This window comes from Parambassis ranga, chromosome 1 (assembly GCF_900634625.1).
Source record: "Parambassis ranga chromosome 1, fParRan2.1, whole genome shotgun sequence".
NCBI classification, from domain to species: Eukaryota; Metazoa; Chordata; class Actinopteri; family Ambassidae; genus Parambassis; species Parambassis ranga.
Genome location: NC_041022.1, coordinates 11,892,760 through 12,173,368, shown reverse-complemented (window position 1 = coordinate 12,173,368; position 280,609 = coordinate 11,892,760). Strand labels below are relative to the sequence as shown.

The following is a 280,609-nucleotide window of genomic DNA, read 5'->3' as shown; positions in this document are numbered from 1 at the left end:
ACCCTAAATGTTTTAAGGGATTGGTGTGCAAGTGTCTCTGTAAATGTCTGCATAAATAATCTATATTGTGTGTGTGTGTGATGAGAGGGGGACACAGAGACCACAGAGAGAGTGCTTATTGGCTGACAGAGCTGCTCTCACCTAGTTTGAAATGAGTCACAGTTCGCAGAGCTGTTAATTACGCCGACGGCTGAATCAAAACTCAGAGAAGGAGAGCAGCTGTCTGCGCATTTACATATCACACAGCCTACATGGAGAGGAAGGGAGGGAGGCATGAAAGACGGAGAGCAGAGAAAGGTAGAGAGAGAGAGAGAAACATAGGAAGATAGAAGGGGGAATTGATTCGGTGAAGGAAAAAAGAAAAGGCACTGAAAGCGATTCAAAGAGGAAATGAAAGGTAAAGAATGAGGGCAGGGGAAAGGTAGCTAGAGGGAGTGTTAGGTGTAAAGAAAGACTGACAGAACTGAAATGATTAGAGAAAAATGTAGTGACAATCACTTCATCTGCAGTACCAGTGGTGGGATTTTGTGTTTATTTTTGTGTCTGAGTGTTACCCTAAATCTCTTGTTTTTGCCTGATGAAGTCAGTAGAACCTTCTTTGTCCCTGCTCTTGTTAAAAACCCAAACATTTTGACAGTTAAAAAAAGTTTCTGCTTCACTAGCTGGCCCATAACATAGTTTGGAGTCTGGAACAAATATCTCATTGACGACATTTCATTTTTTTCTGCCACATTCCTAAAAGTGACAGCCTTAAGGCCAGCACTGACCAGGATAAGACTGGCTTTGATTTCAAAGTCACAAACAAGGCAAGCTATTAGCATACAGCTGCCAACAGGCTAGCCTGCAGCTGCACTTAAAGCCTTTAGTTCCCATCCAAAAATAAAGCAACACAAAACAAAGTGGCTGCTTCGCATTGGTTATAATACCAATACATTATTAGAAGTAGCTGGTTGTGATTTGAATGACCACCACTGATTTCTTTTTTTTTATTGTCAAAGTTATCAGATTGTTGTTTTATCATTACTAAGCATGGCCACATTTATACTGAAACCAGCTCATTTATTTTTTTTGTGTGGTTTCTGATACAGACAAGAATGTTGACGCATGATGTTACATAGATATTATTTGTGCAGCTGCCATTGTTTGTCCTTAAAATGGCTGCTATTTATAAAAGCCCACTTAGAGCTTTAAAGGAAATATGCCAGAAAAGTAAAAAAAAAAACAACAAGACAGAATGATGAAGAAGGCAAAGGACAAGTAAATCACACAGTGGTATTTAACTTGTTTTGAAGGAGAGCTGTGAGTCAGTGATGGCGGTTGTAATTTGCCACTGGGAACAAATTTAATTGAGGTGATTTCCAAACTCAAAATTAAAATGCTATCTCTGGGAACACTTTACAATCAAGTTTATCATCTGCTTTCACATAACAGGCTGGGTCACCGCTTTTTGGCCACGGTGTTCAGTGGGACGTGAGGGGAAGGCAGATGAGATTGTTGTGTCAATCACAAAGGCTTCGTTCATGACAAGCAGGTGGCTGTGGTGGAGGTGGTGGTGACGGAGGGGTGTGAGTAGGGTCTCAAGCGAACAGTCTCTCTCAGTCTTAGTCATCAGAAACAGCACTCAGCTGAGTTAGACAGAAAGAATAAGACTCCATGTCCAACAGACACAGATGGAATCATGTCAGACCCATGTCCACACATATAATCAGTATTTACACAGTATAATGTGTCATTGTACCACCATAGCATCAACTGTCACGTGACTTGTATATGTAGCCAGGTCAAAGAACAAGCTCTTTTAAAACAAAGCAGCTACTAATTTCTACAGTCTGGTGCTATTGCACCGGGTGTCGACTAGGTGTAGCTGTGTTTGTGTTATTATTACGCTTACCTGCGCCGATTGAGTCGCATGTGTGACGTCAGAAAAGCACGACGAAGAGGGATGTGTGTGTGTGGAGAGGCAGCTAGGCAATTGGTGGTTATCAGCCACGCTTGGGCTGTATGACTGATTTTAGTTTTAAGTGACTGACTGCGTTTGGTTTGTGCAGAGGGGAGACTGCTGTGCGGCGTGCCTTGGAGTTTGTTAGCTTCGGTCTGGATAAGGTTGTCCGTCTGTAAAGTGAGTTTAAGTTGATGGAAATATGTGTGACAAAATTGTACTGTATGCTTGGAATTGTCTTGAAATGTGTTACACTGTGGTGCACAGGTGTGTTGTTTTGGTTCAGTAGTGTTTATTTTATTGTATAGAGCTAGCCACTATTGTTTTTTATTTGTCATTGTCATTTATTTATATTATAAATAAAAGGCAACTTCAGCCAAATTACTGATGTGCTCTAGTTGAGGGGATTTGTCGGGAAATAGAACTCACATTAAGGGAACTGTCTGGGCTTTGTGTGTTTCAGTAGTTTTCACCTGGCCACATATATGTATTATGTATTATATATATATATATATATATTTCAGACTTTCTGGGTCTCTCTTCCCTGTTTTCTTAGATGTTTATTAGTGACTTCCCCCTTGCCCCTCTAACTACACTTTTTGGCGTTAGTATGTCAGGTAGAGTGCAGGATATGAGGTGCATGTTATTTTTTCACCTCCAGTTCGGAAATGTAATGTATTTTTAGAGAAAATAGGACACTGTCAAATCAAGAGGCTCTTTCAGGTTTGCTGGGTAATTTAGATTATAAGTCAGGTCAGCTGTTAGTGTTACTGTCAAGCTTATAAATTTTGTGATATTTTTTTGTATATTTGCACATATGTATTGAACTGAAAGCACCTGCATTATGTGACTCACAGCTACACACACACAGAGCAGGTCAGGCCACAGTCGACAAAAACTGCATTATGTATAAACAGAAGGAAAAAAAAGAAATTCCTTCTGAAATTTCTATGTTTTCTCAGTATGTTAAATGTTTTTTGAATTTTTCATTCTATCCATTGAGGTTTCTGTGCCAGAACCAGGCTGTATGTTGCTAAAATGCAACCTGCTGCTTTGCTATACAGATGGCAACTGTGCAGATGGCCTGCACGAAAGACGAAAGATTTCTGCATGTTTACCTCTACTTTCTGCCAAAATCACATGACACAGGTGTCGGAAAAAAGTATATTGATTATGGGTAGACCCAGATCATCTGCACCTAAACACGGTCAGTCAATTAGAATGGTGGAGGAAAAACGGTGCTGCTAAATAGGGCTGTCATAATTGTAAATATTGCAGCCACAGGAATGTAATGTAATTATTGCTGCCAACAAACAGGTTCAATGACAGGTCAGCAAACTAACTGCAAGTGATGGGGAACAGGTAGAGACTAATAGAATTCAAGAGGTGCAGGATTATTTACACATTAATAATATTATCTCTGTATTATTAACACTGTTGTCAATACCACCATTATGCACGCTTTCCTATCTGACTGTCACTGGTTGGATACAAACAGCATGCTATATTTGCAAATGTGTGCGTCAGCTTAACTAAACAATCCCTCATGGTGTTTGGCAGAAAGACATTATGGCTAGTCTCCAGTGTAAACTTATATTTCTTACTTTCTACACTCCATCTACTCTAATGTACTCATGGAGTTATGCTGTGGATGGCAAATGATATGCAAACAAAAGTAAATTTATACATCGATGAAGCAGAATTTTGTGTAAATGTTATTCAGTTCTTTTTGACATACAGGGTTCTAGGTGAAATTAAGCAGTAATGTGATAGTAAACTGACAACAAATTTTATATATGAACACTTAGATGTTATTATGAGTTACCACAAGGCAGCTTCCCACACCTTTGGAGAAAGGGTACCTTGAAAATGAACTGCCAGCATACATCGAGGCAGGACAATTAAAAACGTTTTTATTCTGACAAGTAACAATTTGAAAAAATGACAATGATCAAGAGGACATATATGAAGCTAACTGATAGAGTGATGATCATTGTGATTCTAAAAGCTCTCCATTTGGCATCGCACATCCCCTCCTTCTGTTTGAATCTTTCTCCTGGACCAGGCTGTTTTAGAACCTGAAGATAGCAATACAGCAGTAAAGCTTTAGCACACACCAGACAATCATCTGAAGTATTAAGGCATCATGAAGCCCTGAAGTCAGGAAGACATAGGCCAAACGGGAAAACAGTGTTACTAGCTAAATCATGCCTTAGATGATTATCTGGAATCTAAGTGACTTTGTTGTCAGGTAAGTCACAGGTTTACTGCTAGATATCGCTTTAAGCAAATTACAGTCAACAGACACGGTGAGAACAAATCCCAAGACAAAACTTATGGTCAATAACACGACTTATGTGACCACTCCTAAAACGTCCTAGAAGGATGTGATAATTTAAAAAATGGCCTCTTTGAAAGTGTAGAACTCTGATTTGATCCAGCGTGTTGATATTATCAGCTGCAGGATGAAGGCGTTGATAGGGAGTCAGACAATTGGGCTGATAATGTTGGGTATCAACAAGTAATCCTCAGCATGCACAGGCAGCGACAAAGTGTTTTCAGGTAATACCTGGCTGCTGTATCCTACTCTGGGACAAGCAAGTGCAGGATACACTCTGGGCTAGTCACCAGTCTATCACAGGGCCATGTGCATTACCCTGTTGGGGTACAGCCTGTTAGATGTTATTCCTATGTTATTTCAACTATAGATTTTCTATGCAGTTTAACGCTGGTAGAATTTACATTTCAATGAACAAACACGTCTGTTTATAAATTACATCTCCATGAAAATAGAAATGTATAATTGCATAAACAATGAGTTGAAAACTGGTGCAATGGGCCTCAAGGAGAGAGCCAAAGACATTTTGCACACATACACAGCTGTAAGAAATGCTTGGGAATCAAAACTTTAGACGAGCAGTGCAGCATTCACCAGTGTTTACCACACATTCATTTGGTTTAATGGATGAACAAAACCTTTGGGACTTTGAATAAGACAGCTTTCTCTTTTTCTGCCTCACTGGCCACAGCAGTAGAGGGTGGTTTTTCCCAAGCACTTTGAGGCAGAGGAGAAAACACATGATATAACAAATGTTGGGGGGGCTAAGTCCCTTGAGATTAATGCCCCCATAAGCACGAGAATGAGTGATCACAGTTTAAGCAATGCAATTAATCAGTGTAACAAGGGTTAGCCTACTGAAATAATGGAACTGATGAAACTATTGTTAATCATTCCCCTATCCTCACTGCCAGTGCAGAAATGTCTCAGAGCTCTTAGAATAACAAGCCACGAGGAAAATTATGCAACAGATTTCTAAGAAAATTAAACATGAACACAAACAGCGTTGTTACAAACACATTATTTAAAAGCAGCTCTGAAAAATGTGTGCACGTTTCCGTATTATAATTCCACATAGAAGTCATGTTGAACATGACCAATTTAAATCCCAGCATATTCCTTTTGCTTGATTAAAAGAAGTTCAGTTTCTGTCAGCGGAGAACGGCAACAAGCTGCTCCGCATTGGCTGCCTGCCATGCAAAAGTTAAATTAATAATCTGGATCAAGCATCTATGTTATTGCCCCCACACAGTCGCACAATGCCTTGATGAGTATGTTGTTGCTTTTCTACATCTTTTAGTGTCTAAAGAATAAACATACTGATACTGATATTTCTAAGGGATGTTCTCATCATGGGTCTGAAAAGCAGCCTCAAATCTGCTGGTTAGGTCATCATGCTAAGGTCTATAAAGCATTTGTCCTTCACCATCATCTTCACCAAGGTTTCAATTGGCTCTTGTTTACTAGTGGCTAAATTTAGAAATATGCTAAACTCAGTATGTAAGGCATCGCACTCCATGTTCTTTATCACATAGAAAATATATTGCATATAGTTATGCAACAATTTCATAACAAATAAAAAATGCTTGCTCATGAAAGCCTACCAAGGCTGGGTCCTGTGTGGTGGAGAAGGGCATTGGAGTACTACACAGAATTGAGCCACCATCTGTCCTGGTTTGAAGCATGTTGCATTACAAGTCAACCAGTGTATACAAGTGTGTAGTGCTTTCATGCATTAGATGATCAGTTCACCTGAAAACATAATGGAAATGATCTGGTGGATGCATATATCTGTGGATGCTACTCCTTCAGTCATTGGACCATAACCATAACACTCTCCTGTTGGTAGGTCAGCAGTAGTGGCTAGACACTGCTCATTCCCTCCTGGCTGCCACCTTAACTCCTCCCTCCTGTTCCCTATCCAGCAGGATCTCTCTTTGCTAGCTTTATTTTCACACTGACTTGTTCCCAGTTCTATGGTTGTCAGCAGCCTGCAGACTGCACTCTCACAAAGCCTCTGCATCTGGGATTCAGACGCCTTCTCCCGAGGTCAGCCCCTAGCTCCCATGCTTGGCTGACTGCAGGAGACATGCCCTAATTTTGTTGGATACTTAATCAAATCTTAATGCAGGTGGCAGCTTGATCTGGAATTGGTGCTTCCTGGCCTTCAACTACTATGTTTCTACCCTGAGTCAGGGTGGTATTGGAGCCTAACAGGACATGCACAGGACAGGCTCTAGCCTCAAGGTCAGCCCATGTTAGTTTTATCCCACCTTATCCATGTTTCCCAGGCTCCACAGCTCTTGCTCTCTTCTGCTTTTGCTCTAGGTTTGTATTTCTGCCTGGACCTTGGGTCTGAGCTGGCCTCTCCATTGGGTTGAGCGTTTCAATAATGCCCTTGAGTCTGGGAAACTAGCCATACCTTAACTGCATGGCGTAGTCTCTAGTCTTAAAATGGAGTTTGATTCCTCCCAGGTAATTGCTGATCATTCCCTTGATTTTGTCTGGAGTGTGGTAGGGGTTCAGAGCTGGAAAGGCATTTTCCAGGTCCAACTGTCAAGTTGCCTTTCTTTGACCTAGCTCAATCATCCTGCTTAGTACTCCTGTGTGTTCCAGGCATTTGCTGGAGCCTAGGATCCCTTCCTTTTATATATTGGTGTTCACATAATGATTTTCATTCATGCAGGTGCTCATCCTATTTGCTAGCACTGAGAGGAACATTTTATGTTAACCATTGAATGGGCAGATGGGTCTAAAATCTTCTGCTCATTGAGCATCCTTCAGCCTCCTGCAAGCCTGATGGTGTAGTGCCTTACACCCAGGTCATTATGTGTCTCCTGCAGGAATGGCTCCACCTCCTCTTTTGGGCTTCTCAGACTGCTAGATTTTGTTCTTGTCTTTCAGTAAAGACCTGGTGAAGTTGTATGCCATCCTTAATGACCTGTGCCAAGAGCGACTAAAGATGAATTTTTTCAAAGTGAGTATTCATTTTTGTCATTTCATTTGCTTAATGAAAACAAATCCACCATTTAAAGAGTTAATTATTTGTTTACAACTTTAGAAGTGTCTTTATAATGTAGCCTGATTAGGGACATATAGGTGCAGTTACTTCTGCAAAATGGCAGAATTTATTGCTGAATGTCACCCAGAATGGCTTTTTTAATAGTGCTACTGTACAGCTGCCATTAAATCCTTGACTAGTTAAATAGTGTCACATTGCCAACAGCAAAGTAGCTCCAGAAATTATAATTCCATTGCAGTTTCATAGAACAAAGGCAAAAAGCCCAGCAGTATAGTTCATAGTATTGCCCTTGCTCTATTCATAAATGTATGATAACACCACAAAACTTCATGTTTTTATTATTAATAATCTGTTGTGTGAACTTTATGAATCACTAAGGGGTTTAATGCTGTTTTTTTCTGTGGAAAGGTCAAAGGGTGAAAGAGGATTTGAGTCATCAGTGATCATGTGTAACTAGTAGAATTAAGGAAGAAGAAAAGTTTGTTATATGCAAGGTTTGTGTGGCTATGGTCACAAACCTTTCTGCAAATTCTAATGGATACAGTACATTTAATGGTAGGTTTCAGAGGTTTTGTGTAACTGCCAAGATGAAGAAACACACTCTTGAGTGGGAAGAATGAGAAAGCTTTTCTCTTGAGGACACCAAGTTTGACTATGTTCATGATTATTATTATCTTGTCATGATTATTTACACCTACATCATTCTTTTCTTCTGATCGCGCCCATGAATTGTGGCTATGGTGAGTTAAAGAACCCACCACTGAAGTCCTGTTTCATATTTAATCATGTTTTTTTTGTTACTTTAGCTTCTAGCTACTAGCTGCATTTTTGTGTTGTGTTTTGTGTTGTGAAGGACCTACCATTCTCCTTCCTGCTCTCCTTAATGCATCATGAGATAAAAGGCTATTATTCGGATGTATGATGCAGATGGAAAATGGCACTAACTAACGCCATTTTACAGTATTTTCTGTAGCTAGTTAGCTTTAGATGTTCCACATGATGTAAGTGTGTGCATGTTTAAAGCCTGGGTGCAACATAAAAAAACATAAAAACTTTGAAGGGTGTAGATGGTCAATGAAGTGGCTTAAATGAAAAGAACTCTCATCTCTGCTCCGCTTTTACTACCATCCACAGGATGTAGGCACTAGTGGGAGGAACCCCGCATGAAACAAGAGTAGGCGACGGTGAAGGAGTGCTTGGTGGAACGCATGTAATGCTTCAGGAAAGTTTCTGAGTGGGAGAAAGTTGAGCTGTTGCCTGGAGAAATGCTCATTTAAGCAGCCATTAAAATGTTCCCCAGGTCCTGTGATCTTTAAGTTTACAGAGCTCCTCCAGGCGAGATGGAGCGAAAGAACTCAACAGCCAGGCGCCCCAGAGGCAAGGCAACAATCAGAAAACAGTGTAATTAAATGATCCCATTAGATGAGGATGTGTAGTGCTCAGTGGCCGGATAATCTGTTTTAGTCATTATTAGCATATTGGGAAGATTACCTTTGCTAATTGAATTGCATTTATTTAGAGGATGTCCAGCTGAAATTTGCACAACCATTAAAAGTCTCAAGGTCCATACTGACCATGTGTTAACAAAGGCTTCATCATATGTTATAGGCCATGTGTAAGTATGAGCTTTATCATGGTAAAATATTATCATTCCACATGAATGGGCTCGATTTATGTATTTTACAGAAAATCTGCAATATTAAGTTTTTTTATGAGACAGTAAAATAGCAAAATTTGACATCAATTATGTTGTAATTTAAAAACACAGTACATGTTACACACACACAATTACACAATGATGTGCCAACCAGAGGTGCTGAAATATAACACTGTGATATGATCTATTTAAAATATATATTTATTTCCAAATTTAAAAGTACACTTGTGTGTTTATTGATAACAGTTTATATACAGTAGATATCTAAAATATATAAGGGTTTATGGCACCTCAACACTATTAATTTTGTCATTATAAACATTCAGTATAAACTAAAAATTCTAATATTAAGGTAAATATTGGAGTATATGTGGATGGAAGATGTAAAACATTTCAAAATAAAACACTCATTTCAGTTCTCTTGAAATAGGTGGACAAATGGACACTGATCCCATCCATTATAGCATTTTTAAATGTATATGCACACACACACACACACACACTTGCCAGCAGTAAAGGTTGTCCACTGCTCGAGGCCCCACATCAATCCGGGGCCCCCGAGGGCAGCAGTTACACTGAACAAAGTCTGACAGTCAGAGGCCTCCTTTTATTTTCAAACATTTTTTAAAGTTCAGATCAAAATAATAATAGAAATGTTTTTTTTTCAAATTTCTGTTGGGGTCCGATTATTTATACATACTGGTAATACTGATGATCTGTGGCTGGAGGGACCCCATGTGAATATTTACATAGGGACACTGGGAGGGAAAATAGGACATCTTGCACCTGCACCACTTTGTATTTGGTTGAAAATGACTTTATCATCGTGCTACTTGTACTCATAATATTTTCCTGACCCTGTTGTAAAACACACTGACGAATTTAACACACTGTTAGACTAAAAGTGAATTTAATATATGGAATGTATAGAGTTATCTTAACTTGCATTGTTTACTCAGCTTCTAAAAGCTGTAGTGTTACTGTGTCAAACAGCATTTCTTCTATAGCCAATTACAACGCTGAAAACACTGATCAGTACAGACAATAGGTGGTTTGCACCATGTAGAACGGTTTGCTCCGTTCTAACATCGTTTGCAAGGTGTCTTATTATTGGTTTCAGGGAGGAACACTGCAGAGAAATGTGCCACCTGTCAGAAGGTTTGCTCCTCTCTCACGTTCCTGTGCCCCCCCCCCCCCCCCCCCCCCCAGAGCAGAACTATCACTTTCATCCTCACACCCAGCATCAGCAAGATATTATTATAAATGTTGCTTTCTTTTAAACTCAATGTCAAACATTATGTATTTCACAAAGTTATGTGTGATATCCCTTTGATTTTGTGATGCTGTCAAGCAAAAAAAAAAAAAACACACACTCAGAGCGATTACACACGTAAATGCACAGCATGATAATATATGCTGTAGGGAGGTGAGAAAGTGACTGATTGCTTAATTAATTAATTTTTTTACCGGTGAAAATTTAGAGGAAAAGAAAGCCGAAGAAGGCAGACCTGTCATCTTTCCTCTTCTGGTGACAGGTTATAAATAGCAAGTAGGTTCTCTTAAAAGTCGAGATGAAAACATTTGCTTTGTTTCCAGTGCGTAGCTGTAGCGCAGCTTTGAAACCTGAAGCAGGGAGAAGATGCTCCTTCACGTCTCCTTCAGTGAGCTGGAGAATAACAAATGACAAGAAGTCTCCTCTGAAACGTCTGACCTAATATTTGACAGGAGATGTGTATCCAGGGACCAGAAACACATTTACAGGAATGATGAGCTCATATTGTATTTTATCAGGTTGCTGTATCTGAACCATCAGTCCAAAAGGGAAAATACTTCCTGTCTTCTTTGTCTTCTTCTAAAGGAAGAATTTCCCATACATGATATCTTATTGTGATAGGTGTGTGATTGTAATTGTGTGAAAACCTTTTTGAAGACCATCTCTCCCTGCTGCTGACTGTAATCCCCTTGAGGCAAATTTATCATTTGTGATAAATAAAACATGACTTGACGCTTACAGTGCACAATTTATGGTGTATATGATCTATACAAAATTACGGTGGGCCCATCTGAAAAGGGGGAACTGGTGGAGGCCATAATGAGGAATTATATTCATGAGATCCACCAGAGTTTTCTTATCATACTCCCTGTTGTGTAATTGACTAATCAACATCGCCCAAAGTACACAGTCTTTGTTCTCTGACTAATGCATTCTGATAGGTTCAAAGGCATGGAAAACAGAGAATGAGTGAGTAAGAGACCAGGCATGTGTGTGAGTGTATCAGGAGACCAATTACATCTCCAAGTTGTATTTCCAATGAGGCACAGCGACTCACTACACTTCCCTGATTTGGCTCTTGCGGAAATTTAAGCAAACCTTGGCTTTAAGGTGGATACACAAACACACACATGCACAGAAAATATGTTTTTTGTGTCATGTGTTCACTCCATATCAGTTACATAAGGTCCCTGTGATGGCAGTCTCTTTGCTTTCCAGGTGAGGATGTTAGAAAAATATTGATTCTGGACAAACAAATCGCTACCGACTCACTGACTGGGCAGAACTTGCAAGTAAACAGAATAAAAAATAGCAATATTGATTCTTACAAACAAATAGCCCCGAACTGACTGACATGGACACATCTTGTAAGTAAACAAAATAGCGAGATTCAAATTTGGAACAGGGGAGCGAAACCACAACAGTTTGTCATGTGCCGATTTAGATTTGCTGACTAATCCTCCTGACAGCCACCCCCCTTACTCCACCACAAACACCACCATCAGTTTCCATGTTTAAAAGTACCCCACCTCTCTAAAGAAGTAATACCGCAAATAATCTTCAAGATGCATGAACATGGGGAGAGAAAGCTCTGGCTTCAAATGCAACACAAAACACCAAACTTCCAAATACATGCATCCATTAATCCCTGGTTGGGAGTAATCCCAGGGTGTTTATGTTCTGGGCTAATCTTCCCTCTCTCTTCTGCTAAGGGACTGAGGAGTACGCTCCCATTTGCAGGTAAGCCTCATTTTCCCATACCTCAGCCATAATCCTAACTCCAGATACGGAGGAGAGTATCCGAAGAAACAGGGAGTTGGGGTTGGGGGTTGGGTTGGTTTGTGTGTTTGTGGCAGGTTTGATGGTGCAAGCATGTGAAAAACTGAGCATTCAAGGTTTTTGACAGCTTTCACTGACTTCTTATAGCAGGCAGACATGTGGCAGTTATATTGAAGAAATGAATGATGGGTCACTTTCTTTAATAAATGATTACCAATACACAATGATTGAAAGCATTTATTGTTTTTCTAAAATTCTTTTTCAGAACTATCCATCACGAAAAGAAATATTTTAGTGGAAATATGTCATTTTGTTGGACAGTGTGTTCTGATGTTTGATGCTGAATACCTTATGAATAACAAGATTTTTTTGGATTTCTTACCTTATGCAAAGACCAGCTTGCTGTTGTTTTGTTGTTGTTTGTTTGTTTGTTTTGGGTGATGATCATATGTTGACTGGATTATTTGCAGATATTCAGTCCTCTTAATTGACCTCTTTATTTTGAGGTTTTGCTACACCAAAGGTTGTTTGGAAAACAAAAAAAAAGAACTTTAATGGAAAAAGCAGTAACAGACACACTAAAGGTAGAAACAGATATCCATAAAGGCAAATCTTTGAAGAAATGTCACATTAGAAAACTATTTGTTAAAATACAAATAAGCTAAAAAAAATATGAAGTACATGACTAAACTGGACTAAAAGAGGGACGATCCAACAGGCAGGTAAATAACAAAAATACAAAATGGTCTGTCCATGCATTTACAAGTAAGATTTCAACCTGTGGGGAAACTTGTTTTCCCCCTTTGAGCCAATGAGGAACAGTTACAAATCTAACATCAGCACAGCTTCACATGTATCTGGTTCAAGATTGTAGAATTTCATTGTGATTCTGATACAGATCTGAATGTTTGTACTTGATTACCTGGCCGATGTTACATCCAAGATAATTAATTCAATTAATCTGGAGGTCTGTCATTATTCCTGGGTTACCCCTGGATAATATTTGTATTTATTCTATTCATTCACACCAGGCAGCCATGCTGTAAGTTTTCAGCCATAAACTGTGAAGTAGTCTGATGATTCTTGTTTGTCCCACTTTCAGTTCACATGTAAATGACCTGGTTTTCATGTCCAGTCACATATTTTTCCATTTAAAAAAAATAGTTTACTTACTGGTGGCAGTGATTTGTATAACCATGTGCTTTAATATGAATATTTATTATGAAGTAAAATCCATATTGCACACAAACATGCATCTGTGTCTGTGTGCAAAACAACTCCCTCTCCATCTGGGATGTTAATTAGGAATCATAATATGCCTGAGTTAGGTTAATGACAGACCGGCCCATACATGCAGTATATCCTTATGACTAAAGTGTTTGTGTGTGTGTGTGTAAATATGAAGGTGTGTGTGACATAGACAGAGAGGCCAACCTCACCGACTCCAGAGGCCCTGAGGCTCTCTGACCTATTTCTGCCTGGGAGTAGCTGCTTCATCACAAGCAGACACCAGCCACTGCACCTGGACTGGGACTGTGTGTGCGTGTTTGTGTGTGTGTGTACATGTGCTTGTGAAATGATGCACTATGTCTAACTCTAGTACAGCTCTGTTTTGGTGCTCACAGATGTGAATGCACACACCTTCCCTCCTCCTGTTATCTCTCCTCCTTTTAATAAAGAAGCACACACACACACACACACACACACTCTCTCTCTCTCTCTCTCTCTCTCTCTCCCTCTCTGTCAGTTCTCAGTCTCTCTCAGGTGTTGCCTGCTGTGAGGTCCAGTGCTGAGTGTTGCTGTATCTGCGTTCACGGCAGGACATCCACGCACGCACACACTCGCACAACCTTGCCCTCCCCCCGCATACACGCACCCACACAGATCCTGTTACACTAAATGTGTTCACAGCAGGGTAAACCTGATTCAAACAGCTAGCGGAAAGTCTAATGATTGATGATAAGACCAGAATATCCGCAGCCACAGCAAAAATCACACAAACAGGTTATGTGGGACCTCCAGGCACTGAGCTGCTCTCACATAGTAGAGGAGGACTGCTTGGGATCATTAGCCCTCATGCACACAACGCTGTAACATCCCTCCCAAACCACGTTCACATGTAGGAGCGGACCTGGGCATGGAATAAGCACAGACATACCACCACACACTCCCCCCTACCCCTGTGCACACGTACTGACTCGCACTTTTGCACTCTGCTGCCTCTTTTTCTCTTCCCTTTCTGCCTGCTACTTTGAGACAACTTTCTGCTGAACTGCTGAGGAGGCAGGCAGGTAAGCAGGCACATCAGCAGCGGGGCAGAGGTGCTGTTAGTCTGATGAGCAGTAAAGCTGTCAACACCAGAATAGCTATGAGGAGCTGCATTTGCTCTCATGTTTACCAAGCTAAAATCCATTCTGCCTGTTGTAATTCTTCCGGCTGCAGTGTCTGTGTGGATTTCAAAGCATGAAACACAAAGCAAGTGATGTCCAAATTTCACAAGTGCCATACATTTTCTAAGTGTTAGGACCGTCCAGGACTGCATTTGCTGTTGTGATATAGCATAATGAAGGTGTTGCTCTTGTACCCAAAGTGTGATTGGAGTCTTTCCCACTGACGTAAGCTCGAGAGGAGTATTCTCATAGACAACGGTGATGTAATGGACTACGAAGGCACTAGTCAGTCTCCTTTTTTTGCTTCCTCCTCCTCTCTATTTCACTGTTTCTCCCTCCTTCCTCGCTCTCTGTTCCATCTCAGTTTTTTCTCTCTCTCTCTCTCTCTCTCCTTTTTGTCTTGGCAGGCTACTCCTTCTACTCCTCTGGGATCACTGAAATCAAACCCAACAGCTCCCTCGCTTGGCCTCAAAGGGGAACTACATCTACAGGCGTCAGCTTCTGCTTGTTGTCTACTTTATTATTATACTGCACATTCCTCCTCATCGCCTCAGCGATATTCCATTCAGTCGTCACTCAGTGATACCCATGTCGGCCCTTGAATAGTTTGTCAGATACTTTCTAGACACAGACGGTTCTTTTGTCACATTAACTGTCAGAAGCGTGAAACATTTATTACCCTCAAGTTCCCTCTAAGGAGTCCCATACTAGTGCTTCTCCTCCTCCTCTTTTTCTTCTGTCCTTGTTCGGTGTCTTCATCAAAGAAGAAACACCAGCCTCCCCCCTCCTCCACCCCCCAACCCCCCGGAGCACCATGATGAGACACACAAACCTTCCAGCTCTCTCCTCTACTTGACCATCTCGATGTGAGGAGAAGAAAAAAAAAATACACATATGAATTCAGTGTTAGCAGCAGTGTTTCATAGTGTGCACACACACACGCACACACACACTAACAGTCTCAGCTTCCTCCAGCAGGGTGGCTTTGACTTTCTATCTATTACAAAGACGCACACAAATAGGCACACACACACACAAAAACAGAAATTCACACACACGCATAGAATGTACAGTGCATCTACACATATAGCTTTAACCATACACACACACAAATACAAGAGTGCAACGGGGGTTTTGAGAGAGGAAGCCCACAACATAAATATCCAATTACCAAACACATCAAACGCACAGAGGATGAAATATTGATAACTTTGAGATATTTATGTAATCCACAATGGTGCCTTATATAAGTGTTCCATTTACAAGGAAATGCAGAAATGTGCAAGGAGGTATTGTTTCTTTTTTTTTTTACGGCACAGAAAAAGAAAAAAAAGAAACTCTGCTGTATGTTGGCAGACAACAGTATTGGTTGAAAGCAGTTAGACAAATGTGCTCCAGCTCTCCCTCTCCCTCTCTCTCGCCAATATAAAGTGCTCACACAGGAAACAACGCAAACACACCTATAACCTATACAGCCAGCCTCGGTTAGAGATCATCCCCAGAGCACGTCGTTAATAACACCACTGAAGCGTCACAACAGATGAAAATGAATACAAAATGAGGGATGACTTAACCACTAGTGGAGCGCTATTCTGGGGTTGGACGTACATTTATGAGGGGGAGTGACTGGGATGTTTTATTTGGCAGTTCATCCACGGCTGTCAATCGTTCCGGGATAAAGCCTGTTCCAAGCATATGGAGCTGATGGGGGAGGTTTTGGACTTCTGTCTTCACTGGGGTGCTTTTGAGCTGCAGATCATAGAGCCTTTGCAAAGGCATAAACAAGCACGGAAATATGGATTCTCTCTAATTAATTGTAAATTGTCACTGCTTGAATTGGGGCTGCTGAGTGATGTGTGCATGTAGAGTATGTGTTTGTGTTTTTTCATGTGTGAGAGGAAAAACAGAGGGAAGCCTGAATAATCTGACTTAACTTTCGTGCCTTATCAACAAGCCACTCTTCGTGGTTTTTCCTTTGAAACTGCTGTTCCCCCACTAAGGCCGAATAAATTAGAACTCCAAATAGGAATAGTAATGAGAGCATATATTATTTCTGTTGTTGGTACTGGTTGATGTTGTTGTTGTTTGTGTCGACAGGAAGGCTCAGATCTCCATATATGCAAAAAAAAGGTAACTTCTCTGCATGTTTTATAAGTTTGCAAGATCATTTTAATGGTGACCCAAAAAGATGTCCTAGATATTTGGGGAACATCCTTTTGAAAAATTCCTGAAACTCAGACAGTGAGACAGAGGAAAAGGAAGAGAAGGAGAGAGAGAATGTGAGAGGAGAAGAAGAAGCAGAGACAGAAACTACACTTGAATTGTGAATGACATACATTTAAACTGTGCTATCTGTCAAAACAGTTCTTTTTTTCATTTCAGAACGCTCAAGGACTCAATATGTTTGATACACTCTATAGTAAATCACACAGTATTACAGCCATGCCATCATTATTAATGCCCACTTATAGATGCTTCAATGACTTCAACCTCAAGAGTCTCAGTGGGTTCCACGGCTGGTTTAACAACTCCTTGTTGACTTCCCGTTGGCGCTCCCTCTCAGGGAATCCCCTGATGCCATTTTATATACTGCTCCATTACTATGAAAACTCAAGTGGTCTTCTGTGCAGCTGAGCCTTCAAAGTTTAATGTACACTCAAGAGGCAGACCTTACTGTTAGGCACAGGCACTCAGACCTCAGGAACTTTCAGTAGTTTCGATAACTTTTGGAGGCTTTTGATGGTTTTTAGAGTCTCATACTTATGTGTATATTGATCGGGTGAACAAGCACCGACAACTTCCACTTTAAAAAAAAAAGGGTGAGTATTCAATTTTTCTTTTTCTTCTTTCAAACAACCAGAAAAGCAACAAAGACATGTGGCAACCACACATACACTATATACACCAGGTAAGGGTGATGAGACACAAGAAGGAGGAAACAATGGCGGCAGGACAAGTGATCACAATGAGAGAAAATGACCATGAGGTAAAAGAGACACACAAAGAAACATGATGACCACAATAAAACATGACATGCACAGTATTGTCAAAAAGACATCAATGTTTAAGATGATTTATTGGCTTACCAGAAAGTCTATGTCTGCATGTCCTCTTTTTGTTTTGACTATATATTTGTAGAACATATATATGTCATCTAATTTATTATATAAAGATGCTGGTTGAAAGTAAGTTTTTTTGTTCAAATCACCAGTGAAGTGTCACCTCTAACTAGACAGTGTGTGATTTACAATACTATACAGTCTTTCTGCTTCAGATGCTGTAAGTAACCAGTGGGCGTGAGTGCAGCCACTGGGCCAGAGTAGAGGTTAATGTTGGTTACTCACCTCCACCACCCTCTTTTCACGGAGAGCACATCTGAAATTCCAACATTGACATGTGAAATACAGACAGAAACTCCTATGGCCTCACAGCACTGCACAATGTGCTGCTCCGCCCAGCCCTAAACATAGACCAGCTCCAGAAAGCCCCCACTCTAAGATCATGTTGGTCAGATTTAACAATTTACAGGTGTAATTTAAGCCTATTTGGAAAAAGAAATTATTACTTAGCATTGTGTTTATGGATCGTCAGATGATTTTTTTTTTATTGGTCAGGCTTCATGAGAATTTAATGACACATTTAATGTGTATGTAGATATTTACCCTTTACAGTTTATGTGTTTAGGATAATACACATGCAAGAAAATATACACTATGTATCTTTGTAATAATCCCTCTCTCCAGCCCAGTCACAAGCCAAGTATGAAGTGCTACTGCCTGGTAGCACAAAGCACAATGTGAAGCTCATGTGACTGTATTAACATTTCAGACCTAATCCCCTGCAGTCACGAATGAGAGGTAAAAGAGAGAGAGAGAGATCAGAAATTTAAAGTTAGAGAGAATTTAAAAGTATGCAACAAAGCAGGGAAGAAAACAATTCAGATATGTTTTGTTGCTCCTCTGAAGCTCCCGAGTCTCATCGTTCCTATCTATGGTTTGTTTTGACAGAGAACAGAGTCTCTTGATGTGAAGAAGTGCAGATTTGGCACTGGATTGTCAAGTAAATCGAAGTGAAACAGAGATCACTGTGCAGCACCCCATGTGGCTTCAAAAGTAACACACAAACCGCAGAGAATAACAGCGACATGTTCTTATAACAACACTGACAGCAAAAAAAAAAAAGTCTTTAGTGTTTTCTGTATTTAGTTTCATGGCTCGGAGCAGGCTCTCAGCACTCCTTCCAGAGCAACGAAATAAGCTGGTGGGTCAAGAAGACTCACTAGTTCCATGAGAGTGGTTTACAGTTTTGTCACGCTGGTCTTTTGGCCTGAGAATCAATGGGGCCTTTGGTCAGAATCAGCTGATTTCATTGACAGACAGTGAAGCTTCCCAGAAGGGCTACTATTATTGTGCAGATCACAGGGCAAGCAGGGGATGATCTGTCAGGTGGGGGATCCATCCAGAGCAGACAAATATCAGACAGAACTGAGTCCTCACTTGAAGGATTTTTGTTTTATTTCAAAATGGCAGCATTTGACTCTTTAAGCTTATTTTGAGCTCAGACACTTTCAAACTCCTGCTGACTGATGCTTTATATGTGGGACAAAAGGCTCTATTCATGTTTCCACAGTTGATAGTGGAGAGAAAATTGTTGATGTTTTATGATTGTTTTATGATGTTTCAGTTAACAAGTTAAAGCTTGTGAAGGTAAAAAGATCATGACAGAAGTAAAAATGGATCATACATTTATGTAGAATAGTTTAATAGTCCGGATAAGTGAACAGTGCAATACTGATTTCACAAATCCACCAAAACTGTCTACACCCTGCATCATCCCCGTCCTACTATCTTACAACAAAATAAGTATCAGTTCTCCACAGAGAAAATCCACACACTTCACCCTAAGTGGTTGTTTTGCTCTCTTTGGATGTCTCCATGATGCTAACCTGGATACGAAAATAAATAAACTGCAGCGCAAAAATTCACCTGGGGATTTTTTTTAATGCCTCTAGTCATACACTACATCTGACACTGAGCATTTACAGAAAGATCCCAATTAATGTAAGACCTGCTTCCTAATTACCCGTACTCTGTCTTTGCCCATGCCATCATGAGACAGGAAAGTAACACACCAGACATCCACATAACACAAGTGTTCTTTGTATTACATAACATTGAAGATGTGGATATCATTGTTAGATAACAGCAGGGAACCATGAAGCTGTTATCAGTATACCCACAAGACCAGTGACATAAAAGTGGGTGTATGGGTATAAACAAAGGCCTTTTATAGTTAATAAAAAAGACCTGTGGCACACACATAAGGGAACCAGCAGCTTTATTTTCTGTCCAAAGAATAGCTCCTTCTGTTGGATGCATTATATTGCTGTTAAGAACTGTTAGTAGTAGGTTTTCTGTGCTACACTCTGATCTATTTTCTCTAGCTCTACGTCAAGCTCTAATGGCAGCATCACTCACTCCCCAAACTCACAGCCCACCTATAATTGCTCCTCCAGAGTTCACTGTGTGTGTGACATGCCGGCCGTGCTTCACCACAGCTCTTGTAAGAGTCTCAGAAGCATTTAACGTTGAAGTGCGACTTTATGTAGAGACACCTGGTGGTACAGAAAAAGCCTGAGGTGGCAATATTTAACACGGCGATGTTCGTTTTTTCACCCTCCCTCGTTTCTTCGTCACCTGCTAACATCACCCTCCCTTGGACAGGCCCAATTTACTGTCCAACTGTCCAGAGTCTACACACACTCAGTGTATGTCCTGTGGTGGCGTACACACCTGAGATTTGAAGGAGATTTTTAAGGAACTGGGTGTTTTTCTGTGGGAGTGTTTTGGAGTAAATCATTTTTTCATGTTTATTCTGAAAACATGGAATACTGCACTTTAAAAGGATTCCTTGTGATTTGGCTTATAAAGCACTGCACATCTGAAGGTAAGGTGCTATTATACAAGTGCCAGTTTTAACTTGTGCTTTCACCTAAGTGTAATATTTGAAGTGTTATGTTGTCTTGTGTATTTTTGATTTGGATAACTTGCGATTCTGTAGTTAAATCCTCCGTAAAGTTACTGCAGAGCAGCTAAAGCATTTGCTACTTTCTCTTTAGACCTCTCTACCTCCATTCAATCCTCCACTACAGTCGCCCACCAAGATGGCCAGACTTTACCACAGGAACCAGGGCTTCCCCCTGCAGATGTGGTGCCAATAGTGTCCCCTCCAAGTCTGCAAGAAGTAGAGCAGGCTGTGCAGGAAGCCTCAGAGCAAGCGGAGGGTCGTGGAGCAGAGAAAGTCATGAAGGAGCTGCTGGAGAGGGTTGTGGAGGCCGCTCTGGGGCAAGCAGAAGGCGGGAATGAAGCAAAAGTGGAAGCGGTTGAAGAAGAAGATGATGATACTCTGGGGGTGGAAATTAAAGAAAGTGAAGCTGACGCAGAGGCAGAAGTGATGAAGGCAGTGGGGGGTGAGACTGTAGGCATCAAAGAAGGAAATCCTGGTGTTGGGGAGAATCAGGAGGCAGAAGAGGTGGATGCATTGGAAGATATAACTGAGAAGGGGGAAGGAATTGTTGAGGGAGAGCGTGAAGCAGCAGCTGGGTTAGTGGAGAAATCCACAGCAGGTGTGGAAATCAAAAAAGCAGAGGGCATGGAGGTTATCGATGAGTCTTTAGGAGCCGAAATTAGCCAGGAGGTTGTAGAGGGAGCTGCAGCTGATTCAGAAGAGACAGGTGGAGATTCAGCAGTAGAGGAGGCTGGGGAGGAGGACAGCAAGGAAGAAGAAGCAGCAGAAAATAAGGAAACAGAGATAAAGGAGGTAGAGGAAGGAATTGTGGAGGTGGCGGTGGGTGGAGAGGCAAAGCAAGAGACGGGGCCTGTTCTGGCTGATGTGGAGCAGACAGGACATGCTTTGGGAACAGAAGACGCTCCAGTAGAAGAGAGTCCAGTTGAAGGAATGGAAGGGGGTCCAGTAGTGCTGCCTGACATAGTAACCACACAGACTGTAGAACCAGTAGACGTAGAGGAAAAGGAGGAGGAGGTCAACATAGTGGAGCATACAGCAGGAACAGAAGTAGAAGCTGAACAAGGACATTTAGTGGACAAAGCAGAAGAGATAGAAGAAGAAGGTGCTGATATGGGAACAGCAGGTGCAGAGAGGGATGGAGGAGGTGTGAACAAGGAGGAATCAGTGGTAAATGAAGGGGGTGATCAAAAAGCAGGAGCAGAGGAGCAGATTGCTTTGGGAACTAAAGAAGTACATCAAGGTGAGATACATGAAGATTCAGAAAGTGGAGTTGCTACACATCTAAAACTTCCCAGCAAATTCAAATTCTAAAACTGCAGTGGAACTGCGGTTGCATTTGACTCAGCAGCTTTGCTTAAGCATTGCATTGTTTGTAACTTAACCTACTTTGGGTCTTAAATAAAGATTATAATACAATAAACCTGATAAATCACACAACCAAACATACACATGGAACCCTGACTGATCCTGCTGTGGATTTATTAGTCTGACCTTCTATTATGTTTCCATAACAAATGTCCATACAAAGACTGCACTGGAAACTGTAGCACACATACAAATCATAACCCAGGTCTTGCAGCACGTCTATGCATTACTCCACATTCCACATGACAAACCCCAAACCGTGGCCTCTTGGCTTCATTTTCACATGTGTGTCACATACCAAACCTCTCTTCTAGAAGAACCGGTGATCCCTGGCCCAGAGCCTGAAGATGGTGAAGTCTCTATAGAGCAGAGCCTTGAGAACCAGGCTCCAACCCCAAACTCATCCCTCACCGAGGCAGAGACCGGAGCATATAGCCCTGATGGTGGTGAGACATCTGACCATGGCAACGAAATCATCACCCCAACTGATGACCTTTTGGCACACGGCCCTGCTGTGGTCCAACCTACGCAGAATAATTTTGTGAAAGATACTCCACCTGAACATCCTCAGGCAGAAGGAGAGGAACCAGGGGAGGTCAATGAGCTGGTGGAAGATACAGCTGGAACTGCAGGTAGGTATTAGAGGCTCCGTGTAGAAAATGTGTGCAGAATGAAACTTCTTCTCCTCCAAATACAGATAAAATTGATTCCAGAAGTTTTAGAAACCCATTTTAATGGCAGATTTTTTGCAGCTTAAAACTTGGAAAAAGAACTAAAGAATAAGAAAGCAGATCATCATTACAACTGTGCCAACCATATATGCAGATGGCCAAGTTGATTGTGTTCCATTTGACTAAGCATGGAGCAGGCTAACTGGTGAGGGAAGCCCAGAAACTTGGTGTCACTACAAAACATGTTATTTTCTGCCTCACGACAATGGAAGACATGTATTTGCTCCACTGTCTCCCCCCCATGCATCACACACATACCCATTGAGACCATAATCTTAAACTATAGGTAGAAAGCAGAAAATATTGGACTTGAGACATTTCAGAGTTTCAGGTTAGCGCCAGGAAATGTTAGTGGCTCTGTTGTCCTGGTGATGAGTACCTTTATATATCTAATATCTTTCTCCTTCTCTGCCCTCCCATTTGTACTCTCTTTCTCTGCCTTATTGTGCCTGTTTAGAGACAAACGAGCTAGGCCTGGAGGCATGGAAGATTGGCGCTATTTCTGCTGCAGTCTTCCTGGTATTGGAGACTGTTGTCATCATTATCTATATCCTCAAATGTCGCAACAAAAACAGGTAAGTGGCACCATTTTCTGTGCACTGAATCTCCTGGAACACTCATACCAAATGCTCTGAATGACTAAAAGCACAGCCCAAATTACATTTTTACATTTCAGCCAATATTATTTCTGTACAGTAGCATGGCTTTCATTGGAATTTTGAGAAAACTAGTTCTTTTACAAACCTAATTTTTCTGTATTGGTGAATAACTTTGTGTTGTTTTACGTCAGTCCATGTAAAGCAGACTCTATACTTTATATGAACAAGAGTCTGCCTAATACTTCTGAATTCAGCAACAACCTCTTCCCAGTGCTTCCTCCTCTAATATCTGAAATGAGCCATCTGATTGCTAGCTGTAGCACCAACAGTGCTACAATCACAGATGGGACTCACAGCAGTGCTGGTACATGATTGCTTCTGATGTTGCCCAAGCTGCAGCTAACATTTCAACACTGATAGATGGTGAAATTAGGAGAGAGTGCTCAGCATTGTGTCAGTACATTCACAAAAAAAGAGAGAGGTCCTTCCTCAGTCATTTGCTGTGCTACATTTTTTTTATTATCTCCCCATGTGGATCACTGCAACACGTAGTTAATTTGTAGAAGGGCAAAGGTAAGCAACAACAACAATAACAGTGATAAAGGGATTTTGTTCATGTGTTTGTGTGTATGCAGTACCCCAGCCCTACAGCGGGCATGTGAGGAAGGCTGTGTTGAACCAGAAGCAGCTACAGGAGGCGACTGCAGCGATGACACACTGCCTGTAGGCAATGGAGACACCCAACAGTACGTTAACGTTGAAAATGTCTCTGTTGGCGGCATACATACATAGAGTGCATACAATAAGATTAAGATTAGGATTAAGAGACTTCATGGTTGTTGTGCAAATACACCAACATTTAGTTGCACTTCCAGGTTCTGGCCTTGGGATAGGGTAATAAAGAACATAAGTAGAACACTAATGTCCAGTTCCACACACACACACACACACACACACACACACACACACTAAGCCAAAATGTACATATCAATATAAATAGTAATAAGTCCCACTTTGCTCTGCCATGTGTGACTGGTGCCATTCCAGTCACCATATACCCCATGGTGCATTTCAAAAATATCCCAGTAACAGCTCTCTGTGTTGCTCTGCACCAAATCTATTTTGGTGTTCAGCCACAGCTCCACCAAGCACATTGAGCTTTAGACACAAAAAAAATGGCAAAGATCTTCATCTGGCTGATTTTCTAAATAAAATACCAAGTATGGACAGCTTAAAAAAAACTCAAAACATGCAAATTACTTCACAGTCTTATTGTTCTCACGTGATCTTGAAACTTTCTCATGAGTCCAACTAAACAAGTAGTGCTTAGAAGTGCACAGAAGCACTCCACTTCTGAAATGCACTAGTGGGACTTTAGGCCACGGTAAGGGCAACACAGAACTGTAATGAAGCTTGACAAATGCCTAAAATAAAATCTGCCTAAAATGCAATAATTTACACCCCCAACCACCAACAAAAGATAGTCAGCGAGGTTTCTTTCTTCATAATGCGCTGTACTGTATATTTATGTAAACTGTAAAACATTGTACGAGTTGAGTAAGGTGCAATTATGTGAGTCTTAACACAGCACCCTCCATAACTCTTTCTTGTGGTTCCTGTTAAAGCACAAAGATGCAGCGGCCTCTAAAATCCTTCTGTGCAGGCTGTCTGAGTGTAGCATCCTATCTATTTCATGGCAAAAACATGCATGAAGGTCTGACCAAACTGAGCATATAGCCACCCCGTTTTCACACAGCTGCAGATTTAACTGTGCGAGAGCGATGATGGGATTAGCAGCACAGAGAAAATGATCTGAACAGTGTCTGAAATTTAAAGCTGCAGGGCATAAAGTGAGAACTATAAAGTTATGAATGAATACGATCACATTTTTAAAGACAAGAACAGCAGAGGGTTCACCTTTAAAGCTTTCAATTAAGTTTGAAAGGTTGGAGGTAAAAATCAGACACAACAGCTGCACATCACACTTACGAGTCAAACATAAAGGTCTGACTTTCACACCGAACATCATCACATATAAACATTCTTAGTTTACATGATCTTGCTGTGCTCAGAGTGATTTTCTTTCCTCTCTCCTACATTCCTTACTAGAGTGTGGATTTCACAGTGCTGTCGTATGAGTGTCTTTGTCACTACCAGCAGCAAGATATTAGACATTTCTATTGTCAGCTGACTAAATATCGTGCACTGACCTGGCAGATTTGTGGTTCATAGGAACCACCAGTTGTGTGCTTCTCAGCTGATTTCCTCCTGGCTGTTTTGTAGTCTACGTGCCGAGGATTCTGCTCACTGCATCACATGAGAGCGTGGGTCCCGTGAACCCAGAGCATTACTGAGTAATACTGTTATTTCTCCTAATCAGACTAGCAGGCATGGATCAATAATAAGCCAAAGTGTGTGTGTAAGAGTGAACATGTGAAGGTATTGGGTGACAATCTGAGTAAAAATTTTGAGAAAAGGGGAGTCATGCTGAGATTAAGAGAGTCTAGAGAGTATAAAAACAAAACCGAAGCACGCCGAAGCTGAACATGTCTGTTGCTTGTGCAAAAAGTCGTGTGCAAGACAGAAAGAGAACTGCGAGGCGTGCGAGGCACAGGCGATAAAAGAGCAACACTGAATTATTCAACAGTCGACAGTCATCTTGAAACGTGTCCTTGTTAAGAGACTTTACAACAGCCATGACAATCCCGTTGTTATTTGGAAACGGGATCACTAAAATCACTGTCAACAGACAACAAGAAAAAGTCACTTTTAACATCTACAAGTCACATCTTTAACAGATGCGTCCTCTCAGAAATACAAGTGTGGCTTTTCAAAAGCAAAGAAGTTAAAGCTTTATTAAAGCTTTAAGGTTAATACTAGTCAATGAAGATATCTGCCCTTACACACTCGTTATCTTTGACATGGCCTTTATCTCACTGACTGTGGTATTTGCAATTGGGATCAACTGACTTTGACTGATGCACAATCCTGAGGCAGGTCAGCTAATCTCACAGCAGCAGGACAGGCCTTACTTTATTCCACCTTGGGACATGTTAAGAAGTAGCATCATACATCATGCATGTGGCCATCTGCACAACAGGAAGCAGGTTTTTCTTAGGGTCAGTTAAGAATTAAAAGGGGAAGGTACAGTCACCAAGAGTCAATAATTAAAAATGTATAAACTTGCTAAAATGGTTTAATATGAAAACAAAAACAGAGTGGACCTGGACTTGTTAGAGTTCCGGTTGCCTTGAAACACTTTTCACTCCTTAAGGAAGGGTTCATCGTTTGGCTGCAATATGCAAACTATCCACCAGGTGGCATTAAAATTTACACACTGGTCCTTTAAGTGGCTCTACAATGGTTAATATGGGACTAAAACTGTCCTTGTCAGTCTGTCAGTCAGTTCTCATGTTTGAATGTGGGCAACCTCAAGAATTATATTCCTTGGAAGAGCCAACATTAAACCAAGATGCAGAGCTTTAGCTAACTTGCTGCATGTTAAGATGCCCTTGATGAGTAGTCACCCAGTTCACGTCAAAAATTCACACTGCGCTTCTCCACAGTTCTTTCAGCCAACCTGCAAATAGTCAATAATGTAAAGCGATCTATTTATATATTTATATCTAGACGTGTCATTCTCTCCTAGTGTTTGTCATTCCAACACAGTTTGTAAGCTTCTCCATCTGGTGCAAAAGTCATTAAATAAACAGACCTTCCAGTGAGAATATTAGCATCCACTCATAGCAGAATATTCAACAGCAGTTTGACAGACATTATGAACATTTTAAACTGTGTTTAAATTTTACCTTCAATTATCCCATTAAAAGGTGCATGTCTCTCTTCTCCCCTAAGGAAAAACAGATTTTATTCCCATTTGTATCACAGGGCTCCTATTGTACCGCTAATGGTTCTATTGTGTTAACAATCAGTTGTGTCTGCGGTCAGAGTGCCTCTTCCCTTTATTTCCTCATTACTGTATAATCTCTGCCAACCATCCCGCTGTCCTCTCTATCAGGAAAGTCGTGCTTGACCCATCTGATGTGGCTTCAACCCTGGCCAATACAAAAGAGCAGCAAGAGGACGAGCATGTGATAGCCATGTCAGACCTCCCACCCGGCTCCACGGAGGAGTCAGCCAATACTGGACCAGAACCAGACTCCACACAAGACCTCAGGACTTCCTCCATGCTCTAAGAGGTCCCAACTGTTCCCACTGTGTCTAATCAAAACCCCCTAAAAAGCCACTTTCCAGCCCTGCGTCCAAATCGCCAAATTACCCAGACAGCCAGTGAGTTAGGATAAATTCTAACCGAACACAGACTGCCTTGGATACCGACAAAGTGTGTATGTGACACATTTATATCGAACGCGACTGTGAGTCTGTCTTTTGTGCGAGTGTGTGTAAAGGAAGAGATACTGTAACACATTTAGCATGTATGAGTGTGTGAATGAGTGAACAAGAAAGACATGTTTTAAAACCCTCTGTGTATATGTGTGTGTGTGTGTAAATGTGATAAAACTGTCATGTATGTAGTTAAATGTTTTTCTTTTTTCATATTGACCACATCAGTCATGCTTGTACAAAGCTTCTAGAAAACAAGATGAAAGGGGGGCGGCAGGCGCAAATGATTATTCTGTTTCTACAGCAGTTCAGTGCAGTTTATTCAGGCAGTGCTTTATCTATCTCATTAAACTGTACAACACAAGAACAAATGATTTTCCATTAGTTTTAAACTTGATTCGATTTGCATTCTACATTACTCTTGACCTTTGTATCATCATTTGTGATGTGAGAAATACCAAATTAAAACAGTGATGTTGAATTGTCTCTCAGCATGGGTTATTCTGTAGTTCCTTTGACCTTGTGTGGTTTTACTAGTTTGCATGTACATGCTATAAGGAGTGTTTTCCTTGTTTCACCTGTCAGCCTCTAAAGAAAATAAACACTTGGCTGACATTAAAAATGCGTGTGAATGCTAACTCACAGTTGAGTCTGTTCTTGTGTGAAAGACCACGCATGCAGGCGTCGTTTGGGCTATGATCATGAGGGATATGTATTTGAGAAATGATTGTGTTCACGTGTGTGTGTGTGTGTGTGTGTGCTTACACAAGGTCTGGTCATGTGCTTGATAGCTATTTAAGACAGAGGAGGGAAATGGGCCGACTCTTGGGGGGCTAAAGTTCTGCAATCAGAGGAGAAGCATGCACAGTCAGAGGTAGGAAAAAATACATTATCATAATTATTTTCCTCACAACGAAATGTGGAATTGAAAAAACAATTTTATTATGACTGCTTCAACACCTTTAAGAGTGTACAAGTTCAGATTTTCACAGTCAGGCCCACGCTTCATTGACTCCTATTCATAATAATGCAATATGTCTGCACCAAATATTAATATATATATATATATATATTCTAACTTTTCATGGATGGTTGTTATCTGTTGTGTTCTTAGTAAAATAATTGCTCCTGCCAAAGTATCAGTCCTTCCTTATTCCAGGCGAATCAAACTGCAGAAAAGGTCGAAGCAAATCGTCTCTTGCCGTCTATTGTTGAAAGCACTTGTGAACTTGTAACTCTAATGGCTTAGTGAATTATGGATAATGGCTGGTTCTGCCTGCAGGGCTGTGTAAGAAGTGAAGTTTTGGAATAATGTTGAGACAATTGGCGTTAACAGGAGAACACAAAGTTGTACCTCAGCTTAATTGAAGTGTATGTCTGCGGCGTGTTTTTTTTTGTATTTTTTTGTCTCCGTCTCTCCAAATGCTTTCTGGGAGATTTCAGCCCTTCAGAGCCCTGTACATGATAAGTGGTTTAAGAAAAGAATAGAAAAGAACATGTCTAAAATATCTAACCTACTTTATTCTCACTTTATTCTCCCTCATGTCTCTAAAATACTCTTGTCTGGATCTTGTTAGCATGTGGAGAGCAGGTCTGCTGGTGGTGACCTTGTATGCCACCCTAACAGTGGCCCAGTTTCCCCGGGAATGCATCAACCCCGAGGGGCTGAGGAGCGGCCAGTGCTGCCCGTCCCTTTCAGGGGCAGCAGGGGATGAGTGTGGCTTCAGCACAGGAAGAGGGCAGTGCATGTCTATTGCGGCTGATAATCGCCGCCATGGACCACAGTACCCTTATGCTGGGCGCGATGACAGGGAAAGGTGGCCACTGCGATTTTTCAACCGCACCTGCCAGTGTAATGGGAATTTCAGCGGTTACAACTGTGGGCGATGCAGACACGGGCTGAGTGGACCCAACTGTGATCAGAGGGTCTCTGTGGGTAAGAAAACAGACAGCAACTTGCAATGTCCACTTTCTACTGTACAGGGCAGCACTTATGACGTGGGTGTTAATTTTCAATAACATTCCTTTATCCTCTTCTTTTCCTTTATTCCTCCCACCCCTCGACCCCCCCCCCCCCCCCCATTCTCTCTCTGTCTTTCTTCCTTCACCCCATTAACCTTACTCCAGTAAGGAGGAATATAATGCAGATGAGTGCAGCTGAGAAACAGGCATTTGTGAACGCATTGGACCAAGCTAAGAGGACTGTGCACCCTGACCTAGTCATCTGCACAAGACGGTAGTATAATAACCCAATGCTATGAATACTTCAAAAGAGGATTGATTTTAAAATAGCCAGTCTTTGGTCTGGTATCAGCCAGGATTTACCTCAGAATCTGTGGATCAGTCTAGCTGCAGTATCTCAGCAAAATATCTATGAACGCTGTTTCTTTTTGTGTGTTTTTTAAAAGTAAAATCATAACGTCTTGTGCCTGCTTGTAAGTGCATAGTGGAGTAAAATGATCTATAATCTTCCAACTAACAGTACATAGTTGTTAACAACCTACTGCCAAGTCAGCTGAAGATTGTAATAGATTAACTTCTCAGCTGCAGGTAGAAGAAGACTTTAAAACTGTTATTTGATCAATTCTGCACAGGTTCTTATAGCTACAGCTACCAAATTCCCTTTGGCAGCTACATACAATATCTTTGCGATTCGGCTGGAAGCAAACATCCTCTCACTTCAAATCAATCAGGATGAGTGTGAAGTATAAACAGGCTGGAGTGCAGTGTGGAGGAAAAAATACAAAGTGACATTCACCCTTTATCTGTAGGTACCAGGAGGTGTTCGGGCCTGATGGCAACACCCCACAGTTTGAGAACATCACCATTTACAACTACTTTGTTTGGAGCCACTACTACTCTGTCAGCAAGACGTACTTGGGACCAGGCCAGACCAGCTTTGGTGGTATAGACTTCTCCCACGAGGGCCCAGGCTTTGTCACCTGGCACCGTTTTCATCTTCTACAACTGGAGAGAGACATGCAGGTGAGGAAGGGAGGAAGTAGGATGGAAGGCTGAAGAAGTGGTGAGAGGCAGGAAGCGAGGGGAGGATGAGGGGAACAGGGGGGGAGGTACAAGGGAGAAATAATGAGCGGAAAAACAGAAGTGGGTCAGAAACTGAGGGATTTACAGGGCCATGTTGCTGTAGTGTTTAAACTGCATAATTATAAGGAAATGCTTCTTTTTTTTACACACACACATCAACGACTGCCTTCGTATTGTGTTCCATCTGTTCAGGACATGCTGGGCGACCCCACCTTTGCCCTGCCCTACTGGAACTTTGCCATCGGAGGCAGCGAGTGTGACATCTGTACCGATGACCTGCTGGGCGCCAGGAGCGCATTCGATTTGAACTCCATCAGCTCCAACTCTGTGTTCTCTCAGTGGAGGGTCATCTGCGAGAGCGTGGACGACTACGACACTTTGGGCACCGTCTGCAACAGTAAAGAAAACACACACATTACACACTCACTGTGCGGCGGAGAGGTTTTTGATATACAGCATCTTCTCAGCTGCATCAGAAAAAGAGGGCAAAGAGCTCATAAAGAGAGCATGTAGAACATAAGCTGCTATAAATAATACCTCACAGCTGTTGTGCTGAATTTCATATTGCTCGCTATTACTACAGTTTCTTTGAAACTAGTCTGGTTGTTGCACGTTGCCTTCTGAGTTGCATCTTGAAAGACTGGTTTTTGAAACCAGTTTTTTTGATTCAGTGAGCTTACAGAAGTTCTTATTTCGGGGGTCATGGGATTTAGCCTAGAATAAGGGAACTCTGTTCTGCTGTAATAACATAACACTGCATAAGCTAGACTTTAGGTGATCAGATTTGCAAGGATTGGATCTGGTTCCACACTGGCACCTAAAACCTACACTTTATTGTTCAAAGACACCTGATTCATATTTTCTTTACATGTGGAATATTTAAGAACGTCAGTCATCGAAGCTTTACCACCACAACACAAATAAAAGTAGGTCCTTTTGAACTGTGTGTGAATAAGAAAAAAAAGTGTTAGGTAACAGGTAGAACATGTGAGCGCCTGACGCGTGAGTGATCTGTCTTTGGTTATTCCCCTTAGAGAGTCATGACAAGCCTGGTATTTCCTGCATCAACAAGCAACGGCTTCTTAAATGGGTTATGGTGGTGGTGGTGGGGGGGTTGTCTCATTTGTGCATGTTGAAGACAGGAATCTAGCAGTCTACTGGTTCCTTTGATCTAAGAGAATAATCTTCAAACAGACAGACAACTCAGTTATGTAGCCCTGTGTTTATGTGCTTGTGTGTAGGAGACAAAGTACAAAAAAAAGAAAAGAAAAAAAGAACGAGATCATGCATGCAGGAGGGTGGAAAAAAAAAAAGAAAACTTCTGTTCAGTCACAAAGCTCCCACTCAGTACTGTTGACTTTTGTTGAATAATTAAAAAAAAACTGCCATCCTGTCATGTTTAAGACGGATCAAACTAGTCAAGTCTCCCACACAGAATTAGAAAGTGGTTAAATAATACAACATTCCTAATCATGTTCCTTTCCCTTTCTGAGGGGACCACTGGCCCTAGGCTAAACTACAATCTGAGTGTCCTCACTAAACAAAAACTGCCACGGTTTAAGTTATATTTATCGTCTTATTGCAGCAATAATTATGTTCCACTTCTGACCTTGGGGTCCATCTTTCTCACAAAGGCACAGAGAGCAGTCCCATTAGGAGGAATCCAGCAGGCAACGTGGCGCGGCCCATGGTGCAGAGGCTGCCGCAGCCCCAGGATGTATTGGATTGTCTGGAGCTTAACGCCTTTGACACTCCTCCTTACTACTCTACCTCCTCCGAGAGCTTCAGGAACACCATTGAAGGTATGTGCATTTATGAGTCTTAAGGTCAGAAACCGGAACCTCTCCCTCCCCCATACACCGAAGAGGATATTCAGGTTCAGAAAGGACTTGGATCAGAAAATAAAGCTGCTGAAGAAGTGCTGCGTGACTGTATGGATGCAAACACAAAGCCAGAAAACACACACTCACTCAGTACTTCCACCCACATGCACATATGGTTCGCTCCAACACAGCATTTGCTGTTCCTAAATTTGGTAAGTGAGAGCTTTCATTAAAATTCTTTATTTAATCTAGGCTACAGTGCCCCCCAGGGGATGTATGACCCTGTGGTCCGCAGCCTCCACAACCTGGCCCACCTCTTCCTCAATGGGACGGGAGGACAGACTCACCTGTCTCCCAATGACCCCATCTTTGTCCTGCTGCACACTTTCACCGACGCAATCTTCGATGAGTGGCTCCGCAGGCACCGCCCAGGTAGATTCATGGCAACATTACTCACTTTAAAGAATGAACAGATACATAAGGATGCTTTATGCTGTCTGTAGGTGAGGTTGTTTACCCTGAGGAGAATGCTCCTATTGGACACAACCGCAGGTTCAACATGGTTCCTTTCTGGCCTCCTGTCACCAACGCTGAGATGTTTGTTGCTGCCCCAGACAACCTGGGTTACTCATATGAGGTCCAGTGGCCAGGTGAGTACACACACACACACATATACAGAAAAAATCACTGATCCTTCTCACCTTTCTCTCCTCCTCTCTCCCCCCTCTTTATAGCTCGTGCCTTCACCCTGTCTGAGATCATCACTATAGCTGTAGTTGGGGCAGTGCTGGTCATGGCAGTGGTAGGTGGCGTCATCGCCTGTGCTGTGCGAGCTCGTTCCTACCGCTCTGCTGAGGCCCTCGAGCCACTGTTGGGAGAGACCTTCCGACGCTACTCAGAGGATGACCGAAGGCTGGACAAATCACAGTCTGTTGTCTAAATCCACGCCTTTCTAAAGGGGCCTTAACATTTTCGTGCATTTGTTCTGCGTTTTTTTTTACCCAATTTCCTCTAATAAAGAACTGAACTGGTTTTAGTCCCAGAGCCCGCTGTATGTGTGTTTGTACTTGGTAAAATTTGAATCTGGTTAAGCAGACAAGTATCAGACAGTAGCCATGGGGTCAATAGACAAACAGCTTCACTGAAAGAATATGAATACCATCTACTCTGTTCCACCACTGGATGTCAACACTAAAACAATAAAAAAAATGTTCCCTCAGTGGTGTCTCTTCTCCAGCTCTACCCTGCTTTAATATATTCCTGCAGGTCTGTAAGATAATGGTTGATGTCACACAGTCAGGTTTGACGTGTGTCTTAATCAGTGTCAGGTTGTAGGTTATTGTATGAGCAGACAGGTCCTGTTACTGCAGGCCTTTAGCTGCAGGCGCTGATTTGCTTGTCTGAAGCCCAGAGGCCAACTAGCAAATCACAGTGCTTAATAGTACTTCTAAGCAATGAGTCAGATCAAGTCAATGCAAAGCTCCCTGTATCCCTAACAGCACACACACATGCACACACACACACCACACCGCCCTCATGTGGATAGATGGCAGTACTGCAAAAGTAAAAATTGTTTCAGTTCAGTTAGTTACAAGCCTGCTTCACATTTTGAACTCATGCTGGAATTTTATTTCTGAGGAATTTGCTTCAACTCTCAGTGAGAACTGTTCTGGAAGATATGGTGGAATTCACTCAAATCAAAATACACAATTACTAACAGCTAAATTTTAAAGTTGCTAGCATTAACAAGCACTTATCACAGCAGCAGACCTGAAGAAAAAGAGCAAAGTGTTGGTGATGAAGTGTTATCTTTATAATTAGGTACTCTGGGTTTTTTAATTACATAATAAGCTTTCAAGATTCAAGGTCCCTGATTTTATTCAAGCAAAATCAAGAAGAATGTGAATAAAGGGTTTTTATTCCAATCGAAAAGCAATAATAATTCTTTCTTTGATATCAAGAAAAAAAATCTTAAGTAAAATAAAAAATTTTGTCGGGTTGGTTTTCCCCTTTGTATTTCCAGTTATATTTATATTTTCCTGGGTTTTGGTAATGGCTTGTCTTTTATTTTGAAAGGCCGGTTACTTTGTGTGTCTGTCTGTTTTGCTTCCTTTTGTGTTCCCTTCAGTTTTGATTGTCTGCCCCGCCCTGATTGTGTTCACCTGTGTCTTGTGCTCCCCCTTTGTCTGTGTCAGTTCTGTGTTGGTCCTGTTTTGCTACCTGCAGTGTTGTCACCTTGTGTCACTGCTCTTTGTTTTGTGGTTGGTTTTCAGTTGTTTCTTCGGCTCTTTTGTTTTTTACTTCATGCCGCTTAGTTCTGCAGTTTTGTTTTGTGGTTTCTGGACTTTTTAGAGCTTTAAAAAGTTTTTGGCCTTGAGTTTTTGTCTGAGTTTGGGTTGACCTGAACTCTACTCCTAACAGAATCACCAGCTGATACCACAGCACTATGTGACTGTGACACCACTTTATATGACATGTCTGCTTTTTTGTGCCAAGTCAGTCTTGCTCATTTGTGTCATTGTTTCGCGACAACCTTATCTCATTGTTTGGAAATGACATAGTGGCACCTAAATTGGTGGCTGTAGGCCTGAAGTAACAATTTATCCTTCTGTTGGCATATTTTTAACTTGCTTTAAGAAATATTCAATAGTCAGCACTGGACAGGAATACAGTAGTGAAGATTGGCATTTTTGCAGTGCATGCTGATATCTTAAAAAGGACCTCATAGGAATGGATGGGTGGAGAAGAACGAGAGAGGAGTTTTTGGCTTCATCATCAGTTGGCTGTTCTTTCCATAACACCAGGTTACTCTGACAGCAACAAAAAAAGTAAAACTCAATCCTGTGGATGTATGAATATGGATGTAGATGTGACAGACACACAGAACAATCATTTGGCCAATGCTACCCTCCTGAGAGGGAGGATCATTAGCGCCTTTCAAGTGTACTTACATGAAAGTCAACTTATGTTCAGCGGCAGAAAAACACACTCGGGTTTGTGTAGCCACAGAAGACACTGTAATGCCCAGTATAGGTTTTATGCATGGTGTGAAAAAAGGGGGCTTGAAGGTCCCATTGCCTGTGGCCAGCTGGCATATTCCTCATAAATATTTGAGGGAAAGGGAATTTAAGCCTAAAAACCAGTAAGTAGAAAGACGTAAATGCATCTCCCACAAGAGGTGTATGGAAATCCACTGAAGTTAATGCAGTGAGTGTTTTGGATGCTGTTAAACACATATAATAAAACTGTTATTCACAAAGAAGAGCTGTTATATTGTAGGAGACAAGCACGTTAAAAGCACAAGAAAAGCACTTTGCCATCTCTCCATCTTAAAACCGTCCTCATGCCAGCAGGCAAGCGATTGTTCATCTGGAGAAGGATAAAGCAGACTGTGATGGCTGGGTTTCAATAAAGCTTGCAATGTGAACAGATGGCTTTGATTAATACGGAGGCTCCAGACAGGATCTCCCTAGATGCCTCCTATTTTCTAAATGAGACATTTGTGTGCAAATGTATTGTTTATCAAGTTGTCACCAGTAACTTCAGTAATGAAAGTGAAAGTTCAGTGCATTTACAAAAAAAAAACAAAAAAAACAATGGCACAGGTTTTACTGTGTGTGTGTCCCTTTGACTTGACTCTCCTCTCTGTGATTTACTGCACAGCTACCTGTCATTCCATGCCTGACGCTCACTTCATTCTTTCACCTTGACTAAGCCTGGGCGATTGTGAATATATACTCATGTTTGACAAAGAGTTAAGAGACAAAGAGCATAACCACTGCAATAAAACATCTCCAAGGCAAAGTGCAGTTCACTGGATTGGAAATAGATGCAAAATTATGCAAAAACTGCAAAAGAATTCTAGTATCTATCCTTAAAAAATGTGACTTCAGGCACAGGCTTACTTGTTTAACAGTTTGAGATTTTCTTCACTACGTCTCTCTAGTGTGCATCTGTCGACTTTGTCAGTAAAAAAAAAAGAAGTGATATCCACTGGCTTATCTGACTATCCCCAAATGAAGGCACGCAGGAGAAGATAACATGACACCATCCTTGGTTGTTGTCATCCATCATTAAAATAAGACTACATTAAACATATTTGTTTCTTTATGACATAATACACAAAGGAAGCGAGTCGACAGAGCAACAAACCCTGATCTATAAAAAAGTTTGAAACCCAAAATTCTAGCAAACAAACAATTTATTGAGCTCACTGTTACAGTTACACAATGCCATACTTAGGTTGGGTGTGAGTGTGTGGGTGTGACTTTAAGGACTACTGACATTAATAATAAAACAAATAACAGTGAAGAAAACAGTGTAAATAAATTCATATAAAACAGGTATGAGAGGCTTTCTAAATAAATCCTAAAAAAAACAAGCTTAAGACTATGAAAGAAATAATAAACGATTAATAATAGCTGATATTCAGCTGCAGCTGCTTTCAACAGATGTAACAAAATGCGTTTTGTCTGCTCTATACTGCTTAACATAAGGTGGTTATCGTTGTTATTATCAACACATCATGTAAGACATTTATTATTTAAGAAGTCATGACACATTCCTTTATTATTATTATATCAGAACGAGATGAAAAAGTAGATGTCCTGAAACCTTATCTGCCATATAAAATATTGGCAAGAAGCACTTGGCATGTTTCAGGTCTTAGACATGAATCACAGTCTTGACTAACAGAAGAGATGCTAATTAATGGACAGTAATTTGCTCATACGTGTGTTTAAGTAGACAATCAATGCACAGCTAAATTATAAAATATAGGACAACATATCATTTTGGACACTATTGGCTTATTGATTGAAACATTGATTTCTGTGGCCATCTCTTCTTTAATGTTTAAGATAGGTGTATTGATAGCTTACACTGTAAATACTGTGTGCATGTTAACACAGCCTGTGCTGCTGTGTTTGCAGTTAAGAGGTAGCTTCCCCCAGTCTGAAAAACCATTATAAATCCTGCCAATGATTTGCAGTGTTTGCCTACGTAGGTCTGTGTGAAGCAGTTCTACAGGAAATAGCTACACCCCCCTCAGGGGTAGACTGTGTCCTCAGGAGAGCACAGTGAGGACTACAGTTCCTTTGGTCTTTTTTAGGATGTCCACTGCTTCAGCGTGAGTCACACCTTCCAGGCAGTGTCCATTAACAGCAATGATCTGGTCTCCACGTTTCAGCCTGCCGTCCTCTATGGCTGCCCCCTGCAGTGCAAAGACATGATCTCATACAGACCACTACACCAGTATAACAACAAGCTATAACTGTGCAAGTAAATGGGCGCTATCACTGTGCATTGGAGGGCTGTTTAAATGGCTAACACTGAAGTTCTCAAGGCCTGGCTGCAGTTTTCTCACCTTGTTGAAGACAGTTTTGATGTAGATCGGCAGGTCTCCGTGCGGGCTGCCGAACCCTCCGACAATACTGAAGCCCAGGCCCGAGGAACCTCTCTCCAGAGAGATGGTTTTATACATGCGAGTACTGTGGGGAATAGAAAATATCACAGAAAACAGTGGGTGCTGTCTGTCTGTGTCTTTTATGACTAATTGGAGATGATCAGAGATCCCACAGTCTGCCAGAGGCTGACTCTTACCAGAGGTTGTTGTGAAAGCAGGCTGCATTTCTTGGTTGCACATCGCAGTGCTCCTGTGAGCTGAATCCTTCAGAAGGTGCTGCCACCTAGACACACACACACACACACACACACAAACACCATGTCATAATATAACATACTGCATTTTAGGCATGTTTTTGTAATGGTTCGTGCTCTCAGGTTGATTCCTTTGTTTTTCGGTTGTGTGAATTTATGTTTCAATTACATTCTGGTTCCTGTCTTATTTGGAAAGTCTGTTTTTTGTGTGTATTCACTTGATTACCTGCCCCGCCCTGATTGTTCACCTGTGTCTTGTTTCCTCTTGTGTATTTGAGTCTTGTCATCACTTTTGTCCTTGTCCTGCGTTCATTCCAGTGTCTTTCCAGTGTTTGCAGTGTTGTTTGGTTGCTTCATGTGTTCACCTTTCTTTTGGCACTTTGTATTTGACTTGTGGTTTTTGGTTTGTTTCACCTTTTGGAGTTTTTGGCATTTTGGGTTTTGGATTTTCTGGCTTTTTGTTAATAAATCTCACTCTTAGTTTGAACTTCACTTGATTTGGTTTGTCTGCATTGAGGTCCTCCTTCCTCTTAACACAACACTTCAGTTACTAATGTTCAGTTGACTTTAGTTTCCATGAAGTTATCTCACATAAAATATTCACGGCTCATTTTAGTATCTAAAACCGCACCGTACTGCATATTTATAGTGCAGTCACAAATTCCTTGGATATTCTCTCACTGAGTTGGCAAAGTGTTTTTCCAACTTCAGTGTGTTTTGGGGCTTTTTGGAAGCTGATAAGGAGAAGCATGACGTACTGGATGATTCATTTTACCCGCATCATCATAAAAACACCAGCATTTCCTCAACTGTGTGTGAGGCAGAGACGAGCAGCTTGTAAATGACAAACCTTAAACAAGGTTGAAATACTTACACTCAGATTGTTTCAGTACATGATGTACAAGTTAAGTAACATTCTGGTTAAATGTCCAAGTTGTTTAAAGCTGTCAATACAATGGAAATATAAAATAATAACATTCTAATATAATATTTCAAACAGATCATGAACCAAGTCTGAACTCATAGTATGGCATACTGTCCAGTATGACAAAACATTCATAACAAAGGATATGTTGAAGACATTTGTTTTGTATTAAATAAAGTCTGAAGACAGACAGCAGACTAAGAGGCATTAAATTCTTTTCCTGACAACACAGAGCAGAAACTTGCTGACGTTATCACACCTAAGCTTCCTGCCTCTCAGGCTTCAAATATACTACTGTGTGTATCACTGTGACACTACCTGCAGACTGATGGTTCCGGTGGCGTTCTTCAGCAGGGCTCCAGCATGGACATGAGTCATTCCCTCAGTGGACACGTCATTGATACTGAGGATCCTGTCTCCCTTCTGGATGACACACATAGGCACACACACAGACACACATGAAGTGCTTGTGAGGAAACTCACACGAGTTATATGTAATTCCTTGAGACACATTGCCTACAATTACTATAAAAAACACAAATCCCAAAATTAACCTCCACCTCAGTTTTCCTGTGTTTAGTCTGTGGTTCTCCTCCTCTAATGTTCTTATAAATATCTTTATAATAATGTATATATGCTGTATGTGTGTAGCACTTCACTGCCTACTCAAAGGTACTCAAAACTACTTGACATTCCTTGCTCATACAAGCACGCACACTTTCTGCTGTCTTGCCCAAGGATACAGTAGCATGCAGCCAGGGGATTAGGATTGAATCACCGATGTTATGGTTAGCAGTCATATATTTGTCTAGATTGTATGTTCTCAGACCTGAAACAAGTCACTTACATTGAACATTGAACCTTTAAGGTTTAAGTATAAGGTGAGTTGTCATAATGTAGTTACAAATACCCACTGTAACACACACACATGCACACAGTATGTACATGGGCGCTCCCCACCTGTAATTTCTGTGTTTTGGCAGCGAGTCCATTGGTATCCATGGTAGCAATAAAAAGAGGTACGTTGCCATGGGGACTGCCCACTCCTCCAGCTACACTGATGCCCAGGGAGTCACATGGACCCTGTAGTGATACAATACACATAATATAGACAATACCATTAAATGAGAGGTCTGATTCTACACATCACCTAATGTTGTATAAACCTGAGGTTTGCTCAAAACCAGAAACTTAAAAATGGTCACAGCTAAATGTAAACTCCTGGACAATATTTATCAAATTAAATATAATTTAATTTAATTATATTTCAAGGCACTACCTTTTGTATTATGACTTTTCTGATGTCAGAAAGGTCTTGAACTCCTGCAAGAAAGACACAGGTCAGAGAAAACTGTTGAACCTAAATCTAAAAATCAGTCCTGTTAAGAGACGGCACTGAAAATAACTCACCGTGGCTCCCTGTTTTATTATCTGTCTCCCTCTGGTGGCTGAAGGCAGCATCACATACACTTGAGGGTGTCAGAGTGGAACAGTCGGAGTCTTCGCTCTGGATAAAACACAACTTAAAGTACTCCTAGGTTCACAAAGTAGTGTTGTTAAAATAGAGCACAGATGTAAAAGTTGAAGTATAGTCTACTTTAAAAATGACTGAGCTACAAAAGTCTGGACTCTTGTTAATCTGCACATCATACACGTTTATATATTTCCATTCCTGTCATTCATTTAAATGTGTTATCCGTTTACCTGACTCCGCTGTGAGTACTGCACCCCAGCTTTAAAACGAGCCACCTCCAGGTGGACAGCTCCACTGCAACTCTAGGAGCAGAGTGACACATCTCATATAATGACATACAAACATACACACTGTACACACACTACTTGTTAGGTTCATAGACTTTGTTTGTGTGGGTGTAAATGTGTCAGACCTGTAGAAGCTCCTGTGCATACTCCTGTGTTGCAGCACGGACATCCTCCCCATTGATTGACAGAATCTGGTCACCTAGCAACAACCTGCCATCTGAATCTGCTACGCCTCCTCTGATAATATCCGACACAAAGATGCCCGTGTCATTACTGTTGAAGAGAAAACAGAGGTCAACAGAGGTGTCTGTTCCACGCTTATGGAAAAAAAATATGCGACCTGTTTTGCATAACGTCACACTCGATTGTACGAATATATGTAGCAGCATGAAAATTTGTAGTTAAACCCGTGTCTTCTCTTGCAGTGTGACTGTGAGGCCTGGCTCTCTTACCTACTAAGGTATTTACTGAAGGCTGGGAGGGTGTGTAATTTCTTTTTGTGCCTTTCACTTCCTTTTTGCAATAATGACATCTGCTGCTATGACCTCTAACTGAGCAGAGGCCTAACATTCAAGTGTAGTCAAGTGAAGAGACAGTTTACCTTTAGGGTACCATCATTACCAAAGACTGTTTTATAGCCATGCACTATGGCCAGCTTACAAATAAATAGTGAATGATTCAATTTAAAGTAAAAATAAACTTCTCCCTTACTGAATCATGCTTTTTTGTTGGTAGTTGATCAAGTTAATGTATAATCTGGATTGTTGCTGTGGATCAAAATATAATTTGTTCCCAGACCTGCACAGCTTGTTATCACTCAAGCAGGACAGATATCAGAAGACTTCCACCTATGCTATGTGGCCATATATGGCCACTACACAGAGTAAGACCTAAACTACAGACATGCCCTCCTGCTGCAAACATCTCAACCAGAATGTTTCTAATTGTTAACAAGCATCCTGTTTGTACCTCTTCCCCACAGTGCTGAACCCCAGTCCCTCTCCGGGGCAAGGCCTGAGCTCCAGGCTGAAGACATCCCACAGGTCCTCCTCCCTGTATCCCTCTTGGTGTCTGAATACGCACAGCCGGACACGCTGGGTGGTGAGTCGCAGCATGGCTATAGCTTCGTCATGAGTGGCCTGTCGCAAGTCTATGCCATTTACCTAGAAGACAGTAAAAGTTGTGTGAATGGGGAATTGAAAAGTAAACACATAGGAATGTCATTGCACTGGGATGCAAATTAATTGTATGTGTGTATGTACGGTACTATACCTCTAATATCTGGTCTCCTGCCTGCATTCTCCCATCTCTCTGTGCTGCTCCTCCATCATTCACTTCATGGATTATTACTGCCCCCTGGTGTAAAAATCAGGAATAACTCAATAACTTTATTGCATACAAAATATAGACAATTATATGTCCTCATTTAAGAATTTAGGATTATTAGGGATGCAAAAAACTATATCATATTTCAGGGGGCCAACTGTGCAATTAAAAAATAACATATAACAAGCACTGTCTCATCTTACCAGCAGAGTGTCACATCCTCCCACAATGCTGAGGCCCAGACCTAAGTTTCCTTTAATAATCTCTATGGTTGTTTCCATTCCAGGAGAGACTGGGCAGCTCAGAGGGTTAGACGTGGGAGCAGATACTAGCCAATCAGACAGAACCATTGAAGAGGTCTGATTGGTACTGAGAGACGAAGAAGAGGAGGAGGAAGAGGGGGTTACAGGAGAGATTAGGGAAGAGGCAGGAGAGAGAGAACCAGGAAAGGAAAGTGATGCAGGAAGAGGCAGACAGGAAGAAGAAGAGGAGGAGGAAGGGAGATTTCTGGAAGAGCTGATGGAGAGTTTGACAGTGAGCCGATGTTTGAGAATCAAACTGGACACCTGAATACAAAGAAGACAGGTGAGTCATAAATAATTAAATTAACATGACCTTGAGGAGGACACTGTGCAGAGTGTGTGTGTGTTTGTGTGTTTGAACCTTATCCACTGGCAGTCCAGCTACAGGGTCATCACCCACTGCTATGATTCTGTCTCCAGCCTTTATCCTGCCATCCTGAACAGTGAAGCATGAATAAAAAAGTAAGAAAAGCATGAAGAAGAAAGACTGAACGGGAACAAAATGAAAACTCAAATGCACCCTCTGGACAAGTATCTGAATAACTGTTGCTTGGGGGTGTACATGAGAGCTCACTGCGCATGATGACATCAGTATAAAGCACTGAAAGTTAATCTGGTTTAAATATTTCCTGAAATAGAAATTCCATCACACTGGTGCTAATTAACACCTCTTTATTTTGACATTGAAGCTTGTGGTAATAATGTCACACCTTACTGGCAGTGCCATGCTGGTTCAAGGACTTCACCAGTACTCCCTTCTTGGAATCGTCCTCTGCCAGACAAAGACCAAGACCGACATGATCCTAGAGGGACATGCAGGCAACCATTAGGTCGACTCTCGCTGAGAAGCAGTGATATCAGCAGATTCATACACGCAAGCAGTTTTTAGTGATGTTCAAGGTTCATTATGTTTGCTTGAATATCAGGACTGTTTCTGAAATGGTTGATGTCTGCTACAGCTTGTCATTGCTGGAACAGCCACAAAAAAAGTCAGTTTTTGCAAACTGGAAAACAGATTTTGCAGGATTAGAACTAGATTTTGAAGCTCCATTTTTTGATATATTGAAAATATTTTTTTTCAGTATTATTTTGTGTTCCCATCTTCACACTCTTACATGTTATACTTTTCTTTTGCACTGTGAAAACACTAGTCAAATATGCCTACAAAATAATGAGTTCTTAAAAGTTTGGACTTGAGTTTGAATAGGAAACAGTTTTTTTGTGGATGTGTATTGATCCATTTTTTTCAGAGTCCACTTTTTAGATACTTCAACACATTTTTAAGCTTGTGAATACATAATTTTGGCAATTGCAGCTCTGGTCGAAAACTCTGAATAAAATGCAGTGTGGTCTGTGTTCAGCAACCCCAGTGAAAACTAGAGGACATGAACACTGTAAGCAGGATTTGAACAGGGAAAGTCCAGCACCTTAACCACAGCCTTATGTGCCACCCAACTAAAACACTATGGGAGGCTTCATCCTACCACCTCTTCCATCATTTAGATGACATTTGAACACATTGCCTTGACTGAGTGAGCAACCTGGTCAGCTTTGACTAAATCTTGGTCCCAAGCCTGCAAACTCCCTTTCATTTGACTTCTTTAAAACACCGAGTTTCAACCTTAAAGCTTTTCTTCAAGTTTCAGTGTAGTGTTCCGTGAGCTGTTACACTAAATGTACAGCAACTGTAAATACAGGACAGTGATTAAAGCCAAAAGCTTCTGGATGTATTGTACCTGAGGTAGGATAACATGCTCCACATCTTTGGATGATTCTCCACACTCTGCTGTGTCGACTCTGTCCTCACCCCCAGCTTTGACTTTTTGGACCATTTGACCTGCTTTATTTCTGGTAAAACAACCAAACAGGGTCTTCACCACTTTTGCTCTGTTCCTAAAAGACTCATACTGAGTACATGCCATGAGACTAATATGTTACCTGATGAGGATGATCTTGACTTTAGCGGGAGCGTTATTGATGATGGTGGAGGCATTTTGGTGACTCCGACCGTACAAGATCTGGCCGTTAATCTAGAAGAAAACATAACGTCATGCTCCTCCTCCTCAGCAATCCTCTCCTTTGTCTCATCCATCTTCACATTAATCTTCCTTTCTGTCATCTTTTTCTACTCCCCCCCACCTCCTTGTCTCAGCCAGCAGGTACCTCTCCCACGATTTTCCTCCTCATTTCTATTACACAGTTGCTCATTGCAAAAATTCTGCCCAGTACCAACCATCCTTCAAATGGTAATTTGTATGATAAATCTACTGTGGAGGTACTCAGTGCTCTCTGCCTCCAACCTACAACCCACTGTTCTTCTGTTCCTGCTTTTATGTTTAATATTTTGTCTTTTTTTTCCTGCAACCCTTCCTGAATCTTTAAACCCCACTCTTTTAAGTCTGCTAATCTACATCCTAGTAATCTCATTGTCCAATATTATTCCCTTTCACTTTTTATTCTTACCTCCAGAAGCTCATCCCCAACCTGTATCCTCCCATCTAAACCAGCAGGGCCTTGTGGGTCTATATCTGCCACATAGATGCTCATGCGGGCCCTGGAGCCATCATTGTTGCCTGTGAGGCTGATTCCTAGGCCGTGTGCTGCAGGGTCCTTCTCCAGCTCAATCATGTGGAGCTTTCCGGAAAGGCTGCCATAGCGCTGAAGCATCTTTTCTATGTGAGACAGAGTTAGCAAACAGCAGGTTGTTAGGAGGAGAATATAATGGGTAAGCTAAAAAAAGTGGTGGTATTGTACCTCTAATGAGTGACACATGGAGACATGTGGAGAAGCAATAGTGGAGAATGTGTGTGTGTCTGTGTGTGTCTGGTGCTTCACTGTATATAGTAGGAATATCAGTCATGTCTAGGGAAAAGAGAATGATGTCTGTGTTACTGTATATACTATACAGTATAGAGTGTGTAGGGCTTGGACAGTGCTACAAGATTTATGTGCGTGTATCATACACTGTAAGAGATACATAGAATGCAGTATAAAATTCACTACTGTGTGTATGCCAATACACGTTCACTCACATTCCCTTACATTTATATGTATTAGGACTGCTCAGCCTTCCTGAAACGTAACCAGTGGAACTTTTAGACCACTGATGGCGCACATATATACAATGACATGCATGTGAGGACATTACACTATTTCATTGATCACTGATGTTTTATACATAGCAGTACAAAACCTTAACAATAGATAGCTAGAAACTCTGGTTGTTTACAGAGGAACGCCATACAGTACAAGTATACTAAGCAAATCATTACATTATTTTGTAAAAAATAAAAGAAAAATGTATCTGATTTATTTAAAGGTGCATTTTAGGGTCTAGTATTTTGTCATTCAATGTGTTTTACATGTAAATAGCATGAAAACTGTGTCTGGAATGTACTAATATGAACGCAGCTAGATCAACAAAAAGACAGAACAAGATGTTTTTAATAGAAAATCGATCGCAGCAGCAGCTGATTAAAAAACCTGGCGCACACTAACTGAAGAAAAAACTGCTTTGATTTGCCAGGTCGGACCAAAAAATGTTACACAGGTAAGCTCTCAGTGAATAGTCTGACACAGTTTGAGGGGGGGGGGGGTCCAGTTACTTCCTGATTTAGAGGCTAAAATAAAATTTAAAATGAGTGCAAGTTAGGACATATTTGTCAGTGTTTCTCTTGTACTGGACATGTGTGACACAAATCTCTTGTTCTTCTGGACTTTGGAGGGTCCTGCCAGTATGTCAGTGTGACATCTGTATGAGTCAGACTTACTCCTGCCAGCATCGCCTCCATCTTCTCCTGCCGCTGCTGTGATTGGTGTTGTAACATTAAATGGGCTCCTCCGATCCCTTCTATCGGTTGTTGGTGAAGGTACCTTGGGAGAAGTTTTGCATTATTGAACAGGCAGAGTTTGCAATGCCTCAGGGGTCCTTCAGGCATGAGTTGGACTACCCCTGAGGCCCGTTCCGCGTGCTTGATGAAGCAGTGGGAAAAACTGACGAACAGGATGAATTAATGAACACAGTTTTAATGTCAGCTAAAAATAACATGAAAGATGACCAGAATCATGCATTATAAGTGCATGGAAAAATAACTTCAAAAGAATGCACTGTCTATTTAGAGTTATGCATCTCCATCAAAGGGGGGGAAAACAAAGGGGTTTAAACAAACAAGGTAGCTGCAAGGGACTTTGAACTACAAGGGTTCTATCTACAAATATGCACGTTAATTAAGTTTTTGGAAGTTATCTTGATGCAAATGCAAGGCCTCTTTTAAGATGCAGCATACCGATGGTAACACACACCAACACACACACATACAATGTACCAACCTTAAAGGGGGTGGGAGTGAAGGGGTTTGCAGGGGAGAGACTAAGGAACAGACCACTGAGAGTCTCTGCTTCCTGGGATCATGTGGGGAAACACACATATAGTTCTACCGAAACACAAATCTACCTCAGAAAAAAACAACCCTCAAAGCTTCTTCATTTTTTTGGATTATCATGTAGGTGTCAATGACTCATCACCCTATATATATATATAATGCAGTATGTACGTAACATTCTCTATACACTACAGCAGCCAAACATCAGTAACTGTGTGGGAACAGCCTGTCATCTGTTACAATCAGGCCCTTTAAAAACACAAAAAGCAGTTTCTGCACTTTAACTCTGCACAGCAGTATTAATGCAAACGTATCATTATCTCAAAGCTGAAGTCAATTCTCCACTGCAGTTATCTCTTTAAATGTAGTATTAATAAGAAGAGTGTTACCTTGCTGCTGTGAGAGTTGGGCAGTGGTGATGGAGTTAGTCTTTCGTGGTTGATGGGAGATGGAGACTGTGGGCGAAACACAAGAAGCAGAGTAGGCAGATGAATATCTATATGATTGTGAAACAGAGGTATAATGTTCATACAATATATTATATTACATTAGCAGTCAGAGATACTTTTATTAAATATCCTGTCCTGTACAGAGGACACTATGGAGTGATGCTAAAAATGCCCATGCACTACTCGGCTAAACCTCCAAAAGAGGCTTTCCAAAAGAATATACTGCACCATCTGTCTGCATGTGCTGCACATTTAGAATTATTGGGAAAGAATGTGGAGCTGCAGATTTTAATGTATGCATACATTGCAGAATCCCAATAGAGGGAAAAAGTTATCTATGTGTATGAGTGGTTGTTATAAGTGGCATATGTAGCTTCAGTGTGAGTAGGCCACATGATCACGTGAATAAAAAGGTCTCTGGGCCTGATAAATAAACACAGGAGTTCCAAAATGTCCTGGACTCTCAAGGCTAGCTCTGGCATTACATACAATGTGTAAACTTAAATTAAATTAAAGCTTAAGCATGATTAAGGGCATGGTATGTGGTGTGAGCTGTCAGGGACAGGTGGCTGCTATCTTAGCCAGAATAATAAGAATTGTAGTCTCACACATTAAGCTTAAAAACATCTCTTCAAAATGATGCCACAAGGCATTGTCCATCTATGTGTCCATCTTAATTTAATCTTTCTCCTGGGAGATTGGACTTGGACCATCTGCTTATCATTCACTGTCTCCTAACATCCAGAGTAATGGAAAGCTTCATGTCTGTACCTGAAATCTTTGTTGTCCGGACTGGACCAGCAACGTGACAGTGTCTCCAGCTCTGCGTATAGCCTCCACTGCCTGCTCATGGCTGGCGTCTCGTAGGTCCACACCACACACCTTGGCCAAGATAACAGATATTAAAACATGTTGATTAACCAGCATCTCTGCAGGCAATGAATCTAATTCAACGTGACAGCTGCTAAGAAATGAACTGACAAAGTGCCTGTCAGTTGACAATTTTCCTTTGTCTTGCCACATTGTACACACAAGACAAATACAACAGAATGACATGTTTTTTCCAGTCCTCAGCTGGCCAGTTCTGGTGAGTGTGTGCCTTAGGTTTCTGTTCTTGGCTGACAGAAGTGGAACCTGACATGGTCTTCTGCTGTTGCAGCCCTTTCGCCTCAAGGCCTGACATGTTGTGCATTTTGATTCTGCCATTCTGTGTACTGCAGTTGTACAGAATGGAGTTACCATAGTTTTCTGTTAACTTGAAGCAGTCTGGTCATTCTCCTCTGACTCCTCTCTCATCCTCTCTGACCTGTCTGCAGAACTGCTGCCCACTGCTTGTTTGTTTTTCACAAACTATAGATAGTCTCTTGCAGCCTGTCTGGCGCTATCAATCCCCCCCCCCCCCAAAAGCTTCATAAGTGTATGCATTGCAACTCCTACATACAAGTGGCTGATTGAATGAACTGCATGGATAACACAGTAAGCGGGTATTGTGTGAGACCGATGGGGCTATAAATGCATTTTACTGTGCAGTCCTGTACAGTGAAGCATCAACCATTGACCTATGACAGATAATGGGCCACAACAACTGCTACAAAACACATACACATGTATGTATACATGCTCATGCAGCACCTCTTTTACTTTTGTGCCACTTACAGAATCTAGTTTGTACATTACACCCACACAAGATGTGCACACATCTGTTTCCTGCTATTTATAATAAGTCTGTCTATGACTGATTATAAGTATGTCTCATTTTCTATCTCACAAACACACCTCTAGCATCCTGTCTCCAACCCGGAGGGTACCATTATGTGCAGCCGGGCTGTCTGGGCTGATGTGCTTGATGAAGACTCCCCTCATCATCTCTCCGCTGCTCAGTCTTCGGCCCATGCCTCTGCCTCCCATTATGCTTATTCCCAGGGACTGGCCCGGTGCACGAGTCAACCGCACACTAAAACACAAAGCAGGAGACCTGAACATACTCAAAAAATGTTGTTCGGCTACAGAGGGTGAACACAGTGGTGAATGTATGTCCGTACAACCCCATAAGGATCGTGAAGGAGGATTCATTTCTTTTTCTTTCAGTCTCTCACAATTTGAGGCTAAGGATAGTGTTAAAGAGATTAGGACAAAACAATAGGACATTATACCTACCACCAGCGAGACACACAAAAGCTGCTTTTTTATAATTTATCTAAGTGAGATATAGTCATTAATGCGGTAAATACATGCCTGAAGACTAGTCACTCTCTCCGAAGCTAAGAAATATGAGGGTGATGAGTCTTCTGTGCTGCTCAACCCCTGCTGAGAACATGTTATGAGAACACTGTAGGATTTTACTAAGCCTGTTCTGGTAAAGGATAAAGGACATTTTGAAAAACTGCAGAAAATGGAAAATCTGAATAAAATCTGACATCAATGATTCACTAACCTTTTAGGTTGATCCCAAGACACCGTGGTATGAGAATGAAGCTCTTCATCTCCCTCTTCTTTACCATCCACTTTTATCTTAACTTCTGGCTTCAGTACTTTCCCATTTCCATTAATCTTGTCCCTTTTCTCCTCCACAGTGTCATCATCTTTTCCTTCTCCCTTACTCTTGTGAGGCAGAGATTTTGGTGTCTGCCATCTGATGGTGAAAAAACATAATGAATGAAATTAAGGATTTAATGTGTCTATTGATGAAATATATTCATTCAGATACATCTGAAGAAGTTGAACCAGTTTATTGATCTAGTCAGAGATATGTAATGATCTAGTCAGAGACAGAACTATGTAATTAATCAGCAAGCATACTAAACATGTTGTGTTGTGTGACTTTTTTAGTTTTGTGGTTTTGTATCATGTAAATCTATATTTTTGGGAAACATTTTAAGATTGTGATCTTGCAAAATTATGACACACAATATCAGACAAATGTATACATGGCTACTCTATGCCTCCACCAACCCATTCAAGCTGTAATTAAATCCATACCTGTTCACACTCACATAAGTGCATTTGTAATAAAATTGTTGTTGCAGTCTCCATATCATGACATAACAAATAATTGCAATGATCTCTACACAAGGCCAAACTCCCACAGTGGGTTTAAGAATACATGCCAGAGGTGTTTTTTTTTACATCAACATATTTGTAGTTATAATAAAAATATTTCTTTACAAATTTGATTTTTTTGTTTGTTTAAAGGTAGCCTCTCTGTTCCTTGTTAAAATGTGACATTTTTCATAAAAGGTTTTTTGCGACAATTAAACATCCTAAAAACAAGAACCATCTGAGACATTTTGGATTTGTGAGAGTATTTTAGCAGTATTTTGTAGCAAAGTTTCACATGTTTAACTGTGAGAAGGTCATAAGGAAGTTCTATGTCACAATGAGAGCATTACCGATCTTTGATTGGTTGAGGTATTTGTGAGAAACGTAACAACGCAGGTTACGCAGACGCGCGTGCTGAACGTAAGCTACCTGTTAGCTTGAAATTACGCTAGCTAACTTAGTTTACGATGTAGAGTTGACTTCGTCCTTTTTCAGTGCGGATATTTGTCACACAGAATTCATTTAGATGACAAACACTGCCTGCTGTCGTCTGTTTGACGGGACACGGAGGAAACTAAGGTAACACACTTACCTTTTAGAAGTTATTTAAGTCAGAAAGCGGATAGTTTTGCTTCTCTGCTTGCAAATATTGTTGTCTACATTATATTTGACGGTCGTGACAGATATTGTGTCACAACACAGTTGTCTGCTGGTGTAGAAAACCTTGTTTAAATGGAAAACAGCTTTTTCTTTTTTTGTTTTTTTTTTATAGACTCTACATTTTAATCAGGTTGCATCCTTGCATAAAACATTCACTTTGCCTAACCACAGTTTCAATCACATTTTTTAGACTTGTCCCACATTTTGCCAAATGTCTGATAAACCTACTCCTCTGCACCGGTCACTGCACCAGGGAATTGATGAAGGTTGTTTTTACAGAAATGAGTATTTACATGTCTTTTAGATTGCTGTTTTTAGATTCTTATTTTTTTTGGAAGATTTTGATTTTTTTGTGGATAATGTTGGTCTGATTAAAGGGATCAAGGACGTTACAGACGTATTGATTGTGTTTTTAAGAACAGGGCTGATGTGGAACCAGGGATGACCAATTTCTAATTGTTTGAGCCTTGAGTCCATGTGAATGAATGTTTGTGAGGACAGATGGATGGACAAGACGAAAACATATTCTAACCATGGCTGTTGCTGATGTGATTATTCACTGCATTCGGAGTAGTATTTAACAATGCCACACAAGTAGAACTGCTGTGGATAACAAGGTGCTGGTGCACTTTGTTATTTTTTCTATGACCTGACACATGGCCAGTAGTGACTTACACTGGTGGGCCTTGAGATGATACACTGATTTAGGTGCAAATTGCCCTGAAAATACACATTTTCTGCAAGCGAGGTCACTGCAAAGTAGTGTCTGTGTGTGTATTTGTGTGTGTTAACACGAATACTATACTGTATCTTTGTGTATACTATGTGTGAGTGTGGAAGAAAGAGAGAATTTTTCATGAATATGTTTAACGGTGGAGGGCTGTAATAAGCTCATGGATGTGAGTGATAGTGGTGCTGTCTGCACAGCAGGAGCCTATAGCCTGTTAAGTTACAGAAGAGGGCAGAACAAATGCTTCCACCAGGGCTGAAGGAGAGTGGCCACGAGAGGGGGGGGTAGGACCCGGGCAATGAGGTGAAGAGAAAAAGACCAGAGCAAGATGACTGAGGGTGAGAGGGAGATGAAAGACAGATGTAGGCACACACAGAGAGGAAGAGAGACAAAGACAATGCATTGAAAGATAAGGGTGAAGAAAAGGCTGCAGAGAGAAATGGGAGGGAGGGAGGGAGGGAGGGAGGAGAAAGGCAGAGGCTGGGAGATGGAGTGAAAGCAGGGACAGACAGAAGCGAAACAATTCATTTTCGCTGACAGTCAGCACTGAGATCCATAAGCGAACAGCTAAATATAACTCAGAGATTCAACATTCAGAGAGGCTTTTGCCTTTACCACAGAGAAGAATGGAGAAGAGAAAATACGGACTGGAAGAGAATCTCGCCGAGCTGGTTGCATGCTAAAACTCATTGTTTCCTCATGGATACGGTTAATTAAAGTGTCAGATAATAACTGATCATTAGTATCACTTAAACAGCTGGGAAGCAGTGATGTGTTATAGTAATAAAACCACAGCTATTATAAAAATCAAAAAGCCTGAGGTTAACATATTAAAAACAGAGAATGTATAGCAATTTCATTTTCTGTATTCTCCATGGAAAGAACTTGTTATAAAACTGGAGGCTTGAAGTCTAATAAACCCTTGGACAGGTTTATCTTGTGCTCTGGGGCCTGAGTAGGGATTGGGTGACCATAAATAATAAGCTGCAGACCTCTGGATCTTATATTACCTTGTGTCTGAGGCGATCGTTGGGGCTATGGCTGGGCCTTTGAACGGAGCTTTGAAGGAAGCTGGAGCTCTGATGGTGGCTGAGTCTTGAGTTGCAGCTTTAGATTTGACTGAGGCAGATGGTTTGAGTGAGGCCATAGCTGAAGGACTTGAGGATCTGTCCGGGACTGATGCAGGCTCTGGCGAAAGAGCTGGTAGTGTAGGCGAGGAAGAGGCGCTGTCTGCTGCGATTGATGCCAGAGTAGGCAAGCATAGATGAGCACGGTGTTGATCCACCTGATGAGCTGGGACATAGGTTACACTGGGGTGGGGGAGAAAAAGTGTCAGGATCAAGTGAAAACATCTGAAATGTTAAAACACTTAATTTGTTCTATCACTTTGGACTCTGGTCACTGTAGCACATTTAACACTTTCACCACCAAAACAATGAATAATACAACAGGAAAATAACCTGACATGACAGTATTACTGCATGATTTTAAATGAAATCTGAAGTAAATGGATTAATAATAATGGCATCCTATGTTAGGGAGTGGTATCAGTCACACTAACTTGTGGCATAAAGCTTATATGTTTATACATTTCTGGATCCTGCACATGTTGTACAGATTTGCGCTATACAAATACAATGTGTAAAGTTCATATTGTTACTCCATGCTATAATTTCTTTCAGTTTTTCACATCTCATTTGTAATTTGTAAGTTGCATTGTAATGTCCTCTGGCAAAAGATTTTCCAACGGGATTATCTTAAATATTTATTAGAGCAAAAATTTGCATGATTATTGTAAGGTGAATTAGCAGCTACAAATTTAACTTTCTTCCCTCTTGAACAACATTATAAATCCCTAATGTTTACAAAGGCTGCTATCCAGCATGTTTATTACAAGTGTTCTAAAAGCATGTTTCATACCCCATCTAGAAACTTTGGGGACACAGTTTGCATTTTTGATACACTGATAAGTATTTTTCATACACATATCTGCTGTGGCAAAAAAAATGCCAATGGTATCATTAAAGCCCACTCTCTCCCTCCTCCATTTCTCTTTTTGTGCAAACTGTAGTGTGATGCTATAAGCAGACATGCTGTTTGGATCTGTGAACAAGCCAATTTCCCTGTTTCAATCAGAGTGGTAGACTGAATATGGAGGTCTTCTACACTAAGCTGTGGTGACTGAGCCATGTGGACAGCCTGTCTTGTTTCGAAAGAGGCAGTTTGATAGTGACAAGCCCTCACCAATCTATGTGTCTTATTCTGCAGCTGCCAAAGCAACTCATCTGCCTCCACTCGCTCTTAGTTTGTCTGAAGTGCTGTCAGGAGGAGGCAGTTGGAGCATGTGTGTGTGTTTGTGTGCATGTGTGTTCATCTGTGTGTGTATTGTGTGCACATCTGTGAGAGGCTCTTTAAAATGCTCCTTTATTCAGAAGCACACTGTTCAAGGTGAGATGAATTATTCAGAGATATTTCCCATAGCAGGAAAAAGGTGTTTTTGGAGGTTAGACCATTGAAAGGCTGTACGTGTGTGTGTGATAATGTGTGTATGTGTATGCCTGTAAAAGCAAGACAGAGAGGAAAAGACATTGAGGTGGAGAGAAAGTGAGTGGGTGTTTTGCAGGGCAGCTGGGTGGTGAAGGTGGAGCACATCTCCAATCAGCCAAATGAGCACTGTCAATGTGGAGCCATAACTGCGGATGTTAGAACAAGTAATAATTTACCCAATTTCCCTTGGGGCAATCTTTAAAATTTCATCATGTAATCTGATTTAACATGACTGAAGCACTTTAGTCAGCTGACTGCAGCGTCAAAAACAAGATGGCAATGGAGAACCAAGGTGAGACAATAATATTTATGGGTAATGAGTGCAGCAAAAGTCATGCTTGTGACTATGGAGAGCACACATTCATATTTATGACGTGCTTATACTCACTTTTCCAAGTCACACAGGCTGTCAAGCTCTGCATGAGAAGATCTAAAAAAATGTGAGCAACAATTACATTTTCAAGCAGATGATTGTTCTCTGTATTCCCGAAAGACTCTTCCACATTCCCTTTAAACTAATAACTCTGGCTTTCTTTTTTTCCTCCCAAGATGTAAATACTGTGATTGATAGGGATCTACAATTGATCAAATCAAAAATAGCCCCACAATTTAAATCACCTGTTTGATCCTTAAAAGGCCAAATGAAACATGCTTTAAAGTGCTAGTTTATCACCATAGACCCCCATGTTAAAATGCCTAATTTTACAACAGAGCAATGAATATTCATAACCTTTGTATAAGTATTGACAGAATTTAAATGGCTCTTTTCAGTGCCTGTGGGGGACACTGACTTTAGCAATGTTGGCACAGTCCACCTAAACTCCCAGTATGTGAAAATAGGTTTAGCGCGGGTGGAGCTAGGGTGGGTAAGCAGCTGCAGAAAAAGGAAGCTCACATTGTGAGTCAGCATCTGCCTGACACTCAAAGCAGCCACGCCAATCATTCTGCAAAAGTATTAATATAGTTAGTTATATAGTATAATTATCAGGAAAAACAAAATCATTTTGCAATATGCTGTAAGCATCTTCACTTTTGCTCTAAAGTTGCTAATTTTAACAATGAAAGCAATGGGGATCGACATGTTTTTTTTGTGTTTTGTGGCCAGCCCCTAGAGGCCACGGGTAAACTGCAGGTTTTACCAATTCTGCATGGACTTCATTTCCTAGCCCTAGAGGTCTCTGCTTGGAAAAGACTTATGACTAGGTGATGATTTTTACATAAAATAACCCATTTAAATTACACTAAGGCCTAAAGATGTGCATAATTAAGACCATGAGTGCTCCAGGAGTTGGGGTGAGATATATGCTGTTGCTGGGAATGTGTTTTGGCACACAATATTAGCTATATATCCTATACAACTGCTGCATGTAAGCTTGTAACAGCTATAAAATAGCTGCATGCATTTGATGCCTAAAAAACTATACTACAAGGCAATAGGTACATAAGTTTTGGTTGAGTTAGAACCTTTGTAATATCTGTTTTATACAGTGGCTACACATGCAGATGCATTCAATATTATTTAAATTGAAATAAATCAGGGGGCTTAAGTCTGTGCTTTGATTGGGACAATCAAAGAGAGTTGGTGACTTGCTCTAAAGCCAATCCAGCATTGTCATGGCTGTATGATTTTTGTATGTTTTTGTCATGCTGAAAGATGAGCTGTTGCTCCAGTGTCACATGGCTCGGACTGTGTCTGCATTCATCTTTTCATCAGTTCCAAGGAGCCTCCACGGAGATAAGCACTTACAGTGTAAATTTGATGCAACCATAAATGTAGCATGGTCATGTTGTGAACAGTCACAAGCAGTGACTTATGTGTAGTAGATACCATTCTGAAAGCTGTGTGTAAATCAGACCTCAGAATTGTTATTATATATGTACTTTAAATGCTGCTTGGAAAACCCCCAGTTGGCTGTCATGCTTCTTACTCAAGTGGTGTCTGTCAGGTCACACTGTCATAAAAGTGTAATCTCTGCCAGCGACATCTGAATGTCTCTTTGTGTGACAGTTCTTGGCATTTCTCTGACGCATCTCAATGACAATCATAACAAAAAGCACCTGACCTTTAATGTGTACCAGGGAAAGCTGTGTAAATGTATGTGTAAAACTTCTGGTAGAGAGTTTTAATAGCATATAGAGTGTGCTAGAGTAATTTTGAATTTAAACATATGACTGTGACTGTAATAAGAAACAAATTAAGTGAAAAGATTTAGCACTTAAAGAGGTTTTTAATTTTATAGTAGCTGTCACATTAGTTTCTTTTACAAATTACAAAGATAGTGATGTTTATTCTGTTTTACAGTTTGCTAGCTGTCCTAAACATTTATTTATTTATTTATTTTTTCTCACAGGAACTACTTATTTAGTTAAGTCCGTTTGCTTTCCTTATGGTGGTATTGCCCACTTTGGCCTCTGGACTGCATGGGCACCCTGTTCTTGACCGACATATCTGTGGTCTGATGTCTTTGCTGCATGAAGTTTGAATAGTGATACCTTTATCATGTTTGCGCCTCATTTTAATAATTGCACTGCTCAACTTCAATCTGAGCAAAGGCCTAATTAGCTAGAATAAGTAAGAAAATCTGTGTGCAGGTTGTGCAGGTTGTATCACAGGCTGAAATTAAGCAGATAGTTTGGCTTGTCATAGTATGAGACGTTCATTGGCACTATTGACATTCACCACAGCTCAGTTCTATCAAAGTGTCACAGTAAGCAATTTCGCTGCAACATTATCCAGTTACAATGAAGAAACTGGCCTCCTAGGTTTCCTGCAGATCATTTATTATTGTGGCTCTGCCTGGCATAATTTTTTGCAGTGCCTGACTATAAATGTAACTCAAAAATGCACTAAGAGGTGGAGCCTGAGCTGAACTGAGGTGATGTCGAAGGTAGACAGGCAGATTGTTCTTTACAACAACTAACAATCTGAAGTTTCAGGCACCACTTGACCCCCTCTTATTTTTGCACAGTGCACCACATGCACCATCCAAGGCTTTTCAATGGGAACATGAATTTATGAGAGCCTTTAAATGCCTTCAAGAGCTCTAGTTGAGTTGTGTTAGCGAAACCATGATGTAACAGTTTTTTTATCAGCCTGGAGCACATATTGTAATGTTGTGGGTCAGTGACTGTCTTCTCACCTCATCTCTGGCCCTATGACAGAGTGCCTGCGGAGCATGGCCCTGGCCTTGGCGTTGGACAGGTTGGAGGTTGGTTCTCCGTTGATGGCCAAGATGGCGTCCCCCACCCCTAGCCTGCCATCCTGGCTAACAGAGCCCCCCTGGACCACACTGCGTACCAGCATGCCTGAGCCATCTTTGATAGCACTCACCGACATCCCTGCCAACATGCACACAGACACACAGACGCACACACAAGCAAAGGTGAGCAGAGGGTTGGCTAAGGCTGTTTTGAATGTATGCCAAACAGACAGACAGTCGCCTAAACAAACACCTGACGGTGGCATAATCAGCATAATCAAGACAGACACTAGGAAGATTAGCACACAAACATGGCTACACATGCTTGACATTTACACTGTATCATCTGTCACACACAGTCACACACTCACACCCACAGAGAGCAAAGGGCACAGGTGACTAGAGGGATAACACCTGACTTTGGCATTATCAATTTGGACACTAGGTAGATTACACAAATGCTTCATTAATGCAAACAGGCAGAAGCAGGTAAAACAGGCATCACACACACGCACACCTCATGCCCGTACATACACACTATACAGAGAGGGATGGCTGCAATAAATTAGGTAGTCTGGTCTATGGCACTGCCGTTCTACGTTGCTAATGACATCCACAACACTATGGTCGTACATAATTTGAAGTTGATCAAAGAAATGACTATTTTTGAATATATAAATAGTTTATTGTTTTTGTTACATTCAAATTACAATACAATCATAGTGCCTGGAATACAGTCAACTGGAGACACAGCTACCAACACCGTCAAGACAAACAATAGACAAACAATAGACAAACATTTCAAAGACATTATAGAAATTTCAAAGAAATTATACTAAATGTCCAAAAGTCCAAAGGTGCTGAAGTACTGTCACACAGCAACAAAACACATTTACTATTACAAAATTTGCTGCAGGGTTTTTAAGGAATAACTTATACAAATTCCCCAATTTTCTATCTGAAAATCTGTTTCTGTTTTACATCAACAAAACATCTTTAGAGTACCAAATACTTAAGTGCAGCAGGTTGACTCCATTCAATAAGCAAAGACCACTGCTTATAGTCATGCTTCAATTGAACAAGGCAAAAAAGAAAGCCCTCATTTTAGTCCATCAAACATTGTTCTTTAAACACCTGTCCTCAAAGCCATCCAGACTCTATAGTACAAACCAGCCATACACTGTACATCCATCTCCAGAAAGTGGGTGTAAAGTCATAGAAATGAATAATATTGTACATGGCACCTAATCTTTAGAAGAACGTGTAGTAGTATAAACATTACTATTGCTCAGAGAAATTCTCCAATATTCCAGCCTTTATGGATGTCTCTGCCTATGTTGAAGCTTTAGCTTAAATTAAAATTTACAACATGAAAAAAAAAAACAAATATAATCTGTAAACACTCATTTTTAAGTTTCCGGAAGACTGTGCTTCATTAAACTAAAGCTGTCAACAACAGGACCGACAATATTTTAAACGGATCAAAACCACAAGAGTGCAGTGATACACAGACAGTAGCCTATGACCTTGATTTTCTCTACCTATCAATATTTACATAATTTTAAACTTTTACACACACACAAACACACACATACACACACACAGAGTGAGAGTAGTGTGGTGCCTTATTAGAGCATGATTCTAGAATACAAATGAGTTGGTTTCCTTATGCTTTGCATAGTCCTCTTAGACAAAAGTGCAGGATCGCCTTGCACCCTGTTGTTTCTCTGTCATGTTTGAATACCCAAACAGTAGACCTGCTCTTGGAGCAATATAAGAAATTATACTCTCACTGTTCAATATAAAAATATATAGGCTTAGTTCTACATTCAAATGACTATTTTTAAATGTGTCATTATTTTCACTGTCACTCCTTGATATTTCACATTATTTTAACTAATTCAATCAACCTCTTAATGGCTTCTCACAAAAACACACACAGAGACACACACACACACAGACAGATCTTATCTCCTATCTTAGATATGCGGAGCATGTCACTTTCACTTCACCACTCCTCTTCAGGGCAGTCGTCATCACCATCGCCTATTAGTGTCATTATTGCCATGCCTGCGACGTACACACACCAAGACACCATCACCATGAGAAATACGGAGAACATACCAAGGCTACGGTTGCCCCGGACAACAGTGATTGTCCTCTCAAAGCTGGTGCGGGGGGGCAGAGGTGGCGCTTGCTGCCTGTTGTCATCTTCCATCATGCCAAAGCGATGACGTAGCTGGTTTTCCTTGGAAAGAGATGACAGGGGAATGAATAAGGGCATGAAGATGTGGTGACAAATGCATATAAGCAAGAGCAAAAGTTTCTGAGGGGAAAAAGACGTGAAACACACCGTCATTCTTAGTCTGCAATCAAGCAAGCCAATATCTTAAAAGTTATTTTAATACGTTTTAAACAAAATGTAAATTTTCATCGACCCTGCCTCTGCCCCATGCACACATCTTTGGGAGGTGAAAGAGACCACCACCCAAATTTTAATCTTGTTTATAAAATTACACCCAAGGAAGGTGAATGCTGCATTATTGCTAATATTATCCTATAAACAGATGTAGATACTAAGTGTTTATTTACCACTACATTGTAGAGACTTAAGTCCTTTAAAATTCAGATGTAGCTGATGTGCTGTGCTTTAATTGAAGCACCAACCCGATGCGACTCTTGCAGAGAAGTCACTGTACAGTACATGTAAGTGTACTAATGGTAACAGGTATTCAAACATGTTGCACAAAACGGCAATAGTTTTGCACTTATTTGGTCACAAACCAAACTATTGGACATGTGTTAAGTTCGTTATGACTATGCTAAATAATGCTACATGAAATAATAGAGGATCAATGTTACTGTATTACAAATCACCTTCTTAGGAACACAAATGTCTGTTCCAAATTTTGTAGCAATCCATCAAGTGGCAAGTGAAAACTGAACTGCTGGCAGCAGGAGGCCATCAAAATCAATAGGATTAATCATTAGAAGACTATGAATGTTTCTTGAAAAATCCTATGGAATTACTAATATAGTAAGATCTAAGCACAATGGTGATCTGCCCTACAAAGATTTACAAAGATAACCAAAGTCCTAGACTGACATTACTGCAGATTTCATGCGTGATATAAAATAATTTCAGACAGCTGTTGGCTCTCTATGATGAAGGATTTTGTAGCAAATCTGAAATTGTAAAACATGCAGGTAGTGTTTTTTACACCCCAGGGGCATTTTTACAAAGAAAAAAAGGGCAGGAGGAGATCTTTGAGTCCTCACAGAAAGTACAAGGTGCACTGAAGTTCTAAAAACTCTGCAAGCTTTTTTCTTTGATGGTAACACCCTGGCACTTGCTCCGAGTCACTGTATGTATGTATGTATGTATGTATGCATAAAAGACTCTGAGACAGAACTGGATGTCTCAGTGTGTGCTTTACCATGTGGCATTGTTGTGCATGTTGCAAGCACTCTTCACTTGGAGGCAAATGTTGGTAATTGAGCTGAAGCAAACACAAAAGGCTGAGTTCAGGCCACAATGCAAGAACAAGTCTTTGACACTGAGCACTTTCTCTATACCTGACCCAGTGATACTGATACAGCTGGTGCTAAGCTCCCCACTATAGAACGTGAACGAAAGAACACACACTGACATGATAATCTCCTTTAGAGCTGCTAAAATGGCTACCTGCAGAATCTCAGGTTTGCATGGTGTGTAGTATTACTGTGACTGTCACTGCAAAGATATGTCCCTAAATTACACAATTGCACATATTCTTAATACATAACTGTGCCTAATTTTACAATTGCAAAACAAAGAAGGATTTTGACAATAATATCTTTTGTACACAGTATAAACTTAACTATAACTATACTGCTGTAAAATAAACTAGTGCAACAGTGCAAAGTGTCAGTTCAAATATAACAAATAGAAGCTGCTTTTCTCTCTGTCAGCACCAAACTTTAGTTTTAGTTCTACCCACAAAAGCTTCAAGAACCAACTACTCCTTGACAACTGAAGTAGTTATATTTGCTGGTGTTAATTTTGTGCTGTCTGACATACCATGTAACACGGCTGGTTGTTGCTGTTGTCCTCAGAGTTGTAAGTGTTGGTGTTAGCCTCAGCCGCCTCAGCTAGCAGGCTGACCTGAGTGTGGCTGTCGGTGTCATCGCAGGAAGCTCGAGTGCTTCTCTCTGAGATGGGTGTCAAGCCGCCACACAGTTCCAGCTGAGGATGAAATATTCCAAAGTTGAAATTTAGAATGTTGAGGAAAAAATGGTCAAAAAAAGATCTGTGTTTAAATTCACATATAAGCAAACAGGCTAAAGAAGGTGACTGTAAATTAGACACCCTGCACTCTTCTCCCCTTCTCTCTCCATCTGTACTGTGGTCGAGCATTGTGTTCATCCCTCAGCTGCATTAAAAATTCAGAAGGCCTGTAACTGGATTCTCTGTTCCTTGTTACTAAGCCACAGTCCACAACAAGAAGCAGAAGAAATGCTGTACTTTTAAAGAGAAAAAACACACCATTAAGTAATTATCTGTGCTAAGGTCTAAAAAATGTATTTTAATGTTTTATTATGTAGTATGTTGAGGTCAGTCAAATTCACAGTTCTACAAAGGGTTGCTGACAATGATTGTTTGGCTGATATGATAACAATGATAATGATATGATAATATATTATACTATATACTGCAGAGGGTTTTGATTAAAACACTACACGGGCTAAAAATAAGAAAGTTGTGGTGTTTTCAGGTAATGTAATGTCAATGTAGTCTATGTTAAATTAATTATTTTAGAATAATTATTTATAATAATCATATAGTTCTCATATAGTTACAGCTGTGGATGTATACAGTAAATTGATATACCAATAATAAATTGCATATACTGATAATCTTTTTTTTTTTGTCTTGAATGTATTCATGGTATGCAGAGTTTTAAGGTGCTGTATATGAGATGTAATGTTGAGACTCTTGTGGGTGCAATTTCTAAAATAAACATTTGCCTTCACTTACCGGCAGGGGTTTGGCAACACCAATGCGAACAGGGCCATAGCCAGTGGATTTGAGGACATGCACAGCATAATCCAGGCTGGAGCCTTCCAGGTCAGTTTCATTAACAAACATGAGCCGGTCACCTGGTAGAAGGCGACCATCTCGATCTGCTACGCCTCCAGGCACCAAGGATCGGATTACAAGAACTGTTTTAGTGGCATCTTCTGGATCCTGGAGTAAAATATAATAATGTTCAAAATGTTACTGGAAAAAAAGTTGTATATCCATAAGACACATGCTTAAGTAAAATACAGTGAAACAACAGGTTAAGCGACTGTTAAATAAATGAAAAGCAGATGGATTGGTTTGTTTCACAGAGAGGCAACCAGCTAGCGTTATTGTTTCTGCATGGCTTGAAAGCTTTGACATTGATTTTGTTTTAGAACTGGAGGAAAATGTGTTTTTATCTGAAATTTCCAGGCTTAGCAGTTTAGCCCACAAATAACACAATACAATAACTCTCCCTATAGAATACAGAGTTCTGCTTCTCCATTTTCTTATTGTTCACACAGTCAACCTGGCACTGATATTCTTAGACTGCAGCCTATTCCAGTCTGTTCTATTTGTAGAAAGGCTCAGGGGCATGTCTCTGACCTGGTAGTCCAGAATACTGAAGCCCAGTCCTGACTCGCCTTTCTCCAGCTCAACCACCTGAGCCTCTCTCTCCCACATGGCCAGAGGAGGTGACATGGGGGGCACGCCACGCTTGGTGATGTCCTCAGCTGTAGGACAGGGAATGACACAGCCCTGGTCCAACTGGGACACACAGTGAGGAGACGAGAGAGGACACAGAATGTCAGTGGCATTTTTGAGTGTCGTCTGAAATGCATGTGTAAAAAAACCAAAAGAAAAACCTCAAGTGCGTTATGTTGTTTTAAAAAAGAAAGAATTTTCACACTGATGCTGAATCTCCCCTTCTCCCCCTCTCCAGATTTTTACCTTGTCATTGAATTCAGCCAGCAGCTCTTTCAGGGTGAGGCCAACATCATCCTCTTCTTCTTCATCACTGTCTGGCATTGACGGGGGAACAATGCGAGAACATACAAGGTAGACACGCACTGGCAGCTCCTTCAAAATATTGACCACCTCTTTATGTGTCTCTCCAATGAGAGGGATCCCATTCACCTGCCAGGGAGATACATAATATATAGTGTAATATATTTTCCTATGGTCAGTTGTTGGCTGAGTTTTTGCAAAAGATACAATATGTAAATTTTTTTGTACATTTACTTAACATATATATGAGAGCTTATTTAAGTGTAATCTACTAGACAGCTGTTAAATTTGATATTTTTACTGATATTTTTACTGATATGTCCTTGTGTTTTGAGGAAGCAATTAGTGGCTATAGCACATCAAGTCACAGTAGGAATGATTAAAGCTGAAAGCAGTAACTATGGCAGAGAGGCTAATTTAAAAACAAAGATGAACAATAGCTTCGCCACGCAGATGTCATTTGAAGGAGATCAAAGTGTTGAGCTGCGACACAGATGCTGGCTTGCCTCCTCACACATACAAAGGACACAAGCCAGTTTTGCAGTGTGTTCTATTTGGCAAGATAAGCTACTGTAATTTGTCCGAGAGTTCATCAGACTGCTCATCATGATGAGTGATGCATGTGGGTGCGTGAACTCGCCCACTGGAGGAGGCGGAGGAGGGCAAGCTCTTCCCCACAGCACAGGCGGTCGTACACAGATGCACACGTACTCACGCCCACCTTCTTATGACTTATATACTATAGATGAGCAGAAATGCTGAGCTGTTGCTATTCTGGGATTTGAGTATAGTGTTGTAAGCTGGTGTTCTAGATCTAGACCTTCTGATTAGTCATCTAAACAGAGGTAGAAAAATCTGTCTCGCAGTTTGCATCTAAATCCATTTACATGGTCTGATGGCTTTATCATGTAACACTTATTGTGAGATAAGTAAAGATGTGACCAGTTAGAGTGACAGGTGAGTGCTTTCCCATATCAGGAGCAGGCTGCATACACAACTGCATGCATACCTCATTTTCACTCACGCTCCATTGCTTTGCTCATATTTCAGTTAATCGAGTTAGGCATACACTGTCAAGAAGGTCATGGCTGAAGCTTTCCACTGCAAACTTCAATTCCACTCTTTATTTACAGGTTATGGCCAAAGACCTTCAATCTTTTGACCTTCGGTTAGCAAACTCTATGCCCCTCCAAGGTAGACGCTAAATATGAAGAAATTCCTTCTAGATGGCCGTCGCATACCATGTACAGAAATTATTTTACAATGTTGTTTTGACTTTTTAATTTAATCCAACATTTGCACAAACTGAATAAATTCCAGGTTCTTGGTATTTCATATCGACAAGAATAGGCTGGCCTGAAAACACGATGCCTGAAGCCACATGGCTGTCATTGGCATAGAAGCATTTATAATAATAATAACAATTGTCTGAAATAGTCAGCCACTTACCTCTAAAATTTGGTCTCCAGTAAAGATTTTGCCACTTTGGCCAACGGGACCCTCAGGTAAGATGGAGCACAGGTAGTGATGTCCTGCCCGGGCCTCCAGACTAATTCCCAGACCACTTGTCTCACTGAAACGCTCCAGCTGACACACCTAGAAGAGCAAAAGTATTTATTTATGTACGACAAGTTTTTACATGTTATTCTGTGTTTCGTGTTCAATACAGAGAGACTTACAATGACTTCATATCGGGGTCCGACTGCACGCTGCCATCTCTTCCTCAGGTCTTCCTCTTCAGCTGGACTCAGTTTCACACCTGTAAAAGGTAAACAGAAAATTACCGTCATATCACACACACACACACACACAGACAAACGCCCGCACGCATGAATTGTTTTAAACCCCCATATGATCCAATCAATAAAGCATGGGCTCCGATATGAAAGCATCACCTTGGCTGTATTGCAGAGAGAAGACAACATAATTCTCCTTGTGGAAAAGCATGGTGTCAATACACACACACACACGCACACACAAGCACACACACATGCACACACACATGCACACACACGCACACACGCACGCACACACACACACACACACACACACACCACAGACACATGGGCATGCATATTCACATCCACCATCTTGTGATATCTTGGCAAACCAATGTTTTCTCATTCATCTATTAAAGCCACACAGCAATCAGGGCTTATTTGACTGTGCTCTCTAATCAAGTCCAAAAATTCTTGTCTAAATAAAGCCATATATTCAAGCGGGGTGAGAGACAAATCATCTGAAATGAGCTGAATGAGTTGGATAAACACATGATTGCACAACGCTATAAATAGACTCCCATCAAAGAGCATGCTTCACTGCTGTTCCCTGAGTCCAATCAGCATATCAGACTAAGTCCCATGATCCACTTCCAGACTGCAGTGCAGGGAAGGATGCAATCTTACCGTTTCTGGAATCATGTCGGGGTCGCCTGTTTGCATATGCTGCTCGCCGGGAGATTTCACGCAGAGAACAGATTCCTGGGAGATGGAGGGAGACATTTGTTTAGATCCACATATGTGACATGTACATGAACACTAACAATTATTTTTTTCGAAAATACAACATGCATAAGATACTAACATTTATTATATGCAAAAAGAAGTTGTTACACTTAAACTTATGTTGGTAACAATTTTACTCGGTATTGACGGCACCCCTAGGGAATTACTAGCAATTATGTGCCTCATGATACAATTGCACCAGTATGTTTTCTTTTCTTAACATAAAGCACCTGTTTCTTGAATCTTGTTAAGGCCCACTTTATATGGATTGCCTTCATGGAAGCTGTGTGAATGTCGAAGGGGCTGCAGAGGAGGAACTGGGGGCAGGATGTGACTCAGACGGACAGCCTTTCTTAGCAACTTCAGCCTGACCAGGGGCCCTGTCCTCCTCAGCACTTCCATGGCACGCTGTTCACTGCAGCCCTGCAGGCTCACCCCATCTACCTGAGAGAGAGAGAAGGCATGTAAGAACAGTGAGCCAGAATAAAAGTACTGAAGCAAGTCATAAATCTGAATTGTAGCTGCACAGAAACAGTAATCAATAGTAAAAAAACATACATAGGGATGTATCAAATTTTTAAAACTTAAAGCTTAATTGCCACCAATTTCTTCAAAGAGCTCAATAAAACAGCCATCTGTAGTGTTTTAGCTGTACTCACAGACAGGATGATGTCTCCAATGTGTATGCGTCCGTCTTGATCGACAGTGCTGCCTTTCACAATGCTCTTCACAATCACACCAGCACTGTAGACTAAAGGGCAGTATATTGAACGAAAGCACATTTTTTTGTACATTTTCATTCTAAAATTGTAATTTTAAGCTTCATACCTGAGTTCAGGTCACCTATGTAACTGGAGATGGTGAATCCCAGACCCCGGCTGTTTTTAGTGAACTGCACACTGAACTCATGATCATCATTCTGGCCATTGGGCTGAAAAAAGCAAAGAGAGAGAACATTTTTTAAGTTTAGAGAAATTTTACATTTAATGTCTATGAAGAACCAATTATTTATTGGTTCATATTCTTCTCATATAAACTGTGCATGCACCACGCACCTTGTTGTCCAAGCTGTCCTGGTTGAGGACAGGAGAGGAAAGGTGGTTGTCCTTGGTGGTATCCCTGGCGATAAGCAGTTTCACCTTGCTACCAGCATTTCGCAGCACCTGAGCCAGGTGGTCATTTGTGAATAGTGGGAAAGCGTGTGACCATAAATAAATAACATAAAATGAAAAATCTGTTGAAAGCCACCTTTCCTGGAGAGACCCTTTATCATACAGTATATACACAGTGACAGGGTGAAAGGGTGAAGGCGGATTAAGCTTTTATTTAAACACCAATTTCATACGCATCAGAAAGGCAGAAAAACACTTAAACGGCTTAAAAGCATCTGGTTTCATTTATCCATTGTACATTTTATAAATAATAGCTCACCTGTGCAACCTGCTCGCTGTTCAAGCCTGCTAGATCTGTGTCTCCAATGCGCAGGATTTGATCTCCGCTCCGCAGGCGTTTATCCTGAAGAGCCCCATTACCAACAAAAATATTTCCTTTATTAATGAAATAATTTGCTTCACATGTAAGCCTCCATGTTGAGAGTTAGATGAGAGGAAGGATCTGTAAAATGTGTTTGGCCAAGAACTATCTCCTAACCCCTCACACGTGACATAAATGAGATTTCGATGCTAATTAAACTGCTTTGTGGTAAATGTGTGCAGAGCATACACAATCAGCCTTCATACTTGAGTGCCGGCATGCCTGCCTCATGATGTAGGTACAATGCCAAAATATTTAAGCAGCAGTGAGCTTTCTATATCACTGTGTTGGGTATTTCGGTTTGCCTTAACAATGGCATCTGAAGTGGATCAGGTTAGATTAGACCCTATTTTAACTGAAATTTTCATTTTGCATGTGGTGCCAGGAAAAAATTCCTCAGAAATGGAGTTCTTTTGTATCATTCTTATCCAACTCTTGGTCAGAATGTGAAAAGGATGTATACAGAAAGTGTTTCTTTTTATGGGTTTACTTGTGTGCTTGGTTTACTGTTAGACCTACCCTTCCAGCAGCTCCTCCAGGGAGGATGGTCTTGACCATGACTCCTGTGCTCCGTCCTCCTATGATGCCAAAACCAAGTCCCTTCCCGTCATTGGTCAGCTCAATCATCTCCACATGACGCCGCTTACATGGCAGAAGTTAGAATAAAAGGGAGGGATACAGAAATGAAGAGTGGGGGGAAAAAATCAATTCTAATTAATCTGGTAAAAAAAGAAAGAAAGAAAGCAGTATGAAGTGTTTGAAGTGAGTTCAATTCCCTCGTCCTTCTACAACCACAGACACACATTTATTAGCTTTACAGTGCCGCCTACCATGCAAGCTTACTGTACCTCATGTGCAATAGCGGAAAGGTTTCTCCCCATCGACATGGTGCGGGAGATTCGAGGGGGAGTGCAGTACTAAAAAAATACAGTAAATGTCATGTGTAAAACAAAAGCAAAGCTGAAATGAGAGCGAGTGAACTGAACAGCTTCTTATGATGCAACTGAAATGCTCATTTGATGATAGCCAGCTGGGCTTGCCTTTATACAATGCTGAAAGGTATTCTTTGTAAAATGTGACATTTCAAATGGTAATGTGCTCCATTAAAAAAAATTACTTGGTCAGTTTATGAACTGAGGGTGTTAAAATAAATGATCGCTCTCTCATTATGGGGATTTTTACGTACCTGAGACTCAGTGTGAATGCAGTTGTCTTGGTAGATGTCTGAGAAGGACAACTCCTGTGAGCCTAGAGAGGAGATGCTGCCATCTCTGTGGAAGGATCTGGCAGTACTCGGCCTTCGGTTCTCCATGGCCCATGTGTATGAGTCACTGTGGCTCAGCGTCTTCAGGCCAAGCGATACACCCTGGCATGGGCCACAGTTCATGGACACAGACTTGGAAATGCCCTTTCCCTGGTTAGATTTAGAAATCCAGTGTGAGGGAGGGACAAATTGGATGTGCAGAAAGAGAGATGGAGAGGATGCAGGTGGAAGAGATGGATTGAGTGGAGAGAGGGCCGAGATACATGAGAGGAGGATTAAAGGATGCATGGGAGCGAGATTGAAGAGGAAATGGGTGAGGTAGATAAAAGAGATGGGAAAGAGGATTGATGGAGAAGTAACGACATTAATTGAAGAATAGAGATAGGGAGACAGAGAGGAATGGGATGAGGGTGGGAGAGTGATGGAGGAGAATGGAGAGGATAAAGAGAACGAGAAAGGAGGGCAATGTGAAACAATGAAGAAAGATGTGGGAGAGAGAACAGGGATAATATCTGTTAGCCGAAAGAAATACAAAACTGGTGCAAAAAGGGAAACGATGGGAAATGTGGCAACGCAGGGATCTGAATCTCCTTTTATATACCACTTATTCCCTGTTATGGTTGGAGTTTGTATCTGAAAGTTTAAGTGGGAGTTTCTATAGATGCATATAGCTTTGACATAGCCCTGTGCCATGTTTCCTGGAATGCAAAGCTGCTAAATGTTTACAGGCTCATTCACATTGCTAATGTAATAATGCTTGTGTGTGAAGATTGTGGGGTTAGCCTATTAGAGTTCACCACAACAGGCAGTTACCAAGTCATTAAGCTTAACACTAACAAGTTAGCTATAGATGCCCTGACGGTGTGGTGGAACAACAAACAGAATGCACACATTCGCTGTACATGGTTGATGCATTTGCAGATGGTGCAGTCATACCACACACACATATAAAGCTCAAAACTGTGACAATGTGGATGACTTCTGCAAAGTCTCCAACAAGATATAATAGCCACTTCCTCCTCCCCCTCTTTCTCTCTGTCTCTCTCACTAGACTTCTCTCTCTTTCTCTGGGCTTTAGTGGTAAGCTTAGGTAAGCTGATTACTCATCTGGTTTGGTCCCTGCATTCAGTATTTTGGGAGCGATTCCGGCTCCTTCTGCACCATTCAATATATACCAAACACCCACGCACTCACGCTTGTGCTGTACCTTTGCCGGGGGCTTCCGCTGAGCTTGCTGTAAGCTGAGTATATGAAGAAAAAGGGGGCTCTGCAGGACAGTCTTTAGCAGGGATAGTTTCTCCTGAGTGGGGGCCTCCCCTCTCTCCTTCAATTTGGCTTGCAATCTCTCCACAGCCTCCAAGGCACACTGAGTATCTGCAGAGAAATTGTATATAGCATCTGTGTCTTTAACAAACTTTGCATTAGCTTTCTCATGCTGCGGCAGCTGCTGCTGGGTGACCCTGGCAGAAAGCTAGACCTCTGATATTAAGCTATGAAATGTCAACACTTACCAGTGGGAAAGTAAAGAAGTAAATATAAAGAACAACCGTCCTTTAGAGGTTTGAGTGGAGAACATTTGTTCTTGCCTGGAAAAAAATATCCAAGGTTGCTACAATGTGAGGCGATTTCAGATTTTTTAAACCTCGTTTCCTTAAAATCTCCAAATTAGAGTTAATTGGAGCCAGAAACTAAGCAGATGATTGAAATAAAATAGGCCTGTTATCCATTTTCCAGAACCAAAAGAGCAGAGTAGCTAAACTGCATTGGGTCATTTTGCCCTTGTTTATTCAACAGAACCACGGCTGATGAGTACAAGCCACAATTGCTGTAATTGCATGTGGCAGAAGGTTAAATCCCTGTAAACTCTTCACCACAAAGTTTTGACTACCGACCAGACTGTGAGTCCTGCGCCACCTGCACATGTAACTATTCCCTGCTGTCTGGCTGAAGCGGGATGCCCGACACCTTAATTGTAAGCTTGCTAGTAACATGCTGGGTCTTAAACTGTGCCCTACATCTGCAGCGAAGAACTTACCCATGATTTCCATGGTTGCCTGATAGAATGTGGTGAAATATTTTGTTGAGACTTTGTGTCTCACTTAAATATCAGTTTCATCTGTTTGGCACCTGTAACAGAAGGAACAACAACAGACATGATATTATATAGGGTCTTTTTACATCTTTGTGTGCGAGGCATTTGTAAAAGACATAGTATCAGGATGAGGTTAATGCATGAAGTTTCATTTTATTAGGCCTATAAATATGCCAAAAACTTTGATTAGCCTTGTGCACAGAGGAGTAATTAGTGTACCAATAATTATTTTACATCTGTTCAGCAGCATGTTTAATTTTTTTTTACCCCCACATCCTCTTCTCCAGGGCCTGCGCCATGCTTGTTTGCAAGTGCCTTGCTTGTCACCTAATGCTCTTTAGCGGGATTTAAGTCTTCTCCAAAAGGCTTTATCAGCCAGTGACGGTAATCAACAGCGACACACGGCCTCCCGACCATTCTGACTGTAGGCAAAGCCTGTATAGCTTCAAAGCATGATACCAGTGACATGATTTGATTTGCAAAACGACAGGCTGCAAATGACAACGTCTCATCTGAAATCTAATTAGGATCCACTGACGGGCAGGAGGGATAACCTATACACATTAGTACTTATGCCCTTCACGGAGGTGTAATGAAATCCTATAAGCGACGCTGCATTCATCACATATTAATAGTTTACATTAATTACGCAGCTTCATCAATTTAATATCTCACATGCAAAACAATCTATTCACTTTTTTGTTTACAAATATGACCCGTTTCTGTGTCAGACTGTTCACGTTCGTGCAGAAAGCTTTCATCTCACCTCCATTGCTGCGCCGGTGGACGATCAACAGGTCCCCACTGAAGCCCCACGCGTGAAGTCTGCCACCTTCTCCAGTCCTTGGGCTTGATTTACCTTTAACGAAGAACAAGAATTCCCCGATGGGACAAGTCATAACAGTTTATGGATATACGGTAAAAATATCAAGAGGCAAGCTGAGCGCTTTATATTCCAGCATTATGTCCGCGGCTTGTGAGCGCTGCGTGCAGTGCGCATGTCACCCTCTGATCTTCAGGCACAAAGGGCTCATCCCTAATGAAAAAGAACTAATCCTGTAACACACATCAGTGGGGTGCTCTGTGAATAATGCTGCAGAGACAAGTCTGTGTCCACAATGTGAAAGTATGATAAGATTTGTTTTTTATGTAAAAATTATTTATTGAAGAAAAAAGCACATCTATTAGACATAATGTGTGCATTTTTAATTTACGCTTAGGCTGCGGCCTATTGGCTGATAAAAATGGCAGCGCAATTACCGTATATGCTGTTCATACTGTTCATAAGTTTCATTTTTCCATAGTTTGGCGACCTAAACACTGCCAGGCAGGCAGCTTTAGACGTTTTCCTGTTCGTGTTTAATTTCTGACTTGCGGATGACAATAACAGGTCATTTTAATGGCTACAGCTAAATAAAGATTTGCTGATAATGTGACATTTTAAGTAGATAGGCCTATGTTTAGATTTTGTCATTTAGGCCTCATTATCCTGTCCGTAATAATACAACTACACATCAGTTGCGGTTACTTGAGTTATAATCATGTCAAGTGAAGTTTTCCTTTGTGGTTGCCCTGATTTTACGTCTCTGCCCTGAAAAGTTTGGCAACCCCTGTGTGTATTCACACGGCAGGTGGAGCCCTAGGTCCAGAGATTTTTTGGAGCCAGAATCCAGTTCCGTATTTTCCACCAGACACCCCCACTTCATCTCTCCCTGCATCCCTCAGGCAGGAATCATCGCCCTCTCCACAGCCCTCCACCCACCCTCTGCTCCCCGCCCGCCTGCAACGCAGCGCTCCTCTCGCCGGGCTGCGCTCTGATCAACCGAGCATTCACCGCGCCTCCAAATTGGTTTGTCATTTCTGACCCCTCTCTCTCTCACTGCGTGTGTTGACCACGGTCCTCTGCTCCGCTGCGCGCTCTGCGCCTGTGGACTTCAGCAGAAGTCAGTAAGAACATAAAGGCAATCAAAAGAGAGAGGGAGAGAGAGAGAGAGAGAGAGAGAGAGGGATATAGACAGACGGATAGAGGGAGAGAAAGATACGCCTCTGTCCTCTTCCAGCACTCCACTGGACTTAGTGCATTGGGACGGACGCGGTACCTCCTCCGTTGTGAGCGCTGATCGGGATACTAAGCACGCAGCTATTGGTTTATTACACCCCCAGCTTCATTCCCATCCCCTCGTTGGTGAAGGTTTGCCTGCGTCGCTTTGCAGCAGCAACAACCAACTACAGAGCCGGAGCGGAGGCACCAGGCGGCTTGAGAATTTTATCGACTGGGAAGCCTATTTCTATTGAAGATTTGGTGACTGTATAAAAGAGCGCAGGGAAGGTTATTCCTGACTCCTCTCTGCGCTGGATGAGTATTTGTGCGCTCATACCGTTGCGCCTGGTGACACGGTAAGAATCCGTTCCCTTATTCCTTCGTAAACGGTGTAGAATTTTACAGACACCACTGGCGAACGTCGTTAACCCTCTTGTCTGTGTGTCAACCTGTGTCTGTCACCGAGATGCTCTGGAAGCTTTGTGGCATCGCTGACTTTGGTTCTCACGGACAGCCCATGGGAATGTGGCCTGCAATTATTGTACTTAAGGGGCTCAAAAACTGGCCTTAATGGAGGAACGGGGTAAAATGTAATGTAGTTGCCGTGTTTGCAGATGACTGTCCAGCGGCGTGTGGCTGCATTGGGCGTCGCTCGGATGCGAGATGTTGCTGAGGCGAAGTAATAAGCAATGATATCTCCGGGAAAATAATCAATGCAATCACATTATCCCATGACTGCCTCTCTGCCCAGGTGTACACATAATTATTATTCTGTAGCCGCATGTGTCTACTTCACTGCAGGGCCCAATGACAAATCACATACCTTGGCATGATGGATGACAGATAGACTAAGTGTTCACCCCCCTCAGAGCTTTTCCTCTTATTCTATGTGGTTGTCATTTGAGTATATTGGAATGCAGTCAGCTTGTTTGTATACACTGCGGTCTAAAAATCCCGAGTAAATCCAGCGGCTGTGTAAAGAGACGGAGTATCCAGCAGGCCATGTACACCCCGGGATATGTCAATCATGCGGATTCATGAGTGAAAGCCGTGGCTCTTATTTACAGAGAGGCATCCTGGGTTGCAGATGACCTTGGTGTGAAACTGAAAACTACTGAAGGTGGCACAACCCCCTTCCATGTTGGCATGATCTGAAACTAGTGGCTTGCTTCAGATTTGTTTGACCACATTTGCACAGTCCCACTCTTTGTACTAGGCTGAGAAAACACAACATAATCCCCACTGATAATATGATAAATCATAAGTGGTTTCACAAGTAATTGCAGGTCTGGCTACAGTACAGTCATTGGCTGTCTGTGTCTGCCTGGGTGGCTGTGGGCTGGCCCCCTTTTGAATCACTACACTCTCAACATCCAAATGGCTATCAGCAAAGGCATTCTGTGCAAACTCTTTGTGTAGATGTCAGTTTTCACTGTGATGTAAAGGGTGGATGTAGGTTGGAGTGGCTGACAATGTGTGTTGACTCAGTGCCGCAGCTATAAGGAAGGTGTCTCCAAGGAATCCACTGAGCAGGTGGGGATCGGTCAGTGTAGGCTGTTATCTGTATGTCTTTACTGGATTTTTTTTTTATCATAGATTTGCTTGGCTGCCATTTTGGCAGCATCTGTTAAAAGGCAGATCTATCTCCGAAGAGATTATTATCTTTGTGAATGAGCTGAATATTGTTAAATCATTTGCCATCAGTGCATCTGTCTAAGTGATCCGGGAGCTCCTTTCTATTTATTTATTTATTCATGTGACATTGTTTTAAATGTTTAAATAATGCAGTCTTAATAATCATGTGTGATTTTTAGTTTCAAACTTTTTTCCAATGGGCTCAGATTGCCTCTCCGGCAAGGAGCTAACAAGATGTTTGTCAGACATCATGCTGTGAATGCAACGTGTGTCAAAGAGCATCTTGGGTCACGCTTGGTAATGACACTACCACAACACTGATGCTGCTGTGAAGCACCTGAAGCTATATAATGTGCAACAGCAGCAATCAAGCATTCTGCTGACTGTAGGTCTATCTGTTCTCCTTTAATTAGGTCACTGAATTCTTACTGTTATGATGCACAAGACAGAGAAAGCTACATGCTGGGGGAAAAAAAAAACACAGCAGCAATGAATTAGGATGGGTGTTCTAATTTGGATTGTTCTGCTTGATTGACCAAGGCCTGACTTTTCTTTGTTTAGAGCTGTTAAAGCAGCAGAGTGTTATTTGGTTTAGATTTTTAAGGCTCCAACAACAATGTCAAACCCTATGCAATGAAATCTAGGCTGTAATTAAAATAAGAGATCATATGTTAAACGTCTTGTTCTCACATTGAAACCTCGAGATAATGAAAATAAACTTTGGCAGACAATGTGATCCTCTGCAGGAGATATGTGCACATGTGAATATTAAGACAAACAGGCATATAATCAGTTTGGTAACAAGTGTAACCGTGCTTGTTCCTGAAGTCTCTATTTACATCGTCAAGGGTTATTAGAGAGTCTAACTTCAGACCTTGTGCAATTAATTCTGTTTAGTGGGCACACAGAACCCAAGGGCTGGTTTCCCTGGAACCATTTTTTAACAAGCATTTCCTGCAGAATTTGCAGCTCCTTCCACTTCTCTGTTTAGTTAATTTATGCATAGAGAGGTAAAGGTTTGTGTCAGAGAGCCTTGTAGATAAACAGAAGGTGGTGTTTATTATGCTCGCTAAGACAACCAGCCTTTCTGCATAAATAAACTGTCGCTCTTGTGGTTTAAGCTCTACAAGAAAAAACAACAAATCTTAACGCTGCAATAATGTTATTGCGTCTCAATAAAAACAGAGCTGTTGAATTTCCCTGCACTGTTTCATAATTCGATGATGATTCACATTCCCAGTCTCAACCCCACTTTGTCTACCGAGTTTAACCTAATTCAAAAGCCCCTTTCCTGCTCTAGACGACATCTCTCTCCCATATTGAAATAATGAGCCCAGATTCTTGCCCGTCTTCCACCTAAAGCACTCGGTCATGTGTTAACACATCCTTCCTCCTACCCTTTTCCTTCCCTCAAAGAAATATCCCAGACTGCTTGCATTTTCTTCGTTGACTGCAGCTATCAGCTCAGTGCTCGCTCTTTTAATGTGTGAAACTTGCCTCAGATATCATTCAATCCTATTATAGGTTCACCACGCAAGAGGAATCCTGATGCTACCTGATTAGATATATGGAATAGGGAAAAGCAGTAGTAGTAGTAGAAGACGACTGGCTGTCAGATGTCAGGTCATTCACTGACTCATTGCTCCAATAGCCTTGACTAGAATAGCCCTCCAGAGACAGATGTCTTACTCTGCCTAAATATGGAACTTTTGGAAGGCTTTCTGCTTCAACCACCACAGCCTATTATCTGTCTGTATTTTGGGGCCGACTAAAGGAAGCGTACACTGTTGGTCTGTGCTTGCTTCAGCTTAATGAATGGGCTAATTTTGTAGTGTTGGAAGCGACACATTTTGTAATTCTGCTAAGTGGTTATGGCTTTGTTAGTATATTATGAGCATACCATTTAATAATCTCTAGGCTTAAGAAACAAATTAGTAACTAAGAGATTGACAGAAATACAATCAGTGTGGATGTTTGGTGACTGTTCTCCACTATTTAGTTTGGAAGAACATTGTGAAGGAGAGTGAGTGCAACCCCACCCTGACAACACACTTTTTTTTTCTGGAGCTTAGCATAACACAAAGACTCAGGGTGTCAGCTCAACAAAACTATGGTATTGAAGAATTCCTGAGAGCACAGCTGCGAGTATCAGCAGCCGAGTCGTGAAAATTCCTCAAACATATCATTGCATTTAGTTTTTAATCAAAGTTTTTTTAAACGGACAAATTAAACAAGCCTAAGGACTTTGGTTAGTGAAATGTCTCACACGGGATAAAAATGATTGAGAAATCAATCAGTGTAAAATTTACACTGTAATCAATTCTGAAAATGATTACCCCTCAGCCATTTATGATGATATTAAAATTGTGTGGTGGGATGATGTCTTCTCACTCTTCCCTTAGATTGTATTTTTTTTACCCTTTATACTTTTAAAAAGTGCTAAAGAGAATGATTATTGAATATTACTAAAGAGACTAGATTGTCCATATAACCTAAACACTCTGATAGTTCTGCTTCAACATCTTGTTGCCTTTCCTTTTAAGTGATCAATTCGAGGGTCTTAAGTGGGTAAAATCAATGGCAGATCTCGTTTTTATGGCAGACTTTTGTTCGTTTTTTTCTATGACCTGTTGCCTAGCCTGTATTTTATCTGTTTCTTTGATGTACGTATTTGATGTCTAACATGTTGTTAGAATTAGATCTTACACCACCACTGCATGGTGTTGTATTGAAGCATAAAATGAGGAGTTATTGTGCCTTTCTAAAGCGAAGAAGTGAGGCGGCAGCAAAAAGATGCTTTTATGTCATTTTTATACAGTTATTCTTGGCACCAATTTGAGAACAAACTGTTCATCTTAACCTGTCTGCATCATTTTGAAGCCCTCCTGTGCACAACAATAACTGATTGCAATTCAGATTCCAAGCTGTAAAACTGAATAAAGCATGTCTGGTCTTTTTCTGCTTTATTCTACAAATGGATAGAAAATGTTTGTTTTCTGCATATAAGAATCTATCATACGTCATTTTTTAAATTTTGCATAAATGAAGGAACAGAAGTGAGATCAAAAAAAGGAAAGTTCACCCCCTTTGCAGCAAATATATAACAATAGATTGTGCCAATGATTTGAACATCCCTCAGTAGTGACAGGTGGAAGCTGTCTTACTGAAACCTGATGTGTGTTGTGTAATCATGCCAACATCTTAAGAGCTCTCAAAAAGGAAAATTAGGCTGAGGTTGGCAAGGAGTCCGGAAAGGCATTTAAAACAATCTCTAAATTAAGACACAAATAATTTAATTGTAGGGAAAGTCGTCAACTGGTGTACTGTGGATTTCTAACAGCTGCCAGTTTGTTCAGGACTGGTTGCAAACCATGTTCAATCACAGGATGCAAAAGGAAATCCCCAAGAATGACTAGAATAAGAATTTTATGCAACTGCTGCCACCAATGTCAAAAAGCAGTGTCTACAATTTGACAGAGACTGGACAAACAGGACTTCTTCCTGTCCCATAATATTATTAAAGTTCAGCTGTGGTTTGCCAGTGAACACATAGGCTGGGCCTGTTGGAATAATGCACAGATGAGCCATTTGTCACAGTAACAGTAGATATGTTTGGTGCAGGCCAAACCCAAGTCCAATAACCGGGACGCTGGTTATTCCTAGGCTCCTCCCTAGTCGTTGTCGTGTGTCCTTGTGCAAGGCACTTTACCCACATTGCCTCCAGTGCACTCATTGGTGTATAAATGTGTATGAATGAATTGGCGGTGGTTGGTCATGCTGTAGGTGCATGTTGGTAGGTAAGTAGGTGTAGTTGTGTAGTTTAGCCTAGCAAAAAATAGCTATTTAAGACTAATGCATTATTATTATTGTTATTATTGTTATTATTGTTATTGTTATTATTATTATTATTATTATTATTATTATTATTATTGTGAAGCATAGCATTGGTGAAAATGTTTGACGTTTCTTTATTTTCAGGGCCTGCTTACAGTTATTTCTTTTATAGTGATTTCTGCATTCAGTTAAAGAACACTTGATTTGATTTAATTTATTTCGAGCCAGTAAATAATACATAATGTATAATATATAAAAAAGAAACAAAAACACAGAGAGAAAAACAGGGCAAAACAAAATAAATAATATATGTATACACACACACATACATGTGTGATCTACACAATATTCATGTAAACACAGATACCCCACAACATAGATGTGTCCAACTGGACACCATCATTACGCACACAATCACAATTCTAATCCCATACATTCACATACATACAGTACATACTTGTACATAAAGTCAACACTATATGCTTGAAAGGGAGAGGAAGGAAGTCGAACTTATTTAATTGATTCCACACCCGTCTCCATCACTCATATGACATAACCAGTATAGCTGCTTCCTGCCATACTGTAAGCACTTGCATAGCAACACCACAGTATGAATCTATCCATAGAAACAAAGAATTACACAATATACAATAATCATGTAATATATTATTTACTATAGAATTAATTTAATTGATATATGTTGTCAATGTAATCAATTTAACCAGTAATGACCTACAGTGTAGTCTCCCTTTATTGTGACCAAACCCTGTGTTTGTAGAGTGACATAAATCAGTGACTGAAAGAGGCCATCAGTTCAAAAGTTGAACCACAAAAAGACAGAAAATTGTGGAACGGCCTAACCAAGTTATTACACGACTAAAATACTAGTTTCTCAGTAGTGTAGTCAGAACTTTTCCTATTGATAATTTTGTTAAATTATTAAAATTTTCCTAGTGTTGTTGATCGCCTTTTATTTGTATCAGAAAAATCAATGATTTGCTGTGAGCTGTGTTAATTTTTCACATTATTGTATATGATTAAACAGCTGCTTTATAGGGGATGTCTGCTCTGCCCATTGTTCTTGTAAAACATCACACTTAAAGGTTGTTATCGCTTTCATAAAGAGAGAAAAAAACGTGTCCTTTTAGTGTACACATCTTCTGTCCACACTTCTCCTCTCTGCCCTTCACCTCCCTACGCCCCATTCAGAGCTGTCACCACTCAGTAGAAACACACACACACATGCATTTCTTTCAACAGATCCTCTAAACACACATTAATGCAGTATGCATCAAGTAGCACTGCTTCCTCACACACTTGCACTTGTATGCTAACGCGCATGCATAAGCTCACATGCTCACACAGAGGCATACATAGACTTTGCCTGCAGCTGTATATTTTGTGACACACACACAGTGCCATTAGGGAGCTGAATGGAGAATCAGTGTACAAGGCCAGAGTGATTGTAAGAAGCTCACTCAAAGGTCTGCCGATTATTTTGGTCTCTGCAGGAAATCATTTACAATAGCACACCCCCCCCCCCCATCCCTCCTCTTCCCAGTTCAGTCCATTTAAACAGTGTGTTGCTATGCGTGTGTGTGTGTGTGTGCACGCTGTAAACTCAGTCACCACAGTATTGATGGGAAATTCTTTGCTGTGTTGTTTGTGCGGTTGACTCCAGTGTGCTTCGGAGGCCTCGCTTGTTTAGAGAATGGGGTGCATGGAAATGAGTCATACACAATGTGATGCAACACAGCGGATCAGATTTAAATTATGGGGCAATGAACAATGAGGTCATCACAGGGCTGGGGGCATAAATCTCCTCAGTGCTGTGTTATAACATAGCATTTCTTATCAATGGAGGAAACTACAGCAGGCATTGCGGGATTGTTTAGAGACTGATTCAGTGTTGTAAGTAAAAAAGGCGACTTCAATAACCGAGTGATGAACACACAATAGACGGGGAATTCTGGGTTGATTGTTTTTGGAGGGCTGTTGACTTCCGCCAGCAGTTACATTTGTTACACGTTGTAGATTGTGTTTGAATATTGTTGAACAACTGCAGACCATACATCGTTTTCCTGCCTCTTATATACTGCATCCAGTGATATTTTCCATATCTTTTCCTTCTTCAGCAGATTGTCCACAATCAGCGTCTGCTGCTGTAATACCATCATCCCCAGGCCCCTCTTAAATTTCCTGCTTACTGGGCTCTTACTTTAACTGCATTACATACATCTTCCACTCCCTGTTCATCTGGTTCCTTTCAGCATAAACCAGGCTGAAAGATATGACTCGGAGCACTTTGATAGGACAGGTCATTAGATGGTAAATTAAAGAAATAATAATAATAATATTGTCATTTATTGTGCCTGTCCTTTGGCACAACTGTGATCTTGATTGATATCGAATGACGTTTTCATTCCAAGTCTTTGGGATTGAGAATATGTGCCAGGCAGTATTGATCCGGAGCTTAGCTGTTGGTGTAGTGTAATAGGCTAAAGAAAGGTGAGGTTGAATAGATGGTCATGCTTGATGGAACAAAGATATAAGCAAATATGGAGTAATCAGTGGCTTTTTAGTGTATGTTTACATCATTTTCCCTGCTTTTTCGTTCATGTGATTGAGCTGACTATTTGTGACTGGAGTGGTCTGTACACATAGCACCTCACTCTGCTTAGGTGGTGAATAATGCTGTTTGAGAACTGCTCAAATTCTACTTTTACCATAGTCATAGTGTGAATGAAGTGTCATTCTGTTTACGCTAAAAACAACTAAGATCAGTGTTGGGAGGGTTTATATTACTTGTCACCCTGTAAAAATGTAAATAGCAACTTATTATTTTTATTTTATTTTCTCAGCACTTAATTCAACTAGTTATGTAACATATTTTATTTTTTGAGTACACTTATAAATATAATATGTTAGAAAATAAAGACCACAATTTAAACCAGGCAATACAAAATGCAGTGACAGTCCTCATGTTTTAATCTAATTGATATAAATGATTACCAGTTTTTTTCTTAATCTTGATAAAAAGTGTGTTTTACTTCAATTATTCCTAAATAGCCTTCAATTATTTATAATCATGTCTGCATTTCCTTTTTTTCTGTATGTTAAGCTACTGTGTATTATTTCTTTAAAATTAGCAGGTTGCTGCAGCCTTTTATTGGGGTGTATTGATCTGATTGGCAGACTGATTGACAGTGTAAATACAAGCGAGAAAAAACTATTCCAAAACGTGTTCCAATGTGTGCACACGATAAATGAATGGAGGCTGTCTAGACGTAGTGTCAGCTCTTAGTAAGCCCTCCTACCCATCATGGTGTTGCTGTCAAATTTATCTCAACAGCTTTGCTGACCTGCATGTGCCAAGACAATGCTATGACAAAATATACACAGCAACTTGTATTCTTTAGATCAGCTTTACACTGAAGACAATATCCTGTCCTTTGTAATCAGTCTAATTTTTTCAGTAACATGAGGAGATTCTCATATCGTGCCATTGCATTTAACTAGGTCCTCCCCTAGAGTGTCTGAGATAAAAACACCATGCCTCCGTGACCTGTGTCTTCCCCTGCCAATTTCTCCCTGACAATATCTTCCATTGTTTGTAATGCAATAATATTACCACATCTGTATTTTGCAAGGGATCCCGATAGTGTCACACAAAGACAGATGAGTACCACTGTGGCCGTGTGCCTGCAGCAATAACTTACATGGACCACATGCCTGTTTTCTAACCATGTGAAACAATTTATGCTTTTTCTGTTTATTAGAATTTATGTTCTCCTTCAGTGTGCTTACATACATTTTGAACCCTGTGATTGGCTGATGCTCAGCTGGCTTATGTGTGATGGATGAGATGGTGTTCATCATGTTTATATAAAGATGAGAGAAAGACGCTGGTTGGTCCATGGTCTTTATTGTATAGTAAGGTATTTCTTTGATTAATGGTATTTAGTAATTTAAAACCAGTCTTTGTGTAAAAAACACATGTCTGGCAATTCCTGTAAGCTGTTTTTATGGTTAGAATGATATGTGTATTTTTTTGTGTGTCAGCCTGTGTATTGAATTATCTCATTGTACAGGGTTGAATCCAGTTTGGTTTACAATAACTGGACAAATCAACTTGATTTTTTTTGTTTTATATAAACCTCCCCTCTTCATACTCTCTCTCTCTCTCTCTCTCTCTCTCTCTCTCAATGATTTATGTGGGGCATATAGACAATAGTCTTTAATTTTATGCCTGGGTAGAGCATATACACTTTTAATCCAGTGTGTTGCAGAATGTGTTGAAGCCGATGGGGGAGAACTGTGGTTTTTCAAATTGAACATATAGGGAGCTCCACCCTGTAAAAGAAGGCCTTGGCCAGTTTAAAATTTGCCATAAATCTCCACTAACATCAACACAATTTCTGGTGTGTGTTACTGTATGACGCAATCTGTTGTCTGAGACATAATTATAAAGGGTGATACATGAAAAACCATCATGAAAGCATACTGTAGAGTCACCCTAATTACATGCAGCGGGCTGATGAATAATGGGGATGACATGGGACATCAATACGAGCACTGCCTCTCATAATAGAAAACACCATTGTTTTAGTGTGGGAAAATGGGCAGCATCTATCATGTGAAATCTACACTGTTTTTTTCCAGGAAGACACTGAGCCCAGAGACTTAAAAAATAAACTCATCCATCCATTGTTCAGTCAGGCTAAAGCCCCCACTGCCGAAAACCCTCATGGCCAGTCAGTGCCCCTCCTTAGGTTGTAGTCGTTGCACTCACTATTCGCTGCTGCTCACCCTCTTGTCTTCATTTTACAAAAATCTTCCTTCTCTCAGGCAGAGGTGACCGAAAATAATTGGCATTAGCTCTATTGAAACCCGTGCAGGTATTTTTTTTATAAGCTGATTTGCATTTAGAGGCATTTGTGCTACTAGTTTAACACAATGGTGTTACTGATCTCTGCACACACATTGCCTATCCATTGTATTAACACACACCTGAATGCTTCGGACCAGCAAACTGTCACAAGTTCTGCTTCTATAGAGGTTCATACATTTGATGATCAGTCAATCAAAGACATTTGATTTGCTTCTGCCCGCTACTTACCTTCTTAATTCCTATGCAAACAGGTTTGTGCTTCATTTTTGTTAAATAAATTATGACATGGTGTAATATTTCATGTGTTGTTAATATGTGTTGCTAATGTGGAATCCCTTATCTTAATACCTGCTAAGGACAGATTGTTTTCATTATGTCTCAAAAGTGTCTTTTTTGTGTGGTGCCCTGTTCTGTATAACAAAGGAGGGGATGCTGATGTCCTGCAGAACCTGCTGTGGATAGAGTAAGGAGTCTATTGGCTGTACAGTATGCATTTAAATGAATGATACATGATAATAGGGGATGCACTGATGACATTTAAACCTGTGCAGAATAACAGGTTAAGTACAGGCTCCCACAAGTGCGATGTGCCGCATACTCCTCAAGCGCCTAGTCTTTCAAATTCCAACTTTCTAGTATGAAAAAAAATGGAAAGTTGAAGTCCAGTGTTAGCACTAGATTGTGAAGACTAGGCTGATGTTGGCGAAATCCAACAAAAGATTCATACAGCTTTTCCAGAATGTTCCCTGGAAAGTTGTTGATCTGTGCCCTCTGACAGCTAAAAAGAGAACAAAATTAGGGTTTAATGAAGAATTCCTTTTCGGGGGTAGAACAAAGCAGCGGTACACTGCTGATGTATGCATGGACTTTTTGCAATGGCTGCATCTTTAATCTTTTCTTTCCGCTTTCCCACTTGTTCACATAAATGAGTCCTAATGAAAAATCTCATTCCATGCCGAGTTCTGCTACTTATGCAAACCTGCTCCTTCACTAGTTCTTGTCTACATCCAAACCTGTTTCTTTTCCACCTCTCTGCCTCCATCACTTATTCACTGATTCTGCCATTGTTGAGCAGCTCTGTGTGAATAATGTATACCATGTTCTGAGAGAAACAAGTGAGACACAAATGAAGGAGCTGTATACAGCAGTTGGGAGGGGGGCTCATCACCTAACTTATTTTTCATCAGGTCTGTGTTGCCTCTGGCACATTTCCTGCATTGTAGTCTATACAGACATAATATTGTGAATATGCAGCTATTTACTTGCATATATATTAATACATACACAACACACACACGTTTGCAAGCACAGTAGAGTGAATCAATCTTTTGTTGTAGTCTCTGCCCACCCAGCCACAGAGATGTTGTTGCTATTGGCCTCCTGTACTGGCTAATGGACCCAATTACTGCACAGCCTTAGCCTGAGAGCTGCAAAGAGGTCCAGGCTCTGACACTCTGTATGGATGTGTGTGTGTGTGTATTATATTTATTTTTGTGCCTGTGAAAATCTTGCACAGATAAAACCTCTCCAACAGATATTCCAAGGCCAAGCTGTTATGTGCCATTTCCTTAGCTTCATCTGCCCTCTCAGAAAACAGCAACACACATCCACAAAGGTGCAGTTTGCATGCCAAAAGGTGCATGCACAAACCCATGTGCAATGTCAACAATAACACACACAAACACACATATTGAGGTTGACCCTGGTGATGTGAATTCTGAGTTTATCCTGGGGGGGGGGGGGGGCAGGGGAACAGAGATGGTCTTTGAGAAAAATAGAAATAAAAGCTGTGAGATGCAAAGAGAGAGAAATATTGTGAATAAAAGTACACACCGAAGAAGATGCAGGGGGAGATAGGGACACAAATAGAGAACGATATTATAGATATTCCAACCTGTGAATAACTGCACTCTGCATTCTAGAAACAGAGCTAACAATTTCCCTTTCTGCAAAGTGTCTCTGGCATTTGGCAGTGAAATGCCACCCATATAAACCAGTTATCATGGCGTGAGAGAGCTTTTTAGCTGTAAACTGCCAGCGAGCTCAGACCATTATAGACTTTGATACCCTGACACTTAAGAGGTCATTATAAGGCAGAGCACACACATACACACTCATGTGCACGCACAGATGCTCGAACACTAAACAAGCAATCACTAGTAAGAGCGGCTTGTGAACTGTCTGCTTCTTGTGTTTGAGTGGGTTATGGCTATTCACACAATCTGGAGGGGGCCATTATTCACATTGCACCCCACGTTCACTACATATTATAGCTATCTGTCTCCATTGTGAAAAATGACAGGGACTTCAGTTCACTGAGCTCGAATAACCCCCCACCCTTCCTCTCTCTTCTCTCCCTCTCTCTCTCTCTTTCCTCTCCAGGACTAGGACCTCCAGCTGCCACTGAGATGTGATTCTTTGCCGTTTCATTTCACTTTGACAAAGCAGTGTACACGTAACAGGTAAGAATATGTGTGCCTGTATTAGTGCAGGCAGGCCTGAATGCACACTAACTTACTGTATAATCATTTTAAACATATTTAACTAGGGGTGTTGACTCTGAATGCACTGTTATTTACAGCAGGCCAGGCTTATTTAGGCCTACGGGAATAGTCACGCAAATATGTACACACACCTGGTGTGTCGTTTTTGCAAACTCTACAGTATGCGTTATGCTTTTTTAGAACCCAAATATAACCCAGTGTTCTCCCTGGAGATCTCGGGGTTCCATCTGTGCCAGGGAGTACTTTAATTGGCCCGACAAATGTGTCCTATGAAAATCATATCCTATCAGATATAACCAAGCTTCAAAAAGAATACAGAACAACATGCAATATGCAGTTAATAATGTAAAAAAAGGACAGATTTGGCTGTGCACTGTTGGCACCTTTTGGGAATAAAACAGAGTTTGAATTAATTGTGATCAGCCTGCTCTTTACTGAAAGCATTATCGGGAGTTTAAACACAGACCCTCATCTGCCCATGAAGCCCATTCAACACAACTTATTTACAGTGTGTTTACAAGCTGAGCAGGACCTGTAAAATGTCGAATTTACGAGCTTCCTTTTAATTAGAAATACTGTCTCCTAGAGTTAGACTGATGAATTGCACATTCAGTTTATTGGCAATAGAGGAGGCAGTTCTTGGATATTGACAGCTTGTCATGGTTGACATCAGTTTTTCACTAAGAGGAGAAATATATTGCGTCTTTGCTGTATAAAAACCCTGAGGTCATGTTTTCATGTGGGATCCTGGTCTTTATTGATTGAAATGGCTGAGAGTAATATGAATGAGGGCGCCCTTTCCCTTTCTTTCATTCTGTATGGTTTGTCAGTTTGCTAGGTTTTCCTCCACTCAGGTGAAAAAAAAAATGTCATCAATGGGACTTTATAATGTCAATTCTGTCATAGTTATTTTCTAGGCTTAGTGCAGTGGTGTTATTGAGCTTGACACACACACGCATGTGTGTGTGTCAATACATTTCCTGTCAAGTGTGTCTCACCCTGTGTGCTTTTCCATTCTTGACTCTCATATGACTCTGAATGCTTGCTTTGAAATCTAATTCTGTGATATCAAGGCCGCATTTTGTCTTTATTTCACTGAAACAATGACCTGAAAGAAAGAACAACAGGAAATGGGATATATCATTCGTCATATACGGGGATGTGTGTGTGTGTTTTTTTTCCCCCCGCTGGCTGAAACAGGTGTTTCCCCCTCCACAAACACACAGCCTTCATTTTTACCCCACAGCTAATGAGAGTGCAGATTGAAATGCAATCTGTATAGTTTTCATCAGTTAAACAATAATCACATGTAAAGTGAGTCACATCGCAGTGCACCGTATGCATGGATAGATAAGCAGATGGACACTCACGTGGATGGAGTGCATTCATACAAACAATGTTCATACTTTTATCAAAATAACATGCAAGGCCTTAAAAAGCTTAAGTAGTTTTTCAAAGGAAAAACGTCATTGCACTAATAAAACATAAAAACAAAATGCAGTTTTGCAACTTGCTTCACACACAAACACACACATACATCACCTGTTGTTGCCCCCCCCCCTGAATACAGGCTTATTGTCTGCCTTAATGTGACCGATGTCATGAGTTGAGAGGCCTTTGTCCCAAAACAATAGAGGCCATATTGTAAACAATACCAGTCAATGCCGTCCACACAGCTGCCACAGAATGGGTCCAGATTGTTCAGGGTCCAAGTGGAGGGCTTTGAGGCAGGCACTTGTAGCATGTGTGTCTTTTTGTGACTGCATGCGTATTCTTGTCTGTAGTGTTTGTGTCTGGAAGATGGAAGCCTGTTTTCCAGAATCAGCAGATGGACCGGTGCAATTAGTCTCAGTGTTCTTCTTCTGTGTACAAATGTACACATACACACAAAGAGACTGAAACCCACACACTCACAAAAACACAACACAACCCAGGGCTGGGCACGAAGCAGATGTAGCTGAAACGACTAGACAAGACAGATACTGTAATCGACGAGAAAACTGAGGAATGAGAAATGAGCTCTCAAATTGACGAATCAGTACAATAATTATTGAATTTTGCCATAAAAAGAGGCGATGTTTGAGTGATTGATCAACAAAATGAATATATGTATAATTGTGTGTGTATATATATTTATATATATACACACAAATATGTATACCTATACAACTCTAAATGAGACTTTAAACAATTAGCATTTTTGTATATATATTTTTGTTATTGATATTTAAGCAATAATTACAAATTAAGACTAAGATTCCAAATTATTTTATTAATTCCAGTGGGGGGGGGGGGGGGGGGAGTTGTAGTAGCAGCATATCAAAGAACAATAAATACAATTTACACATATACATATAAATGTATTCAAATATCAGAATTTGCAGATCTATTGATTATAATTATTTCATGCAAAGATTTCAGTCATATCCATTTATGAATAGAAATAATAGGAAAAATGTCTGTCACACATCTCAGTACACCATCTCTACATTTAGCCTCACCAGTCATGTATTGACCCGCAGTAACAGATAGGCTCAGAGGAAATGAGTGTGTGACTGAAAGGTCATGGTTTAAAAACTTGAGTAGTACAGTAGATGTGAAAGTCCTGGCAGTTTAAGTCCCTCAACAACTACCATCAGGGCTGTGACCTCTGGGCACTTAACCTTTAACTGTTCCAGTGGAGCAGCTCTGCGTCCAATAGTGCGAGGCTGTGTAGCAGTGCCGTACAGCTCCCAGGTGTGACTGCGTTAATGTGTGAACGTGGCTCAGCCTTTCCAACCTCTCACAGACTCCCCGTCAGCCATTCATGCTTACATGAATGTGTTCTTTCTTAGTCAGTGAGCCAGGCCAAATGAAGCTCATCACTTTATAGCTTACGAATGTGTGGTGTTTTCAGCTATTGTTCTGGGTTTTGAGTGTTAATGATTTCATTGATAATTTGGTGACAGTCTGGATACATGCTGTTGTTATGTCTGGGTTAGGGGTCTTGGTCTGCTGGTGACTGTGTATCCTGTTGACTGCTAAAGATACTATTTCTTTCCTTATGCCTTCGCTCTTCTCTCCTAACAGTGAGACACGGCATCGGGGGAGCACACACACACACACACACACACACACACTCACACACACACACACACTCATACACACTCACACACTTCATCAAACACACATGCAGTGTAATATAAATGCACACAAACGCACGCGGACAACACGTACAAGCACAAAACCATTGCCACCTGAGTGCAGTGCCACAACCCCCAACACACCCTGTGCAAAACATACGCACGCACACACACGTGACGACAGGGAATAGCCTACAGAGACGCTCTTTGTCAACAACTTGGAAAAAGCAGCTATTTAGGGCCACTGTATTCCTAGAAGGATAAGCAATCTTATTTGTGTGAAGAGTCTGTGTGAAACAAAACAAGTTATGGCAGTTACTATCACTTTTTCCTCCCTGCTGTGTCTTCTCCTATTTTGTGGTGTTCTGCTTATGAACCGGTGCTAATTGTGTAAAGCAGAGTATATTGTGAATGTTGATTTCCAATGGGCTTGGTTGTGTGATGATGAGCAGATGCACTCACAGATGTTTTCCCTCCATGTGTCTGTTTACTATTTCAATTATCCCTATCGCATACTGTAGAGATTTGTTGTTCTGTTTGGGCGCTCCGGCATGGATTCCAACGAAAACACTAGTTACTGAAGTATTACAAGCCTGTGTTAACGCCAGCCTCGCTCACATTTGTTTGATACATTTGGGAGCATAAAAACATTAATAAACATGCGTACATCAACATTATCTAATACACTGTATTTACTGCAAAGTTGATGACATTTTTGATGTTCTAGGCAGCTTAGTCTGGCTGTTTCAATGTTTATGGAGGTCTTAGAATCTACTGAGTCTCTTCTGTCCATCATCATAAAGGATTAAATGTTGTAAATGTTTCAGTTATTGTAATAAAAGACACAGGCCGCACGGTCAGATGTATGTGCACTCACTTCATGGTTTAGGAATTGTAATCCATCCTGAATTACTTTAGTTCTGAAAGGAAATCAATGATTAAGACCTCAAGCTACAACCTGAATATGAGATCTGAGCAGCACAAGAGGATTTTTTGATCAAATATTTCTCACTGGCACAATTGATGAAACAAAGAGTGAACATAGTTTTGCACACCCTGGATACATTTTATTTGCACCTTTTATAAGACAGCTGTATAAAATTGTTCTTTCACATTTTCTCTACTAAGGTATAAAAACATGGATTAGGATACACTGTTTGAGCCCAGCTAGTGTAGCATTGGCTATAGCCAGCTGGTTAGCATGCTAACGTCAGTAGTATATTTGCAATTTAGTGACGAGGCCTTTCACATTCACAGACTAGCAATCTTACAAACTGCTCTTTAAAGCTACAGGATTGTGCTATAGCATTGCAAATGAATAATGCAGACAGTATTTATATTGCAATAAGCCCGAGGCTACTATATATAATTGTCACATGTATCTTAACATCACCTAAAGAAACACTAAGCATTTATTATTCCTCACATTGTAGTGCTTCTCCATTCCATTACTGTATTTTCAATGCATCTGCCTGCTCTGGTTTTGTTGATTGGGAAACATTAGCATGCCAGGGATATGAAACTGCAATAGGAGCCAGACCTCTACCCTGCGTGATTTGAATATGAAATGATTGGAGCATTGATTTTGGTTGTTTAGGTCTCCCGCCTGAGGTGAAGTGGCAACGCAAGCTGACATTTGGCACCGTGTTTACCTTTGCTGTCTCCATTGATTGCTTCAAAATCAGCAGCCAAATATTCTGCTGGAGCTTATTGTAACACCGGTTTTGCATTATCAAAAGTGGTGGATATAGCTTATCAAAAATGCAACAGTTTTGGTCCACGCTGATGCAGAAAATAACCACAGCCCTGCAATCATAGAACAGTTGTTTTCACAGGCTTGCATTTTAAATACTATTGAAGCTCATTATAAAGATGGCAGATGGAATTCATAAGGGTGTTGACTTGCACCAAAATAGGCCTTTAACATATGTTTGATAACATAGTATCGATGTTTATTGCTTTGAGGGTTAGAACTCAGATCCAGTGAAATGGCAAACCATTTTTTCCCCTGCAAGCTCAAAACCAAAGCTCAGCTTCAGCCAAGCAGGGAACTGTAATAAGTCTTGATTTTAATGTATTAATGTTCCAGGTACATGTCTGGTGAATAACCACAGCTGTGCCTCCTCAGTCCCAGTAAACTTTGAAGAAAATCTCTTCTTCAGTTTATATTTTGGATTTGGTTTCCACAGAGAAGTGAAAATGTAATATCTAACAAAAGTGTTTGCTGACAAATACTCCCATATCACTGTGGACATCTGTCATGAGGCATTTTACACACATCGCGGCGCTGAGCAGCACTGCCGTCAAAGTGACTCAAAAAGGCTGTAATGTTTAATGCGTTCTATGATATGTGAAGGGAGGAATTTCTTTTTGTGTCCACCAGCGCGTTTCCATACACACATAAGTCAAGGCGACACATTTTGCAAATGAATGTACTTTTTTCCATTTAGGTAGATTCCTCTGTATTTTCAATGCCGTTTTCTCAGCAGTTAGACAATCCAGCATAAAGTGCCTCCTTTTATATTTATATACCAGTGTTGGTGCTTATGCATTATTAAATTATGAACAGCCCAGTAAGCACCCCCAGAAAGGCTTTTTTGAATAAATATTTCAAGACTCTGATATCCACAGTTCATATTTGCTCTGTAATGCAGGAGCAAAGGTTTGGTCCTAATGTCTTATGCAGAAATCACTTTTTTTTTCTCCCCTAACTAAATCTGAAGTTTTATAAGCTTGCTGTTTCTAAGCAAATCTTTGAAAGTTTGCATGTGTCAATTTTGAGAGAATTTGGATCACACATTAAAGGAGCAGGAGTCTCATTATGGATGTCCTAAGAAAAAATGCAAGTCTTATATGTGTGGTTAGACTAAAATGCAAGAGAGAACAGCACCCGAATATCGTAAACAATATTAATATGGCAGATTATAGTGAGGACATGGAAGCAGCATGAGACTAAGTGGTAAAAGCAAGAAAGTGCACAAGACTGGATGGAGCATAAATGGATGGAGAGAGCACACCCGAAAAACCAAATTGATAAATGGACAATAATGAATAAAAACAAGCACATATAAAGATTTGAGTGGATCCTTCTGTTAAACAAGCCAGTTGCTTTCATGAGGGTTTTAATCTAGGTCACGAGTGTCGTATCCTGCCTGTTTGTCTGCCTCCTCTTTAATGCAGCGTCATTCACTGCTGAGGTGGCTGTTCTCTGTACTGTACAGGACAACTTTCTCCCTTCCTCTCTTCTCTCTCTCTCTCACACACACACACACACCGCTTCTCTCTGCCTCTGGCTTTAAGGCATGGCTTTGACAGATCCATTGTGACAGTACTGGGTTTAGAGCACAGTGACAGAGAGGAAGAGAGGGAGATGGTGATGGGGAAGAGAAAAGGTGGTATGAAGGAGAAGACAGATGAATCAAAGGGATGAAAAAAACAACAGCAGTGGCAGGGAAATCAGCATCACTGCACTTTTAGTTGACATAATTGATTGTATCAGTGGCAAGTTTGTAAACCATTAACTCCCCCGTTGTGGGTTATTCAGTGGCACTGCCATGCAGAATTGTAAGACTATGTGTGCATATGTACGACGTATGTGTAAATGTGCTTGTATGTTTAATACAAGTAAGTTAATATGTTTGTTTTGCACATGCATTTATTTTATTTTCATAAATAAATTAACCTATGCCAGTCTTAGAAGTTGCATTTTTTATTGTTATTTTAGTAAATATTATCAAGTTTCTTTATTTGATTAAACCCCTTTGTTGTCTTGTGAATAAGTCCAGAAATTTTTGTTGTAGTTGGAAGTTTTCCATAACATTTTTGATGTTGATGATATGATGAGAAATATACTTCAATATCCATCTAAATTGTTAAGGATCAGGTGTATGAGGCTGTTATGAAATTACATGGTGTGTTTCCAGTCTAGAAATTGCACTACTACAAAATAGACAGCATCAGATATCACAGTAACGACATGGGAGTAACACATTATGTTAAAATGGTGTGCTGTGCATAGTTCCATGATAATATGTAGATAATACAGAAACAGTGAAATAAAAAATGACTGCAGGCCATCAGACAAGCATAAAGCAATGATTTAGTAGTTCAATATATTTATGTGATGAGCATACAATAGACACAATTCCTAAAACAAAGTCTCTTTTTTTCCTAATGCAGTAGTATATCTTTTAAAAAATTATAGAATTTATAGCATGGCGTCATAACGATTTCCATTTTGGTAACATTTGCAGTGTGTTAGCATCTTTATTTGACATTTTTGTGTCACTGTCTGAAGGCTTATTTTATGGAACTCTGTCCAAATGTTTGAGGCCACAGATTGACAGGGAGAAGAAAAGGTGAATGCCTGAGGTTATTAACGTGCTGTAAGATCCCTTTGATACATCCTGAACACTTTTGGCACTCCCTGCCTTTCACTGCCCCCCACCATTCTCTCTGCCTCCATCCTCGTGTCACTCCTGTGTTATCCTATTTTTCCACCTTTATTTTTTTGAGCCTTTTCTTCTCCGACCTCAGCCATGTATCTCCGTCTTCATCTCCTTCCCACCTCTCTTTTCCTTCTTCTCCTCTCTCCTCCACCCTTTCCCCTCTACTCTGCTTCTGCTCTTCCTCCTCCTCCTCCTCCTCCTCCTCCTTCTCTCTCAATTCTTCCAACATCTCCACCTTAGCCTGTCTTGTCTCATGAGGCAGAGAGGGCGCATAGAGTTGATTAGACTGGAGCATTAGAAAGTTCAGAGCAGAGCAGAACAGAGTGTGGTGTCTAGCCGCCAGGCAGAGAGGAATCAAAACGGCTGTGCCTTACAGACGAGGTCATTGGCGCTGGATTTTCAGGGTGGTTTTCGGTGCATCGGATTTCTGTGAGCATCCTCAGAGCAGCCAGAGGCAGCCATGCGGAAACTGCAGTGGTCCGGTCAAAGCCGGAGCCTCCCCAGACACTGTTTTCTGACGGGCATTGCATGTCTAACATTGAGAAAGAGGATGAGGTGCTCAGCCCAGGGCTTTGAACTGTTTTGAGTGGAAATTATTTTAAAGGGATATGTCTTTTTTTTAATATACAAATGCAAATTTGGTAAATGATCTTCACAGTCAAACAGAGAGAAGTGCAATGATGGCAGTCCATCCTTTGCATTTTTGTTTCATGCAAAATGCTTGATTCAGCTCTTCAGTCCCATGCCTTTATTCCTGATCAAAAATGCTTTTGATTAATGAAAATCAATTAAGAAGTAAATTACAAACAACAGACTTTATGCTTAATATGACAAGACAAGACTAGACTGAAGCCATTTATTCTTCACTGATGGCTTTACACTGAACCCACAATGACCAAAACATGTCACACTGATATAGGGGTGACCTATACCTTTAAGGCTGCACTACAGCTCTCTGTAGTTCTCTGCCTCTCAGCCACACAAAGAATTTATAACCAGCACTGTATGAAATAAATTGCCAGCCAGACCACTTGTCTTCAGGGCACTGATGACAATTGTGCACATTCCTACACTACTGTAAACCAGCCCCTCACCCACCTACTCACATACACCGACTGTACATCTTGAAAAATAGCCAATGGGGCCCACCATACTGCATCTGGCTATCCCGGCCAAAATGTATAGATTCAAAATGAAAGACACAAGCTGACATGACTGTTTGTCTCATTGAGTTAAGGGTTGTCCTTTGCAAACATGTGACATTGACTCATTATTATTTTTGATTTTAATGTGGGCTGAGGGGGCTTGTATGTGAGCTCCCCCCTTCGCCAAAAAAACCAGACACATGCAACAGTACAAAAACATGTTGGTGGTGGTAGTGGTGGTGGTGGTTGGGATGTCTGGGTATTTATATTGTTGGGAGATGACAGTATGTTTACTCTGTGCCCCCTGGTCACACTGAGGGGACTCTCGCTGCTATAATCAGTATCTTAGACTCCATCAGCACAGGGCAATTAAGAGGGTGGGCCCTCTATTCAAAAGCATTCATGCCTGTTGTATGTGTATATATCTATATTTGCATTACTTGATACAAGTGTGTACATGTGTGTACTTGTTTTGCTCATGCGTGTGTGTCTTGTGTCTCTCATTATAGGCCACAGTCCAGACTCCCACCAGGTTCTCTCCTGATTAGTCATCTTTTCAGCTCCACACTGCCAAATTAGCTACCTGAATTTGTGTGTTTGTGTGTGTGTGCCTGTGTGTGGTCATTCTAATCAAAATTCTCCCAGCCTGTCTACCTGCACTGATGATAATTTGCCTCACTACCTATACCCACTCACACAGTTTCACCCACACAACCTTGTTCCAACCCTCTCAATCACACACACACACACACACACACACTAGAAATGGTCCATAGTGGTTAAACCTACCCTAGCAAGCCAACTGGAGGTAATTTACCGTAGCTTGGCGGACACATGCCATTTTACTGAACATGGTGCATAGCCCCCTGAGCTTTGTTCCGCTCAGACTTCTCTCCAGCAGAGCAAAGAATGAACAACTGAAGAGACTAAAGAGAGGGAAGAAAAGAACAGGTGAAGAAAAACTAAGTGAAGAAAATGGCAAGGGGGGGGCATGCATAAGCTGCCGAGCTGAGCTTTTCTCTGTGCAATTATACAACAGAGGGCAAAACAGGCTGCTATGACTAAGTATAACAGGACATTTGAAGAAGAATGCACCCATGCTTTATTATGATATTATAATTTTTTTGGACATGCACATCAATTGTGTCTTCTCACTGTACTTTGTCAACAAATAATGTCTTCAAATTTAAGGGTTTAACTAATAATGAGCATGTTTGTCTTTCCAAACTCTCACTCTTATTTTATTCAACTCTAATTAGGAAGAACATGGACACAGTTTACAAATGAATACAAAAATTTCACATCTACATCTTCAGTCATCTTCAATCCACTCTGTTGACTGTTTTCTTAATGTGACACACACACATGTCCACATGGTACTCTTCTAGGTGAAGGGATAGACTACAAATGCAGCCTGGACACATTTGAGACTCTCTGCCTAGAGGCTGAGGGAGCACGGCATCTGGTCTCCTAGTGATAAGCATGTGTGTGTGGAAAAAGTGTGTGTGTGTGTGTCTGCGTTTGACTGTTTGTGTGTGTATGTGTGTGTGGCGTGTGCATGTGACGCGTGTTGACAAGGTAGCCCAGTCCGGTCAGCACTCATTAGCGAAAGAGAGAATCCCCGAATGAGGAGTGCTGTGACAGGCAGGCCTCTCGTTAGGGGACTCTATAAACACACACACACACACACGCGTACACACATAAGGTCAGGCCACCTCGGTGCACAAAATCAGCCCTACATCAATTAGTTCATGGATGCATGCAATATAGTCTGGGTGTAGCAGCCTCCTCAACAGCTCTGTTAATGCCGACCCTGTAGGAAATAAAGATTCAGGGCAGAAAAATATAGGACATAGAGACCATAGAGACCACTTACTCATGCAAGACTACTAGGGAGCATATTGTCAGCATGGTATACTAAATAATAGTGTTGCTGAGACGGTGAGTCTAGTGTTGCGTTAACTGCATTGAGTGTACTAATAAAGCATGACTCATATTTTTATGATGTGCATTTTATAAACTAAATGGATCAAGCAGAAGTGTTATGTGAGTATATTTTGTGGAAGACAGATGTCTGCTAAGTAGATGAATGAAAGATTGGATGAAGACAGTAGTTAAAGCCAAAGATCCAGGGATGTATATTTGTTATGGTCTGATCCTGCTTATTAGCTCATGAGTTCTATGCAGATGCAGACGCTGCTTATCTGCTAGGCAGTGTCTCTAGTGACACATAACTAGCACCAGACAGGAAATATTAATTTAGTTTAAAAAAAGTGACTAGATTATTTCATAATTTTTTACAGTGAATGGTTTCAGATGGGGCACATGATGTTTGGCAAACCTCATGTGCGCGATCAAGCAAAGTAAACACTTTGCATATGTTCTGATAATTACCACCATTACCGCCTGTTTATTCATAATATATTAACCAATCAGCACATTAAGATAATGAAAGGGAACAGGTTAGATACACGGGGCAGTGCTCTGGGCCATCACTATTGTCTATGCATTATGGAGCATATTTTTATGTTATTATCGGAACATATGGTAATCTGCAGCCCTGCTGAATTATGAACATAACTTGAGTGATTTGAGTTTGGATTTGTCCTGAGCTGCTCCAGGCCATCGTGCAACTATTGTCTATGAAGGCACCTCTACGAGCATGGTGGAAATAAGAGGGTTAATTAGCTGATGGGTGAGATGGTGGCTGAGCATACGGGGTGATGGAATAGCTTTTGAATTATGAAACAGTGGAATGCTGTGGCTGGTGGCGTCCGGCCATATGTCAGTGTGCGCCTCCTCTGTCGAGCCGGGGACAGCTGGTCAGATTGCTCATGTTCAACTGAGTTAGGGACCAATCAATCAAAATGGGGCACAGTTGTTTAAGTGCAGGGAAGAATAATACACAGGAGTCTGTTGTGAGTCTATCACTTTAGTGTCATTAGAGATTTGTCAGGAATAGTTAGCAGATATGAAATCACCCTACAATGAAATAAGCTGCAACACCTGATATTTAGAAAGCAAGTATGCACAGCACTGAAGATGAGTTTAAAGAGAAACTGAGTGATCCAAAGCAATTATGAGAGTAAAAATTTAGTCATCCCTGTGTTTGCTCACCTTTTTAGCATACCTGTAGGTAAATGTTATGATTTTTTTTTAACTTGAGCACTTGATATATTAAAAGGAAATGTAAGATGTGATAACAAACACGTAAAATACTGCAATAATACTGTTATTTTAAGCTGTATTGCAAATTATGTTTTTGTAGTTCTTAATAAGAGAAGTGCACACAAGATAAAAAAAATAATTGTCTTTGGAGTTTTACATTTATTAAACCAAGTAGTTAAGCCTTTATCATTAACGGAATGGACAAAATACTCAATTCTAGAAGAGATTGTTTTCAAACTGTTAAGACCTAATTATAACTATGTTTATCTGCCAGTTTTGCTGTGAAAAAAATTCTAAATTTCAAGGATTTATTTTGACATCCATAAAAGATAAAAAAAAAATCCCAGTGGACTACACAGCTCTTGTCATGTCTCTGGTCTCTTCCCAGATATTCAGATTCTACTGTGCACATGTCCTCCGGGTGTATCTGTCTGTCCTGTCTGCAGTGAGAGGCTTTTTTGTCATTGTACATGTTCAAAAGATGCATTATGCATATGCAGTATGAGTCTCCTATATATATATATATATATATATATATATATATATATATATATATATATATATATATATATATATATATAAAGTTCTGTGTCCTTTTTCTATAAAGAAAACAAAAAATGTTTTCTGATACCAGCAGTTGTAGATATCATAAATATCTAGGAGAGAGCAGCTAGTCGCCTTCACAGCATGGCGTGACTTAGATGGCTGGCTATTGTCTTAGTCTCTGCTGGGCCAGAATGATATGGTCACACTGATCAATAGTCTCTGTTACACATGATGTATCTCCCATGGCTCTGGCTGTCTGCTTTGCTCCATCTGTCCACGGCTGTTGCGAATTTCTGCCGGCTTTCTCTCTTTCTGATACACACACTCACAGACACAGACGCACATACACAAACTTGACTCGCCTGTTGGCGCTGGGCATGGCTTCCCTTGAGAACAAGTGAGAACATTTAGGCACAATATAGGGCTTCTGTTACCTTTAAACTACTCCCATGAAAAAGTATGTTTTTTTGGACGTCAACTAGGGGGAATTGCATAATGACTGCAAACGAACAAAACAAACAAAAAAAGAGACAAACTTAAAAAAAGAGAAAATGTAAAAATATTTTTAATTAAAAAGTAAAAATGCAGGAAGAAAAATAATTGAGTAAATTGTTACTTGAGCGAGTGGGCGAATGAGCAAGTGATAGAACAATGCTGTCTGCTTAATCGGTTCAGGAAAGAAAGAAGGAGAAACGATGCTTACCAGTGTGTCACTGCTATAACTTATCTCCTCTTATTAATTGTTTATCGCTGATGAACCATGAAATGAACAATTAGATGGGGACATCAATACATTTCACACTTTGATGCTGATGTGGAATATCAAGCAAAGTGAATCCTAATACAGATACAAGCATCATTATGCCAAGATTACAAACCGTTTTATTGTTGTGGATTCCTACTTTTTTTTCTACTGCTTTTTCTTTCTTACATTTCTGATAAATGTTTGAAGTGACTTGTGGAGTCTTGTTGTCCTAATTTAGTTACAAAAACAATCATTATCATTTTAGCTGTTCTTAAAATTTCAGTTAGAAACTGTTATGTGAGATACTGGATGGCTTTACAGAGACATTAAATCAGAATCAGAATCAGAATTACTTTATTTATCCCCAAGGGGAAATTCTTTAGAAAAAAAGAAAGAAAACTTTAGACTTAAGAACAATGTTGTTGTTGGTGGTTACACAAACACATGGATTTCAGTTAGAATGCTATACACAATACACAATTTACAATTTGTCATGTCTTACATCATTCATTTGAGATCCATAGTTTGGTAGATATCAAGAGATGCCACAATAGCCAGAATTCGGGTTAAGTCAAGCGTGTTGTGCCTAGGGCTGCAACGACTAGTCGACTAATAGTAGCAGAATGATTGGTGCTTTGGGTGCAAGAGGTCCCGGGTTCGAAACCCGGATGAGCCGTGTGTTAGGTCGGTGTGGTGGAAAGGATTCGTTGGTAATGCGGGCGCACACACACAATGTGCAAGGAGTCAAATAATTGGGTCCCCCCCAATTTTCACGCATATTTATTGGGTCACTTTCCAAAATGCAGTATATACATTAATCTCTGTATAAAAACTACCATCCTCACATTTTGCATAACAGGTTCTTTTCTCTAACTTGATTTTCCACTTACTCTGAAGTTATCACTCAGCACTTCAGTATAAGATAATTATTGATTACTGTCTAGACGACTGTGACTTTCTTTTCTTGAGGAAGCTCCACTGCTAGAGTAAAGTGCTGTCAACCCACCATAAATAAAGAGAGTATCAGGGTATCAGGGATTTCTTCTTCTTAGCTCCAGACAGAAAGTGTGAGAACAGTTTGCCTTTAAGAAGCTAGTTAGTATTAATCAGAAAGCACATCTGTTGTTAAACAATTTAGGATTTTTTTTTATTAATGTGCTTTGTAAACTGTTAACAAATATGTGGTTGTGATTGTGATAAAATTCTCACACAAGAAACACTCAGAAGACATCTGAAGGACAGTATAGTAGGCTATGCAAGGTGTATTGTTCCAAATGCTTTTCACAGCCCAACAAGGCATCTTCATGTGTTTAGAAATGACAGTCAAGTGATCATATCCTCTCTGTGTGTCATTTCGCAGGCCTGTATGGTGTCGGAAACACTGAGCTGTGAGAGAAACAGCTCACCACAAGACCGTCTGGGCTCAGCAGGAAGTACCTCCATATCTACTTCCAGGTCATCCTCAGACGTCATGTGGACCAGATGTCTGCTCTTCATCTCAACCTTGTTTGCACCCCTTGCCATTGGTAAGAGATATACACACACATTAACATATTACATTATTACACTTTATTACTTATTAACAATGACAGCAATTTCAAATATTTGAATTTAACTTAACTTAACTTGTACTAACTGTACAACATAGTCATATTCTGTCTGAGAATCTACACATGTTTTTAGTCTGCTTGATGTAGCAACAGAAAAATGAGAAACAGTGGTTTATCATGCAAACAGCTTGTGGTATTCAGTGTCAAACGCTGGCATTGTGCTTGCCCTCATGACCACACAGTGAAACCACAATGGAGAGGCAGTGGAAAAAAACACAGGTGTAAATAAGAAAATGAAGGATGGCTGGTTTTTAGTTAACAACTGCTTTTTTCTTTCATACATTTTTAGGCATGTGTACACATACAAACACATTTTTACCTGCAGTTGTTTACTATAAATGTTGGTCCCACCTGTTTACTAAGAAGAAAAACTAATATGCCCAAACAACAGACCGAAGCATGGTATTATTGTACAGCTTCGACTTTTTGATCCTCCCACACACACTGCAGCTGCAAAACCAAGGAAACACGCCCTCACGTATTTATTTACAATCTCATTTTATGTCTGCACACACTTTCACACTACACACACATGCATAGTGCACATGCAGCCTCAGCAGGCCATCTGTATGTTTCCCCTCTCTCCCCTGTGACGGTGGGTTTTGAAGACTCCAAGTGGGAGCTCTGGCCCACTTGGACTTAATCCTATTAATGGTTGCTGTCAATCACACTATGAAGCTGTGTAACACACAGGCATGCTTTTACACACACACACACTCAATCAATCTTCAATGTACTTCTTCACAGGGCCACTACCATGCATGCACACTGATGATATACAGTGAAATACTGTAGACCCACATGGGCACAGATCCTCCTATAAAAAAAAAAAAAAAAAAAAATACATGCATGAACACACTCAAGACACTAACAGGAACTGCACACAGGCGGGCACTCAGACACACACACAGCAATGGCTTTGCTTTAACACCAGGAGATGAGTTTCAGTCAAAGGTATTTGCATCAATGTCTAAAGAATAAGTCGACATATGCAAATCAAGCTGTTTATACTTAGCAAGGATTAGTTGAAACAAAGACAGTTTAGCTTGAGGACACACAGCAGCAAGCACTCCATCTTCTCCACCTAGCCATGTCTTGTCACTTTTTCTGAGTTAGAAAAAAAAGAAAGTAAAACGGGAAAGCAGGAGTATAAAAAAAAGAAAAAGTCACATCCGGTATGAACGGAGCCCACTGGTTAATGATATTGGTGCAGGTTACCACATGTATACATGATGACAAATAATATTGATCTTGATGCAGCTAGCGTTTGTAGGTAGCTAGAGACCTTCTGGAAAAGGTCAATGTGGTAATATTTGTGCATCTCTGAAAATCAGACGATATACATACATGTTTTAACGTGTTCTTCTTTTGATGAGAAATAGCTTTTATTTTGGGCATGCATTGATGAATCAACAATGGCCAGTCGATGGAAAAAATGACTAAAGATCTGTGACATCACCCACAGGTTTTCTAAAGAAGTCATTTTAAGCTACTATCTCCATAATGGCTAAGAGCCTAAACCTGAATCTCCCACCACTCACTCGAAACTGTCATACCTTTAATAATAGATCATTGTAAGCCCTAGCATGAAAAATACTCATGTAATATTAAAAATATAATGACATATAATGTATGATCAATACATACAAAATCAGAATCAGAATTGTGTTTATTGCCATGTAAGTGAAGGGGGTTCACATTACTAGGAATTTGCCTTAGTGATTGGTGCATACAAGGAACATATAATAATAATTAACATGAAATAAGATAAAACTAAAGTAAGGCTAAATTAACATGACATAACAGACATACAATGAACAGAACACAAAATGAATGGCGGATGAAATGGTAAACATAGACCCTTAAATGAACAAATGGAACAGTGTAATAATGTAGTAATGTAACAGGTACCACATGGGTTGGTGAGGTGGTACTAGTGTGCAAGTAAAAAAAAAGGTCTGCGCATCTTTGAGCGTCCCTGGGTGAATCAAAAGATCTGTCCCAATGTTGGTTATTAAGATTAATTGATTTTAAGTCATTTCTTGAACTTCTTTTTAGTAGATGTTACTAAAGGAATGATTAATTGGGCCTTTTTCAGCCAATGGTCATCCTAGCAACCATTTGCACATTCATTTATTTATTTTTTTTAACACTTATTTTTATTTGTTTTATTTCTATGCAGGGGCCTTCTACATGCTTCCATTGTTATGATTTGCACAGACCAGTTGTACAGATAGGTTTCCAAAGAACCAGCTCCAGCACCTCCAACAAGCATTTATTTAGTGTGCAGTGATCTATATTTGACTTAGACTGAGGATACAGGATAAGAAAGCACCCACTGTAACCAAGGATCAATTCATGATTTTGTTTTTCTTCTTGTGTAAAATTTATTGACAGACAAAAAAAATGCCTCAAAGCCTTACTCTTTAAATATCTTCTGCACTTTAAATATGATGTTTTTCAATTCAGAAGACAGCAGTACCGGCTGAATGCTTTGGCAGTTCAAGTGAGAGATCACCTTTTAAATCTCTCTCTCCTATTCCCTTTTACCCTCTCCTTCTCCTTTCTTTCCATCTATCCACCTCTTTCGCCACTCTCTTGTTCTTGGCCCAAATGTAAAAATCGATATCCTTTTGTTTCAGCCCCCCCCCAAGGCAATGAGAGTGTCTGAATAAGACCGTCTGTACTGTCGGTGGTTGCCAAGTTTCTGTCACCACTTACACAACTAATGACAGACACATTAACATGCACTTGCCAGCTTACACTGATTACGTGTCTCTGGAGATGGACGGGTAAATATCGGCACGTACAGAAGCGTATGTGTGCACTTGTCATGTTTGCATGAAGAGGTGGAGAATCTGTGATTGCACATACTTGTTCCGAAAAAAACAGAAACGTGTGTTTAGTGAGACCTTTAGAGGCAGGTTCAACACTTCAGGTTAACAGGTGTGGCAAATGATACAAAACGATAAATAAAGGTGACACATGAGACAGGATGGTGTCTGTCAGTCGGAGTATTCACTGCCGCTTATGAAGGCAAAGTGGTTTTTAATTGGAATACAAATAGACCCCTGATTTGAAACGTAAGACGGAGTATGTATTTGTGTCATAATGCTTGCTTTATGCCCAGTGGGGACCCTGTAAGGCAACATTGTAAGACATCTGATCCAAAGCAAGTCTAGACAGCTGCCTTACAATACCATGTATTGATTGTGCATGCCTCACTTAACCCTCTCTATATCATTTATATTCATGCTCACAAAGGCGGTCATAATGCGTCCATGAGGAACTAATAAAGTAAAACTTATATTAACACAATAATGACCCAGTGCCCTAAGCGCCTCCTATCTCTCTCTCACACACACAAAGGCGTGATGTCGCTATATCATCAGCTTCTAGAGACCCATATCCAGGCCGAATGTGTGCTTAAGGTCTAATCATAGCCCGAGGTAGGATGTGTGTGCGTGTGTGTCTGTTCATTAGAGAGAGGACATCTTCAGTAAATGTCACTTGTATATCAGTCTTAACTCTAAGCTAGAGCCTGCCATTATCAATGCTGTGCCCTCAGGTTCCAGCACCACACAAATACACAGGCTCTGAATTTCTACCTCTGCATTCCATCACTCTGAGCATTTGTATGCATGTCTAGTGTGTCTGTGTGTGTGTGTGATGTGGTGAAGGGCAGTATTAAGTTGAGCCTGGGCAGAGTGTCATTGAGCTCATTCAGATTCTTTGCTGCATTTGTGTAACCATGACGCTCCTCTAACCAATGAGTGAGCTGAGGGAGGGAGGACAAGGTTGCTATGGTTACCGTGACAAGGGAGAGCGAGGAAGGTGGTGCCGTGTGTTTCGTTTTTCAGTGATGTTTTATAGGGCTTTACATTTGGATTGTTGGTATATTCGTTGTGTGTGCATGAGCATATACACTTGTTGTTTTAAGAATGATTTGAAAGGTCTTGACATAATCTTTAATAAAAAGGAGATTGAAATAGACCCGCAAGTAATCCGAATCACTCGGATTTAATATGCAGTATTTCATTTGTTTATTCATCAGGGAAAATACAGCACCTGCATGTATATTGTGTCAGATATAGCACAAATTCTCAGATGAGATCGACAGGTAGAAGAATCCGCTAACACACAATATAATGTAACAATCTACATTGATATTATAGAGGGAGAGGTGAAAACCAAACAACACCTCCTCTGATAAACCTATCTATCAAGGGATAATCACTGATGCTCCTAGGGAACCTCAGAAGACAGAATAACAACATCTAAGCTACACCACAACAACCGAAATCCCTGGGAACATCTACCCCTACACCATCAATATCACAGCTCACACTCCCTCAACTCTGATCAAATGAAAATATGGAAGAGGGGTAATAATGCACAGTATGATTAAATAATTGGAAAAGATGAAATGCTCTGGTTGTATTTTATTTTAGTTTTCAGATGATTATACTGTTGTATGGAACAAAAAGCATGACTTTATAAAGCGTAAAGAAACTAGCTCCAGTCTCATTTAGATGGCATGTCCTCCATTTCATTACAGTAAAAGTGAATGTATACATCAGATTTGCATCCTCTGAGTATAATTAGGCGATGCCATCTTTAGATGATCTCTGCAGCTCTAAATATCTGTTGAATTTGCCAGCCAATTACTCTCTATCTAGTCTGAAACTGCTAACAGTAACAGAGCAGTAATTACCAAGTTGGTTCACTTGCGACACTGGACAAGCCCTTGTGTGATGCTATTGTTTTCATATAGTTTGGATAATTAAGTTTATATGACAAGGGTACAAATACAAATTTAGTTGAACACAATTTGTTCTTGTACAATTTAGGGCTCTAGTGCACATAAATTAAAGTCAGCTTCACACAGACATCTGGTATTCCAGTTTTTCAGTAGGTAGTATCGTCAGTACACCAAATAATTTACGATTGTGTGTGTTTGTCTGTCCAGTCTATGGCCGTGCCCCGATCCCCATGGCAGTAGTCCGCAGGGAGCTCTCCTGCGAGTCCTACCCCATCGAACTGCGATGCCCAGGCACAGATGTCATCATGATTGAGAGTGCCAACTATGGTCGAACTGACGACAAGATCTGCGACTCCGACCCCGCCCAGATGGAGAACACGCGGTGCTACCTGCCCGATGCGTACAAGATCATGTCCCTCAGGTTGGTGTACAGTATGTGTTTGAGTGAGTGAGAAATGAGGAAAAGTACTACTGCAAGCGAGAGAGGGGAACTCAGTGTCTGGACTGTACAAAATTGGACAACCACAGTGAAAATAATTAATTCTGTGTATTGTGTTAATTACTTTTGTCCCATGGCATGCTTGGTGCAAGATGTACGGCTGACTCATGGCACAAAGACGGAGCCAGGACATAATAGAATTCAAAATTGCTTTGTTTCTCCCAGTCCCAGACATCTTAGCTACAGTAGGTATGCGGCGTCAACTGTTCCAAGTATCTGTGTCAGCTACCTACGTGTTAACCCACAAAAACAGCAAACAGCAGGATAAAATGACAAACCTCCTTTCAATCTTAAAAACAAAAGGACAAAGGTAAGAGAAAATCCATTGAAACCTGCGTGACCCATCAGCCCCACCCCATGCTGCTCTGATTCTTACTGTTCTTGTACCGGCAGTACAATGCCATGAGGGTGCAGAACCTTATCAGACAATGATAAGGTTCAGGTAACACTTCCTACACACCTCTCCAGTGTGACCGCCTCCTTTGCTGTCAGTGCTGCTTGAGGCATAGAAACTTAAGCGCTTCAGGGAATGTTATCCTTTTTAACACATTTGATTTTGTTCAACAATATCCCTGTAGAACCCTGTAATGTTCTGTTTATGGCTGAGATATTCCATGCTTTTAACACATGGATCTCACCATTAAAGTTGTGACAGATACAGGTGTTATTAATCAGCTATGGAAGGACCATATTTTCAGCGAATCACTGCATTAAAGAGGCAATGAAGTATTTGATGATGTGCTGATTTTTTGGGGTTGATTTTGTGGCCCTTTGTGTTACCTTTTATGATTTAAAAGTCTTCACAGTCTCATGTCTGTGTTATGTGCCTATGCTTGATAAGCAATCTGTCTTTTACTTACATTTCCTGACCTTATCCTTGGGTTTTTTGTTGCTACGGTACATGACTTAACGCAAGGTTTCACGCATATCATCCATTTATGCCTCAGATTTTGCTCCTCTGCAGATTGAACCTTTTTCTAATAAGGTCTTGTGCAGTGTGGTGACATAAGACTCCTGAACTTATCTGAAATGTTATCTTGAACAGCAAAAAGAGAATAATAAGCAGACGAGACAGGGAGAGAGAGAGTTGCAGAAATAAACTATCAAAGCAAAACATAATAGATAACTCGAGACAGAATTTCAACAATTTCAACAGAAAAGACACATTCACAGGATTGAGATAACAGGTGACCTCTGAATTTACTTACCTAATCAAACCACCTTTTACATGTAGAAACCTTATGTACTGAATTAATCTTTTGACTGGATTGTATTGCAGATAGTGTATAGTAGCTGTCACTAGCCGCTCAATAGCATTTTATATGTTCTGCTAGGCTGGAGTTTTTTAACAGGAGGGAATTCAATCATTTTAATCTTTGAAAAACAAGATTTAGTGACATCAAGTGAGGTTGAATACATCCAACTGAGTACATCCCCTGTACATAAACTTATAGAAGAACCTACAGTACCAACACATTAAAGGTCATCTCTGCAGCCAGTGTTGGGGTTGTCTGCTCTGTGGTTATACAGAAACATGCCGTTACAACATAGCAGGCTCCAGGGCAAAAGACTCGGGGCAAAGTCTATGTTTTTCTGTTTCTACTAACAGATCGCCATAAACCTCACATACTGTGTTATTATGGAAAAGGGACCTTGTGGTTCTTGGTAAGCAGTATAGAAAATATTCTTTTATACTAGTGGGATCTGTCTACAGTACATTTTATACTAGGCAGGTATGATGGGGAGAGCTGACTGGAAAATAATAGCATGACAAAAATAGCAATGAGGGGAAAGCAATGCCTTCTGTAATGAGAATGTCTGGATATAAATAATTCATTAATGTCACCATTAGTATCTCAGTTCTTCTGATCACGTGCTAATCTGACAATGAGTGCTCTTTCCTGCTGTCCCATTATTTTCTCTCTCATCTGTTTTCTGTCTCAATATTGCTGTCATCTTTCTCTCTCCCGCTCCCTCCTCTGTTTCTCTATCTAACCACCTGTCTGTGTCATGTGGCAGTGCTCTGGTTACGATTGCTTTGGCCTGGCTCTGTTTCTCTGTTCGCTCTGGCAGCTGCAGCTTGTGTGGCCCTTTCTGCAGCCCTTTCCATCCATAATTTATACACAGGCCTACACACACACGCACAGTGTGTACCACACACACAGCATACACTGCCCAGGGGCTACACCAGACTTTAAGCTCCAATTAGCAGAGCCAGAGGCCAAACTTAATCTTGAGGGATCCTCTGTGGAGGTGACTCAGACCGGAAACAAATGTTTATCACTTATATTTTCAGCGTGTGTGTGTGTGTATTGTGAGAGGCCGTGAGTGAGCCTTTGTGTGTACACACACAATACTATACAGATACAAATGCTCAAGCATGCAGAGAGTGTGTTATTAAAGCACCAGTGTTACACATAAATACACAGTGGATCTTTGTGCTCATGCACATGTCCATTTTACGTGTTTGTGCACTTGTTAATGCGCACTAAAGACTTCATTCACAGTGGGTGTGCATGCATGTGCGTTCAGCACTCACACGTCCTTCTTCTTAAGTCCGTTTCAGCTTGTCTGCTTTCTACTCTCTGGCTTTCAAGCTCAGCTCAACCGGCTGATAAAATCAGAGCATGTTCCGCCTGCCCACTGTTTCCTCAGTATCACATTCTCTCTTTGTTTTCCTCTGTACCACTCTCCTAGGCCAAGAAGTGTGTGTGTGTGTAGGTGTAGGTGTGTATGCATGCATGTGTGTGTATGTATGCGAATACCATGCATGTGTGTGTATGCGTATGTTTGTGTGTGTGCCCATACCACATAATTGGTCTTGATATCAAAGCCTCACATCTCCAGAGGGTCTCACAAGGCTTCTCAGGCAACCTAGAAAGGACCTGATACCGCTGCATTTCCCAGATTATCTCCCCATTGGGATACGCTGGGTTGAAGGGGAAACGAAGCCGTGGCCATGAAAGTTACGCTTAATCTGTTTTAGTGATATACTGGCCTCAGTTCAGTGACTCACTGTGTTTAATCAGGTATTGAAGTGCTTCCCTTCCAAAATGGCTACTGAGGATTCTTTGTTTTAGGGTAGTTCCAAAAAAAATCTAATTTATCATATATCTTATGTATATAGATATGTATATATCTTATATATCTTTTGACTAAGTGGCTGATCAGCGGTTTGTGATTAGACCATTGGCGCTGACTAGTCTGAGCAGTCTGGGCCTGTCTAGTAGGGTCAGAAATAATTGGTCTAGGGTTGCTATTTCATTAGAGGTTTTTAGGTTTTATTTTTAAAAATAATATGTATAACTGCAATGCATAATACGTATACTTCTATTAATTAGACTAGACTATGTATTCTGTCAGTTTCTTTGTACATGAAAGGGTACCCAGGGGTAGTCATTCATTTCTGTACGGATATAGTTTGCGGCCAAAATGGTGAAATGCCTGCAGTTGTCGAGTGATTTATACACATAAAATGATTTGACTTTATTTACAAAGATGCTTCACAATGCACTCCTTGGCCCTGACTGCTACTTGAGTGCTTCATAGACCAAGTACCTCCCAGCCCTCTCTCTCTCTCTGGCTCTCTCTTTCCCCCCCCTCTTCTTCCTCTTAATCTCACAAACATGTATTCGGGCACTCGAGGCCACAAGTGTGGACAAGAATGTGTAGACAGTGCACACAGACACACAAACTCTGTTTTTGCTACCTCTGCTACAGCTATAGTGTTAGAAAATTACTTGTGGACTTGAAACAGACTTTCTCCTGACACCTCAATACCATCTCTCCCACCTTGTTTGCCCTTCTCCTTTCCTTATTTTCTTTCTCTTTCCATCCTTTTTAAGAAATCCCTTAACACAATCCGAATCCATTTTGACAAGAAGGACTTGTGGAAAGATCTCTACTCTTCTGTGCTTCTTCCCTTCCTTGCTTTTGGAAATGTTAAATATAAACATGCTTCATTAATTATTCTTCTATCTGTCACACTCTCGATATTTCAATTTTATCATCTCTAGGTTTTATTCTAGCCTCTCCTCAAAATGCTTCTCACCCCCCTTCTCACCCTTACTGTCACTTTTACTTTCTCCCTCACCATCTGTTTTAGCTTTCACCACTTTTCCTGTTTTTCTTTTTTCTTTCTCCGACTCTGGAGAAAGGTGGGGTTAAGGCCAAAAGTGCAGGGGCTTATAGGATGTGATATGTTTATGGTATGTTACATTATATTCTATATTTTAGTGTTATTTCTGCCAAATGCCATAAGATTGACAGGCAGAAAGACATCTCATGTCTCTTGGTTAAATTTTAAAGGGGATATAGGTGCCGGGTTTATACACTAGCCCTGTGAATGAACACACATACGTGGTCATGTATGTTCCCATATTCTTTTGTGCTCGGAAAAAAAAATTGGGAAAGTTTCTCATCAGTTGCTATGCTCAGACAACTTCTTCTGGCAGCCTGCCTTTTAGAACCGAGTCTCAGTCTTCAAAGCACTTGGGAAGTCTGCTAGTGTGAGTGCATTCATGTATGTATATATGCACGTGTGTGCACGGGTATGTGCTCATCTATAAGATGCAAGTGCATGTGAGTGTGAATTTGTTGCACCAGCAACGATTGAACCGTTCACGGTGGAGACTGTAAAGAAAACCTCTGAAGTTCTTTCCCTGCGGCTCCCTGAATTATAGAAAACTGCCAGAATCGTAGACTGCAATCTAGTGTTAGCCGCGTGCTGCAGTCCTAGACTCTGTAACCAGTGAACTATGCCATGCAGTCTGGCACAAATTTTTTTTCCCAGGCATACCTGCTCTTCATCTGTCTTCTCTGTTTGAGTCTAATCCATCTGTGTAAAGACAGCAGGAGAAGGAGAGAGACGCGGAACGGATAATGACAGAGACACAGATAAATAAATGCTCTAAACCTTAGATAAATCTTACACTTTTGATGATTATTCCAGCCCAGTGACTCTAAGTATAAAAACAATATTATCTGCAAAATGGAAGTTTTGCACATACACAACTGAGGCTGTGACTGTGTGTATTTTTTTTCGCGTCTCTGTGTGATGTCTTGCAGAGGAGGACTCACCAGGATATTAACAATTATATCATGTTATTATATCTATCGCTGACTTTCTCTGTCTCGATCTGCTCACTCTTCTTTTCTTCTCCCTCCATTAACTATCCTGTTTCCCCGAATGAGGTCATATCTAGAAATGTCCTACTTAATGTGTGTGTGCGTGCATGCTACCACCCTCGTATAGTCACCACGGTTACAGGAGATGCCCTGCGGCACCCTGGGGGCCCAACTGTCACCCTTGCACAGTGCGGTAATTAGGGCCCACACACATACACATGTGCACAAACACACACACATACACACTCATAAACACTCCCAGATAGATGTATACGGTATAAATGTCATAGCACACTAAAACACATATACAGAACCTTTATTTCAGATATGTGAGAGCAACTGACTTGCATGTTTTTTTTTGTATTATTGTCCATTACATGTTTTTCAATGCTCATTCATTCCCGCACAAATATGCATTCACCCTGACTGACAACTGTGCCGTTTTCTCTAAACCTTTGTATTTCCACATGTCAAAGTCTGCACTGTCTGACCCTTTTCTCCTGTCACCACTACTCTGCTAACCTCTGTTATCATGCTTCATCAAGCACCAAAGCTACATGGCTGCCTGAGAATGGCTTGAGACTGGCCTTGACACTGCACGCTTCCTCTTCCTCTCTCTCTCCCACACACACACACTCAAACTGTGACTCTTCCACAGACTAGCATGTGAATCACCGACTCAGACATGCCGCCATGTAGACAGTGACTGACTACCTGATTGACTTGACACTGAAGTGCAAATCCAAACCAGGACACAGCCCTGCTTCCCACTGCACACGCACTTTTGTGTGTTTCGAGAGGTGAGGCTGACTAAATCCTACAAGTCTTGATGTGGCAAGGCTTTGTCGTCTCGATGGTGATGGTGTCTTTACACGCTCCTCTGCTTCTCACCAATCAGTAGAGACAACCTGAGCTGTCGGAGCTGGTGCTTGTCTTTTAGCTTTTAGGAGGATTTGGAGTTTGTGTATGCAGGTGGTTTGGATTAAATGGTGATGACGGAGGTGTCACATAGAGAAATCCGCACACAGATGTAAGGCAGAAAGAAGCACAGCAAAGGAATGTTGCTAGGGGGAAATCTGGAGGAAGACTCCCCGAGAGTGTCCTGGAATCGGACGATGTGGAAGTTGCCATGGTTACCGTGTGGAAGAGAATAGGGGAGGAGAGGCGAGGGGAAGACGCTGGAGCTCAAAAACTGTACTTGGCCGTTAGCCTGCTGGGAAGATAGAGGGAGAAATAAGTGTTTGTGTGCCTCTGTGTCTGATAAAACTCATTAGTCAGTTTTCTTTGAGTAAAACAGTTGCTTATGATCTGCCAAGAAAACAGGTCATTTTATTCAGCATTAAACATCCAGCTACTGTTCAGTTTGAATTGTTACTTTTCATTTTCACCTCATATGGAAATCAGATTGTGTTGTCATCTTGACATTTTTTTTTCTCCTCATACATTATCTTCTTGGCGTCTTGGGTATTTTTGCACAATGCAGAAATGTATGCACTGTTTTCCAGATGCATGAACAAGATTATCTATTTATATATTATATATATAAGTTTGATGTTTATATACAAGATTTTCTAAAAATGTCAGAAAGGTGACGGTGTGTGTTTTTCACTGACTTGACTGCAGTTTGTTGGATTTGACTTTAGAGTATTTATTTATGTATTTATTATGCAAGTACACTCGACCCAAGTGTTTTCAGATCGGCTTTAGTCATTGGCATCTTTCTGGATACATTTCAGATTTTTCATGCACAAGAATGACAGGGAATCAATGAGGACCAGTGTGTAGCAAGGTGTAGGAAACAATATACTGTGTAGTGCATGTTGTGTTTTCTGTGTCAGAAATTGCATGCTGACATCATCCAATCCAATATGAGAGCAATGAGAGAGTGACATCCTCCAGCCAAATATTAATAATGTAACATAAGTTTTTTTTCTCCCTGTAGGAAAAACAGCATTGTTTTACCTGTGGCTTCTGACAGGCTGGTTGAGAGCTGACAGAAACACATTCAGGGATTGTTGCTGTGTGTGTGTGTGTGCACACGCGTGTGAAAGACAAAGAGAGAGACAGATCTGTCATTTTTCTGTTAGGGTGGTGTGGTGGTGCTGGCACAGGATGTGATGCATCTGCTTCTCTATACCCTGAAGACATACACACAGGCACCTGTCTTTTGCTCCCTTTCTTTTACCTCTGTCAATCACAATCTCTGCACCACTCTTCAATTACTTACTGCACCCCCTGTTCCTCTGCATCCTTCCTTTTTTGTTCTCTTTTTTTTCTTCCCCTCACTCCATTTTCCCACCTCCAACCCTCCTATACTGTATATGTGTGTATAACCACATCAGGAAGCTAATAAAGCAGAAACGAGGCCAGTAGCAGAGGAATCTCATATGATGTGTGTGTGTGGGAGAGAGAGAGAGAGAGAGAGAGAGAGAGAAAGACCAGGCTAACAGCTTTTTATCCTGTAGCGATATACAGTAACTATGCTCTGTCTGCTGTCAAATGGGTTTCCTGAACTCCCCGCAGCACATAAAGAGCCCTGTGAAATCATTTCCTTTTGTAATTTTGTTTTTTTTATTTTATGGTTTTCCAAACACTCATTTGTTTTTACCATGTGCTTCAAATGTTTATTTCAAATAATATTATTGGGTAAAAGAGATCCCCCACTTCTAACTCCACTGACTGATTTTGGATTTCCAAAAAGTCCAAAAAGCAATATATTTTTTTTTCTCTCAGTCACAGTATGGGTGAACAAGCTGAGAAAAATAAGATGGTGACATTGTGCACACCATGAGTCCACATTGCATGTTCTGACCAACTCTCAGAGGGAGCTCTGTCGAGAGATTTCTCAATATTGTGAACTGGCAATATTCCTGCTGGTGTTAAAAAGAGAAGCCAAAAAGATGTTCAGTAATGCAGTTATGAAACCTGTTGCAAAACACTTCAGGGATTAGAAACTATTATGTGTTCTCAAACTTTGTCCTCTTTGGTATATAGAAAAGAACTTTTAAAACATGATCTATGCTACATTTAAATACAACAACACAATTTAACCAGCTGATTTTTTTGCCACTTGCTTGCATCTCTGTATACATCCTTTGATCTATTTTCCTCTGCAACAATGGTGTATACTGAGAATACATGTTGCAGAAGAGCCATGCTTACACAACACAACCCCACACTCTACTCTCTCTCGCGCTCTCTGTGTTTCTATCTGTGTTAATATTCAGACATCATTCCAGAAAGTTTGCATGTGTCAAACATGTTCACACACTGTTGTGGATGACTAAGTGGAGCACTTGAGTGGTTTGACTGCATTCGAATGTTGATTTCAGAAGACTTTGCTGAGGCTTTGTGTGTCACTCACTCTCAGACACCTCTTTCAACTCATGAGGATTAGTTCCCAGCTCTCACTTGTTCTGTAATTATAGTGTTCTTCAACACATCTGCATTCGAGCGCATACACACATGCAGGCGGTCACACACCCACACAATACACACACTCAAATATTTATTCCGTTTTACATCTGCTCGCAGACACACGCATGTGCTCGCACATATGCGAAAACACACACACACACACATAGACACAGACACGCTCTGCCAGCCAGCATCAGCCTCATCAAATCATCAGTCAGTCAGTTATGTTTATATGAGGGATAGAGACAGAGATGGAGTGAAGGGAGCTCTGCCAAACAAAGTGAAAAACATCAGAGACGATAACAACAGCAGCACCCACTGCAGCAGCATCACAGCTTTCTCTTTCCCTGCCTGCCACAGCTCAGCTTTGTTAGTGAACAGTTTGTTTGTGTGTGCGCGTGCACATGTGTATGTGTGTGTATGTTGCACATTGCAAGGAAGAAAGCCAGCGGGCAAGGCGGTATCCAGGCCACTGCCTTGTTTTGATGTGGTCATGGTAATTAAAAAAAAGGAGCTTTTCTGCCAACACCAAGGAAAACACACAGGGAAAATATAGAGCCATTTTGCCGTTTGAAATATAAGGTGTATGTGTGTGTGCATGTTCTGCATCTACATTAATCATGGGTCACAGGGCATGAGAGGACGTGAATAGTGACATTTTTTGCTGATGTTTTTATGTTTTGTTAGGCTGCTGGATAAACACATTGGCAGAGAGAGAAAGAATGAGACTAAGAGAAAAAAAGAGAAGGAGATGTTGGTACTGGGGACATAAGGGAGTCTTTTTTGGATCTGACTCAGACTACTGGCTCAGACAGAGCGGTGACGTCAGCACTAAGGCTTTGCTAAGGATGGAGGGATCGAGGGAGAAACAGAGGGAGGCTGGAGATGACGCCCTGAGGGAGGCAGGGATGAGAAAGGTATTAAGGAGGGAAAGCGAGAGAGCGGTGGCAGCAATAAGAGGCCTACCACATATATCTGGGTGTGACTTCGGAAACTGCAGCTAAGTGGGTTTAAGACAGATAAACAGACAGAAAAAAACAGACAGTCGGAATGGGAGACAAAGAAAGGGGAAGGGAGAGGAATAATTCCTAGGCGGGAAGGATGAAGACAAAGGCTGAAAAAAAGAAATTGGTTTATTATCTTGGCTTAGAGAGAGTGAGGAGAAAAAAAGAAGAAAGGTATAGTACAGACAGAAATAGAGAAAAACCAGTGATAGAGGAGGGATAGTGCACATATGAGATTACGTCAAATCTTTGCTCTATACCCTTTTTAATTTATTCTATTTAAAATAGCAGTTAATGGGTGCTTTATGACTCAGCCACAGAGGTCGTCAGCAGTTTTTGCAGTATCATAAAGCATATACACAAACACTGTGCACTACCTTTTTCAGTGTTGCCCGTGTTTTTTATATATTTCTGGCATTTAAGCGTTTTGTACATTTACTGTCTTGATATGGTTTTATCGGCCAGTTCCTTTGCTTCAGAAGGTTTTTCCTCCCTTCTTCTTCAAGGATGAAACATTATTTTTATACAGAAGCCCCAGGGTCTCCAGGTGCTACCAGTGTTCAGGTTTCTCCTCCTTAAAAGTCTGTGCAAATAATTAATCCAGCCCGTGGCAGCACCTCTGAGCACACAGTTGTAAGTGAAACAGTTAGCTCTAATCTCTCGTCTCCCAGTGTGATGACATCATAACTAGTGAACTGCTTTTTTTGTGTGTGTGTGGTCATTAAACGGGAGGGCATTGTGGTCTGATTCTAACCTGTAGGCCAGCCGGTCGTGTCCATTCAGTGGGTGTCGTAAAGTCAAAGTTGTGGCACCATGTCAGTTTTGTGTCCCCCCCCTTTCCAGTCCACAACTTGCACTGATGACAGGTGACCGATGATGAAGGCACCGGGGCAAGAAATTAAAACGCACAGAGGCGAGAAAAAAGAAGGGAGGGAGAGGGGGGAGAGAAGAAGAAGACGAGTGGGGTATTGTTATTAGAATATGACAGACATCGCAAAACACCTATGAGCTTTAGAACCTTTTAGACCGCAATAACCCCTTTACTTGACCACAGACTGACCGGTTAGCAGTACCAATAAATGTCACAGTAAGTAGTTCTGTGTAGCCTACATTAGTTCTCTGTGTTATGTGTGAATATTGAACTAAAAATTAAATTAGCCCTCATGCATATTTCATTATGCAAATTGTTGAATGATACAGTAAAAAAGGGACTTCAGGGTTTTAGCACGCTCATTAAAAATATCTCAATGGGAGAATCTGAATGTTTTTTAATGTAAATGGTGCCTGTTTGACAGGTGTGCAGAGAGGGAAGGACAGAGCAGTTTTACTAATTGAAAGGAAATATTCAGAGGAGAAGAGCTGATGGCTCATCGGCCTTCTTAAAATAGCCCCTTGCTCCCTATCTGCCCCTATTCTTGTACATAATATATTCTTCTATCACGTTATTTCAATAATTTATTTAAACCAGGAAGTGCCATTGAGATAAAGTGGCACTTCACTGCGGGGTAGCATTTTATGTTTTTTTCCATGTATCTATCATGATAATATATGGGCTCCAGTTGTCCTACTGCAAATCATCCTTGGTAGTGAGGCCTTGGCATGTTTAATTACGCTTACACATGAATGTTGTGAATGTCTTTTTACAGCCGCTCACCTACGTAAACTCACGCCCGTGTAGTGCGCTGCTTTACATAACCTGTGTTAATAAAAGAAATACTTACATTTTGTGTGTCAGAGGAGAAGGCCCCCCCTGATAATTAGAATTAATTAAGTAGAGTCTAGGGCAAAATACTCTTAAAGACATAGGTCTTATATTGTTCTTGCTGCTATGCAAACACACACACTGTATACGCACACACCGCTGAAGTGTCCTTGTGCTATCGCTCTTCAGTATCCATTGTGGGCCACCTTGTGTATGAGTGAACTCAGTGATTCCATTACTGCAATGTTCACTCCAGGTGTAACAGTAAGGGTGCATTGCCTGTTCTACTGTCAACATAAAGGGCCCTTAAACACAAATGACTCTTGAGTGTCAGGGTGAATGTGTTGAACTATATCAGGGGATAGAATACATCTCACAGTATATTACATCACATAAAGTCAAGATCTGTGTACTGTGATTTAGACTGCCTGGGCCCCTGCTAAAACTAATGCAGTATAATATGACAGGCCTGCAGTAAATCCTGCTTACATGAGGGCTGTGCTGGTGTCAGAGAACTGCATGATCAGGCTGTGGTAGAGTTAAATATGTTTTAATTAGAGTAGCTGTAGCCAAAGAATAGTTAAAACAATAATTTTGGCAATTTATATGTTTTGAGAAGTTTTGTGAAGGGTTGTTGCAATAGATGTAATTCAATTTCTAAATTTTACCTGGGGCGCCAATTATTATATATCACTATGAGCACTGGTCATTTTTAATTTCACACATCTAACTAGCAGGACTCTAGGTGCAGTCTAAGGAGAATTTCCTGTTGCAATTATTTCTAATCCAGCAGCAACCTCCAGGGCTGAAAAATGAAGCTCATATACCGAAAGTTGCAATTCACCCTGCAGCCTCTAGGGGCTACCTCCAAAAGCAAGTCAATCCCCATAGACTTTCAGCCTGGTACAGAAGATGGATTTGGTCTCTATTGATGATAAGTTTCCATTTTCTCTCACTTGTTTGAGTTATATTAGCACTTAGAATTAGGCACACTTATAGGAGTGAGCACTGAGTGACAGGCCGGTGGCGACTCACCATGCGAGCTGCCTTTTTCTGTAACTTTCCACAGGCCTCATTCTCCACCTCTTCGCCTCTACTTGGAGTTAAGGCGGGCGGTGAATGGTTCTTTGGAAACCTACGAATGATGTCACAGAAGCTTCTCCATGGTTCACTCATTCATCTTCTTTCTGCAGGTGTAACAACCGTACCCAGTGTGCAGTGGTTGCTGGCCCTGATGTCTTCCCTGATCCTTGCCCTGGCACATACAAATACCTGGAAGTTCAGTATGAGTGCGTCCCGTACAGTAAGTGCTCTCTCTCTCTCTCTCTCTCTCTCTCTCTCTTTTTGTTTTTTAGTATTTCAGTATTTTTGTATCTTTACTTATGTGCTGATGTAAAGGAAAGTCACAAATTCATTTTAAGTGTTATGATTGTGAATAATTCTGCCTTATCAAACAAATTTAAAACCAAAACATTGGAAATGTGTTGCTAAAATAAGTTTGTAACTCAAACGTAATGACATCCACCCCTGGGAAAATCCGAGGGAGGAAGGATGAGGAAGAAGGATCTGCTCAAATGATGACAGATGGTCGTTTGACCTTTGACCAGGTGGTAACGGACTGGGAGGTCGTAGTCACTGGAGTGAAACATTCACAGGACATGTTTGCAAAATATCCCTACAACTGTGAAACTTCTTTTTTTTCTTTTTAACCAGTAATCCCCCCCCCACCACAAATAAATAAAAAATAAATAAATAAAATAAAATCTAGGTTACAGCTCAACCCATGATAAATGCATAAGCATGGAGACTTGACAGATTAAAGACGTATTTTTGTCCTTGATGTTTATTTTACACTGGATCCCAGCTTTGGTAAAATGCAGCTTGTAGGTCTGTTTTAGGAAAAAAAACTGCTCTTGTGATTCTCCCACTGTTGCCTCCCACTAGTTTCTCTAAGATTGCAACAGACATTAAAATTTATTTTTTACCACTGGCAGTTTCTGTTTGATATTTGGCACACGACAGAGTACAAAACCTTACCAGAACAGATGAACAGGTAAAAAAGGTTATTTAAAAGCTTAAGGCTCCATTCAGAAAAACACTACACTCAAAATGCAATGAGAAAGGACCCAATAATGTCATCTGTAATGTAATCTGTAAATACACAAGGGTCCACTAGGGTCCATGTGACAAATTCTATTATTTTTATTCTGGCTGTATGTACAGCTTTGTGTGTACTCACTAATTTGTTGCATGTCCACATAGACAGCACACTTGCAACAAAAAAATGACCCTGAAATGATTGCCTGAACTGAGTAGAAGATGGTGCAGTATGACAGTATGACTCTCTCAATAGTACCGTAGTCCCACTATCATTTATGTTGGAGCAAAACTTAACACAGGTTCCAAGCAGATGAGAATATATGACATGTTTTTCACAGATTTTTTTCCTTCATCATACATTCCTTCCTTCCTTCCTTCCATTCTCTAAAGTCAGAAAAGTCAGAAGACTTTTCATATTCATGTAATTAGAAGTTTTTTTTCCTCCATAGTTACAGAGGGAAAAAAATCCCATACAAATGAAGACAACAATTATTTTTGTAAAAACTGAAATGTCATGAATGTTATTAGTATTTATTTATAAAATAACAAAAAAACAAGTTGATTGAACAGCAGGTTTTTGTGCACGACTCCTCCCAGACACATTTTGAGTCTTTATCTAACGTTGTCTTCAGCCTTGGCACAACGGTCCACACAGACGGCCAAGGTGATCTCCCACACTGAAGCATTCAATTATGTCTGGCTAAACGGCTCTTGCCTGGCGTCTAGAATGACCAGCAGATTAAATAATAGGACTATCAGAGCCCTCTCTGGAGCAGATGGAAACACAACCTGATACCTGCTTAATGCCCCCACCAAGCACGCACTCACACACGCAGGCTTCATAAAAGAGTGTGTAGCAGTCAGTGTAGATTTATTTTTCCTTGTCCCATTCAGATATAGACTCGTCTGCATGTTCTCTTTTTATCTTCAATACAGCTCCGTGCCTGCTTGAAAAGTACAGCACCACTAATTTCATAGATTTGTCACTACAAAGAACACTGGCTTAGCTGAGTGCAGAGGGAGACGAGTTGCATGCTGATCTGATAAACAGTGGGTCAGTCAGGGTAACGTTTCTAGCCGCAAAAAATAGACAGCATCTGAAACCAAAGTCATCAGAGAGCTCAGCTAACAGGGGGAGGAACATAGTGAGAGAGATGAAGCATTGCAGAAAAATACAGTGAAGGAGCGGGAGAGGATTGCACAGAGAGAGAGAGAGAGAGAGAGACACAGCTTTTGACAGTACATGAGCATCTGCTGTGTACTGACTGAAGTGTTGAGGCTGGATCAGGTAGTGCTGAGGCACACACAGCCTGGTTCCTTTGGGTGTGTTTAGCCACGAGAAATGTTTAACGGAGAAAAATCTGTTGTATAAAGGGTGAAATAAGTCCTCAGGTGCCACAACACAACTCTTCACATCATTTTGTCAGTGAGTTCCTTAAGCTTTACGTGGCGCGACCCTTCGAAGATCCCTCATATTGCATTCTTCAAATATTCATGAAATCAATTTCTTTGAAAGGCGTAATAATGTCTGCACCTTTGAACGTGCTGCTCCTGTTCTCTGACATTCAGGCTGGAGATTCAGCTGTCAACGATCACACTGACACAGCAAATCAATGCTGTCTGCAGCGTCGTTGTAGAAGATACATTCTGTAAGACATTAAGCGGCGCAGTATCTCCAAAACGCTGCTGTAAATCAAGGGACTTGTTTTCCAAAATATATGATAGTGCACTCAAACTGTCACATTACCAAAATGCTCACAAGCTGCTACTTGAATAAATCATTATATTTACGGTTGAAGGCAGGGTAAGCTTAGGTGTGCTCCAACAACTAAACACCAAGGGACACCCATAACTCATAAAGCGGGTCTCCCTCGACATTAAGCCCACTGGTGGTGCCTGTTTGTTGAGTGTAAACACCTGAACCCTGGCAGTCACCTCTGAGGCCAGGTGTTGCTAATGACAAAGTGACTGCATGGAAAAAAAGGAAGAGCCAAAGAGACACTACTTTACACTCCGGGTGTACTTTCCTTGAGTCGTTCAACTAGACGAGCAGTGTTTACAGCTACATAGATACTTTAAACTATTCACAAAGTGGCTTGTAAAACAGGTAATTAAATTATGTACAGGTCAGTTTTCGGGGAAATTCTGCTCCTCTGTCTCCCCTCCCCTTCAGATTTTTTTGGCTTTGACTTTACCTTCACATCTCCTCATCTCTCCTCACTCAACTGCAGGCTTTTGGCTGATTTCCAAAGCTGCAATCAAGTTCTTCCTCTTCTCTGGCTCTCTGTGGTGTGAGTGTGTGGCAGTCGTGTGCCAAACTAGCCAGCTAGCTTTGGCAGTAATTAGCCACCTGTGTATACTTGCTCATAAGCACTGCAGGCAGACTATAAATATCCATACATTAGCAGCGCTGCTGTACAAACTGCTTCTCCAAGGCGACCCTCATACATGGATAGACTAATCTCTATGAATATGCTGCAGAATAGGATATATGATATGCATTGTTTCATTCATGTTCATCCATTAAAAAAAACAGGCAGGCACGCTTGGGATTATGTCTATCTATTCCCTCATCTCCATGCACAGTACCCTGACTCTCCCAACTGCTGTTATGAAGCAATTAGCCTACTACCACATTTAGTGTATTAATCATAAAACCCAGTGATATGTTATGCAATACCCATGCAGTCTATTTTAGACAATAGAACTTGGCACAGTAGGAAAGCTAATTAAAAGATAAAATCACCTTCTTGTCTGCCCAATTAAAGACTTCTGTCAGATTGGACCCTTAGTATAACTTCATCGTGATGACATGAAGAGCTGTTTGTACGCATGTGTGTGTTGTCGTGGAAACAATATCTTGCAGCTAAGAATTGCTTCTGTGCGTGTGTGTGTGTCTCTCTACTGTATGTTCATGTGCAGTACATGTGTTTGTGCAGGCCCATATGCAGGCATTTTTGTTGCCCAGAGAGAGCAAGAGAGAGATGGGATAGGAACCAAAGAGACAGAAGGAGAGACGGCAGACCGACAGCTGAAACAGAGATAGAGAGAAAAAGGTTAGACGAGGCCAGCAGACGAGGAACAGAAAGAATGAATTAACTGATAAAAGACGCTGCGCGAGTGCTGGACAGGGTTTGGGTTTGGGTTGGGAGGCGGTGAGGGGAAAGGGGTGGTAGAGATACAGAGGAGGTAAGAGAGAGACAAAAAAGAGGGGACAGAGAGAGACAGACTGACATGTGAGGATGAGAGGACGGAAGGGAATGGATGAAATAATGGAGAAAGAAAGAAGAAAAAAAACGTCTGTGTCCGTAAATGACCTTGGGCTTTAGCCCGCTGAGTTGATTGGAGATCAGAGATAATAGTGGTGAGGCTGCTGTCGCCACTCGTTGTCTACAGAAATGTGCACACGCGTGTGCCTGCGACTGATGCACACACACATATTACACACACACACACTAGTGAGAACACACACCGCCTTCCCTCCTAGACTTAATACCTCCTTAATAAACCATACGTTTTCAATAAAAATGCTAATTATCTTTACAACACAGTGTAGTCAGGTTAACACTGCATCTGTGTGTGTGTGTGAGAGAGAGAGAGATAGAAAGGGGGAGATCCCCCACATACGGTAAAAAAAATTGTTTATGTGATTACAGAGAAGATTCTACTGCAGATATTAATCAATAATGAGATGCTGCTATTGCTTTGCTGTGGTTTTTCATATACATTTAAATGCTTGCTGGGAATTAATGAGCTTTTTAGTTCTCTAGCTGCAAAGCTAACTAACCCAACAGTGCAGTCTAATGATCACTCAAAGACGGATAAAAACATGTTGCTGCAGAATCAAATTATGAATAAGAAAAAAAAAATAGAGTGAAAATGCTTTCTTGTTGTCGCTTTCATAAAAACAAGGACATTTTCCTGCAGTGCTGACAAAGCCCATATATTTTTCTCCTCTTTTTAGACACACTGGGTGGATAAATTAGCAGCAGCACAAAAGAATTCTCATCGTTTGCATCATCTGGCATGCTGCAGCTACCCTTGACAAAACCTTGAGGTGTCAACAAATGCCTTTCGAATATATATTCACTCTGTTAAATTGTGCGTCCTGGAAAAAAAAAAAACAAACCTAAAGTATGACTATGATTTATTTCATTTCTTACACTCGTCCTGGAGATTAAAACAGAGATATAGTCCAAAAAAATCTGCAATAAGCTCACCAACAGAAACGTCCATTAATCTAGTGAAAGAGCGAGCAGCAGTACAAATTGAATGACATTTGTTTGACATTTTGTGTGCCATTTGGTATACTTGTTGCCGCCGCACTTTTTCATTTGAAATCTATTAGTTGCTGGCAACCTTGAACTCTGTGTGTTTTTCCTCTCTGTCTGGGAGGCTGTGTAAGTGCCTCAGGTAATGTGAAGGCCATGTTGTTTGGTGTCATTAATCCCCGTCTTTGCAACCACAAAGTGTCTCTTTGTATTGCTTATTTCCATGTGTGCAAGTGTGTGTGTGCCTTTTGTGCACCGATATCTGTCGTTTCATCGCACTGCATAGACAATCTGCTTTCTTCCCCATCTTTTTCGCACAAGGGAGTTGCTTCCTTGTGGTGAACCGTTTTATATCTTAACTCGTAATGGTACACTCACACAAACGCGTGTGCACACGTGCATATACACACTTGTTTTAGGTTTAACACGATCTTCTTCCTGAGATTGCTTATTTATCGGGAGTTGTGCTAAGCCGCACAAGTTACCATGCATTTTTCATGAGCCTAGGATTTAATGGTTGCTTGTGCGTGGGTGTGTGCGGGGGTGTGAGTGAGTATGTATACGTGCATTTGTCTGTGTATCTGTGTCACACGTGTTTGTGTGTATATCTTGTGCTATCTTGGTTGGTGATGAGGTTTTGCTTTAATGTGTTAAAGAATTTATGCATGTAGTGTGCAATATGTAGTGCATGTGTGCTATATATAAACACCCAAAAGATCCTGCTGATGTTTTTCCTTAAAGGGTTCTGCCTCCTCTCCTCTCCTCTCCTCTCCTCTCCTCTCCTCTCCTCTCCTCTCCTCTCCTCTCCTCTCCTCTCCTCTCCTCTCCTCTCCTCTCCTCTCCTCTCCTCTCCTCTCCTCTCCTCTCCTCTCCTCCCCTCCCATCTCAGGGGACTAGTTCCATTCAGCAGGTCTCTAACGGTCCTGAAAGACACAAGGGCACTGCCTACAGGATTAGGTTTCTACCGTGTTCACATTCCACTCAGTCCCCAAGGGACTAAGGTGGAATGAAATTCATATGTTTAAGAGGTTTCGAGCAAGTGTGCACATTTCATTGCAGGGCGACACCAAGAAGCCTTTGCTTTGAATATAATAGACAAGAAATAGGTGTTGGGGTTGAAGCAAACTGGTACATTTTGTATGCTCCCACCTCCACACACAGATGCACATTTATACAAAGAATCGCACAGACGTACGTGAGGTAGACAAAGCATTAGCTCTCCCACTGTGCATCAGAAAGCATTTTACCGTGGCAGTTTTGGCTGGTCTGCTGAAATGCAATCCCAGTAATCAAATCAATTTTCTGGTTTTCATTGCTCTCTTGCTATTAGCATACATTAAAGAGCTTATTATCTCAGGTCGTTTTGTATTGCCATAGAGTCCAGTGTGGAGTATGTTTGTGTTTGTGCATGTCTGCGTGTTTGCTCTCAGTTCGCCCGATTCCTTTGACTGCTTGACGTGTGTCTCCGTCCTCCCCATATGTACGTATGTGCGTGCAACATATGTGAGAAGCGGTGCTGTCAGATAGCTTCCCTGTTACAGCACAAGACTCCTCAGACGCTTATGTAATGTTATTACCAATCACACATGGAGAGCATTCTGGCACTCTCACAAGGTTAGGATGAAATATGAGGAAGATTATGGAGATCTGAGATTGTATTATCATGATTTCCTTATTATTGCATCATTAATCTATTTTTGTCTCTCTCCCTTTTCTCTCTCTTGTTCTCTCTGTTTTTTCCTCTTTAAATCTTTTGCCCATGGCTCATGCAGAAGTAGAACAAAAAGGTAAGTCTGTGAAACAAGCACGCCTACATTCACGCTTATGCACACATGCTCAAAATCTGGGATTGGGTGTCACTTTTTGATGCCAGTGCCTGAAGCGCTTTGTACCTCATGGCAGCATGACATCCCTTTCAAAGTCAGTGCTGCTATATTAAGACAGCTTGATCTCAGCATATAGAGGTAATTTAGAAACACTGGCTCTCATTAGGCACACTCGAGGCCCATATTGTTCCATGGAATTGTGTAGAATGTCACTTAACAAACTCTCCACAGGCTGAGCATATTTTTATAATGAGCCATTGAACACAGAATTACATTGACATTTAATATTTCAACTGTTTGCCTGCGATATGAAAATGATCTGTTTTTGAATAGCCAATGAAAGTTTAGTCAATATTTCCAGGCATTCGCGTGGGATCTGGAATTATATTATCCAGAAGAATGGGGGGAAAAAAACCACAGTGCACATCTATAACATCTGTGTGTATCTACAGTGTGACAGCATTCCAGTTAAATTGCAAAAAAGTTCCTTTGACACCGGCTTCCCATAATTTACTGCGTTTCCCACATCCCTCATAAAATGTGACCCCGGTGTTCCAAATGGGAATACTGAGCATGGAGTGGGAAAAGAATTAGTGTAGCAACTGCAAAAACAGCAGACAATAAAAGATGTGCTCGCCTCTACAGTTGGTTGTTCTTGACAGAAATAGAAAAGGGAGAGTAAGGGAAGAAAGAGCTGTGAGACTAATGAGGAGCTGAGGAGGGAGGGAGAATTGGGAATAAAGGGAAAGGGTGGAAGTAGAACAAAATGTGCCATTTTCTCCTCAACTCTTAGCTGTGTGAGCAGGGTATTATCTGTTGAATAGAAGTCATACTGTTGCTGTTCTTAAGAATGACAGTGACTATACATCCGAATCACAACACAGTAACCCGATCGTGTCATCTGCATTCAGTGGCGGTTGAGTTGAAGTTAAACAAGTGTAACATTAAACATGTTTTACATGCATTGTCAGGAACATGTGTCTCATGTTAAAATGTTGTCTTTAACCCCTCAGTATTTCTGTGCCCTGGCATTCTGCGGGGAGTATACCAAAGTGAACATCTCTTTGAGTCTGACCACCAGTCCGGTGCATGGTGCAAAGACCCTCTGCAGGCTTCTGAGAAGATTTACTACATGCCCTGGACGCCGTATCGTACAGACACACTGACAGAGTACTCATCAAAAGAGGACTTCATCGCAGGCCGTCCCACCACCACCTACAAACTGCCTCATCGTGTGGACGGGACTGGCTTTGTGGTCTACGACGGCGCTCTGTTCTTCAACAAGGAACGCACGCGCAACATTGTTAAGTTTGACCTGCGTACGCGCATAAAGAGCGGTGAGGCCATCATCGCCAATGCCAACTACCATGACACTTCGCCGTACCGCTGGGGGGGCAAGTCAGACATCGACCTAGCTGTGGATGAGAATGGGCTGTGGGTAATTTATGCAACAGAGCAGAACAATGGGCGCATCGTAGTGAGCCAGCTCAACCCCTACACCCTGCGCATCGAAGGCTCCTGGGACACCAGCTACGACAAGCGCTCAGCCTCTAATGCCTTTCTGATCTGCGGAGTCTTGTACGTCGTCAAAACCGTGTATGAGGATGATGACAATGAAGGGACGGGGAACAAGATTGACTATATGTACAACACTGACAAGGGGAAGGAAATGACAGTTAACATACCCTTCCCAAACTCCTACCAGTACATAGCTGCAGTGGATTACAACCCTCGAGACAACCTGTTGTACGTGTGGAATAATTACCACGTGGTCAAGTACTCGCTGGACTTTGGCAATAATGGTAAGTCCAACTCCACCTCATAATGTTTTCTTCTTCATTTTCAGTTTTTATTTCTGAGAGATGCTTATTTTAAAAGTTTCCCCTCTAAATATAGCAGACAGGCTGTGGTGTGATTTTTGTGTTTTTTTTTTTTAATCTTGCTTTTTGTGTTGTTGTGACATAAGGAATACTTACCGGCACTAATCTTCCGCAAATAATTAATTTGAAGAAATAAGAGCAAGGAAACGAAAAGTACCATCTGTACTGTCATTTTTTATTTTTTTATTTATTTTTTTTCACTTGTGAGTTCAGTTCCTCAACCACCACACTGGTGGTATCTGTATCAGTCATCTGCAATCAGACAGAACTCCAGAGTATTTCTGCAGCCTGGCCTGGAGTATCACCAATGGTGCTATGCAGGGCCTTTCATCCCCTTACTGTAAATGCCTTTTGCCTTTTACTGTACTGAACCACTTCACTTCCCAGCTGCTTAACAAATTATAATGCTTTCCTGCTGAATGGAGTGTCTGGAGGAGGAAGAAGAAACCATTAAAGCTTCCATGCTAGACATCCGTTTAGGAGGACATTTTGGAGACACTTTGACCTGTGTTTGTTTTCACCTTTCACCCAGTGATACAAAAAACTGACCAAAACCTGCCAATGTCAGTGCTACAACACAAGAAAACACTGATGATTTTTCATCCATTTCTTCTCTGCAGAATGTGGAGCGATTTCAGTGTTCACAGTAACAGCAAATGCAATGACAAGATACAATTTGAGGGGCTTTATTTGTAGCAAAAATCAATGTGTGTTTGTTCGATGTCAAAAATCTTTTCATGATTAATTACCACTGTGAATAGGTGGGAGCAGGCATTTTGTTGATGTGACCCTCTGGTCAAACAAAGGTTAAAGTGGAGGAGTGTCTTACCTATTTTCACCCCCTGGCAGAGAAGGTCAGGAATCCAGTTGACTGATTTATATCAACCAACAGTACAGGTTTTAAATATTAGTGCTGTTTCTGTTTGACAGAGCTCAGAATGCCATCTAACCTGATCTGACCTTCTTTCGACTCTGAGGGTAGAGTCCGCCCTCCCCTGCTTCTTTCCTCAGGATGGAAGGGCTTGGGCCTCTGGAGCCTGAAGGGCTATTTGCCCAGCGTAATTGCCTTTCAGCACCTTTCTATGGAGTGGTCAAGGCAGTCTAGCTGCGTGTCTTATTAAATGATGTCTGAATTAACTCATGCTCTTACATGCAGTTAGGAGGCGCAGTACAAGAAATTATGGAGAGGGGCAGCATTAAACTTGGTTTCTACCGATTTGTGTGTGTGTCTGTGTGTGTGTCTGTGTGTGTGAAAAGGCCATGCTGTAAAAAGTGTGTTTACACATGCATAATTATGTGCATGCCTGTGCGCTAATGTACTTACAGTATAAGTTTGTGGCTCCCTATTCACAAGTGTGCCTGTGTGTTTATTGGTGTATGCATGAGAGTGTGATCACTCTCATAATGTAGCTCGGGGTGTCTCAGGAGGCTCTAAAGAGGAGATCAATGGGGATTCAATGTGGAGAATGACCTCCAGTGCACAGCAACAGGCCAGACTGCTGACCAGCGGGAGATAAATACATACAATCAATGCAGCTCTGCTCTTTCACTCTCTTCCTGGCTTCGCTCTCTCACTCAATGAAGACAAGGAATAAATTAACTACCTTAACTGCATGGTTTGCTCATTCATCTGAAAATGAGGAGACTAGTCAATTCATTGAAGTTTTATTTTGTTAGCTCTTGACACACCTAATGAGTAACTCAAATGAATTCAAAGATTACTTCCTATTTAGTTTCTCCGTTAATAAATTGAGCATATACAGGATTGTGCAATTTCCTTTGGTTAGTCCATTCAGGAAACAGAGCAAGGAAAGGGGCCATTCTGAGGGTTTCCACTCATTATGACGTGTAGCTTAATGCACATGTTGTTTTTGTTTCAGCTCATGTGGACTTCTTAAGATATAAAATGAGACAGGAAATGGGCCATGGTCTTAGAGGAGGATGAGGTAGGCCACTGAGGACTGAGTGTAATTGGGGTACGATGCAGAGAGCGCCGATGTTGTGTCTGTTATGCCGGATAACAAAAGCGGATGGTTTCGTAGAGTTCACTCTGAAACACTTGCTTTGGTTTAAGAGCAGACACGTGAGGGTTAACACAGTTTTTACTCTGGAAGTCTTGAAACTGGAACAATGAACACACGTAGAAGTACTCATTTATTATTAGAATGAGGATGTACTTAGCTTAAAGTCTGTGTTTTTGTGTTTTTGTATTTCCGTCAAACACATTAGCCCAAATCAAATTCAGTCTGTTTTCCTAACCCCATTTAAAAAGAGTAGAAACATTGTGTAATACGATCATTAGGATGGACAATACTAACGTAAAAGGGAGAAATAATTAAAAACTAGCTACTTAATGCCCTTTCAATTAGCTGAAATGCACCACTGCAGCTGTAAGGTAACACTAACCGTAACCCATAATGAAACTGACATTTATTCCCTAGTGTTGCTTATGAACAGTCCATGTTAAAGTCATTGTTTTATACGTCTTTCTCCAGCATCTATTTTTAGTTGGGATCGACTGGTCTGGTTTGGTCTGGTCTGTAAGTGTCTTGTCCAACACAGGCCTGTGTATCACAAGAGGTTTCAGCATTAGAATTTAAACATCACAGTGAAGAAATAAATAAAGCAGGTTTAGTTCACCTTGGGCAAACAGATAATATAAGGCTTTCTCCCATGTATTCATCACACCATTGATGCAGCAAGCAGCAGAAAATCATCTTTTTGAAATGCATATTCTTTCTCCCTTGGTACTTAACAAGAAAGTGAACTGCCTCTTCTACATTTATTGTTTTCCGTGTCTGTTTGTGTTGCTTCTTTCTTTGTCTGTTAAATCCCCATTCTTTCTCTCCCTGTCTCTCACACAAACACATACAATGGCAGGAATCTCAATATTTCCTCTTTGCTTCTCATAGATTTCAGTGTTTTCCTCTCTGTTGTCCTTATCTCCCGCCTAATCTGCCCTCCTTTTTTCCTGCTCTCAACCCTTTCCCACATCACACAGTGCCATTTCATGGATTGTACTTAGATGTATGTATTATAGAGGGCCTGGTGTGTGAATGCCTATATAAAGTCAGAGTCAAAGTCACTTGTCTCTGCATCATCCCTTTCTCCCAGCCCACAATCCCCAAACACTCTCTCGCTCTCTACTGTTTATGGAGTTGTTTCATCATGTCTTCTTACATGCATATTATAGAGGCTTGCCCTACGCAAGCGGCATGGCTCCGATGAAACATTTGAATAATTTATCACCTCCAGTCTGCCTTGCCACACTTTAGAAAGTTTTCCCAACAAAGTCGCAAAATTATTCATGTTATCTGCATCGTCAGGATGGGAGGGGCAAACAGGGATAAAACTGAAACCCGTATATGCGCCTTTCATTTCTTTGTTTTACTCATCATTTCTCTCTCTCTCTCTCTCTCTCTCTCTCTCTCTCCTACCATTCTGTCTGTTTTTTCGTGTTCTCACACATTTAAAAGTACATTTTTTTTCTCTTTCTAGTACTGTGCCTTTAACATGGTGATCAACTTCAGGTCTCAAGCTCAAATTAGTTTGAAGTGATGACATGAGATATTGAGATATTCTACAAAATAAAAAGAATATGTACACAAAAATACAAAATACACCCATTGTTTCATAGATGTTATAACAATGCTGCACAGATGTATTGGATCATCGTAACAGCGATTTTAACTTTTAAAAATACAATCCTAAAAAACTATCCGTCACCACAGGCAAACAGTTTAGTCTCAAAGGCAACATTGCCAATCTTCATTAGAGCAATCAAACACTTGAATTCTATTTTAATCTCTTAGATACACACTTATAGAGAGCTGACCTTTGCTTGCCACTCTGTACAGTTACGGAAATTTACAGGTTCACCTTTGAACTCTTAATGGCTTGAATCACAGAGTTTCATTTCCTCAGGAAGTCAAGCATGGAGTATCTATTGTCTTTACTCCCTTACAGCCCCTTTTCTCCTCTCCTCTCCTCTCCTCTCTTCTCCTCTCCTCTCCTCTCCTCTCCTCTCCTCTCCTCTCCTCTCCTCTCCTCTCCTCGTCACCAGATTGCAATCAAGCAGCAGGGCTAAGTCATGCAGGAAATCATGGAAACAAGCTAAAGTGGAGAGAATAACAAGAGTTAATGGTTGAAGTGGAGCCCCTCTCTCACCAGATCACTGATTAGACTAACCCTGCACATTTTTGTCACACCAAACTGTGTGTGTGTATGTGGGAGTATGTCACATATCACTGTGTTCTGTGTGTTAGGTCCTTTAGACACCACTTGAGATAATACAGCATTGTCAACATGAAGCCAGGTTTACTTAGTGTGTTACAAGGGGAAACCCTTTGTTATGTTATAGCCTTACTTTAAAAAAAAAAACTAAATAGAAATATCTTAGTTGTTGTTGTTTGTGTGTCTGTTTTTTTACATATATTTAGTCTTTTTAAACCACTGCCCATAATACCATAGTAAATATTACTATACAGAGCATTATAAATGCATAGTGTTCACATGTTAGTCTGCTCTCACACACTCCCTCTTATTTGTCTTCACCACCTGCACCTTTCACCTCTTTCACCTCCCTCCCTGCCTGCCTATCTCCCTGTCTCCCTAATAGTTTGCGACATGCTTGTCCCTGCAGAGACCAAGCTCTGCATCAGTGAGTCTGCCGCACCTGTTCCTTACCTGCAGTGTGTCCTTATCGATTGGATAGCCCCAGCCAGGCCCTCTGCGTGCATTTGGCCTGAGCACCACTTCTCCTCTGCCAAACAGCAGATGCCAAATTAAGCAGGCCTGGCCAGGACAATAGGGTGGAAGGGAAACCCACAGCCTTGCAGGAAGTAAATATGAATCAGAGCAGCAAGCAGAGCATGACATAGCTGTATTGTATTTTTGATTTTGTTTTCAATTTTTCTGGCACTGTTAAAGTATGTGTTATTTGTCAGTCTGCTGCAGTTGTATTGAGGATCTTCTCCTTTCCTCCTACCTTATAAATTTGTCAATCACTACGTGTAAAATTCACAGGTAAAAAACAAAGATGTTAAATTATAAATGATAGGACATAATATTGAATAGCCACAGGTTCAGTTGCTGGAGGCTGCGGCTCTAAAATCGCATTAAGAGGATTTTACTGAATGCCCTCTAGTTGTCCCCACAGATCTAACATGAACTCATTTCATATCCTGTACAGGAAAAAGCCACATGCACTTTTAAAAAATAGTATTAATTCCTTACATTATTAAACACAAAACAAAAACAGAAATTTGGCCTGTCCCTGTAGCTTTTTTTTTTCTTTTTGCTTTGAACAAGGGAACTTCCCCTCTGATTAAGAAAGCAGCATGTAATTGTCAAACTTGCTGCAGGTGCCTCTGACCTCAGCAGAGAGTTGACATGATTATGCAACTGGAAAGCCTGCACAGGGCTGAGCAACGATGTGCCCGTATGTGAAACTTTTTAGTCTTGAAATGCGCTGGTGCCTGGCAGCCATTTTGAGGGAGGCTCTATTAGTTGAGGTTGTTTTTTTATCTTAAAGTATCACTGCTTTGAAGTGTTCCATTCTGTCTTATCAGCAGGCTTGAGCCACTCGCCACAAGCTCTGTGTGTGTATGGCATCGCCCATACGTGAGTGTGTGTGTTTGCCTGTGTGTGTGTTTTGCCCAGTGCACAACTAAGTAAAAAAGCAAGTGCCTGTACAAGTGAGTGTGTGAGTTTTTGTGTGAGTGTGTGTGCTCTCCAGCCATAGGGGTAGTGCGTTATCGCAGTATGCAGCCCTATTCAGTGTGCTACTATCCAGCCTAGAAAGCTCTGCGCCCTCCAGTCAGATTATCATTTTGCTGTTACCCCTCTGGATCCATCCCTCCCTACTCTTCAGGACAGCGTGTGTGTGTGTGTGTGTGTGTGTGTGTGTGTGTGTGTGTGTGTGTGTGTGTGTGTGCAGTAACTTTTTAAGCTAAGTCAAGAAGTAATCATCTTGCATATTAACAAGTGTAACAGACACTTAATCTCAGTTTTGTGAAACTTCTGTCTCAGTTCAAATGCTTCACTCTTCTTCTCTCTTACTGCTATTTTTTTGTATTTTTGTGGGAAAGTTGCCAGTGCAGTGGAAGTTTGTTTTTCCATTTCTCTCCCCCTCTGCCTTCTACCTTTTGTGTTGTGGATTTACGATCCCTCTGTTTACCAAGTGAGAAGTCAACAAGAGCATTCACGGCAACAGAGTACAGGCAGAGACAGGCAGTCTAACCCACATAGAAAAACATTTGCCACACACACACACACAATGCTGTCTTCCTGCATGTGAGATGCTCGTGTGCTAGCATCCCTAGCTGACTGACAGCATCTCTTCGGCCCCTCCAGTGTGGTGACAGATGACAACTCCAGGAACAAGTTTACTGCCAGCCTGCCATTGTCTCACCTTCCCCCTGGGCTCGCTACCGGTCAGGAAAACAAATAGAATAGAGAAGAATAGAATAGTTGGCCTGCTGACATGAATGTGTACATTTCTGTACACATTCAAGTGTGTAGTCAGACTCCTTATGTGTTTTAGCTTAAAAGCTGAGATTGTTTATTCTTGAATGGGAAGTGGCAGATAACAAAATTATCTCCCAACAGCCTGAATTAGCTGAGCTGCTGCTTTCAATCGTTTCAAACAAGCTTCTTCATCAGATGAAGTTTGCCCAGCAGATTTGAATAAAATTAGGTCTGGGCAATTATTCGCTCTTTCTGTTTATCTGCTTTGTTGTACAATTATGCTGTGATAGGATCATATCGTGTTATTGTTTTGCAAACATATATTATTATAAATACTTCTTGCGAGATAATTGTTACATTCTTGAGAATTCTGTTCTGCACCTTGAAAGGCTGTGCCTATTTCACTGCCCAATGATTTGATAGTTTTACATTCATTTGTCATTTTGTGATATATAATTGATACTGAAAAAATTGCATTTACTGCAGAATCGTTTTCAAGCCCTTCACACTGCTTTGTAATAGAGTAGTTAATGAAAACTCTCAAGCACAGCAGATAAAAGGGATAAATTCTCAGTCATGCCACCATATGTTTCCTGAAAAGCTCCAATTGTTGCCATTCTGATTGTGCATGACTGCACCTGCTTCCTGGATACTCTTAACATGTGTGGGATTGATCGCTGAGCAGTTGGCAACAATGCAGTTTGACTTGACAAAATCTAAATACCTACTTAACAGTATCAGAGTTATCCACACAGATGCTAGTAAGTGACAATTGATGTTCCCCTGTTTTATAACAGGTCACCCATCAGAGAGAAATCAGCTTGTACAGCATTTGTAACCATGCTTTTTTTTCTCGTTATTGTGGTATCCGCTTTGGCAAAGAGCACAATGTTTAGGTTGGCTGACATCATGAAGTTGTCATAAGGCATTTACTCAAGGTTTTCTAAGCTTAAACGCAGGCAGATATGTCAGTCCCTGTGAGTAAAACCTCTAGCCTTCTCTCTATAAATGTTTCATGAACCTGTTATGTCATGTTTCTCTAGTTCCCTGCAGCCTGTTTCACAGCATCGTGAGTGATGCAAGTGATGAGTTTATCACATTACAACCTACCTATCTTTTTATATAAAATGCTGCAGAATACAGACTCAGAGGAGGGTACGTATTGGGAAATGTGGAATTTGTCGAGTCTGGATCTGTAGAGTAGAAATGTGTGTCTAAAGTTATATGTGAGCGATAGAATCTGATGAAAAATATCAAGAGAGAACTGCAGAGGAACGAGGAGAGTCATGGGTAGTGAAGTGCTGTGGCCTCTTGCTTGCTTGCAGACTTTCGTGTTACCTCACCCCAAGCTGCCAGCCGTTGTGTTTTCTGCCCTGTACTCAAATGACAGCAGACATGAACCTCAGACACACACACACGCACACACAAACCATTACTCTTCTATTGTTGTGGCAGAACCCCTAATGGAGCTTCCCGTTTGAGTCCAGATAGGCACACACATACTCAGTCACTGCTTCATAAATACACACACTCACACACACGTAGATTGACAGCTAGTCCCTAGGCCTCTGCTGCCACGCATGATTGATGGCAATGTTCCGTGGAGAATGCATGAGGCAGGGCGGCAGTGATTCAGGAACGGGGAGCAGCACAGTTTAGGTACGGAAACACTCCACTGAGTAGCGGAGGAAGAGAACAGAACTTACAGGGAGGGGGGGGTTACATGGCTGTCAGTCATCCAGACAGACAGACAGAAAGAAGAACTATGGAAAGAGTACGGTGTCTTTAATTAAACTTAAATTCCACAAGAAGGAATGACTGCAGTTCACAGTCAATAATATAAACACCCACTCTTTTACTGCCACCCACACACTCAGAATTCATTCTCCACTCACATACCCTTCATCACCCCTTAAGGAACAAACATCAAAAAACAGACACCATTTACCAAAAACAAAAGTAGAGACTAATTTTATGCACATCCTGAATCAGACCTCACAGAAGTCTACCCGCTTCAGATGAAGAATTGTTGACTGATTAACTGAAAACTTGCTACAAAACTTGATGTTATGTTACTCCACTTACAGCCCCAGTGTCAGTGACCACACTGTGCAGCACACGTTATGGCCTAAGGCACGGCAACTCCTTAGACAGAGAAACACGAATGCTTTTGCTTTCCATTTTTTGCTGTACATCATAAAATGGGGGCAGGCTTGCGACTGCATAAGGAGTGTTCATTTCTTTACTACCACAGCTTTCAACAAACAGGCCGCTGAGTTTTGAGAGCTCGGTGGACTTCATTAACCAGGAATCATGTAGCATGATGTTGATGTATTGCACACAGGTTTAAAGCTGAGGATGGAAACCTTCTGAGGCAAGTGCAGCCAGGTTCAGGTCTTACAGTAAGTTAAAATATTTTCCACCAGTGACTAAATGTCAAAAGATTACAAATCAAAGATAGATCTGTTGATGGAGTAGCTTGTTGTGAAGTTATAAAAATCATTTGGCAATCTAGGAAGGTTGTGTTTGTGTGTTTACATCTCTGTATGCTTGCCTTTAAGGAAATCCAATAGCAATAGTTATTGCTTTTTCAATAGCAAGATGAAGCCTATTTTAACAAGCAGAGTGTGCCGCAAACTGTTTTTAACATTTCTGTTGAACATAAAAGAGTCAGGTGCGACAGCATAAGTAGAATCTCTTGTGGTGGTTCAAATTTAATACCCAGATGTTTGTGATTACAATTTTCTAAAAAGGTTCTTAAGTACAATTCACTCTTAACCACTAGGTGTGACAGATAAAGCTGTTCTGTGCTTTGTGAGATACAGATTTAGAAAATGGGCTGCGTCACTTGTGTACAGTATTACACGTAATTACAATGAAATAATTCTAAAGTAATGATGGGAGTGATGGGAAAGGCTGTAACTAACAATTTCCTTTTTACCCAACTTTCATTGCTGCAATATTGATTTGTACCATGTGTGCCTTAAAAGCAGCCTGAGTGAGAAACACTGGTAATACAAGAGGGCGCTAACACTTCACAAACGCATGCTTGTATCCCTCTCTTCTTCTCTCCTTCCATCATCCCATCCATTCATTCTTTATTTCCATCTCCTAAACAGGGCCTGGACTGAATAATTGAGCCTTTTTATAATGAAATATTGACAATAAAAGAGTGTGCCATATGCCTTTAAGTAGCCTCCCTGCCTCTCGTGATGTCATGGTGTTATGAATCATGCATGACACTCAAAGAATGTTTCTTCTGCCAGGTTAGGCAGCAAGAACCACTCCTGTGAACCAGTCCCATAGGCGAGACTGCTAATCCTGTGCAGGGAAAAAACCCAATCATTAGTGTGGCTTGGAGTTGGAGATTTGTTCATTTAAGTAATGCAATTATTTGTTTTTTTGTTTCTCTAATTGTTGTTGTCTGATTAGAAGCATGCCCCTGTACTTGAGAGTGATAAATGACCCCCACAAAGATCTGGCATATGACTGCACTGACAAGGGATGAAACAGTAACATTGGGAAGTCATCAGAAACATGAGCTACTCCCTGTCAAAGCTGTTTAGTGCTGTGTAAATGATTGCCTGCAAATGTGTTTGCGTCTGTCACTATATTATTTATCCGTGCTCGCATCACTCGGTACTTAATGCAGATGGCTTGCTTGATCACTGTTCTTTCAACTTTTTCATTCTGGGAATTAACTTTGAACTCTTGTCCAGGCATCCAGGACTCAGCACAGCTGCACACATCCAGGCAGTTTGCTCCTTATTTAAGAGCTAAAGTTTTGTATTTGTTTGTTTTTTTGCAAATTTAAACCGTCTCTTCCTTCTTGTTAGATTATCGTCCACCTCCTATGATGCCCCCTAACCGAGGAGGAGGAGGAGGAGCAGGAGGAGGAGGTGGAGCTGCTGCTGCTGCTGGTGGTGGTGGTGGTGGTGGTGCAGGTTCCTCATCTTCATCTACCAGCCGAGCTACCACCACACGTTTTCCTCCCTACTACACCACCCCGCGGCCTCTCCTCACCACCTCCCCTGGCCAGCGTTACCGAACAACTACGACAGTCCGTCAGCCCATCCAGGTTCCTCCGGGGGGTTCCTCATCTGATACCAACCAGATCCCTGATACCAATCAGAAACCTGGACGATCCCCGCCAGTACAGGTCCCTCCGGCAGTCCCACAACCCCCTGCTCTGCCGCCGCAGGACTTCTGCAGCCCGAGGTTGACCGCCGACATATCATGGCCCCGGACACAGCAAGGACAGACGGCTAAGCAGCCATGCCCTGTAGGGACACTGGGTAAGGAGGCTAGATGTGTCACTGGTGTGATGTATGTGTTAAAACTTTGTTCTGTTTATGTGTGTATGTGTGTATGTGTTTGCAGTAATACAGTTTTACCTGTAGTGTGTCTATATACAAACAACAAGGCATATTTTATCAACTGCATGTGAACCCTATATATCCATGTGCATATGACTACTGGCTCCAGTGTCCTGTGTCCATTTGAAGTAACAGTTGTGCCCGTCCTCGGGAGCTAATACTATGTGGACATAAGATGTAATATGCAAATGAAATGTAAGGGCATTGTATAGCTGGGATGGGGAAAACCAAGCAGATGGGGACCACTGTTACAGACAGCTACTCCATGTTTCATTGCCACAGTGGCAAAAGATTGTCAAAATAGTTGGTGTGGGTGGAAGTTTTACTTTACATTGCATTGACTGTTCATGTATCAGATAATCGATTTTTCATGAAATAATATATTATTTATATGATTTTTTTTTACGTATGTGATCTGAGTTTATGTGTGCGCGCTCTAGTGGAACCCTCAAATTCTCACAACATGCACAGTATTCCTCAGGACAAATTCTACCATTATTATCAATTAGCTCACATGACAAATAGATGATACTTTAATAATCCATTTGCTCATCCTTACACAGGCAAACACTCCTAACACAAGATGCTTAGTGAACCCCAGGCACCTTAAGAGTCTTCATGTCTCCCGGTGGATGTCAGGGCTGTCTTACCCAGTTTTCTTTGCTTGTCTTTGCAGGCGTGGCCACGTACGTCTGCATGGCCCATTTGGGCTACTGGGATCCCCAAGGCCCCGACCTCAGCAACTGCACGTCACCCTGGGTCAACCACATCATGCAGAAAGTACGTCTTAATGCTGTTCTGGCTGCTGCTGCTGCTGGCCCTCATGGCTCCCAGTGAGCCCTTGTATAAGGAATGTGATATGGATATAGTCCTGGAGCAATGTTTTTTCTTGCGCATGGTGAAGCACTGACCACAGAAAGGGATTTAGGCCATGTATCCATCTTCATTTGTTAACCCTCATGTTTGAGATCTGAGATAGAGGTATGGCTGTAGGCAGAGTAGCAAACAACATGATAGGCTAACAGGCATGGGGGATTTTACAGATCCTTTGAGTTGCCCCAGTTACCATTACACATGCTTATAGAGTTGGCATTCTGTTAGGCTCTATTTATTCAATTAATGTGTTTGTTTTTTCTAGAAAAGCCTGGAATATTGTTCCAGTGAAATCATCATTGCATCTCTTATGTCTTAATTGCATTTTATAAGTGGCTGGACACACAACAGTGCTGCTCCCCCATTTAAACGAATCATTTTTTCCCTCTCTTCTCCTGTCTTTCCTCTTCTCTCCTTCCCATTTATTCACACTTCGGTCTGATATCCCATTCATCCTTCACCTCTTTTCTGTCCTGTCATTTCTGCATCTGTCATTTTGCTGCAATTGCCTCTCTCTTCCTGTCCTTTCACAAAACTTTTTTTCCTCTTTCCAACTTTTTTTTCACTGTCATCTATCTTCCCTCCTTTTTTCCCCCCACTTTGTGCCTTTCTCCTGCGCCGTCATTCTCTGTGGCTCACAGCTTCGGTCGGGTGAGACGGCAGCGATTGTAGCCAGGGAGCTGGCTGAGCAGACCAAAGGGCTTCTGCGTCCTGGCGATGTGCCATCAACAGTGAGGGCCATGGTCCAACTGGTCGAACTGCTCGACGTCCAGCTTAGGAACCTCACCCCCGGGGGCAAGGACAGCGCTGCCCGCAGCCTCACTAAGGTATGACCTCGAGAAACAGGAGTTTGAGTGTAATAGTGAGTGACTGAGATATACATGCAGGTGTTATCATAGAGAGGTTTGCAAATTAAAATGTAGAGACAGAGTGAAGACGGGGGCTCTTTAAACTTAACACTGCAATGGATATCATCAGTGTCTTTTGCAGAGGTTAGAAGTTTGATGAAGAATCATAAATCACATTGTAGAAATCCACATGATAAATAGCTGCTTTTATACATGTTTTATCCTTCTCTGTGTGCAGCTCTCTGAAACAAGTTAACATTATGGGTGATAGATAACTGCTTTTAGTCTTTGGCAGGGGTCCTCAACTCTTTTCAGATCAGGACCAAAATTTAATAAAAGTCTGCCTCGGCCTGGGAGTTGTTCTCATTAAAGCGTACACTACAGGCTGGGGACACATTTTACGTCATTGTTTAATGAACTTCAGTCTTTGAGCTACAGCTATGAAGACACTGTTGACAATCTGGCCTGAGTGCTTACTTCAGGATTACATTAATGGAAACTCGATCCTGAGTATGCAAAGGATCTGTTATGCTACAGCAATAGAAAGAATTCAGTACTTTGTTCATGTAGGCATTCAATTACAGTGAGTTAAATCACTGGGGAAAGGCTGACTTGACCGGCTCTCTGCTGGCTAATTGACTGACTGACCGGATGGTGGACTCTTTTCTTGATAGTCTCTTGCTGGGGTCAACAGTGATAGGCGGGGTTTAGCAGTCAGACTGACAGCCGCTGCTTAGATTTAGCTGAGGCCACTCGGTCTGCTCTATTCTCTCTCTTTCCCTGCTTTACATCTTCTCTGCTCCCACGTATTAATTCACAAAGATGTGTGAAGTGAATACATACTGGAGCACGTGTAAGTGGAATCAATTAATCTGTGTTTTCCTGTTGACCAAATGGCCTATTAAAGGTTGAATTTGTAGAGGAAAAAAAAGGTCCTCCATAGAAAAAGAAAATGTTCCTCCTGATTTCAATAATGGCCCAATTACATATATCTAATTGAGTAATACACCGGCTTATTATGCTAATTTTTTGTTAGGAAATCGAATATGACCAATCATGCACGAGTGGCATTGTAATTAATGCAATCAATTCACTTGACAGCGGACGCAGAGAATGAATAAAAAGAGGGATGGAGGAACAGAGCAAATTATTAAAAACAATCTGGATGAAAAAGGGAAAGAAAGATTATAAAGAAAAGACAATTACAGTTGAAGGAATAAAGAAGGTGAGTGAGGAGAATAACAATAATATTTTTGCTGCCAAAGACTTTTTTGCGCAGTGTTAATGAAGTGGGGGTGTGTGTGCCTCTGTGTGTGTGCCTCTGTGTGTGTGCCTCTGTGTGTGTGTGTGTGCCTCTGTGCGTGTGATTGAGAGGTGTTACATCGCTAACAGCTCAATTGTTTGAATTTGCAGCTTCAGAAGAGAGAAAGGTCCTGCAGGTTTTTCACACAGGTATTTCCGCTCTGTGGAATGGTTGATTACTTTGCCACACCATAGTCCCACATCTTCTTTTTTTTTTTTTTTGTAACACTCAGCATGTCATCTGCCAAGCAAGCTTCTGCGTGTGTGTGATCACACATTACACAATTCTAATTGCAGCAAGTTGTCTCATGATCTGCAACCCTTCGGGGAGGATAGTCGTGTTTTTAGCTGGTCTGTTCTATTGAACGACAGCATCACTGGAAACAAAGTTGTAGTCTTCTCGAAGGGTTCGCTGACATTCTTTTGTTTTCAATTTCAATTTCACTTTTTTTTCTTTGCATTCAGAATCAATAGTACTGATAAAAGGCCATGATCAATATCAATAATAGCTCATCTGTTTTGCAGTTCTGTCTGCAGAATTGTAAACAGGCTTGCCTTGAACCAAATGACTCACTATCCATCTCCATTCAATGAAATGCCCTCTCTGTTGCCGTAGCAGAGAGAAAGAACTGAGCATGATGGATATTCTGTTCAGTTATTGCTTGATCATGGCCTCGCTGCCTTAAAAAAAAAAAAAAAACAGCTTTGTGTGTTTGTGTGGCTCGCTATTCATTTATTTTTCATCCTTGTTGCCGTGCTCTTGTATTGATGTTTGTTTGTGTTGACGCCATGGGCTTCGCACACTGTTAACAGCAAAAATCTAAACATCAGTTTAGGCATGTTTTTGGTCAGCTAAAATCACTGTTCAGAACATCAAACGACCCCACCTTCTGCAACCATGTGTTGTAGATAGACTGCAGAGTCTCTCGTTTCCTCTGTCTGCACCCCCCCACAAACACACACGACTACACACACACACACACACACTTGATGGGGTAGCTCTTTTTCTCCTGATGCAGGCTTTTTTCCACTCTCCCCCTGAAAAGTCTTAACGTCAGCACCAGTCAGCAATGTCACATCATAGAACATGGCTTAGGACTATATGCAAGCTGACACACACACTCGCACAAGGCGGCACACACACCGCAAATATATAAATATATTTTCAACAATGATCTTATGCTGTCACATCAAAACAGTCAAGACATTTTGATGCGTTTCCTTAATCCAATAAACGATACTTTCCAAGGAGGGGGTGGGGGGGAGGTTGCTGGCACAACAGCTCATTGCAGGTTAAAAATCAAAACCACACACCTTGGGGTACTGCAGGGGGGCTGCGAGTGATCGATTATATAATTAGCCTTAGTAATGTGAAACAAAATTATACCAACAGTCCCTTTACTCTGCCAGATAGAAATGTGCGTGATTAGGGATGTGGTGTGGTGCTGCCCTCTCCTCGTTAATTATCTACAGCACTAATTGCCAAGTGAGGAGAAGTGGGCAGGAGGTTTGGGTTCTTAATAGAGACAAAAAAAATAATTGAATTCTCTCTCCTTTTTTTCTGTCTTCTCTCTCCCTCTCACACTTCATCTCCCCTCCTCTCTCACTTCGTTTGGGGAACTGGGGACTCGTTTCATGTATACTAAATTGGCAATTTATTCATGATGAAATTGGTGGTGTGGAGAGGCTTTGATGCTTTAGGGTGGATTGATGGAGGGGGGGAGGTAAAGTCTGCAAGGTAAGAGGAAGAAGAGAGACAGAGAGAGAGAGCGACAGGGAAGGTGGGACCACAAATTAAGCAGGAACAAAAAAAAAGAAGTTTGAGTTACAGAAATGAAATGTGAACAAAAAAAACAATAAAAGATGGCAATGGGGAGACAGTGATGCTCAATGACAATGTCTAATTTGCCCTCTATTTATGGATGGCGGGTCAGAACATGGCATGCTGTGAATTTAAAGCCTGATTTAGCTGCAAACTCATCCTGTCAGGGAAGACAAACTTCAACAACAACTGACAGATAAGCCTGCTTCTCTGATGAAAACATTTTCAAAACATGCATTTTCAGAGCTCAGCCGAGCGAGTAAGAGGAAAAAAATCCATCCTTTCTTCTTCTCTTGCTTTTTTTCAGTTCTTCTAACATCCTAACTCCGTCATTTTACATGTTACTGTGCACGCGTGTACACATACTGTACGTCCATGTGCCCGTGTGCCTGCTTTCCCCCTCGTGTAGCTGGGAGTATTAGACCGGCCCAGCTCTAGTCTGTCTTGCTGCTGCTGTTTACGCTGGATTACCCCAACGCTTCAAAGCATTTCACTTCTGCCCCATTTACTGGTGTGTGTGTGTGTGTGTGCGCGCGTCTGTGCAACACATACTCTCACTTAGATACACACACTTCCTCACTCACGCACATACACACAAACGACACCCTTATCTGTCTCTGCAGAGTCTCTCCCCCTCTTTGAAGACCCCTAAAAAAATCCTGTCTCTATTTTAGCCCTCAAGTCCTCATACTTGTGCAGATAGAAATGTCACCAATGGCACCTTAGCTTACAGGCACAACCACACACACACACACACACACACCTATACACACACAACCAAACATCTATATTCCATGTCTGACTTGTCTGAAGTGAAGATGTCTGAACCTCAAGGAAATCACACCCCTTCTTCTTCTTCTTCTTCTTACCTATCTCTGTCTTCTACAGATGTAATCATGGTGCCGGCGAATTAAATTTCAATGGAGAGAAAAAAAAATTAAATGAAATTGAAAATGCAAGATAATCATAAGTTCAATAAAAATCAATGGAAAGCTTAATGAGAGCAGAAAATGAGGTTATCTGAAACACATCAAAGTGAGCGTTTGAGAGCAGCACCAGCAGCAGCAGCAAATGCAAAAGCTGTGCCACAGTGCTCATGTCTGCTGTGCCGACAGAACACCCTCACTCTCTCTCTCTCTCTCTCTCTCTCCCTCTGTTGCCTGGACTGCTACTGTACAGCAAGTGGAGCAGAATGATCCACTACAATGCTTCTGCCAGCCCCCTTGTATGCGTATACACTCCAACTTCACACACATACACACACTTGAGTTCCAACTCCCACATTCCAATCGGCTTCAATATGTGCCGCACACATAGTTTACATGCCCTTGTGTGTTTGCGTGTATGCATTCATACACCAAATACAAGACACCATTAAAGAAACCTTTGGAATCCTTTTAATTTCCATAATACCAGGGCTTAATGAAAATTCTGCTTGCTAACATCCTGACCGTAATGGCATACTAAATAAATAGAGCAGGAAACACAACATACAAGTCCAAAGCTGCCTCCGGAATGATTAATTGTATGATTGAATGATGATTTCAGTATTTCAGTGTCAAGTTTACTTCTGCTTTGTATCCTTCTTTTTAGTCACTGATTAGTAGTTTTGACAAAAAAAACATGGTGTTGGTTAACACACACCTTTCACAAACGCAACAACGCTAGGATCCATGTTCAAAGTTGCAGAGGGGGCATTTTTCTGTGAGAGCGGACTGTAAATTACTATAGAAACTGTATGTTGTTGTGAGAAGGCTCAGATCTCTGTTTTGACCCATGATACTCTATGTGGATTATTCTGATAATGCCAATTCACAGAGTGGCAGATTTCACCATCAATTTAGCAAAACATGACAGTAGAGTATTAAAAACCTTTTTCTGTTTTGCTCTTTTTGATCAACTTGGTTGTCTTAAACTAGTTATTTTGCTTTTTCTGTTTATATCAGATTTGTTCCCAAAATTTCATCCCTTTGATGTCTAATAGCATTGATAGCAAAAACTACAGAAACTCAATCTCAATCCAATTAAACTCAAAATGTTCCTTTTAAAGTGTATTGAAGCTAGCAATCTCCTGTCACAGTGTTAAATAGATAGAAACAGCTTTTGCTTGGTGTATTCATCTGCTTAGTGTGCTTCATATCTACTCCTGCTTATTCCGGTTGTTTGCTGAAGCAGTGGATTAATTAGTTTTTGTTTACATGTAGCCCTCCCAAACTCATTCAATATGCATCCCAGCTAATTAGCTGCTAGCGCTAAAAGAGGACATAATATTATCATATTAGCTTGTTGGCTAAGCACCAATTTCATGTTTGTGATATACTGTATCTAAATGGGCATATCACCCCCACCCTCCAAATAAACAGGTAGGATTAGTTCCATAATTCCAGATGCTAGCTGTTTTGTAGCACATGCCATCAACACTCATATGAGTCATCATCTCATCTTTGCACACACACACACACACACACACACACACACACACACACACCGCTGCTATCTTCTCTTCTCCTTTCTCCTTGCATCTCACTTGTTCTTAACCCTGAGAGAGGGGGACTAAGAGTCAAATAGGTGCATGTGTGAACACCAATAAGCTCATGTCTCTCACTCTTCCTCCCTGCCCCTGCAATTCCCCACTAGAGACCCCCTTCTGCTTGTATAATGGCACCTGTGTCACACCCCCCCCCCCAACACACACACACACATTCCCTATCCGCTCTCCTCAAAAGAAAGAAGCATTGAAAGAGAGAGGGAGAGGAGTGAAGGATTGTGGAGTGTGTGTTTTGGACAAAGGGGTGGTTTACAGAGAAAGAGAAAATCAAGAGACAGTCGGGAGTGTGAGATGTGTGTGTTTGATAGCACCTGTATTCGCTTTTCCGCCTCTCTTGCTCCCAGTGGACGCCTGTCACCATGGACTCACTGGACTGTTTTATCGCTCTCCCATGGCTCTCCCTTTCTACTCCCCCCTTTCTGCACAAGCCTCTCTTTTTCTCTCTGTTTCTTTATCTCTCCCAGGGTCTTTTAAGATGTGTGTGTGTGCGTGTGTGTGGTGTTCATGTCTGAAAATGAGGAGGTGAATTCTTAAGAGCATAAAGGAATGTAAGCTGGAGACAAAATAAGTATTGTTTCACGGGGGAACATTTCATCTCCGTGAGCCAACTCTTCTCCATTTAATTTGGTAATATTTTTGGATTCAAAACTGTTCTGCACGGCTGGATGTGACCCAGCAGACATTATCTGATAAAACTCTTAATTTCTTCTCAGACCCTCAAGCGCAAGTTTTCCCAACTCCAAGATAAAACCGGTGCTTTAAAAAAAAAAAGGGGGAGGAAAAAAAAAAGCTGAACCAGGTTTGGGGGTGTAGGCACATGGTGATTGCAATCAGCTAATTAGCTTAGCTTGATTTTCTGAACATCTGTGATGGATTTTTTTCATCACAACATCCTTACAGAACTCAATAAACAATAAAAAGTGCGGGGTACAACTTTGAAGAGTTTTTATTTTATAACAGCTTCTGTGTTTTTGTTGATGTCTGCATGGGAATGCTACGTCTGCATCGCCTATGTTTTTTTTTTTCGTCTTGATGGTCATGATCTATCATCATGATAAAATGCCAGTGATACCCCGTTCACACTAGGGAAATCAATCCAGCTGGAGTGGGATTCAGGCTGTATCTGCATATATCCAGATAGTGTTTGAAACCGAAAAAAAAAGAAAAAGGAAAGAACGACATGGGACAAAAAAAAAAACGCACAACACATGTGCGCACGCGGTCCTACCGCTGCCTGAACAGACTCTGTATATTATGAGGCACCACCTAGCGGTTTGGAGGACCACAAACAAGCTGGATAAAGCTGGATCGAGCACGGACAGCGTGTGTGATAGCCAAATTTGAAAATAGGTCTGAACGTATCCAGCTTTAAGGCTATCCAGATACAATCCTACTCTAGCTGGATTGACTTTCTCCAGTGTGAACGGGGCCTGATGCATCCCACTGACTGCTTATCTTATTTGGATTTGCATTCTTTTTTTCTTCTTTTTCTACATTTGCCTCTGTGTGACCTCTGCATCTCTGCTGCTACTCCAGGCGATGGTGGAGACTGTGAATAATTTACTGCATCCACGGGCCCAGGCAGCGTGGAGAGAGCTGCCCACCAGTGAGCAGCTGCACTCGGCTACTCTGCTCCTCGATACCGTGGAGACCGGAGCTTTCATGTTAGCCGACAACCTACTGAAGACGGACACTGTGCAGGAGATCACTGACTACATTCGTGAGTACACTTTAAAGTTTAATATCTCAGCTGGACTTCGCAAACATCAAAGAGACTATTCAGCTGTTCTCAAAGCACTTAAAGGACAGTTCTGGTGGTTTTAATGTAGCAGGGCTTCATTAGGTTTTAGGCACTGACAGTACACATTTCACTAAACCCTCAAGTTTACCAGGGTGATGAGTTCAAGTCAAGATTTTAACATTCACTTGGGAAACAGTCCTCCTTGAAGAGTACTGATCTGCTGCTGGCAGAGCAGAGGTAAGATGATGTCATTAGCCGAAGTTTGATGACTTAGCTTCGGTACACAGGAAAGCATGACAGGATAAGAGTGAAAACAAGCACTTATAGTTCACTGCTGTGGAGTGTCATAGCATCTCCCACTCAGTATTCCAAACAGTTTTAACCCTTTAATCATTTAACATGCAAAAGAATGGTAGAAAAGGCCAATGTTTAAAATCCAGAATTTTGAAAAGAACGTTATGACCACGCTCTTATTTTGGGGGAAGAAATATGTTCTTAGATTTCACATTTTATTTCTTTACAAGAACTTATAACAATGTAAAGCAGCTCAGGCTTCTCAAGATCTAAGAATATGATGTAATATCACAGTAAGAGGCAAAGATGACAGCACACATTACCAGATCTTCCCCCTTAGATCTATGTTTTATTATACAAATGAGAACCGAAGTATACTATGTAACTTCACAGTGTGTCAGATAATAACGTCATCCTTCTTGTGTGTGGTAACACACACATAGACCATAACGCACACACACACACACGGACAGCAACGGACATGATCTGAATTAGGATAATGCAGCAGTGTATGAACAGAGCATGAAACCAAGCTACAGTGTAAATTACACAGTAACTGTGAAAAGGCGTCATTACATTAACATAAAAAAAATAAAAAACATGCTATGAAGTTGCTAGCAGGAAAATACAGTAGCAGGTTTTATGTAGTGACTATAGGGCTTATAATTAATTCTGTCACATTAACGTCTGCGTGAAAATGTTTTAACAGCAATTTGTAAGACAACAAAGTGATGATAACTATTCATGCAAAAACTGATTCAATCTAACAACTGTTAACTTTTGTAATAGAATCATCTTTTAACATTGCAACATGTTAAAAGGCTTACCATTTGGTGTCCCACTTTTTTTTTTTACATTAGTAGTCACATTTAAAATATTTCTTGATAACAGAAGATGTGTATTGACCTCAGCATCTCAAGTGAAGTGATTGTGTTTATAATAATGATCCGCCCCATCCGTCCATTCAGTCAGCTTTAAGGGCCCAAAATAATAAATCAATATCTATTGACTCAATCCACGGCCTAATAAGCTAACCAATCCTCGGTTGGTCTTCGGTAGCGATGTCCCAATCCAATCATGTGATCGGAAATCCGGCCCGATTACGTGGTTTCAGACTCGATCGGGAAAAGGATGTTACGTCCCGATGAGGAGGTCCCGATGTATTAGGGCTGTCAACGTTAAGGACTTTTCTGCGGATTAATCCAGCATAATGCTGTGCAGGAGGACTCTCTCGCTTGTAGTGTAGGAGTATGAATGTTGCTTTGGGTGCGAGATGTCCTGGGTTCAAGACTGGGATTGAATTTAGGAGTTTTAACTGAAGTTTTAACAGTCTGTGGCAATGCGTTTCGGGCAGTCTGTCGAAGTATTGTACCCGAGGAAAGGGGCAGGTCATGTGGCTACACACACAGTTTTGCTTGTGCAAACACATACGCGAGCAATAACAGGTATACAATTTATTGTAGTAACATTTGTATGCCCCACGACATCGCAAAAGTGCAGGACATCACAGCCAAGACAGCACAAATGAGCGCAATGAGTGACCTGCCATTCATCTTTGTAGAGAACCCTAAAATCAGATCGGGACTCGGTATTTGCAGATAAATAAAATCAAGTGACTTGGACTCGGACTCAGACTCGAGGGCAAAAAAACCTGATCGGGACATCCCTAGTCTTCGCATTATTTTTGCTTTTCCTCGTTCATTTCTCTTTGTTCAACTGTTCCTTGCCACGCTTCTGCCGGTGGTTTCTGGTTTTGTTGCCAGGTGTTGCTATTTGCTTACTTTCAAGCTTAACCAGAAGAGAGCTAAGATGTTGAGTTTAACCAATTAGCATCAAGCCCTGACACTCAGCATACAGGGCTGCTCAGAAGCACCTAGCCTGCAGTAGGTAGCATTTTTCTATCCCTTAGAGGAAATTCGCTACCATCAGACCACACCTATAGAAGTTTTTCCCCCTCCTAATGACATTGTCTTATCTCAAGAAATGTTCAAATGAGCTCACAGCTCAGCAAAAAACAAAGCAAAAAGAGAGTTGTGTATCAGAATTTTCTTATCTTTCCTCTCCCATTAATCACCTTATTAAACCTCACCTTTATCTGCAGCCTTTAGAATGAGTTTAAACAAGCTCCGCTTAACACTGATGCATTATTATTCATTATTAATAATATAATACCACATATAATTATCATATTGTCATATTTGGGTGCTCGGCTTTTGTGCTTTCACAGTGCTGTATTAGAATTGATGTGAATACAGTAGGTGTGTTTGGCCCTCATAGGAAGGTCAGAATAAAGATGTCTGCTTTCAGTTTCTGTCTGCACTCTTCACTTTCACAGAAATCCTCATCTAACAAATTGCTGGAAAAATATTTGTCTCGTGGCAGGTTTACAAGATTTTATTATTTTTTTTATTATTTCTTTTTCCATATTTTCTTCCCTCCACTTGTAGGCAGAATTGACACAAAAGAACAAAGCTGGTTATTATGGCGGTGTACGCACATCACTTTCCTCCACTTCTCCTTCCATCATCTCTTCTCATCTTTTCCTCACTGATCATCTTATCGCTGGGCCGTGGAATAAGGGAGTTTTACTGGAGAGCAGAAACCTCCTCTTTCCTTTTCATGCCTTTAGATGATGATGATATATTTGTGAACCGTCGTTTCATCCTCATCCAGACCAGCGGGTTGCACTCACTTATGTTTCCCATGGTTATCCTCCTGTTTACTTCCCCATTTGATTTGATTTTTTCAAAATTTCCTTCACATCATTTCCCCATTACTTGGATTCACTGGCCTTATATGCTGCTCAGACAGAGATGAAAAGCCACGGAGGAGGAGGAGGAGAGGAAAGAAAAGCGAAGATGATCAGTAAAGAAGAAGACTGGATGAGTGGATGCTTGAGGGTGATGGTGATGGTGGTGGTGGTGGAATGTCAAATGATGCTCTAAGGATTTTTTTTGCTCACTTCCTCATCAGTAAGCAATAAAATTACAGCTATTTACAGCATGGTGATAGCATGACGACATATTTCCTGATCAGACAGCATAGAAAGATCAGATTCCACAAAGTCAGTCCTCACAACATGACTTGTTGTTGTGTTCTCGATCAAGTTTTGCCAGACAACTGACGTCCTACACAATCTTACCTTACATAATTACTGACTTGTATCTCCTCCAGTTTCTTTCTTCCTGAACGCTCCACATAAATATGGTTACATAAACAGAAATGTAGGCTACTGCATCTCAGAGGAACTTAAAACAGGAAGTCGCCTTTTTTTTGTGTGGAATATTTTGTCTCCACATTCCTCTCTTCTTTCTGTGCTGTTAATCTTCCCTCCCAGCTAATCCAGTGGGCAGATCCACTGTGATTATCTCTCCCCTTTATTCATAACCAGCCCGGCACAGCCTGTCATCTCTATCTTTCTTTTCTCCCATCCTCACTTCTGCCTCTCTCTCTCTCTCTCCGATTCCTCTTTCCTCCACTCTCTTCTTTGCACTTTTTAAGCACCCCTCCCCTCGTTTTTTAACAAGTCTTTCAGAAGACAGTGAGTGACGAGAATAAATTATTTGACGCATTTTAAAGAAGCCACTGCAGCTAGTGTAAGTGATATTATTGTGCTAGATTGTGAGTGTGACTATGAGGCGCGGCATCAGGCAGATGAATAAATAGTGTTATTATTAGAACCAAAACAGTGATTTGAAGGGATAACACAGCGGTAACAGTGTGTGTGTGTGATAACGCTAATGAACAAGTGTGTTTCTAAGGAGGAGGATTGTCATGACAAGGATGCTTTAATTAGATTAGACTCAGCGTGTTTTGATGCCCTGCTGATGTGTGTGTGTACATGTGTGTACATAATGTGTGTGTGTGTGTATATATGGCTTGAATGTTTAGTTTGGCTCATGTGCAAGTGAGGGACACTTAAGCAGTGTTTCACTTTCTTTCTGCCAGTATTTGCATATCAGTGTCTGTGTTTATGTCTGCCTGCCTACCTCCATTTACTCTTCCAATACGTTAGTATTTCTGGGCTTGCACTCTGTAGGAGAACATACTCCATCTATCTTGTCTCCAGTCCTCTCCTTACCCCTCTCTTTTTAGGCCTTTTCTAAGCACACTCTCGCCTTCAACTTTCCTTTCCTTCCCGCCTCTCATCCCACTCTGCCTCCTCTTTCTCTCTCATTTAAATCTGACTTGTCCTTGTGCTGTTTATTTGATCAGAGAGCTGTTTTCACCATCAAAAGCAGCAGTCTAAATCACTAAGAAGCACAAGATAGCAAAACAGCAAAGGTATAATTAGTTGTTAATTAGAAACTCTATCTAACACATTACACGGCTGTAATCAGGAATGTGCTAACAAACGTGGATGGTGAAATTAGATTTCCACAATACAAGAGAGCTTGGATAATCTCCTTCAATGTGTGTGTGTGGACCTGTTGCCAGGAGACACTGTTACCTTTTTTTATTTTTAGTATAAAAACACACATTATTTCAGTCACGTCAACTTTTTTTTTCACCATTAAAGAGAAGTTTCAAACAGCACTTGGTGAAAAAACATGCTTATTACAAGAGCCTGTAAAACAAATGTGCTGTTACGTGCTATGCTATGACTTGACATTGCTGTTGTGTATTGTCTGTGTGTGTTTTGCAGAGCTGGAAGTAGCCAGGCTAAGCACAGATGGGAACCTTGCAGACTTGACATTCCCTCAGTCCGAACAACATGGAAACTCCATACAGCTGTCGGCCAGCACTCTGAGACAGCACGGCAGAAATGGTACAAGAGAAATCTCACATTCTCTCTCTCTCTCACTATAGGAGAGGTCCATGCACCTATCATCTAACCCACTTTGCGGCGCTGACTGTCTCCTAATGCATTCTCTTGTTTTTCTCACATTCCCGATCTGTCTCTGTCACCATGGTTTAAAAAAAAGTAGCAATTACAAAAGGTGCACTGATCTCATGTGTCTTCTTACAGGTGAGATCAGGATGGCGTTCGTCCTGTACAGGAACCTGGGGGCTTATTTGTCCACAGAAAATGCAAGCGTTAGATTAGGTAGCGAGGCGATGTATCCTAATTACTCCGTCATCGTCAACTCCCCGGTCATCACTGCGTCCATCAACAAGGAGAGCAATAAGGTTTACCTGTCTGAACCTGTGGTCTTCACCGTCAAACACCTGCAGGTAAGGAGGAGGAGGGGCACAACAAGAAGGTGATATTATTGGATGCAAATTAATGTTAAGGCTTGCACTAACAAGAATAAACAGTTTTGCACTTCCTAATGCAACCATTAAACATGATTGACTCTGCTGCAACCAGCAGTCGTGAAGAAAGTTCACTGAGTGTTTAGATGAACTTTAGGATGATGTGCAGAGTCAGGTGGAAAACTGGTTTGTAGAAACTGTATAAATGTAAATATACTGTAAAAACACACAGCTGTGTTCTCTGTGCTCCTAGCCAACAATCGTGCTGTTTCCACAGAGGTATGGAGATATGTGAGTCCACAGCTGGAAATAGTTTCCCGAAAACTGACTCCTGTTTGGGAAAAGTTTGCTTAAATCCTGGCTGTTTGCCAGGTTAAATCATTTTCATTTTTACAGAGTCCATTCTTAATGCCAAATCATCTCCGGGTAGTTCACATCCCAAGGTCAAGCCCTTAAAATACGACACAGAAAAACTAAACCACTTACCCTGGACTAAGCACTTGGTGCATTTAAAAAAACAACAAACACTGCTGGTTATCTTGACAGCTTGACAAATAACACTATGGTACACCTGACACAACAAACTCCAAAGCAGACCTGAAGCTGCTTACAGGCTCTTTATAATGTTTTCAATCACCCTTATAGTCTTTAATTGTCATGCCTCTTGGTCACAGCCATGACAAATGTTCACTTCCTGCACTGAGTATGGTCAGTGTTTGAATATCAGGACATTTTCTGCAGACTTTGACGAGACTTGGCTTGGCTGACTTTGACTTGCTCTGAGTGACATTACTGTAGAACAGCTCTGGCGTTTGCTATAATTAAATGCTGAGTACCACATTGCTTCATGATGTATGAATCGGGATGATCAACCAGCACAGTTTTATTTTGTGTTGCTCATCCAACAAGCAAATGCTTATCCAGTTGGTGATGCAGCTTGTTGGCAGTGAAAGAATCCTCACTGTTTCACTTGCTCTTTTTGGGAGTAACTTTACCAACCTAACACACACACACGGCCTCATCAGTTTACACAACACAAGCAGCTCCTACACTCCAGAATCTCTCACACACACACACACACACACAACAAGCATGGACACAGCACTGTCACCTCCTGCCATGGCTCCATGTTTATTTGTTGCTGCACACACGCATTCTGTCCCTTCTGTTTGTTGTTTTGTTGTTGTGTGTGTTTGACTCCCTCTCTGTGTTCCTTTCTCTCCCTCCTTTTTTTTTTCCACCACTTCCTCCCACCGTTTTCTCACTTTTTGTTGGCTCCCCAGCCACTCTCATGTTTCTACCTCCCACCTCCCCCATGACAAAGTATCCCTCCCCCTCCCACTATTTGTCTCTCAATTTCTTCCTGCACTGTCTGGGTTTCTCTCATTCACTGTGTCTATCTCCTTTTTTCCAGCATTCGGAAAAGAATTTCAATCCCAACTGTTCTTTCTGGAGCTACTCCAAGCGCACCATGACGGGATTCTGGTCTACGCAGGACTGTCGTCTGCTGGCTACCAATCGCACACATACCAGCTGCTCCTGCACCCACCTCACCAGCTTTGCAGTGCTCATGGCCCACGTGGAGGTCAAGGTAGGCATTTACTCTTCTGTACCTGCCAGACAGGGATGAGGGATATCAAGGGGTCAGTTATTCATCATGTGATTAGCATGTGATTCACTCTGAGCATCCTCAGAGTGAAGGGGGGAGTGGGGGAAGGGGGGGAGTAGGAGATGAAGACCCCAACATCTGGAAAATAGATCACAACTCTACAGAGTCTGAATAATCAGACTTGGCACAGAACATTTTACAATTGATTTGTCAAGCTGGATGATGACACAAAAAAATGCACATCAAACATCACTATCTCTTGACTTCTTGATTAGTGTAACAGATACAGAATAATGCTCTTATTTTGATTGTAAATCTGACTGATAAGGATGTAGAAAGCCTGTATTTTTATATCCAAAAGCCAAAGTAGGCGGTGGATAAAACACATTATTGTCCTGGCATGTGTGGGATAAGTACATTTTGTTGCTTTAAGTTCCTTTTTCACAAATCGGCTCTTGTAACTCTGGATATTGTGTGACACCCATTCTCTCCCTGCGGGCCAGAGGATGTGTGTTACTTCTAAAGGGGTCATGGTCAGAGCTAGCTTGGCAGCTGTGTGTGAACACAGTGTGAGGGTTTGAGCAGTAGATCCATCACAGTAGTGCTATGCTGAATATTGCTCTGCCTGCCAGGTTGCAGGACACTGATGGATAGAGCTAGCACACCTGTGCAACACAGCGTAACGCTGTGGCCCTGAACGCTCGGCGACATGCAGCCAGACTCACATCAGTCAGGGTGGGGAGTGGTTGAATCTCTCTTGTCTGTTGTCCTACAGTGTGCTCCATCTTGTATGACTCATGTATGTTTTTAGCTAAGCCAAGGCTGAACATGACTGTATAGTCACTTTAGATGGAATTACTATTAAGGTTCTCTGTGTTCTTGCTCTTCCCACAGAAAACAGGCAGCATGCACGATGTGCTCCTTGATGTCATCACATGGGTGGGGATCCTGCTGTCGCTGGTTTGCCTCCTTATCTGCATCTTCACCTTCTGCTTCTTCCGAGGGCTGCAAAGTGACCGCAACACCATCCACAAGAACCTCTGCATCAGCCTCTTCATCGCAGAGTCGTTGTTCCTGGTTGGCATCAACAAGGCTGATCAGCCGGTAAGCACACACTTTTGAAACTGGTTCTTCTTCTTATGCTGTGCCTACAGTGCATTGAACTATGCAGTGACCAATACTGCCTCACTGTAGACCAAGTTAAATGTTTATTAAGTGCATTACAGCTGCATGAAAAAGTGCAGCTGTGATACGTGCTTTGTTCCTGGAGTAAATCAAAAACAAACATGGCTTCTGTGGGAGGCTGTTAAACAAATTTTTATCAGTGTATTCAAACCAGCCTGGATTACATCAGAACTTTTTTTCCTCCTCAATTGTAAAGAAATGTTGCTGGCATTGTTGTTGCTCCACATGCTCATTTTTCCATGCAATTATTACTAAATTAAGTCATGGACTCCACCTCAAATTAATTGTAGTGCAATTTACTTCTACTTAATAAAGCCTAATACTTTCCCGGTCACTATGAAAATGATTTACAATGCAAATTGTGGGCTGCACTTTATCTTTGTGTTAGCTGAAATGATATCAGTGCTGTTCTTTAGTCTTCTATTGCTTTTGTTAGTGTTTCTTCCCCCCTCAGGCAAGAGGAGCTGGAGTCTCTCTGCTTTGCCTTGGAATCCTGTTAGATGTGATGAGGATGTATAATACATCATTTAATACAAAGACCTACAAGGCAGATTTGCAAATCCAACCACCATTTGACCATTCATAACAAAGTGATGTGGTGTCAGACCAACTGAGACCTTAGTCTGTGCATTACTGATAAGTAGTAGAATTACCTTGAATAAATATGAGGTAGAATAAAAGCTTCTGTTCCCATGGACTGTTAAATTTTTAAATATTTACTCTCTGTATAAAATTTCAAACATATTTTTTTTATTTTACAGTGATAACTTTATTCAGTCAGATGCATCTATGTGAAATTGTTCTTGAATCCAGCTTATTTTAGACATCTGTAGGCAATGGAGTTAATTTATTGTGATGTATTCTGCATTGTTCTAACAGCGGTACGACTCTCTGTGGCCTTGATGACGGGCAAGCACTGCTAAAGACACTTGTCTTTCAATTGAAAAAGCCATTTTTTTAAACATGTGGAATTGAGTCCTGCATTTTCAGAAAAACAAATCCATTATTAACCGTGCTGGTTTCTGTGGCGCCCGTTACAGATTGTTTTCCACCTGAGAGTGTGAAGGTTTTTTTTAAATTGCTTCCATTACAATTTGTGAAGCAATATCACCAAAAGCAACTAATTTTAAATCCCTGACAGTGTACAGTGCAGCTTTGGCACTACTGTCCGGGTCCACATGGTTTTGCATTCCAATCATAGCCTGCGCTGAATAATCCATATGGTCAGATTTCAATATATCCATCATGGATTAAGACTTAAAACCTCACTTGGATGAAGGCGTTAAGACAGATTCCGAGTTATTCTGAGCAATGTCCACCAAACAGTAATCAACATAAAGAAAACCTTGGTACAATTTATACTTTAAAGACATCTTAGTGCATTTTTTTTGTCTTTAAGCTGTTTGAACCATTATATGCCTCTTGGTGAGGAAGCGCTCAAGGCTGCATTCTTTATCTCCAGAAATGTTAGAACAGCCTAAGGCAACAAAAACAACATTTTCACTGCAAATGAAGAGACAAAGCAAATTTGATAGAAGGTGTGTGTTGACGGTGAAGCTCGTGCATTTGTCTTTGTGTGTGTTTGTGGATGAGGGATCATGTTTCTTTGTATGTGCGTGTGCCGCTGTTTTTGCCTGCGCTGTTCTCCTGTTAATTACTGCTGACTATTTGTGACCTCCATTAACATCTTCAGCATCACTTAGCTCACAGCCGGTTAAGCCACAATTCCAGCAGGAGAACTAAATGGCTTTGCATAAGCAGCCACTTTTTTTTTTACCTGTGTATATGTGCACGCATGTGTATCACTGCCTGTGTGTGTGTGTGAAAGCCACACTGTGTGATCATTAGAAATGGAAATGAGTGACTCCCTCGCCCCCTAAACTCATTGTCTTTCAGACATTAGGTAATTGTCTCTCGCTGCAAAACCCCTCCATTATGAAAGTCTGTCTGTTAGCTCTTCCGTTCAGTGATTTAGGAGTGACTCTTTAGATTAGAACATTGCCATGAACCTGACGGGCTGAGGCTCACCACTCATTCATTTCATGTCTTCTTTTCTACCTGGCTTTTCTTCTTATTTTATTTCCTAAATGGGTAATGCTCTTTTAGGTTTGATACCCTTCTTGTATATTCCTGCACCTCAATCTGCTGTTTTTCTCCTCTTTTTTTCATCTTGGAGAGTCTCTCAGCGGATTTTATGATATCTCCTACTTCCCCTTTATTAATCGGTACTCAGTGGCTACTGATAATGTGAATTCACATATTTACTTTGAGTGTGAATGTATAAATACAGTGCCTGGTGTGATAATTGACATTTAATTGACAATAATGGAGTTATTGCTCCTGTTAAACACCATTTTCACCATTCACCTTGCTGTTGTGACACATATCTGTGTTAAATAAAAAATAAATAAATCAGTGCTGATCTACACAGTAAAGAACATTTACCTATAGAGCTAGTAGTTTTATATTGTCATACAAGCAGAACACTACTCCACCTGCAATGCTCTGAACTGTGCTGCTTAAGGTGGACAGTCTCTAAACTTCTGTCACACAGTCCTAGTAACAGCATATGGAGTCTTGGTCCCCAGAGCAAACCCGATCATGTAGCATTTCCAGCAGATCATTACACTGGTTGATTCTTGCATTATTTCTCTTAATAGGAAAAAATATCAAACCTTCCACTGCTGCTTCTTCCTCTGATGTTACACTGAGGGCAGACTAGACCTTGCATTGGCCCATTAGTCCAATGATGGTGGGTTCATACAGGCTACAGTGTGGCTACCTGTCCAGCATGCTAACGTTAATGGAACATAATAGATATATTGGGTATAATAGCAAAGCTGTTATTTTTCCACAATCTGTTCTAACTTTAGTTAATGTCTCTAACTTTTTTATTATTATTATTGGTACTACACACATCTTTATTCTCAGAACTACTCATTATCAACCTGAAAATGCTGCATCTTTCCTCAGCCTCCAAACCTTGTCAAATTGCTCCTGCATTGTCTCTTTCATATCCAGCTGCTGAGTCATTTTTGCAGCAGTTTCACTGATTTTGTTCATCCTTGACATTGACAAAAAATCATATTGTGTTTTTCAACAGTGTTGTCAAGTAATTTGCCCCTCTCACCAACCCACCGTCTCCCCCTCCCTACTCCTTCCCTTTATTTCTCAGCTCCCTTTTTAAAAGTGCTTTGCTGCGTCTGTTTGAAATGCGGTCAATCACAAGGCTGCAGCAACAACTTGTCACTTACATACTCATTTATCTTCTTAGATTACTTGTAGATTGTAGACAGCGAGTAAAGTGTGAGGGAGACTCGACTAATACTGCAATCTTGAAGTGATTCATTCTGTCACCTGAAATTGCTGTTAAAGTGTATGCTATGGCTGTGAGTTCACTGCGCTTCCATTTGCCTTATCCTTTCTCCCGCCGCTCTCTCTCCTCTGTCTGTTCCAGTGATGGCGGTCCAAGTTTTAATCCCTCACATTTTCTTATGTGAATATTCTGACTGAATAGTCTGACTCATGCCCTTATCGCCTGCAGTATTAGCTTCTTTTTTTCCCACTTTATAACTAATCAGTGCAAGTGTCCACCAGATTAAACATTTCCTGAGGATTTGTGTGTGTTTTTTTATTTTTTAAAAAAACCCTCTCAATCTTTTCTTTCCCTCACCAGATTGTCTGCGCAGTCTTCGCGGCCTTGCTTCATTTCTTCTTCTTGGCAGCGTTCACCTGGATGTTCCTGGAAGGAGTACAGCTCTACATCATGCTGGTCGAGGTGTTTGAGAGCGAACACTCCAGGACTAAGTACTTCTACCTGGCAGGATATGGAGTGCCTGCTGTCATAGTGGCCGTGTCTGCTGCGGTGGACTACAGGAGCTACGGCACCGACCGAGTGTAAGGAGGGTGGCGGAGAGTGTGAGGAAAAGGGATGGGACAAGGGAGGAAAGGGGTGGGGGAGAGAAGCTGGAGTGCCTGCTGTCATTTTGGCTGCGTCTGACACTCTAGACGTGACAAGCTGTGGCGCTTCTGAAGAGTCAACACACAGAGGGGAAAGAGAGGCAGAGACGGATGAAGGGTGGGGAGAGTATGGGCAACAAGCAGGCGAGGATGCACCAGAGAGTGCCAGCGTGAGCACAGCAACAGGACAATGTGTGAATATGGAGGGAATTAACAGGTGTGATAGAGGAAGACGGTGTACAGTACAGTGGAGCAGGGAGGGGAGGAAAAAAAAAAAGGTTTAATCGTGAGTGATGTGTAAGGAATTGATGCAGTCAGGGTGTACACACCTCCACACCGGCTTCCAAACAGGCCTTTGAGTGGTGATGGGTGAGAATGTACTTTAAAAGGCAACACAACCTTGCTTAACATGCTTCTTGTGTAACACCACGCACAGGGTGAATTACGAAGAGCAATAATACAAAACCTATAAAAACACAAACTTTTTTTGTGCATACTATTACTATTACTCTGAAAAGAGGCAGCATTTTATTCAAATATTACATATTTTAAATGCATCATAACCATAAAATGTATATTGAATAGCATTACCTATCTCCCTAGTCTGTGTGTATAGAATCTTAAAGCATGAAATGCACTGATTTCCCTCAATTCCCTATAAATGAGTGCTCCATATAGGATGTAAAAAAAAACCACACTATAGCACCTTTAAATTATTCACATGCGCAAACGCTTATATTCTTTGCCGCTTCTGGGACCTTTTGTAGTTCAGACATGTCAACTTTCCACTAAGCTACACATCGCCTCATAGATGTTTGAAGATGAGGTTTGAGTTTAGCTGTGTTTAACCATCAAGCCACACCATTCCCCATGCCACTTACATCAATATTTTATCACAGGATGATCATTAAAACATGAGAATCTGAATGCCAAGCTCAAGATGAATAATCAAACTGCATGCCATTAGCCAACAGGGTATTGTGGAAGACTTGAGACAATGGCTATGGTGTAAGCACTAAAAAATGCAAGATGACGTTTTGGGAGATTGCAGTATTCTCTCACACAAATTAGGTGTTAAAGAATCACATCGCCTGAACAATTAATGTTTTAATAGCCCTAATCTGTATGGCCCTCATGAATTTAAAAAGTAATTGACACAACTATTTTCCCTGCAAAGTACTTTTCATTACAAGCGGAACTTATAAGACTCATTTATCAGCTGAGCTTTGAAACTGACACTGGTGCTTATCATTTCAGACACAACACATTGAGACAAAAGCTCTGAAAATATCATCTGCCATCCCTGCTGTGTCACCTTGTCACGTAATGCACCCTGTTCCTACCCTATATTAGCCAGTGGCACCGAGTTTCATTCACAGCCAATAATGAAGGTGGCCATGACTTAGCAAAGGAGCCCTAATGGAGGATACTGTGACACAGTCAGGGACCCATAATGGAGGGCTCTCTAATGTGGTGGAAATTGAAAGATTAATAATTCAAAAGCAGCTGGTCATGAATCAGTTGGCCATTTTGCTCTAGCGGTTTTTCTCAGGCACCTTTTTTCCGTAACCAGTTGGGTGTGACCTCAGTGGAGGGCATGCTGGGACTTTTTTTTGCAACTGCTTGCTGCAGTTGATGAGTGAAGATGTTTGGGGGGGGCAATTTAATTTAGCATTTACCATAGAGCAGTATATCTTCTTCTACTGATGCTAACCTTGTGGTCAGAAATTACTGCCTCTGTGTATACGTGCTCATGCATGTCTTCCATCTCCGATTGTGTGTAGGTTTGTGTTAGTATAGGCTGTGTGTATGCATCCCTTCTCTTGCCTTTAACCTCACCACAGCCATCCCCAGCCTCCATAAATAGCATGTTATGAGCACTGCAACCATAACTCAGTATTCAAATGAACACAGTCATGTCATATTTTCTGCGACCGCAGGATGTGGCCGCGTCATATATCTGTGCCCTAAGGGGGAAGTAAAGGCTTATTTATCACAGGTGCTCACCCCTCGCTGTCCCCCCTTCTGTGTGTGATGTATGTTTGGGGTCTATTTTCTCCATCCTGCAACACCTTTTTCACTGTTCTTCATCTCTTTCACTTTTTCATCCACTCAGATTCCCTTTGTCCTCCCTCTGTCATGATGCATTTGATATACTGTATGTCATGTAATGTACTGTTATTTTTTCCAACTTGTGTGTGTGTGTGTGTCAGTGATGCATGTCCCGTCCTCTGATGGTAAATCCTTGCTATCCAACATCCATCTGAGACTAAAGCATGTTTTTAGTCCCTCTGCATCTTTCACCTCTACTGTTCTTTTTTCCCAGTGTTTCTCATGCACGATGTCTCTGTCTCTTCGTCTTTTCTCACTCTGTTTCTGTCTTCCCGTCTCTAGGTGCTGGCTGCGATTGGATACATACTTTATCTGGAGCTTCATAGGCCCTGCTACACTCATCATCATGGTGAGACACACACACACACACAAACACACACACACACACACACACACACACATCTGACATAGCATGGCATGTACCACAAAATAGAATGGCTGCCATGTGCTCATGCAAGAATGACGGTTTGCATTAAGGTGTTCATTAATCTCCTACAAGCAGTGGAAGGCACTTTATATGTCAACTTAATAATTCCTGCTCACGGATTAATACTCAAGTGGGCGCATATTCATACAAGCTGGAAATCTGTGCAGAGGACAGAGAGCACCAACCGCAGTGTGTCACATAGAATAAGATAAGAGGTCTGTAAAGTTATGTTGCTATTAAGCCACTTATTTCAAAATCCAAGTGCTGTCCTGTCCTGGTTTTCCTAATGCTTCCATACAGCAGTGTCAGTGAATGGTGTTTCATCAGTGAGAAAACTGTTCTGAGGAGCAGGAACAAGCACTATATATCTTGATATAGTCGGCCAGGCAGGCACACAGACAGAGAGTAAAATAAATAAATAAATAAATAACAATAAAAATAAAAGCTGTATTTGATACAGAAAGAATAAAAGCACAGGGGACGTGTTCCCAGACGCCTGTACACCGATTCTCTGTAGTCGTTTTAGAAATGTCAAACAGACTATCACTGATCTAACTGGGGCTGCAGGTGGTGAGCAATACAGGTGAGACTGCCCCCTTTATGACACTACAACCCGCTGGTAACATGTACAGCCTCTGAGACCCAGCAACAGTACAGCCATTATTCAACCAGCCTATCTATGTATTTGCAGGCCAATAGAAAAGACAGCCTCTGTGAGAATTGGGTTTCTATTGTAACAATGATCCTCAATGGATGTAATGACTGCTGCATTTTCCCCGGTGCTGGAGCTGCTGTATTTTGAGCACATAAAGGGGTTGTTGATTGTGGGCTGGATACTGTGTCCCCAAGCCAATTACGGCTAGAAGGGAAAATGAAATGATATGCACTGTGTGCCACTGAATTGCTGTGGTGACATTGTGTCTTTAATTAGTCTCATTGCTGCAGAATATTAACTTGTATGTGTATGTGTCTGTGTGTTTCAGCTGAATGTAATCTTCCTTGGTATCGCTCTTTATAAGATGTTCCATCATACAGCAATTCTCAAACCAGACTCTGGGTGTCTGGACAACATCAAGTGAGTTCTTCTTTACATACCAACCTGCCACCACACCCATGTGTCTGCTCCTTGATAGCAAACATGCACACTTTTGTGAAACTTATTGAATAATCTGATATTTTGGGTATTTTGTTTTGACAATATTAGAAAAATGGATACTGAGTCCTCTTGTCTTTAGGCATTAAGTACAGTATGTAGCTCTGGCTAACATTAGCTTAGTTTATCAGATATTTCTGTTGCTCCACTTCTCTGGAGGGCACTCTGGAAAGTGGATGGATTTCAACCAGGCGGAATTGTTTTAAAGTGAATACAGTAGGTTGTAGTATCAAATCATTACAGACTAATAATTCCAATCTGATGGCTTATATCTGACAGCCCCTATGTAGGTAATCTAGTCTAGATGGAAATAGGGGTCCATGCGCACCCCCTGGCTTTTTTTATGCCACCTGAATTTTTTTTAATCTTTAAAGTGTCTATTTTCAGAATCTGCCAGGTACCAAGCTGAAATAATGTCCCAATTACTTCATTTTTAACCCTTTACTGCACCCGACCCAATCCCCAAAATTTGGAAAATGATACACACAGTGACATAACTTTTGATGTAAACAACATACAGATTCAAATGAACATTTTCCCATACAGTGTTGACCCAAGGATAAATAATAAATGTCCAACAATTTTACACCCCACCAAAACACAAGAACGGCAGCTGCTGCTTGTTGCCGAGCTTATGCACTCTTATGCACTCAAAATAGCAAATGTGAATATACTTGCTCATACTTGTCACCCAAAATGTTAAACTGTTCTTTTAAATACAAGGTCTGTCTTCTTTTATATTTTCACCATGCTGCATGAAACACATTTCACCTTTATCTCTCATCATTTTGTGACGCTCCCCGCTGAATTCATCATATCGTTATTCTCAGTTATGTTCCTGTTACTCATGCAACACTGTGGAGGATGTCACTGAAAGATGACTCCATTTCCACTGAACACGGAAACTCTGTCTAAACTAACTAATCTGAATTTTGTTATTTTTTTTTCCTTTTTTGTTCTAGTCCAGCTCAAGACAAGAAAGACTCCGTATAATTCAAACAATGTGCCATAGATGGGAGCTCTGAGCCTCACTGAGTTCAGAATTCAGAATGTAAAAAAATCACAAAATGACTTACTGGTTCCTCGAATTATCATATGAATATTATTGCCGATGTATCTTTCATGAAATCAGTTTTTAAGCAGAACTTCCAAGTGTTTCAGAAATAAAGACGAAGGCAGCTGATCTTTGCTTTAGTGCAGTTAAAGGGGAATGTAATGAAAGGGTCTGATGAAAGACGAAAAATCAAAGAACGATTTAAAATATGATGCTTTTGGATCTTTTTTAATGACGTTTCTTAGTCTTTCTGAGCACACACTGAAGGCTGGCTGGATTTTAATCTATTTCACTTCATTAGTCATGTCTTATTGTGGTTCATTTAATCGTTAATCACCATCCATTTTGTTATTTTTTGTTCTTCATTTTGCTTTCTTTGTCTCTTTATCTCCAAGCCATCATGAGTTATGTTTGTTGTGGATTGGCTCTGGTAAGGCCACTCTCCAAACAGATGTCGTCTTCCTTGTGCTTTGCTTGTTGTCCATAGAAACTTGTCTATCCATATGCCTACATTAACCATCAACCCGCCTTGTAAAATGGATTTCTTGTTCATGTGTGATTTGTGAGGTCTTACACCCTGTAGACCTAATGTGCTGTTGGAATATTATAATGGCGTACAGTGAATTCAGGGAAGCAGAGCTGAGTGAGAAACCTCGACTCCAGGGAGCGATGGAGGGAGAGGTGAAATGGTGGGATGGAAAAAAAAAAAAGAGATGAGTGTACCCTTTATTGAAGAGGGTCGTCAGACGAGCTTTATTGGAGGTTCTGTCTCGCCTGAATGGTGCCACAGAGGGCAACATCAAATCAATCACCTCACTCTCACTCACTTATTCTCCTCCTCGGTCTCTCTTCCTTCCACACGACTCCCCTAATATCTTCCACCCTCTGTGTTCTTTCTCCCTCCGTCTCCTCTCTTTCGTTCCTTTGTCTCTATCCTTGGCATTAGAAGTGATCAGTGCCCAGCCAGCCAATCAAATTAACAGCCATCATACCGGCTGTGGTGTCAGACCCAAAACTCTGACCTTTAGTAGGAAATGTCATATATAATGGCTGTTATGTCCCCCTGCTTACTACCCAGTGAAGCTCATCATACGCACACACACACTCACACACTCAGAGGACCACTTACAATGCATACACATGCCTCAACATGACCACATCTTTGACATTTGGCCTTAATGACTCCTTGATTCTCTTTATCTGAAATTTAAGGTTCCTGGGCTTCAAAACTTTTATTAAATTTAATTCCATTAAACTGTTGTAGTGACAAGTGCAGACATCAAGACTCATGGTGCCTGTGAGTTAGATGGAGTTTCAGCTGTAATTTGGAGAAAGTATGCCGTATTGTGCTTTCCTTTTTGATGCTGCTGGCTGACGTCAGCTAGTTTATGATATCGCTCTGTCTCTGAAGATGGTATCTAAATGAGCAGATCCTCTCTCACTCTCACAAGGGTGTAACACTTTTAGGCAAAACTCCCACTGTTTTTTCCATCCCACTCCCACAGTGTTGGGGCTCTGAATGAACCCTGTGTAACCCCTTTTCTCCTGCCTCACAGTCCCACATGCATCAGCCTTGGCTGAGTAGTTTTTCTGGTCCAGTGAAAAAATGACAAACTTTTCAAGACATACATCGACTGATTGAGACTTTTTTTTTCTCCTGACATAGGTCCTGGGTGATTGGAGCCATAGCCCTGCTGTGTCTGCTGGGTCTGACCTGGGCTTTTGGCCTAATGTACATCAACGAGAGCACCGTGATCATGGCTTACCTGTTCACTATCTTCAACTCGCTGCAGGGCATGTTCATCTTCATCTTCCACTGCATATTGCAGAAAAAGGTGAGCAAGACACACGCAATTAGACAAAAACAGTATGGCAAATACACACACACACATCCTAGTAAAGATCAGCAGGTACAAAAATATCTGCTGAGCTGTCATAGGTTTGATTGGTCATTCAGAATCCCTGCTGGCTGCTCAAATCTCTCTGTCTCTGCCTCTCTCTCTCTCTCTCACACACACACACACACACAATCACAATCCCTTGTCACGGTGTGTCTTGCCTTGTGGCAGCAGGTAAAAACAAACTTGAAAATCTTCCCTCGTTTTCATCTTCAATTAGTGGAGTCATCATGCCTGAAATAGTTTGTTTAAACTTTAATAATATTCAGGTATAATTGTTTTAAGTGCTGGACACATGAAGAGACTGTTTTGATGTCTAAATGGCAGTACACTTCTCTGAAGATTCAAGTGATTTAATGCATAAACCTTGCTCCCATTAACACACAGCTCCTTCTCTGATTTTAAAAAGACAACCTCTTTTTGTACGTCTTAGGTTTTGGTTGGCATTTGTGGGAACATACGTTTTACTTTTTTAATGTTTGACTTGTATATGTGGCTTCCAGGGGGTGCCTACACATTCTGGGATATTTTTACAGAGTCTCCCACACACTGTCAGAGCCTGGGAGGACAGAAGAGGAGTAGGATATGGAAAGAAAATTCATCAAATGCTTAATACTCTCATCTGGCTGCCATCCTGCTGAGCTTTTTTTTTATTTAGTTTTAAGTGTATGACCAATGAACAAGTGCAATATATATGTGTGTTTGTGCGCACTACTACGCTTACTTGTAGGTATGTGTGTAGGCCATGGGATCACGTATCCAGAGAGATGTCCTCACAGTGCTGAGGTTTTCTTTGGCTCTGGGCCCAACACTGTTTCTCCCAAGATGCATGGAGCAACTCACCACACAGCTGTTCAAACAGAGCATGTGGCAGAACACGTCTGCCAGTCCAACAAGCTTGTTAAAAAGCAATTACAGTCGTATTTGTTCTAACTTGATTGGGATCTAAATGCAGATGTTCTGTGTGTACATGTGCATCATATCTCTCCCTGAGGAATAAGGCCATTTCAGATGGATATGTGGCATTTTAGGACAGATGTTCACTTAGGGGAAAGTTTATGAAGTTAATTTTTTAATGTCTAAATTTTATGGGGTTTGTGTTTGCACAAGGAATTTGAGTCAGACTGTTTTTTTTCCTGGTATGTCATCTTAAAAATGCTTCAATATGTGCAAAGTTAAAGTGGAACATCAATCAACTCCTCCCGCTTTGGAGGAATGTACCCGCTTACACCAGCCTTGTGCGTAACTGTGTGTAACCGCCTCCTCCCTCCATCACTCAGGTGCGTAAAGAGTACGGAAAATGTCTGCGCACTCACTGCTGCAGTGGCAAGAGTGTGGAGACCTCCATCTCCTCATCCAGTAAGACTACAACCTCACGGACTCCAGGCCGCTACTCCACAGGCTCACAGGTGAGCTTACCTGCCTGCACACCCGGACGCTACAGCACAGCAGACTCTCAGGTGAGGCCAGAGCACGCCATGAGGGTTTGGGGTTATCGCTGATCACTTTCAACCTGCCCAGTCTCACAGAAATCAGAAAAAATGTACAATAGTTACACTGGTCCACAGCAGCAGACATAACAGTTTCATAGTGAAAGCTCAGGAGATAAATCTGTCTCTGCATTGCTCTGCAATCTGCATGTATGAGCCAGGGCTCATAACTGTGGCAACCTCAAAAAAGTTCAAACTGAGCAAGTATGTAGCTCAACCTAAACCATAATATTTTTTAAATCTAACTTGATACTTGATGAATACTCTGATGTCTGACAAAAAATGATTGAAGGGTCGAGAGTGTGAAAAGAAACTATAAATTGGCTAGGCTCCAGCTCCCTGTGACCCTGCAGTGCAGGACAAAGCGGGTTAATAGATGATGGATGGGTGTTTGGTCAACATATGAGGTAGCAGATCTCCCAAACCATATGTGGTTGTACAAAGACCATAACAAACTTTGTGTTTTTCTGTTGCTTCCCTTTGTATTTATGCAGCTATGTTTAGGCAACAAAATGACTTATATTCACTCAAAGATCGTGGTTAGAGCATCAGTTGCCAAGGGAACAAGACCCATCTAAATTGTGAAGGTGTACCGCCGCAGTTTGTCTAAGGTCTCATGGCATCTGTTTTTCCACACATAAAGCCTCTATTGAAGTCCACAGATCTACCCCGTATTTTACCACTGCGCTGAAGGGCTATTATTATAATATGACACAAAAGGAACTCAACCCACTTATGTGACAAGCTGGGAATAAAATCAGGTGGGCTAATTGAAAAGATGAGATCAAAAACACATTGAAGTCAAACTGTGTTTAATGTGAAACATTTTGTGTTGTTGTGGACCAGTGTAGGTATTACACATGATTCTCTGAGGCTTGGTTGTCTAAATGTTTTATTGTAGGCAGATATAAACTTTAAAACACAATTTTAGTGAATTTTGTGATATTTGATATTTGAGATTTATGAGTTTAATATTTTTTGATTTTTTTTGCTGTTGAAAGTGTGATATCCCAAACCCTGCCTTACATAGACAATGTCAGTGACACCCAGGTAAACAGAAGTATAAATGGCACTGATGCATGTTCACCTTTCCCTACCTGCTCCTCTCTTGTCGGTTGTTGCTTTGCTTTTTACTTTACTGCCTCTCCTGCACTAATTTGCCATTTTTTTACACATCATATCCCATTTATTATGTTTCTTTCCCCTCTTATTCCTTTTCTCCTTCATCATTACCACCTCTTTTTTGTCTCTGCCCATACCTTGTCCACACTCCTCTCTATCCCCTTCTCTTCCTGCTTCTTCTTCTCTCTTGTGTATAGAGTCGTATCAGGCGGATGTGGAACGACACTGTGAGGAAACAGGAGTCCTCCTTCATCACTGGAGACATCAACAGCTCTGCCACGCTCAACAGAGGTAACCACAGGATACCTACCATTTGCATCCTCATCACTGTCACCGTATCTGCTTTATTAATAGCAGGAGGCTCAGACAGCATACGCTGTCATTTAGCAAAGTGGTAGGAGTCCAAGCTTCTGATGGTGGTATTGTGTTCTTGAAGAGTGGAAGATTAGCAGAAATAGAGTGTAAATATCACTGGCTACTTTTTTTTGTTGCTGCTTCAAAGGAGAACTTTACAGGAAGGAGAGGTAGGGACAGACTCTTGTTGAACACGTCAAGCAGTTTGTGGTCCCATCATAACTCTAGAGAGCAGCGCTAAGTGTGCTTCAGAGGGCCTCTATATTTCCAAGGGTAGATGTGTTTTGAAGACCAGTGGGTGAGAAATCCTTTAATTTAGTGTCCTGAGATGAACACCAGCAGTATCTTTATTACCATGCTCTACATTATGAAGAGGTACACTAATGTCCCATACTTGACCACACATGTGTATGCTTTATACACTGATAAACTGTACAGTAAGTTTAGCAAAGGGTTCATCCTGGCTTCTCTTATCACATCAAGACTACTGCGGGCTTATAAATAAGTAGCAGGCGTAGCTCAGTGTATTTCCACTGTATTCGGAGCTGTCTAATGCTGTCCCTCCATTGTAATGGACTGTAGGAATGAGATCCATAAGTATGGCTGTCTGAGCTTAGGGTAATGAGGGCACAGACATCCCAGTGGCCAGATAGTTTGATAGTTTGACACACACACACACACTGAAGCACATGCGGCCATTTGTTAGTCTCTAAGTTGAGGTGTGGCCCTCGTTTTCCTTGGGCCACTAATAAGCTGTTAGCATGACAGATTGATACTAAAGCAGACACGGTGTGTGTCAGCGGTTGAATTATCACACACTTAGCGAGGCAGGGCTTAAGACAACCCCCACCTCCTCCTCCTCCTCCTCCTCCTCTCACACTTTAAAGTATGCTGCACAGAGCTACTTAGCCAGTAGATTTTCAAATGTGTCTAAGTGAAAGAAGGGTGGAAAGGAATAAATTGTGTGGCCTGACACTAGATTGACTTGAAGTTAGGAGAAAACTTTTAGCTATAACAATGAAGAAACATTCACATAGTAACAGTTAAGGCAGTCACTCAGCAATCAGCCTATTTGTTCTAAAGTGGAAATACTGTAATTGCGACATTGATTCCACTGGTTCAGATTTATTTATTTATTTATTTATTTGGATAATTTAAATGAACACTTCATGATATGATCATATTCAAATAGTATCAGCACTAGCGGTGAATTGGCTCTGACAGTACCGTAACGTGAGCTGACGCTTGTTTCCTTGGGGACGACTGTAGGTGTGAGTTTTGCCAAACACACCAGGGTAATGGCAGCTGCAGCTGACAATGATACAGTAAGACCAAATAAAAGTAGTCGTGTTACTTGATATGAGGATGTGGAGCTCATTTAGTTTTACAGTGACTGATTATAACACAACCCCAATTCATCACATGTGTTGTGACATTTGGCATTTATTTAAGGACAATGATCAAAAAAAGAGCTTGTGTCTTTTGTTTTTGTATAAAGGACACATAAAATATTGAAATATATAAGCCCCGATTTATTTACCTTGTCTCGGTGTAGCTGTCACAGACGCTCACACTTTATCAGAGTGTTAAAGCAGTCTGAACACATTTTCTCTGACAGTGAGCAGTTTTGTCTGTTTGGAGCTCGTCACCTGTGGCAGTTGTAATTCTTGGCTGTTTGACAGCTTTTCTCCCTGGTAAAGACATCAGGAGGTGCTAAGAACTTGTTTTCAGGCATCACAAATGTTTTTTTTTTCTTAAAGAAAGCTGAACAGCTCACTCCAGAAACTGGGCAGGTAAACCCTGCAAATCTGCACTATAGATCAAAACTGCAACAATAACTAACTGAATAGATGTTAACCCTTTTCTTATTTTTTTTTTTTTTAATAAAGACTAGCCCTTGTTACACTGGGCTGCACACAGAGTACGGAGTTTGCATTGTAAATAAATGCAATTTGTTTGAAATTTGAATTTGCACCCTCTATAGATAAGATAACATTGTATCAGGAAGGACATCAGGAACACGGAAGAGGAGCGGCCCTGTTGATATCAGTTATGGGTAGTTTACAGTTTATGAAAAATTAGATCCTGGTGACAGCTGTGTTACAGTAAGAAAAATAATGCCACAAGCACTGCACTATCCTGGCCATATGTAGCAGTATCACAAACACAACACTTGTGTTACATTGGTCATCTAGTCCAGGTCAGCGTGTAGGGATGCAAACATTTATTATTGTTGAAACCACATGTATGCTTCAGTGTGTTAGCTTTTCCTTTGTGATGGCACATGACCCACACATGAGGAGACGTGTCGTCACGCAGTATGAGGATGAATGGATAGGTCCTCTCTGGGTCACTTGTCTTAGGGTTTTTTTTCTGTCTTAATGTGTACATAATCTGTCTCCCACCAGGGAAGAAAATTTTTGTGGCCCTTTTGTCCATTAACTATCCTGTAGTCATGCTTCTCTGCTCAAGCGTATTGAACTGCAGCACAGTCTGCTCCGAGCTACGCCTTCCTCTCTTTGTGCTGCTCTCTTTCGGTCTGTCTCTCTTGTTCCCTCCCTCAGCCTGTATGCAATGGCTGCAAGAATGACTTGTCAAGCTTTTTTTTCTTGGCTTTTCTCCCTAAACTGTGTTTGCTTGTTTGATTTACTTGTCCTCTTCTCTCCCTCTTTCTTCCACACACTCACTTTCCATCTCGCTCTCCCTTCTTCTTTCCTCCCCTCCTTGCTTACTACCACTCTTGCAATGGCTACACGCTCTCTCCTTTAACCTCTGGTCTACCTTTTATGAGTGCTTCTCTCCTCTTTCCTCGTTCCTCTCCTCTCTTGACTTGGCTGTTGCTTTTCCTCTCTCTTCCTCTCTCGACTCGACTGTTGCTCTTCCTCTCTCTTTCTCTATCTGCCTGTACCAGGAGCCATGGCTAATCATCTTATAACTAATGCTCTCCTTCGTCCCCATGGTACTAACAATCCTTATAACACTCTCCTGGGGGACTCGGCAGTCTATAACAACCCAGCTGTGGGCATGTACAACACCCAAGGTGTGCCTGACGTTCCTATTATGAAGAAGTTAGCGTATCTTCACCGCATGAGTTTTTTTATCTTGCATGGCTCTTTCATTTTTAAAATGTTTGCTGCTTTGATGTATTATTATGGCTCCTAAGTGAGGTGATCAATCACACTGCAATATACATGCAGACAGGTGTGTGTGTGTGTTTGTGTGTGGTACTCTTTGCAAATAGACTTTATCTTTCATAAGCTACTTGGGAGCCATGAAATATTTCTTCTAGTTTTTTTGTGATGTTATGTTTTATACATGTATAAGCTTCATTTTGCATGTGTCGGCCTTGCATTGCTCTTAGTGCCGCATGTGTACTGTGTGTTTTAAATGGGATTTGTGTGGAATATGAATGTTTTCTCTGTGTTAAATATACAATAAAGCAGCCAGTTAATAATAGATATTTTAGAATCTAGCTGAGTTTCTTTAACAGCTTTTGTTGTGCCTTCAGTTCCACGCAGATGTTTGATTTTTGTAGTTGAAGCCGTTTCTCTGTATAAACTCACATCTTTGTCTCTTTTCCCTCTTCTCCCTCATGCTGTCCATTAGCACCTTACCGAGACACAAGTATGTGCCAAAATAATACTCAACTACGTACTTCAAGATGAATTTTTTTTTTTTTTAGTCATATCATTTGTTTCTCACAAATTCTTTCTCTGTATACGACATTTAAAATTTTGTTTTTTCTTAAGGCCCTGTATATCCATAGTATTAACAACCACTTGATTTTTAATTGAAATTTTGTGGATCAAATGTGTAAACTAACATTTGAGTCCTAATTGAAATTCAATATGTTTGCCCTTGACATGACTTGCAGTGTAATTACTCCAAGTGCCACAACTTTTTTTGTTGCTGTGGTACTGGCAGTAATGGGGAGGGGGGCACTCAGGAAGCTTCTCTTAAATGAATTATGGATGCTTGAAGCATTTTTTTCCTTCCATGAAAATTATCATTGCTTTTTTTAATCCTCAATTCACAGCACAAGCTATGATATGAAACAATAATTAAAATCTTTCTTGTGAGAAATCCACCTGTAGTTTATTCAAGTATCCTAATAATTATTACTTTTTTTAATTATTTGTTCCTCAGAGGGAATCCTGAACAATGCCAGAGACTCCAGTGTTATGGATACACTCCCTCTTAATGGTAACCATGCCAACAACTACAGCATGGCCAGCAGCGAGTACTTGAGCGACTGTGTACAGATCCTAGATCGTAGCGGCGGCTACGGTACCCACAGCAACCACAAGGAGACCACCCTAGAGAAGAAGATTTTAAAGGAGCTCACCTCCAACTACATCCCGTCTTACCTAAACAACCACGAGAGAGGCACCACTGAACGTAACCATAACCTGATGAACAAACTGGTCAACAGCAGCATGGCCAACGGAGGTGACTGAAGTTTAATCTCTGAGTGTCTGTGTGTTCATTGTGTTTATGCTTCAACTCTGTTACCTTGAAGTGCAGTCTCCATCGTTAGATCAGATGTTATATGCTTCCACACCACAGTAGAGATGGTTATGGTGCAAACATTACTTCACAACAATGTCACCAAATGTGCCAGTTTGCACTGACTGCAGCTAATGGATGATTTGCATTGGCATCTCAGTAGGAAATCTCCTTTCTGGCTCCGGGCATCTTGCTGCCGTGTGCTTGGCAGCTCATTCACTCACTGTAGGTCATTCTAATCTTCACCAGATGTGGAGTCATTTTGTCATGTCAGTCATGTGTAAAGGCTCAGGCCTGGATCTTTACAATGTAAACATTTTTCTTGAAGTAGAAATTTTTTTTTAATCTGGCTTGCTGACAATATTTGTGTTATTAATCGTCAGAAATGTAAACAGCTGTGAAATAGCACACATAAAAAGTCAAGTGATAATGCTTTTCACATAGTAATCTGAAAAATGACGCCCTCTTCAAAAAAAAGTCAAATAACGTTTTGACTAGTTAACACAACAGTTAAGCTTAAATCATTACCTCTAGAGGAAGCTCTTGTTCTTGTTCAAATTGAACTATTAGCAACATGTATTAATGTGTTATGTCCTGTTCTGTGTAATATAATTCTTGCCTGGTTCTTTCAGGGAGCATGGCAGGAGGCAGCAGCAGCAGCAGCAGCAGTGGAGTCGGAGGCTGTGTGGGCAGCGGTAAAGATGACAACAGTCCCATGGTGCTGGACAACCCTGCAGCGTTCCCCCATGAGGAGAACCTGGGTTTGGAGATTATCAGAGAGGAGTCCAACGCGCCCCTACTGCCGCCACGGCCCCCTCCGCCCGACAGCCACCCTCCGCCACCTCCACCTCCTCACAGCTTCTCCCGGCCGCGACGCATTCCCCAGGAGACCAGCGAGAGCTTCTTTCCCCTGCTGACCAACGAGCACACTGACGAGCACACGCACTCACCGAACCACAGAGACTCACTCTATACCAGCATGCCAGTGCTGACGGACCTCCCAGATGGGCAGATGAATGGGTTAACAGACGGAGAGGAAGACAGCTCCGGGGAGCTGCAGCCGTGCAAGAGTGCCACTGCTCCGGAGCTGGATGACGTCTACTATAAGAGCATGCCAAACCTGGGCTCCAGGAATCACCTTCATGAGCTGCAGAGCTACTACCATATGGGCCGTGGTGGCAGTGATGGATACATGGTGTCTGGGAACAAAGAGGAGTCTGATTCATCGCCTGAGGAGCCGCCTGTAGACCCTTCTCACCTGGTTACCAGTCTATAGAGCCGATCAAGACTTCTGTCCTTCCCCAGCCCCCTATCACTGGTTTACCCTTCCAATGAAGACATTCTGTGTTTTTGACTTGACAGACTGAGCTGGCCCGCCCCTGAATTGATGTACTGTGAGTGACATTAATTATGTTTCATGACAATTTGAGCTGAGACACCACTGGTGAGATGAAACTAGGGGACTGAATGTATTGTCATAAATGGTGCAGGCTGGCGCTTGTGAAAGACTTTTTGTGACCATTGAAAACCGGAATGGAACGCTAAATCTGGATTGAAAACAGAAGGGAGGGAGGGATTCTGTAATTTTACCCCACCTGTTACTTTCATTTGGATTGTTGGATTGACTGTAGCCCTACAAGTTCCCCAATGTGGACCTCTAGCAGACCATAGCATATAGTCTCCACTCCCGCCACTACAAGGGGGACCCCCCAACAGCTCTGGTTAAAGGAGCTGTCTGTCTGTTTGTCTGTATGTCTGTCTCTCTGTCTAAACTCCTAAAGACACATACTGGGATGATGTTTTCACCTCTCCAAAGGCTAGAGCAGGATATTAAAAAACTCTGGTGATCACCACATGAACTAGCCCTTAAAGAGGCACCACCACCTGCCAATCAAGTGACGGATGTACGATATATCCCCTCACTAAAAAAAAAAAAAAAAACTATTTTACTCGGGCAAATGAACTGTAACCATATCACGCTGATGTTCTGAATTCTCTTCGTATCTGCTAAACTGGAGTTGTGTATGGGCTGGTGTAACATTCCTGCGAGTTGTAGTGACTGCAGCTACTGTGTATTTCACTGAAAACAAAGAAGGAACATCATATTACAACAGACTGAATTTAAAGAGAAAAAAGAATGGGTTCTGTTTCTTCTCCTTTCTTCTGTAAAAGTTTTCAGTTCTCAAAAAGGATTATGAAGAAATCACAAACTGTTTCTATGTATTGTACAGAATACAGATACAGATACAAATGTTGCATATTGACCAAGTCTTTTTTTTTCATTTTTTTTTTTTACGTTAAAAAAACCTTTTGTCTGTGGAACTGTTCTGAATCATCATGACATGTTCCGGTCAACACGGAGACTGCAGAACCAAGCAAGGAACAATCTCTGATGTTGCTCTTTGACATAAATACAGAGACAGTTATGCACTCCTTCATAGATACGCATAATATATTCCCTACACACACACACACACACACACTTCATTCTGGTCCTTTTTATAGAACACCACTCTCACTTTACATTTTGCAAACCAATTGTTACTATATACTTTACCACTGTGTAGATTTAAAAGCTAAAAGGAAAAAAATGGAGTGATGAAGTTGACGGTTACTATGGTGATGTTGCAGTTAATTCTTTGCTGGAAGTGGGTCTTATTTTGTTTGGACTCCACAGAGTCTGAGTGGGAGATATAAATCAGGTTGATGGAGTAACATAACAAAAAGAAACATGTCCTCTCTATTGCCAAATATTCTTATACCTAAATTGACGTTACCTTGCTGTGCTGGCTTATTGTACAAAATAATAAATATGATTCTCTAAACAGAAGAGAAAAAAATCCCACTATTTGAAAAAAAATGAGGGGGGGGGTGGTTTGATTGGGTTCACCTGTTTAAATGCCATGATTACATCATATAAGTGTACTGATGATGTGAAAACTCTGCACACGAACAGCACCGTCCAATGTGGAAAGCCAATGTTTACTTATTTAGGAGGGAAAAATTTTATAAGTGTATGAAGTGTAGCTTGCACATGTATCCCACAAAACCCCCTCCATGTCCCCCAAGAGAGAAATTATTTATTTATCTGTTTATTGGTTTAAAAAGAAGGAAGGAGGAGGAAAGAAAGCTGGCTTTAGGCAGGAGTAGCAGAAAGAAAAAAAACAAAGTGGCATTGGGTTTGTTTTATTTTTTATTTTTTTTGTTTCTTTTTTAAATTATTATGATCATGATTATTATTATTACAATATTACTGCTACTTATTTATTCTTTTTGTATGGGTTCCAAGTTGAATGATCTCATAACTAATATTTGTTGTAACAGTGAAAGTTGTTTGCCAACAAATAAATTACTGACATAGCTCTGTGGTTTTCTGCCTCTTTACCAGATAATATAAATACAAACAGATTAAACTCCTCACTTCAAATATACATTGCTGAACATGTTGACATGGAGCTTCCTGTATTTTCTGTTTAGTTCTAGGATTATTTGCCTTTCTCTGTAAATCTATAACACACAAGGAAGGAATGGCTCTGTCTGTCTGTCTGTCTGTCTGTCTGTCTGTCTGTCTGTGTGGTGTATGAGGGGCTGACCTCTAACCCTCTTTCACGTTTCTCCTGGCTGTAAATATCACCACACATAACATGTCTGCACCAAGAGGAAAAGTCACATTTATGGAAGCAGAAATTATGAAATGTTGCTAATGAGTGTTGTCTCAATGTAGTTGTCATGGAAACAGAAACCTTCATGTAGTGTGGCAGCACTTTTTTTAAGAAGCCCTTATCAACTCCATATGAACACACACACACACACTCTGCAGTCACATAGAGGAGTTAATCTGTAAACAACCTGTACCTGTATTTATGTAAGCAGGATGACCTCTGACCTCGCTCTCTCTTTCTCTCTGGATGGATGGACACAATCAAAGATGTAAACAACGGAACAGTGTGAATGCCACGGACACCTGAAGCAACATACGTGGTGGCAAGAAGGCAGTTTGAGGGCAGCTGAGGCAGCTGAGGAAGTCCATTTACAGAGGGAGGTTTGGAAAGTGAGAAAGCTCCATTTACTGGGGTTCTTCTTTGTTTGGTTTGTGTGGTATTATTAGTATAACAGACTCACCATCCTACTCAATCACTGTGTCTCAGATGTTTATAACATCTTTGTTTCTACAGGTTTAAGATAATTTCTGATTTATAACATGGCATTAACTTAACCCCAAGATTTAAAGCTCTGAAAAGCTTCACTCGTTTGACTTTATTTTTTGTATTTGCAGCATGTGCAGTGAATAAAGAAAAGAGCTCTCTCTCTGTGTCTCTCTGCATCTGAAGAGCCTGTGTTGACATGGTCAGGCAGGATGGCTGCAGCGTCTTAACAACAACAGGCAGGGTGGTTTAGCATACTCCGTTCCTGGGAAATCCACATTGACAGTGAGATGTAAGTACTACTGAAGCATTCGTTCCGATCAATCTGCACCAACTCCAGCCTCCATTCTGTCCTCAGAACAGAATCTGTCAGCATCGCAGACCGGCTGAGAGGACGGCAGTCAGACAAACTGACTTCACCAGACCGACTGATGGTAAAAACTTTTACTGAATAAAATAGTTTTCATATAGGCTCAGCAGGGAAAAAAAACTTAGTTTTTGATTGATACAGCTGGTAGAATTGAAATCTATCCTTTCCATGAGAAAATGAATTTGAAGGTTGGTCCATGCTCGGAGGACAGTCCTGCCCGAGGAAGGTAACAGCCAAGAAGAATTAAAGAACAGATGTTAGATGACCTCCTCGCTTGGTGAGACTTTTGGAGTGAGGAAACTGGACTCAGATCTTGGGCCTGACATCTAAGCAGCCAGTGCCTTGGCTAACAGCTACAGGCCAAGATACTGGCCAAAAAGCTTCTCCTGCTGTCGTTGGCCTCTTCCAAAATAAAGGCAGCTGTTCAGTCTCTCCACCAAGATTCAAGTAGAATCCTGAACAGGTACAGGGTGTGGTGCTGCCAGTCTGAAATTCTGTACAGTGAGACTTGCAGATATGAGCCTCTTCCATGTAGTCTGCTTGTTCAGTGTTCACATGGTCCCACCTGCCTAATGTAGTGTAGGTGCTGGCACTTCCTTTGGGGCACATGTGCTTAGTGTTGTTCAGCAACAACAGTTCTTAATGATTCCCCACGGACTCTTCGGTTAGTCCCAGGTGTGGGATGACTTGTTACCTTTTCCAGTCAGGTTTGCCTCTAGAGGGTAGATTGTAGTATCCTCTACACCTCAGAGTTAGGCCTTAGTGTCAGTACATATACAGTGATTATATTAACAAGACCTTCAAAGAGTCTTGCTGTTAATAGCACTGTGGCAGTACCTGTAACCTACTCTTAGAAATTATGCATTTGTTAATTTTTTTTTAATTATTTTTTGAATTTGCATTGAGCTGTATGGTTTTCCATTATTTGTTGTATTACCGGACATGTGGCACAAACTATTTTGGGCAACAAAATGTGCAAGTTTCCAATTTGGCATCAGTTCTGTTTAGGAAAACCCCAAATCCCTGTGACTGGTGCAAACACAAACATTTTGACCACAACAACAGGTCCACACCTCACTTCTGCGAAGTCCAGAAGTCCAAACTTTTCATTTCAGACATCAGATTGGGTCACATTTCATTCTCACTACAAACCAAGTCTACAACTAGACTAACTAGTAAGGTTCCAAGCCACCAGACCCATGTGTTTTCCTATAATAATTTAAAAAATATATATTTTTGCCGATACATCGTCATCGTTTACTGTAATTTTGGGCCTCTTCCTTTGTTGCAGTGCTGTGGAGGCTGTCGGAGTGCAGGCTCAGGACTGTAGCCTCAGGTTATGTGACAAACAGTTTAGCTATCCTTCATGATCCCTCACACATTTAACTGCATAACATCCTAAGCTGGAGTTGCCTGTGTTAAGACTACTCATTTCAAGAAAGGTGGTGTGACACCGTGAGGTTCTGGAGAATGTGCCACCTCTCTAATGGTACAGGAAGAACTAAGAATAACCTTCACACCATACGGCTTCTTTCTCTCACACATCGCTCAGCTCAGTTTGTACATGTTGCAGCTGCACAGTATAATTTCAATGTAATACTGAATAATGATTTTTTTTCTTATCTATAACACACACTAGCTGTTTATCATGAGAGGTTGACCTACACTGGATTTTCATTATGTGTGTGAAACAACAAGCGAAAAACTGTATCTGGCCTAGGATTCATATTAAAAGCTTAATGAAATGGCCATATGCCCTTTTATTTGTCGCAGTGCCACCACAAATGTTTATTGTCACTCAGTCGGGTCTGCACAGTATGATGCATATAATATGCTTTGCTTATAGATTCAGTCTATGTAAAGCAAATAAAAGAAAATGATATAGCAAAAAAATAATGAAAAAGTAAATGCAGGAAGAAAGAAGACAAGAGCAAAAGTGAACGCCCGGTAAAAAGAAGCATAAAAAGACATGTATATTTTTAAAATAATGTATTTCAATTCTCCTTTAAACTAAGTGAAGCCACCTAAAGCACTCCCCCTGTTCCTCCCTCCTGCTCCCCGCTTTCCTCAGCCAGTAGCAGGCTGATTAAACGAGCATTGGGCTATGTGGGTCATATCACTGCTGGAGTGCTCTGATCGGTTAGTGCTGCCTGGCTGTGTTATCTTCCTGCTCTCTCTCTGGTTCCCCCCCTTCAAGGGAAGGCATTCAGCATGTCTTACAAGGCGACATGTCTTTCAGGCTGAAGGCAGAAGACTGTGAACTGGAGCAGGACTATAAATTAAAGCCAATCAATCTGTTTATTATATTTATGTTCATGATTAATTAATGACTGGGTGAACTGTGAATGTGGCAGCTGTAATGCATGTGAGCATCTGAAAAAGAGCTGCGAATAATGAATTGCAAGCTGGAAAGATGCTTATTGTTTTAAATAGTTGTAGAAATACAGAGGCTGGAAAGATGCAAGATCTTTCATTATCCTCTTTATATTTATACACTCAACAAAAATATAAACGCAACACTTTTGTTTTTGCTCCCATGTTTCATGAGATGGACTTGAAGATCTAAACTTCATTCCAGATACACAATATTACCATTCCTCTCAAACATTGTTCACAAATCTGTCTAAATGTGTGATAGTGAGCACTTCTGCTTTGCTGAGATAATCCATCCCACCTCACAGGTGTGCCACATCAAGATGCTGATCTGACATCATGATTAGTGAACAGGTGTACCTCAAACTGCCCACAATAAAAGGCCACCCTGAAATGTGCAGTTTTGTCTCACAGCAAAATGCCACAGATGCCACAAGCATTGAGGGAGCGTGCAATTGGCATGCTGACAGCAGGAATGTCAACCAGATCTGTTGCTCGTGCATTGAATGTTCATTTCTCCACCATAAGCCGTCTCCAAAGGTGTTTCAGAGAATATGGCAGTACATCCAACCGGCCTCACAACCGCAGACCACGAGTAACCACACCAGCCCAGGACCTCCACATCCAGCAGGTTCACCTCCGAGATCGTCTGAGACCAGCCACTCAGACAGCTGCTGAAACAATTGGTTTGCATAACCAAACAATTTCTGCACAAACTGTCAGAAACCGTCTCAGGGAAGCTCAACTGCATGCTCGTCGTCCTCATCGGGGTCTTAACCTGACTCCAGATCGTCGCCGTAACAGACTTGAGTGGGCAAATGCTCACATTCGATGGCGTCTAGCACGTTGGAGAGGTGTTCTCTTCACGGATGAATCTCGGTTTACATTGTTCAGGGCAGATGGCAGACAGCGTGTGTGGCGTCGTGTGGGTGAGCGCTTTGCTGATGTCAATGTTGTGGATCGAGTGGCCCATGGTGGTGGTGGGGTCATGGTATGGGCAGGCATCTGTTATGGACGAAGAACACAGGTGCATTTTATTGATGGCATTTTGAATGCACAGAGATACCGTGATGAGATCCTGAGGCCCATTGTTGTGCCATACATCCATGAACATCACCTCATGTTTCAGCAAGATAATGCACGGCCCCATGTTGCAAAGATCTGTACACAATTCTTGGAAGCTGAAAATGTCCCAGTTCTTGCATGGCCAGCATACTCACCGGACATGTCACCCATTGAACATGTTTGAGATGTGCTTGACCGGCGTATACGACAGCGTGCACCAGTTCCCACTAATATCCAGCAACTTCGCACAGCCATTGAAGAGGAGTGGACCAACATTCCACAGGCCACAATAGACAATCTGATAAACTCTATGCGAAGAAGATGTGTTGCACTGCATGAGGCAAATGGTGGTCACACCAGATACTGACTGGTTCTGAGTCCCCAGACCGCCAATAAAGCAGAAACAAAATGCACATTTCAGGGTGGCCTTTTATTGTGGGCAGTTTAAGGTACACCTGTGCACTAATCATGATGTCAGATCAGCATCTTGATGTGGCACACCTGTGAGGTGGGATGGATTATCTCAGCAAAGCAGAAGTGCTCACTATCACACATTTAGACAGATTTGTGAACAATGTTTGAGAGGAATGGTAATATTGTGTATCTGGAATGAAGTTTAGATCTTCAAGTCCATCTCATGAAACATGGGAGCAAAAACAAAAGTGTTGCATTTATATTTTTGTTGAGTGTATATGAAAATTCAAGCAAGTCAGAATTAAAACGCATACTCCAACACTGGTAGAAAATCAGTGTCTGAAAGGTAAATTTGGATCCACTTACAAAAATTATTAATAGGTGCCATGAACTACAGCTCCCTGAATGCCTTCACTTCCTGTATCCATTTCATGTTGGGTTGTTGGGTTTCCCCTCTGTCCATTAGGAAACTATTATTGCCCGCGGGTGCAGTTCCTCACTCAGCCACTTGAGGGCAGCCCTCAAAACGAGTCAATCCTCACAAACCCACATGTTAAAATCACTAACATTACATTATGCTCACACTTTTGGTAGCTAATTTCCCCGTTCATGACAACTGCACAGGGAGTTCATTTTTATTTAACCCACCTGTTTGGATTGTATTGAGGCTGAACGTTTTTTAATTAAACCCAGGGGTTCCTGAGTCTGTGGATTTAACCACATCTTTTAGTCTTCATCATCACATAATGCAGTTCACATAGAAGCACAGCATTGATTGATTAGTTTGGTTTTGTGGCTGATCAGTGTGCTCTTTTCTCCCCGTGATTTCCTAAACACTCTGTGATGGCCGTGTGTAACCTGGTATTCCACTGGAAGCCGGCGTTCACAATGTGAGCGAATGACTGGCACGGTAACAAGCGGCCCCCATTGTGAAACCAGTATTACATTGTGGTGTCTGTTAATTAAGGCAACTATGACATTTAAAGCGGAGTCTGAATTTGATTAAATGCGGAAAATCAGCCCATCCATATACAGTATGACATTTCAATGTTTCCATCCCATTTCCTCCTTCTGCACCGTTGAGCACTATAAAGCACATGAGGCCTATTTTGAAGCCAGCCTGGAATCTGTTTAGTTTCTGATGGGAGTGGAACACATCACCTCACAATCTAAAATTCCTGAGACGTCACTGGAATCTACTGTATTAAATTACACTATTTTAATTGTATCATGTGGGAATTCCATCAGCCACTATGTGGCCATTCCAGAGACTGGCTGCGTGAGGAAGCTAATTAGTCCTTCTCTAAGCCACGTCATGTTAGCCTGTGAATGACTAGCCTCGCCCGACCTCTGGAAACACATCAGAATGCGCAGGGGTCTCTCCACTGAACTATGTGTGTGTGTGTGTGAGAGAGAGAGAGAGAGAGAGACGCCTATGCCAGCTCATCTGCTGCTTCCGTCACCCCGGCCTGTGTGCGGCAGCATACGTGCTCTTGATCATCGTCGTCCTCACCTCAATTTTCCATAAGAGTGGTCATTAGAAGAGAAACACTTAACAGGTACACACAGGCCACCCTGAATAATTCACTTTAATTGGCAAAAAAGGGGAAAAGACAGGCCTCAGCTGTAGAGTGACAGAGGTTGAGCTGCAGAGTGGGAAGAATGGGGGAGAGAGTGGCTGTCCATCTCCAGGCTTTTTTTTTCTCTTTTTTTTGAGGTCACATACACCCCCATGCATGTTTAATTGGCTTTGGGATGGCATGGTGTTTTTGCTGCCTCTGCTGTGAGTCAGACTCACTATGCCTTTTCTGGAGCGTGCCTTTTCACGAAGGCTCAGCAATGGAGATACTATTTTAGGAACACATTAGGAGCCCGGAAAACACTGACATTTAGACTATCTCCAGGATGGCTGGGAAAAGGGAGCGGCGGCACTAGACAGACAGACGTTGGGTTGCTGCCAGCATGCTTATGTGAGAGCTGGTACAGTAGGCCAGAGTCATGTCAGGTTATTTTTTTCCAAAAAATTGATTTAAAAAAAAAAAAAAAACAAAATGCATAAAATAGCATTTCACCAGCAAAAGAGCTGATTAGATCATCCCAGACATGCAAAGCTCACATCATTCTAGCTGCGCAAAAAAAGTTAAAATAAGGAAAAGCTTTCAATTAATAATTCAGCAGGGTCACACAGGAGGAAAGGCGATGCAAATGAAAAGATGTACTGTCAGCCTTCATGACACTCATGAACCTGTAGCAAGGTACTATACTGCATTAAAGTCAGACTGTGCACTTTCTCTTCTTGTAATAACATACCGCTTTACCGAAGTGAGATCAAGCTGACAAACTGTATCTAACGCTGCCTCTGTGATCAAAGATAAAACTCTATGCCCTCCTGATTCCCCCCATTCATTTGTGCCTATTTTGCTTCCTAAGGAGTTTAACAAAAGGTGAGCTGGAACTTAAGTTGTGAAGTCCGTCCACCTCTCCACCAGGTGAGAAGTATCTAATACAAGCACAGAGTTCATGCCCTGTTCTGTGTTGATGTAAACACACAAGCCTCACAAACAGACCTGCACATTGTTAACCCACCAGAAACGCCTCAATGCTTAAAATGTATCCTTTCCCAGTTAGCAAGGACTAGCAGCCCCATCGCCACCCAAGACTGTGCGACCCATCCAGCACGTCATCACTGTGGTTAGGACGCTGTACCCAGTAGTAAGTGATAGCTCAGCTTGTGGTGTGGCTTACAGCAGGTTAGCGTTCCACCTTCATTTATATCTCTGGAGTGATGCTGTAGCAGTTCTTCTGTAAGCTATCTCAGCTTTGAATTGCCCCTTTAAGTCAAGTTAAAAACACATTCTGAGCTACAATTGCCATTAAGTTTAATATTTCATGGCCATACGCTGACTTTATGACCATAAAGTCTACTTACAGAGAAGTTATATATTAACAAGCTGCATTAAGTTACTCAAACTAGAGACCAGCATTCACTCCGAGTCATCATCATCATCAATAGAGAAACCAAAGCTTTGGTTCCTTTGTCAATTCATCATTTCATATGGATGCTAAATGGGAGCAATCAGTAACTATACGGTACCCTTCTCGACCTCGTTCTTAATCTCTAATACCATCCGTCTTATAATCAAATTCAATGACACCTGATATTTATCATTTATTTCCAGATCCCTGGTATTTGTATGTATTACTTGGTTGCTACTCTGTGAGTGTCCTTCCATTAAAAATTAAATTTTCTACCAGTTGGTAGAAGCCTAATGGAGCCGGCTGTGCACAAACAAATAATTATTTAAGGCTATTTGTCTTGCAAAAGGAAGAAGGGAAAGAAAACATGCTTCTGTACTTATATTCGATGTAACAGCTCGCACTGTGACCACCATAATCTACGCTGTTATTTGACTTTCCAGCCTCAGCTCTCTTAACCTCTTACTGTCTGGATTTGAAAATCTTTGAAACTTATTTTGTCTGTATTTCACTCTCAACCTCTGCTTATACCTGTTTTCTTTTGATGCTATTGTTAATTCTTAGCTACTTGTGCACACCTTTTGACCCTATCAGTAAAACACTGCTGGTTTCTATCTTCTGTCTCAGGACATAACACAGTTTACACATCACATAACAGTTTTTGCCCTACAATTTAAAGATTTGTCTGCCAAAATAAACAATCTTTCTATCATCAGAGCTTTCTGTTCACTCTGTTGAATTGATTGCACAAAAACAAATATACAGATACACCTCCAAGGCATGTATTCAAGACGCAAAGCTCGGTACAAAATATAAACACACAAGCAAGTCAAGAAAAACTATAAAATAATAAACAATTAAATGCATAAAAGGATTTGAGATAACCAATAAGAGCCTACATGAGGGCTGTGGTCCTGCATGTTTCCTGTGATGTATATGTCGCAGCCTGTCTCACTGACTTGTTATTGTGTTGTTGAAATTAATTGGGATGTGTCGCATATCTGTAACGGGGCAGACAGAGGTAGCGTCTGACTGTGGTGAAGACGTTTCTCTGTTGAGACTTTTTCATGAGAAACATCAGTGTTGGGAATTGGCGTGTTCTTTTGAGAATAAATAGCCAATGTCTTCAGAAGGGAAAGTTAGAAATAAAGAAAGGCGGCAATGAGATGAAACAATGCTACCTAGCAACAGAGAGAGAAGACAAGAGAGAGAGAGAGAGAGAGAGAGATGCAAGGTGTGAATGACGTGCACAACACAGACAGCATGAGACAAACATTGGAGAGGAAGAGCCTGCCTCTGTGCTCTATCTCTACACACCACAGTCAAGTCTGCCGTGTCCCAGGGGCCCCCGGCCGTCTCCCTTCTTTCTCTGATTGGTAATGAGGCACAGCTGCCTTATAGTGGGCCCAGCAGGCAGGGCCTTGATTGCTGCCGCTTGCTTAAGCAGGCAAAATGCGGCAACGACTACTGGATTGCAATGTTAGTGCAAGAACAGGGGACTTTTGGTAATGAAGTGATCGCAATCTTAGTTATTATGATCCCAAACATTATTCTGGGCTCAGCTAAATGCGGTTCACACTCAGTTCTGGCTTGCTTATTATGTTGTCTTTGGCAAGGGATGTGGTGGACATTTTTTTTTGTGGATGCTATAAATGTGGCTGTACTTTCTGGATAATGGTTTTGGAGCATAAATGGAGAGTTAGACTGATTCAAGCCTGATAGAGCAGCAGAGTGAAACAAGTGTAATAGTATGTTAACTCTATATATTGTTATAATAAATGAACTAGATGCCTTTGCTGACGGTGACTCTCCTGTGTGGTATTTGGATTCTGATTGATATAAAGCTCCTAATCATATCCTCTTAGTTCATCCACTTCCTCCTTTGTGTGCATCTGCAAGAGGTGACTCACCAGCAAAGCTGCCAGTCTTACTTTATCCCATCCCTACTGGCATGACAAAGTTATCGCTCCTTACAAACAATGCTGTTTGTCAGAGCAGGTCAAAATGGCAGAGACGAACAGAAGAGAAAACAATGACCACAGGTCATGTGATGAGGACGGAGCGAGCGAACAGAGGAATGATGGTTGTTTTGTTTGTTTTTATTTTTTGCCGCCTGGCCCCTCCTCCTCACAGCTGTCAGCCTGACTGTCTGGGGGTGGTGGTTTACCTCAGTATATTTGGATTCTCAGGCTGTTTTTGTTTGGATATGAATCATGAATCCTTTTTTTTCTCTCATTCCCTTCAGGAGATACTGGATGCCAGTTGCTATGGCTACAGTACATTGTGGCTCAGAAAGACACCTTGTGAGTTAAATCTGACCAGGAAGACCTTTTTTTTTCTTTTTTTTAACTTTTTGTTTGTGTTTCACTCTTTCACCAATGCTGCTCTAGTTGGCCTAAGACTTGTGAATAAATCCCTTTTTTTATTAACGCAAGAATGCTGAAGGTTCAAGTGCAGTTCACGTTTTCAAGGTTCCCTATTCTCTATTTATTTATTTATTTATTTTTAATTCCACACTAAACATTTCATTAAGAACATTTAAAAAAAAAAAAAAAACGTATAAATATTTATAAATCTCATACTTGGGGCAGGGTTTGAGGAGATTCAACGCGTGCTATAGTTCGACTAGAATACTATGCCGCTACACAAAAAACAACCCTGCAAACAAAGTGTTTGTCTCTGCAGTTCGGTGAAGTGTGTGGGCTGAATATTGGTGAAAACATTCGCAGGCTTCGTATCTCCATCATGTGTGCGTGTCTGTGTGCCTGTCTGTCAGTATTTGCATAGATCAGAAATATTTGCATAGAGTCAGTGGGTGAGCTGAGTTGGTACAGTAGACTGTATTGACAATAACCAATAGGTATTTTGTGTGTGAAGGGGCCTCTGTAAATGTTGGAGTTTACATAAGAAATTGCAGAAGCATCATCAAACATTCAGTTTGATTAAAGTTCTGCTAGCATGATTACCTGCTTTAATGGATGCGCCTGATTGAAAGACTGTTAATTAATTTTCGTGGCAGCTATGGGCAAGAATTTACAACACGTAAAGCACGTGCACGAGTACCCACGTGCATGCAGACACTGCTGCTCCTGATAAGGGAAATCTGTCAGAAAACCGGTGCGTAAAAAAAAGTAGAGGAAGAAGTAGAAGAAGAGCATTTTGATTGGGTGCTTGTTCCTTCCTGTACTGCCTCTAGAACTAGTTGCCCTAAGTCCTCCCTGGGTGAACAGGACAACACATTTGTCAGCTAACTGAAACAGCTCATCTAAATTTAAAATGTAATTTAAGAACCATTCAAATGTATAAGCCGCAATGCACCTTGCAATATTAACAATTTACCAACAAGCTTAGAGCATGAATGCCGGTCACCTGGGGACGATGAGTGTGTGGATTCATATTGTTTACATCCCTACATCCATCACTGTGTGTGTGTGTGTGCGATTTGGATGAGCTGGAGCCATTTTCCTCTAACTTGTTCAACATGGGGCCAAATTCAAACACCCTGACGCAACAATGTGGTTGTAAAAATTCAACCCTCACAGGCAGGAAAAACGATTTTTTAAAAAAGCTGGCTGTTTGCTATAGCATCCAAGGACTCTTCATTATGTATCCGCTGCCTCTTTTCAAATCACTGATGCAAGAAGTACGCTCTCGTATGACAGAGGGGAGGAGGAGGAGGAGGTTGTGGAATGGAGGTCCTTGTACTGTTACGTTCAAACAAAGGTTTCCAAGGCAACCACATGCACCATTAGTCCCCTTATCAAAACTCTGGGATAAAGCATGTCAATTACCCCTCATTCTCATTCACACACACACACATGCGCTCTAACTCTCAGATCTGCAAGGTTTACCTCTCGCTGTGTGTGGAAGGACAGTCAGGGGGAGTTGATTTTGACTTGACTGAGAAGAGACTCTCAAGCAAGGAGCACGGTGGCTGATTTATTAGAAAACAATGCTGCAGAAAGAAAAAGTAACGAAGGACAAGCGCTCTGTGTTTTAAAAAAGCATCGACCTCACATGGTCGTCACACTGATGGCATGTCTTCTTCTTTCTTCTGCCGATTACCAACCATAGGGACAACAGCTTGTGTCTACTCTTAGACCCTGTTTACACACGGGTATCTGTAAAAATGAAGACTTTTCCCTTCGTTTGTGCCTTTCATTTACACATAAAGAGTTTTCGCCTCTGAAGACGATTCTTTCTAAAAACTCTGGCAAAAGTGGAGATTTGAATGTTCGTTTGAATGTGAACTGACAAAAATTGAGAAAAACGGAGTTTGCGGCAATCTGCGCGTCAGTTCGTGCGGCCTTTTTTTGTGTAGTACGGCTGCCAGAGCAGGCTGTAGTTTAGTAATAGAAGCATTCCGGGTAGCGCTTGCATTTCTGTTGGTGTAAGCACTGTTTACGTGTTTGCATTTGCAAATACAGCTCCTCTTACTATGTAGATGAGCAGAGTACATGTTCGGTCTCGAGGTTCAGCAATTTTGGAACAACTTCTGACAGAAAGATCCAGACTGCGTCGATGAGGCTTCTGATTGGCTTGCACGGCTTTCACCTTCTTCCTACACTGCCACCCACAGGCTTGGAGTAGTTATGATGGCTCTTGGGAGCGTATTTATGCGGCTTAATGTAAACAAAAAAACTTTATGAACTATAGCATTTTGAACTATGAGGTGTGCACAATGTTATTTTGGAAAACGGAGGGAAGGAAATGTTCGTTTTTAGATACCTGTAAAACGGGGTGCTAAACTTCACATTACACATGAAAGTTTCATTAAGAACACCAAGCTGTAATGGTGGAAGGGATATGAAGCTTTTTTATTTTTTTACACACAAACTGTGCGGCTGCTGGAAATACATATAAAAATATTGTTTTTAGCTGACTGGAGATGTCTTGGCAGAGGATGATGATGATTGGTAATGTGTTGTGTTGTGTTGTGTCTGAATGTATCCACTGCATGGTATAAAAAAACAACATCCAACAGTTAAAAAGTCCTTGTAAAGGCACGCTTGCTATGAATTCTGACCATTACCTGCTGTATTAACACAACAGCTCAAATGGACATTACACCGACCTGGCAGAATAAAGTGTAGTTAACATCCAACCTGACAGATTCAGACATTTGCATTCAGCTGCAGCAGGCGATGTCTGTAATGTTTCAAGAGAGCACTGCAGGTGTTACTAGAGCTTTAGCATTGGATTTTATTATATATTAAATGACCAGTGTGAAGTCATTAGTCGTGCTGGAAGAAGTCTATCATAGTTCCTCTAACAGCCGAAAGAAGCAGCAGCTTGTTTGTGTGTCTGCCCTGCAGGAACTGAGAACAGTTGTTAGAACTCAGTGTCTCACCTTCAATCTGGTAGCTTTCCAGCACAGGGAGAAGAAGCTTAAGTGTAATGATCCTTAGTTTTGATAAAAAACTGTTTTGTTTTGAGACTTCTTTTCTTGTGGTATCATGCTTGGTTTTCTGTTCTATTAGAAAATGACTTTTGTTTGGCTTCTGCTGTATTTTTGCTGTTATTATTTTTAAGTTTTTAATTAGTTTGGTTTCTTGTATTTTGAAGTGTCTGTCCTCTACTTCCTGTTTAGTGTCAGTGTCCTCGATTCCTTGTAGTTAATGTTTTATTTTGGTGACAGTATTTTTCTTCCTGTTATGTTCCCTCCTGTGTCTCATTACCTTCACCTGGTGTGTGTTGTGTGTCCATGTGTTCACCCTGTGCCTGTGTCACTTCCTTTGCCATCCTGTCTTCATGCCCCAGTGTATTCAGGCTAGTTTTTCTGCATCTTCATCTCTGGTTTGTTTCAGCTGAGTTTATACTTTATACTTTTGGCTTCTAGTTCATTTTTGTATTTTTGGGGATTTTTGTGCTTTTTCAGCTTCATTTGAAACAAAGCTCACATATTGTTAGTTGTAACTTTTGTCTGCATTTGAATCCTACCTCACCTGACATCACAACAGTAAGTGTTGTGTTATAGTCCAGGCGAAAATGTACGTTAAGGCAGGCACTGTTTCAAAACACTTTGAAACATTAGCCCTGTAAACAACAGCTTAATCGACCAACAGAAAAAAAGATGAAGACTGACTTTTTAATACCTGTAAGGAAAGGTGTGTAAAACATGTAACGCTGTTGTATGATCTGTCAGGGTTTGGGGATGCAGACACAAGTGCACAGGCAGGCAGTAGTATAATAAAACAAGTCTTTTATTCTAGCAGTGGCTAGTCTGTCAGGCTGATATTCAAAAACAAAGCTTGGCAAAGGGTTCATTAAACACTCACAATAATCCAAAAACAAGGTCTTCAAGGTTCATGGCTTAGCATAGACTTCACAAAAACATTCATGAGAAACCAAAACATGAACCTCTTAAAACAAGGTTCGAAGGCTGGTAAGGCTTGGCATAACACGTAACAAATGAAGATTCCAACAAGACGACCCAACAAGAACAAAGGGGAGCACAGGACTTAAGTAGACACAGGTGAACACAATCAGGGTGGGGCAGGTAATTAAAACTGGTGGGGAAGCACAGGGGAAGTAAAACACAAGGGGATACACCAGGAAGACAGGACTTTCAAAGTAAAACAGGAAGCAAAAGACACCATAAAGGACAACAAGAACACTAGAACAAGACAAAAACCCAGAGTGACAAAAACACCAACCCTACAGCTACAAGGAAAATAATAATAACCGACCACAGGATTAAACATAAAACCCAAACCAAGGAGAACAATGCACAAAAGAAACACAGGATCATGACTTTATCAGGAAAGCATAACATGAGGTTTCTTCAGCTGCATTTCTAAAATAGTGACTGCATGGCAGAAGTAGTTTTCATTGTAAAATGTATTTATGAGTTTGTGTGCTTTAGGTGATCTTTAACTAACCCCTTACTTTGTCTTTAATGCTTAAAGTTAACCAGTTGATTTAAAACAAAATGTAACGCCGGGTGAAAAGGAAACACCTGGCAGTGTCAGGGGAGCTGAACTCAGACACTGACCACTTTGGTCGTTGGTAACATAATGTCATATGTTTGGTTACATGTCCATATGTCCCATTAGCATAAATTTAACCATGTGTCATATCTGGCAGGAGTATTATCAACATTTTGGCATTTTTTCACCAGGATGTGTCTGTACTTCAAGCAGAGTGGTGTTATAATCACTCATCTGCTGTTCCAGGTAATATTCTACTTCAGCATTTCTAGTGACGTCATTTAGTGACGTAAATGCACACAAAAACTCTCTTAAGGTAAACAATGCTCAGGGGAGCTCCCTAGTTGTTTGTTACCCTCAGGAAGTCTCCAGGTCTGAAGCACCTAATGATGCCACACAGGCCGTCACCAGTGGCCTTCTTAATCTACTCAGAATTCTTCTTCGTGTGCCAATCATGGACACAGAATACTTTGACATTCCTGAATTAATGTCAGAATTTGTGGAGACATTTAGAGCTGAATGTGTCACCTATTTGGCAATTAAGACTGGCACTGTCAGGATTTCAGTGAATTCAACCTTCAGCTTGTTTTTTTTTGTACATTTTATCAGCATGTTGTCTCTGAAGATCCGCTCACTGGCACCCCAATGTGTAAGGAAATTAACACACATGGAAATTTTCTATAGAAATCCTTGTGTTTGCAGCTACTGTGGAGATGCCCACTCTGAAGCATGTTTAATGTCTAAAGAAATCAGCTAATTCCTAAACTTTAAAAAGCTTTAAGAACGCGTCCAAATTGTTTCTTTGTAAATTATTTACTTGGTGGTTTAGTTCAGGGGGGTTTCTGGCTGGATTGTGTATGTTTCCAAAAATGTCTCATGTGTGCACCATCATTCAGTAACTGCCTGCAAAGAGCCTGACATGGTAGACAAACAAACTTGGAGTTTGACATCCATCTATTTCCTAAACTTAGAATAAGTGCTGGCTTATGATCTCTCATAGCTAGCTATCCAAATGTGGTGTCAGAGCACGATGGAAGTCTTCTGTATGTCTGATTGAATCAGCCATAGTGGAAACTGAACTGAGAGGTGAGAGGAGAGGAAGAAGAGGGAGATGCAAAATTGTGTTTTTAAAAGAGGTGAGGGTGCATAAGGTTCGCCAAAATGGTAAAAAAGAAAGACTAAAAAGTACAAGCCATGTGCAGCTAGAGTGGATATGATTGAGATTCAACGTCGTATTCAACATCTTATAAATCCAAGGTCCTTGTTTTCATAGGCTACCTTCATTACCTGATGTCAGAAACTGTATCCACGCACAAGACCTCACCTCATTTAAGACATTTTAGCTTTTCTTTGTGAATACTGGAACAGTAACGCCTCTGCTGCTCCAATCATTGGTTTTTAGAGGCCTTAAAAAACATTAGTGCGCAAATGCATGGTCAAAAGCACAATTAAGCTTTGCCCTCAAACACTTTATCTGTTGCTCTGCTGTGCCTCATACTGGTAGTATGTTGTTAAGGGGGCATCGCTTGTCTAGAAAGCAGGTAATAGTTCCCTGTGATAATGAAGCTGCTGTCAATGTGATTTATTAAGTTCATTCCTCAGTTTTTGTGTGTGTGTGTGTGTGTTTTTAAAACAATAAGCTAATGAGGTGCCTTTTTCAGAAATGAATGCATCACAGGGAATTTTCCTCTTGCAAAATATAGCTCATTTTTCAAGGTTCGTTTGTCAGGGGATCAGACACAGCACCACAATGCAGCATGCATTATAGGTTACATCTCAGAGGGCACGCTTATGTGTGGAAAACTGCCGGGATACAGCTGGATTATGCCCTATGTTTCTTATAGTGCTATTGAGTGCAACTCAAAAGGCTTATAATAGCAACACACTTGTTGCTTAATACAGAATATATTTAAAGACTCGTGTTTTCAGCAGTTTTAATGAGCTCCTTACTAATACTTACTAAGCAGGGAGCAATAATTTTGTTTTGGAGGATTAGCTCGCTCAGCAGAATCCTCGTTACTGCTCACATTCACTGAGAGCCGCCTCAAACAGCAGGTGCTTTCCTGCCAAACCCAGCTGAATAACCATATTCAATAAATTATCTGACATAAGTGCATGTGATGGGCTTATTGCTGCAGCACACTGCGAATGGATGAGGTTATCATGGTGCAGAGGTAACCACATCTGGATGAGGACTGATGGAGTCTGAGAGACTATAGCTCAAGAACTGAAAAGTAGTGATTTAACAGGACTTCAATTATATATTTATGTCTTAAATTAATTGCTTATTGAAGCATATTAATGTGCTATAAGTGTTTGTCTAACTTTTGTCTTTTTCTAACTCCTTGGGAGCAAACAGTCAAAAAACAAACAGCAGGGGGAATTTGAGGGTAAAACATTTTACTTTCAGGTCATATAAACTCACACATGGACTCTGGAGGAGGCACAAAACACACACTCACACTTACACACTCACTCACACACACACACCTTATCCAATCAGAGTTTGGCACAGGATGCAATCTGGGGATTGCACCATCATCAGAACAAATCCAACCCAAAGGATCCTAGCTCTCATGTGGACAGACAGCCATCTTAGCTCATCAGGTCAGGAGCAGCAGAGTGCTGGGTGTGGAACTGATACCCTGATTTCAGACTGCTGGACTGAATACCAATAGTCATCCTGCTATATTTTTTGGGCTGGATAAAGTATTTTCACAGATACTGTATAATGGATGTTAGTTTATATATACATGCGATGTAAAAAACTTTATGTTTTATTGTCATGTCTGTTTTTGTCTTTTTTAGGCTCATCTGTGATTCAAGATTGCAAGAAGAATCATAGTTTTCTCTAAGCATCAACACGAACAACAATTATGTTTATTATTCGTGATTTGTCTCTGCTGCTGCAAACTGTCATTTTTGTGTGTTTCTACTGACACATTGCTGTGGAGTTTTACCTCATTATGTCACCACTCTGATGTAATGATCTTCTCGCCCACCTTCTCTCTCTTAGTCAGTCAGGCTCTGCTCTGCATTGTTCCCCTCTCCCTGGATTTTGATGCTGCATTGGTTCTCTCAGCTGTCCTCCAGTTGTCCTCTGCACCTCCACCTCTCACTGCTCTCTCTACTGCATCAATGATGATAGCGTTAGTCTGGCATCCTGCTTCAGCTGCAGTAAGTTGCAGGATGTTCCAAACTTTACACTCCTGCCGGGCCGGCCCCAGGTTCAAGGAGTGTTGCTGAGAAGCAGTCCTCCATTACACCGATACAGGCCCAAGAAAGCACCTGTAGCTGCACCACCATCCCAGTCATTCCCATTCAGCACACAGTTTAGCTGTTTAGAGGTTTGGTTTCTTCGGTGAGAATTACATTACATTAGATTATTCAGATGAGCCTGACTGGGCTTTCAAATGATCATCAATATTATCAGTAACCACAAACTGTGTACATAGGAAGCATCATTCCCCTCATGAATGTGAAACCACCTTTCTGCTGGTGTCTGTAATGAGCTAGCGTGGGTGGGCAGTAGCCTTAAGGGAAGAGCTCACAAAAAAAGCCAATACAGCACAGCAATTGAGCTGCGTGACCCGCTGATCTCCTGACACTGTTGACCTTCCTTTGAAGGATCACTCGGCTACTTTAAGGACACAAAGACTCTAACATGTCTCGGATGTGTTTCTATTCAGACTTTCAAAGTAGGAGTAAAAGAAGTGAGAGTGTATATCAAGCCTTGATTTGTTATCATAAATGGCTCACCACCGGCCCACACACAAACAGTTGTTTACTGAACAAAGACAAACTTTCACACACACACACACACACAGAGTAGTGACACAAACACAGTATCACCACACAATCTGAGATTGATTGATGGCTCAGAGATCTGCTGTGCTAGGCTTCAAATATTTATCACGCACGCTTGTGGTCTCTTATCTTCTGCCACATGTTCATCGACTGACTGCCCCTGCTGACACGTGTGTGTGTGTGTGTGTGTCCCTTTTTTGTCATCATGTTCTGAAGTTGCTGTATGTGTGATTTTTTTGGTTTGTTTGTTAGAAAAAGGGTTCATGAAGCATCATGCATTATTTAGTCTAACGTTGAAGATAAACTATTAAGATTTCATACAGTTTGTATACATTTATATACATATACATGTATATATTTTGTATATTATTCCACCGTTAAATGATCTCATGAAATAAGTGTGTTATCGACAGACGCTATCAAAAAGAATTTATTAGACATGAGTTGTCCTGGCATAATAACACTCTGGTTCTAGGAGATATACTGCATGTGACACATCTTTATGTTGATTAGTGGTTTCAAAGAGGAAACAAATTGTTACATATTTTGTATGTCCTTAAGTAACTCTGTGAGTCATAACAAGTGGTCACATTCAAGATTCAGTTTAATTATCATTATGTAACACATGATTGTACAACCAGATTACACATGCAGTCCCTTCATGCTATTTACAAAAGTTACACATAAATAAATCAAATAATAATAATAAAAATAGTTCATAATTCAGTCAATATCGCTGAGCCTGAGGATAGAAGCTGCTCTACAGTCTGGTGTTGCAGCAGTGGACACTTCTGTATTTCTTGCCAGACGGCAGCAGGGAAAGCAGGCTGTGGCTGGGCTTATCTGTTTAGTGTCTTCAAAGAGTCTTTGTGTGTGTGTGTGTGTGGCAGATATCTCACAGATATCACCGATGCTTGGTAGATTGGTACAGATGATGTTTAGGCTTGTTCTAATCAGCTGCTGTCAGTCAGGATACTTTCTGTTGCTCCTCTGTTAAAAGTAATAACAACTTGGCTCTGGAACTTCACTCTGCTGCTTTTCATGGTTGGAGGTTGTACTCTGACACTCGTTCAGACGGTTGAAGTGAGGCAACTTGACTTTTAGAATTTCCTCGCTTTTCAACCTTTTGAATGAAAATGACCTGGATGACTGAGAATCCTCGTCAACACACTCCAAAATTGTTGATTTCTCAGAATGAGGTGCACACATTCGTGCAAGCTCTTTATGAAGTGTGTTGGGAAAACAAGGCCTCGTCTTTCTAAAAGACACAGTTTAGTGCGGCCTACAGACAAACCCTTAGTTTCAGTGTGGCTGCAGTGAAGGAAGGAAGCAGACCGCTGTTGCCTGTCATGTCATTTTCCTGTTGTTTACAGGTCAGTAATGGTTAAAAAAAGATCAAACATGTGTCTAAAATATGGTGTTTGTTTTCAATATGATGTGAGTTTACTGTGGTAAAGCAGCGGCAGAAAGCACAGACCACCCCGTGTGCTTGTCGGTATCTGTGTGTATTTTAGTTTTGCTGTTTTCATCATTTAACCAGTGTGTTGTTTGTATATTTAGTTTGGTTTTGGGAGCATAGGGTCTATGTCAGCTTTACTATTTTGTGTTGGGGATTTCCCTTTGTGCTGCTAGTATTTGAAAAGCTCAGTCACTCAGTATCCAAAGTAATCCTGGACAGATTTACATGGACATAAAAAACAGATAAATACTTTATATGTAAAGATGTTCTTTATAGTGATTTTTTTAAAGCATGAAAGTATCAGTATGGTTTTTATACTGAACAATGACCCAAAATGGGTCTTGCATTGGCAAAATGGATAATTTATGTTGTATGAAGTTGACTTGCAGCATTTTGTGTGGTCAAGACGTGTTTAAAAAAAAAACTACAAAATACAAATTTAGTTTTTTACTGTTTCTTTTTCTATCACTGAGTGAGGTGATCTCTAGCAAACTGCTCATGAGCTCATGAAAGATGAATCTTTCACCTTACACAAGACTTTTCACTCTCCTATATTTATTATTCTTGCTTGACTTTCATTGTTTATTTAATTATTTATTTCCTTCAGATGTCTATTTTCTTGCTCTTTTATATGCAAGGAGAAGAAAACACTCAACTTCAACGCATCAACCTATAGGTAAACCCAATATAATGTATATCACTTCATGTATGATATATATGAATAAATATTCATGTATATATCAAGGAAAGAGGACAAGAAACTTAAGCTTTAAAATAGAGACAAAATAATAAACATATCACCTCTAACCCACAACCAGCTGTGCATGAATGAAATTAGTCACTGCTTTCATCACTTCACTGCACATTCACCGTGCAGTGAAGTGGATGTGCAGTACTCTTACACCCATTTGTGTGTGTGTGTGTTATATGTGTTTCAGTGTGTTCGCTGCTCTGCCGGCTTTTGGGACTCCATGCTGTTGGAGCCCTGTGGGTCCAACATCTGCTCACCGCTGGTGGGAGATGTGCAGAGGAACCCTCGGTCTACAGCCTGTTTCTCTCATCTTCTACCCACTCACACCATGGCACATCCCATCTTTTTATCCCAGCCCCCTCTCATCTTTGCTGTAATCCTAGATCTCCTCTTCATTGCCTTATCCAGCACTATACCTTCATTTATTCTTTGTCGCCGCCTTGTTGCCCATGAGCAACTTTATGGAGAACATAAATACATGTTTTTTTTCAATGAAGCCACAGAGAAAGACAGATTGGAACATGGCTTTAAAGCACTCAGTAACTTCCTTACTGAGTAGGTGACCTGACAAATTGCTAATAATAAGCAGTGCCTTAATAGCACCAAATGACTTGGCTTATACATTCACAGAGCTATTTCTTTGAAAGTACTGCCAACCTTCTTAGCATTGTTCAGTAAAAAGAAAAAATAATTCCATTGAACTGGCATACATAAAACATAAAACAGGGCTGGCCGAGTATTTCAACCCAACACGGTCTGCTGGTGTGAAAATGATTCCCATCATTATAGAAGAACACTGCTTAAACGTTTCTCTGCTAAATTGTAAGAAAGCCTCAGGTGCTGCAATCAAGTGACAACCTGCAGGGCTCACAATGAATACCCTGTGTGCATCACAGATACGTCATCCATAGTTTATGTTGTCAGTGGTGCTATTAAGTGCAACTTAAGTATAAAGAATAAATATAAAGTGAAAAAATGAGGCACACACTAAATACAAGGCACAAAAATTAAGGCTGAGAGTGCAAAGGATGTTAATAGTGCAAGACATTGCAGTTAGGGGGGGGTTCTTATGTAGGGGGAAGAGGGGGACGTTGGGGCACAGCAGGGAGAGAGTTCAGCTTCCTTACAGCCTGGTGGCTGAAGCTATCCCTCAGTCTGCTGGTCCTGGCCTGAAGGCTTTGCAGTCTCTTTCATGATGGCAGCAAACTGAAGAAGTGATGTGAAGGGTGGGTGGGGTCTCCTGCGATGCAGAGGGCCTTTTGTGTGAGACGGCTGTTACAGAGGTCTTGGAGGGAGGGGAGAGGGATGCCGATGAGTAACCTTAAAGCAACATGTCCGGAAGTCACTTTTAGCTTCAAGTACTCCAGAATCCACCTGGGCACTTGTCATTTGGCTCTTTCCTTATCTTGAAAAAGTGACCAATCTTCTAATCTTATTACCGTACTTGGATCAAATCAAGCGATGGCTTATTCTACCTGAACTGATTTTCCTGGCATTGTGTGTTTTTACTTTCGACGCTGCCTCCACCCACTGTATTGAAATGCTTCCTTTCATATTTTGTTTCTGCCACTTAAATGATTTGACCTTGGACAGCAGGGACTCCTATCAAAGACATGCCAAGCTAAAACTGGCAAGCTTTTACTTGTTTCTGGTACCACATGCCTAAAGTGATATTTTTGTGGTCTGACCACTTAAGCAGTCTTATGCTGTGCAAACGTCTGTCAGTAATTTTCCCAGTGGAAGTACGTGTAGGATACATTCTGCACTTGAAATAGTTTGTATTCCTAGCTCCAAACTTCCTGTGCAAGTTCACAATCCTCCACAGTGCATAACAGACTGTACCCAAGTATAGTTAAACCTATAGCTCACAGTCATATACAGCATAAGTAGGCTAACAGTCCAGGTGGTCATTACAATACAAGTGGTATTTGAATTTAGACTTTTGCCAGCACCAGAGACTGTCTGCCCACATATTCATTCTATGTCACACTTTAAGTTGGAGAGTCCACCAACACACACAAAACAACACCTTGGGCCTCAAAGTCCCACCCACAGTCGCCACGGATGGCAAATGTGCAATAAAAAAACACATTTTTAGTGTTTGTGCATTGGAAAAGGACTATTGCCCCCTGCTGTTCTCCTCAGCAATACCACTGATTATTATTCATGCTATATCACTAGCACCAAGAGACTTACCTGCAAGTCTTGCCACATGTAGTGGTAAAATTCTACATGTAATTTTTCCCTGTGACCTCCAAAGGCAGTGTGGACTTAATTAAAGTGTTTTTTGAAGAAATAGAGCTGGAGGGAGAGTTGAGGTTGTGTCTGTTGCTTATTTAGTTTCTTACCTTGACAACTTGCTTTAATTGGTACTGGTATAAACAGGCTAGTGGGGCTTAGCCCTCTCTAGGTTATGCAGTAAAGATGAGAAAGTTATTTTCTAAATAGTGCATTTACCGACCATTTGGGCTAACTTCATTTAGCCCACAGGCTGATCAGTTCTGACCAGTCAGCAGCGGGCTGGTGCCGGGTAAATGATTGACAGGTGTGGTTTCACGCCCCATGATTTACTCGTCATTTGGGCTGATTTCACCACAGAACACTGCAGAAGAAGAAGAAGATGATAAAGAAGAAGATACATCTTCTTAATAATCTGTTTTCTTCAATGTCCTATAAGGAAAAATTAGTAGAAGTTAATTTTTCTATAAAGTAAAATGAGACAGGACAGACCTAACACCCTGGCCATGCTCTCTATTGAGTGGGAGTTCTTCAAAACACCAGACTTTAATGACATGGTCATTAACAGCTTTGCCTCCCAGAAAAGGCCGCCGGAGCCAAATAGCTTCTTTTTAAATAATAGGCCCCAGCTTATACACTGTTTAAAGGACAGCATGTATATATATATATAAAGAGTGATAGAGAGTGAGAATGTTACTTTTACTTTAACTAGCTGTTGTAAGGCCATCATTTATTTGTTAGCCCATCCAATCAATTTCACCAGCAGCCGCCACTGATCATGTCTAGGAGGCATTACTACAATCACAATGCACTCTTGCTGAGAAATCATTCTGTCCAGTGTTTCATCTATTGACGACTTTTCTGTCAATATAACGCCTAACAGAAATATAGCTCTGATGCTCATGCTGTGTCTTCTTCTCATGTGGGACTGAAGACAGATTAGATGTTAAATTTACTCACCATTCCATCTTGTAGCATGAACTGGTATAACAAGGTGGTGTCCAAGTTAGCATGTTAACTGACAGAGTATTTTATAATGTTTCAACTAAAACAGTACAAAATGTTTCATCTAATAAATCTTAATAAAATGCTTTTTGGAGACCTTGGATGGAAAAGTTACAGGACATTACTTTAGGATAAATACAAATAAATAAATACGATTTCAAGATGAAGCTGTTCAATCCCAAACAACAAATTTAAATGCTTCCACACATACTAAAACTCACAACCTTGGCTCTTGACCTTTTGAATTTTTTTGCAAAATGTAGCTATGCTACTTACCCACAATCTATCAAACAGACGGGTCAACAGGCATCAGCATCACAAATTAAACGACAAAGAAATTAAATCATCAAGCATCATTATAAAGAGGAGACCAACACTCATAAAAGTCAATATAACCTCCAGAGATGTCCATGTGCAAATCTCTCTCATGCTAGCATCATCCTGCCTCACTCACTCACACTCTTCGTCTCCTTTTCCTCTGGCTCTATGCTTTCTCTTCATCCCTCTTAGACGCCCACGTAGTACCCACTCTCCCTCTCACTGTGAGTTATCTGTACTACACCACATAAATATGCTGCATAGTTAAAGAGGGAAGGAGCTAATACACACACACACACACACACAGACACACACACACAGAAGAAAAAGGAGAGAGAATGCAGGTAAGAAGGACTGAACGCCTACAGTAGATGCATACAGAAAAGCACTAGCACAGGCCGAGATATTGACACCCACATCCCATCTGTCATATGAGAACCTTACATCGATAATGACATTTTTCTCTTGATATTACACTTTTTATAATCCTTTCACAGGCGAAGTTTTAATTAAACGTGACCACGCACACACCAGACACACATGAGCATATATACAATTGAATCTTCACAAGATAAAAAGCATTCTGTTGGCTAAGTTTTTCAATATTTATTGTTTTTTTAATATTTTAGAGATGTGAAGCTAAAGACAATAAAGGGCAAAATGTAATTCTCCAGAAAATATAAATACCCACGCCACCATTATAGCTGGGCTTAAGCTGTTTATAGCACACAAATCCACTGATCTGCATTGTGTCTGCACTGACGAACACCAACAGTGTTAGCTGCCCTGAATCTGCCTGAATCCTCTCAACCTTCAACATCACTCAGCTGTTTAAAAGAAGTAGAAATGTTATTATTGTATGTGTTTCTGTGCTGACAAATTGCACAAATATAATGAATAAAATATTATAAACCAGAATGATTAAAACAAAACTAAAAAATGATACATTCAACATTTATAAAACTTGAAGTTTGGAAGTTTATATCAATTAAAATTAGTCACAAAATACACCTAATCTTTCTGCAGTTGTTTTAAGTGTCAGTAAGTTAAACAGAGTGCTGCAGAAGCAGATGGTAATAATTTGGCATTTTACGGAGAATCTTCCTACTAACATCTACTTTGTTTTTGCTTGAGTGTAACAGCTGTAAACATCCATGACCCAGCTGCAACACAACAAACAGTGTAACAATCATACAACTATTAGAAAAAGCTTAGTTTGAGATTTACATATAATCGAATATACATTATATATATATATATATATATATTAATACCACAAAGTATGCAGGAAATCAGTCTTAAAATCAGCCATCGAGGTATTTATGTTCATCTCATCTCCATAAAGTAAGAGGAGATTTTTATAAGAAGATTTGGCTTAAAGGTCACAAAAAACACAGTTGTTGATGACGGTTAGGACAGTTGTTTATGGTGCATTAGTGTAAATCACAGGGAAACGAGAATAAGTTAGAGTGATGCCTTCTGAAGTGATGTAAACACAACTGTGTGAGCACCCCCTGCAGAAAGTAGGCTGTTTAATAAGACTGAGGGGTGTACATAAAAGCAGAATAGTATGGGGTGGGGGCGGGGGGGAGTCGTAGAGAGGAGCGCCACCCACACCACACCTCATTAAAGTTCTAAAAAACACAGAGATCAAGAAGGGAGAAAAAAAAACTGAAAACAAAATATAGTTTTGACAAAATTGTGTATCTACTCAAGTATTCACATGTCTGACAAATAAGCCATGTGGGTGAAAATAAAGCTTTTTTTCCTTCATTCTGCTCGTCTTTCTGTGACAGTGCAGTACTGAATAATGTTGATTAACTTGTATTCACGTTATTGCAATTTGGATAAGATTTGCATATTTTTACACACACACACACACACTCTATGTTCTGCACAATAGAAGAGCACTCAGCTGTCATAATGTTATGCAATTTAACTGCCCCTGTGCAGTAAGCAGCTATGAGCACATGGAAATGTCATGTAGCCTGTACAACAGTGACACTTTATAAAGGCTTAAATTCAAAACACACACACACAAAAAAGACTGAGCTTTGCAGGGCTCTCTGTTTGTCAAGAGCCCCTTCTTCACCTCAAACCAAGAGACAATCAGAAGCATATTTGCATCCCTGAGTGCCTTCTGGAATTTATAAAAATCAACATAATCCAGTGGTGTGTTCATGCGTTAGTGTGTGTGTGTGTTTGCATGTCTAAATGAGTTTGTCTGTTCACTTGCACAATAGAAGTGGGATACACTGTGTGTTGTTTCCCCTGACAAATCCCCCAGGTTGACAGTTTTATTACACTCCTCCTCTTTCACTTTCACTCGCACGCAGAGCAAGCACGCACACACACAAGCATGGCAGTCTTTTGACTCACTGATCGTCCCTGCTCTTTTGTTCCTGATACACCTGCTCAGTTTACCACCTCCCACACACACACACACACATTCATGCACCAACATGCACACATAAACCGGTAAACACTCATAGCACCTCCAAATAGCTCAAGCAACTAAGAACTTAGTTCCCATGAGAGTATAGCGGTGAGGGAGAGGAATAGAAAGAGGGATTGAATGAAAGTGAGGAAAAAAAGGAAAAAGTCCTTTGCGCCTCTGTTTCTCATTTCTGCTTCCTCTTCTCTGTGTTATCTCCTTTCCTCATCACTTCCCACATCGCGTCTTCTTTACTCTAATTGCTGCTCTTCCATACATTAGTTTAGTATTTCTCTTCAGGTGATAATAACTCATTCCCTCATGGCAGAGATTTTGTTTACCTCTGAATCTTGAGAGCTCATGCCAAATTTAGCCATTTCTCCCTCCATTTCTCAGGATAATAGGACCGACATGAACACGCGGAGGGAAGCGAACGACAGCGAGATGTCATCCATTTTACATCTGCCGCTGTGGCCTGCTGCTTTAGAATACATACAGGAGTGTGTGTGTAGCCACTCCAGCGCACATAGTCTGCCTGCCCGTTTGCTTCGTTGGCTGCCAAACTGTTAGATTTGCTCTCTGAGCACAGACGTTTCCCCCTGCCAGAACAGTTTGTCCCAGTTTCCCACTGAGAAACTCTTGTTGGGAAATGTATGAGCGTGCACAATTTAAAAACCAACTTTATTGTCCAACTTTCACAGACACAATCACTGTAAATACTGCACTGGCTGCACAGGAGTTTCACGTTAAAAGTGATATGTTAGCTCGGAAAAGAAATCACACATCCACACACACAAAGAAATGCCACATTGGTTGATGGTACATTCTCTAGATATAATACATGGTTATGTTTATGCTTGTGGGACATATGGATGTGTTACCCAGCATATGAACTTATGCTACACATGTGCTAAAGGAACATATGATTGCATTTACCGACATTATCCAGTCATAGGAATGATACAGCTGTGAAACTCAAGGGACACAGGGGACTTTCTTTCAGGAGTCTGAGGTTCGAGTCCTACTGGCACTACTGGCACTAAAAACGGGTTAAAGGGATAAGTAATGGCTGAATTTGAATGAACCAGTTACAGTGAAAAACCTCTCGGCTCACATGAACACACACACAGAAAGAGAAATACACTCACATGTTTTCAATGACTGAAATATCGACCTCTTGTTGCATTTACTGATGAGGAGGGGGTTGAAATATTATCTAATATTCTCTTATTCACAGTTCAAATTTCATCACTGGGCTCATTACATTCTGGTTGAAAGGCAATGACATAGTGCAGAGCAACTGTCCAGTGTATGTGCCCTACCTCTCTCTCTCTCTATCTGCTGTTAGTGCGTAGCTCACAGTTGTGGTGTCCTCTTGTAATTGATTCCTCTGCACTGTATTGTATTGTATTGTATAAAAATTCCTAAAAGTACAAGTGTGTGTGTAGCAGCAGCCCTAGAGGTTGCTAAATGATGTGTAAAGTTTCAGTGAATATAAGGTCCTGTGTTCACCACAGGGGATCGGGCATAGATACTTATCACCTATCTGTCTCAGGGGAGTCAAGCCAAACTGTCATCATTTCAATTTGCAAATATAAGGAAAATATATATCACCATTGGATGTAATAGGAATCAGCTTAAAGCGCATCCTGGCTGGAGGACTTTTGTAGTCAGCATTTAAATGTGCAGTTAGAATTTCTGCAGAGCATATCAGGCTATAATCAGTTTTCAGAAGGGAAAGCAACATTAACACAAAGAGATAATGCCTTGTGTCAGGTTTTAGAAGTGATGCTTTACTTATCTGTGCTGTTAGAGTTCGAGTTATTTTGAATGCTCATCAATGAGAAACAACAAAAATCTTTTTATATGTTTTTAAGAACGCAATTAAAATATCATTACTTTGCCTCCTGCATCATTCTGCCCCCTGACACCTGTTGGATCTTGCCACAAACATTTTGTCCAGCAGCTCTGACTCCTGCACTCTCAGACACATTTTACTGATTGGTCACATAAAGTCCACCCACAGAGTCCCACGATGTACCGACTGTTTCTGGACTCTTCAGTGTGAACATAGTTGACCTTAAATTTATTTTGATCAGACATCCATCTGCCAGCATAAGAGTGATTTGAAGAGGCTTAGTGAAGACAGAAATAGGCACACAGGACGAGTAGCTGATTTTAGTCATGAAGTTGTATTTCATTGTCTGCTGTGCTACATGTTGATTGATTGATGCTGGAATACTTTTAAACTTGGATGCTATTTACAACCAGATGTTCTCTGACAGAAAAGCGGGTAATGTTGAGAAAGCAGTAAAATTAACCTTATACTTTATTTGGTTTAGGATCACAGTCTACTAGGGTGTAGAGTTTTGTTTGTGTGTCAGCTTCCATGGCAACATTTAATTGCAGTATAAAGTACTCTTGATAGAGAAGGATACATGTTATACACATATAAATGAATGATGCTGTGATCACTAGTTCTAGGGAACACATTAAAAAAACTTATTGCTTCTGCCTTCTGTTAACAAATCACAGTCATCAATAGGAAATCAATAAGAGTTTCAGACAAGGACACATATACCTGCTACTGTGGTTGTAATGATGTAGCTATTTAGACAGCATTGTGCTGATAATCTCATTATAGTTCATATCTAAATACAGTGTGTGTGTGTGTGTGTGAGAGTGTTATTGTTGGATGTAGAGGCAAAACAGGCAACAACAGCTGCAGGTAGCACCAAAATGTAAGAGTGGCTGCTGATGGAGGAGCTTCATTAAAACTCTCCTAATAACAGAAACCTTGTACACAATGTGACACTCCTCAATACAGACGTACCGCTCTCTCACCTTCTGGTGTGTGAGCTATTTTTCCAGACTCCCTTTTATTTAGCTGGAAACGAGACAATGAAAATGTCACAAAGGCGCTGAAAATACACACACCATGCATACACACCAACAATAAATGCTCAATATCCTTATTAGGCTGACTATCTCTGCGTCTCAGCAGGTTTCTTTTGTTTTTGTTATATCCATCTTCACTTAAAGCAACTGAACCTCCTTGTCAGATTATAACCATGGAGATGAACTCAAGTGACCCTATCAAAGGGAGACCTTACCTTAGTCCAGCTGGCAAAGAAAAACAATCTCAGCTGTTGCTGCCCCCACCCCAACCCAACAGACATCCTAACCTATGTGGCCCAAAACACACGTTACCTTAAAAAACATAATGATAAATTACATATGCAGAGAGGAGGAGGGGAAAGTGCTGTGTGTGTGTGTGTGTGTGTATTCATATCTCCATCCCCCAACATACCTGCACCTGACCTTCAGTGTTATTAAGGAGCCTTCTTTATTCCTAACACTCTCACAGCTCTTCACCGAAGAAAGCGATTCATCCATTTTCCAATAACTTACCACCCCAGGCAATTATGTCTGTTTTCCTGCCACCCCTCTGCTTCTCAATAAAGTGCTCATAAATGGGGAGGGCAAAGATGTGAATCAAGGAAGTGATTCTGAAAAGATTGCTGGGTGTGTGAGGAAATGAGACAGTGAGAATGAGAGAGAGTGTGTGTGTGTGTGTGGGGGGGGGCAGAGAGGTGGTTACGTAAAGAGATGCGTGAAGATAGGAAAAATGAAAGTGATATTAAAAAAGCTAAAGAGTTAAAAAAAGGAGAGGATGAGCGGAGGTTTGGTGGCAGACGTGATTTAGACGTGTCTGAGGCATGGAGGATGTGTTAGGCTGTTGATTTGACAGTGTATTAACTTTTCATTCATTCATCCATAAATATGTATCTTATTGTGTGATTTTGTTGATTTCTTTGGTTTTATTTCATTGTTTTTAGGTTTTATTTCCAGTTCCTCTATGTTTCTGGGAAACTTGGTGAAAGTCACTTCCTTGGTGTGTGTCTTATGCTGTTCTTTTAACCTATACAATAATAGAGGGGGGGTGTTTGTGTGTAGTAAGTATTAGGGCTGAGGGTTGGGTTTAACTTCTAAAAAGCACTTTTTGTTACAAAGTTTTTGAATGAAATGTGCTATACAAAAAAGATTGATTGATTGACTGATTGACTGATTGACTGATTGACTGATTGACTGATTGACTGATTGGTTGGTTGGTTGGTTGATTGATTGATTGAGTGGTTGGTTGGTTGGTTGGTCAGAAAGACAATAAATGGAGAAAAAAATACACCATGACTTTAACTCTATTTAAGCCCTGTTTACCAGCCTGTCCTCACCAATAATTTGTAACATGAGGTTGATGCTTCAGTCCTTGAAAATGGAGCATGTGTGCATATTTCTCCAGCTGTATCTCTATGTATTTATAGATGACGGTAACACACAGCAATGGCAGCCAAAATACAAGGCGCTTATGAATTTTGTGTGTTTTAGGATCTTTACCTAACCCCTCACACTGTTGTTAATCCCTAACTTTAACCAGTAGTTTTTTTTATGTCAAATCAGCTTGCAGCGTACTGGGTGAAATTCTGCCACATTACATGTACACCTACATTCTAACATTGACTTCTGTGGCTGTATCAGTTCTGTGATTAGATGACATCAGACAAAACGTATGTTTAGTTACTGTAAACCAAACCTAATGCCATGTGTTGGACAATATGTCCATATGTTCTGTTGGCATAAATGAATTCATTTGGAGATTGTCTACCTCTTCTATAAAGTTGCGGTTTGGATGATGTCATTGCTATTGACGTTCTGGAGGTTTTAAACTAATAGTTGAATGAAGCTCTGTGAAGTCTGGACTAAGTGTGTCAGTTCAGTGTGAGGCTAAAATCAATGTGGTGTTTTTTCTATAACTGACATAATTAAATACTGAAGAAGAACAATACATAATGCCTTTATCAGAAAGTGTCTGTTATTACTCACGTAAAGGTTCATCATTTAATGTAGTTAATAGCAAATATTTAACAGCTACAGAGGCATTAGATCACTTTGATTACCATGAGGTTAAAGTCTCCTCAGAGTGATGAGCTGCAGAGGCTGATTTACATGATTTGCATTAAATGAATGAACTGTGAGACACACACACACACACACACACACACACACTCACACACACACACAGGTGACCCGTTTCATACATTTTCTGGCCATTGTCCAAAAACAAAACACACACACACCCTTCATCACCTCAGCTGCCAGATATTGTGAGAGAGTCAATGAGGGACGTCTCCTGCTGTTAACGCTGATATCAGATGTGTCAGATGGCCAAGGCCGATTCCTTTCAGTAATATTTAATATGTCTTTAATGTCTCATGGGTGCAGTTTGCAGGAAGCTTTAATCGTGCCATTGAAATAATTATAGACATTTTTTCACTGCTTAGATTAATTAATTGATTTATTGGAACAGGCTTAAGTGATTCATTAAATTTGCATTTTAATTGTGTATTTTAAAAAAGTTAATTGAGATTTTGACAATACATTGTGAAAGGAAAAGTTTGAACCTTTCTCAGGAGCCTTGACAATAGTGTGAGTCACAAATGAAGGCTAATAAATAACAAATTTATCTGAAAAATCACCACAACAACTGACTTCTAAATACTAATAAATACACACTTAGATAGATATTAAGGGACACCCTAACAAGTAAACATTTTCCACATCCAAAAAAGATGAGAAAATGACTCCATCTGCATCTGTGTTTAAGATGTAGATGTATTAGATGTATGCAAGAGTTAAAGTTTAAAAGTCTAAAATATATGCAGCTGTAAACAGACAAATACTTTTTGTTAATTATTTTTGTCAACACAGTTCAGTGAGGGAATGTTTCATGAACATTTGGGGAGTTTTCTTTGTGATCCTACAACAAATTACAGTAAATCAAAAATAGAACACATTCCCTGAAGGTTTCCTTGAGGTTATTGTTTACTGAATTATTTTTTTTATTATTAAGTTGAATAGATTTTCTGCCAGTTGCACAAAATAACATGTAAATGCATGTGAAACAATCATAAAAGTTTAAAAGTCTTTTAGGTCTAACCATGTTTACAGTATATATTGCAACAACATTAAAAAACAAAACACAAAAAGTCTTCCTTCTCGGGTAGAAAGATCCAAATGTTTTAAATACTATGCATACGAATACATGATGAAATAATAATAAGTGCTGAACACTGAACTGAATTCACTCATCCAATCATCAGCAGTTGTTATTTTTTTGAATGAATCATGAATGTCCTCTTCAGGTAAAATCAATGAATGAGCAAGAGAACCAAACTAAAACCGAGCTGCTCGTGTCTCGCGGATGGTTTCATCCCCTTCACTGACAGTGGTGTGACATGTTTTGCACTCTAGATAGACTAATAATAATACCCACAAGGGAGATATCACTCCTGCCTACACCACACAGTCAGCCAAGCAGAGTGACATTGAGAGAAGAAGACACAGAGAGATAGAGAGAGAGAGAATAGCATTTGTGGTGTTAACTTTGGTAACAGTGGAGCAATAGGAATACTGAGCAGATGAGGAATGTGTGAGAACCACGTCGAATAAAGTTTCAGTATCAACACATCCGCATAAGCCAAAGATGTTTGAGGTTTGAGTATATGCTTCACAGGAAAAGAAATATTAAAAGAAGTATTTTTGTACAACTTTCTTTATTCAGACTTTTTCCGGTCTCCCACACACACACACACACATATATATCGCTTTCATTTTCCCTCAATACTCTCATCCATTGGCACCAAAGTGCCTGGTGATTGCAGGGACTTAGCTGGATTGATATCTTTGATTCTGCGTGTAACCACATGTGTGAGGGTGTGTATATGTTGCTTTCTATCTGTGTGTTCTCACAGAAACGTGTTTTACGCGCTTACACACACACACACATACACTTATGTATAGCCTATATACACGCACAGATCAAACACACGGCGGTAAATGAGTAGTTATTGCTGCCGCCTTCTGAAGGATCTGCGGCTGCATGTGCTTGACGCGCTGCTTGCAGCTTCAATAAAGAGGGATGAAGGGGAGTGTGGGAGGAGGGAGGAATGTTGGACAGAGGCAATCATCTCCTCAAAATGACTATTAAATCTCACCCAAAAATGGAAGAGAGCCTGATCCTCCACATTCAGCCTTCAAGGCCTGAACACCAACTTCGTGATGATTGTCTTCATTATACAACAGCATGCACTATGTTCCTATCACCCTCCTCCTGGTTATCTGAATATTGTGGGATTTAGTCATCTCTCTCTCTGCCTTTGCTGCAATTAGTGTTTTTACAGTACATAAATAACTCAATCAATATTTTTAGCCACGATAGCAGAATGGCTCAAGGGATGAGCAGACTATTTTCTTACCTCTATTACAGTCTTCCTAATAGGCCTATTTATAATGTAAAACATATAGATAATTTTCTCCCATCTTTAGAGTCTAGCCTTCTTAAAATAATGTTTCCAGCCCATTAACTTTTATCCAGCTTGTTTCCAGCAGCAGCAATGAATACTTGTTTTTATCAAACCATAGTGAGCTAACCTGATACAGCAGATGGATTGTTACACAGAACCATCTGGGAGGTAACCCATGGTAACTGTTTGGGGAGAGCAGGTGCTGCAAAAGAATACTTGGAAGGTGATTGGATGAACCATCTGTCTATCACAAGTTGATTTCAAACAGGTTAACAAATTATGTGAGGTAGTAAAAGTGCACCAAGAGGAAACAACAGTAACTCACTAAGATGCTTTGTAGGAATTAGCATATCAGTTGAGATGATTGTTTACTTTGCCACAGTGGTCTGAAGAAAATGCTAACTTAGGGCTATATAATAATATAATAATTGGTTACTTCTAACAAACTGATTACTAGTTAATCAGTTTGAGATTAGAATGAGCTGCAGTTGGTGAATGTAGGTCGAAAGTAACTAAGTATTTGTACCTTGTTACTGCAGGCTACTTATGTAATTTTTAATGTATTTATACTTTACTTAAGTAAAAATATTGCAGTGAGTACTTTTACTTTTAATACTTTAAGTACATTTAAATAGTAAGCACTTAAGACTTTTACTTAAGTAGGATTGTGAATGTAGCACTTCTACTTTTGCTTGAGTATATATTTTGCTGGGTAATTATACTTTTACTTAAGTACCAAGCTTCAGTACTTACTCCACCACTGTGTGCAACTCACTGTCAAAAAGTTATAGATATTTTGGATTACAAATATGGTAGAAATACATTTACTCATCTAAATCTTTCTCCATTATCACTCAGTAATCGATCATGCAGTTCTAACATAAGCAGTGTATTGTACATTACGCCCTTCTCCTTCTGAATGTGTGAGTGGTTAGGTGTTGTCATGGATGTTGTGAAGTGGTGTATATCATTCACAAAAACGTTAAAAGACGTTTTAACCATATAGGCTGCAGACTTATCAATCATGGAGTTCAAAAAAATAATGAACGGACAAATGAATAACCGAAATGTGGCATATTACCAGTGGAAACAGCAAAATGTTATTTTAAAGAAAAGAAAATGTATATAAATAAAGAACATAAGAACATATATTAGTTGGCCATAACACTCTGAATGAATGCTAATGTGGCTAACTACCAACAACTTTAAGGAACATCAAATTGTGTTTGTTCTTATTTAGCCCAGAAAATCACTATAACAATGTGACTATAAAAGGACACAATTATCTAGGAGTCTTTATTGTGTGATCAAAAGTAGCAAATGAGAACAGACACACACACACACAGGGGGATTAATAGATCACAGAGACTAACAGTAATCAAGATCTTAGGCGTTTCACTTGTTCTATCCTTCTTAAATTTAAACATCATACTGTCCCGTGAGGAGAGATACCTCAGTTCATTGTACATTCCAGGTCAACATCATGTAATCAAAGGCTCTTAATTTTTAATTTGACAAAGCCTGTGATGATCCGCAACAGATGACAGACCAGACTTCACTGGTGATAAATAACTACATATATTTGACTTCTTTCTGACTGAAAGAAAAACACAAAGTAAATCTAGAACCTATAAACAGCCTGTTTTTTATTATAAGCTAAGTTTTTGGCCAATTAGTTGAGATTCTAAGAGAGAAAATATGTGAAGTATTACATGAGATTATACTTCATTACTCAATTGTTTTTCCATTTTGGCCTGGGAAGCACTAATGGAAAAAGAAGAGTCTGGGAAAGTAATGTGTCCCTGCTGATATGTGGGGAAATCCACACACACACGAAAACACACACACATACACGGCTGACCCATACTGTTCCAACAACATCTGTTACAACAGAGTCCAGTTGGTTGAAAAGCCAAATTGATCCATGTTGGAGACCTTTGAGGAATTCACAAAAACATAGTGATGTGAGATATGGCTCAGAAGAAGAGTACCGGTAAGTGATGAGGAAGTACGAGTGGCTTTAGTGAAACTGTTGTCTGTTTTGTCATTTAATTACTAAACTGTGTCAAATGAACAAAACAGCCAGCCTCCAAAACACTGTTAGCGTGCATGGCACTCAGGTCCAAGCCCGTTAATTCTAATAAATGCAGATTCTAAAGCTGTAACTCCAGTGAGTATTTGTTAGTGAATACTTTAGGCCTGAGATTGATACACATTGCATGTGTCACATTATGTGAGAAATACAATAAAAATGACATGTCACAAAGCTGCTTCTAATACTTTTAAATGAGTTAGTAGTTATATGAACCATCCAGACCCCTGAGATCATCAGGGACAGGTCTACTATGTGTACCCAGGGTCAGGACCAAACAGAGTGAAGCAGGATTCAGTTATTCTGCCCCTCACCTGTGGAACAACCTTCCTGAATAAATAGGTTCTGCTCAAACAGTGACTTTATTTAAGTCAGGCCTGAAAACACTCTTGTTTACTGCAGCATTCTCTAAATTCTATAACTGCACTCTTCTCTTTTAATCATTCCCATTTAATTTTGTGTTTTTTATGATTTTAATTTCCTTCCTAATTTAATGTTTTAAAATGTTGTTTTTATGTTGCGATTTCATCTCATTTAAAGCATTCTGAATTGCCTTGTGTATGAATGATGCCATATAAATGAACCTTGCCTTGCCTTTTGAAAAGCATTTGAAAATGAAAATGTGTCTATACAAATAAGAATAAAATAATTCATCTATACCACTCCTCTGAAAACATGTGAAGCTTCATGAAGGGCTGATAACACTGTGGACAGTGGATTTCAGTCAAATAGTAGCTTTGATGATGATGAACAGCATAGGCAGGTTAGGCCCCGTTCACACTGGAGAAAGTCAATCCAGCTAGAGTGGGATTGAATCTGGATAGCCTTTAAGCTGGATACGTTCAGACCTATTTTCAAATCTGGATATCACACACATGCGTGCACACATGCGTCGAGCGTTTTTTGGCCCCGTATTGTTCACTTTTTTGCAGCATAGGTATGACAAAAGCTAAGAGATAATCCTTTATTAGTCCCCCACAGGGGAAATTCAAAAGAGTAAGTCCAACCTACCCTGGCTGTGGCTCTAGCCATGCCTACACAATGACCACAGCTATATAAACCATTAGAGCCATATCTGTTTCTTTGCTTATGTAACCACATAACTCTGAAGGGAAAAACTAAAAGTCATGGTGTCTTTAATACTAATGTGGCAGCTGCACTGTGGTGGGAGTTTTGTTGCTGTAATAATGGCAGCATTTTCTGTGAATTCAAACAACATCATTATGAGTTCAGCCCATGAGTAAGGTAACCCGCCGTGTTGTGATTGCCATAGAAACTGTTTTATAAACTGAACTTTGGCTTTATTTGTGCGGCCCCCCACCATCAGTACCATCACCACTCAACACTCCCACCCCACACACCCCACACCCCCCACTGAGATTTCACTCTAAAAGCTGTAAATATACACCTCTTTATAAAGATGCATACTGCTGGAAACATTTGAATTGTTTTTCATAACACACCTTAGGTGCTTCTCAGTTTGAGACACAGCATTTGATCTGCTGCGTGACTCAAATCATTCTATTATTCTGGCGAAAAAAAACTTTGTGAAACCTACATTTTAGTGCCGTGGCTACAAGAGAAAATCAATGTTGAATTATACCTGTAATTCTGGACAGCTTAATGAGTGTTTGTAACACAAACAACTCAAACATAAAAAAAGCAAAATAAAAGCTGTGAGGAGCAGAGAAAGAATACATCAAACAGAGCTCATCTCTGGTTCTTCATTGTCGTCTGTTTTTCAGTTTCGGCTGGAATAAAATTGACGTGCTGCTGGTAAGTCCAAAAAAACAAACATTAGCATCATAAAGCACTGTTGACACATACGTCTTCTGTTTCTCATTGGCAGTGATGGTCAGCATTTCTCACGCAATCTCCACGGCTCGGCTAATTGTTTTTTTTTTTTTATACCATGAGGAATAGAATAGGACTGAGTGGTGACAGACTGTAGGCGGACAATGCTCGCTTGGATCCAGCACCATGGAGAACTCATATTTGTTTTCACCCACATTAGTCACATGGGTAAAGAATAAATTTCAGTCAGGACTTAAATGGGGACTTGTGAATCTTAGCCATTTGACAATGTTTTTATACATGTTTTAGCTAATTATTAATTATTAATTTTAGCTTATTTCATGGCAGGGTCACTTCTGTCTCACAAAGTGTTGAGAAAATCTGCATCAATATTATAAAAAGAACAGATCCTCCATTCACTTAATGCAGGGATACTTGACAGCTAGACAGAACAGAGATTCTTATTTCTAACTCTGGGAGAGCAGTTCATGAATATAAATCGAGACTTAACTATAAGCCACTCGGGAAACGTGTATAAAAATGTGTTATGAAATTTTCTTGGTAAACAGATGTTGTTGTTTAGAAGACTTTGTGAACCGCACTACAGCCTACTTGGACGACGGGCATTAAAGATGCAACAACAGAATAGAGAATTGGATGCAGAACACACACCAACAGAAAGCAACTGTGCACCCGCTCTCTGAAACATCAGTGGAACTGATACTTTTGAAGGGCTTAATAGTGGAGATTATCATGGCACACACACACACACACACACACTATGTGTGGGTACACATTATGGGCCAGCTCCTCAGGAGTTGGCCCTTCTGTGACATTTGGAAAGGGCAAGAGGAGCACCACACACACACACACACACATACACACACAGGGAGAGAGCTTTGACCTCCACACCATCAGGTGTCAGATTGCCCCCCCATACAGAAGCTCAATACTCAGATTAACATCAGGAATCAGGATTAGCTGGCCCCCGCAGGGTTTGGACAGCACACACACGTTTCACCTGGCTATCCTATACCCGCAGGGTGCCACACACACACCACACCAAACAAACACACAATTGCCCACATGCATGGGTTGATTGAGAGTTAATGGCACCTGCTGATGAGGGGTAATACAAAAACTATCGTAGCAACAAGTGCACTACAGTGAAGACGAACAACGGAGAGTTTGACCCTCAGTGTGTGTTGAACAATCCTCCTTTTCTTGTTAATAAAATCAGATGAATGCTGTTTATCGGCTGACGTTCAGAAGCCTGTAAGACCTTCATTCTGGGACACAAATTACAGAATGCTTCAAATACTGCCTTAGTGACAAAAACTCTGCCCCATCCTTGTGTGCCTGTGCAGACTTACATAACGATGCCTCACCAGTCACCTCACAGCAAGTGAGCTTGTTCAAAATTGGTAACAGGCATCTCTTCCATCTTTCAAATGGTCAGATTTAGCAAAGGACTGCCTGCCTTGACCAGCGCACTTCTCACCAGTCAGATCATTGATTTCTTTGATGCACTGGTTAAAAAAAAAAGGACAAGCTAAAAAGTGTCTGAACAAAACCGCAGACTGCTGGTCCGCTTCAGAGTATGATGGGAATTCAGACCTTTGTGTCTCCTTTAATGGATGCTTTGTCCTGTGATCTTCTCTATTTATATTGAAGAAGGAAATGTGATTCCTCTGCAGCTGTGGTGTGCTTTTACATTCGTAAAAGGTTAGTAGATGAGCTCTAGCTCAGAGACTGGGGTCAATACAGCAGGTTTGGCTGGTTTTATCTCCTCTGACTGTCAGAGAGGCTGCAGCGCTTCTGCCTCGATGAGTCACTCACTGAGCTACAGAAGGAAATAATGTTGTTTTACTGCCACCTTGTGGTAGTTGCTAAAGTTTGAAGAAAAATTCTACGACTGACCGTTTTCTAATAGCAAAGCTTTTAATGATTGCTAGTATATATTCATAAATGAGTTTATTTATAGCAATGACTTCTGTGATGTACAGCTAATAGTCAAAAGTATGTGGACACCTACCAGCTTGCATTTTCATGGTGTGACTGGCTTGTACAGAGATCTGATGTCATCTCCCATACAAACACCTCTAAAACAGGTGGGGGGGGGCAGACTTTGCCTACTAACATCAGTGTAAAATATTACTAATGCATCTGCAGCTTGATGTGAAAACAAACATGTCTACATACTTTATACTGTAGCATCTGTTCAGACTGAGACCTTGTAATGAATTGCCTGTTTAACTTCATGTCTGCACCTGGATTAAAGCCTACAAAATCTGCAATATTTCTCCACACATCTGTGTGCCTGTATACATGCACACCTACATAAAATAAACAGCGATAGTACACTGAGTTCCAGTGAGCAGTTCCTGACTCTTCATCCTTTGGTTTTCTTTAGAGAGTCCAATAGCAGGTCAAGCCAGACACCTGAGAATGCGGCACAGACAAATGTAAGAACGGGAAGAGAGAGAAAACCAGAGAGAAACTCAGTGTGTGTGTGTGTGTGTGTGTGTGTAGACTTTCTTGTGTGTACATGAGGTGCTTTCAATTCAGAAGCTGTGACATCGAACTGTCAGTGAAGCCCAGAAGTGCTGACAGGTAATACAAACACACCATACAAGCACCCAGACGCATGCACACACACACACACACCAACCTCACACACTCTCTCTCATACTGTTGTAATTGAAAGCTGTCACTTGGAGATTTTCTCCTCCACAGGGATTTGCACTTGGCTGCAGCTCCAGGACTTCCCTTGTCTTGTCTCTTTGATATTTCTCCTCACCTCTCCTCTCTCTCTCTGTGTCTCTCTCTTTCTTCTGTGTCTCTGTGTGTGTATGTGTGAGTGTGTAGTACTGTAGTACATTATACACAACCCCCCTCCCCCGTGTACACACACATGCACACAACACACGTGTTAATAAATCTTCACACATTTATCCCTGAACTAAATCAGGACCCTCTATTTATAAAGCGAGAAAGGATGAATCCTCGATGAATTTAATTCAGTCTCCTCTTCAGCTCAGCCCAGACTGACAGCATCTGTCTAATTGGCCATCGTTACACCTTACCCGGGTTACTGTCACTTGAAAGTATCTGCAGTTGAAGTGACAAGCACAGTTGAGCCATCTGAAGCGGAATAATTTATGTTTGTGACTCCAAAGTCTCACTATTCTGTGATGTCTGAATCTTATCCCTCACATTTCAATTCACTCTCTCTGTGATGACTAAACAGTGTAATTCATTAATAATGGATTATGTCCTAAATTAGGTCAGTACATATTTAATCATTCATGTGGACTCACTTCTTTGACTAGCCCACTAAATCATTAATTGGGAGTTTTGGAGATGTTAATTTGTTCTGTGATCCGCATGAACATCTCAATGTTGGATGTACCTGCTTAAAGTGAGAACATTTGTTTGTCAGTGTCTGGGAGTCATTTTTGGAATAGTACAGCCAAATAAAGCCATAAACCATCCTCCCTCCCTCTCTCTCGCCCTCCCTCTCTCTCTGTCTCTCTCTCTTTCTCTCTCTCTCGCTCTCACACACACACTAGAGATTATACTGTTTTTTAATATCTGGATTTTGATATGAAGGTATAGATAAAGGGAGATTAAATGTAAATCTACTGCTAGTTTATACAAACATGCATACAATATAGATAGATATTTCTGTATCCCTGCAAAGTTGCTAATAATACACTTTGATGTTCAACATACTGTTACCCTGGGAGAGAGAAAGAGAGAGAGAGAATACAAAGCATCAAAACCGTCATCTGAATACAAAGTAGTCAGAGCACTGTGGAACACTTCTTGCTTTGACAGATGTGAGACGTGAGAAAATGTCGTCCCTCCTACACTTGAGCATAGGGTCCCATTCTTTGTAGGGATCTGTCCACATCCAAATGGCATCAGTGTCAATTTCCGAACTTCTCTTTCATTTTGGGGAAGAGGCAGTCTGTGCTGTCAGATCAGGTGAATATGGCGGTGTTGGTTCATTCATTTTGATTTGACCCTATATCTGTTTTAATAGATCCAGACAGAAAGACTTGTTTTGCATGCAGAGGTCAGAGGGCATCGCTTCTCCTTCAGAAATCACTTGTTTGGTGTATCTTTGGTTGAAAACACCAAATCCATCTAATATCATACTCAGTGAGTGAGGTGACAGCCTGGTTATTTGGAGTTTGTTGTGGATAACTGCATGGATGTTGCTGTCCACTTATCAGAAAATGTTATGTTGTGAATCTTGTCAATGGTTTCCTGCATGGTAACAATGTCAAGCCTGCCAGGACAATGGTCATCTTCCAGGCACTGCTCCATTTGAATTCATCAGCCTGTTTCTTCACCATTTTTGTAAGAAGGAGCCTCCTCCACTATTGTCATCATGTCCTGCCTCCTGAGATGAATAGTCCTTAAGACAGTGGTGTACTTTTTACCCAGAACAGAATTACCAGAAAATTACTCAACATTTCTTCATAATACTTTAATAAACATGTGCAATATATTTATAATCCACAATGTATAACATGTGCAATAGCTTCGTACTTGAATACTGTATATAGACCATATTTATGTGTGCACCCACTCCTATGTTTATATTGCAAATTATATTTAATATCTTTTATATATTTCTTTTTTTATATATTGCACTTTTTATATATATATAAATAGGCATGCACAGTATATATACATATATATATTGCACTGAAATTAGGTGACGGCTTTAACCTCATTGTACTTGTGTATAGTGACAATAAAAGGCTTCTATTCTATTCTATTCTATTCTATTCTATTCTATTGTATTCTATAATCAGTCAAGAAGTTTAACAGCATGTGCATGTTAAACTAAAGCTGTAGCTTCTTCTTCTCTTCTTCTTCAGGCTGCAGACGTACCAATCACAGCTCACACTAATGACTGATGGTGTTTACAGCAGGGTTGCTTATTTCACATGGAATATTTTTTTTACATTTCTTTTATCAGTTGTTTTCATTCAAAGCATGTTTTCAATCAAACCGCCCATGTTGTCCTGATGCAGCAGACAAGCTGACAAAACTCAATAAAATAAAAATATTTAAGATCTGAAACTAAGTTTTGAAGCTTTAATCTGACAGACCAACAAATGTGACATACTAGCCCACAAAGGTTTGATGTACTTTGCCTTGCAAAGCAACTGCGTTTACAAAGAAAACACATTTTGACAGTACGTTCAAGCCAATCAAACTACAAAAAGCAGGCTGAGAGACACTCCATGCTAACATCTGAGGAGCTTTGAGATCGACTTGATTGCTTAATTCTTGAACAAAACAGGGATGCATCATATATTTTAAACCCTGTGTTACTTTGTCAGTGTACAAAAGTGTTTTGATGTGAGCGCTCTGTCGCTCCTGGGTGCTCAGCTCTGTGTTTTCACCAGTGACCTGGTTAGACTGCAGTCTTATCTCACTTCTTCTCCTGCCTGATTACCCAGAGGTGGACCTGCTTCCCCTCCTTAGTCAGCAAAGTCTAGCTTCAGTCAGATGAACTGATGTACTCAGTCTTTAAAAAAAAAAAAAAGTAGGCTATATACGTTGGCCCTTTTAAACTTGAACCAGCTCCAGCCACCCATACAGCACATCTCTAGATGCAATGAGTGGTGACAAGTGAGGCTAAATCGTATTTATTGATCAGTTTGTAAGACAGATTATAGCTCAGTCAACGCCAAAGGTGCACTGCAGGCACATAATAATGTTCAGATCCTTTAGAGAGTGGAAAGCATATGGGAGGATGCTGAAGGGCTTAAAGGTAAAGTGAAGGCCTTGTAGTTAACGTCCTGTGATTTTTGCTCTCTGTGGATTCATTCTCAGATCGGTTTTTTAATGCTGTGGATACCAAAGTCAGCATGACAATCTGCATCTTTCCACACAGAGATGCTGTTGTGTGTAGAATACATTTTCATTGCACTCAGGTTCTGCATGCATATATGGACTTCAGATAATGCACTTAATGCAATGCACAGCAAGAATCAAGAAGCAATGATGAAACTGTATTTTTAATACAGTTTAATCACAGGTCAGACAGATAGATAGATAGATAGATAGATAGATAGATAGATAGATAGATAGATAGATAGATAGATAGATAGATAGATAGATAGATAGATAGATAGATAGATAGATAGATAGATAGATAGATAGATAGATAGTATGAAGAAGATCAGCAAATAGGTAATAAATAATAAAGAGACTATTCATTTTGTGTTAGGAGATGTTCTGCTCCCTTTGTCCTGTCCTGTCTGCCTCCCACCTCGTGCCCTCTGACTTTGAAATTTCACAGTGTGATGTTTACAGTTTGATGACATGGGGGGCACAAAGGGCCTTTTTAGTCTGTTGGTGTTACACCTTGGGTGCAGCAACCTGTCACTGAGCAGGTTTTCTGTGGTTGCTGATGACAGTGGGCAGAGGACAGCTGGCATTGTCCAGAATGGCCAGCAGAGTGTCCTCTTATCTGCCACTGTCACTGGGGGGGGTCCATCTTCATGCCGACCACAGCCCCAGCCCACCTCATCAACATGTCCAGTCTGGAGGAGTCCCTCTTTGGTACAGGTCTACTTAATAGTGTTCATATTCAAACACCATTATTTGAACTGCATTTTACTGCTAATATTTTTATTTTTTAAGTAGCCTATATATTATGCACTTTGTCATTACCATAGTAAAGTAATTTAACATTGCTATTTTGGTATGTTTAAGTATCTAAATATTTCCTTCCCCCATGGCAGAAATCTTTTCTCTTTTTTTCTTTCTTTCAGTGTGTCACTGCAGTGTATCATTCACAGTGAGCTGGTGGATAGAAAATATCTCCCTCTCTATACTTAAAGTATATAATACTTTATGTAATATTTCAATTTCCATCTGATCTTTTTAGTACCATTTGCAGGAAAAACAATTATATTCAATGCTTCGCATAAATGAGCCACCAAGTGGCGATGTTGCTTACTCTGTCGATATAGTCAACAATCTGCTTTGAATAAATAAATAAATGAATAAATAAATAAATAAATAAATAAATAAATAACATATTAATACTCTGAAATAACTGCTCTTTCTACTTGTCTGTTACCAGGTTAATTTATTTTCCGTGATCATTCTGTAGGCCTCCTGCCCTCTACTGCGCATGCCTTTTGTGTGGTGACGTTGCCCAAGTATTAACTGTCGATATCGGATACATCGAACAAGAAACGGAAGTGAAGCATGAGGAAAAATGATATGTATGCGAAGTTAGTAAGCTAACATCAACTCCTATTCAAACGAACAAAGAGAAGAGTGGTTTGCTGTTTTAAATACTTGGTATTACGTTAGTCCTCTTGGACTAACCGGTCCCCTTCTCTGAGTGAGGACAGGAACACAATATCAGGTACGTTCTTTGATAACGATGTCGGCTTGCTAACGCTAGGTTAACTACTCAGACAATACTGTTTGGACCGTTGTTTAGTTTGTGTTGTAAATTCCGCAGAAGTCTGAAGTCGTAACGGTTTTCGTGATTATCTTGTGGTTTTCATTATTTTCATTATTCCAATGAAGCATTGTAAGTGTTCCATAGCGGCTGTAACATAACTAGTAAATGAATAAGCTAAATGTATCGTTAGCAGTCTAACTACAGTTTACATCGGTACATTTCCCTGTCTGTTGCCATTTAAGCACAACGATGCAAGATCATAGTTGCCTTTTATACAGTATTAACCAAGGGCGTAGGTTTGGTCTCAGCTTTGGTAGGGTTAATATATATATGTGTATGATACTTATAAATGACTTAACATAAACATACCTACGCCCTTGGTATTAGCCATATGTCATTCAAGTTCATTTAAATGATTGTACTGGGATCTAGGATCACTGCTGTTGAGTGGCACAGTGTTGCAGAAGCACAGCTGCCGAGCTCCTCACCTTTAACTTCAAATTCTCTTGTCACATCCGGGGATCCTTGACCCAAATGGCCTCCTAAAGGTTATGGTTATAGTTCTGGTTGGTCTTTGGCTCTGTAGTATGTTCTTACTGAAACTAAACATGTTACCATATGATCAATGCAGGCATGTGCATAGATTTCAACCCACCATCTTCTCAATGCACATTGTGGTTTTAAACTGAATTTCTTCCTTGATGGTTAGGCTCTGTTTTGATTTGTGTTGACAACACTGTGCAGCAACCAAACGTATCATAGGATAACTGAAGAAACATGTGTTATACAAAAATTAATAAAGCAGGATATTAAAGTCAAAATGTTGTCCTGATCTGAACAGTTTTATATGATGAGTATCAAAGGTATTCACTTGCATTTAGCACCTCACAAGTACATGCACTCAAAGGTTAATTCACTAATGTTGGGTCAGAGTAGTGTTATTGCTGTCCAAATTCAGATTTGACCTTTGTTATTTTTTGTTTGGATTTTATTTTTGACATTGTTTGAACCTGTCACACAGGATGGATCCAGCTTTACTGAGGGAGAGGGAACTGTTCAAAAAAAGAGCACTTTCTACTCCAGCTGTAGAGAAGAGACAGGCTTCATCAGACTCTGGATCATCCAAGAAGAAGAAACCCAAAGTAGAAAAAGAGAGCTCTTCAGGGTCCAAACACAGCAGTGGTATGTGAAACATATTTTTGTGAAATAGAATGTTTGCTGCAGTAAACAGCTATTTTTTCCTGGTTGTCTGTTATATATGGGTTATGTATGTACCTAAGCCATGCTAAACATGCTTGCATTTGGACGTTATTTTGGTCCATGTTTAAGTATGTATATTAGCACCAAAACATATCATATAGCGAACAAAATAAATTCTTAGACCTACTCTTACTGTCTGCAAGTTCACAATACTGGCACTAAATATTTCTCCTTGTGTGGAAATTTAGTGAAAAGTGAAAGGATGATTCTGGATTGAACAGCATTCATTGTAGTTCAACTCAAACAGGTGATGCTCTGCTCTCAGTTTGACTGCTGCAGACAGCCAAATGCGAGAGTGAGGATCTGTCATCACAACAACTTAAGATTTTTTACAGTTCAGTCAAGTGTAATTCATGATTTCCCTTGCATATTCAAATGATCTGTTACACTTGACAGTCTGTTCTCTCCCACTTCTCTACCACAAAAATGTAGGTCTGCTCTCACAAATCTTTGTCTTGACTTGCTGGCTGAGTGGCCATTTTTTGCCTCTGCCAAATCTTTTTCTGTCAATATATATTGGTCAGTTTTTATTAAGCTGCTGCAGATTAAGATGTATCATTGGTTAAGGTTATACCACTCAGACATCAGTGTCAGTTTTTTTGAATAGATCACAGTTTATATTCAGTAGTGGTAGCTCTTTCTCAATAGGTCTTGTGACTTGGTGTGATGTGACTAGGGACAGTTTTAATGTTTAGAGTTAAGCTTCTTTTTTCTTGGTAAAGTCCACCATGTCACCATCCAAGCTCATTCACTATACCTAAAAACACAGGGTACATCTACAGCAGAAAGACCATACATAATTCAGTGACAGTTTATTAGGCATTTTGTGGTAAGGCATACGAAATCTGTGCTCAAAAAGACATAATAATGTACATCACTGTGCAGCAACCAAATGCGTTCACAACATTGGCACACAATATACAGAAGGACAGAAACACAGGCTTTATGCAAAGCAATGGAGCAAGATATTTGAGTCATTCTGGCTTGGACACCATTTTTATATACAACATGTCAGCACAGCTCATTTGCATCCAGTAGCTCACAAATATGTGTTTTTCTCATAGGGACGTTGTTGTTTGTTTTTCATCTCATTGATATTTGGTCAGATTAGTATTAGTTTGTGTTGCCATGTTTTGGCCATGCATACTTCATACTATAGCCTTCATACAAAGTGTCTTTTATAGAGTACTATTTCTTCTCAGTTGCGCTGTCCTTCTTGTTGTTTATCTGGCTTCAGGTTTTTCTGATGTGTGACTCTTCTGTCTTATGGAAACATTAGGTCTAATTCCAAACAAGTGCCCCTCAATTTTTTGTATAATGTTGTTCCTTACCATATTTTCTCTCCCCTCATTCTCTTAATTGTGAGCAACTGAACCACTGTATTAGTCAGCTAAAAAAAAATTCTACTTAATATTTGTCATCGTTGCTTCCCCTATACCACCTCAGTGTGGGATTCTGGCTCCTTGCAAATGCTGGTCATAAGTTTGCCACAGCTTCCCGATCCTTCTTCTTGTAGCTGGTGGTGTGTTTTTCCTTTTACACAGCACCCACAGTCCAGTAGTTCATAGAGCACGGCCAAGGCCGCCAGGGACAGGACAGTGAGAATGAAAAGCAGAAGGATGATGAAACAGGCCACATTCCAGCCGTCGTGAAAGGGATAGACTTCTTGGACCTGCAGGGACACACGGGACAGTGGGACTGCCTCTGGGAGTATTGGAAGATTACTTGGGTGTATACTGGTCGTGATGTTGGCCATGATAACTGGTTAGAAACAACAGTAAATAGAAGGCAAGACAGATTGTTAATGAGTTTGATGTGTTTTGTTTTTTGTTTCAGTGATGTGACGATGGTTGTAAAATTCCTGTTGTCATGGTGAGAGACTAATTAAAATCTGTCAAGTTATTGGCCTAATTGTTCTTTAGGGCATAGCATTTTGCAATCTCTTGTCTCTCTCGTTTTGAATAGTAAATTTTAAACTACTAGCTGAGAATAATTTGTTCCTGTAAATATATGCTTAAACATCATGTGCAAAGCTAATTTCCTAAAAAACACTCTTTGAGATTAACGTCTCTTTACGGTAATTTGATGTAATGGGATTATTTTATTACCGTGCCATTATCAGTCATAGATGGTATCATAATGTAAATGATAACACAGTCACTATATGTAAACAAACAAACAAATTAGCCTACATCTGACAACAAAAAGCATATTTATTTAAAAAAAAAGACAATTAGAGCAAAAGGTTATATTTCAAGAGCGGAGGCCCTACTGAGGCCATCTGCCCAAAACAAAAATAACAAAAAACAAAAATAGCTGAGACATCGACACTTCAGTTTGTGACTCTTTAGCCAAATGTTGTAGTTAGGGAGCTGCAGTGCGGTATTGGAAGATAAGGCATGTTCTTTAGTGTGCACATTGTCAGACCATTTTTCTCCCTTTCACATTTTCAGCAATCGCCTACCATTTTAAATCCTCAGGGAGCAGTGCGCCAGCATCTCTGCCCACACACACATACAGTACATGCTCTTAACACACATAAGCGCACTTTTTATACTGAGACCAAAGCAGCTGACCCAGATTACTTGAGTGGACGATGGAAACAAGTTGAGTGTTTTATTTTGCACGAAACCTATCCTGTTAGGTTGACTTTTGTTTTTATACCTCCTACTGGGTTTGCTGTGTATGAACACATGCTTCTGTAAGTTGGATGAATTTCTGTAGTCATTGTACAACTTCTGTATGTGAGAGTATAATTTAGATCACTCAGACAAGTGAGTACTGCTTTTCAGTGTTACCTGAAACTGTAATGAGAGAACCTGTACTTGTAGCGGTTTCGGATTAGATGTGCTTCAGGACTTATTCATGTAGTTTATAGTCATAGACTCAGATTATCATGGTACATTGTAAATTATGTGACAATGCTGTTAATCAAAGGTCTGAGGGGTCACAGAACTGTGACCACTGGTGTTTCAGTGGCTGGAGGTGTGCCAGTCTGGCACAGGTTCAAATATTCTGAATATTGTACTGAAAACGTAAGGTGTGGTACACAGTTAACTGCTTTTACTGTGAGCTGGTAATTACCGTATGGTAGCAGACTGGTGCACTTGTGTTTGCTGTGTGATGTTGCTGTTGTGTGGAATTTCCTTTCTCAGTTTATGCAGCCTAACTCCCTGTTTGGTGTTAAGCATTCTCTCTTTGCAGACACAGATCATAATATCAATTTCACTTCAACTCATTGCCATGACAACAACCTCTTTTACTAATTTGTCTCATTCGCCACCCACCCATCTACCCCCCATAGTGTCTCCTCTTCTGTCTTTTGTCAGAGCAGCTACTCGCAAAGGGACAGATTGGCTCCCTGCAGCATCTGCTATCTCACCCTAAATGAGCCCCACCCCGGCCAGGCTCTGAAGGTGCTCTAGGAGTAGATATTGCTTCTACACACATGCACACACACACACACACACTCACACACACTCCTAATGCCCCTGGCTGTCTGCTCACAGCTGTCAGTCGCTTATTGATTTGTCTTGAGAGCTGCAGTCGGCATGGAGTCATGCCTTTCCACAGACACACAAACACAGTTTCTGATGCTTGGTATTTAAGTGGGATGAGGGAAGACACGTAGATCCATGTTTATTTAATCCACTGCATGCTTATACAGTCTTGGCCTCAGTATTACAACTGCAGCTGCAGAAGGCTTCATAAATAGATCTGCTGCTTTTAAGGCAACGCTGACAAAAAACCCTGATAGCTTGACGGTAAGACTTAAGAGCATCCTAGCTTAAATTTGTTCTGTGAGTTGTTACGATCTGTTGATCTGAACATGTATACATTTCAAATGAGGCTTTTCTTGAAAAAATATGCAGACTCACCTGTGTGTCTGGCTCAGCCTTCCGAGGATGCTAGTAAACAGATGCACTCTCCTCTTTTTTTTTGGTGCTCCACCTATGTGATGGTCTCTACCTCCTCCACGTTCACTCTGCGACCTGTTTTCCTCCTAAGCACTCTCATGCACTTTCAGTTGTCTCTTGTGCACTTGCTCGCTTCCTCCGCCACTCCTTGCAGCTCTTCATGCCTCAGCTGAACGACACAGGCTCCTCTCCTTCATTGGCTCTCTTCTGTTAGCCCTGCCTCTGCACCATTCGTTAAACGGCCTGTCACAATTTTAACGCCCGGCCCACTGTGCAGCTTACAGGGACAGAAGCTCCCGCCTACACCATGAATCATTCATGAATCTGCGTCTGTTTTCAGCTTTGATTGGAGAGGGCTGAGTCCGGGCCTCAGACGCACTCTAGGGGGAGCAGCATTATTGGACTCCAACAGAGAATAGGACCAGCTGGCTGGGCTTCAAAACTTCACTGTTATTGCATTACCCACATGTACAGTATGGGTTCTGTAGTATTTTGCTATTTAAACATTGAAGAGCAAAAATGGTGCAGTGCTTAGCCCCTTTATTACCATGAATACATCACTATAGGGATTGTATGTTGCAATCTTGTGTTCCTAATAAACTATTTACTTCTAAAGTTGTGGATGTTTTGTGGTTTTAGTTAGCCTAGTTTTACATTTAGGCAAATATTTCTTCTTTGGTCTTTTCACTGGATTGCTGGCAACATTATACAAATTGATTTTTTCTGTGATTAATGTTGATTGGCTAATGATCACATCCAGTTAAATGCAAATAAAATCTTTTCCTCTACAGAGTCTACTAATGGCAACTTCAACATCAAAACCAGCTCCGGATACAAGTTTGGCTGCTTGGCCAAGATAGTCAATTACATGAAGGTAACTATCAGGAGACTTCTTTTGACATTTTAAATAGAAGCTGGTTTTAGTCTAATGTACATTTTTCTCTCAAGTTAATTTAAGCTGTCCATTAATTCGTCCATTCATTGATTCGATTTTAAGGTTGTCGTCATCTTCACTAAAACTCTTTGTAAACTTGACTTGGTGTAACAAGTGAAGTGATTCAGTTTTGTCCGCTGTGTAACATTTGGTCTGCGGTCTCTCTTTTGCTGTCTAAACAGCTTGTTTGTCATACTGTGGTGCTGCTAAGAAGCAGCAGCCAGAATCTATCACACTAGCTGTCTGACTCATCCCTTTCTGCAGCTCTCACCCTCAAATTGACAGATTGTGTGCATTTTTTTGTGCCATCTGTTAAATGCATAGTTTTAAATTATGTAAAACACCATGACAATTCCATGTTGGGCATGAATAAATTATTATTAAAATTATTGGTTAAAACTAGGTCATGGTGTAGAAGGGACCATTGCTTATAATATGTTCTGCATGTTTTCGTGCTTTTCTGTCCAGACGAGGCATCAGAATGGTGACACACACTTCCTGACCCTAGAAGAGATTCTAGATGAGACCAAACTGCTTGATATTAGCATGAAACAGAAACAGTGGCTCATGACCGAGGTAAGTTGCTGCCATTCTCAGTGCCACGGCAGTACTTGCGTACATAGTACGTATGCTGATGTGACATGTTTGGAACCATTTATATTCTCGTCCAAACACACACACACATCCTGTATGTTGCAGAAGAACAAAGCCACTGAGCAACTACTGATTGTGCTGATAGCATGCATTGTTTATTGACGGTATTCAAGTTGAAGTAGGGCAGAATTTTGAACTACTGTATTTGTTGCTGTAAAGTGTCAACATTTTAATTCATTCATTTTAATTAATGTTCTTCCTTTACCTGCCAATCTAAGGCCTTGGTCAACAACCCTAAAATTGACATCAGGGATGGGACGTACGGCTTCAAGCCCAAGTACAATCTGAAAGACAAGAAAGCTTTACTCAGATTGCTGGACAAACACGACCAGCTGGGCCTAGGAGGAGTACTGCTGGATGATGTAGAGGAGGGACTACCTAACTCGGCCAAGGCCATCAAGGTAATAAAACTATACTTCAAGGTAGAGCCTAATCAATGTCTGCACAAAGATGCCATCTAGTATGAGGGCACAGATTAATTTGCTCTCATTCACAGGCTTTGGGGGATCAGATCATCTTTGTAACTAGACCAGACAAGAAAAAGATCCTGTTCTACAATGACAAGCATTGTCAGTTTGTGGTAGATGAAGGTGAGGATTAGTCCTGAGTTTTATTTTAATTTTTGGTTTGTTTTGGTTTAACTGCCTAAACCTAGGAGGTTTAGACAAGCTCCTTCATTAAAGTTCTGCACATTAATATGTCATTTTCACCATGGTTTGCCCTTTGTTTAGCTGTGTTGTTTCATGTGTACTGTACTTCTCACTGGGACGCTCTTGTAATTGTAGAATTTCAGAAGCTATGGAGGAGTGTTCCAGTCGACTCAATTGATGAAGAGAAGATTGATGAGTACCTGAAAAAACAAGGCATCTCCTCCATGCAAGAAACAGGACCTAAGAAAGCAGTCAGTGTTTTTTGTCTGATTCATCTTTGTAGAAATACCATCTTAAAACACAATACTGATATTTGCACTTAATCCAGGAATCCCATCAGTGTCTGTTCTCTTTCTGTGTTCCCTGTAGTTACCAGTCCAAAAGAGAAAGAAGCAAAGTGGGCAGAGGAAGAGACACTTCAAGACCCACAACAACCACTTGGCGGGAGTACTGGAGGACTATTCAGATGGTGTGCCTGTCAAGAAGTGAAATATTTTCACTCATTAGCATCTGTAAATCAAAATGGTTGGGCAGAGAGACCCTGGCCACACTACAATAAATACTTAAATGGCTGTGCTATGTCAAAGAAACTAGTTTATTTTCCTTTCTTTGCATTCCTCAGTGGTCTTATATTACATAACGTCAATAGAAACTGTTTTGTGGATTTTACTTATCGGTCATTTATTACTGAAGGACACTGGAGGAAAAGATACCACAAAGGACACTGGATGCTCTTACAAAAACTACAATTCTTTAAGGGGCACCAACCTTACTGTTAAAATGTAAATGAGACTGAAATGTGTAAATATTCTTTTTTTTTTCATTTTATTTAGTAGTAGTAACCCAAATGGGTATGTGAAAGGTTTTATTTGAATGGATAGTAGTTATAATCTGATGGTAACATCCTTTCAATAAAATAATGGGAAAAAAAAACGAAACGAAAACACCTTGAGTTGTGCTGTGTGTCACACTTAAGTCGCATTCAGCAGGAAACACAGGAAACTGCACCATTTCAAAACGTGGACATGTTTTCATTTTAAATCTAAATGTATTTTAATTTAATTAATTTCTCTTGTAACTTCTGTTGTAGGACAGTAACTTATATATGAAATATAAGCTGAGAATGTCAACTTAAAATGTTTAATGATTTTTCTGGTCACTATTTGAATAGTTACTGAAAGTCCACGTATCAGTCACGTAGCATAGTGATGAAAGTAAAGCTATGGTTAGAAATAAAAACACCCTCGGCAATGTTTACGTTATTTAATTAATGATAGAAAACAGTAGATCAGAACAGCAAAATAAAGAGGAAATGCTTAATCTGCTGCTGTAGTTCAGAGTAGAAAATACCATCAGGGAAAAACTACAGACTGTTAGGTCAATATTATATAATTATATACATTCATGCTTTTTCAGCATTTAAATACAGGTTCGGTAGCCATTATCTATTCAACTTCAAAAATGTATAAAATTATCTTTTAGCTAGCAGCGTGACCTGCTTTAACAGTTTTCTTCAAGTGGTGGTAGTTTGGCAAAATCTTCATCAGAAAGTCAAGCTGAAGAGTCTGGGGCTGCAATGACAACAAAACAGACATGCCAGTTAGCTAAACACATGACATTGGACTAATATTGCGGTGGCACAGACTTTTAATGTTATTGTTATACAATGTAGATTTTATTTCCTATTAAGGCCTGGGTTGTATGCAATTCAGTGGATGCACTAGCCATCAAATATGTATTACGTACTGTGCAATCTACTGAAAGATCGCCATCAACTACAGCCTCTACAGTTTCCAGAAACAAACACCACTGACACTGAAAAGCACTGAATTAACTGACATACCTGTGGTCTCTCCGTCTGAACCCGTCTCATACATCCGGAGCCATAGATGACGGTGTTCTCAGGTATGACCTCACAGGTGTTGACCTGACAGAAGGCTCCAATGATACAGCCACTGGTGAGGATCACATTCCTGCCAACGTCAGCTACACAACAAAATGGAGGATATTTGATACAGAGTTACTTCATCAAAAATGTATATTGCTCATCACATCTCTGCAGGGACACACGCTGACACTCAAAAACACCTCACCTTTAGATTCAATCACGTTGTTGTCACCAATTTTCAACGCTTGTGATGCTGTTTGTTGTTGGTTGAGGACAAACTGGATTAATCTAATATCACTATTTAAGATATGATGGACAGAACCGGACTGTAAAAAGGATACTGCAGCCAACTTCAAACACATTGTTGATGCCAATGGTCATTGTCTTTGGTTCCACCTCGGAATCTGGTGTGATGTTTTCTGGGTAACTGTGTGAAAGAAAAGGATAAACATACCTGTAAGTGTTACATCACTAATTTAAGTCAGAGACAGGATACAGACAAATACTATTAAATGCAAAAAACATGCAGGGACTTTTAACTGACCTGTTAATGATCAGCGCCTGCTCCTCGATCAAATTGCCCTCCCCGATCACGATGGGTCCTGCCTCTGCAATGATTCGAGCTTTAGGATGGACCACTGTCCTCGGGCCTAAGAAAATAAAAGCAAAAACAAACAAACAATTAACATGACATCGTTAAATTAGGCGCATGAGTAACTAATATTCAAAATCGACCATAAATCTCATGGTTTCTAAGGGGGGCGATAATAAGCAGGTTGTCTCACCCAGTACACATTTCTTACAGATGAAAGACACAAATTCAACTTCTTACCAATTGTAACATCTCCTCTGATTTCACTTTCAACACAAACTACAGCTCCAGCGGCTATTTTGACACTGTAAAAAAGAAACGGCGACAAAAATGTTTGAAAATGTTAGCCAACATGCTAGGTCGCTTCTTCTCTAAGTCATCTTAGCAAGCTAAATAGTTCTTTAGCTGCATGTTTTAGTCCCGTCTTTGCCTTAACATTAACATGAAGCAAAGTGATTAAAAGTTAGCTATAAACTAACATGCAGATTACCTTTTCTGGGCGTTTTGTTTGTCTGCCATTGTAATAGATTAAGTCGGATGGGAGCCACCGTTGAATTACTCTGTCATCGATTTAGAATCCCCGTTTTTTTTCTGCGCATGCGTCAATGGATTAAAATTGATTTAAAACTAAACACGGACTATGGCTCCTATATTTCGAAACAATTATTGGAAACGAGGTCTGAGAAATAGAACAGGATACACCAATGACAACAGCCGTAAAATATGGTCTCCTTTGTAAATATAGTGATGTATTGTCATTTCTGTGGATTTGGACACTTAAAAGGTTGATTTATGGACCTTGAATATGTCTTAATCAAAATAAAATAGCTGCTGTAGCGGGAAATATAAAATAATCGGACACCCCTCACACCTTTATGGCCCTTCGCCCACATCATGTGATGCAGACATAGATGCAGGTAGCGTAGGTATCGACTTTGTCCCTTCTCGCTCCCACTACAACATGAAACCGAGGAAGTGGCATTTGCTATGGCAAAAAGGAAACTAAGGAGAAACACTAAATGCACATCTTCAGTCACAGGAGCGAAGCCAAGTCGGAAAGAAATGACACAGTCAGAGAAAAACACTATGTTTACCCTTTCTGCTATTGCTGTAGTTATAGCCGCCTGCGTGGTACCGCTGACAGCTGAAATATCTACATGTAAGTACCATCCTGGACTGTTTACAAGTGAAAAGTAAAAGCAGTGGCTACAAGTTTAGCAACCTAGCTTGTCACCTGATGTCCATCAAACATTCACATAAAACGCTGTATTTGTTGGAAGGTAGGTCGCAGTATTGGTTGCGGCTTTCATCAGTCTAAATATAAATATATACCACGATGGAAATGGCCAAGTATTGAACTATTTTTAAGGCAAAAAATCCGATAGCCCGAAGCTAACAGTAGGTAGCACCCACTTAAGGATACAGCTGACAGCCTAGAGTGAGCCCCAGAGGTTTGAACTTCCCTCCTAGGGGTATTTTACGGATTAGTTTAGCATGTGACCACCGGACTCTGGAGTCGTGACACACATCCCTCTCACATGCTTTCTCCCTCAGCAAAGTTAGCTGGATGGTTTTAGCTAGCAGTTAAATTGGGCTTCTATCTACCACGCACTTCGGTGTGGAGAGCGTTTCTTATTTAGAACGATAGCAGGGAACTGATGGGCTTGAGGTAAGCTGTTGAAACCTGTCTGCACCTCTTGTGGTTGGCTTTAACAATGCAACAGTTTTACACTGCTATCACCATCAATAGCCATACCATGCAGTTAGGGATTGTGTGTAGTTGGTTAAATGCTGTCTCTAATAAACTTCGTGTTATTAATGATTTGACTGATGTTTCTGTCTGCTCTGTGAGCTGTGGGCCTGGGTGGAGCATCGGCTCCACATTGTCTCTCTCTATAAAGAAAATTGATTTGTTAATGAATTTCAACTGATCAGCACAATGCCACTGCTTTTTCTTTCCCTTCAGCTGATTTCCATCCTCATCATCATCATCATAAGCACTTAGATCTTAAGATGGATGAGGCACTTCTGACTGTAAACAATGAGCTGGACTCTGAGGTGGTGGTGTCCTGGAGGTCAGAGCGCTGCTACCAGGTAGGCTTGCACACTACTTTTTTTCATGGGACATGTTTAGGGTTGATGTTCTGATCTGGACCTTTTGTCTCCTCATGTCTTAGTGTTTGTACCAGCAGCTAGGGGTGGTACCCCCTGGACCTAGCCCAGGCCAGCCCAGTTCTGAAGATTTTTTTGTAAGCACACAGCATGAAATGACACTACAGCTCAACAGCACTGAGCTCAAAACAGAGCTCTGCAAGTAAGTCTTCTAATACAGATATACTCTGCATGCATCACTTATAAAAGCAGGACTAGCTGTGTGCAGTTTGGCTAATTTGTTGCTCGCCTTGCTTTTTTAACTCCCAGAGTCCCGTTTCACTTTGGGGAGCATGGGAACTACTCTCTGTGGGTAAAAAATCTGAACAACTCCTCAGTGGTCAACTGTTCTGTAGTGATTGATGCAGACCCGGTCAACAGCTATATACGTGAGGCTCACATGCATAAAAGCATCATAAGGTTGAGATGCTATATTCAGTCATGCAAAGAACATGCTACATTAAAATAATATCATGCTTTCTCCACACAGCGATCTTGGTTGCTTTTGTTATCTTTGCTGGGCTTGCTGTGGTGTTTGCTGTTGGAAGGAGAATATTAGAGTAAGTTAATTTTATTGTATTGGTGTTCTCTTTGTTGTGTGATTACAGATGTGGTCAGAAGATTATCCAAACAAATCAGAGTTTAAATAAGACACACTAAATGCGCTGAGGCCTGTTTTCATTAGATGTAAAGATTTTGGATGAAATGTTTTTTCAGTGTAATGACATGAAGTTGTGTAAGTATAATTTAAAATTATTGGCTTATTACTCCCTTCCAGACTTGATGTAGTGAGGGGTCTTGTCCTCCAAATCCGTGGCTCCATGGAGACAGAGAGACTCATTAACTCTGTGAGTGTTCCCGTGTTGGGAATTTGTATAATTACAGATAACTGGTGGAACTTATTATATATACTTAGGAAATTAGAGGCCAATCTTTATATGTTAACGGTTAGGGTTAGGGTTAGGGTAACTTATGTACTGAGATTTTATGTTTAGTTTTTTTTTTTAACAAATTCTATCGAAATATGTGTAATGATGAATAATGTTATTTTCTAACTTAACTTTCTTCATCCAGGAACTGGGCTCCCCTCGGATAGCAACACCAGTTACTGACAACATCCTCCCTCCTCTGCCCAGCACCAACAGGAGGCTTCGATCTCTGGACACGTTTAGAGGGTATGCTTGCCTCATCTTCCTGCTTCATCATTATGCTTGAACATGTGATTGTCATTACTGTGTTACAGTTTGTGAGTGATGATGTATTTTCTCTCTTTCTGTCAGAATCGCCTTAGTCATTATGATTTTTGTGAATTATGGAGGGGGGCGGTACTGGTTCTTCAGACATGAAAGCTGGAATGGTGAGCTCCAGTTTTGTTGTTGTTTTTTTTGTTTCATCATGGTTCACTGGTTATTCACAGACATTTGTAATCTGCTGTGGCTTTGTTGTTTTCATTAAATTTTTAATCTTGTGTTTCCGATTTCACATTACAGGCCTCACTGTGGCAGATCTGGTTTTTCCTTGGTAAGCTCAATGTAAATGTTTTTTTTTTGTCTGCAGTTATCTTTATTTCCACTCACACATTAAAATAAATGCACTGTATTTATGTAGTAATATAATGTATAATGATGACACAGTACCAGTGCTGTTATTTATTCCTTCATATTCTAGTTACACTTTGGTATTTGAACATGAAAAAAGATGAGAAAAGAACAGAGAACCAAAATATTAAACTATTTCATATGTACTGGTACTTGTCTGCTCCACCAGGTTTGTGTTCATAATGGGCACATCTATTGCACTGTCTATCAACTCCATGCTGCGTGCAGGCTCAAACCGCACATCACTGCTCAAGAAAGTTGTGTGGAGAAGCATGCAGCTCTTCATCATTGGTGTCTTCATCATCAACCCAAACTACTGCCAGGGAGCATGTATGTAAATATTTTATAGTAATATCTTCAGCTATATAGGTAGAAGCTGAATATACTGATACTTGTGTTGTGTTGTAATTTCTTCACTTTTTTTATTGGCTTGCATCTTCCTATCTGTATCTGTATTTATACTTCATGCTCATTTTCAGTGTCCTGGGACAACTTGAGGATCCCAGGTGTTTTGCAACGCATTGCCTGGTCATACTTGGTTGTAGCCTGCCTGGACCTATTGGTGGCGAGATGTCACCTTGACATCCTTACACCGGTCAGCTAATAATTCTGCACTAGTTTAATATCCAGTTCAACAGTTGGCGTATCTATTATGGATGCATAAAATCATTTTTGTATTTTGGCTGTAAGTTAGTGTTCAACCTTTGTATGCTTAATGTACATATTTTGTATGGGTTGCAGGATGCTTGGTGGTCCCCAGTTATTGATATTGTGCTGTACTGGCCAGCCTGGTTGTGTGTGCTTCTTTTAGAAGTCCTCTGGCTGTGCCTCACTTTCCTACTTCCTGTACCAAATTGCCCAACGTGAGTCATACAGGACATGTTTGTACATCATGTAAATATGTGATTGTTAGTGTGTACAATAATAACACTGACTTCATCCCAACAGGGGCTACCTGGGTCCAGGTGGTATTGGGGACATGGGTCTGTACACTAACTGCACGGGTGGCGCCGCTAGGTTCATTGACCAGTGGCTGCTGGGACAAAAACACATCTACCAGACTCCTTCCTCACGGGTTAGTGACCACATTACATGTGATTTTTAGTGCAGACAATCTCAGAACTTGAGTATATGTACAAAAATCTTTCCATCAGGTATTTTCTGTTTAATTTCAGGTGGTTTATGCAACACAAATGCCATATGATCCAGAGGGTGTTCTTGGCAGCATCAACTCTATCCTCATGGCTTTTCTTGGATTGCAGGTTTGTGATGTGAATTTTGAAGTAAAATGATGATTTTTAGACAAGAATAGTCAAACGCCATTGAATTATTGTTAATCTTTGCAATCTGTCTGTTGTACCTTTAATTGGACTCAGGCTGGAAAGATAATCTTGCACTACAGAGATCTCCCCTCCAGTATCATGTCAAGGTTCCTAATATGGGGTCTCTTTCTGGTAAGCAAGTTTTCCTGTTACGTCTTTTCATTTTATTGGAAGTTTATATTATGTGCTGTGTGAATATATTGTGTATCTTAGTCATAATGTACTGACTTTCACTGACGGACTCATATCATATCATATTTAAATCATGCAGGGAATCATATCAGCAGTGTTAACCAAGTGTTCCACAGACCAGGGCTTCATTCCTGTCAACAAGAACTTGTGGTAAGAATTGCTTTTATGCATCTTCCTACTTCATATGTCTCAGGGGGAACTAGACTTGCATTTAAGGAAGGAAAGACAACATTTCTATTACCAGCTAGAATTAATGTTTAACTTAATGTGTAAACATATTCATGTTTCACAATATGTCAGTGTTATCCAGATTTCCACATTTGCTGTTCATTTACAACACTGCTGTTCTTTTCTCCTTTAGGTCTCTGTCCTATGTGACCACACTGGCCTGTTTTGCATTCGTGCTGTTGGTCCTGGTCTATTACACAGTAGATGTGAGGAAGTGGTGGTCTGGGGCACCTTTCTACTACCCAGGTATGTGTCAGACATAAAGTTTGATGTGACGATACAAGTCAGGTTTTGTGGTATTTATATGTAATTACTGAGAAATGGGAAATTGTGGGTTTTAAATATCGTACTGTGACCCTTGCTTTACTTTGTGTGTGCTTAATTTCAGGTATGAACTCCATCCTTGTGTACGTGGGTCACGAGGTGTTCGAGGACTACTTTCCCTTCCGTTGGCGCATGGTTGACAGTCAGTCACACACTGAGCACCTCATTCAGAACCTCGTCGCAACTTCCTGCTGGGTCTTCATTTCTTACATACTGTACAGAAAGAAGATTTTTTGGAAAATTTAGAGGTGGAACTTCCCCCATAAAGGCACAACAAACACAGAGGACCTTGTTTACATCAGAATTGAGGACAGGAACTAGGTTTGTCTGTTTGGGATATATGGGTTTCTTTACCTCTTTTGTAAATTTCAGTCATTACTATGAAGGGCCACTTTATTCCAAAGGTCTTCAGCTGAGCTATGCCAAATGTCTACACTGACTCAGGAAGAACTTGTCCAATAATAGGCAAAAAACTATTAGGACTGACATTGTTAATCTGCCATTTGACTATGTGTCAATTCAGCAGTGTGTTGCAGAAGTGGTTCAATAAGCCCTATTCGACTTCCCCAATGGAGAATCCCTGCTGCATTCAAGTGCATTTTGTGACTCTCTTGAGCAGAATGAAAATGTGTGTTTAATGCTGTGCAGTGAAGGATGGTATGTCAGAAACCTGCCGGAAGTAGTAGACACAGCAAGTGTCTTTAAAAAAAAAACAGCAAGTTAGAGAAATGTTGGCAGAAATGATTAGCCTGGCACTTGCCAAATTTAGCTATTGCATTTTTACATGTCATGTATGTCATGTCAAATATGGTGTGTAACAGCCATATAACTCTATACATTGCTGTAAATGTATCCCTTTTCATGATTGGTCTGTATGATTGCGGTTACTATGACTATTACTTATATTTACCAGTGTTTGCAGAATCATGTTAAGACTGTATAATATCCAAATGCTGTCAGTGATTTTTGAATAATTCCTCATTTAGTACTGTCTGGGTTAATCACATTGATTTTGTCAAAGTTTTATACATTGAATTTTTTAAACTACATTTTCACTTTTTGTTTATTTAATAAAAGTCATTCCAGTCAAGTATGGGTTATTTGTACTAATACAAGATTCTGATCACATCATAGGCTTGGGACAAAAGGGATGTTATTAATATTATTAACTCCTTGAATTATAATAACAATGATTTTTAAAACGCCATGTGGCAGATTTATATAACAGTATGTATTTTCAGTGCTGCGTGTGTCTCCAGCTCTTCAGTGGTGAAAGGTGCAGTCTGCTTCATTGCTCAATAAGGCGTGGGAATCGAGTTACAGCGTGAGCGCTGTGTGAAGGGGAGAAGAGAAAAAAAGCACATTGTGAGGGTGCAACGTTATCTCGCGATATCATCGGTCTGCGTCTATTCATGTCTATTGTGAGAGTTTTTACGTTCTCGCGGGATTCAGAAACTTTCCCACGCCTGTTGTTTTGGCGTCTGCCCTCTGCCCGTCGCTCCTCCCTCCCCTACTTCTCACCCCTTTGCCCCATCACACCTCCCCCTCTCTCCCTCTTTCTCTCCCTTCTTCTTCCCGTCTGGTTCTTCTGTTGTATAGGTGGCTTTCCTCAGGGGGGCTGCTGCTGCTGGAGTGGGGGGGCAGGGATCTCGCGATTGTTGGACTTTTTTTCAGGGGGGGAGTTATTCGGAAGATGGCGCCCGTTGTTACGGGGTAAGTGCTGATATTTAAAGCGTTATGTTATTAAAAATGATTAGTTTTCTTGTGTGAAACCTTTTCCACGGTGTCGTCTGTTGGGCTGATGTTTTGTGTGTCTCGGTCTCAGTAAGTTTACCTCACACGGTGCTAGCTTGTGGCTCGGTAGGGTGTTAGTGCAAAACTATTCTTCGCTGGTTTCTCTGGTTTGTTTCACTAAAGTACGGTTTAATAAAAGTTTCTAACTTTCAGAAACTATTTTGTCATTAAACAGTTTGTTGTTATTTTGCTGCTACTTTTGTGTGTGTTTAAACTCAGAACAACCATGTGATATTTTTATACACTTCTCATGCAACATTGTGACACATTTACAAACTAGTGTTTAAGTGAAGCAGATAATAAAAGGTGAATTATATGGGTTAAATTAAAACATTTGCTCACAAAGATGAAAGGTAATTTATAATAATTACAATACTGTATACTCAACTTCAAACCTGAAGTAAAGAAAGGAAGTAAAAAGCAAACTGCTCTGAACACTCGTGTCCTAAAGATGCCACTGATACTGTGTGTTTTGCCATTTAAAGCCAAGCTTGTTTTTAATGATGCTACAGCAGCCCACTGATGTTTTTGTTTTGCAGGAAGTTTGGTGAGCGACCTCAGCCTCAGCGTTTGACAAGGTGGAGAAAGACAGCACAGTCAACAGTGCACATAGTTTTAAACAAGTGCGGACGGTGTTAACATGTTTCCCTGTTGCTTTTCAGGGAGGCTATGAGGAATTACTTAAAGGACAAGGATGATCAAACAGTGCTCATACTGCATGCAAAAGTTGCACAAAAGTCATACGGCAATGAAAAAAGGTGTGTGTGTGTGGGAGTGTTTACAAACTGTATGCAAGATGCACTGGAGTGTGTGTGCATGTGTGTTCTGACTTCTATTTTGTGCCATTTAGGTTTTTTTGTCCTCCACCATGTGTGTATCTGCTGGGCAGTGGCTGGCAGAAGAAGCTGGAGAATATGGAGAAGGAGGGTTGTACAGAACAGGAGGCCCAGCCATGTGCTTTCATTGGGATTGGCAACAGTGAGCAGGAGATGCAGCAACTCAATCTGGAGGGGAAGGTGAGTGGGAACTTATTAATTTCATGTTTTCAATTGGAAACCTTTACATCTGTTCTCATACTCCACTGCTTATTTTTTTTCTATTCTTAAACTCGGCAAAGTAACCACAGTTGTAAGATATAAAAACTACTCTGCATTGTGACCACATCCTCTCTGTTTTGGGTTTTACACTCCTAATGAACTTGTCTGAACTGAGTGAGATAAGAGGGAAGTGAAAGAGGTCAAACAAAAACACACACCCTCACACAAAATCCCCTGATCAGTGTCTCTCTCTCACCCTCCACCCCCACCCTCCATGTTAGCACTTCTGCACAGCAAAGACGCTGTATATCAGTGACTCGGATAAAAGAAAGCACTTCATGCTGTCTGTGAAGATGTTTTACGGAAACAGCGCCAACATAGGAGTCTTCCTCAGCAAGAGGATCAAGGTCATCTCTAAACCCTCCAAGAAGAAACAGTCCTTGAAAAACGCTGACTGTGAGTTGCAGGGTGTTGCACACAGCTGTCTTTGCACACCATGACATTTCGTTTGGATTTGAGGGTTTTTTTCATTTCACTGTCCCCTTTTCTCTCTCCCTAGTGTGTATAGCATCTGGGACCAAGGTAGCTTTGTTTAACCGTCTGCGTTCCCAGACGGTTAGTACCAGGTATCTTCATGTGGAGGGGGGGAGCTTTCATGCCAGCTCTCAACAGTGGGGAGCTTTTTACATCCACCTCTGTGAGTCACAGCTTCTGAGTCACAGATCTGTACAATATCTCTAAAATATTAGATGATTAATATATTGTTGTGTTGTTTGATTTTTAGTGGAGGAAGATGAGTCTGAAGGGGAGGAGTTTGCCGTTAGAGATGGGTACATACACTATGGCCAGACAGTCAAATTGGTCTGTTCTGTTACTGGAATGGCGCTGCCCAGGCTGGTACGTGTGAGCTCTAAAGTCTGTTTTGTTTGTAAAAACTGTATGCGTAATTATATTTTGTAACTTTGCCGCTCAGGTCATTCGCAAAGTGGACAAGCAAGCAGCATTAATGGATGCAGATGATCCAGTGTCCCAGCTTCACAAGTGTGCCTTCTACCTGAAAGATACAGACAGGATGTATCTCTGTCTTTCCCAGGAGAGAATAATCCAATTCCAGGTGCACAATCACACACACTCCAGTGAGATTAGTTTATTTGGGACAATTTTAATTCATAGAACCTGACAGGTGCAAATTCACTCTCCCATTACACTGTTGACTATCTTTAAGGGCTTTCATCACAGGGTGGGGTTTACTTATTAAAAAAAGGACATGACCTGTGTTGTGCCAAGTATCAGTCGTACATCCATTTCCATATACAGCTATGAAACATCCATCCAGGGTAACAATCCATCACAAGAGTATTAAAACAAAATGGTTATTGTGTGTGTTAGATGGCATGTTGACCTTCTTTTACATTAGGCTGTTTGCTATTGAGATGATATGTTAGCATGTGAAGTGATGAAAGGACTTTTTTTGTTTGTGTATCTTTCAGGCCACAGCGTGCTCCAAAGAAACTAATAAGGAGATTATAAATGACGGCGCCTCCTGGACTATCATTAGCACTGACAAGGCAGAGTACACTTTTTATGAGGGCATGGGCCCCGTCCCCACACCAGTCACACCCGTCCCTGTGGTGGAAAGCCTGCAGGTACATACATTTCTGTGCAAATATTAATAATAATGCTCGTTACTCTTTTTACCAGCAAACATTAAAAGCTTCTGAAGGTTTCACTTACCCTCTTGAGGTCTTGAAAGACATTTGTTTGTTTTGTTTGTCTGTGTCAAGTTAAATGGGGGAGGAGATGTGGCCATGTTAGAGCTGACGGGACAGAACTTCACCCCTAACCTCCGAGTGTGGTTTGGAGATGTGGAGGCTGACACCATGTACAGGTACCAGTGTCTGTGAGTTCTGTGAGTTCTCTGCAACCGTGTGTGCATTTAAATATGCAAGTCTGTTCTTGCCTTATCCCTCAGGTGTGGAGAGAGTGTCCTGTGTGTGGTGCCAGACATCTCTGCCTTCAGGGAGGGGTGGCGCTGGGTGAGACAGCCGGTTCAGGTCCCTGTCACACTGGTCCGCAATGATGGGATCATCTACTCCACTTCCCTTACCTTCACTTACACCCCTGAACCAGGGCCCAGACCACACTGCAGTGCAGCTGGGGCCATTCTGCGCACACACAGCACCTCTTCATCATCACCTGCATCTTCATCTTCACCTTCATCTTCATTGGGCGGCCTCGGGGATAGCCACGGAGTATACAGTAGCAGTGATTCAGGCATTTCGTCAGGGGCATCAACCATGTCACTGCTGTCATAGTAAGACTTAGTGTATGTGTGTGTGTGTGTGGTGAATGACAGAGGGAGAAAATGTGGGATTGTACTCCAAAGAGACTTATGGACCTGTGAAGAACTGCATGGGAGCTCTTTATCAGAGAGCAGCTGCAAAATCATGAGGAACACATGGGAGTTGGAAAGAAAAGTTCAAAGAAAAACACTTGTGATAACTGACTCGTTACTTTAGCACCCTCTTGTGGATTTCTGTGAACATGTCACTCAGAGGACCTTAATCAAGATCTTTGCCTCAAAGAAGGTGGAAGTGATGTCTAACTTTTACAATAATGTGATTTTGTAAAATAACCATATTGTTTTAATACTCCCTGTGGGTTCGGAAGCTACTTTTATAAAGCTTTCTTACTACCAAGGTCATATTTTTACTGAGAACTGCGTGGTTTAACTGCAAGGGAAAATTTGTAAGAGTAACATAGTTTTTATGGACCAAGGAATATTATTATTTTATTGATATTCTATTTTTTAAACTTTTTGCTGAGGTACAGTTTGACCTTTTTGTTGTATTATACTGCATAGTTCTCTTTTGTTACCAAATAGAGTGTGTCATGTTGTTGGTTCTTACTTCCTCAGTGGAGTGGTGGCTGTTGTGTTAGTGTGTCTCTATCTAGAGCTTCTCGTATCTTTTTTTTTTATTATTCACGATTGTCTTTATCAAACTTAACAAGGCTGCAGCACATCAAGAGAGAAAAGAGAATCAATCAGTATTTGTTTTAAAGGAGGCACTTTAGAAAATAAGACATGCCCATATCTGCTGGCTTATAAATCTTCTAAGCCAGCGACCAGTTTCCTTTTACCTTACACGTCAGACAGCATGTTTGATGAATTTGTCGTGCATTTATTCATATGTAATATACATCAGTGTGTTCTCTTTTCTAATCATGTTGCTCTTTTTGTACTCTGCCTTAAATCTGAAGCCTTCAAACAAACTATTTCTGGTCTGGTGCATTTTCCAGGAACAAAGGTGTTGTTACTGTCTGATCCTATTAAAGATTTGATCTTTAATATGAGCAGATATTTGACAAAAAAAAGGTTTTGTTTTCAGTTTGTGCTGAGGTTTTGGAGAAAGAGCTTTAATACTGTCCTAACCTTAACAGTTTGATTGCTACCTATGAATTTGTCAGCTCTGTCAGGCTGATCTTGACTCCTGTCAGGTTTAGTGTTGTCCACCATACTAATGGGTGAAAACGAGCTGACATGCAGTCTACCCTATAGGCAGCACTATGTGTGCAGCACATGGCTCTTTTTGAAATTGAAAACAATATACAGCGTGTATATTTACATCACAACATTCCAATGTCATCCTGGGTCATTTGCACACCTTTCTTTATTTAAAGAGATGCAGTTGTAGAGTGTGTCTGCATTCTCAGCTGTGCCTCACTTTGATGTTTTTCTAGGTCAAGTCACCATGAACACAGCCACAGGTGTGATGTAAGAAGTGCCTTTAGGTGAACTGTGAGCTAGCATGCTACAACCTCACTACGTGTTCTGATAGTCTTCACACTCCTGTTTTGCATCCATCCATCTTCTTATTGGTGCAGCGGCTCCTCAGCAAAAAGGTCATTGATTAAAAACAAGCTTAAGCTAACCTGTTTGTGTTTCAGTTCAAGTCTTTTTTTTTCTCCCCCCCCCCCACAGACAGTGTACTCAGACCCAGCTGAGGCCTTCTTGGACATGTGCCACTTGGGCGTGCTCTACAGGGTAGAGGTCAAATCTGACTCACTATTTTTAAACGGGGCTCTGAATTGCCAGAATGAAACCTTACACTTTGTTACCGTTAATGTTGGTATGTGTAGTTCTCTATCCTATTTGTGAACTCTGTTGATATTTTTACAGATAATTTGAGTTTAAAAGATGTCTGTGTTTCTCTACAAGTGTTTATAAGGAGTGGCACAATTTGTAGGCTACGTATAGACGCCACCAGAAACCCAGTGAACAGGTGTACAAACATTTGCTGAGCCCTTTCACATTGCCTGAAGAACTGTGAACAAGGATCCAAGCGCCTGACCCAGACAGTCAGACTAGTGTATTATGACGTATACGTTCTATTCCCGCATGACAGTCCTGACTTCTAGCAATACTTAAATGGCTTTAATCTATTCCCTGTTCACTCATCATAATAACAGAACTACAAATCTGCATCAATGCAAACTGCAGGATAAGACTTCTAGAGAATTCTGAAAGAATAATGAGGGTCTGTTGCTGGAAAAAGAGAAAGACGGGACATATGGGGGACAGGCAGTCAGTTCCACGTAAGAACGTCACTGTCTGCGTCTCTGTTGGGAAAGGGGTGTCAGAGGAGAGCATAGAGAACTGGTCGTACGACCGAAGTACGACTAGCTGCCTTATAAAAAACGATCCAGAGCTGCAGCTGGACACAAAGAACAGAGAAGGTCTCTGCACCCTGAGCAGGGTTTTATTTACCCCTCTCATTCAAACTTGTTTTTATGTGGCAGAAGGCTCTGAGTGAGTTTACTGGGTACCGAGTCAGCTTCAGGACCATCTGTTCAGACTATGTGATGACACCTGTTAAGTGGATTTAACACTGAGGAACGCGTCTTTTTGTCTGGAATGCAGCGCTTTTGGAGAGTTTTACGCGCAGCTTTCTTGTGTTTGTGATTTTTCTACAAACTGTCTCTGCAAACGTTTGTTGTTTTGAAAGAGTCTGGAATCGTTTTGTGCCCTTGTTGTGCACGTTTAGAATTGCTCAGCAGTCCCGCTTGGCTGATTCCTCAAGTTGAACATCAGTATCACATCTCGCTTCTGCGTCTGTGCCCGTAATAGCAACACGGATCGTTTAACAGTTTGCGCAGACTGACAACGGTGCCTTTTAAACGGCTGCTGAGTTTATTTTCTTTTTTACATTTTTCCGACGTCGAGTAGCTCCTAAAGTCTGGACTACATTTTTGTTAGCTGTCTGAAATGCTTCCATTGTCACCTCTGTTCCTCGTTTTCCCTGTTGTGCTCATCTTCGCTGCGCAAAGCGCTGGGGACCTCCAGGGCTTCAGCTTTCCCGGTGGGAGCGCCGGTTTTGACCCGGGAGGTATGTACTGAAAAGATGCATAGTCCATATAAAAAAAATATAAGAACTCCTACAGGAAGGTTTGTAAAAGTGGCTGCTGTCTTCGTTGTATGCTGTTAAAATCTGCAAGTCATTGCCAGCATGCGCCAGGCCAGCCAGCCTCTTCTGTTTTGAAATTTGAAACGATCTGTTAATAAATCCATCTTTTATTTGCATTGCATTTGACTTTATGTAATCGTGTTTTACTCCAATCAGATTTTGATGATACAGCCTAAATTCAAAGCACTATAGGAAAGCAGGTAGCTATTGTTAGAACATCTGTCAGAGCATTATGTTTGCCTAAAATCTCTGCGTATATGCTCTATAACCAAAGTGTTTATATAACAGTGTCCTTGCTGATTCTTTATTCCAACTGCTTTTGTTCCAATAGCTCCCACTTACCTGTGGAAAGGGTTAAACTCAGGTCATATCAGGGGGGTCCCACAGGGACAACAAAACACACATATACACACCTCCTGTTTCTCCTTACTTATGGACATTACATTGATTCATTTTCTTTACCTAACCCTAACCAACATCAAACAATGTCCTCTCCTTAAAGCCAAATGTGGGGAATCACGGTTTTGTTCCTAAAATGTAGTCCAGGCCCCTTTATGTAAATATGTAAACAGATTGTTGTCCTCACACACAAAGTCCTGGGGCCCTTACACCACTGATATCTAATAGGCTATCCAGCTGAGAAGTCCCCTCACTCTGAGAGCATGCAAGTTTCATCAACAACCAAAGTATCAGTGTCTATACTATGTTTACTATATACTGTACAGCAATGAAAAAAAACCCCATACACTATTCTCGGAGTTAATTATTTTGTTATTATATAAATCTAGTCTATGTCATAATACATCATTACACCATCTCCTATGCTCTATATAAATTAATAATTCACATAAAGCATGTAAGATGATAATATCCACATAAAAAACATAACGTTTCCCTGTTCCCTGCTATGGGACTAATGACAGGATGCAGAGAAATGTGTCGTCTTTATGCCTTTTCCCCTAGAAGTCACATTTCCCATAGCTTAGATCTTCCTCAGTTCACAGTGGCTTGTGTTACTGAAGCTGGCTCACAGTGGCTTTAACTAGCTGACCCTGTGACCCTCAGCGTATTTCTCCTCACAGCGGCAACCCAAACTCTCACAGAGACAAGAATGGGCTCTGACTCACGAGACGTACAGAGAACAGATAGCTGTGCGTCATATTCACATCAGTGTTCCCGTCATGAAGTAAGAACACGCTGTACAACACTAAGCCAGCTGATTGGTTTGATAGGAACGTTACATGTGCGTCGAGGGTAAAGATAGTTTAGGCTATTAAGGTGGTTCTTGAAACTTGACAGAAGAAGACTACAAACATATGAAAGAAAGAATATCCACATTCAGAATCAGGCTGGAGACACAGGAATCAGATGAGGTCATAGGAGCAGGACTCTCTCTATTTTGCCGTGTTTGGATAAACATCACTTTAATAATTGCAGATTTTTAGGTTTGTGCAAAAAGAAAGAATAAAAATACGGGCACTGTTATTCTGTGTTGCTCATAATCTTGTGCCCTCTAGATTGTCCATGAAATTATGAGCTGATTGCTTCTTCAACAGTGCATTACAAATCTCATTTTGGATCTACAGATTACCCAAAGTAGCTGGTTTAACCAATAAACGATCATTGCCTCTTTCACCCACTTAGACCCCTGCATGGTTGTGTCACCACCATGTATGAGCGAGGCCGATCGCTACAGCCTGGAGGCCCTGCGGAGCATCCATCAGATGATGGACGATGACCAAGATGGTGGGATTGAAGTGGAGGAGAGTGTGGAGGTACAAATCCTGCCCTTCATGAAAGTGTCAGTTGTTGTAAAACCTTGAGCTCCATGTAAAGAGACAGACAGGGTATAGAGCAGTGCAACAACAGGTGTCCTGGCTGCTGGTAAGAGTCAAATGCTCCTTCAAGGCTAGCAACAGTGTAACTTTGCTTTTGGCTTAGTGACAAAACTGGTTTGCACCAAGAGAGTGTAACATCTGTGACCTTCATGGTCACACTTAAGAGTACCACTGCTTTTAATGTTTCCTGACTCCTCCTTATTCCTCAGCTGCTAGTTGTAGAAGCCCCAAAGAAACTGGTATAAAAGAAGAAATATCATTTATAATCTTTTTTTTTTGTTTTTTAGCATGCCTAGTTTTGCTGTTTAGCCAAAAACATGATACCAGTGTTAGCAAGACTTTATTTAGACATGCAAAAAAAACTGTGCATCTAATGCATATGTTTCTATTCATGTCTGTATGTTTGTGTGTGCATATGCACATTTTTTTATATTCATAAATATATACACTCAAGTATTTTGTCCAGAGAGTCTACAAGTCTCTCGTTTTACATTACATTAGTAATAAACCCAGAATTCTTAAATGCCTTTGCCCTTCAGAATGCAGTTTGAGGATACAGTATCCAGGGGCTCAGGTTGCAGTTACCATGGGGATGTCAGGGGGAGGGGTCTGGCCTCATCAACTTCCCAAATTTCCACTACCCATCATGTGAAGCCTGCGTTTACAGCCAAGAACACATTCCAAGCAATAACACACACACACCTACACACACACACACACACACAGAGTCTTTGAAGTATGCACACTCATGCGTCTGATCCAATCAAAATAATCTCAAGATGCTTCCTCTGTATTTCCAGACTGAAATCCAAGCACTAGACCCACTGCAACACACACCGTATTTGTCTTGCATAGTAAAAAAAAAAGTTTTATTGTTGCATGTTTATGTTGTTGCAGTTCATTATTGAAGACATGAAGCAGCAGCAGACCAACAAACACAGCAAACTGCACAGAGAAGACCAACACATCACAGTGGAGGAGCTCTGGAGGGGCTGGAAATCATCTGAAGGTGTGTGTGCGTTGGTGTGCATGTTTGAAAAGGAATGGCTGTATCTGTGTTTGAATTTATGTTCTATTTTATATATGTTTTGTATCATTTGTCAGTGCATAATTGGACTCAAGAGGAGGTTCTCCGCTGGCTGAAGGAGTTTGTTGAGTTGCCGCAGTATGAAAGAAACTTTAAAGACTTTAGGGTCAATGGAAACACACTCCCCAGGTAAGAATTGGTGTCACTCTAATCACTGTAGTCACTTGTTGTTGATCTTTTCCACATCAACACTGAACCTGTACTGCACCGTGACATCTGTTCACAGGATTGCAGCTAATGAGCCTTCATTCCTGAGTGGCCATCTGAGAGTTCAGGACCAGAGAGATAAACAGAAGCTCAACATCAAAGCTCTAGATGTTGTTCTGTTTGGACCACCTACACGTGAGGAATCCCCATCCTGTTCCCCCCTCATCCTCACTCACGTGTCTCTTTATTGTTGGGCCTCACTTCCCTGATATATCCCCTATTTTTTGTGTACATTCAACATTGTAGCCTGGACAGATTAGTCAGGAGAGTCGCTATATGTCTGCATTGTGGGTTATTTTTTGCTTACTCCATGTTTATAACATTAACATCTTTGTTTACTCCTATTAATAACTTCTTTGCACATCTAAAATATTCATATGCAAATAATATATAAGCTCTGTGTACATTTGAAATAAGACAGCTTTGAATATCCTTTAATAGTGTTGTTTACATAACATACATAACACATGCCAAATTTAGAATACCATATTCACAGTAATAGTTAATTATTAGTGTGACAGTATCTGCTGAATTATCACGAGCTTTCATTTTATTGTAGGCCCCCCTCACAACTACATGAAGGACCTGCTGCTCATTGTGTCAGTGGTTATGGGAGTTGGAGGCTGTTGGTTTGCACAGGCTCAGAACAAAGTCAGCAAAGTCCACATAGCCAGGATGATGAAGGATTTAGAAAGTCTGCAGAGGGCTGAGCAGAGCCTCATAGACCTCCAGGAGCAGTAAGTATTCAGTATTTTATTCTTTGTCAGTCCCTTACCTACAATACATTACACCTGAATCTATGATTGAGCGAACATTTACACAAACTCAGACTGGAGCGGGCTCAGGAAGAAAAACGTAACGTGGCTGAGGAGAAACAAAGCCTGGAGGAGAAGATGAGAGATGAGATCATGGGGGCACAGGAGGAGGCTTACCGCCTACATGAGCTGAGGCAGGGGGCTGTCAGTGAGCTCAGTCGCCTCCGATACGCAGAAGAGGAGCTGGAACAGGTACTACAATACAGAAAAAAAATCCTTCACAAAGTGCAGCTTGGAAAAGTGGATGGATTTAGTTTCAAGTGCAATAAATGACTCCACCTTCAGGTTCGTGGAGCGCTGAAGCAGGCCGAGATGGACATGCAGGCTAGCTGGACTGCTTCAGGGGCTCTTCAGCACTGGCTGCAGCTAACACATGAAGTGGAAGTTCAGTACTACAACGTTAAAAAGCAGAGTGCAGAACTACAGCTTGCCACTGCCAAAGATGAGGTAATACAAAATGCACTGATGGATGTCTGATGGATGTAAATGTGTGCCATTTCACGGAACAGTGCGTGTGATTTCTTGCAGGCAGAGAGAATTAAGAAGAAGAGGAGCTCTCTGCTGGGAACCCTCCATGTGGCCCACAGCTCCTCTCTAGACCAGGTTGACCACAAGATCCTAGAGGCAAAGTGAGTCACCTGTGCAATGTTTGTTTGTGTGTTAAATGAGTATGTAACATGTAATCACAGAACATCTGTGTACACCCTGAAAGGAACGCTCTGTCTGAGGTGACTGCCTGTCTTCGGGAGCGTCTTCACCGCTGGCAACAGATTGAGCTCCTCTGTGGTTTCCCCATCATCAAGAATCCCGGTTTAGCTAATCTCACTGCTCAACTCTACTCAGACTCAATTGCCCTGGGGTTGCCTCGGGTACTCCAGTCATCGTGCCTATGTCACAGTTCCATTCACGGATCAATAGAAGATGTCTTAGATGATTCTGGATCTCAGATCTTACCCCAGATGCCAGGTAAAATGAGTGTCAATGTCACAAAGTGTGTAGTTTGTAGTTTTGGAATCTGGTGGTTGAGGCCATAGCATGTCATCTGACAAAAAAGAATGTTTATGTCTAGTATGTAAACATTCTCAAATGTTATTATTAAAATATTATTATTACTCCTTGTCCAACTTCACACAATTCCAAGACTTGCTAAATAAAGGATACTTTGATTCAGTGACTCTTTAGTGTACAGCTATCTGGTTATGTACGGTCTGTCTGTTATTTTTGACTATTCTTTGGCCTTGCCCTTCAGTTCCGGTTCCACCCATTAAGCGCTCTCCACGAACACGAGGAACTACCATACGTCGAACACGTCGTTCTGGCATCATCAGTCAGCCGGCAGCTGCCATGATTTCCCCAGACCCTGACCTCATCCCTATCCGATCTCCTTACCCTTGCTATGAAGATGAAGAAGGGCTCTACCGCAAAACACTTAAAAAACAGTATGTCCCTTCACTTTTAAAGGTCACTTTGACCTTTGTTAATAAATTCCTGGTTCACTCCTTGATTATTTCCTTCTTGTTTGCTCACTAACAGAGATTCTGAAGAGATGTATTCAGACACAGACTACATGACTTCCCCTCCTCACAGCAAAATATTCCCTATTTCCACTATTGACACTTCCACTCGAAAGCTGTATCACGATGAACCTGAGCTGCTTGCAGACAGCTCAGTTACTAAGCCTTTGAGTGAACAAGGGGAAGCTCTCCTTGAGTGTCCAGTTCGCAAAGTTTCTCTTGAAGAGCTGGAAGCTTCTGTAGATGTAGCCTGCAAGAAGACAGCAAAGGACAGGGCCTTGGATACATCTTTGGAAGCCTCTTCTTTGAAGATGTCTACAGAGGAGTCTTTTGTGGATCCTGTATCAAGGAAGATCTCCCAAGACAGGTATGAGGTACCGGTGGATGTCGCTATTAGAAAAGGGGCTGCAAATGAGTTTGAGGCAGAGTTTTCATCCAGGAAGGTAGAAAAGGATATAACTGGGAATCTAATGGAAATACATTCGAGGAACGTATACAGAGAAAGAAGTGATTTACCCCTTGATGTGAGAAAGATTCTTTGGAATGAATCAGAAGCAAAACCAAATGTCCCTCCAAGGAGGATATCAAGAGACATGATGGGAGTGTCAGTGGACAGTGCCTCAAGAAAGCTGGCAAGAGATGATGCTGATCCATTTGAATCCAGAAGGATTACAAGAGATTCAATGGGAATGTCCCAAGACACAGGTTCTAGGAAGCTTCCTTGGAATAAAGGAGATTTCCAACTGGATTGCTCTATAAGGGGATTGCCAAAGGACAAAAAGGTAGACACTGCTAGAACACCACCAAGGAAGCTATCTAGAGATGAGCTGGAATCTGTTACTGATACAGCTTCCATAAAGATGCCACCAAGAGAGAAAGAGGCACTTATGGATACATCATCACCACCAGAGAGACATACATTTGTATTGGAGCCATCGACAAGTAGAAGAATACTGAGAAATGAACTTGAAAAGTCTGCTGGTTCCCTCAGAAGGAGGACACAAAGGATGCCAAGAGATGACGTGGATGCTTCCATAGATACTCTGACTGGAAAGATCACCTGGGACAGAGTTGATGTTCCAGCAGAAATAACGAAACAAGCAATACTGAGAGAGGAGTTGGCAGCTTCTGAATCGGGTTCATATCCTGGATGGATTAGGCAGCCAGACCTTATGTTAACTTCTCAGGTGCCATGGAAGTCCTCCTCAGACCTTTTCGCCGTTGGCCCGCTGAGCCAGCTTGTGTACGATGGAATTCTTGAAAAGTCCTGCGAATCCATGGCTACAACCCCAACCGGTCTGTCTGCCTCAACACCTAACCTGCCTCACAGCAAGCTGCTCACAGAGGTGGAGCCTCCATCAAGGGTTGTCCTCCCACCCTCTCTTGCATCTTCGCCTGAATCTGGAGAGGAGAAAAACAAGGAGAAAGAGAAGACCAAGAAGTCCTTAAAGCTCAAAAATCCCTTTAAAAGAAAAAATGAGTCCACTCCAGAAAAGTCACAAAGTAGTCCTCAGAAACTCTGACAATTAGTACTTGCTTTTTAACTTTTTATTGAGTCAGATGGTGTGACCTTTTTTTTTTTAGTTTTAGGAAACATCTTACCTAAAACTATCTTTTAAAATACATTCAATTAAGAAGTGCTCCCTGGGTCGTGTTGAAAAATCTAAGAATGCCAAATCATTTATTTGTTTTAAGGGCTTTTACATAATGTATTTAATATTTGATGTTGACTTTGCTCTCTGTTCTTAAGTCTTATAGTGTATTTTGCTGCTGGTTTTTATGCTTTGTCTATAGTTGAAGGATTAAAAGATGTTTTAACAGATCCTGCTTGTCTGTATGGAAGAGGTGATGCTCAAATTCAAACTGCAGAATATTTACTGCAGTGCAAAACCAATGCATTCTGATCATGTAATTACATTTAGTGACTGATTCCTCAGTTTGCGTTCTACAATCTGAAGGATGAGAATAGTCTGCCTTCTTTTCTTCAACATTGCAGCAATGTGCACACATCAACAGAAAGTAATTAAAGGGCTTTTTAATTGGCTTCTGTGAGAGGTTAATAAAGAACACAAGTGGGTGAAGATACCCTGCCATGAATGTCATGCCATGACAGAAAACAATACATTATATAATACATATTTCTTTTATTACATTTTGTTAGTGTTTTATTTTATTTAATTATCATATGATTGATTGTTGTTGTTTAATTTCCCTACACTACACTTATTTTCTTATACTTTAGATTGTGTCTTATTTTGACATAATATTTATTGATCTTTGGATTTGGATATGATTATTTTTGTAGATCATTGAATTTGTTTAAAATTGTTTGAGGAGGTCTTCGCTAAGAAAACTAATGCTGAATTTTTAAAGATTTCTCGACAAATGATGCACTGTCTGTGTAAATAATGTGTTCTATGTTTGTGGGTAGTGGTACCATTGTAGCGGTACCTCGGGAGTGTTTTCATGCTTCATCAGTCAACATCAGCACTTTTAGGGCATGGTTCATCTGCAAATATACCATAATAAACAGACATAAGGATTTATAATAACACAGAACTCTGCAGCACATGCTGTCATACTGATTTATTTTTATTGTGTAGTGTCTTGGTCACAGCATTGTGGCAATGTGTTATTTTTCACAATTAGTGATTAAATGCATCAGGCCTATAGTGAATATTGACCCATTTAAATATAACAGTTGGTCCTGTGGATTAGCTGGGATAACCCCCATTTTATTGAATGTGTTCTGCTTTAATTTGCCAAATGCTCATGCATAGTTTGCTTGATAAAACAGCAAATGTGAAAGCATTATAGTTGTCTTTGTTGTTGAGTGCATTTTAAATGCATTGCTTTGAAACGACGTGCTCATGGTATTGGATTAATTATCTTTATTGTTTACAGGCAATAAGCCGATGGCCTAATGGTTTTAGAAACAAGTGAAGTTTTAAACTAGGTTTGTTTTTCATTAATTACTTTTTGCTGTCAAGTTTTATTTTCAAGTACCATGAATGTCTTAGCACACTGCTAAATTAGTAGACCGATTTGTTTTCAGCAACTCACTGAACAAAGATGGTACATTTAAATAAGATTGTACATTTTGCTATAATAAAAATCTACTAGCATGTCAACTCCATTATTTGTTAAAAAAAAAAGTAATATGTCACTAAAAACAGATCTTTGTGTGAATATGATTGAGTATGCACACACAGTGACTGACATCAACAACATTTTTTCATGGATGGGTGGCATTCTGAGTTGAAAACATGCATTGATCTTCACTAATAAGCAACAAATGACTTACAAGACGATTAAATGTTAGAATACAATGCCTGGATTTGGACTTGCTGATCATGTCACAGAATCAGTCACAAAAATGTCGCCAAGGACCTCAGTAGCTCCTTGATTGTTGTAGCCATAATTACTAAATTTGCAGTTTGTGTCTTTTAGACAAAACCCACAACGCCCTTGGTGCCATGTAGGATCGTTTGAATGGAAAGGAGTGTGTCTTACTTGTAAGATAAACTATCAGCATGAAGGACAAAGAATCTTTTGTGGCTTGTATTACCTGTCATCTCCACTAGAGGGCAGAAGTGTTTAAAAAAAACCTGGCAAAGCTTAACATTGCCAGAGTACTGTCTCTCTCTCTCTCTGTCTCTCTGTCTTTTATTTAACCATCCATACTTAGAATGTCCACAAGCTCTGAAAGATAACAAAGAATTGTCTGTCCAATCAGACAACAGACAAGATCAACGCTGGCACTAGGAGTAGAATCTGTGTATGAAACTATATATTTTCTCTCATCAAACATTGCACTCCTGTACATAACATAACATAAACAAACTGTCATATATATCTTATATGACATAAATCCATTATAGTAAAAACTATGCACAAAGTTTCTGTGCCGTCACCCTTCCCAGAAGGGCAAAAAGAAGCACAATTGTTTTAATACTCATAGGTTCTGCTCTTCTGTGTGGAGTGTCTTATGTGTGAGAAGAGCTATGAAGGTAACAAAGCCACACGCTGATGCCTTGAAGAGGCTGCAACATCACTAAGGATGCAAGAGGGGCTTTTTGTCAGTGTGGGTTTCCTGTAGGCCTATAGGTCACATGGACAGCGTGATGCGGTTACTTTGTATGGTGTTGTAACAGACAAAGCAGCTCTTTGTCAGTCTCTTCATGCACTGCTGGTTTCACAGACAGGTATCTTAATGTGTGTGTTTCTTAAAGTCTTCTGACTTGACAGAAAGTGTGGCTGCTGTGAACAGCAGGAAGCCAGGACCATGCTACCATTCAGTCTGCTTTATATGTATGTGTGAACGATGTGCTTCCTGCAATGAAAATAGCTGTGATGGTGGAGTTGTAGGAAATTACAGACAAAGGAGCTAACAGGTAGTACAGCTGTCTGTTTTTGTCATTTTAATGGTTGGTTGGTCTTATCATATGAAGATGAGGAAAAAAAGGAAATGAAAAGACTGTAAGACTGATCACATGCAACAAACTGATCATTTCATTGTGGTTTATTTTGTTGCAGACATAAAGAAATGAAGTACTATATTGTCTGAAATAAAATGATAATAATAACAGCTACAATCACAGTCTATCCAGAGCTTGTTTTGGACACGCAAATGATTTACAAAAAGAGAGATTAAATGGATTTGAACTAGAACTATAGAGCAAGATTTAAGCTGTAGGATCATTCATCAGGTTTTGAATAGGTGAAACAAACAAAAAACAATTTTGATGGGTCAATGATTCAAAGAACACAGCGGTCTAACCTTTAATATTTAACTCCACATAATATGATGCCAGCTGTGTCTATTATAATCCAGCAGTTCGCTCTGTTTGGCCCTCATCTACTGCCGCGTAGAAGCATCCTTCACTCTGAACACAACCTGTGTCAAACACATGTCTTTATCCTGAAAACAAAAAATGAGATTTATTACCTATTATCTAATTTATACTTCTGTATTTTTACTTAACAAGATGTGTGTTTGTAAGACATGCAGGACAGCCTCTGTTGCATGTGTAGGCAATTAGTGCATACATGATAGTAGAAGACACATGATTATTACAAGGAGTCTTGTATACCTGGTACCATCTTATTTGGCCTTGGCTGGCTGATGTAGTCTGATGAACTTCAAGTCCTTTTTCTGTGAAATCAAAGATAACACTATCAGATTGGAGGGCACAGCTTCACACAACTCAGTATGATACAAGTATGACTACATCCATGAAGACTCTTAGTGCTCCATGTTATATTTCATTCAGGAGCTTGAAGGAGGGGACCTGGACTTGTTAGAGGTCCTTGAAGATGTTTCACTGCTTCTCCATCAGCTTCATTAGTTCTGGCTGTTTCACCCAAACTCACACAACGGGTCATCAGACAGTTTTACCACTAGTTCCCCCCAACAGTCCCAGAGCTGGTAGCCTGAGGCTAGACAGAATTAGAGCAAAGTTGGACAGAATAAGTACAGGTAAGCTTTGGGCCATTAACAGATACAGACATCCCACTGAGGTCATCCACCACACATAAATCTGCACTGCCCATAACAACAGTCGAACTGATGAAGCTGCTTCAGAGAGCAGCAACACACCTTCCAAAAACAAGTCAAGTCGACCCGTTTCAAGCTCCTGACTGAACACGTAGTAACTGTAATATACAGTACCTGTTTTCTGACAGAAGTAAAAAACAAACATAAAGGAGACAAAGGAAGAGAGAAGAGAAAATGCTGGAGTGAAGGCCAACATCCAGGACGCATTACTGGAGTCACTGCAGTCATGTCGGGGGCTGATGTCTGATTCTGCAGGAGACATGAGATGGATTACCGGTATATATTTAAATTCTCAAAGGAGAAAGTGTAGTTTCATATATCATTTTGTAACAGTAAATAGGCTTCTTGCTAAAACAAAGCTGTTTGTGTCAACCAGTATTAAAATGTTATGTTTAGATGTGTGAATAAAAGTCTCAAATCTTTCTCAAATAGCAATAGCATGATTTGCATGCATATTTTCCACCTAAGGCAGTCTCCTATAATAATGTAATTATGTACGGTAATAACTAAAATGTCTTAATATGAACCTACCACAGACATACTTACTGAGTTTGAGCCGAGTTCTGATGTTGCCATATGTGTTAATATTTATTTTAATGATGAATTTGTTTTCTTCCACCTTGGCCTGTTCAGTTCCACAGTAGTAGAGGCCCTCGTCAGAATCAGTGACATTGATGATCCGCAGGTCATAAGATTCAGAAGAAAAGTTCCTTAGAAATGTAAAACGGGGCAAAGGGTTCAGAGAATATGATTCCTGCTGACCAGGTTTATATTCGTTTTTTGTTTTTATAACAAGAGTCGGCTGGTTCCCATGAGAGCAGTTCCTGTACCACACGATGAACACGCCAGTTGACAGTTTGCAGTCACAGTACAGAGTGATGTTGTCTCCATGACTGGCTGTCAAATCCAATGCTGATGTGGAAATCCAATCATGACTGCAGGAAATAACTCCTAAACACAAAATACAATTCAGTTGCGGCTGCTGCCAAGCAGCGTCATACAATGACTAGCAAGGCGCACCACAGGCTAGGGTGAAGTGTCTTGCCCAAGAACACACAACAGTGACTAGGGAGGAGTTGGGATTGAACTAGACAACCATGCTATACCACTGCGCCACTGTTGTCCCCAAAATTACAACAGGTAACTCCTCGGCAGGACAAACTGCATGAACAAAAAACTTTCAAAATTGTAAAATGACAGAAAATAACCAGAGTTACCTATGAGAACAGCCAGACGAATATGCAGCCCATCCATGTCTGATGATCACCTGGTTTTAAAAGACTTCCCACATTTATATTGTGGACATTATGATGTACACCCCTTTTTCCTTTAAAGGAAATGATGGTTCTGATTGGCTAATGGAATGGAGCATTTTTTTCTGTAGTTATTTTGGGTGCAAAGCTCAACATGTAAACTGATGGCTTTTAATTTAAATATTGCAACCAAATATCATGGTAAACTTACAGCTGCACTTAATGAGAGGACTGTTGGACTGTACTTCACTGAGTCATGCATCACACAGCTACTCACTAAATAAATCAATAACTTTATATAAAATAATGATTAAAAACTAATTTGCTGGACATCCTCCATAGTAACAATCATTTATACATAGCAACAGAAAACTGCAGAATGCATGACAGACCAATCAGAACAGAGCCATGGCAGCACGATAAGGAAAACCATGAGACATTGCACAAATTCAATTATCTTGTTTTCAGGTGAGGATGAGCTGTTGGTTTTATATTATTTAGGACCATCTACAATGTAGAGAAGAGTGAAGAGTGAACAAGAAAATGAGCATGGTTGCCCACATGCAGTTTAACCACTGACTGTGTAAAAAAGTCAACAAATCTTATGTGACATTACCCACAGGTTTGTGAAGAAACAGTTTGAATCTTTTTATTTTTTAGATCTATGATTGAAACTCAAAAAAGGAAAAACTTGAATCTTTTCAGCTTCAGTCTGTCTGCATGTTGAGCTCTGCAGGGGGCCTTTGTCTATGTGGTTTTCCTGTGAACATTGTGATCACTACATGATGTGGTTGAGACTGGCTTTACTGCCTATACCCTGTGATGTGAAACTATAGGTGAAAGAGAGTTGTCCATTGAACACTTTCAATTCTTTGAATTAAATGCTATCTGGTCTCCAAATCAAAGAAGAGATCGTGGATACAGGTTGATCCGCTCTCTCTCTCTCTCGTCATCCTGTACTGGTGAATTAATGTGTAGCTGTAGCATAAAGTTGGCACTTATCAACAAAGATTGATGAGAACTACTTAATTACCTGATTTCTTCTTGTTTCTCTTCTTGCTTGTCTCTGATGTCAGCTCTGTTCTCATCGTGTAGAGGGGCCTTAGTTATCAAAATAAGCATGATGGATATAGTTCAGTATGTCAAATCAAAGCAGTGACTTTTATGACTTTGATATCCAGGTTAAAGGTTTTATAAGTCAAAAATAAGCTACTGATACCCGACAGTGATACTTTAAAACAGAGAAGATAAGAGAGGAGAAGAGTGGACAGCTAAAACTGGACACAAAGAAAACAGCAGTGCAACCCTGATCACATTTGTCCTATATGTTGTCCTGGGATGATGTTTATTGGAGTCTGACTCTGTTCCTCCAAAACTCTACATTCACTTAATTACCTGTTTTGCCCACTAATGCTCTATTCAGTTTTCTTGGACTTGACTTGCTGACAAACTTTTTCCTAATTATCCTTATTTGAATAATGCCTCCATTCATTTGGCTTCCAAATGCAATTTGAAACCCATTCATCAAAGTCTTCAAAAACACATTTATACCCAAATCTCTATACACATGAACTGATGTGGAAAATATTGTGTCCAAAAAAATTATTTAAAACAGTGGCTCATTTATCTTTGTTTAACTCATTCACCCTTTGAAGTAACAACACAACATGTCTTTCATACTTAAGTACTCACAGATTAGGATGCTTCTTTTGACATTGCCATAAGTGTAGATACATCCAGGAGTACGTTTTGACTCCCTCTTGACCGTGACTTCAGTTCCACGATAGTAGAGGCCCTCGTTATAATCACTGATGTTTGTGATCAGCAGATCATAAGACTTAGAGAAATCATTTTTCACCAAGTGAAGATGAGGGAATAGATTCAGAAAGTCTCTCTTAATCACATCATCTTGGTGATCTTCACATCTCATACTGGCTCATACTTGGTTCTTAGAACCAGAGAGGGCTGGTTCTTCTGAGAACACATCCTGTATCTGCAGTCACAGTGGAGAATTATGTTGTCTCCTGGTCTAATCCAGTCCAACACTGATCCATAGGTCCAGTTGTGACTGGAGGAGAAAGCTCCTGTAAAATACGAACAACACATCTGAATGCACAGAAATACGCAGGATGCAAAACACAATATAAAATAAACACCATAAAAATGGCAACAACTTCCTGTTGTGAAACAACAATCCTCAAAATGCTTTTTCAGCAGAGTTACCTAGAAGAATGAGGAGACAAACTTGCATACCTTCCATGTGTGATAATAATGATGAGGAGAAAAGAGGCCACTTTGAAGGGTCCACTCACAGATGTCATGACCTATGTAGACTTTTCCATTTAAGGAAATGTAAAACGTGATTTGCTAGTTTGATAATTTTGAAAAGGGCTGACGTTGTTTAACATATTTATGCAGAAAAAGGAAGAAAAAATATTAATCTGTTAATTTTTTATAGCAGTTTTTTGGAAGTGGACTTTTTTGTCCCCTAATGACACAAAAGGGTAGTAAATTAAAGTGACGCCTCCTGAGATTTAAGCTATATGAAATAGGAATTTAGCAAGAAGTCAGGGAAACTAAAATATTTGAAAGAATGATGACTTTGCAGCAACTGGACATGGGATTCTGTTATGCCTGCACCCTGGAAACTGAACTGGGTACGGGGTATGACTGGCTGGCTGCTGTGTTATGATATGATCAGCTTGACTGATGTCATCAAGTTGGATGAGTTACTCTTGAGTTTATTATTGCTTAAGTCTCTGCATCTTGCTCAGTGAGAGCATCAAGCTTCAAAAACTGTTCACCCCGTGGCCTCTGATGTTCTGTTGGTTCCAACAATAAGTCAGTCCCTATAGAAAGCATGTATAAAAACACTTATACTAAAAGCACAGTGGAAATAAACATGTTTATAGCCTGGTGCATATGTTTTGTGAGAGTGAATTTATTGCTATACAAAGAATTGTAATGTGCTTTGGCGTTTTAGACCCAGACGCGATGACCACATTCAAAGAAGTCTCCCCGGGTCTAGACCTGGTGGTGGTGGAGAAGGCTGGAGAGTCGGAGAGAGGAGGCCTTGAACTTGCATGAATCTGGCGGTGCCTGGGGTGGAGGAGGACTGCCAGAGTCGATGTGAAGGGGAGCTGGAGGAGAGACAAAAGACTTTTAAATTTTCTGCTAAGCCGTGATTGGGTAGGTGAGGATGAACCGACAGCTGATTGGTGAGGGAGATGCTCTCTATTAATCACCTGCCCAGAGTGGGAGGTTAAAGAGAGGGAGAGCAAGGGAGCGAGAGAGAGAGGGAGAGGGAGAGTGAGAGAATGGGGAAGAGGGAGAGATCAGGGAGGTGGATAGAGAGATAATGGGTGAATGACGTGCTTTAAACGATGATGAAAAGCAGAGTCTTCCTGATTGAACTTGCGCTAAGAGCTTCATTTGTTTTAATTATATTAAGACATAAGGTTTTGTAGAATTGTGGGTGTGGCTGCTTTGGGTGACAGGCAGGTGCCACCTCACAGCACACAAGCTTCCTGCTCCAGTGTCTGCCTGCCTTCCTTGGCCCCTGTCATCAGGGGCTGTCACCAGATTTAAACTGCAAAATAATGATAAAGTACATTTAATGATATTTTAAGTTTTAAGTCCAAATGGGAGAAAAACAATTCATGCTGCTATCAGATGGTTTAAAATAACCAGAATTTCCAGAAAACATCATTCAACTTAATTTATAAAGAGATTTATTAAAACACAGAACAGAAACAGTTTGTAAAAGGAAAAAAAACTGACCATTTATCTTAAAAGACTGGACAAGGCTTTAAAAAAATACTAAATAATACATAAACAACACTAATCAGTAATAAATCTATCTGACAGCTTGTTGAATCATCGGCTCTTTACATGCTACAAGTATTGATGGCAGAGTAGGTGCTGAAATCTGAGCTCTCCTTCTTCTTCTTTGGTCTCTGTGATGCCTGACGGATTTCCAGCGCAGCGTAACACACGTCTTCATCCTAAAGGTTCATATTTGTCATTTAGAATCATTGTCATGTGAAGAAATATGTCAAATTAACCTGTAGCTGTAGAACAAACATAAAACACATCCATACAAATGAGGTTTGATTAAAGTTCCTACCTGACTTCTTCTTGTCTGCTCTCTTTTGGATGGTCTGCTCTCATCTGTTTGAAGATCATTACCTACACACATTAAAACATACACACATATTATTACAACACAATGAAGTACATCCATAGGTCAACAGCAATTGCTCTTTTCAATGGATTGTAATAAAATGAAAATAGATCATGTATAAAGTCTCAGACGCAGCAGTTACCTTTTTTGTGGCAGAGGTGATAAATGAAGACAGAGAGAAGAGAGGAGAGCACAGCAGAGGCTGGACACAGAGAGGACAGCAGGATCCAGCACACTTTGTTGTCACAATCATCTTTGGGAATTCTTTGTTGTGACTCTGAAATCATATCTAATGCACATTAGTGGTTTAAGTAAAAAACATGGAACCATTTATCCATCCATCTTTAAACTGTTTAACAGTTTTTTTTAATAATATTATTATTCTATTATAAAGTCTTGCACTATGATATGATATGTTAAATATTGACGCTACTCACAGTTGGGTTTTATGATAACTGTATAGCAATACCCACATTTCTTTTTTAAGGTTTTCTGTTATTTCTCATAAGTAATATGTTTGAAAATGTTTCTCAAATTTAAAATGATTTCGAAACTCAGGCTCACTTAATGAAAGTAAATTGTAATTTTGGGATTTACAACATGTATCTAGTCTAAGTAATTAGTTTCATTTTTTCACCTATTAAAAGAAACACTGTACAACAGTATGACAATCACTGTAAACATGATCACAATCACACAGAGATAATCCAACCAGACATACTTACTGAGTTTGAGTCTTGTGATGTTGCCATATGTGTTAATATTTATTTGACTGATGAATTCGTTTTCTTCCACCTTGGCCTGTTCAGTTCCACAGTAGTAGAGGCCCTCGTCAGAATCAGTGACATTGATGATCCGCAGGTCATAAGACTCAGAAGAAAAGTTCCTTAGAAATGTAAAACGGGGCAAAGGGTTCAGAGAATATGCATTCTGCTGACCAGGGTTATCATCAATTTTTGTTTTTAGAACAAGAGTTGGCTGGTTCTCATGAGAGCAGTTCCTGTACCACGCGATGTACACGCCAGTTGACAGTTTGCAGTCACAGTACAGAGTGATGTTGTCTCCCTGACTGGCTGTCAAATCCAATGCTGATGTGGAAATCCAATCATGACTGCAGGAAACAACTCCTAAAAACAGCATATAAATTCAGTTGTTAAAAAAAATGGTTAATGCTCTGCTGAACGACATTGAATCTGTATGTACAAAATACCTTTCAAAAACAAAACCTGAACACAAAAATAGCAAAATAAATAAAAATAAAAAAGTTACCCATTAGAACAGCCAGAAAAATATGCAGCCCATCCATGGGTGATGATGACCTGTAGCTGAAGGACCTATACTGAGGTTTATATTCACACTATGACGTACATATTTCCATTAAAGGAAATGAAGGTGGTGATTGGCTGGGTGAATGGAACATTTTCTTCTGTGGTTGTTTAGGGTGCAAAGTACAACATGCAAACTGATGTTTTTTGATTTAAAGATTACAACAAGATTTTATGATAAGCTATTAAAAAAATAAAAAAAAACTTTGGACTGGCCCCTGCATGTTTAATTTCTATTTTATCATAGTCCACATGCACAAAGTGATGCACTATCACCATAGTTTGTCCTTTCGGTTAAGCCAAAGTATAACCACAGTTACACATGTATTCATGTAACCATGCTAGACTGTTTATTGTCATTCAAAACCAACATGAAAGGGATTTATTTCTTGCTGTCAATGACAGCATTTTTAAATATGACCTAGGACATCAGATTTATTCATGTCAAAAGCTTTTTAATGGCAATAAGGACGGCAGAGGGGCCCAGACATTCTGTGTTTGCAGCCTCCTGCAGCTCATGCCTGACCAGCTGAGAGATCTTATCTTTCCTGCGAGTCCAGGGCCAAAGCAGTGGACTGTCACCCAGGAGTGCGTGGATTGAGTCCATGAGGTTTCCTCACACCTTTTCTTTGTCTTTGAGCTGTCATTACTTCCTGGTCTAAGAAGGGTGGAGTCATCTGGATTTATGGGTGTGACCTGGACCAGACCATCCATTTTGACAGCATGGGGTGGAAAGTGTGTCTTGGTTGTTTCCCCTTTTGTGTTGCCATGGTTGTCAGGTCTGTGTGTTGAGTTGCTGTCTTACTTCTTTCACAATATTCTGAGTAGAGTTGTATTTTGTTGACCTCATTTGAGGGTCCCTTTTTTGTGTATTCTTTATTCTTTGTAATTCAATTAGAATCTGGCTGAATAAAGTCCCACCTCTTTTTGAAGGTGAAAACGTGTGCCTGTCCTCTTACTGCTCGGCCCCTGACAGGGGTCCATAGTAAGTGTTGGTGACAAAGCAGCCACATTCAGATGAACGGTGACTCTATGTTTCATATTGACCATACAAAAGAGTTTTCATGTAGTTTCTGTGTCCAACAACAGATCGTCTGTGGTAACCATGCACAACACGCACAACACCTCAAATAAGCGCACATGGTGCATGCTGTATACTTATGCTACAAGACAGGTTCTCAAGGTTTCGGTTCTCTTATTTGCCAAACAGGAAGTGCAAGAATACAATGATTAATATTGAAATTATTTACAAGAACCTTATCCACACTAAGCCAGCAGTGTGAGTGTGATTGTTTGGGGCCTTAATTATGGCACGAGTCAGAGTTTAGTCTAAAGCAATTTGATCTGATTTGACATTTGCAGCAGGGTCTGATGGTAAGACTGTCTGAGTGAAGAGCACACATCTCCACTTCTTTGTACTGTTTGTACTGTGTGAGGGGTGCTTTGTGGGTTTCCTGTTTACTGATGACAAAGTGGATGAGGCTGTCAAGTTTGTATTGAAATCTGACTTGTTGGGTTGTTGGGGGGCCCGGCCATATGTGCTTACGTAAATGAGCTGGCTAAAACTCAGCCTTTTTATGCGGAATAACCTGGAATCAAATTTAGTAGTTTCAGTTTTATTCTGTTTAAATGAATCATTAAAACACACTATATACTGTGTTACAGATAACTGGTTGCACAGATAGCTGATACGAAGGTTGCAGCTGATGGCCAACTTGAGATAAAAACAGGAAATTGCTTAGAAACACATAACCATCAAAACTGCTGTGAAATGTCACGGGTCACTGTAACAATAACAAGAATGTGATCAAAAGGATTTCTATCTGTGTACTTCTTTTATTATAATTTAAGAGGTGTAAGAATGCATACACAGTGAACTCATAAACACTGAAGACCATGAAAAACAGTCAAATAAGAAATACAATTTCAGTACACATCCTGATTTTACTTTCTCCAAGAACAACCATTTTTGTTAACAGAAGGCTGAGTTCTGAATTGTTCCAACAGCACACATAGTCCAAGAAAACTTTTTTAAATGGCTTTTTATGGACATTTTTATGCATATTGCTTGATCCAAAACAAATATCCATAAACAACACATTCTCACACACACCTATCACTCATTGTCAGCAAAGGTCATTGTCATTGGTGGTCATGACACAGTCACAGTGTTGGAGGACATTTTGCCAAGGGATTTAAAATGTGCTGGTACAATATTACAATACACTTTTTAAAAAATATAGAGAAATAGAGAATATATTTAGGCATTTAGGAACCATCCTAAGGTGGTGCTGTTGTTAGCACTGTTGCCTCACAGCAAGAAGTTTCCTGGTTTAAGACCCCGTTCACACTGGGGAAATTAATTGGAATTTGGGCTGTATCTGGATATGTCCGGATAGTTTTTTTCTGAGTCTGAACAACACGAATCTGGATATATCCGGATTAATTTCAATTCACCTCTCGGAAGGGGGATCTAGCCGGATTGGCGCATTGACGCATGCGCACATGCATACCGCCTACTGCGGCCTGAGGCGCCACTTGGCGGTTTGGAGGACAATAAGCAAGCCGGGTTAAACTGGATTGAGCAGAAACACACGTGTGTGATAGCCAGATTTAAATATAGGTCTGAACGTATCCAGCTTAAAGGCTATCTGGATTTAATCCTACTCTAGCTGGATTGACTTTCTCCAGTGTGAACGGGGCTTAAATCTGGCTTCCCATGGGGAGTTTGCATGCACACCTGTGTTAACTTTTCTCCTAATATTCTGGCTTCCTGCCACATACCAAAGACCATCATGCTGGCTTAATTGGACTTGAATGGCCGTTTATCTCTCCTGCGATAGACCGGCAACCTGTCCAACCTGTTGACGGGTGAGATAGGACCCTGCCAGGACCATGCTACCATTCAGTCTGCTTTATATGTATGTGTGAACGATGTGCTTCCTGCAATGAAAATAGCTGTGATGGTGGAGTTGTAGGAAATTACAGACAAAGGAGCTAACAGGTAGTACAGCTGTCTGTTTTTGTCATTTTAATGGTTGGTTGGTCTTATCATATGAAGATGAGGAAAAAAAGGAAATGAAAAGACTGTAAGACTGATCACATGCAACAAACTGATCATTTCATTGTGGTTTATTTTGTTGCAGACATAAAGAAATGAAGTACTATATTGTCTGAAATCAAAATGATAATAATAACAGCTACAATCACAGTCTATCCAGAGCTTGTTTTGGACATGCAAATGATTTACAAAAAGAGAGATTAAATGGATTTGAACTAGAACTATAGAGCAAGATTTAAGCTGTAGGATCATTCATCAGGTTTTGAATAGGTGAAACAAACAAAAAACAATTTTGATGGGTCAATGATTCAAAGAACACAGCGGTCTAACCTTTAATATTTAACTCCACATAATATGATGCCAGCTGTGTCTATTATAATCCAGCAGTTCGCTCTGTTTGGCCCTCATCTACTGCCGCGTAGAAGCATCCTTCACTCTGAACACAACCTGTGTCAAACACATGTCTTTATCCTGAAAACAAAAAATGAGATTTATTACCTATTATCTAATTTATACTTCTGTATTTTTACTTAACAAGATGTGTGTTTGTAAGACATGCAGGACAGCCTCTGTTGCATGTGTAGGCAATTAGTGCATACATTATAGTAGAAGACACATGATTATTACAAGGAGTCTTGTATACCTGGTACCATCTTATTTGGCCTTGGCTGGCTGATGTAGTCTGATGAACTTCAAGTCCTTTTTCTGTGAAATCAAAGATAACACTATCAGATTGGAGGGCACAGCTTCACACAACTCTGTATGATACAAGTATGACTACATCCATGAAGACTCTTAGTGCTCCATGTTATATTTCATTCAGGAGCTTGAAGGAGGGGACCTGGACTTGTTAGAGGTCCTTGAAGATGTTTCACTGCTTCTCCATCAGCTTCATTAGTTCTGGCTGTTTCACCCAAACTCACACAACGGGTCATCAGACAGTTTTACCACTAGTTCCCCCCAACAGTCCCAGAGCTGGTAGCCCGAGGCTAGACAGAACTAGAGCAAAGACGGACAGAATAAGTACAGGTAAGCTTTGGGCCATTAACAGATACAGACATCCCACTGAGGTCATCCACCACACATAAATCTGCACTGCCCACAACAACAGTCGAACTGATGAAGCTGCTTCAGAAAGCAGCAACACACCTTCCAAAAACAAGTCAAGTCGACTCGTTTCAAGCTCCTGACTGAACACGTAGTAACTGTAATATACAGTACCTGTTTTCTGACAGAAGTAAATAATAACCATAAAGGAGACAAAGGAAGAGAGAAGAGAAAATGCTGGAGTGAAGGCCAACATCCAGGACGCATTACTGGAGTCACTGCAGTCATGTCGGGGGCCGATGTCTGATGATTCTGCAGGAGACATGAGATGGATTACCGGTATATGTTTAAATTCTCAAAGGAGAAAGTGTAGTTTCATATATCATTTTGTAACAGTAAATAGGCTTCTTGCTAAAACAAAGCTGTTTGTGTCAACCAGTATTAAAATTAAAACAGAGAGAAGAGAGGAGAGCACAGCAGAGGCTGGACACAGAGAGGACAGCAGGATCCAGCACACTTTGTTGTCACAATCATCTTTGGGAATTCTTTGTTGTGACTCTGAAATCATATCTAATGCACATTAGTGGTTTAAGTAAAAAACATGGAACCATTTATCCATCCATCTTTAAACTGTTTAACAGTTTTTTTTAATAATATTATTATTCTATTATAAAGTCTTGCACTATGATATGATATGTTAAATATTGACGCTGCTCACAGTTGGGTTTTATGATAACTGTATAGCAATACCCACATTTCTTTTTTAAGGTTTTCTGTTATTTCTCATAAGTAATATGTTTGAAAATGTTTCTCAAATTTAAAATGATTTCGAAACTCAGGCTCACTTAATGAAAGTAAATTGTAATTTTGGGATTTACAACATGTATCTAGTCTAAGTAATTAGTTTCATTTTTTCACCTATTAAAAGAAACACTGTACAACAGTATGACAATCACTGTAAACATGATCACAATCACACAGAGATAATCCAACCAGACATACTTACTGAGTTTGAGTCTTGTGATGTTGCCATATGTGTTAATATTTATTTGACTGACGAATTCGTTTTCTTCCACCTTGACCTGTTGAGTTCCACAGTAGTAGAGGCCCTCGTCAGAATCAGTGACATTGATGATCTGCAGGTCATAAGACTCAGAAGAAAAGTTCCTTAGAAATGTAAAACGGGGCAAAGGGTTCAGAGAATATGCATTCTGCTGACCAGGGTTATATTCAATTTTTGTTTTTAGAACAAGAGTTGGCTGGTTCTCATGAGAGCAGTTCCTGTACCACGCGATGTACACGCCAGTTGACAGTTTGCAGTCACAGTACAGAGTGATGTTGTCTCCCTGACTGGCTGTCAAATCCAATGCTGATGTGGAAATCCAATCATGACCGCAGGAAACAACTCCTAAAAACAGCATATAAATTCAGTTGTTAAAAAAAATGGTTAATGCTCTGCTGAACGACATTGAATCTGTATGTACAAAATACCTTTCAAAAACAAAACCTGAACACAAAAATAGCAAAATAAATAAAAATAAAAAAGTTACCCATTAGAACAGCCAGAAAAATATGCAGCCCATCCATGGGTGATGATGACCTGTAGCTGAAGGACCTATACTGAGGTTTATATTCACACTATGACGTACATATTTCCATTAAAGGAAATGAAGGTGGTGATTGGCTGGGTGAATGGAACATTTTCTTCTGTGGTTGTTTAGGGTGCAAAGTACAACATGCAAATTGATGTTTTTTGATTTAAAGATTACAACAAGATTTTATGATAAGCTATTAAAAAAATAAAAAAAAACTTTGGACTGGCCCCTGCATGTTTAATTTCTATTTTATCATAGTCCAGGAACCTTATCCACACTAAGCCAGCAGTGTGAGTGTGATTGTTTGGGGCCTTAATTATGGCACGAGTCAGAGTTTAGTCTAAAGCAATTTGATCTGATTTGACATTTGCAGCAGGGTCTGATGGTAAGACTGTCTGAGTGAAGAGCACACATCTCCACTTCTTTGTACTGTTTGTACTGTGTGAGGGGTGCTTTGTGGGTTTCCTGTTTACTGATGACAAAGTGGATGAGGCTGTCAAGTTTGTATTGAAATCTGACTTGTTGGGTTGTTGGGGGGCCCGGCCATATGTGCTTACGTAAATGAGCTGGCTAAAACTCAGCCTTTTTATGCGGAATAACCTGGAATCAAATTTAGTAGTTTCAGTTTTATTCTGTTTAAATGAATCATTAAAACACACTATATACTGTGTTACAGATAACTGGTTGCACAGATAGCTGATACGAAGGTTGCAGCTGATGGCCAACTTGAGATAAAAACAGGAAATTGCTTAGAAACACATAACCATCAAAACTGCTGTGAAATGTCACGGGTCACTGTAACAATAACAAGAATGTGATCAAAAGGATTTCTATCTGTGTACTTCTTTTATTATAATTTAAGAGGTGTAAGAATGCATACACAGTGAACTCATAAACACTGAAGACCATGAAAAACAGTCAAATAAGAAATACAATTTCAGTACACATCCTGATTTTACTTTCTCCAAGAACAACCATTTTTGTTAACAGAAGGCTGAGTTCTGAATTGTTCCAACAGCACACATAGTCCAAGAAAACTTTTTTAAATGGCTTTTTATGGACATTTTTATGCATATTGCTTGATCCAAAACAAATATCCATAAACAACACATTCTCACACACACCTATCACTCATTGTCAGCAAAGGTCATTGTCATTGGTGGTCATGACACAGTCACAGTGTTGGAGGACATTTTGCCAAGGGATTTAAAATGTGCTGGTACAATATTACAATACACTTTTTAAAAAATATAGAGAAATAGAGAATATATTTAGGCATTTAGGAACCATCCTAAGGTGGTGCTGTTGTTAGCACTGTTGCCTCACAGCAAGAAGTTTCCTGGTTTAAGACCCCGTTCACACTGGGGAAATTAATTGGAATTTGGGCTGTATCTGGATATGTCCGGATAGTTTTTTTCTGAGTCTGAACAACACGTATCTGGATATATCCGGATTAATTTCAATTCACCTCTCGGAAGGGGGATCTAGCCGGATTGGCGCATTGACGCATGCGCACATGCATACCGCCTACTGCGGCCTGAGGCGCCACTTGGCGGTTTGGAGGACAATAAGCAAGCCGGGTTAAACTGGATTGAGCAGAAACACACGTGTGTGATAGCCAGATTTAAATATAGGTCTGAACGTATCCAGCTTAAAGGCTATCTGGATTTAATCCTACTCTAGCTGGATTGACTTTCTCCAGTGTGAACGGGGCTTAAATCTGGCTTCCCATGGGGAGTTTGCATGCACACCTGTGTTAACTTTTCTCCTAATATTCTGGCTTCCTGCCACATACCAAAGACCATCATGCTGGCTTAATTGGACTTGAATGGCCGTTTATCTCTCCTGCGATAGACCGGCAACCTGTCCAACCTGTTGACGGGTGAGATAGGACCCTGTAGTTCAGGACTAAGCAGGTTCAGAAAATAGATGGATGCTGTATGGAATCAGAGAGCAAACCAGATAACTGTGGAAATCGTCATGCCAACCCTGAAGCACTATGGAGTTCCTTCAGTGTCTCTGGGACCAGTCAGCTTGAAGAGAATGAGAAGAAATCTTAGAACATGATGTGGGTCTTTTATCAAACATTGTATTCAGCAGAGAGTGTCATAGTCATGTGTGGAAGGGGCTAAAACTTCAGATTTGAACCCTGTTGTCCTGTTGACACATAAACTGCCCAATTTATCATTTATGATCATTGTTATTGAACCCAACAGTTACTCTTGAACATCATGCTTTAGGCCGTCTATGTCCGCACAGTGTAGACGGTGGCAGAGTAGGTACACAAGTCAGAAGTCTTTTTCTGTGGTCTCTGCGATGCCTGACGGATTTCCAGCGCAGCGTAACCCACATCTTCATCCTGAGATTGGACACCATTTGAGGTTAGAACCATCATTGTTCATTGATGAAAAATTACAATGGAGGGCATCGCAGTGTTAATACAGTACACAGTGGCTGTAAATTACCTGATTTACTCGTGTTTGATGTCTTCTGTCAGGGAAGTGTTTTTTAGCTGCAGAAAGTAAAGTAACATCATTAAAGTATGTTACCCCTAAATGCAAACTTTTAAAAAATTAGATTACAATTTATACTAGACAGGTTGAGATAAAACTGTGAAATAAACAACATAGAAGTTACCACTTTTGCTGCAGATGTAAAAACCCAGGAGAAAGGAGAGGAGAGAGGAGAGACCGGCAAACAGTGGACACAGAGAGAACAGCAGCTTCCAGTAGATATCACAGTTTTGAGGACCGGCTTGAAGATGATGATGAGGCTCAGTGGACGCTGAGACAGACACAAAGTTGTGACAACTAAGGTCCAGTTTCATAAAACATCAAATGGAAACCTTACATTGCTTACATTGATGTATTTTATTTTAAAGAAATACACATGATTTCAAGACTCCACTTAATGATAGTTATGCATTATGCATTATATATATATATATATATATATATATATATATATATATATATATATATATATATATATATATATATATATATATATATATTATTTTTTTTTTACCCAAAATGATCCAAAAAGACACATTTAACAAGTGTACACTTAAAATGTTAAATACAGTCATTGTAATAAACTATTACAAACCAGATGTGGGTTTTATTAGACCGGTAAATTTCCATAATGCATAACTACCATTAAGTGGAGTGGTATAAGAAATATCAAATGGTAACACTTACCTATTTTGATATTTGTTGTAAGTTGTTGCAGTATTTGTACACATATTTGTCAGTGATGTATTTACTGTCCTCCACCTTCTTCCGTTCACTTCCACAGTAGTAGAGGCCCTCATCAGAACCAGTGATGTTTACAATCAGCAGGTCATAGGAGGACTGATTGCGCACAAACTGAAAACGAGGCAAAGGTTTCAAATGATCCGAAGGGTTATCTAAATATCCCCGTTTTATTCTTAAAACAAGAGAGGGCTGGTTCTGATGAGAACAGTTTCTGTACCATACTATAGATTCTCCTATAGAGTCTAATTTGCAGTAACAGAAGAGAGTGACATTGTCTCCTGGGCTGACTGTCACCTCGGATCCCAAAATCCAATCCTGACAGGAGGAGGGAACTCCTGGATAACAAAAAAAGTGTAAATGTAAAAGTGCATTTTATAAGAATAGAATGCAACAAGTGCTCGTTACCTAAGAGAAGCACCGCAAACACAAGCAGCCCTTCCATGTGTGATGGTGTGCAGAGAGTTGAAAGGGAGCGTAACAGATGTCATCTATAGATGTACACAAAAGTTTCCATTTAAGGAAATACAGTCAGTGATTGGCTGGTTAAGTGGGACATTTTTTGATGTAACTGTCTTTGTCATAACTCAAGTCTTACTGATGAGGTAGAGATAAGCCTGACGATACTCGTCGTAGTGGATTAACACATTTGTTCAGGTTTATTGCACATATGGAGAGTCAATAAGACTGTGAGGTAAAGGTTTGATACAAATAAAATCTGTACTAAATGATGGGAAAATAATGAAAACCACCATAAGTCACATTTTTTATGGCATGAAAAAAGCGGTTAAGTGATTAAATTAGTTGCAATAGGAAGAACTACTTTTTTAAAATTTTCAGGTAAAGAAGGAAACAACATTAACAAGGTATAAGTTTGAATTTCTCTACCATGATGAATGCAGGGATTTGAATAGGGAGCAAGTAGAAATGCTTCAAGGAATATATGTATATATTGCTTTTATTACATTCATGTATATATATATATATACACTCAACAAAAATATAAACGCAACACTTTTGTTTTTGCTCCCATGTTTCATGAGATGGACTTGAAGATCTAAACTTCATTCCAGATACACAATATTACCATTCCTCTCAAACATTGTTCACAAATCTGTCTAAACGTGTGATAGTGAGCACTTCTGCTTTGCTGAGATAATCCATCCCACCTCACAGGTGTGCCACATCAAGATGCTGATCTGACATCATGATTAGTGAACAGGTGTACCTCAAACTGCCCACAATAAAAGGCCACCCTGAAATGTGCAGTTTTGTCTCACAGCAAAATGCCACAGATGCCACAAGCATTGAGGGAGTGTGCAATTGGCATGCTGACAGCAGGAATGTCAACCAGATCTGTTGCTCGTGCATTGAATGTTCATTTCTCCACCATAAGCCGTCTCCAAAGGCATTTCAGAGAATATGGCAGTACATCCAACCGGCCTCACAACCGCAGACCACGAGTAACCACACCAGCCCAGGACCTCCACATCCAGCAGGTTCACCTCCAAGATCGTCTGAGACCAGCCACTCAGACAGCTGCTGAAACAATTGGTTTGCATAACCAAACAATTTCTGCACAAACTGTCAGAAACCGTCTCAGGGAAGCTCAACTGCATGCTTGTCGTCCTCATCGGGGTCTTAACCTGACTCCAGATCGTCGCCGTAACAGACTTGAGTGGGCAAATGCTCACATTCGATGGCGTCTAGCACGTTGGAGAGGTGTTCTCTTCACGGATGAATCTCGGTTTACATTGTTCAGGGCAGATGGCAGACAGCGTGTGTGGCGTCGTGTGGGTGAGCGCTTTGCTGATGTCAATGTTGTGGATCGAGTGGCCCATGGTGGTGGTGGGGTCATGGTATGGGCAGGCATCTGTTATGGACGAAGAACACAGGTGCATTTTATTGATGGCATTTTGAATGCACAGAGATACCGTGATGAGATCCTGAGGCCCATTGTTGTGCCATACATCCATGAACATCACCTCATGTTTCAGCAAGATAATGCACGGCCCCATGTTGCAAGGATCTGTACACAATTCTTGGAAGCTGAAAATGTCCCAGTTCTTGCATGGCCAGCATACTCACCGGACATGTCACCCATTGAACATGTTTGGGATGTGCTTGACCGGCGTATACGACAGCGTGCACCAGTTCCCACTAATATCCAGCAACTTCGCACAGCCATTGAAGAGGAGTGGACCAACATTCCACAGGCCACAATAGACAATCTGATAAACTCTATGCGAAGAAGATGTGTTGCACTGCATGAGGCAAATGGTGGTCACACCAGATACTGACTGGTTCTGAGTCCCCAGACCGCCAATAAAGCAGAAAAAAAATGCACATTTCAGGGTGGCCTTTTATTGTGGGCAGTTTAAGGTACACCTGTGCACTAATCATGATGTCAGATCAGCATCTTGATGTGGCACACCTGTGAGGTGGGATGGATTATCTCAGCAAAGCAGAAGTGCTCACTATCACACATTTAGACAGATTTGTGAACAATGTTTGAGAGGAATGGTAATATTGTGTATCTGGAATGAAGTTTAGATCTTCAAGTCCATCTCATGAAACATGGGAGCAAAAACAAAAGTGTTGCATTTATATTTTTGTTGAGTGTATAATTTTGCTCCCTGCATATATATATATATATATATATATATATATATATGCAGGGATTTGTATATATACAGAATAACCAGATTTCTGAGGAACCTACCCTTAGTTTTAGTAGCTCAAAGCAGAATCCCCCACGCATACAAGTGAATGGAGATTGTGAGAGGGAGAGGGAGCTGCACACCTTTATGCACATGAACCCAACATGGAGACAGGATCTTTGACTGATATATAGAAGTTTATACATTTTACAATTCATTAATGCAAATAAGCATGGGAAGTATGCTAAACAGAAGATGATTATAAACACAACAACATTTGACCTCCACCTTTCTAACAACAGGGAATTTGCAAAAATGGCGATAGTTGGCGCCTCCCACACTGTCTTCAGGAATCCTATAGGTGACATCACAGCAGTTTTTATAGTCTTTGTCTGCAGCTGAAGCATACACATGTTTATGAGTCACCAGCAGTTGGGCGGCAGAACAATTAAAACCCTGTCTCATCTACAACCTGCTAAAGATTTCTTGCAACTTAAACACACTTTAATGACTCAAGAGGAAACACTCAAGCAACAGTTCTCCTACTGATTGTGTGGGACAAAAACTTCTTGTACAGTAAAAAAAATGTTGTGCAGATGCTACGTTCCTTACTTTTTTGCATAAATCAAAATGAACAAGCCCTTATTATATAACCCCCTCTTACAGACAATGTTCATCTCCCTTCACAGAAATCAGCTAAGACTAAATTCTAAACCCAAAGCCGCACTATTGTGTCATAGACTCTACTCTCTGATCTAGTGATCTACATATGTGGCTCTGATTCAAATGCATCCGCTAAACCAAAACATGGAGGCTTCACAAAACTGGGACACACAGATGACACAATTGGCCACCGTCCAGATACAAATTTAATGAGTCTCTGTGTTAACACAATATAACTGAGTAAATGCACTCACAAAGTAAGTATGTTCCAGTTCCATCAAAATTCTTTTATGAAAATTAAATCAATTCTATTTTATGGACCTGAGCTCTCAAAGCAGATTTGGCAGCAGATTTCTGCATATACTTTATCTCCCTATATAATATAATATAAGATCCCAAAGATTAGTCTGAACTCCAAGGAGAGTGGTAAACAGAAATGGTGTGTGACAGAGTGGTGCCTGGGGACTTATTAGATGATACCCATTAAAATGAACTGGAAAAGTAACAACTCGAGTCCAAGTCACGCAAGTATATTGGGTGTGGTTTATATATACATCATTAGTATATACACACACACAACACACAGTTGTTTGTGTGTGTGTCTGGGCATATGTTTTCCAGAGGATTTTCAGCTTCGCAGCTTCTTTCACCTCATGCTCTTTTACAGCATCAAATGATAGGCATGCGCCTGCAGACAGAAACCACAACTATTTCCATCTGGTTAGATGTCAACTCTGTGGTCAACCTCTTTAGCCCTTTGTTAGTGAGTCTGCATACTCTGTGTATGGGTACACATTGCATCTGCTTCTGTAACTGCAGCAACACAGGAAACCGTTTATTCAGGCCACAGGGGCAGTGTGAACATGTAGGTGTGTACAGATCATTACTTTATTGTTGTGCGCCTTAATTTAACCAGAATGGAGTCATGGTAAAAAGCAAAAACCCTTAATTTAAGTTTAAAATATAGTCAAATTTATAAAGGGCTGGCTGTGTTGAAATGGTATCAACACAGCTTTGCTCTATCTTGTCTCCTCCTCTCTATGATCACTACATGTAATACATGAATTGGGAGGAGTATGATAAACAAGTACGGTATATCAAAAGAAAAGAAGAAGAAGAACATAGTTGCAACTGGTAGATGTGTGTCTGTGAAGTCATGTGTTGCAACAGGGTTAACACAAACCACCTTGTTCTGAGCCTAACAGAGTTGGAGCGTGAAGCTAATAAAACTGAAAAAGAAAGCTCAAACGTCTCACATGAGACACAAAACTCATTCCCCTTGGTCAACTCCCTCTAATGTAAACTCTTTTTTTAAAAATTATAAAGCTGTATTGTTTTGGAAGTCTCAGTATATATTGTTTGTTCAGCTATCAACCTGATCTGTTTATAAATGATGTTTTTGTGCTTCTTTTACTTACTGTGTGTGTGTGTGTGTGTGACTGGTTCCATTAACAGATCATGAATATCAATAAGGTACATTTCAGTATTTTTATTGTGTAAGTGTGATTCATGGACAACTGCACATTTGTTGTTGTTTACAAATTCTTTTATCATGTGGAAACATGGAACCACAGATTCTACATTGTGTGTGATATGTGCATTTGTCTGTACACCTTATCTGTGTGTGGAATACCTGAATGAATTTTTATATCCCCAATGACACTCACAAGGTCAGCACTATCCTGCATTCAAGCAGCTGCTATTAGAACTTCAACTGCTGGCTGCTTTCAAGCTGCATTCTCTTTTGGTGCCACTAGGTGGCAGTGTGGCTATTTATAGAGGCCTTCTGAGACAATCTGCCTTTTTAGCACATCTATCACACACAGACTCACATAGTGCTCATCTCCATGTAGCACTGAACAATGTCATTTGCAGCCACTAGTTTAAATGAAAATAACTGATTGATTCAAATTCATATAAATACAGGTATTTATATACAATAATATATATCGTTTTACATGTGATAAAAGGGTGACTGTGAGTACTTCATTAAGATTCTCTGTTTACATACAGCAATATTATTAAGATCTCTTACATACACATACAGGTTATTTTGGACTTGTACACAGTTATTCCTGATTAGAATTCATTATATGTTCAAAATATGTTCAGTCTTTTTACAGTGTTGACTCCAAAAGCTCTGGAATGAGACAAAAGAACATGATTTAATAGTTTTAAATATATATACTTTCACATGTCTCCTTCCATACAACCAAAATAAATGCACTAATGATCATTAACATAAGTACATGTTCAAAGAAACATGATAATCATTTGTAGAATTGGACATAAGTGTGTGTCTAATGTCAGTCAAAAGCTGATTTAAAAAAAAAAAAAAGATTAGTGCCAACCACCAGAGGATCTCTGTGCACTTTCTTCTCTCATCCCTGATTAGCAACCAGAGAAAAAACATGTCAGTGTTGGGTGGACTCAACATCTTTGATGATTTCAATTTACATTTTAACTTACAACAAAAAGGCTGCCTAACTGAAGCAGTGGTTAGCTAAGGTAATCATATGATCAAAAGGGAATCTGACAGAAGATTGAAATTTTCAGTGTGTGCTGAATGTTGTATTAGAAGCTTAATCATAAGGATTTTATTTTCACTACGGACATATTTTAGTCATGCTTTTCCTCTCACTCTCCATCTGTCTCAACCTTCAACATTTGCATCTGCACTTTTCCTGCTCAGCAGACAAGGTCAATCGAAATCATTGTTTCCACACTTAGGAACATGAAGCCAAAATAAAGGCATTCAACAAAACGTTATGTGACCTTTGACCTTTGACAAATCTGCCACATAGAAGTACTAATGTCTCCTGTCTGCTATGGTTGTATCTGGTGCACTCTTCACATGACTTCAATGACACATTTTTATTATCACATTACGCAAGAGATCAGTGACGTGCAGTCAGGAGAGGCCGGAAAGGCAGAGCCTCACCTGTCATCATGGAAAGAATTAACTGTTTAATAAACACAGAATTTTAATTATTTTTTTTTAATTAAATATCCCATGATTTTAGCGTTTCCCATTTAAGCGGGAGAAGAGACACAAGGTGCAAGCAGCAAGCTGAGCCTTACAAACTGTGCTGGCATGCAATGAGAGTGTCACTGTCTCTGTGTATGTTGCCAATCAAATGTTTCAAACACTTTTAATATACGCCCCCTGGGCTAGCATAGTTTAACTGATGTATATAATGTATGTGTGTAACCTGTGACGTGTGTTTAGTGATCTTACATCAGCAGTGCAGAGGCACTGGGTGAGGCAGGCAGTTCTCCTGCCACATGGTAGGGGCGCTAGTGAGCCCAGATATTCCACAGCTGCAGATTAAGTGGTCACGAGTCAAGTGCGGTGAGACCGCCTGGTTTCAGAATGGAGGATTGTATACCGAAACTCAACCAATTTTCTAAATTAGACTTTTAATCAAAGCAGGAAGTAGGCTACTAATAAAACGAAGGCCAACACGGGAGCTAAAAGGTTTTCTTTAGACTACGGGATCTCTTGAAGCTACTGAAGAAAAGTCTTTTACTATCTGTGCTTCAGTTAATGACACTTTGTCCCTGAAGGATTCATGCAATCACAATAAAGGCCTGAGATTTAGGTCTTTGAGGTTGTTTTGTTTGTGACTGATACTGCTCACAGCTATGTGTTAATGCATCTGAGGTTAGCCTCAAGTACATAAGTAAAGTTAATTTTGTGCGCATACCTTTGAAACCATTTCAGATTCTTTGATTTTAATTACAGATCAGCTTGACCTTAGGTCATTTGATGCAGCAACACAAATTCTCAGTAGTGTAAACCCTTTATTATCTGGTAGTTCCAAACATTTTTTTTCTTCCTGTACCGTTTATTAGGGACAGAGCTGCTACATCAAACAACACTGCAAGTTTCAGGATCAGAATCAGAATCAGAATTCTTTTTTGTTACAGACAAATAGAAATCAAAGATGAAATTGAAATATAGAATATATATCTAAATACCTAGATAGCATCCCTGATAAATCCCTGAGTTGTATCTAAAGAAGAAGAACATATTTACTACTGTATAAAAACCTTCACATAGTAAAGTAGTAAAGAGCATGACATGAATGTACCAGTATGAATGTACAGTGCCTGAGTGACTGTTACAGTTCAGAGTTCAGTAGTTTGATTGAGACACACCTCTGTCAGAGAGTCCAGTTCCTCTCCTACA

General features: G+C 40.7%; 12 protein-coding genes and 1 long non-coding RNA gene across 21 annotated transcripts; 7 read left to right on the top strand and 6 right to left on the bottom strand.

The window, feature by feature from the left end:
* The first annotated feature begins 20,154 nt into the window (after positions 1-20,154).
* LOC114440924 (uncharacterized) lies at positions 20,155-27,682 on the top strand. Its single transcript, XM_028413590.1, has 6 exons — positions 20,155-20,344; positions 20,517-21,665; positions 22,105-22,422; positions 22,979-23,096; positions 23,756-23,866; positions 27,139-27,682. Exons 1-6 carry the CDS (start codon positions 20,281-20,283, stop codon positions 27,314-27,316), a joined length of 1,938 nt encoding a protein of 645 aa, XP_028269391.1. The 5' UTR covers positions 20,155-20,280; the 3' UTR covers positions 27,317-27,682.
* Positions 27,683-28,224: 542 nt separating this feature from the next.
* Positions 28,225-33,374, top strand: tyrp1b (tyrosinase-related protein 1b). 2 transcript variants are annotated; one of them, XM_028404439.1, is made up of 9 exons: positions 28,225-28,338; positions 29,042-29,400; positions 29,592-29,700; positions 30,236-30,449; positions 30,702-30,906; positions 32,144-32,311; positions 32,585-32,764; positions 32,836-32,982; positions 33,067-33,374. In XM_028404439.1, exons 1-9 carry the CDS (start codon positions 28,325-28,327, stop codon positions 33,270-33,272), a joined length of 1,602 nt encoding a protein of 533 aa, XP_028260240.1. In that variant the 5' UTR covers positions 28,225-28,324; the 3' UTR covers positions 33,273-33,374. The 2 variants fall into 2 exon arrangements, with proteins under 2 accessions (XP_028260240.1, XP_028260248.1); XM_028404447.1 differs by having other exon boundaries at positions 32,836-32,986; positions 33,067-33,227.
* Positions 33,375-37,397: 4,023 nt separating this feature from the next.
* On the bottom strand, positions 37,398-72,621 carry LOC114431988 (multiple PDZ domain protein). The gene is made up of 46 exons (XM_028399718.1): positions 72,591-72,621; positions 71,523-71,615; positions 70,700-70,791; positions 69,872-70,038; positions 68,587-68,814; positions 68,249-68,317; positions 67,920-68,042; positions 67,299-67,382; positions 66,923-67,030; positions 66,696-66,798; positions 66,527-66,618; positions 66,098-66,311; positions 65,769-65,843; positions 65,043-65,122; positions 64,813-64,959; positions 63,307-63,492; positions 62,962-63,123; positions 62,329-62,538; positions 61,372-61,536; positions 59,436-59,559; positions 57,252-57,450; positions 54,500-54,541; positions 52,575-52,874; positions 49,570-49,767; positions 48,912-49,089; positions 47,907-48,017; positions 47,076-47,141; positions 46,634-46,705; positions 46,075-46,177; positions 44,768-44,976; positions 44,243-44,334; positions 44,041-44,152; positions 43,015-43,107; positions 42,666-42,740; positions 42,206-42,568; positions 41,949-42,032; positions 41,646-41,839; positions 40,802-40,949; positions 40,620-40,691; positions 40,326-40,422; positions 40,195-40,229; positions 39,876-39,998; positions 39,234-39,338; positions 37,934-38,019; positions 37,698-37,821; positions 37,398-37,544 (listed from the first exon to the last, which is right to left on the bottom strand). The coding sequence occupies exons 3-46, from the start codon at positions 70,710-70,712 to the stop codon at positions 37,398-37,400; spliced, it is 5,778 nt and encodes a 1,925-aa protein (XP_028255519.1). The 5' UTR covers positions 70,713-70,791; positions 71,523-71,615; positions 72,591-72,621.
* Positions 72,622-72,629: 8 nt separating this feature from the next.
* On the top strand, positions 72,630-176,619 carry adgrl3.1 (adhesion G protein-coupled receptor L3.1). 6 transcript variants are annotated; one of them, XM_028399749.1, is made up of 26 exons: positions 72,630-73,153; positions 85,540-85,619; positions 100,196-100,361; positions 105,415-105,628; positions 118,150-118,259; positions 125,100-125,114; positions 126,167-126,955; positions 137,338-137,796; positions 138,554-138,657; positions 139,392-139,577; positions 141,012-141,050; positions 146,807-146,990; positions 151,951-152,073; positions 152,275-152,480; positions 153,916-154,092; positions 155,005-155,214; positions 158,972-159,192; positions 161,650-161,716; positions 162,778-162,869; positions 165,668-165,836; positions 167,180-167,308; positions 168,709-168,802; positions 171,867-171,905; positions 172,472-172,489; positions 173,012-173,314; positions 174,004-176,619. In XM_028399749.1, exons 3-26 carry the CDS (start codon positions 100,202-100,204, stop codon positions 174,645-174,647), a joined length of 4,752 nt encoding a protein of 1,583 aa, XP_028255550.1. In that variant the 5' UTR covers positions 72,630-73,153; positions 85,540-85,619; positions 100,196-100,201; the 3' UTR covers positions 174,648-176,619. The 6 variants fall into 6 exon arrangements, with proteins under 6 accessions (XP_028255550.1, XP_028255532.1, XP_028255542.1 ...); XM_028399731.1 differs by having other exon boundaries at positions 167,180-167,359; XM_028399741.1 differs by lacking the exon at positions 141,012-141,050 and having other exon boundaries at positions 167,180-167,359.
* A 45,489-nt stretch (positions 176,620-222,108) lies between these two features.
* On the top strand, positions 222,109-230,690 carry gtf2e2 (general transcription factor IIE, polypeptide 2, beta). The gene is made up of 8 exons (XM_028417700.1): positions 222,109-222,310; positions 223,374-223,534; positions 228,321-228,403; positions 228,932-229,039; positions 229,336-229,518; positions 229,614-229,707; positions 229,903-230,018; positions 230,137-230,690. Exons 2-8 carry the CDS (start codon positions 223,375-223,377, stop codon positions 230,254-230,256), a joined length of 864 nt encoding a protein of 287 aa, XP_028273501.1. The 5' UTR covers positions 222,109-222,310; position 223,374; the 3' UTR covers positions 230,257-230,690.
* smim18 (small integral membrane protein 18) lies at positions 224,621-227,757 on the bottom strand. The gene is made up of 2 exons (XM_028417714.1): positions 227,491-227,757; positions 224,621-225,373 (listed from the first exon to the last, which is right to left on the bottom strand). The coding sequence occupies exon 2, from the start codon at positions 225,366-225,368 to the stop codon at positions 225,045-225,047; it is 324 nt and encodes a 107-aa protein (XP_028273515.1). The 5' UTR covers positions 225,369-225,373; positions 227,491-227,757; the 3' UTR covers positions 224,621-225,044.
* A 326-nt stretch (positions 230,691-231,016) lies between the features above and the next one.
* On the bottom strand, positions 231,017-232,855 carry LOC114437258 (dynactin subunit 6-like). The gene is made up of 7 exons (XM_028407852.1): positions 232,738-232,855; positions 232,488-232,552; positions 232,200-232,305; positions 231,997-232,082; positions 231,861-231,908; positions 231,611-231,753; positions 231,017-231,338 (listed from the first exon to the last, which is right to left on the bottom strand). Exons 1-7 carry the CDS (start codon positions 232,764-232,766, stop codon positions 231,246-231,248), a joined length of 570 nt encoding a protein of 189 aa, XP_028263653.1. The 5' UTR covers positions 232,767-232,855; the 3' UTR covers positions 231,017-231,245.
* Positions 232,856-233,130: 275 nt separating this feature from the next.
* Positions 233,131-239,143, top strand: hgsnat (heparan-alpha-glucosaminide N-acetyltransferase). Its single transcript, XM_028402854.1, has 18 exons — positions 233,131-233,406; positions 234,214-234,341; positions 234,425-234,561; positions 234,669-234,787; positions 234,889-234,958; positions 235,177-235,246; positions 235,473-235,573; positions 235,679-235,755; positions 235,889-235,919; positions 236,166-236,326; positions 236,476-236,591; positions 236,738-236,859; positions 236,945-237,071; positions 237,172-237,258; positions 237,373-237,450; positions 237,590-237,660; positions 237,872-237,984; positions 238,127-239,143. Exons 1-18 carry the CDS (start codon positions 233,235-233,237, stop codon positions 238,306-238,308), a joined length of 1,962 nt encoding a protein of 653 aa, XP_028258655.1. The 5' UTR covers positions 233,131-233,234; the 3' UTR covers positions 238,309-239,143.
* Positions 239,144-239,656: 513 nt separating this feature from the next.
* Positions 239,657-254,787, top strand: rbpja (recombination signal binding protein for immunoglobulin kappa J region a). The gene is made up of 12 exons (XM_028401833.1): positions 239,657-239,775; positions 240,396-240,434; positions 240,519-240,614; positions 240,707-240,872; positions 241,175-241,349; positions 241,453-241,590; positions 241,678-241,790; positions 241,867-242,007; positions 242,384-242,539; positions 242,678-242,781; positions 242,866-244,745; positions 254,776-254,787. The coding sequence occupies exons 1-11, from the start codon at positions 239,756-239,758 to the stop codon at positions 243,206-243,208; spliced, it is 1,491 nt and encodes a 496-aa protein (XP_028257634.1). The 5' UTR covers positions 239,657-239,755; the 3' UTR covers positions 243,209-244,745; positions 254,776-254,787.
* stim2a (tromal interaction molecule 2a) lies at positions 245,571-254,340 on the top strand. The gene is made up of 12 exons (XM_028401821.1): positions 245,571-246,280; positions 248,003-248,133; positions 249,094-249,205; positions 249,301-249,412; positions 249,510-249,625; positions 250,050-250,227; positions 250,320-250,497; positions 250,591-250,752; positions 250,834-250,934; positions 251,018-251,271; positions 251,555-251,744; positions 251,839-254,340. Exons 1-12 carry the CDS (start codon positions 246,160-246,162, stop codon positions 253,340-253,342), a joined length of 3,159 nt encoding a protein of 1,052 aa, XP_028257622.1. The 5' UTR covers positions 245,571-246,159; the 3' UTR covers positions 253,343-254,340.
* Positions 254,788-256,499: 1,712 nt separating the features above from the next.
* LOC114433335 (uncharacterized) lies at positions 256,500-257,511 on the bottom strand. The gene is made up of 3 exons (XR_003670354.1): positions 257,491-257,511; positions 256,913-256,974; positions 256,500-256,740 (listed from the first exon to the last, which is right to left on the bottom strand). It is a non-coding gene; the product is annotated as an uncharacterized LOC114433335 (long non-coding RNA).
* Positions 257,512-262,499: 4,988 nt separating this feature from the next.
* On the bottom strand, positions 262,500-264,134 carry LOC114440732 (uncharacterized). Of its 2 annotated transcripts, none has more exons than XM_028413191.1 (5): positions 264,082-264,134; positions 263,538-263,939; positions 262,955-263,101; positions 262,756-262,817; positions 262,500-262,633 (listed from the first exon to the last, which is right to left on the bottom strand). In XM_028413191.1, exons 1-5 carry the CDS (start codon positions 264,116-264,118, stop codon positions 262,517-262,519), a joined length of 765 nt encoding a protein of 254 aa, XP_028268992.1. In that variant the 5' UTR covers positions 264,119-264,134; the 3' UTR covers positions 262,500-262,516. The 2 variants fall into 2 exon arrangements, with proteins under 2 accessions (XP_028268992.1, XP_028269001.1); XM_028413200.1 differs by having other exon boundaries at positions 262,955-263,089.
* Positions 264,135-266,334: 2,200 nt separating this feature from the next.
* LOC114438075 (uncharacterized) lies at positions 266,335-269,855 on the bottom strand. Of its 2 annotated transcripts, XM_028409150.1 has the most exons (5): positions 269,796-269,855; positions 269,252-269,653; positions 268,420-268,557; positions 267,842-267,903; positions 266,335-267,669 (listed from the first exon to the last, which is right to left on the bottom strand). In XM_028409150.1, exons 1-5 carry the CDS (start codon positions 269,830-269,832, stop codon positions 267,607-267,609), a joined length of 702 nt encoding a protein of 233 aa, XP_028264951.1. In that variant the 5' UTR covers positions 269,833-269,855; the 3' UTR covers positions 266,335-267,606. The 2 variants fall into 2 exon arrangements, with proteins under 2 accessions (XP_028264951.1, XP_028264961.1); XM_028409160.1 differs by lacking the exons at positions 266,335-267,669; positions 267,842-267,903; positions 268,420-268,557 and adding an exon at positions 268,596-268,815.
* Positions 269,856-280,609: the final 10,754 nt, after the last annotated feature.

What these genes read in the sequence shown, in the direction of transcription:
- LOC114440924 (XM_028413590.1), top strand. Translation starts at nt 20,281, where the DNA reads ATGGAATACTGCACTTTAAAAGGATTCCTTGTGATTTGGCTTATAAAG. An exon ending in AAAGCACTGCACATCTGAAG is followed by an intron (nt 20,345 to 20,516) that starts GTAAGGTGCTAT and finishes CTTTCTCTTTAG; the next exon opens with ACCTCTCTACCTCCATTCAA. An exon ending in GGCAATGGAGACACCCAACA is followed by an intron (nt 23,867 to 27,138) that starts GTACGTTAACGT and finishes CCTCTCTATCAG; the next exon opens with GAAAGTCGTGCTTGACCCAT.
- tyrp1b (XM_028404439.1), top strand. An exon ending in AACTGGAGAGAGACATGCAG is followed by an intron (nt 30,450 to 30,701) that starts GTGAGGAAGGGA and finishes CCATCTGTTCAG; the next exon opens with GACATGCTGGGCGACCCCAC. An exon ending in CTTCAGGAACACCATTGAAG is followed by an intron (nt 32,312 to 32,584) that starts GTATGTGCATTT and finishes TATTTAATCTAG; the next exon opens with GCTACAGTGCCCCCCAGGGG.
- LOC114431988 (XM_028399718.1), bottom strand. An exon ending in TCTTGGGATCAACCTAAAAG is followed by an intron (nt 49,090 to 49,569) that starts GTTAGTGAATCA and finishes TTTGTGTTTTAG; the next exon opens with TGTGCGGTTGACTCGTGCAC. An exon ending in TCAAAACTGTCTTCAACAAG is followed by an intron (nt 37,545 to 37,697) that starts GTGAGAAAACTG and finishes TTTGCACTGCAG; the next exon opens with GGGGCAGCCATAGAGGACGG.
- adgrl3.1 (XM_028399731.1), top strand. Translation starts at nt 100,202, where the DNA reads ATGGTGTCGGAAACACTGAGCTGTGAGAGAAACAGCTCACCACAAGAC. An exon ending in ACAGCACAGCAGACTCTCAG is followed by an intron (nt 167,360 to 168,708) that starts GTGAGGCCAGAG and finishes TCTTGTGTATAG; the next exon opens with AGTCGTATCAGGCGGATGTG. An exon ending in CAGCAGCATGGCCAACGGAG is followed by an intron (nt 173,315 to 174,003) that starts GTGACTGAAGTT and finishes TGGTTCTTTCAG; the next exon opens with GGAGCATGGCAGGAGGCAGC.
- gtf2e2 (XM_028417700.1), top strand. Translation starts at nt 223,375, where the DNA reads ATGGATCCAGCTTTACTGAGGGAGAGGGAACTGTTCAAAAAAAGAGCA. An exon ending in ACTCGGCCAAGGCCATCAAG is followed by an intron (nt 229,519 to 229,613) that starts GTAATAAAACTA and finishes TCTCATTCACAG; the next exon opens with GCTTTGGGGGATCAGATCAT. An exon ending in AAACAGGACCTAAGAAAGCA is followed by an intron (nt 230,019 to 230,136) that starts GTCAGTGTTTTT and finishes TGTTCCCTGTAG; the next exon opens with TTACCAGTCCAAAAGAGAAA.
- smim18 (XM_028417714.1), bottom strand. Translation starts at nt 225,368, where the DNA reads ATGGCCAACATCACGACCAGTATACACCCAAGTAATCTTCCAATACTC.
- LOC114437258 (XM_028407852.1), bottom strand. Translation starts at nt 232,766, where the DNA reads ATGGCAGACAAACAAAACGCCCAGAAAAG. An exon ending in AAACAAAACGCCCAGAAAAG is followed by an intron (nt 232,553 to 232,737) that starts GTAATCTGCATG and finishes TCTTTTTTACAG; the next exon opens with TGTCAAAATAGCCGCTGGAG. An exon ending in CAGGCGCTGATCATTAACAG is followed by an intron (nt 232,083 to 232,199) that starts GTCAGTTAAAAG and finishes TCTTTCACACAG; the next exon opens with TTACCCAGAAAACATCACAC.
- hgsnat (XM_028402854.1), top strand. Translation starts at nt 233,235, where the DNA reads ATGGCAAAAAGGAAACTAAGGAGAAACACTAAATGCACATCTTCAGTC. An exon ending in GACAGCTGAAATATCTACAT is followed by an intron (nt 233,407 to 234,213) that starts GTAAGTACCATC and finishes CTTTCCCTTCAG; the next exon opens with CTGATTTCCATCCTCATCAT. An exon ending in GTTGGAAGGAGAATATTAGA is followed by an intron (nt 234,959 to 235,176) that starts GTAAGTTAATTT and finishes ACTCCCTTCCAG; the next exon opens with ACTTGATGTAGTGAGGGGTC.
- rbpja (XM_028401833.1), top strand. Translation starts at nt 239,756, where the DNA reads ATGGCGCCCGTTGTTACGGG. An exon ending in AGCTTTTTACATCCACCTCT is followed by an intron (nt 241,591 to 241,677) that starts GTGAGTCACAGC and finishes TTTGATTTTTAG; the next exon opens with TGGAGGAAGATGAGTCTGAA. An exon ending in AGAGAATAATCCAATTCCAG is followed by an intron (nt 242,008 to 242,383) that starts GTGCACAATCAC and finishes TGTATCTTTCAG; the next exon opens with GCCACAGCGTGCTCCAAAGA.
- stim2a (XM_028401821.1), top strand. Translation starts at nt 246,160, where the DNA reads ATGCTTCCATTGTCACCTCTGTTCCTCGTTTTCCCTGTTGTGCTCATC. An exon ending in GGGCTGGAAATCATCTGAAG is followed by an intron (nt 249,206 to 249,300) that starts GTGTGTGTGCGT and finishes ATCATTTGTCAG; the next exon opens with TGCATAATTGGACTCAAGAG. An exon ending in TTGCCACTGCCAAAGATGAG is followed by an intron (nt 250,753 to 250,833) that starts GTAATACAAAAT and finishes GATTTCTTGCAG; the next exon opens with GCAGAGAGAATTAAGAAGAA.
- LOC114440732 (XM_028413191.1), bottom strand. Translation starts at nt 264,118, where the DNA reads ATGGATGGGCTGCATATTTTTCTGGCTGTTCTAATGG. An exon ending in TTTTCTGGCTGTTCTAATGG is followed by an intron (nt 263,940 to 264,081) that starts GTAACTTTTTTA and finishes TGCTGTTTTTAG; the next exon opens with GAGTTGTTTCCTGCAGTCAT. An exon ending in AGCAGACAAGAAGAAGTCAG is followed by an intron (nt 262,634 to 262,755) that starts GTAGGAACTTTA and finishes ATGAACCTTTAG; the next exon opens with GATGAAGACGTGTGTTACGC.
- LOC114438075 (XM_028409150.1), bottom strand. Translation starts at nt 269,832, where the DNA reads ATGGATGGGCTGCATATTTTTCTGGCTGTTCTAATGG. An exon ending in TTTTCTGGCTGTTCTAATGG is followed by an intron (nt 269,654 to 269,795) that starts GTAACTTTTTTA and finishes TGCTGTTTTTAG; the next exon opens with GAGTTGTTTCCTGCGGTCAT. An exon ending in TTACTTCTGTCAGAAAACAG is followed by an intron (nt 267,904 to 268,419) that starts GTACTGTATATT and finishes TTGATTTCACAG; the next exon opens with AAAAAGGACTTGAAGTTCAT.